At 40.7% G+C, this 288,358-nt stretch overlaps 1 protein-coding gene across 3 annotated transcripts; it reads left to right on the top strand.

Moving 5' to 3' along the window:
- Positions 1–58,035: 58,035 nt before the first annotated feature.
- On the top strand, positions 58,036–275,942 carry LOC129722064 (uncharacterized). 3 transcript variants are annotated; one of them, XM_055675286.1, is made up of 11 exons: positions 108,049–108,222; positions 119,893–119,923; positions 172,200–172,361; positions 194,259–194,366; positions 213,166–213,244; positions 213,313–213,330; positions 237,606–237,991; positions 258,137–258,271; positions 258,337–258,647; positions 266,968–267,195; positions 272,488–275,942. In XM_055675286.1, exons 1-11 carry the CDS (start codon positions 108,064–108,066, stop codon positions 272,590–272,592), a joined length of 1,722 nt encoding a protein of 573 aa, XP_055531261.1. In that variant the 5' UTR covers positions 108,049–108,063; the 3' UTR covers positions 272,593–275,942. The 3 variants fall into 3 exon arrangements, with proteins under 3 accessions (XP_055531262.1, XP_055531261.1, XP_055531263.1); XM_055675287.1 differs by lacking the exons at positions 108,049–108,222; positions 119,893–119,923 and adding an exon at positions 58,036–58,983; XM_055675288.1 differs by lacking the exons at positions 108,049–108,222; positions 119,893–119,923 and adding an exon at positions 168,692–168,711.
- The last annotated feature ends 12,416 nt before the right edge of the window (positions 275,943–288,358 follow it).

The following is a 288,358-nucleotide window of genomic DNA, read 5'->3' as shown; positions in this document are numbered from 1 at the left end:
CCGCTTGACTATATCCGCCGATTTGTGTGCCTGGTACACTTCATGGTTCATGCGTCTGTGCCAAACACCATTTTCTAGTTTGCCGCTAAGGATTGAACGCAAAATCCTACGCTCAAAAACACCAAGAGCTCGCCGATCAGCCTCTTTCAGCGTCCATGATTCATGGCCGTAGAGAGCCACCGGAAGAATCAGTGTTTTATAGAGTGCAAGTTTAGTACAGATTTGCAGACTGCGGGACCTTAGCTGGTTACGAAGTCCGTTGAAGGCCCTGTTTGCGGCTGCTATCCGCCTCTTTATCTCACGGCTAACCTCGTTGTCACATGTCACTAATGTTCCCAGGTAAATAAATTCGTCGACTACTTCAAATGTTTCCCCATCTAGCACCACCGCAGCACCAACCTCCGACGGACTACCACGCACTCTGCCAGCCACCATGTATTTCGTTTTGGCAGAGTTTATGACAAGCCCTAATCTCGCAGCTTCCCTCTTGAGAGGTCCGAAGGCCTCTTCCACAGCTCTACGGTTGATACCAATGATGTCGATATCGTCCGCAAAACCGAGAAGCATGTGCGACTTCGTAATGATGGTGCCGCTTCTCTGCACACCAGCCCTCCGTATAGCACCTTCCAATGCGATGTTGAACAATAAGTTCGACAGCCCGTCACCCTGCTTCAAACCATCTAACGTCACGAACGAGTCCGATATCTCACCGGCTATCCTGACGCTTGATGTAGAACCGTCAAGGGTGGCACGTATCAGCCTAATCAGCTTTGTTGGGAAGCCATGTTCAATCATAATCTGCCATAACTCATTTCTCTTGACTGAATCGTACGCTGCCCTGAAGTCTATGAACAGATGGTGCATCTGCAAGTTGTATTCTCGAAATTTATCGAGGATTTGTCGCAAGGTAAACATTTGGTCCGTCGTGGAGCGTCCCCCTCGAAAACCGCATTGGTACTCGCCAACAAAGGCCTCCTGCAACGGCCTCAGTCTGTGGAACAGGATGCGGGAGAGAATTTTGTACACGGTATTGAGAAGAGTTATGCCCCGATAATTGCTACAGTCCAGGCGATGGCCTTTTTTGTAGATCGGGCATATGAGACCCTCCAACCAGTTCGAGGGCAATTCTTCATCAGACCACACTCTCAGCATGATCCGATGGATGGCACGATACAGCTGTTCGCTCCCGACTTTGAAGAGTTCGGCGGGAATGCCGTCCTTCCCGGCTGCCTTGCAGTTTCTCAGCTCTTTCACTGCTTTCTTCACCTCGCCCGTGGATGGTGGATCCACAGCTTGACCATCATTCTCAATAGTCATCCTGCTTCTTTCGACTCCACTGTTTCCCTCACCGTTCAACAGCACACTGAAGTGTTCCTTCCAACGCCTGGCCACCTCTGTTTTATCGGTTATCAGGTTACCCTCCCTATCGTTGCACATGACAGGGGCTGACACGTTTCGATTCCTGATTCCGTTGACCTTCTTGTAGAAGCTCCTCGCATCGTGCCTGGAGAAGCAACCTTCCGCCTCCGCAAGAATACGCTCCCAATGCTGTCGTTTCTTCCGGCGATGGAGTCTCTTTCAGCGGCTCTTGCATATCGATATCTACCCATGCTCCGACGAGTCACAGCCGTGGCCAACATGTGACCCCTGGCGCGGTTCTTCTCTTCCGTCACTCGTTGGCACTCAGCGTCAAACCACTCATTAGGCGCAGCTGCCGCAGTTGTACCCAACACTTCTCGCGCTGTATTGCTGATCGAACTGTGGATGTGCCTCCGCTGTTCATTCAGGTTCCCTTCAACTTTTTCCTCAATCCGTTCATCAACTTTCTGCGAGTACTCTGCAGCCACTCTTTCAGTTGATAGCCGCTGGATGTTCAACTGCATCCTTCTCTTTGCCTTGGATTTCAGCACGTTCGACAGCCGGGCGCGGATTTTGGCTACTACGAGATAGTGATCCGAGTCAACGCTCGGTCCTCTGAACGACCTCACGTCTGTAACGTCTGAAAAGTGCCGTCCATCAATCAGAACGTGGTCAATTTAAGAGCAAAGCTCTCCATTCGGGTGCATCCAGGTGTGCTTACGTATGTTCCGGCGTGCAAAATATGTGCTACAGATAGCCATCCCCCTAGCTGCAGCGAAATTAACAAGCCTCAGGCCATTGTCGTTCGTAGTAGAGTGGAAGCTTTCCCTACCAGTTACGGGGCGGAAGAAGTCTTCCTGCCCGACCTGTGCATTTGCATCTCCGATGACAATCTTTATATCGTGTCCTGGGCACTCATTGTATGTCTTTTCCAGGAGCTCATAGAACTCCTCCTTTTCGTCATCGGGTTTCTCGTTGGTCGGTGCGTACACATTTATTAGGCTGTAGTTGAAGAATTTGCCCTTGATTCTCAACACGCATATACGGTCACTGATCGGCCTCCATCTAATGACACGCTTCATCTGTTTTCCAATTAGCAAGAAACCGACTCCTCTTTCTACCTTTACGCCGCCGCTATAGGAGATGTGGTACTTAAATGAAGTGTCCGCAATAGGATCTACTGCTCGGAATTCGCGTTCTCCCGATTTCGGCCACCGCACCTCTTGGATAGCTGCAACCTCCACATTCACCTTCCGCAGCTCTCTAGCCAGGATTCTTGCGCGTGCCGGTTCGAGTAGAGGCCTTACATTCCAAGTACCGAGTTTCCTATAATCGTTGTCCTTTTTCGTTCGCCTAGGTCCATGCCGATTATTCCGTTCCGTATTTATATCTGGATTGTTCGTAGTATTTAATATTCAGTATGCTGCCTTACTAGGGCTGCGATACCGCCCGCTCCGGATCAGACGCTGTTGTACGCCGCCCCTAACATGGAGACACAGCCGCGTACGTTCCCCCTTCCCAGTCAGCATACGACCAAAATTCCACCGGGGTTGGTTACCCGATCTCCGCTAAGGTTACTCGTATCCCGGTCGGCACCACGTGAGGGTGGGATAGGAGTTGCTGGACAGAGGTGAATGACCACAATAGGATCTCAAATGACACGTGTCCAACCATTCGCCAACACTGCAATGGCCCTTATTTGCACGTAATTTGAAAAATATTGATTGTACTTCATTGAAAATATTTGAACACCTCAAGAAAGACAGTTGATCCAGCTTTACTACAGCATTTCGAACTCCATCCTGATATCTGTCACTAATTTTGTTGTCCTCCAGCCGCACAGCTGCAATATACGTAATAAACTGTTACGTAACTGAGAGTGCGCTGCTTCTTCTGTTATCTGCTTCCACCCGACACGGAAAGAAATTGCTTTGCGTTTCAAGTCGCAACACGATACGGGTTATATTGTTGCGTGTACGAGACTCCATCCTTCCTTTTCCGCTGGTTGTTAACATGAAATGAGATTCATTGCATCTTACGTCTAGCAAAAAGGTGCAGCCAGTTATAAAACGGAAAGAGCCTCTTTCAACATTTTTTGGAAAGCTTTATCATTGTTTGCTCCTGCTCAAATTAATCAGGCAGCGGCAGCAGCAACAATGGCGACTACAGTCACTGTATTTTACTAGTCTGGCGAGTGAAAAAAGTCACGAAACTGACAACCGAATATCAATGGGAAATGTTTTAGCTAGCACATATCTTTTTCCATTCGTGAAAACGAACTTGTTCATAAGCGTTACTGAGAAGATAATATTAATTTATTAAAAGTGTATCAGTGTTTTGGTATTGACAAATGACAATGAATGTTTGTTTCAACTTCCCAATAATGCCGGAGTAAAATTACTTACTTACTTACATACGTCACTTGCTTGATTATTTTAAGATTTCGGAAAGCTGTGGATTGTCCAGTGTATTTTGATGTGGCCGAATAGAAATACAGTTTTACACCAGACACGCTGAAAAACTTTCTCCTATATGAGGTATAAACCAACAGAAATGATCAGTTGCGCTGCAACTGCAGGTCAGCTTAGAATTTCCAAAAAACTCTGATCGTCATGAAATGATTAGTATTAGCCTAGTCCAACAACTTAGGAAACTTTTTGTATTCCTAAATGACATAAATGACATTCGACTAAGAGAAATTTTCAAAAAAATCATTTTGTTTAAGCTGTGCATCTCGTATAACAGTACAGCTAGCAAAAAAAAGTAAATCTATGACTATGTGATTTTTAACGAGACTACTACACACAATCGATACTGTGTGCATAACTTTCTCTCTATTTTAATTCAACGCCAACAAAATATCGTTTTCAAACATTCGAGAAAACAATAACAATAAGCTGCAGAACATAGATAGTCAAGGTAACCAATATTATTCTTATTACAACAATAATAAAATTCGGCAAACAATCGACTGGTTCTCGTTTTGCTAGTTGAAGCTAGTTCCCGAAATCCACTTCGCCATACTTAAGTACAGTAACTATAGTTGCGACAACAAAAGCAGTAGCAGTGGTAGCAGCAGATTTTCGGAGTCGATTTTTGGCTCAAATAAATCATTCCCCTAACGAAATGGGAGACGGACTTCCTTCTGTGATGCTTCGCCTTGATTTGACAACAACACAAGCATTCTGGATCCTGGCAATCAAAATCTCTGATAGTTGTCTGATTTCCAGTGTGAAATTGCCCTTCATTATGTTATCCGATGTCCGATATCGTCTCCCAGATGATCTCGAAGTACGATGCTGGCCTAACAAGCCAGTCGTCGTAGGCTCGAGTCTCGGCTCAGGAGAGACTGTTAGAGTCCGTAGGATCGTAGCGCTAGCCCCGCAATTGTCCTGTGTCCTGTGTATAAATAAACAGAAAGTCAAGTTTCGAATCAGAATATAGCACCAAGGCTTTGCTTTCTATGTTATCCGAGTACCTTATTCCCACTGTCGGGGTAGCACAGAGGCGCGATCGGTATGATATCCGGTTTTGAATCGAGCAACAAACTGTCCTTTTTAGAACAACCGAATAAATTATCGAATATTAAACATTTTCTCAAAAGGTTTAGTGCTGATATTGGAAGCGAATGTTATTTTACTCTGCATTCACTCTGACTGTTGAAACGTGTTTTCGCCGGCTAGTATTTCTTCCATTTCTTTACAATCAGTGATGTCGTATTTTTATGTATAAAATAAAATTTGGTAGCTCAACATTCGTTTGAATGAAATTTTGGAAATATAGCATCGCTGCATGCAATGTCGATACATTAACTCCTCCCTTATTTTAAATACTCTCCCCTCTCCTTATATTTAAACAAAAGTCGAAATAGGTATTTTCAGTCATCAGTTCATTTTCGTTTATTTAACCAGCGCAACGTGCGTGCGTGATTATTCAGTGCAACAGTAACAGTAAACAACACAGTAGTCGAACCGCGGTAGGCCACACAAAAAACAATCTGGCATTCGACGCAGCAACAGACGTTAACGATTGCTGTTGAAATGGAAACTGCGGCGGATTGAATTGTGAATTTGGCACATTAAATAAAACCGTTAACGAGTTCATACTGTTCACCTTAAGTGCCATCGAAGCGCTAGAGCCAGAGGTCTCCTCAATATGCGAAAAGAGCAGCGTGAATGTTCACCGTTCACTTTCTACGCAGCATGAGCGCTGTGCATAGCAATTATTGAACCAAGCTTCTTCATTCTGCTCTGTGCTGTGTTTCTGCCGCTCTCAAAAAAATAATAGACTTGCTGTCTGTGGTGTAAGCTGAGCAAAACAAGAGTGATGAATCACTCTAATGAGAATACACAAAAGTACTCCGCGGTAATCACTGCTGAGATAAATTCGATAACATTCGAAGCACAAACATACGTGACGGGCGCCTGGTTTTTATTTCAGTTTCAGATACAAAGCAAACAACGCAAACTAAGTTCCTACCTAGATTTTCCCCTCATCTTTTCTCAAGTGACAAACAGTAAAAGTACTGAAGAATGAGCTATTCTTCTTCTATTGAGCGTATTGGTATTGTTCTTTCGTGTGAGAAAGATCATACCAGATTCCACTAAGGTGTTATTTTGCAAGCTACTCAGATACACACGATTCACTACTCTTTTCAAGCAAGTGCGTCGCTTTGCCCACCAGTGTGAGAGTTGTTCTTCTCGCAGTTAAAGATGTTCTCCTACACAACAGTGATGCTCTGGGAGAAATAACAAGCAGAGCCAAAAAACTTCGATCTCGAAAACTGTTCTTATCAGGATACCCAAATTAATGTTTAAGACATTATTAGGTAATTGACTTCCAGGAAAGTGTTTGAACCTTTATAGAAAAATATTGACAAATTTGAATTTAAGACCTTACTCTGAAAGAAAATCATCAAAAAAATAAAAAAATAAAAAAATTTAAAAAAATCGATCATTTTGGATTTTCTTTCAAATTATGATCTTAAGATAAAAAATAGTTCACTAAAATTCTTCTTATCAAATAAAAGTGGGCAAGATCTCAAACTGAATTTTGTCAATATTTTTTGAATTGTTCTCGTTTTTTTTTTTCTTCACATAACATTTATTTGACACGGCAAAAATACAATTTAATGTTTAACGGCGCCAATTATATCTGATGACTTAAAAACTAAAGCAAATTTTTTATCCTCGCTGCCGACTACGAGCTGAAATTAAGTCTAACTTAAAACTAGCATGGGATTTCTAATCAGTGTTTTGTTGTTCAATGGTCGTCTGATAATCGTCGAATGGCATGTATGGATTCGTTCTGCTGAGCCACGATGTCGTGAGTTGGGACAGAGGCTCGTAGTCCTTGGGTCCTGGTTCTGTTGTGCGGGGTCTGGTTGCTGGTTTTGTGCTTAAGGTTCAAACGTGTTCTTGTCGTTTTGTTGAGTGTAGACGGAGGGGAACGGGACTAGACTGGGGCGTGGATGGATTTCAGGAAAACGTATATAAGGGACATGTAGGATAGGTCACGGCTCGCCAAGACATCACGAACAGGAACAGCCGGCTGTCTACCCTCGGCCTGCAGGGAAGCTATTAATTTAGACCTGGCGTCACGGTGTACAGGGCATGACCAAACCACATGCTCTATGTCGTGATAACCTTCACCACAGGCACAGATACCACTTTCCCCGAGCCCAACACTACGGAGGAGCGCGTCAAATCTATAGTGATTGGACATAAGCCGGGACATCACGCAAATGAAATCCCGACCTACATCCAACCCCTTGAACCACGGGTTCGTCGATACTTTGGGGATTATGGAATGTAACCACCTTCCCAATTCCCCTCTGGTCCAAGCATTTTGCCAACTGATGATCGTATTCTGACGTACAAGTGCGAAAAATTCATTAAAGGCAATTGGTCTTTCATAAATATCACCGTTTGTTGCGCCCACCTTAGCCAAAGAGTCCGCTTTCTCATTACCCGGTATCGAGCAGTGAGAAGGGACCCACGCTAAGGTAATCTGAAACGATTTTTCGAATAAAGCACTCAAATGTTCCCGTATTTTCCCCAGGAAATACGGAGAGTGCTTAACATCTTTCATCGATCGGAGAGCCTCAATGGAACTGAGACTGTCCGTAAAGATGAAATAATGGTCCGTGGGCATTTTTTCGATAATCCCTAGGGTGTACTGAATTGCAGCTAATTCTGCGACGTAAACAGAAGCAGGATTATCGAGCTTATGGGAGACGGTTAAATTGTTATTGAAGATACCGAAGCCAGTGGACCCATCAAGAAGTGATCCGTCAGTGTAGTACATATTGTCGCAGTTGATGTTTCGATATTTATTGGAAAAAAATTTAGGGATCTGCTGCACGCGTAAATGATCCGGGATTCCACGAGTTTCTTCTATCATGGATGTATCGAAAAACGCAGTAGAATCAGAAGTATTTGATAAGTCGACACGATTTGGAATATTCGAAGAAGGGTTAATATTTTGGGACATGTGATTGAAATACAATGTCATAAAACGGGTTTGAGAATTAAGTTCGATTAACCTTTCAAAATTTTCAATCACGGGACGGTTCAAGACCTCACATTTGATTAGAATACGAGAAGACAGGCTCCAGAAGCGGTTTTTCAATGGTAGTACTCCAGCTAAAACCTCCAAACTCATCGTATGGGTCGACTGCATGCAACCTAAGGCGATACGCAAACAACGATATTGTATTCGCTCCAGTTTGATCAAATGTGTGTTTGCTGCGGAGCGGAAGCAGAAACACCCGTATTCAATAACAGACAATATCGTTGTTTGGTAAAGCCTTATAAGGTCTCCTGGATGGGCTCCCCACCATTGTCCGGTTATTGTACGAAGAAAATTCACTCTTTGTTGACATTTTTTCATCAGATACCTCACGTGACAACCCCAGGTGCCTTTAGAGTCGAACCAGACACCAAGATATTTGTGTACCAAAACCTGAGAAATCGTTTTACCCATTAATTGTGTTTGAAGCTGAGCAGGTTCATGCTTCCTAGAAAAAACTACTATCTCAGTCTTCTCCGGAGAGAATTCGATACCTAGCTGTAAAGCCCAAGCAGACAAATTGTCCAAGGTATCTTGCAATGGTCCTTGCAAATCGGCAGCTTTGGCTCCTGTAACAGAGATTACACTGTCGTCTGCAAGTTGTCTTATCGTGCATGAATTTGCCAGACATTCGTCGATGTCATTTACATAAAAGTTGTAAAGAAGGGGGCTTAAACATGAGCCCTGGGGAAGACCCATGTAGCTAATGCGAAAAGTTGCCAAATCGCCATGCGTAAAATGCATGTGCTTTTCGGACAACAAGTTGTGCAAAAAATTGTTCAAAATTGGAGAAAATCCTTGTCGGTGAAGTTTACCCGAAAGAATGTCAATAGAAACGGAATCAAAAGCCCCCTTAATGTCCAAGAACGCAGACGCCATTTGTTCTTTACGAGCATACGCCAGCTGAATATCTGTTGAAAGCAACGCAAGACAATCATTCGTCCCTTTGGCACGGCGGAAGCCAAATTGAGTTTCTGATAGTAGACCATTTGATTCGACCCAGTGGTCTAAACGACGGAGTATCATTTTTTCCATCAATTTCCGGATACAGGATAGCATTGCAATCGGCCTATAAGAGTTGTGATTAGAAGCTGGTTTCCCTGGTTTTTGGATGGCGATCACCTTCACTTGCCTCCAATCCTGCGGTACAATGTTTTGCTCCAGGAACTTATTGAACAAGTTCAACAAGCGCCTCTTGGCATTGCCGGGTAGATTCTTCAACAAGTTGAATTTGATTCTATCTAATCCAGGCGCGTTATTGTTACAGGACAGGAGGGCAACTGAAAGTTCTGCCATCGTAAAAGGTGATTCTATCGCGTCGTGGCCCGGAGACGCATCGCGAACAATATTTTGCTCAGGAACAGAGTCCGGACATACTTTCCTGGCAAAATCAAATATCCACCTACTTGAAGACTCCTCGCTTTCGTTGACCGTTACGCGATTCCGCATTCTTCGGGCTGTGTTCCAAAGAGTGCTCATCGATGTCTCCCTCGACGTCTCGTTCACGAACCGACGCCAATATCCACGTTTCTTTGCTTTAGCCAAGCTTTTAAGCTTGGTATCAAGCTCCGAATACCGTAAATAGTCGCCAGGTATACCTCCCGTCTGGTAGGCCTTAAACGCGTCGGATCTTTGCGTGTAGACATCGGAGCACTCTTGGTCCCACCACGGAGTGGGAGGCCGTTCTTTGATCGTTACGCCGGGATATTTCTTCGTTTGGGCTTGCAACGCGGCGTCGAGAATCAAGCCCGCGAGGAGGTTGTATTCTTCAAGTGGTGAATGATGTTGAATCGACTCGACCGCTTTTGAAATCATTTCCTCGTATAACTTCCAATCGACATTTCGTGTGAGGTCATACGGAATGTCAATTGGTCGCATGCGAGTTGACCCGTTAGTAATTGAAATAAGAATAGGCAGATGGTCGCTACCGTGAGGATCGAGTATTACCTTCCATGTGCAATCCAACCGTAGCGACGTCGAACATAAGGATAGATCCAAAGCGCTTGGGCGCGCTGGAGGTTTCGGGATACGTGTCATTTCACCGTTGTTTAAAATAGTCATGTCGAAGTCATCGCAAAGGTTATAGATTAAAGAGGAGCGGTTATCATTGTATGGGGAACCCCAAGCCACGCCATGAGAGTTGAAGTCTCCCAAAATCAAACGTGGCGAGGGAAGAAGTTCTATTAAATCAAAGAGCAGCCGTTGCCCAACCTGTGCTCTGGGGGGAATATATATTGAGGCAATACAAAGCTCTTTACCTTGTATTGTCATTTGACATGCGACAACTTCGATGCCTGGAATCGAGGGGAGGTTAATACGATAGAAAGAATAGCACTTTTTAATCCCTAAAAGTACTCCTCCATATGGGGTGTCTCGATCAAGGCGAATAATATTAAAATCATGGAAGTTGAGATCAATATTTGAAGTAAGCCAAGTTTCACAAAGGGAAAATGCATCGCATTTGTTTTTATTTATCAAAACTTTAAACGAATCAATTTTTGGTAAAATACTTCTACAATTCCACTGTAAGACAGAGATAGAATCCTTCATATACGCAGTTGAATTAGGCATCGAAGGATACAATCGCTGCAAGGAGAGGCCATTGGGCAGTCAACTGCTTCAAAAATGATCTAACTGTTGGGAGGAATGCTGTAAGAAAAATTTTAATTGGATCGGGTACATTGAACGTTTCAAAAATCCAGTCCACAATGTCAGAAAATTTCACTAATCCAGAGTTTGTTTCATCAACTGGGAGTGTAAAAGGAGCAACTGGGGTTTTAGATGTTCCTGGCAGTGCTGGGAACTCCTTCTGGGACTTTAAATTTGCCAGCCCAGGAGGAGTTTGCTTCGGTTTTTCCGCAGCACTGTTTGGTTTGTTTGTAACCTTCATTTCACTTTGAGAAATCTTAGGACCTTTTCTGGGAAGTTTAGGAGAGGAAACACTTTTCCTCTTTCTAGACTCCCCAGGATTGGCGTAAGATGCTCCCGCTGGTGAATCGTCAGAATCGGTTTCCTCAGAGGGCAACAGATCGAAGGGGTTCGAAGTAACGGGAGAAGTGGTAACGGTCTTCTTCAGCATGTCAGCGTAGGAACGCTTTGAACGCTCTTTGAGAGACCGTTTTATTTTATCCCTGCGCTGCATGTACACCGCACATGTCGAGAGCTCATGCAGATTTTCTCCGCAGTGAATACACTTTTCAGCGTTAACACTGCAAGAATCTTCCGCATGAGACTCCCCACACTTGCCACAACGTGCCTTATTGCAGCAGTAGGCGGCTGTATGGCCTAACTGCTTGCAATTCAGGCAGTTCATGACGCGGGGCACGTAGAGCCTCACAGGGAGACGAACCCGGTGGATCGAGACGTGGCTTGGTAGTGCAGACCCGGCGAACGTAACTCGAAACGAGTCTGACGGAGTGTATACTGTTTTGCCACCGATGATCGATGCTGACCGCAGTTGCTTGCAGTCGAGCACCTTTACTTCGGGACACGTTTTGTTCTTAAAGCACCCTTTGGCACTTTGCAGTATACACTCGACGGACAGACTCGAATCGGTTATGACACCGTCGATCTCCACGTCTCGTGCGGGTATGTAAACGCGATACTCGCGTGTGAAGAGCTCAGAGCAAGCTATATCGTTGGCCTCTTTCAGGTTACCGACCACGACACGGAGCTTGTTAGGCCGGACCTTGGAAATTTCGGTCACGCCCTTGTACTCCTTCGTCAGGTCTTTAGAAATCTGCAAGAGGTTCAACTTTTTCGATTTCGGTCCTGCCTTTGGCCGAAAATAAACAGTATAGCTGCCCTGGGCTCCGTCTGGGTAAAGCCTGGGGCGAGGGGGGACTGAAGAATGAACAGGGGAGGGGGTAACAGAAGGGTCAGGGTCAGAGGGGTTCGGGGATGGTGGCGCGGGAGGCGAGGGATCTACATCCATCGCGCTATGTTTAGCGCACTAGCGCTGACAAGAACACGTACCTTTTTATTTCTCCCTTCCAGTAAGGTTGGTTGTCCGATCGTTCGAAGTAGCAGCCGTTACAGCCAGCAGCACCAATACAGCAGCACCAAACAGCCACCAGCAGCGAGCCAGGTGTGAGATCACTCCACACAGCGATACGACTCGCTGACACTGATGGCTTCTTCTTTTTCCTCGTTTGTGTCTCGTCCACTGCTGTAGCACAATCCAGCCAGCAGCCAAATCGGCTTACGCACCAGCTGGCAGTCACGATGCGAAACAGTTGCACAAAGGAACGACCTTGAACCCGGATTTATTTCACTCGACCAGGCAAACAATGCCAACACTTGTTCACACGTCTTTTGTTTTATACTCTATCGGACCGATCACCAAACACGTCCAGTACTGATGCGTGTTCGGCACAGAATGGATTGTTCTCGTTGTAAGATCTTAAACTGAATTTTGTCAATTTTTCAAACGTTCAGATAATTTTTCTAAAAATCATTCCTTGACAACTCCTACTTATCTCTTGGCAGTTCAGGTATATCGATTTATAAAAAAAAACTTCGGCCTTTTTCAAGTGCTGTTTTAGATGAGTTTAAAAAAAACTGCAGTTATTCTGGGTAGCAAAGCCTACAGAACCACTAAGTTTCTTTGAGTTCTGAGAGCATACTGCCAGCCCCTAAGTGTAGTTGGCGCGAAATCCTTTATATATGAATTTGCGTTTTTTTGCGCAGTGGGGGTAACCAAACAGTTCGAAACGATAGAATAAAAACATGTTTTGGGTTGAGAGTTAATTTAATTTAGAAATGATTTGAAATAAAAAAATGCATAAGTAAAATACTTTATACCTCTGTCTCATCAATAGAAAACTGACACTGTTATTGTTATAAACTATTCTCGAAGCATTACTTTTCTGCAACACCCATTCCTAGTACGGCTTGTTAAAAATTCATAAAAAATAAATTCTTCCTGAAAATAACTTCGCAAGTATCACAAGCAACCGTTAAAATTGTATGCCGCAGACTCGGTCAAGCAAGAAACTCCCAGCGGCAAGCAGCACATGCAACCGTCGAAGGTAGACCGGTGCTTTTCCGGCGAGTTTTTTTTGTGTCCCTTTATAGGTACGGTGAGAAATGTGTCTGTCGGTCTATATGTTCATCCTTCTAACCACCATTGCCGTTTAGCAGCCTGTTCGATTCCGATTTTCCACGGAACATATCCCCTGGAACCGTAAATCGAGCAGAACAAGGCGGTGAGAAACAAAGAGGTGCTACTGCAGCATTCCCACACGGTAGAATAAAAAATATATAAAACCTTGATACCTTGGTTTGCACCGGTTGCTGTCGGTTAGGAGAAAGGCAAAGAAAACTGGAGCTCGTACTGAAATTGGAGTTCCACTATACTACACAACTAGTGTGCCGAAAGGAAGTAAGTGGAAAGCATAGTTTTTCCTTGAGCTGTACAGCGGACTAGAAGGAATCGCGTTCTCCCTGGGGCAAACGCTATTGCAGTCAGTTTTCTTGGATATCATTTCGTTTTTCGTGTATCTTGATACCGCTGAAATATTAGCAATCTTCGATTTCACTTACCATTCGCCGGTACAATAAATGTTGTCAGCTAGTTTCGTTCATAGTTGGGCTGGTTTCCATTTCGGAATGCAGAGCAACAGCAAAATGTAGTGAAGAATGGTGAATGTTATTCAAGAGGTCAAAATTGACTAGGAAAATCGATTATTGCATTTGTTATATTGAAATTCAGGAAGCATATGATGCTTGTGCAGCTTCTAGTTGTACACTGATTAATAATTAATTCTACTGCAATGTGCTAAATGAGAAGCGGTAGTTTCTTCTTCCTAAACTCTCTAGCCTAAACCATAGTGTCATTCAATTATGGGCAATTAAAAATCAATTTAATCAACCCATTATGCATCTGACATGACACATGCGTGATAATCGTCACAGATTAGTGCTTTTTCTTCTTTAATGTTCTATATCAGTGAAAGTTTCTGTACAATTTGTATGTGTGCATTGCATTAGTTAAAAGACAAACTTCTTTGCTTTTTTCCTTTCTCCCCATTCTTCGTCCTCCAATATTATCTTAAAAGCATAAATTGTGAAATGATTTGCAACAGAAGAAACCGATTGGAAAAATAATGAGAAAGTTTCCTTTTCCAAAAGCGAATCCAAAGATTGCTCGCTGATAGCACATTTATAATCATTAGCTCTCACAACTTTTTTTCACTACTTGCCAATGAAATCAGTCTGCATCCCACCAGCTTGCTAGCACAACGTTTTTCCATCCACCTTCTTCGGGAAGCCGACGACAACGGACAACAACCCTCATTTTCACAGTTCATTACACGGCAGTTAAAATCGAAAGAAAACCGCCCGTCAGTCAAGAAGGAGGGTGAAAGCTAAACAGTCTCACCTCACGACGCAACAGCCAATAATGGCTCATTGTATAAGACTCTCGCACCAGCTTCTCCACTTCCGACGGCAGTAGCGTGTCATGTTGCTTGGTGTCTAGGTCACCGCATCAACCGTTCGACGCGCTGCTCTAGGATAGGAGTCCGCCACATCGAAGCAAAGGTGTGAGAATAATTACGAATGTAAATTTGATGAATGGCACATAAAAGCGGCTCGTTGTCTGGCGAACAGGATACTTTTATGCTGTTTTATTACTTGAATTTGTTGACCGCATAATTTTGATTTAGGATGAAGTAATAATATTTTTTAACACTTGGAACCATCTACTACAGAGTAATATGATTTTTTAATGTCTAGGTATGAAATACTGTGTACGTAAATGTTTATGGAAATGTAATCGTTAGAAATAAATCATGAAAACAAGCGCAAAAAACATGCAACTTTTTTGTAAAACACGTGTGTGTAGTTGTGTATGCCATTCAACACACAAAAAACTCCACTTTTTATACGAGTGCTATTTTCCGGAGCAACATATTATTTTATACTAGCTGATACCCGGCCCGCGTTGCTGCGCCTCTTAGCCGATGACCACAATTATATGTCTCTCAAAAGTGCCATAATTTCAAACATACAAAAACATTACCATGCAGTACAAAAACGCGTTTAAATTTACATTTTTTTACATGCACATAAAGAGAACATTGAAAACCAAACCATTATGTGGTAGAAACCATTATGTGTTTTTATTTGTAATAGAATTTTTCGGAAATTCTGGCATATTTGTTGGGCCAGGAATAGATTCAGCATTGTCTTAATCTTTAATCAAGCAGTACGTGAAAAAGGATTGAGGTGCCAAATATAAACAAATAGAAATCGATTCTTTCTATTCAAGAAAGTTCAAGAAGTGTTTTTGTTTTACAAATAAAAAAGGTATCCAGTCATTTTAATGACTACCTTCACCTGTTTATGTTGGGTGGTAAATAACTATATCTAACATTATAAAAAAAACTTTAAAAGGCCTAGTAAAATAAATGTTGGGGCCTTTATTTCAGATTCAGCTAAATCAATAGTATCCGTAAAAGTAATTAATTTTAATTTGAATGAGGTGTTATCTCGTAATGTTGTTTGCAAAGCTACGACCGCAAATTTGACGTATAACTACATAAGGCTGTTTGTTACATGGCTTGCATTATTGCATGTTAAAACGATCGCAAGGGAAAAATTAGAAGTAAACTGCTCCTTTTAAATACTTCTTTGAATGATAGTCGATAAGATTATGATGGATTCCCAAGTAACAAAATAGGTTTATCTAAGTTTTCTAGCGCTAGATACAACCAAAACATAAAACCTTCAATGCCGACCACGCAGTTATAACAACCCACTAACAACAGCTATAAACATGTGTCACGGCTAGTTGGCTCAGCTTTATTGAAGTCATCAACACTTCATATGCGCTCTACCATTGGACCAGATGTTTTCAACAGGCCGACTTGTTCGCCATAGAATGACCTCGAAATTTTAACTAAGATATATTCTCCAAATTTAGTGTCAAGCAATAAATCTTATCTTGGCTCTCTTTTCTCAATGACAAGTTTATTTTCCGACAGTGTCGTGAGAACAGAAATCTGTGAGTTCTCTCTCTATAATCATTAAATATTATAATCATTCAAATTGTTTTCGTGCATGTAAAAACACATGCCGTGAAATATTTATGGTAAAACCAGCCACAAATTTTATCAAAATTACTGCGCACCGCCGTAATTTTGTAGTAAATACATATTTAATCAAAATTTAATTCCTGTGAACTAAGGTGATAAGTAAATGAATGCCATGATTTGTCATATTTCGGTAAATGTATGACTTTATATATCATGCGAATTTCAAAACTGCTCTGTGGTATAGGTGATATTGTAAAATACAATGCTGATAAAGGATTGAATTTCATAATTTTGCATTATATTATTCAAGGCGACATATTGTTGTCAAATAAACCCTCGAACGCACTCTAAATTCTTGATCATAACTCATTCTTTTAATTTGATCAAAATATTGCATATATAAAACCAAGCAAACCTATCATGGTAATAATTTGCCTAGGTTACGATCATCAAGTTATATTTTATCCATAGTTATAGTCTGCAGGTTTTTAGTTTTATTTTGTCATCAGAGGGACTATCATACAACTTCATGTATATAACGGTTGGCATAGTATGGCTGTAAATGATACTTGCGGATCATATTTCATGGCTATCAAATAAAACCAACATATAATTAATGACTTTAATTCAAGTCGACATAAACCAAAAACAAAACAATCCTAAGTCTTTGAAACATTTAGATTGTTACTTGGGATTATCTTGTATCAACACGTTTATGTCAATAACTTTCGCTAATCATTGTTGGCTGTTATCTAGAGACCGGAAATTTCCATCATGAATTTGGCGTCAAACACAACCAATAAATACTTACTTACTTTACTTTTATGGCGACAGATCATTAAGATCCTATGCCGAATCCAGAATACGTCTCCACAAAACTCGGTCTTGGGCTGCTACTCTTCAGTCTCCTCTTACACCCGCTGCTCTGGAATCCTCGTCGACAGCACACATCCAGCGCGTGCGCGGTCTGCCTCGAAGTCATCGGCCTCTATCCGGTTCTCTACTAAATATTTTCTTTGCCAGTCGCTCATCCGCAATCCGTGCTACATGGCCAGCCCACTGTAACCTGCCGTGTTTCATCAGCTTGACAATATCAGCGTGTTTGTATACTTCGTACAGCTCGCGATTCATGCGCCTGCGCCACACCCCGTTCTCTAGTTTGCCTCCGAGTATTGATCGCAGGATTCTACGCTCGAAGACCCTAAGCGCTCGTCGATCGGCCTCTTCCACGTCCACGATTCATGTCCGTAGAGCGCCACCGGGAGGATCAGAGTCCTATTGAGCGCAAATTTCGTACGGATCTGAAGGCTACGGAGCCTAAGCTGGCTACGCAATCCGTAATAAGCCCTATTCGTCGCCGCAATCCGCCTCTTCACCTCGCGGCTCACCTCGTTGTCACATGTCACGAGAGTACCAAGATAAACAAATTCGTCGACCACTTCGAAAGTATCCCCATCCGTCTCCACCGCAGCACCAACACTCGTAGAACTACCACACTCTCTGCCAGCCACCATGTACTTTGTTTTGGCAGTGTTTATGGTGAGTCCAATTCTCGCAGCTTCCCTTTTGAGAGCCGTAAAGGCCTCCTCAACTGCTTTACGGTTAACACCAATTATATCAATGTCGTCCGCAAAGCCCAGAAGCATGTGAGACTTAGTGATGATGGTGCCGCTCCTCTGCACACCTGCCCTTCGTATTGCACCTTCCAAAGCTATGTTGAACAGCAAATTCGAGAGCCCGTCACCTTGCTTCAGACCATCTAACGTCACAAACGCGTCCGAAAATTCTCCCGCTGTCCTGACGCATGATGTGAAACCGTCGAGCGTCGCACGTATCAGTTTAATCGGTTTAGTTGGGAAACCATGTTCTAGCATTATTAGCCACAGCTCGTTGGGTTTCACTGTATCGTACGCCGCTCGAAAGTCTATAAACAGATGATGTGTCTGCAGGTTGTGTTCTCGAAACTTGTCGAGGATCTGTCTCAAGGTGAACATCTGGTCCGTTGTAGATCGCCCCACTCGAAAACCGCATTGGTATTCTCCAACAAAGGCTTTCTGCAACGGCCTCAGTCGCTGGAACAGGATACGGGAGAGAATTTTGTAAGCGGAATTGAGGAGGGTTATGCCTCGATAGTTACTACACTCGAGTCTATGTACCTTCTTGTAGATAGGGCATATGAGTCCTTCCAACCAGTCCGTAGGTAGTTGTTCCTCAGACCATACCCTTAGGATAATCTGGTGAATTGCACTACACAGCCGCTCGCTCCCAACTTTGAAAAGTTCGGCCGGTAAGCCGTCCTTCCCAGCGGCTTTGTTTTTTTAGCTCTTTGCAAGCATTCTTCACCTCGTCCAATGTTGGTTGGTCCACAGCTTGTCCGTCCCCCCCAATTTCTATTCTGTTCCCCTCGACGACTCTCCTCCCTTCCTCGCCGTTCAACACCTTTTCGAAATGTTGCTTCCAACGCCTGGCCACCTGCGATTTATCGGTAATCAGGTTCCCCTCCCTGTCATTGCACATGGCAGGTACTGGCACGGTCCGGTTCCTGATTCCGTTGATCGTTCTATAGAAGCTCCTCGTGTCGTGCCTGGTGAAGCAATTCTCCGCCTCCACGAGGACGCGATCGTAGTGCTCACGTTTCTTACGGCGATGAAGCCTCTTTTCGGCAACTCTTGCCTCCCGGTATTTCACCCGCATCCGACGTTACACGATTAGCTGCTACTAACGTGTTGGCATAGGCTCGATTCTTCTCCTCCGTCACCTCTAGGCACTCAGCATAGAACCACCCACTACGCGTGGTTCCCGTTGTCATGCATATCACCTCTCGCGCTGTTTCGCTGAACGCATCATGGATGTGTTTCCACTGCTCGTTCAGGTCCCCTCCTGCTGGTCCACCGATCCGTCTATCAACTTTCCGAGTATACTCTGCAGCAACTCCTTCCGCTGATAACCTCTGGTTGTCCAGATGTATCTTCCTCGCCGATCTCGATTGAAATACATTGGACAACCGGGCGCGAATCTTGCCTACCACAAGATAGTGATCCGAGTCGATGTTTGGCCCTCGAAAGGACCGCACATCTATGACGTCTGAAAAGTGCCGGCCGTCGATCAGCATGTGGTCGATCTGGGAGCAGGCCTCTCCATTGGGGTGTCTCCAGGTGTGCTTCCGAATATTCAGACGTGCAAAATGGGTGCTACAGATGGCCATTCCCCTGGCCGCGGCGAAGTTCATTAGCCTTAAGCCGTTGTCGTTGGTGGTAGAGTGAAGGCTTTCCCTACCAATAACAGGACAAAAGAACTCCTCTCGTCCGACTTGTGCGTTAGTATCTCCGATGACGATCTTTATATCGTGTTGTGGGCATTCTCCATACGTTTTCTCGAGGAGCTCATAGAACTCTTCTCTTACGTCATCGTTTGTCGGTGCGTACACGTTGATAAGGCTGTAATTGAAGAATCTGCCCTTGATCCTCAATACGCATAGACGCTCATTAATAGGCCTCCACCTAATAACACGCTTCATTTGGTTTCCAAGTAGTACGAAACCGACGCCCCGTTCCGCTCTATCGCCGCCACTGTAGTAGATGTGATACTTGAAAATGTGCCCGCGGTCGGATCGACCGCCCGGAATTCACGTTCCCCGGTTTTAGGCCAACGCACCTCTTGTATGGCTGCTACCTCCACTTTTGCCTTCCGTAGCTCTCTGGCCAAGATGCCCACGCGTGCTGGTTCGAGCAGAGTCCTAACATTCCAAGTACCAAGTTTCCAATCGTTGTCCTTTTTCGTTTGCCTAGGTCTATACCGATTGATCCGATTCGTATCATTCTCTGGATTGTTCGTAGTATGTTTATTTCCAGCATGCTGCCTTACTAGGGCTGCGATGCCTAGTCTCGCGACGGGGCTGCCGTCTTGGGTGTAGCTGGCGAGACACCGCATTTCATAGTTCAGCCGTCCGCTCCGGATCAGTCGCTGTTTGAGCCGCCCCTGACCTGGGGAACAGACGCTCAGGCAAGCTGCTCTCCAAGGAGAACAACTCCCCCTTCCCTGTCAGCATACGACCAAGTTCCCACCGGTTCACCGATCTTTCCTTGGTTGCTCGTATCCCAGTCGGTACCACGAGGAGGTAGGGATAGGAGTTGCTGGGCATTATGCTATGGACCACACTGAGGTCTATTTTATGCCAGCTAGTACGGGTGTACTGCTGGTACGCATTGCCCAGCCGTTTACGGCAGAGCTGAATGCCACCACGGGTCGGTAATTGGCGATTACCGAAGGCCACGGAAGTGCTCACTGCTAGCAAGCAGTCCCGGACCATCAGCGGGAGCTAGTCTAGGTCGTGGCGAGATTCAGGCACTGGGCCGCTGAATTCTCGCAAAAGACACACTGGCCGGAAGCAGCTCCGACGGAGCGAGTAGTGCCGCTCCCACCACCCAAATGCACTATACCGCCCATTGGGACCATTGGGACTGATGCCAGTAATGTTCCCAATTACGGCAACTGGTCGCATCACTATAGGATAAGAGTCGGATTTCGTTTTTGTACCATGATTTTGGGCTGGCACCTGCGCCGAGCTCCCTTAGTAATGTCGTGTGATAACGGCTTGAAACGGCGAGATTACAACCGGTGCAGGGGTCTCCGTCCCGTAAAACCTGGCAGGCCTTCCAGTACGTTCCGAGTCCATTGCCGGGTGGGAACCCGGCAGGAGTAGGATCAGATGTCTTTTCCTGACTTGCGCCGGTCGGGGGTGTCATAGTTGCCCATAAGGCGCTATGGCAGCCGCCCCTAGCCATGGCCTCACTTCTCCGGCATAGACTACCTTGGGACCATTTAGGCGACTACTCCATTATGGATAAGGATAGCGGCTGGTAGGGGGACCCAATAAACAAAAATGTTGAACTCAAAAACAAAAGAGACGGGTGCGGAGGGGTTACCAAATCCCTTCGCACGAGGTGGCATCCAGCGGTCTCCGCAGAAGAAGGCGGAGACGGATGCGGCGAAGTCTGGAGGTGGAAAAACGGCGAATCCGTCGGTGTCCACACCAGACATCTCGGTAGACGGTCCCTTGCTAGTCAAGGCCGTCGAAAGGTGTATGGACACGCGGCCAAGAGTGGCGGCGCTGTCTGAACAACTCGATGCCATAATCGAGTTCATGGCGAACAGGCGAAACATCGCTGGCGACCTGAAGCAGAGCCTCCTCCTGCTTCGGAGCACCATTGATGAAGCCAGAAAGGAGCACGAAGAACTCGTAGCTCGGGTGAAGGCGGCCGAGAAAGCGGCCAGGACCGGGAGGGCGACTGCATCTAAAGAGGTGCAGACAGACGCCCCCTCGTTCGCGTCGGTCTGCTCCACGGGGCAGGTCGCTAAGCGAACGAGGCAGTTCCCGGGGGAAACGGCCCCCGGGAACACCAAGAAACGATTGGTCGTGCTACTCCCACGGGAACACACGCCAACCGGTTCAAGGTCCACCGCGGAAAAGGCACAGGTGGAGGCTACGGGCAACCCTTGGACTACCGTAGAGGGTAGGAAGCGTCGGGAAGGTGCGACGCGACATGATGGCGGAGCGGCCAGAGGACCAAAAAAGGTCAAAAAGGCGCGGAGTAGGGGTGATGCCCTCATACTCAAGACGGATGGGTCGAAGTACTCAGAAGTCTTGAAGAAGATGAGGGGGGAAATCCATCTCAAGGATCTGAGGGCGGATGTGCGGAGTATCCGCCGATCTCGCACTGGCGAGATGATACTTGAGCTCCGGAAGGACGCCAAGAACAAGGGGGCTACCTACAAAACGGTAGCTGAAAAGGTCCTAGGGAAGGAGGTGCAAGTGCGGGCACTCACCTCAGAAGTGACTCTCCAGCTTAAAAACCTGGACGAAATAACTGAGGGGTGCGACATTGCACAAGCCCTAAAAGCGAAGTGCGGGGTGGAGGTGGCTAAGGAGTCAATCCGCCTCCGCAAAGGTCCGGCGGGGACCCAGATAGCTACCTTCCGACTACCGTCGGCGGACGCTAACCTGGCCCTGAAAGAGGGCAAGTTGAAGGTCGGCTGGTCTGTATGTCCTCTGGGCATACTACAGCAACCAGACATTTGCTTCCGGTGCTTTGAGGGCGGACATAAGTCCTGGACCTGCAAGGGGCCCGATAGGAGCCAGCTGTGCAGGCGATGTGGAAGTGCAGGCCATAAAGCAAAGGACTGTGTGGAGTCTCCCAAGTGCATGGTATGTTCCGGGAAACGGGACGCCAAACACTTTATGGGAGGCCCCAGGTGCCCAGCCGGTAAGCCGGCTGCGAAACCACGGGCGTAAGGGTGACGCAACTGAACCTGAACCATTGCTTCGCGGCTCAGCAGCTGCTACAACAAGCAGCCACTGAGTCGTTGTCGGACATCGCCGTCATATCGGATCCCTACCGCATCCCTCCCGGAAACGGTAACTGGGTTGCGGATAAGTCCAGTTTGGCGGCCATATGTACGACGAGCAAGTTCCCGGTTCAGGAGGTTGTCTCAACCTCAGAAGAAGGGTACACGCAAAAGTTGGATGGTGCGAAACCAGTACAAAATTGTGCGTTTTCAGCGCAATTGTTGATGTATTTCGGAACCAGTACAATGATTGCGTGTTGGGCATAACGCAATTAATGCTCTAGCGTTTCTCCAATGTATTTGGCAGCTCCAAACTACTACACCTAAACAGTTTCAACTGGTATCAAGCAGCATTGCAAAGCGAGCGAGAAGCAAAACCATTTTCTTCCTTTCTGCTTGAGGACGAGACATATGCTACGCTTTTCAAGTCTTTTGCACACACGCTTTCGAGATACCTACTTTTTCTTCTTCATGCATTCCTCTGAATAGCAGCAAGCACGCACGGACAGTATGAGTGAGACTTACAACATTGGTATCAAGTATGTACAGCACGGGTGTCTCGCTCATTTCGTGAAGCAACGAGATATCGCCTTGCGCGTCGCAATCCGAACCGAAAGAGAAGCGAAAGAGCAACCTGCAAATTGTATGTGACGGTTCTAGTCTTGTCGCACATACATGGAAATTCTACGAGCGAGAGAGAAATTTCTCTTTTTCCAGCGCGTGCAAAGAATGACAGATAATAATTATTCACAATTTACAAGTGTTGCCATAAAAATCGGCAGCTCTTTTGTGACTTTGTGGAATGAAGGGTTTTGCTAGTTTTGCGGTGAAGCTAGCGTTGATTACAAAATGTTGTGAACAGAATTTTGTTTCGTTTTTTTTTTTGCAAATCATTCAATGGTACTTTTTAATGACCAAATCCATCGAGATAAATCGATCGAGTATTATAGCTATTTAAATCTAGTGAGTTCACAAGTTGTTGTTTGCTGCTGCACTGCTCCATGAGTAGCAGTCACTAATACACTCGACGTGAGAAATAAAGTGTCGGTATATGATACATATTCTGATTTCATTCTATGTCAATGTATTCGCAGTACAACTGTTGCGTTATGCATTTCACACATTTATTGTGCGATTTCTGTGCAACATTTGTGCGAATCGGGAAGACACAATGATTGTACAAGACTTCAACTTTTGCGTGTACGTAGTTGCTAAGGTAAACGGAGTGTTCTACTGCAGCTACTATGCTCCGCCACGTTGGTCTACCGAAAGGTTCACCCAGATGGTCGACCTCCTATCCATGGAGCTAACGGGCCTAACGCCGTTGGTGGTGGCCTAGATCTGGCCAACGTTGGGAACAAAAGTACATTTAGCAGAAATGGTGCGGAGTCGATCATCGACGTGACGTTCTCCAGCCCAGGACTGATCAAGAACTGGAGGGTAGACGATGGCTACACTAATAGCGACCACCAGGCGGTCTGTTATAGTGTAGACAACAACGAGAGGCGGCAAGCGACGGGTAGAGCCAACACTTCGACCGTTCGCGGGTGGAAGACATCGCACTTTGATGCCGAGGTATTCGAAGAGGCAATGAGAAGGGAGCGCGAGGGGGGCAGTTGGCTCCGCCCGACTGCTGACCAACTAGTTGCTATGCTATCGCGGGCGTGCGACGCCACCATGCCTAGGACTCGCCAACCTAGGAATGGAAAGCCACCGGTTTACTGGTGGACGGACGAGATAGCCGACCTTCGCAGTGCGTGCCTCCGTGCAAGACGGAGGATGCAGCGTGCGCGAAACGAAGAAGAGAGGACAGAGCGCCGCGCAGCATTCAGTTCGGCAAGATCGATGCTAAAGAGTGCGATAAAGGCCAGCAAGAGGGCCTGCTTCGATAGGCTATGTGCGAGTGCCAATACAAATCCGTGGGGTGACGCCTACAGGATCGTAATGGCCAAGACTAAAGGCGCGCTGGCGCCTGCAGAGCGATCACCAGCGATGCTGGAGCGTATCATCGAGGAACTCTTTCCACGCCACGAGCCAAGTCCTTGGCCTCCGGCAGTCGAGTCTCACGTCCGACGTTCCAGTATCTCAGACATAGACCAGAGATGGTCGGCCAACCTGCCGAGCATCCAATCCGTGAGCGACGACAGCCGTGTCGAGGCAGGGGAGGAGGCAAGGGTTACGAATGAGGAACTCATCGTGATCGCCAAATCCCTGAAGGTGAGCAAGGCACCGGGACCGGATGGTATCCCTAACCTGGCGATCAGGCTGGCGATAAAAACGGCCCCCGGGCTGTTCAGGGCAGTCATGCAGAGGTGCCTGGATGACTGTCTCTTTCCGGACAGGTGGAAGCGGCAGAGACTGGTCTTATTGCCGAAGGCTGGGAAACCGCCAGGGGACCCATCGGCATATAGGCCTATCTGCCTGCTGGACACCGCGGGCAAGGTGCTTGAGAGGATCATCCTCAACAGACTGGTGAGGTACACGGAGGGTGTACACGGTCTGGCAAGTAACCAGTTCGGCTTCCGGAAGGGCAGGTCCACGCTGGACGCAATCTCTTCCGTCATCAAGACGGCGGAGGTAGCAATCCAGCGCAAGAGAAGGGGAATACGCTACTGCGCAATCGTCAAGCTCGATGTGAAGAATGCTTTCAATGGTGCCAGTTGGGACTCCATAGTGCTCGCGCTCAGGAGCATCCATGTACCGGTGTCGCTGTACAAGATTCTGGAAAATTATTTCCAAAAATCGACACCAAATGCCATTTTGGTATCCGAAGTGGCAACTTCCGGTTGCTGGAAATCAGCCAAAAATTGTCATTCCAAAATCGAGATGACGCTCACGGACGGTTAATCAAATCCATTTTAAAATCCAAAATGGTGACAACACCCATATTGGGTGGCATTTGGTCTCTTCCAGGAGCCAGGAATCGCCATATTGAATTTTAAAAAGGCGTCTGGATTTGATTTCCGGTCTCCGGGTACCATTTTGATTTTCAAAATACCGATATTGGGTGGTGTTTAGCCATTGAAAGCTGTTTTCTGAATGCCGAATTGAAGTGATTATAGGATTTTCACAAAATTAGAGTCACATGAAAGATCTAGCTGCCTCATAACACCCTATTGAATTTGATTGTATTCGGACTGCAAATGTGTCAAAATGTGAAATTCACGAAACTTCATTATCTTAGAAACTACACAGCCGACTTAAACAATGTTGATATCGAATGAAAGGGCTTGTTAAGGGTTAACTGATAAATTTTATAATGATTTCACACGTGGTTCAAAAATTGTGAAAAGAAACGTGGTCCGATGACTTTTCAAATTCAGTCATTTTCTCAAAGATGGCTGGACTAATTTCAACAATCTTGTTGTCGAATGAAAAGTTTGGCTGCCCTATAGGTACCTATTTCTTTTGATTATAATTGGAATTTTATTTCAACCGTTGTGTATTTAATTGAAGAAATAACGAAAGTTTTTTATCGCAAAGATTACACGACTTATTTGGATATAATTACGGGCTGTCTCATAACATAATGATACGTGCTTCAAATGTTATGCAAAGAAACGAAATTGATCGATCAAAATATGTGGCCTCGACATAATTCAAACTTGGTATTGTACTAGCCAAAAGTAGTTATCTGGATTTTGAATGGTGTTCGAGGTCGGATTCTGCCTTCTGTGTAACATTCCCGTTTTAAAAACCCATATTGAATACTATTATTCAGAGCAACTGCATTAAGGAATTCCATATTTGAATACAAGATTATTTAAATAAATTTATGGAGAAAGTCAGAATACATATTTCTTGCAAAGAATTATTTATGTCGTGTAGTTATTTATGTAGTCAAACGTTAAAAAAAATTGATCAGTGTTTCTTTCTACCCCTGGCGTAAACTAGGTTTTTTGCCTTTCTCCTAGAAAGGTATAACAATTACTGACAAAACCGAAGGTATTAAATTGCTCCAAAGGGCCTAATGGCATATATCACTCGACTCGGTTCAACGAGCTGAGCATTTTCTGCATGTGTGTGTGTGTATCTTTCCCCTTTTAAATCTCATTCAATTTTCTCAAAGATGGTTGAACCGATATTCACAAAATTATTCTCAAACGAAGGGTCTATTTGCCCCTTAGAACCCTATTAAATTTTATTGTAATCGGATTTTTAGTTTGATTGTTATTGATCAAAATGTGAAAATCACGAAAGTTCATTTTCTCAGAAACTGCACAACCGATTTGAACAAAATTGGTTTTAAATAAACGGGCCATCTGAAAAATCCTTAACTTTTGAATCTTATAAAGATTGAACATGTGGTTCACAAGTTATGGACAAGACCGTGTTCTGGAGACTGTTGATTCTCACTCATGTTTCTCAGGAATGGCTGGACCGATTTTCATAAAATCAGTGTCAAATGGAAGGTCTAGTTGCCCCATAAGACCCTATTGATTTATTTTGCAATTGTAAAAATGTGAAATATAGCTATGAAAAAAAAAACATATTCCGAAGAATACTTAAACACACTCACATTTCTCAGAAATGACTGTCCTGATTTCCACAAAATTAGTATCACATGAAAAGTCTAGCTGCCTCATAACACCCAATTGAATATTACTGTCCGATGACTGTAACTTCGTCTGTAATGTAGCAAAATGTGAAAATAATGAAACTTCTCTATCTCAGAAACTACAAAACCGATTTGAACAATATTTATATAAGATGAACGGTCTAGTTAAGGGTTAACAGATGAAATATAATGATTGAACACGTGGTTCCAAAGTTTGGCTGCCCTATAGGTTCATTTCATTTGATTATAATCGGACTTATATTTCAACCGTTATACCTTCATCGGATTGAAGTGTTCATGTAAATCTGTTTTAACAAATAATAAATTTGAACGTGAAAGGCTTGATCTGACCGCAAGGTAGATTAATTTGGATTTTTTATTAGACTAGTGATAAAAATTGTGTCTTTAAAAAATCTAATTATTTTTTCAAACATTTATTTGGCGGTAACTCGGTCTGTGTAGAAGCTATCTTTTTTGTGTATTCTTCAAAGTGACGCGTTTTGAAGATGTGCAAATACGGTATCGAACGTCTTCGTCAGTGGTTTTCTTCTGCCCCCTTTTGCACATAATTGCTGCAGAAAAACTGCCGAAGAAAACCATTGACGAAGACGTTCGATATCCTACATGGTGAATGTTGTAATACTTTATGCTCTAAATATAATCTGAAGATAGTATGTCAATAAAACCGGTATTAGTCCCGCAAATGAAAAAGTTCACGAGATATCGTACCACAGAGCGCCGGCTACGTCCTTACGGTCAGAAGTGTTACAATAGTTGCTGCATCTCTAATGACTGTGACGGATAGGAGAGTACTTTTTTGTCACCGTGGTAAGTGATGGACTGCTTGTCTCCCAGCTGTTCTCGAGATACGATGCTGAACTAACAAGCCAGTCGTCGTATGTTTGAGTCCCGGCTCGGGAGAGACTGTTAATGTCAGTAGGATCGTAGCGCTAGCCCCGCAATTGTCCTGTACACTCAACAGTCGGCTGCGAAGTCTGTGTATAGTAAAACAGATGGACGAATTCCGATACGGAATGTAGCACCAAGGCTTTGCTTCTCGAGCAGGAGAAAATATCATCATAATATCACAACCAGATATTGGAAATACACCTCATTGTAATCTTAATGTGGTTTACATAGTTGGTAAAATAACAAAAAATAATACCAAAATATTGTTCCTCCAAGACTATATGAAAAGCAAAGGTTGATATTTCAATAACAAACCAATAATTTGCATTAAAAAATCACAAAAAAGACTGATTTAGATATTCTCAAGTTATTGAACACTAAATGTATATATAATAAAAAATCAATAACGAACAATTTTCACTTAAAAAATTACTTTTAATGAGATATTTTAAAAGCAACTCAAATACCTTATTAAAGGCATAGTGAGATATAATATCAAAATTTTATGATATTTTCATATCCATATATGAAACGTGAATATCTTTCGAATAACACGATAAGTTCTCATAGCTAAATATGTTATTGATGAGTTATGATTTTGTTATGCTCTCCTGCCCGGGTTTGCTTTGGTAAGTAATGGAAGTTTTTTGCATACTTTTACTCTTCCTTCAACTCTACTGCTCTTTTTATCGAGCCTCGTTGGTTACTGCTGTTAAGTATGGACAATTTAAATTTCCTGAACAGGTGTATGCATTCAACTGCGTGTAAAGGCCTGACTTATGATTTTTAAGCAGAAATAAATTTCACATTTTTTGAGGAAAAACAATTTCCACAAATGTGAAATCATTCTAGCAAATAGCAATTTTTCAGTAAATTGCTTTAAGATTTCCGTTATTTACCGTATTAGAATGAACTTCATAATTCTTTCTATCTATGATTCACTCTCAGACAAATCATCATTTAAACAATATCAACAACTGTTATCAAAAAATCAAAAAACTAATCCAATTGAATGAATGAATCAAGTGCTACCACGAGTAAAGCATTTGCAGTTTCTGTTGATACCAGCCGTTTATAGCAGATTACAAAGCTCGCTCGTATCCCATCTAATAACATAAACTATCCCGCAACAAAATTAGTTAGAAGAATTGCTTTTCGATGAAATTTTAAACCCCAATAGCAATTAATCGCTCGAGTTGATTTACAGATAATCTCCCCGTGACGGGTGCCACCGATACTATTTATGAATTTACGTGAATCAGCTTGAATCTATCGAATGCATGTAGTTTTTAATGAATAGCATTTCAACCATGAAATTATTATGCGCATGTTTCCCCCTCACCCTCCGACCTCGCTGACCCGTACCCGGACAGGCCGCCGTACTAAATGCTTAAATGCATGATGATCTACCAATCGGTTCCATGATTTATAGCTTAATTTAATTTCCATACACACAGACAATCCTGATTTGGGGAGGTATTAAAAATTGAAAATCACAATTTGGGATTTGCATTTCAACTCAGTAGGTTGGCTGGTAGCATTTGGTGCCGCTGGTGGCCATATGAAGCGCGATGTGCAATCACCGAACGGCCGCCGCGCCATAAAATGCCTGTCATTGTGAGTGTCAAGACCGCGAAAATGCAAGTAATGACCGCATGTGACGGTCAATCTCCGAATGAGCAGTTGACTTTTGGGGCAATTCGTTGCAATGGTGTGCCGAGTGTAGGCCGCACTTTTACAGTGATTTATTGTAATGATAAATTATTAACATATTGATGGGATATTTGGGATAATAGTTTACAATACGCATGCTAACGAATTCAGTTTTTCTCTAGTGAATCGGTTTCAATCAAAAAAATTATGCACGCTATAATGTCTAAGGTATGATTGCAGGAAGATGGTTTTTTTACGTAATAAATGAACGCCTCTGCAGTAGAAACTGGTTGCATTGCTCCGATATAATTTTGTCAGGCTGGTGTATTTTAGTTTGGCAATTTTTTTATTTTTAGCTCCTGATACCTTGAACTGACCTATTGCTATTAGATTTCTAAACTATCGGAACTACTGCTAAACCAAAAACCTTTTTTAATGGCTTTTATTCCCTTTCATACCGGAAGAAGTTAACTTATTACACTGTACTATTTTTCCGAATTCGAGCTGCCAATCGATTGTTGTTTACGACTTATCGAACTGAAATTGGTCAGTGCCACAACGAAATCGGCTGGCGGGTGAAATTTTATTGTTTCACTTTACATATATTTGCTCACGTCCGTTGGGAAACAACGCTAGTAACTTTACTCTGCTGTACACGCGTTTGGCATTTTCCACTAGGGGCCAACTGCAAGATCTCGTGCATGCTTTTGTGTGAGAGTTTTCAAGTCGGGTGTTGCAGTCGAAATTTATGGTCTTGGAGATAACACACGTCGTTCGTTCTGCAGAGAATCCAATAAATTCAACATTCAATAAAAAGCGCCGTTTTAAAACTGCGCTTCCTCGCGATTACAACTGCAACAGACGACGACCAGAACTATCGACTATCGTTAACTGGTGGTAAAGTTCTATAGAAGGTTTTGGTAACATTGCTTCAGCCCCAGAGTATCAATCGACGGGAACATGTGTTTGATGACCGCATTTTGCACGACAGCTTGATTAATTCGCACAATGAAATAAATAATAGTCGCTGCATAACTCTACCGGTTGATCTAACGAGTATTAAGTACCATTAGCATGATTCAGTACTGAGCAGCTAAAATATTGGCCGTACGTTTTACTACATATCACGCCACCGTGCAGGTTAATTAAAAGTCTACCACGTTTAAAATCGAAATAATTGTCATTTTGAAAAGGGTAACTATTCAACCTCATTTATTCTTCTCTTCTGAGCCAGTTCATTAGACGAAACTAAACCAAGGAAAGGAACAGGAATTTCAAATTATTTTTAGGATTCTTCCAACCTCTGTCTAGCTCAATGTTCGGTTGAACATCCGTACCACATGAGACTTTGGAACCATAAGGATTATTAGACATTTACTCGTTTTCCTCCTAGAAAGATATAGCTGACTATTTCTAACATTTCATCTCAAGCAATGATTTAATGACCAAATACCGCCCCATACGGTTTTTGCATAGTCAAGACGATGCTCCGAAGCAGGAAATCCAAGATAAGCAGTTGAGCAGTTAAAAGATTCTCAATTTGCAACCTTCTATCCCGAGCAACGCCGGGTTCATTTGAATTGAAACTAAATGAAAATTCAATGTTGCTCGCTATGAATTAATTTTCTATATTATCTTAACTCTCACGTTTCATTCTCTAGATCGTATTCGTATTATTAGGTATAAAAAATATTAATCTTGAATTAACAAACTATCATAATTTGGTTCTGTTTTCCGTGGACATGGTTGCCAGACACACGGTTGCCAAACCTTTCAGTGTCCAACCCTATTAACTCCCCAGTACTATTTCAGGGAGCAACGTTTGTGCATAACGAACCCTTTTAACTCTTTCAATCCTCTTAACTCACTACCAGACAGTCGGAAAAAAAATCAGCGATCTCTTCCGTAGCCGCACAATCGTTACACATGAGAGCCTCCAGATTAACAAACCAATGCAGATACTACCTAAAGCTGCCATACGGCCACGAGACACGAGATCTGTGTCAGGTGAAAGTCAACTTTTCCATGGCGTCCTCTCGATTCATCTGGATACCAAATGAAATACTCAGAGCACCCATCTGTTTGTTGTGGAATCAGACCAACGTTTGCTCCAAAAAAATGGATAAAAATCGCCGATTTTTCATGGGTTTACCTGTACACGCACTGACGAAACGACGCATGAAGCATTAATCATATTGACCCATGAGTCAATAGCCAAAAATTTGATAGTTCTATCAGTCGAACTCTAGTCAGTTTGTGGACACCGGATACGATCGTTCCGACATCTACCACGTCTTGGCACTATTAGACAACAATCAACAACAATTGAAAAAATAAGCTCGGTTCCGGACGGCCAATGACCCTGAGCGACAAAAAGCTCCAATGGATTCTAAAGAGGAAGACCGAGGGAAAAGTGCGTACATCGAAGCGTGCGCTTGGCCGGGAGGTCGGTGCAACCGGCTAAACAGCGAAAAAGTGCCAGGCGAACATGGACATACATGTCAGGAAGCAGCCATTCCGTTCACTAGTCTTGGAGCTGCAGGCAATAATGCAACGGCAGTACCTTAATAGGATGGTCGAATCAATTTTCCCGGCAAACCACGACGTGGCGATGGTGATGGACGACGAGATCTGTCTCACCCTGGATGGCAACGACTGGCAGGGCACTTAGTATTTTACTTACCCCACGAAGGAGAAATTTCTTTCTCACTCTAAGTTCCCATAGAAGGTACTGCTGACAATCAGTGAGAAGGGGATGTAGAAGCTGCTCTCCTTTCGCTTCGGACTGGCCATGAACGGGGAAATTTATAGTACCTTGACCTTGTGCCTGCCGTTTCATAAGGCCGAAGACGCGGTATTTTGGCCAGATTTGGCGTCGGCTCACTATTCGAAGCGATCTTTTGAGAAGATGGAGCGGCTGAATATCGAGGTGGTACCCAAGATGGTGAATCCGCTCAACGTCCCCATGTTGCGTCCCATCGAGGATTTCTGGGCAAGCGTGAAGCGTAAGATCTACAGCAACAATTTTTTTGCGAAAACTGAGGAGGAATTGATAAATAAAACGATGAAAGATTAAAAAAACATTCCTCGTGGTTCATCCGCTTCCGCCAATATCCATCTTCCATCTGAACTCCACCACAGGTGGTACGCAGAACCTTTCGTTCGAAAATCCTAAGGACGCGTTGGTCCTCCAGAAGCATGCTCCAGGTTGCGTGGCCGTAGAGGAATATCAGGGTTTTGTGGATGGTCAACTTCGTGCGGCGGTGGATTTCATTCGAGAGAAGCGTCTTCCGGTATCCAAAGTAGGCACGATTTCCTGCCATAAGGCGTCGTCGAATTTCTCTGCTGGTGTCGTTGCCAGCAGTCACCAAGGGGCCCAGGTACACGAACTCATCTACCAACTCAGTTTCAACACCGCTAATATAAATTCATGGTGAGAGGTTGATACTGTCTTTTCTGGAACCTCATGTACAATTCGTCCGGATTCAGCCTTCAGTCTGATGTACGCCTTCGTCATCTTCTCGTGTTCGTGTTACGATGTCGAAATCGACGTTTTGCTTCGTCGAACTGAACGGATCTTCTGATTTTTTGAAGTAGAATACTTCTCTCAGGAAGTTCGGCTACATAGGGATGTGAAATGAAAATCTAAAACCGAAAAAAGTGAAAAATATGTCCAATTTCAAATGCTAATAAATCGGTTAGTATTCGATGGATTTCCTTCGTTCTTGCAGCAATAGATTGGAAAATCTTCTAAGATTCTTCCCAAAATAAGATAATTGTAATTTTATTATTCACACTATTGTACTATTGAAAATAGTCAAGCCTTGTCAAAACGAAAAATTCGACCTCTGATTGGTCGTTATATGCTTGCTCCCCTAGCACGGTCGTCAGGATTATATACCTTGCAATTGAAAACATGCTATTTGGCCTATATAAGAGCCTGTTTCAGCCGGAGCCGCTCATAATAGTTCTAAACAGCGACAACAGCAGTCGTCCTTCCTTAGTAGCAGCACTAGCCCTGTGGTTGGTCACCACGTCTCAGGAGCAGCGCGGTTTTTCTCAGCGTGTGTCGCCAGACAGCTACTATTCCCCCCGTGTTGGGGCAGCATGAAGATTGCCATCAGGAAATCCAATTTCGGAAATCAAAATGCCTTTTTTAAGGCAAATAAACAAGTCATTGAAAGTTAATAATTCTTGTCAACGCAAGCAAGCATTCTGTGTTGCATCCTAGCAATTCAAATTTGTCGCACCCGTCTAATTTACTGAATGTGAAATAGCTTCCACAGGGGATGTTGTCCGTGTATCTTAATTCCACCAATGTTAGGGCAGCTCAAAGGTTGTAATTAGCAACCGATTTTGAACCGCAAAATGCTTTTTTCAAGGCAAATAAAAAAATAATTGAAGGTTAATAATTTTCTGGCATCAACACAAGCAGACATTCTGTGCGGGATGCAATCAAATTCTCTTGTAGTTGTTCAATTTTTACTTTATTTAGTAATCCCCCCACTGTAGGGGCAGCGCAAAGGCTGCGATCAGCATGACCAACTTTGAATAACAAACGGTTAACGTTTATTCACTAAAAATTCATCCAATTCAAAACAGGTTTTTGTCTGAGTACAATAATTTGCATAAAAAGGCATTAAAAATTTTACCGCATTATTAGACGCGTTTCTCCAGTCATGCCTCGTGAACGTGAAGGTTCCCTATCACAGACATAGATTTCGTGCTCCAGCACGTTACAATACGTGGAAATTGTCTTTTTACTAGTCCTGCCCATAATTCAAAAATTGGCTAATATGCCATTTTTACCAAAATCGAGAAAACAGTTTCTCGTGATGGTACACACCCTAAACAAGGTCCCTACGGAAGCCGATTGTCAAAAATTGAATTTGGGAAGGCAGCAAACGTGAAACAATTTTGGCTAATATCCAGAATAATTGAGAATTTGGCTAATATCCAATATCCAATTTGAACCTGTGGCATGTTCACGAACCAGTGTATTATTACTGAACTGTGTTTCTTCTAACTTTCGAAAGTGTGTTGTAGCTTGGTGGTTACTGGCGACAGGTGAGCGATCGTAAGGCCATTGCATCAAATTTGACTTTTTCACGAAGAATATTTGATGCTACAAGAATTAATTTGTTGTACTGCGAAACCCAATGATCAAAACGTGTGACTGTTTGCTTCTGTCATAAACCTTTACATTTAAAAAAATGATATTTAGCTCTTTGATTAGGAGTATAAATAATAAAGATAAGATTCAGATTTCATTTTGGATTTGATGAGAAAAAATAGGAAAGTGGATTGTGAGATTACCATGATTAATAATATTTTCGTTATATTATTATATTGCCGCACGTAACAATTGTCTCGTCGTCCTTTTCATCCTCACTTGTGCTTCCGTGTTGTTTTATTGAATTTAAAACCATTTGCATCACCAACGAGTACGATATAATTCACATCGTATAAATATTAGCCGAATTGCACACCGTTTTGTCAACTGACCTTTCGTTTATAATTGAAAAAAACCTAAATTAATCCACCTAGCATTGCAGAAACCTTTGTTATACTAACTATTACTACATACAAATTTATACTAACTATTAATACATATAAATTTGTTATAGCAGTAAACACCATAAATCATTTAAAATTATATTCAAAAGATAGTTTTCCAGAGAGTGAACCAAATAACATCACTGAATCAAACCTCGATGAGATTCTCACATACATTTTCAATACCACAACGGCTTCGTTTTCAAAAATCGCAAAACCCAGAAAAGAACACAATGATTATAGATTATGGATTAGCATCGAATATTTCCTACGAACCGAAGTAAAGTCCTACAAACTTGCTCTCAAGAAATTATAGTTCAGAATTTTACAGCGCATTAAATGATTTGTTACCATAGAAAAAATGCTTGAATGATACGTGTGTTTATATCAAGAAATCAACAAAAATTTTGATAAAATCTGTGAGGATCACGTGCTAAAAGATTTTATTGAAATATTTATAACTGCTGTTGAAATGTCAATTCCCAGTACACATCAGATTCTGTTAGGAATTGTTAAATTAATTCTATTTCGAAAGTATTTTTTCAAAATTAAAGTTTTTCGCAAGACTTAAGGGTTTTGACTGTTTAAAGTGTACTCGGGAACGTAACTCTTGTTGGAGACCTAGGCTGTATGGTAAAATCTGAAACACTCAGAATTCTATAATACTTGCTGCCAAAACGAGGATCGAGATAACATGGATACTCTGTCTGCACGGACCTTAAAATAAATTTAAAATAAATTTAAAAAACAATATTTTTATATTATACTGAAGGGAAGTGTATCAAGTAAACGAGAACCGGAGCATTGCAGTTTTCTCTGAAATCTATTGAATATTGTTAGTAAAAAACTATTAAAAATAAAATGTTCATTTATTTACACCAGTTAGAACGAACTACCATAGTATGAAAATTATGCACAAATGTCTTTTACTCTTAGTTTCTTCTGAGAAATAAATAGTAGTTGAAAAAAAAGAGAGAGCGAGAGAAAGAGAGATAGTGATATAAAAAGAAATAGAGAGAGAAATGATCCAAAAAGTAAAATACTCCATGCTTGAAAATTCTTTCGTATATATTCTGAAATTCAAGCAACCAATAAAAAAACTCGCTCAGTATGATTTTCAAAAGGGTTTGGAGCTTCCATTTGCACTTGTTAACACTTGAATCGAAAAATGCATTCTGTGAAAGGTGTGATTTTTTTTTAATTTTTTTTTGTTCGATTTTTATATACTACACATGTAAACAACATATTTACAAATACTAACGTACATACACACATACACATGTATACAGGCAATGTTCATTTAGACGAACTGAGTCGATTGGTATACGACACTTGGCCCTCAACAGATTCATTTTATGTTTAAAGTTAAACAGTCTATGTAAAAAAAATACTCTTTGATCAATATCTCAAAATCTAAGCCAATAATCAAAAATCTACTCGGTAGCATTCTGGGGGAGCACAGTAGCTTTCATTATCTAGTAGCTCATTATCTAGTAGCTTCGTCATCTTCTCGTGTTCGTGTTACGATGTCGAAATCGACGTTTTGCTTCGTCGAACTGAACGGATCTTCTGATTTTTTGAAGTAGAATACTTCTCTCAGGAAGTTCGGCTACATAGGGATGTGAAATGAAAATCTAAAACCGAAAAAAGTGAAAAATATGTCCAATTTCAAATGCTAATAAATCGGTTAGTATTCGATGGATTTCCTTCGTTCTTGCAGCAATAGATTGGAAAATCTTCTAAGATTCTTCCCAAAATAAGATAATTGTAATTTTATTATTCACACTATTGTACTATTGAAAATAGTCAAGCCTTGTCAAAACGAAAAATTCGACCTCTGATTGGTCGTTATATGCTTGCTCCCCTAGCACGGTCGTCAGGATTATATACCTTGCAATTGAAAACATGCTATTTGGCCTATATAAGAGCCTGTTTCAGCCGGAGCCGCTCATAATAGTTCTAAACAGCGACAACAGCAGTCGTCCTTCCTTAGTAGCAGCACTAGCCCTGTGGTTGGTCACCACGTCTCAGGAGCAGCGCGGTTTTTCTCAGCGTGTGTCGCCAGACAGCTACTATTCCCCCCGTGTTGGGGCAGCATGAAGATTGCCATCAGGAAATCCAATTTCGGAAATCAAAATGCCTTTTTTAAGGCAAATAAACAAGTCATTGAAAGTTAATAATTCTTGTCAACGCAAGCAAGCATTCTGTGTTGCATCCTAGCAATTCAAATTTGTCGCACCCGTCTAATTTACTGAATGTGAAATAGCTTCCACAGGGGATGTTGTCCGTGTATCTTAATTCCACCAATGTTAGGGCAGCTCAAAGGTTGTAATTAGCAACCGATTTTGAACCGCAAAATGCTTTTTTCAAGGCAAATAAAAAAATAATTGAAGGTTAATAATTTTCTGGCATCAACACAAGCAGACATTCTGTGCGGGATGCAATCAAATTCTCTTGTAGTTGTTCAATTTTTACTTTATTTAGTAATCCCCCCACTGTAGGGGCAGCGCAAAGGCTGCGATCAGCATGACCAACTTTGAATAACAAACGGTTAACGTTTATTCACTAAAAATTCATCCAATTCAAAACAGGTTTTTGTCTGAGTACAATAATTTGCATAAAAAGGCATTAAAAATTTTACCGCATTATTAGACGCGTTTCTCCAGTCATGCCTCGTGAACGTGAAGGTTCCCTATCACAGACATAGATTTCGTGCTCCAGCACGTTACAATACGTGGAAATTGTCTTTTTACTAGTCCTGCCCATAATTCAAAAATTGGCTAATATGCCATTTTTACCAAAATCGAGAAAACAGTTTCTCGTGATGGTACACACCCTAAACAAGGTCCCTACGGAAGCCGATTGTCAAAAATTGAATTTGGGAAGGCAGCAAACGTGAAACAATTTTGGCTAATATCCAGAATAATTGAGAATTTGGCTAATATCCAATATCCAATTTGAACCTGTGGCATGTTCACGAACCAGTGTATTATTACTGAACTGTGTTTCTTCTAACTTTCGAAAGTGTGTTGTAGCTTGGTGGTTACTGGCGACAGGTGAGCGATCGTAAGGCCATTGCATCAAATTTGACTTTTTCACGAAGAATATTTGATGCTACAAGAATTAATTTGTTGTACTGCGAAACCCAATGATCAAAACGTGTGACTGTTTGCTTCTGTCATAAACCTTTACATTTAAAAAAATGATATTTAGCTCTTTGATTAGGAGTATAAATAATAAAGATAAGATTCAGATTTCATTTTGGATTTGATGAGAAAAAATAGGAAAGTGGATTGTGAGATTACCATGATTAATAATATTTTCGTTATATTATTATATTGCCGCACGTAACAATTGTCTCGTCGTCCTTTTCATCCTCACTTGTGCTTCCGTGTTGTTTTATTGAATTTAAAACCATTTGCATCACCAACGAGTACGATATAATTCACATCGTATAAATATTAGCCGAATTGCACACCGTTTTGTCAACTGACCTTTCGTTTATAATTGAAAAAAACCTAAATTAATCCACCTAGCATTGCAGAAACCTTTGTTATACTAACTATTACTACATACAAATTTATACTAACTATTAATACATATAAATTTGTTATAGCAGTAAACACCATAAATCATTTAAAATTATATTCAAAAGATAGTTTTCCAGAGAGTGAACCAAATAACATCACTGAATCAAACCTCGATGAGATTCTCACATACATTTTCAATACCACAACGGCTTCGTTTTCAAAAATCGCAAAACCCAGAAAAGAACACAATGATTATAGATTATGGATTAGCATCGAATATTTCCTACGAACCGAAGTAAAGTCCTACAAACTTGCTCTCAAGAAATTATAGTTCAGAATTTTACAGCGCATTAAATGATTTGTTACCATAGAAAAAATGCTTGAATGATACGTGTGTTTATATCAAGAAATCAACAAAAATTTTGATAAAATCTGTGAGGATCACGTGCTAAAAGATTTTATTGAAATATTTATAACTGCTGTTGAAATGTCAATTCCCAGTACACATCAGATTCTGTTAGGAATTGTTAAATTAATTCTATTTCGAAAGTATTTTTTCAAAATTAAAGTTTTTCGCAAGACTTAAGGGTTTTGACTGTTTAAAGTGTACTCGGGAACGTAACTCTTGTTGGAGACCTAGGCTGTATGGTAAAATCTGAAACACTCAGAATTCTATAATACTTGCTGCCAAAACGAGGATCGAGATAACATGGATACTCTGTCTGCACGGACCTTAAAATAAATTTAAAATAAATTTAAAAAACAATATTTTTATATTATACTGAAGGGAAGTGTATCAAGTAAACGAGAACCGGAGCATTGCAGTTTTCTCTGAAATCTATTGAATATTGTTAGTAAAAAACTATTAAAAATAAAATGTTCATTTATTTACACCAGTTAGAACGAACTACCATAGTATGAAAATTATGCACAAATGTCTTTTACTCTTAGTTTCTTCTGAGAAATAAATAGTAGTTGAAAAAAAAGAGAGAGCGAGAGAAAGAGAGATAGTGATATAAAAAGAAATAGAGAGAGAAATGATCCAAAAAGTAAAATACTCCATGCTTGAAAATTCTTTCGTATATATTCTGAAATTCAAGCAACCAATAAAAAAACTCGCTCAGTATGATTTTCAAAAGGGTTTGGAGCTTCCATTTGCACTTGTTAACACTTGAATCGAAAAATGCATTCTGTGAAAGGTGTGATTTTTTTTTAATTTTTTTTTGTTCGATTTTTATATACTACACATGTAAACAACATATTTACAAATACTAACGTACATACACACATACACATGTATACAGGCAATGTTCATTTAGACGAACTGAGTCGATTGGTATACGACACTTGGCCCTCAACAGATTCATTTTATGTTTAAAGTTAAACAGTCTATGTAAAAAAAATACTCTTTGATCAATATCTCAAAATCTAAGCCAATAATCAAAAATCTACTCGGTAGCATTCTGGGGGAGCACAGTAGCTTTCATTTGCATATAAAATCATCAAAATCGGATATTGCGTTCTATAAGAAAGGTGCGTTACTTTTTTGCGTCACATACATACAGACAACATACACACACACATACACACACACATACACACGAACAGACATTGCTCAGTTCGTCGAACTGAGTCGAATGGTATATACCACTCGGCCCTATGGTCTTCGGATCTATTTTGCGTTTTTCGACCGATTTTATAACCTTTGTTTGGTATAACAAAGGTAAAACGGCTACTGTGTTAAAAATACGTGGCGGATTGAATTTTTCTACAGATTTCTCTGTTTCAACTCAACTGGACCCTTGCCAGCATATATGAAGGGTGACATACTCTATAAAAAGGTTGTCATGAGCAGTCAAAGTATGTTGTACCGATAAAAAACTTTCAAAGGCGTTTTTCTCGATTTGATGCCTACGGCATATTAGCCAATTTTTGAATTATGGGCAGTAGTGCAACATTTCTTGGAAGTGTTTTATTATTCTCGGGTAAGAGACTACGAGTGCATTTATTGCATTTATTGAGAAATCCATCGGAAGTGTATTCAGTGCTATGTCTAAATATATGAACACCAAATACAAGCGTGATGCTCGGAAACGCGCGAAGGACCAGCATGGGGGAAGTGCATCGAAGAAACCAAGTACCAGTACGGAGGTCAATTTAAAAGCAGCCAGAGGTAACACGTGTCCAACCTCTGGTTTGGACGCTGGAGAAGGGCCTTCTTCTAGAGGTAGGAGAAATCGAACCATTTTTAGGACAACCAACAAATGAATTGAAGATTTAATATTTTCTTGTTCTGAGCTTTAACCAAAAGTTAATTATCTTAATTTGAATTCACATGTACATATACTCTGACTGTTGAAACTTGTTTGCGCCGCAAAGAGTTTTTACTTTTCCTGTTCAGTGAGGTCGTATTTATATGTGCAAACTGAAATTGAGTAGTACTTCAACTTCGTTTGCACAGAATTTTCAATACTGCCAATGAGCGGTCAACATTTATTTACTAGGAAAAATGACTGACACGCAAGCAGCAATTTTACTGATTCGGAAGAATCATATGCAGTGAGTCAAACTAAGCTGAGCTTAAGCTAAGCTGATAGGGTTGTTGACGTGAGGCGTGTACCCTTGAGATGGAATTACCAATATTTAAATTGAATTCAAAACCGAAATAAGATCATTCTAGTTAAACAATCATTGACAAAACTTAAAGTGTATGATAACGTATAATATATCCTAATATATCAGAATAACTAATTTACGAAACGTTTTTCTTATTAGAGAAACCTAAGAACCATGCTAAGAGAAATCGTCCTAAATATAATAAAATCTAATTTACTCTGTACATGTTTTTGAATACACAGTGCGGCAAAACAATATCGAATATTGGGCCAATTTGTGTGTAACCAATAACTTTTTGACAAAGTATTTCTTTATGTATGCTTTCAAGTACTGCATCTGAGCATAGGAACTGTTTATGTTTTATTCCAAATTTCTGAAAATGTACACCAAAGAAGTGATGACGAGTTTGCTACTAACTCAGAAGATGCCGAAGGAAACGGCTGACCACATTAAATTGCATCAAACGTCCGGATGGCATTACCCTCGACTTTGGAAGCCAGGATCTTGATCTAGTCGCCGTACAAAGATTTCTATCCGTATGTTGAAGGACCAAACACTTCTGTGTATGAAGGTCAACTCCTTCAAGGATCCATACAACAACAAAAAATGGAACAACATTTCACACGTCAAATCTGATCCAACTTTGGCTGATGGAAAGCCCCAACAAATTTGCAACCCATTGAATATCGAGACCAGACCCTGACAAAGTCATTTTCATTTGACAATTGGTCGGCGTGCGACCAGACCGAGCCAAGCGCCAAACACATTGTTTTGAGTAATTAGCAATTGAAGTTTGACCACCCATAAATTAATCGTGTATGATCTTATCATTAATTCAATGCTAACACGTAATGAAAATGGGTTAATGAATGTCCTGTTATCATAAATACACGAAAAATATCAATAATTGTTAAAATATTGAGTTTTTATTTTTGACACTTATGCACTCAGTTCACTCTGGTCGAACAAACATTCTAAAAAATGGGCTTCAGTTCGGTCTGGTCCAACGTATTCACTACAACATATCAACTTGACTATTAAACAAGCTAATTTTTCTCACTATTCAAACGTAATGCATAGATATCAACGTTGCTTTAACTCTCAGTCCAATCTGTATCAAAAATTATACAGCTGATAGACAAGCAAAGCTTTATTTCTGTTGCTCTATTTCCTGGTGCCAAAGCGCACCAAGTGGTAAGTGTTGAGATAGTATCAATAAGAAATGCTGTGGTATTTTGAAGCGGGTATTGTCTAATTTTATTGATTTAACGTATATTAACCCAGTACTGACGTTTGTTACAAGAAAAAATTTAATTTTATTTGAGAAATATCAAATGAAAATAAAATGCACTTGGTTCGGTCTGGCTCAACAAAATCTTGAAAGTGATGTGCCCATTGAAACGAAGTTCGGCTCTACGAAAACCACCTGGCTGTTTATTCATCTAATTCTGATGACAGTCGTATTAACGAGCTGTCCGGAGCGGAGAAATCAGTTACTGGTTAAAATAAATCGCAAAGTTTGCGTTTGAATCACAAACAATCACTTTTTTTTGATGCCATGTCTGTGTTTAAGGTTCACTCTGGTCGAACGCAATTTCGTTCTTTTCACAAAGTGCTACAGAGATTTTTTGTTATAACACGCCTATGAACTGTTCAAATGATTTCATTCTTCAATGGAACATAGATTGTCAGTTTGCACATCCACTGGTGCTAATAACTCAATTCTAAAGGAAATGGCGCTTGGCTCGGTCTGGTCGCACGCCGACCAATTATCAGGTTATAGGGACGCTTTGACCCGTCGCTTTGAAATGAAAAGCTTTTGTATCATTTTCGAGCACTTCGTGAGTCACATGAAACCCAGTCGAAAGCTCTTTCTTTGATTTTGACAACTGAAGGGCTTGAAAATGATACAAATGCTTTTCAATTGAAAGCGGAGATTATCACCATTACTCTCACATGACGATTCTCAATTGAAAATGAAAATGAGCGCTAACGGAAACTACCTCACGCATATATGGGAAAGAGGGAAGAAATATTGATCGGAACCTGCGTGACGTGTTTATGGAATGCCATTGCCGTTCTAATTACAGCTTGCGACTATCGAAAACAATCATCAAACGACGCGATGCGGTGCTAATTTCAATTGAGACGCTGAAGGAAAGGAAAAATCCCTCTCTCCGTCAATTAAAATAGTCATCAGTTTCATTTGAAATGATCCGATGAACAACAGACGAGAAAAAGAGAAAGAAGTGATTCGATGACAGTAGCCGAAAGGAATCGAGTGAAAATAAAACTATTCGAATCGAAATGACAGCGCGAGATATTCAGTTTCATTGTTTTGTTTCGAAAATGTAGAGCCAGACCATTATTTATCATTTGATTTGGGCAAAACCAGCTTGCAAAACATGTCAACCTAGTGTGAATACACTGTAATCTGTCTTAACCCGCACATGTTAATCGATGCCGGAGGACTACTTTCGAAAGGTATGCTGGAATCCGGCGTCATCTTGAGCAGGACGAATATAGTACATTTGTCTGAAAGGACTTAATAAACATAACTAGAATTAAAAATTATTGCATAAAGTAGTTGAAAATGAGATTTAAAGGAAAACGATAAATTTTCGCAGAACTCCTCTGATATAAGACTGATTTTTGAAAACGACGTATATGTTTAATCAGGTGATTTTTTTTTGAAAATTGCTCAACTAAGTTCTATCTATATGTCTATTAGGAGCAACACTAAGTGCTTTGACATATCTAAACTCTTGATCAACAACATATCTAAACCCTTGAATAGGGTAAAGAAGCCACTTTGATATTTTAGTGATTTTATTGAGGCGTCATATGCTCTTATTTGTGTTAAAATGGCTGATTCTGTGTCAAATAATTGCCAAAGAATTCGGCGGCTGAAGCGCATCGAGAGTAAAAATACTACAAGGTATACAGCCCTAGGGATTGTATGAAATGGTGACGTAGGACTAAATATATATCGTAAGTTGAATTCAATACTGGCACAACTCAAAATTTTGCAGTTATGAGTTATTGATGGCAAACAATGCCAAATACTATAAAGTTTCATCTCACAAAGAACCGTTTCAAAATTCACAATATTTCTAGAAATTTAAGTAGATGTTCTTTTATTGCACAAAGCTAAAATATCCCTAAAAAGACGGAAAAATGAGGTTCCAACTCTTATCATTTCCTTATTACATGCACATCATAGACCCGAACAAGTTCAATTAAAATAGGAAATCATAAAATTGGAATTTTTCACGAAAAAGAAAAAAGAAATTTTCGGCGCAAACTTTCAAACGCGTTTTTCTCGAAACTATGAATTTTGAGTTGTGCCAGTATTGAATTCAACTGACGATATTATATGCTGCGCTGAACTGTTCATAGGGAACACTACCGTTTATTTTTGATAGTCGTTATTTTAAAACTAACGATGCATGAATACATGAAAATTTTACACTAGTAGTAACTGCGAAAATTCTCATAACTCTTATCTTCAAGCATCTATAGTTCTGAAAAGAACCGATTCCATAATATTCAGTTAAAAATTCGTGCTACAGAACGCTGATAATCGCACCATGAATATTTTGCTTGACCGCGCATAATAAAGTTTCCTCTCCTGTGCCCTCCAGTAGCTGTGCCAGCTAAATACTCTGTAGCGTACGATGGTAACTGTTGCTGCCGTATGCAAAATAAAGGTGTAACATGTTCCGCAGTGCCTGGAAGTTGACTCGTATGCAGCTCTCGTTTCTCAATGTCGCGTACCTTTAACGGCTGCACTGCTCTCGCTTATGTGTAACAAACTAAACTGAAGCTGAATTTTCTACACGCAGCCTTTTGTATCGAGTTCAGAGTAGATTTTTGCCATTAGGGCGTGGCCACGCAGCTTAGACAAAGACAAACAAACCAAAACACTTTGTTGAGTCAAAATATGTAGGCAGTGAAATTTATTTCAGCCATGTTATTGTTATCTGTGCTCGGGAAGCAAGCCAATAACGAGGTAAATGTATGGGAAAGCTTGACCTTGGAACTTTTCACCTTTTTCCACCATTAAGCAGTAAAGCAACAATGTTGAACATAATATCAAAAAATTGTTACACATTTTATCTCTTCACCGACATATAGATGACTAAGATGCATTAAGTCGTTCGCTTGCTATGACCGTTTGAAATCTGACGCAACATTTGCCAGTTTCATTTTCAATTTCACAAAGTGTAATCTAGTATAGAAAACAAAGACGTAGTCCTACGTCAAAGGAAAACGGAAATGCTGAAACAACAAGTCAATTTCGTCGTTGAGGACGTTCGGCGACACTACCAGTATCCGAACCATCTCCAAACAATTGCTTTTTTTGGAAATGATTAACAAACAATGGATTCCTTATGATTTAAAGTCGAGGCAGCATAAGCGTCGTTGTTTCGCCTATGAAGAACTGCTCCAGTGGCGAAGAAGGAAGGGTTATCTTTATCATTTCGTGACATACTTGCTAAAAAGGTCATACTGGTGGTACCAGGTTGGTGTAATCTATTATGAGTTGTTGAAACCGAACGAAACCATCATTGGAGAACGTTATCAATCTCAATCAATACGATTAAGTCGAGCATTGCGCAGAAAACGGTCACAATATGAGTAGATGCTCGACAAAGTGATTGTACATGACATCGATCGACCTCATACTGACAAAGTCGTTAAAATTTTCAAAGAAACGCTCAATTGGGAAATACTATTTCACTCGCATCATACCCTACATATTGAAAGTTTAAAAATGAGAAATATGTAATAAGAGCATATCTGAAAGCTTTTGAGATACAATGTTTCAAAGATTCCACCTACTTAAACTGATACGCCTTTTCACAACCATGAGTCAAAATTGGCCAAACGCCAAATATTTATGTTTTGTCACTTACCTATTCGTCCTGATGAAATTGAATTATCATCGTATAAAATCGTACAGTTGGTCTCGGAATATTTTTTACGTGTAGAGGTTACAAATTCAAATAAACCTGAATTACTACTTTTTCGGGTAATCCCTTAATGAATCTACTTTTTTATTAACTCGTGAACTGTAATTCGTAAGTTTTAACTTTGTTATCTTTCACTGATCTATAAACTCCAATCTCTAACGAAAGCGAAGTTACTAGACATACTCTTTACACTCAAGTGGTCACTAGGCATAGGTTTTATGACACAGTCGAGCAAACAAAGATCGGGATGATGAGAAAGTAATGGATATAATAGACCTTGCTCATTTTCAATCGCAAAATCAAAACGAAAATTTTTGGACCATTTGCATTTAATTAGTTCATCAAATATTAGATACAAAAATAATTTAAATTTGTACCTGTATTTCTGACAGTTGAAGGTTCTCTAAAGTGATTTAAGCAACATTCTCAATACCTCGAACGCGATTTGTAATCCAGTTCGTTGAAAATTGTTTAACTGAGCATCAGAATTGGCGCAATTGATAAAACAATTTCACTTGTTTATGTGCTTGATAATCTCATGATTTTTTATATTTCTAAAATTTTACAAAGAGATTTTTCGATGAGATATAAGAAAATGTACAGTAGAAATACCTAAGAGTAGCGACCAAAAAGATACTTGAAGGATGTTATAGACAAAATCACTGACTTTGTAGATTACTTTTCTAAAGTGTAACTAAATTAGAGTTGTTTAAAAAACTGTTTTCTATGCGCTCAGAAAGAAAATATTAGGTCACTTACAATCAAATTTCCCTCCGCTCATTTCATAAGCCAGCGAAAAGAAACATCTGCTGTACCAATTAGGCTAATGATTGGCCAGCCAATATTGATACATGTATTAATTAGGTCAATTTCTTGTATTTATCTCTGCCTAATGGAGATATAATTAAATTAGTTCTTATACACAAGCACATTTACGATCGCATATTGTTTTTCTGCTTGTCCTCTGTAATTCGATTCCGTCGGAAATCAAACTAGTCCGCTCTGATACTGTGCAAATATCTTGCAGATTGCCATCTTCTTGTGTTATCTTCGCCTCTGTGTACACTCTCGCTAAAGGATGTCTACGACAATATTGTCGCAGTGCCGAATGCCTTCAAAATCACATTAAAACGATAGTGCGTTGTGAAAAGGTCAGAAAATTATTGAATTAAATATTCGATAAGCTTCGTTGTCATCCTTGAGTTTGCGAAAAAAATTAAACATGGTAAAAATATAGATTGATATCAGTCTCTGTAACCCACTGTGCAAGCGGTGAGCAGCAGCAGACGACCTTCGAAAGCACAGCGGTGGCATAAATTTTAATTCAATTTGATTATCAATAAATGACAGAAAATTGAGCGAGGGGAATATGGCACCCGAGCAAGATATCGCCTTCTGCTTGACACCGTCGGGCTGTGAGCATAACATTGTTATCATTATTTGTCACGCCGCAAATTTGCACCCTCGTGGAACTGGCAGACGGTTGGCGGTCGATAGGCAGCACGCTGTTCCCTTGGCTGCCTGTGCTCTGCTGGGCTAGCATATCGTCAACAGCTGACGACGTTGAAAGTGACAAAGGTGGGGGGACATAGCGATGATGACCCCTTGCTGCGATCCACTTTGCGTGCTGCGAGTGGAATTATTATTTTCATTTCTTGCCAAATTGAAAAGAGATAATGGTTTTTCTTGTAGAAAGTATGAACACTTTATGCGTACTGTTTGAAGTTGAACCAAACAACGAAACTTATGTAAAAGAAAATTAGAGAACATATCATAAAATATTTTTTATAATACTCGTCAGTGAAAAAGATTTTAGTGCCCAAACGTAATCAATACACTTCAAGGTAAGAATGTGAGACGCACTTTTACAATGTCAATTTGTTGTAATAAAATTTTATACTTCTGAGCCCGGCATGTTCCGCACGTCTTTTAGTAGACACGAACAGTATCCCGAGCTAACAATAAAAAAGTATTTAGATATGTCCTTCTAGTAGACCACACTTTTGTGTTGAGTACTTAATAAAGTCATTAGTTTAATTAAAGTTTGCGTAATAGTAGGAATATCATTTCCAAATAACTACCTGTATAACCTTCAAAATTATTTGGCATTGGTCGACGGATATTCCATAACTAATATTCGGAAAATTTTCTCCGTTCTATATTTTTTAGATTGACATTCGTGTGAGATTCATTTAAGAATATATAACACATCTTAAAAACGGCTCTTGTGCTTGTATTGCGATCTATCGTGCAGGATTCGTTATACACGTAACACGTTTCTCGCGTTATTTTCACTAACAAGTTGTTTAACAAATGTTTAACATAATAGAGAGTGACGATCAAAGTTATAGAAATAATACAAAATTTATATGAACTAATAAAAGTATTTTGATCATATTTTTAATATTTTAATATACGCTTGTTGATGCACAAAAAAACATACAATACTAAAATTTTTGTTAAGTTACATACTAGGATGAGAATGTTGGATAGGAAGTTAAAAAGATCCGAAGGATCTTTAACTAATATTCGGTAAGCTTAGGCGGAGAATTCGGTTGAGGAAGAAGTCGCATCAAATTAACGCTTCGCCATCTCGTCTGGCCGACTGGTGACACCAGAGACGTTTTAAACCTCACTATCACACCAATCTGCAACGCTGAAATCCATCAAGAGTCAAAATTTCAAGACCAGACCAGCAGCACCTAGGGGATATCAAGTGCAATGGAAGCTCATTGGATGATTGATTTACGATGTAGTCTGCTCTTGAAGTTCCCGGCACGGCTGCGATGTGATTGTCCAAATGGCGTTGGTCCGTTCGTAATAGATAGAAGCCATCAGTATCAATGGTACGGAAGAGGATGCTGCGCCCGATGGCAATCAGTTTGTAAACTGTGTGTTGCCATTCCTGCAGTTTCGACATGATGGATGTTGCGGCAGATTCATCGCGACTGACAACGGCAAAGCTCCCTAGGTTGTTGGCCTTTGAATAGACGGCAACTGACTGCTTGCTCGGGTATCAACATCCACATTTAAGTTAGTGTTTAATGTTTCATTTTTCAGTTGAGAATACTTTGTTCATGGCACGAAATTCGAACAGTTTTTTCGTTCAGAAAGTTCAAGTTAATCAATGTTACTATCACCGTTTTGTCTAACCATCGTGGTAATGTTTCAAATGCAACTACTAGTTTAAAGTAGATAAATGCAAGTTTTAGGTTTTATCAAAACATGGTATTCATTGGGCGATTGTGGAGTATATTTCTCTCAAAACTATAACATGAAGTAATTATTCTGTTTTTGCAACAAGTGACTGTGTGATAGCACAAATCTTGTTAAACTCTACTCCCAGTCGTTCTCGTAGAACGATGATAGCCTAGCAAGTGGCGTATGTTCTAATCCTGGATTAGAAGTGAATTGATGGAAGATAAAAATGCAGACAAATTCTATCCAACTTTTGACAAAATTTCGCGTTTTAGTTTTTAACTTAACTTTATGTTTAGTTTCAATTTAGTATCTCTTTACTTTAAATGTTACGAAACTAAATAAGTATAACATAAATTTCAAATGCTAGAATAAAATTTATTCATATTTATCATATAAAACTCGAAGTAGAAAATAAATTCCTTGCCGTGCTTATCATTGGTTAAGGTAATTTAATTTAAAAGTAAAATTGATACAATCTTCCCAAATCTTAAGGCTGCCTTCGATCGTGTTGACCATCAGCTATTGCTAACTAAAATTGAACGTTCAGTTGCCTCTCCTCATTTCCTTAAATGGCTGGGATCCTATTTGTTCGATGGGAAGCTGAACATCAAACTTGGATCGATTTTTACTTACAGTTTCACAAACAGCTCCAGAGTGCCTCAGGGAAGCAACTTGGGGCCTCTACTGTACTTGTTTTCCTTCAACGATGTCTGTCTATATTTACTTCCTGCCTGTAAACTAACGTACGCTGATGATCTTAAAATCTTCGTCACCGTCAAATCAGTAAAAAATTGCATTGAACTACAGCGACTGATTTAAATGTTCGAGAAATGGTGCATGTGGAATAAACTAGTCATCAGCGTACAGAAATGCTGTGTCATATCCTTCACGAGAAAGAAATCTGCTATCGAGAGGGTCTACGAAATTAACGGGTGCCCGGTCGTCAGAGTTGAGGTTGTACGAGACCTTGGAGTTTTATTGGACTCATAGCTTTCCTTTAGAGATCATTACTCGAATACTATTGCTAAAGTAAACAGAAACTTAGGATTCACCCTGCCCAAAGTTTCCGTGATCCCTACTGTCTACGAACACTGTTCTACGCCCGTGTTCGCTCAGTTTCGGAAACCGCTTCAATCATTTGGAGCCCCTACATGAATTGTTGGACCACTCGAATCGAAGCTACACAGTCGCACTTCTTAAAATTTGCACTGAGGTTGCTTCCTTGGAGTAACCCAACGAACTTGCCACCCTACGAAGATCGATGCCGTCTTCTTGAAATGGAGACTCTACAGTGTCGGCGGAATTCAGCTAGAGCACTATTTTCTGCCAAGTTGTTGCTTGGTAACATTGACTCTCCCAACCTCCTGGAGCAAATCAACCTGAATGTACCGGTAGTATCCTTGAGATCTTGTTACTGTTTGCGTTGACTTTAGACGAACTAACTACGGGAAAAATGACCCAGTTCTAGCGATTTGTAAAGAATATACGGTACATATCATTTTTTCGATTTTTGTCAATCCTGTGAAATTTTTTAAAACCGTTTGAAACTTTTTTTAACTTGTCTGCTTAAATGCAATTGTAATAGTTAATAGTTCAAGTTTTATTCATATAGACAAATGCAGTCAGATGAAATAATAAACGAATAATAATTATAATAACTTTGAATTAGTTTCAGACATTCATAATTCCAACATTGCAAAAAGGTTCGTCTTGAAAAGCTCATCCGGACATAATTTTACATCAAATTTTTAATGGTTAGATAAAAAGAGGTGTTTTTTAAATATATTATTTCGGTTATTTTAAAAATAAGAATACGAAGATAAAAAATTGAGACTGCTAATTTTAATGAAAATTTCGATCACTCTAATTTGTTAATGCTACGAAAGTAATAACTTTGTAGAAGTAAGTAATACTCTATATAATTTTCCCATCGAGCTCTAGATTCAAATCTATCCCTTAACTCGGTGTTTAGACCATGGTGCACTGTGACAAATATTTGCAGCTTCAGCACTCTTCTCACGCTGTTGCCTCACCTATATTTATACTACCCCCTAAGTTTGGAATCGCTTTACTGAGTATTGCAGGTTGGTAAACGGCTGGGCAGTGCGTACCAGCAGTACACCCGTACTAGTTGGCATAAAATAGATCCCAGTGTGGTCCAAAGCATAATGCCCAGCAACTCCTATCCCTAACTCCACGTGGTACCGACTGGGATACGAGCAACCAAGGGAAGATCGGTGAACCGGTGGGAAATTGGTCGTATGCTGACAGGGAAGGGGGAGCTGCTCTCCTAGGAGGGCAGCTTGTCCGAGCGTCTGTTCCCCATGTTAGGGGTGCTCAAACAGCGTCTGATCTGGAGCGGACGGCTGAATTATGAAATGCGGCGTCTCGCCAGCTACACCCAAGACGGCAGCCCCGTCGCGAGACTAGGCATCCGCAGCCCTAGTAAGGCAGCATGCCGAAACATTAAAATACTACGAACAATCAAGAATTGAATACGGACCGGAACAATTGGCAACGACCTAGGCGACGAAATAAGGACGACGATTGGAAGCTCGGTACATGGAACTGTAGATCGCTGAACATCCCGGGTGGCGTCCGGATTCTGCTGGATTAGCTAGAACCCCGCCACTTCGACATCGTTGCGCTCCAGGAGGTTTGCCGGAAAGGAGAGAAGGTATGGAGGATTTGTGGCTGCAGGGCACAGTACTACCAGAGCGGCGGCACAACCAATGAGCTGGGTACCGGCTTTATAGTGCTGGGCAGGATGCAGAGTCGTGTGATCAAGTGGCAGCCGATCAGCGACAGGTTGTGTTTGTTGAGAATAAAAAGCCGGTTCTACAACCACACTATCCTCAATGTGCACTGCCCTCACGAAGGGAGACCCGATGTAGAGAAAGAAGAGTTCTACGCACAGCTGGAGAAACTCTACGATAGCTGCTCGCGTAGAGACATCAAGATCGTCATCGGGGACATGAATGCGCAGATCGGTAGGAAAGAAATGTACAAGCCGGTGATCGGCCCGCACAGCCTGCACACCGTGACGAACGACAACGGCCAGCGATGCGTAAACTTCGCAGCTTCCCGAGGACTGGTAGTCCGAATACCTTCTATCCCCGTAAGGACATCCACAAAACCACCTGGAGATCACCTGACCAACGTACAGCAAATAAAATTGACCATGTTCTCATCGACGGCCGCTTCTTCTCAGACATTACAAACGTACGTACCTATCGCGGTGCGGATATTGGCTCGGACCACTACCTAGTTGCGGTATCATTGCGCTCAAAACTGTCGACCGTATACCACGCGCGACACCACCGAACCCCGCGGCTCAACATTAAGCAGCTCCGGAACTTCCAGGCTGCGGAGGAATACGCGCAACAGCTTGAAGCGGTGCTACCCACAGCGGAGGGGCTGGGCGCATTGCCTCTTGAAGACGGCTGGTGCAGCATTCGTACAGCTATCGGGGAGACCCCAACAGCGACACTAGGAGTGGAAGCACTGAGTAGCAGAAACGACTGGTATGACGGGGAGTGCGAGGCAGCGGTGAATGAGAAGAACCGGACCTGGGTGATATACCTGGGCAGGTCAACGAGAGAGAACAAGGCCAATTACAAACGAGCACGGAACGACATGACCAAGATTCTCAGACGGAAGAAGCGCCAGCAAGAGGATCGTGAACATGCGGAGCTGGAGCAGCTGTACCGTGCCAGTGAAACGCGGAAATTCTATGAGAAGGTTAACCAGTCCCTCAGAGGCTATGTGCCGCAAGCCGAAATGTGCAACGATGCGGATGGGAACCTTCTCACGGATGCCAACGAGGTGGTCGACAGGTGGAAGGAGAACTTCGATGGACACCTGAATGGCGAAACAGTGAACAGAAGCGGAGCAGGAACTGACCTAGGAGCACCAGCAGCGGATGACCGAGTACCAGCCCCCGATATTCACGAAGTTCTTCGTGAGATCGGGAAGCTGAAAAACAATAAAGCCGCAGGCTAAGACGGACTGCCGAGCGAGCTCTTGAAACATAGAAGAGAGGCGCTGGCTAGAGCACTGCACTGGGTCATTTCCAGGATTTGGGAGGAGGAAAAACTGCCAGACGAGTGGATGGAGGGAGTTGTCTGTCCCATCTACAAGAAGGGCAACAAGCTGGAGTGCCGCAACTACCGCGGTATCTCGCCTATCAATGCCGCCTACAAAATACTCTCTCAGATCCTGTTCCGTCGTCTATCACCTTTAACCAGGAGGTTCATGGGTCAGTACCAAGCGGGTTTCATGGGAGCCCTTGCCACCACGGACCAGATCTTCTCAATCCGCCAGATCTTACAGAAATGTCACGAGTACAACGTGCCCACACATCACATCTTACATACAGTCGATCGAGAACAGCTATGGCATATCGTGCACGACAACGGATTTCCGGATAAACTGACTCGATTGATCAGAGCCACCATGGCGCAAGTGATGTGCTACGTGCGTGTTTCGGGGATACTCTCGAGTCCCTTTGAATCGCGTGTGGAGGGTTGAGGGTTGAGACAAGGTGATGGACTTTCCTGTTTGCTGCTTAACATCGCCCTTGAGGGTGTGATCCGGAGGGTGGGCATCGACACGAGGGGCACAATTTTCACAAGGTCTGTTCAGCTTCTGGGCTTCGCGGATGACTTCGACATCATATCACGTAACTTTTCCGAACTGGACGGATCGGACTGCGGATAAATGCGTCGAAAACAAAATACATGCGAGCGAGAGGCTCCAAGGAGAACAACATCAGCCTCCCAACTCAAGTCTCTGTAGACGGTGATGAGCTTGAGGTGGTCGATGAGTTCGTGTATTTGGGGTCACTGGTGACCACCGATAGTAACACCAGCAAAGAGATCCAGAGACGCATCCAAGCAGGAAATCGTGCCTACTTTTCACTTCGGAAGACACTTCGATCGAGTCGAGTGCGACGACGCACGAAGTTGACGCTGTACAAAACCCTGATAAGACCGGTAGTCCTCTACGGGATCGAGACAATAACGCTTCTCACGGAGGACCTTAACGCTCTTGGAGTTTTCGAACGGAAGGTGCTGCGGACTATCTACGGTGGAGTACAGACGGACGACGGAGATTGGCGACGGCGCATGAACCACGAACTGCACGCGCTGCTTGGAGAGAACCCCACTGCACACCTGGCGAAAGTCAATAGGTTGCGGTGGGCCGGTCACGTCGTAAGGATGCCGGACGACAACCCTGTGAAATCACTTCTCTTCAGCAACCCTACCGGCACCAGAAATAGAGGGGCGCAGCGTGCACGATGGCTCGATCAGATCGAAGGAGACTTGCGGGTGATGAGACGCCTGGGGTACTGGCGAAACACAGCCCAAAACCGAGCAACATGGCGACAAATTCTTGATACAGCACGAGCCACCACGGCTCTCGTTTGATTGGTAAGGTAAGGTAAGGTAGCTCAAGAATCCCGCCATTTAGAGGGATACGATTTTCAGCATAGTTACTCAGAAAGACAAGGGCTTGTAATTGGCGGACAGTATAGTGCGAAGTTCAGCCGCAACGCAACGCTAGTGTGCATGTAGTTTTGAGTGTTTTGAACCTAATTTAATTCAATAATTTCACCATTCAAGGCGTTGAGTTTTTCAGCGAAGTTGTTCAGAAGATGAAGAGACCTTGCAAAAACACAAACAACACAAATATTAGTTCGGCTATTTTCATACCTTAATACAAAACTTCAAAACAAATTATCCATTTGTTATTCTATAAGAAAAGGTAATGAGAATATCGAGGATAACACATATTTTATTTCGAGTCTAACTTGCGGTGGTGTCGACCGTTCATCCGCCTTCACTGTGCATTGTGTCGTGCTGTGTCGCGATGCAGTACCCAAAAGGAACGACAGGTCCTTGGGCTGTGTTTTTCCGGCTCAACATAAAGCTGACTGAACGGTTTTCAACCGTTACCGAGATCACAAGAGTCTGTCCCAATGAACTATGTGTTTCGGTGTCAAGCCTCAAGCAAACAAACGAGAATGATGCTTGTGAGCTCAGAATCATGTTCAGGGACTGTCGCTGGGTCTGCTTTACCGTACCATGTGCTTGTGGACAAAGCACAGCGATTAGTACGCTTATTTAAACCGTTGATGATAATTGCCCCAAATGCTTGTTAAGTTTGGACGGCCTCACACTACGGCAATGAAGCAAGTTGCGGCAAATACTGAGAGCAACACGCGAATGATGTCTATGGCAGGGGTTACAAATCGTGCTTCGGGAAGCATTTTCAAATGCTGTTCGGCGATTTTGAATAAAGATTGGACTCGGAAAAATGCAACCCTTTGTTTTGGGTGTAACTTTTTATCGTGTGAGTGAAAGTAATGAAATTTTGGGTAATACCAGTTTATAGTTTATAGTTTCCGAGATTCATTCGAAACAAGAAGAGCTATGCCAGCAAATCTTGGGCGCGGTGATCGACAATCCTGGCCAGTCGCACAGATGGATCGGCAAAAGGCTTGAAATCCAACATTCCAGCGTTTCCTGCGTTGTGAAGATATTCCGGGAAACGAAGACCATTGAGCGGTGCGCTGTAAGCAGCCTTAAACCGAGAACAGCATACCCAGAGAAGGCGCGGAAGATAAGGCAGTACATCCACCTTTCCACCCGAGACGTAGCCAAAAAGGTCAGTTCATCGAAGTGGTTCGTCCAGCAGACAATGAAGCGGGCTGGGCTACGTGTTTTAAGGTCGGGAAGGCGCCAAACCGGACTGACAAGCAAATAACGGTGGCCAAATGGCGTTCGCGGAAGAGACAGATTTATCGAGAGAAATGCTTGCAGAAGTGCTTGCTGCCATTTCTCCGCTCTCACCGTGGTCCCTCTCTGTTCTGGCCAAGTCTCGCTTCGTGCCATTACGAGAAGCCTGCAATGGATTGGTACGAAGCGAAGGACGTAATGTGGTCCCGAAGGAGGCGAACCTGCCACCTTCACCAGAACTTCGTCCGATCGAAAAGTTTTGGGCGATAATGAAGAAGAAGCTGAAGAAAAGCGGAAATTGTGTAAGTAAGATGGGCAATGCCTCGCCCAAGATCTCATGAGCAGTGGCACAAGAAATGTATGAGCATTTAGCTTGGGGGAGGAAATTCAATAACTAAGTTATGCCTAAAAATATTTAATATATAGTTATTTAATCACTGAAAATTTGAGATCCGATTTAAACTGAATTCTGGCTGTTTTTGTGTGATTTATTATATTTAAGTCCAATTTTTAATTTTTAAACGAAAATGTTTGGCGAAGCATTTTTGCATTGTGGAATCAATGCGGGTTATTTCTGTAAAAAAAATCTGTTTGCGGTAACACAACTGCTCACTGATGGGAAACCGTCATTTCCAACTGCTTTGTAGTTTTTACAAACCTTCACAAAAATCTCTGGTCTAGTCCCAGCTTGACGGATGCACAACTTGTCCATCCTTCTTTATTTATCTTTATCGATTGCTCCCGAATTGTTGCTCCCATCGCATAGCCGCCAGTGTTCGTTTTTTTTTTCGAGGGAATTTTTTTTCAAGGACAAAATTACTATCTACAACTTTGCCAAATACACTATGCCAATCAAACAAACCGTTTTGGCTGTAGGAATATTTTTAATTTCTAATAGAGCACTCTATGGGAAATAAAAAATATTAGTTGTAAGTTGCAGATAATATTTTGTCCATTGCATTTTCCATTTTTCATAAAAATGTACCCTGTGAAAAAAACATATAAATTTTTTTCGAAAAATCATTACTTCTTTTTCTTGATTTCTTATTTTTTTCTTGATTACTTTTTACCTTTCAGGTAATCTTTTGTAGTTTTTATAAAAAAAAATCAGTTTTTCAAAATAGAGGTTTTTTGGACAGTTAGCAGTTTTTGGGACCAAAATGTGTTAGTTTCGTGGTCAAGTGGTGAAATTACGAATATTTTTTTATTATTTTAATTCTTACTGTGGCGCATTTTTTTAAAATTTTATATGTAATTTCAAAAAAGTTCATCTGGTAGCCAATTTGTATGTATTTGAATTCAAACTTTTTTGTAGGTTTTTTGTGTCATTCAAATACTTTTGGTTACCTGTCTTTTAAATAATAATTTATTTAATTTACAAATGCGTCAAAAATATAATCAAAAACAAAACCTGACATAATACCGTTCTTAATTCAAACTCCTGTGCCCACTATCCACTCGCTACCATAAGTAGCCACATTCCAATCATTCACTCTCCCACCTGGTTTGCTCTCGTCAAACAATGTCCTCGGCGGTCGCCGCCGTCGTCACTACTGCCGCCGTCGTCACTACTGCCGCCGTAGGAACGCTCGGCACTAGGACCTGTTTGTTTTCCCTTCCCATTATCACACGCTTTTCCTGGCGGCCAGCGGCTTCCACCAATCGGTCACGGCACGAGCGCATCCAGTTGTGCGCATCAACAAACCGCCCTCCCCAGTTTCCCATGCTGTATCAATCCTCTGTTCGGCCGAAGCGAACTCTACTAGCAACAATAATAGGGGAAAATTTTAGCAACAATAGGCAAATATGTCAAACGTACCGTTTAAATCTCTCTGTTGCTCTTGCCGGCTTCGCAAGTGTGTGAAATTCTGAGAGGAAATGTTTATTTAGCCGCCTTTCTTGGGCGGCTAATTTTCCTTTCGTAACTGCCGTCGCGGGTAGCATGAGACCGAACGCAGTTTTCCACGAGTCAGTCGTATTTTACGCGCCGTTCGTTCTAGACGTGGTTTTGTGAACGATCGTCGGATTTTCACTTTTCATTTTTATTCAGGTGTTGGGAGAATTTTGCCGGCATTCGAAAATCATCACGCAAAGGTGTGCGTACGCGTGATTCGTACAGTGTGAAAATCCACCGTAACGGTGCCAGATCTCTGTCATTATTTATTTCTGGCAAACCTGGTCAGAAGCTAAGTAGCTGGCCTGCCAGGGTCGGGATCCGTCTGATCTCCAGACATATGTGAGTGATTTACGAGAGAGGGTCGATTCAAGCCGGGACCGTGTGAAAAGGTATATATTTCCTTCAATCAGTGTTGTAAGGGAGCGCACAAATCCCTCCGCGGAAAAGCAAGAAACTGTTCTCACGTGCGTTCAAGTTGTCCTACAACGTGGCGAAAGATTTAGAAACGCCCCTTGGCGCGCAGTGTTTGCCTCGAAACGCGTCATCTGTACCGAAGCTGCCAGGAGCCAACGGAGAAAGAAAGCGCGCAGTGGGTGTCGACTTCTTGTGGGAGGGTTGGCAAAGGTAAATTTCGCCTCTTTCGCGGTACCAGCGGTGTCCAAATATTGTGAAAAGTGAAATATTTTGCAATCGAATTAATTTTTTTGAAAATAACACTTGCCAAGGCGTGGAAAGGTGCTGGAACAGAAACTGAGTTCTCTCATGCTGCGAAAGATACGTGAAGTGTAATAATTAGTGGAATGAAATAGCAGTTGAGCAGTCAACGCAGTTCATAGCACCGTATGAGTTGTTCGAAACAATTTCAACAGTTTATTTTTGTACTGATGACGGCAATTTAAGGTGTACCATTTTGAAAAATCTGTTTGAAAGCCGAGAACAAATATTATACCGTGAATAAATTAACAAGAGTGAAAAAAAAGTGTTACACATCTGCAAATTGCTACTCAATACATCTACAGAGAAACGAAAGAAAGGTATTGTAAACGTGCCTTCTCAACTTTTAACTTTTTTTTAACTGTTGAATTATCAGATGAACTTCAAAATATTGTGAACCAATTGTCAAAATAGTCAGATAAATATGAATGTCATCTCAAAGCACAGGTTTTAACGTTCCTAAGATTTTATGATTAAAAAGCCATTCTATGTAATTGAATATCAAATTGAATCTTAAAGCTCTGTAGCAAGTCTATGTAAATATTTATTGTTCGATAAAAATTAAATTTTAGAGGGATTGCATCAAATGTTTTTATTTGATTGATTTTGAAATGATATTAAATATTGTTCATAAATGACGTCAGGTGGACCATAACTACCATGTGTATATCAGAATAAGACAAAATGACAAATCCTAAAAGAGAGTTGGTCTTAATTGAAATTTAAACAATTTAAACATGTTCCAAAAATATTTGTTTTAATTTTTCAACGGAAGTTATTTCTTAACAATGACTGCTACTGGCTTATTTTATATGCTATCCCAGTTTTGGTAAAATGCTGCTATTATGTCATTCAAATCATTTTTGTGATGAATTTTTTTATTGGGTGATGTAAACGTACAAACCTATCTCATAACTTGCTTTTAACAGTAATTACCAAGCAATATTGTGTACAAAGTTACCTCAAACCTCGATTTCATGATCTGCTTAGCAGTAACATTATTGAAATCTGGAGGAACAAAACCATTTTGTTATTTTATAATAAAAAACATTTGCTGGGAAACTTTACGATCCGGAGAACTCCTATACGGTAGGAAATCGCAGGTTTTCCCGAAAAGGATCATAAATTTACAATTATTGTTGGGATTGCAGCAGGTTCATTATTAGTTTTCGGGTTCTTAACAGCAATAGTTTATAATGTGTTTCAAAACCATCAAAAAACACTTTTAATTTAAAAATAGATATATATTCTGTAACCGGAATCATTCTAGTTGCTTCTTATAATTCTATTTCATGACAATGAAGGCCCATTTAATTTTTTTTAAATCTCGAACTATAGATTTCAAAAACAAGTATTCAATTAAAAAAAAAACGAAATCAAATTGAGTTGATTCCAAGAAGGTGAAGAATGAAACGACTAATAGTTTGGGCTGTGCTCTTTTTCTGTAACTAGGATTTATTTTTTGTTTCTCCCTGAAATTTCGTTTCTGTTTCGTCTTACCAATAATGGTTATTGTTGGATTTTATATTTGATTATTCAACTTGCTTGAACTTGGAGCTATAGAAATTGTTTTTTTCTGCGTGAATAGTTAGAAACATTTCGAAGGAATTTTGGTCAGAGCCGTGAAAATTTTTGATATTTTTACAGAATTAAACCTACCGTTTCATGGCGCTGCATTTCTAATTTTCTTTAGATAAATAGCCATTTATTTGATTCGTATGCTTGGATGTCAGCTACCCAAACAATCAGGTTGATCATTGATGAATAAATATTCAGTTCTCAACACTGGTTTTGTTTCTACCTAATGTTTTTTTTCTTCCTGAACAAGTTGAAGGTAGAAATTAATTTCTAAAAATAATAATTCAAAACTAATAATTCAAAACTAAACTAATCAAATAATTTAATTAGTTTGGTTACGAAGCACCTTTATTGAATTGGCACTAGTTCGCTTTCTAAATGTAATAATTAACATAATAATTAATATCTGTTTATATTTGCAAAAAAACAAAATTTGTATAAACTATATTGGCTCAGCAATACATTATTGTAATCTTAGATGAAACTTTTAGTGATACCTCGATATAACGAAACATCGATACAACGCAACTCTTACCTCTAGCCTAATCTGTTTTTGTCTTTTTTTTAATTGACACACGAATGCTTCCATCCAAGAGATTGCGAAAAAATAAATTATAGCTTGTAATGAAAAACGCAAAATCAGAAAAAAACATTAATAGTTGAATTAATTTAAAAGATTTCTAAATGATATGAGAGAATTATATTTTTTTTTTCTTCGATATAACTCAATTCGAAGTAATGTAACGAAAAAAAAAAAAACAAATTACGTTACATCGAGTTACGACACAAAGTAATGTTTTTCCGTCATTGTAAATAATTTTACAATCACAAAAAAAGCAGAAAATGTCTCTGACAGCTTTTGCTTCTATTTGATCTGTAGGCCAAAACTGCTAATTTGGCTTCTGTTGATTTCAAGTTGTGGAATCTAAGAAAATGCAACTTACAATCGAGCTTTTTGTATGGAATACAAAACTTCACTATCATTTTTGTTTTTGTTGCGTTAGATTATTGAATTCTTAACACAACAATCTACATCAGTATATCTTGTTTTTGGTATTTTTTTCGTGTGAAATGAAAATAGAAAAACAGGAAAATACAACAATAAAAATCATTAATGGATTGCATAGATTTTTCGACGCAGGAATGTACTGGGGTACATTCTGTAAAAACTAATATAAGCATGTATCGTTTGGAAGGGGAAGATTTTAAATGCTTTTAGCTTTCATACAGCTGAAATAAATGAAGCGATCAAAGTACCGCTGAACAACTGAAACATGGATGATTTTCATGATAATTATTACCTCACATTTCCTTATTACGTGACGAAAATTGAATAAAAGTTTCAAGGTTCAATGTTTCTATTCATTTTCCATAAGAATATCTCGTTTTCCTAATGCAAATATAAAAAGATTGACGAAATAATTTCAAGCATAGAGCATTGGTATGCAATGCCAGTCACTTGACATCGATTGGCTGAAACAATCAAATTCATCTTTTGGTGAAATATCGATTGAACTGAGAATACCGGATTTAAATTATTTAAATTATTTCGCGATATCGAGTTTTCACGTGTGCACTTGGACATAGATCCTTCTATTGACGTAGAGTACGTATTACTTTAATAGGGTGCCAATCTGGCGGTTTAATTTGTATTACACATATAAAACGACTCAACAGCAATTAGAAAGAAAATTTCAAACAAAATTCAAACTAGCTCGATGGTTGAAATATGATCCCATTTAGCGAAAAGCAATTTTGGCGTCACTTTTTAATAGATTGAAATAAATGTTGAGTTGCGTATTTCATAATTGGTTAAAACATGTTTGTAGCTTTGAGAAAAGCCAATTGTTATTTCCCAACAAACGATAACTCGCGCTCAACTCTGTTAAGTGAACCTATATTCGGTAAAAAATGACCATATAAGATGCATGAAATGCGCCTATGTGTACAAATCTGGAGGCCATATACGTGCATTGTAAAAAGAATTTTTTTGAATAACTTCGCAGGCTATCTTAGATGGCCTCATTTGAAACTTTAAATTGCATTCTATACGACTTTGAGGAATGATGCATTTTACAATTTTATATGACACAAATCAAATTTAATATTGCATCTTATGTAATCTCAATTTGATATGCACATTTGAGGTTGTACTTGGCAGGAGGATCAAAACAATTCACTCTGAGCTAGCTTATTTCGTAATAGTTTTAGCTTCGGATCCAGCATACTTTGTTAGCTCTCTTGGTAGTAGCAAAAGTATAGGAGTCTGACCTTGGCTTCTCTTTTGCTTATCCGTAGCTCGCTTGTGGTTTTGGTGCCATCTTAACGCTGTACGGTTGATTAGTCGACGAAAAACTAATGTGCTTCACGCGCAACTTTCGTCTTTATACCTAAAAACAATGCGCAGCGCAGTCCAACTTTTTTTTTCATTCTGCCATTATACCACATCTGCGGCCCCGCCTGCTGATGGCGATAGTGCTCCCCGTGGGTATTTAAGACAATCGCGCGGATTTATTTAATCACATCATCTCTCATTCGGCCAGTGACGTTCGCGCATTCACATTTATTTTCACATTTACTCTTCGTGGTTCTCGTAATTACGTTCCTACCACCCACAATATCGCACGCTAGCCTGTAGGGCTAATAGTGGTCTCAATCAACTAGACAACTAGATTAGTTGAGAGAACTCGTTATCGCTATTGTTTTTGGCACATTTTGCATGTTGTAGGATAAGTACACCATGCCCCAATGCTGAGTCGAGAAAATTTTCAGCTCAAAAAGATCCTCGACCTTATCGGGAATCGAACCCGATAACACAACCGTGTGAGAGAGCTAGCCGGTCGACATCGGACCACGTGGGTGATAAACGTAGGAGAAGACGCACAGCCAGTCCTAAGGCTACTAACGTCACGGCCAGTACCCCTAAATTATGCAGTACAGAAGTACCTGGCGGTTGCAATGTACCTTGCCGCGGAAGTGTTAGAAATGGCGGGGAACGCTGCGAGAGATAATAGAACGAGAATCTTCCAGAAAGTGGCAATTCCCAATGAAGAGAAACTGAACAAGCTTCTAACCGGTGTCACTTACTGCCCAGGTCGATGTTCTTTCGGATATCCAAGCTGTTCTACCTTTCGATTGATCACCACCTTCAAGCATGGAAATTTTCACTCACTAGCAATATTTCATGCAAATGAGTTCTTTGATTCATCAGGTATCGTTCAATCATTTCCACTCGCATACAAATTTTTGTATCCAAGTTCACTTGCATTCAACGGTATCGCGATAACCTTTGAGATATTATCGCCAGTGATACAAAATTTTGAATCCAAATGAACTTTAGATTGCGTTCAACTGTTTGCTTACCGAAGCAAGTTGGTATCATCAATGCTTACGGAAATGATAGCATGGTGCATTAGCATGTGATATTTGACATCACTAAGAACATCGCGGTATATCACGATGAAAGCACGACGTGGAGTAGCCGGATTACGCCTGCAAGCAATCAATATTTGAAAGGATCGTTGCGATCGCTTGAGTGCAATCGTTTACGATTCTTTCGTGAAACACTCGCTATATGTTGCTCGCTCCACCTAAAGCAGGCAATACTGAAACAAAATCATCAAAGAAAGCTACCATATATTTCTTTGCTATGAGTTGTCTCTTGCATGCGTGAGAATGTGTAACTTTTAATAGCGATGGTTTGCTGGGATTGAAAGCTTATGAACAGCAAGTTCAGAAATGATACCCGAATGATTGTTATGCGACACGATTTTTTCCATCCTTGACCACCTTTGTAGAAAATTAACTCAACCGTCCTTTTAGGGACAATCACTTGCTCTCAATTGAAGCAGTTGATGAAAACAAAAAAGTCCGGTCACATTTTTGTTCGGGGTCGCCTGTAGCCTACACGTTGCATCTCTCTGGTGCCATCTATATGTCAAATGAAAGGGGTAACTTTACTGCCCAAAGTGGCAGAGTTTCGTTTCTGTGCAGTTTGTTTACATTGAGTTGTGAGCCATGGCAGTGTTAAGAGCAGCTGTTATGTTACCCGGACACATATTCAAACACCTAAAACCGCTCGGAATCAACCGGAAATTCGTGTACCGGACCATGAATCGGTACGTAGAGACCGAAGGCACCGAGGACAAGGCACCGATGCCGATGGAGCAGTCTGAAGCTGGTTCGATCAGAGAAAGGTGATGTAAAGTGGAGTATCTTTATGAGTTACTGAATAAAGCTATGAAAGCCAGATTCAGATTTTCTTCTTATTCTTTGAAATATTGAGATTTTCCTGTGTGACCGGACTTTTTTGTCACCCTGTAAGTACTATAAAGTACCCGCGAGTTTAATATCAATAGCAACAATCAACGCAATTCTTGAATTAACGATACTTCAAATAGTAAATAATTAACATCGTAAATACCTACCTATAAGCCATACAATATCTATAATTATAAATATGCAGTACGCGATAATTTTTTTTGAATGAGTTTATTCATTCCTACTGCGAACGTTTCTGGATGCAAAAAGAATAGAACTCATCAAAATTCATCATCGTCGCTGCTCACTAGTGACTTGGTACTATGGCTGCCGGATATCGCATCATCTAGTGCGAATAACAGTGCTCAATGAACTGTTTGGGTGTATTCTACTCTTTACTTCTTCTCCTGCTATCGTATCTCACTGAGTTACTACATTCGGCTACCCGAGAAAAAGTTACTCACCAGCAATTCGCCTTACAGCAGAACGAAACGAGCGAATCTAACGAAGCGAATGAAGCGTTGGGAAAGACCAATGACGTTCATAAAGGACATTGGATAAAACACCGTTGGTTTTGGTGAGAATATATGCGTACAAGACTCAAACACACGTCGCCGCATAGGGTGGGCAAGCGAATTCACTGTTAATCGGATAGAGAGAGAAGGGATGACACTAAGGTCGCTTTTTACGCGGGTTTTTTTTACGCGGATTCCGGAATTTACGCGTGTTTTTTACGCGGATTCCGGAATTTACGCGGTTTTTTTACGTGGATTGCGGAGTTTACGCGGTTTTTTTTACGCGGCACGTATCCCCCGCGTAAAAAGCGACTTTAGTGTATTCTTGACAGATTAAAGTTTTCGGTATATAGGGGAACTGCTCCATTATTCATCTCAGCCCATATATTCATCTCATACAACATGAAAACACAATTGAAAACAGGTAAAAACGCATATTTTTCCTTAAGCCAATCTGCTAATCCGTGGAATGGATTCTTCTTAGTTCACTTTAGATTCCTCATAAAGTATAACCCTCAAAAACTCACTAAATTTGATATTATAGTCGGGCATCTGCACGCGAAAACTCATTTGATTCAATCACCTACCTCAGAAAACGAAATCCGCCCATTGTTCTATACGGCTACAACGGGACTCGTTCAGCAGCCAGCCAAAGTTCATCACTAGCGGGCCACTTTTTATTCTAATCACTAAACAAAATCACTCACTACACTAAGAATATTTTAATCTTTGAGATGCTCACTTCAAACTTCCTAAAACCTGCTTGAAATACATGAGATGAATTTCTACAATTCCTCAATTTCAACTGTATGTATTTTCATCTATTTTCACTGCGTTGAAGAAAGTCGAGAGTTGCCAAATCAGTTTCTGTTAGTACGAATCCGACATAATTGACATAAATCGAGAGCACTGCAGTGGTTACCTAGGTTACCAATTTTGCACGTAAACAACTACAGCAGATATCTAGGTAACCTACTACGACGGGCTGCGGTTACTTTCATTCATGATAATGTGATTCATTCATGATTGACAGTGTGATGAATGTGGGGGCGTCGTGAGATGAATAATAGAGCAGTGATTGAAGTTTTGAGATGGATATGGAAGCGTAGTGAAAAATGGTTTGTTTTGGTGATGATGATGATGATGATGGTCCCACCTCATACCCCTACATCGGTTTGAGCTGGTCGATTTATCTAAGTAAGATATTATATAGAGTCATACAATGTAACCAGTTGATAAACTAATAACGGACTGGTTATTAATACAGACATAGTAACCCTTCAAAAGAATTCCAATAATTTGAAAATACATGAAAAAAAAAAACGATTCTTCAATAACATTGATCCAAGGCTCATCCAGAACGTTTCCAACCCGAAAATTATCTGGACTTGGTTAGGAATTGAACCTAACATTTAGGAGCGTTAACTAATCAGAATTGGTTCTAGATAACGATCCAGAACTACGAGAGATAAAAAATTCAGGATAAATCTAGCTAATTTTACTAAATATACAATTTTTTTTTGTGTGAACCCCACTGCGACCAGTAGTTGTTTGATCTATTGTGGCATTGTCCGGACGTTTTTGCTGTTTGCACATTTCTGTTTTTTACCATTTTTTCAGTGCTACTTATTAAGAAGTAACCTGCTCCGTGTTATAGTGCTTTTTGTCTTCTCCTTCAGACTTAGTAACCTACTACCTTCCTTATCGACCTTATCATATCCTCCTGCAGGCTATCACTCTAAAAGCATATAACGTGCTATAGTCTATGATATTATCGAAGCTTTAGATCAGTGGTTATTAAGTCTGGAGGGAAGTTATAGTACTTTTTGTCTTCTTATTCAGATTTAGTAACCAACTTTCTTCCTTATCGATTCTATCATATCCTCCTGCAAGCTATTACTCTAAAAGCATATAACGTGCTATAGTCTATGATATTATCGAAGCTTTAGACGAGAGGTTATTAAATCTGGAGAGAAGATTTTGTGTGGAAGAGCCTGAGAATAAACCCATACTTAAAGTCCTTTTTGCGAACGAATGGTTTGGTTCTACTAAGATTCGAACCTATCACCATTCGCTTGTCAAAGCGGACTCTATAACCTAGCGGCTACGAAGCTCGACATATACAATGCTGCACGATTCTATAAGAGCACGTGAGCATATTTAGTTTATTTGTTCAATGATTTCGTAAAAATTTGTGGATCGCTTTTTGTTCTGGCCTTTTTGGCCTTCTGAAACAATTTTCGGCGTTTCTGGACTTCGAATTAGGGATCATTTTCCTTCCTGGCCTTCAGAAACATTATTCGGCGGTTCTGAGCTTGGCTTGAGATCGCTATTGTTTGGCATTTTTGGCCTTCGGTAACGTTTTGGACTTCAGAAACGTTTTGCAGCTATTCTGAACTAAATTTAAGACAATTCTGGACTTCAGAAACGGTGTCCGGCGATCCTGAGCCCAATTTGGAATCAGTTTTTTTTTGGCTTCAGAAACTTTCTCTGGCAACTGAAAGCTAAGTATACGTTTTGTCTTGTCTGTATTGTAAAATGATATTTTGATGCTTGTTTCTAGTTTTACTTTATGTGAGAAAACAGATACAGAGAGATTTTGATTTCATCGTTGAAATTGTGTGCGCGGTATTTTTTTTCCGCAGGGTTTCAGTAACAAGTTTTATTTTTGTCCACAAAGTGTTAGTGTGGTTTGTGGAGTTTGGAGTATGTGCTTCTCAGGAATCATATGCTTTGATTTTTTGATTGTTCTAGCTTTTGACCAGTTGTTTTACATAATTTGTTATATTTATGACTAGTTCGGCACTTTGTCAATAAATTTAAAAATATATTCTGGCTTATATGTATATTTGCTTTTATTAAATTGTTGAGGCTTTGGATGCATGGAACATTGCCAATTTTCATATTTATTAGGCGTATTAGGCGTACATTGTTAAGAGATAATCGACGTAAACGCCGAGTTCCTGCGCGTATGTGTCGGCGTGGGGGATTCAAGCGGTTGTTCGTAACGCTTCGGTGTAAACGCCTATTCAGCCCGGGCGAGTTTTGCTGATATATGGACTTCCGGCGTGTGGTGATTTCGCGAAGTGAACCCAGATATTTCATCATATCTTTCTTATCTTCATCAACGTTAAGTCGGAGACTGCTCGCGCGTTGCATCTAAATTATTACATCGGAAATCGAAGTAGATTTCGTTGAGTCGATAAATATCATTTCAACCCCCGCGTCGGTACCTTCCATAAGGTCGTATTATCTTCAGATGGATCAACAACGCGCAATTGTTTTAGGTATAAAGAGCATCACCTTACGAGGAGATATACGATAATTTTAAGTTGTCTCGGTTTAGTCAAAAATCCTGTATCCTCGCGTACGTTTTATTGTTGCGGTGTTACATTGTCAAACTAAATAAGTTCGAATCACATTATGAATATAGTGGCGGATGTAATAAACTTGTAGACGCGGCACTTGTTCTGAAGAACCCAACATTAGCGCATCATTTACCAAAACGAACCCTGCTGTATACCTTCCCCTTTATCCAACATCCCAGTGATTTCTCGTGGAAGTGCAGAGGTGTTCTCGGCTTCCAATAAAGCGAGTATCACGTCAACATATTCCTATACAAACTCCTTCTTTGACCTGCATTCGGATGCGGCCGGCGCTGGTATTGCCTAATATAAAGATTTAGGTCACCTGTTTTTACACATTGAGGATGCATGTTGGTCCCAAACATCATCTGTTGGTTCTTTGTGTAATTACAGCTGATCTGGCAATAACGGAGTAGCAACCGCGGGCGGTCAATCATGCTCATGCTCATGCTCATGCTCAATGATTTCGTAAAAACTTGTGCATTCTTCGTGAATATCGGTTTAATGAGATGAATAATGGAGCAGTTCTCCTAGATTTAAGGAATTAGTTTAGATGTTCGCACGTATTGATTGGGATGTTTTAAAAAGGAAAACATTTTGACATTCTTCCAATGTATATTTTTGTATTTATGTTTCTTAGAGTCGCAACCGTAAAACGTTTCTGAAATTTATAATGAATTTAACAAAACTGAAATCATCGGCAAGGCACCCATATTTTATTGCTCCTGTGGCATTAGTCTTTTCCGTCACAACATCCTTCAACTTTTTTTTAACGCACCGCTGTTCATCACTGCTAGAAAATAAAGGCTATAAAAGTTACACTAAGGTCGTTTTTTACGCGGGGGATGCGTTCCAAATTTGTATAGGCCCGCGTAAAAATCGACTTTTTTGAGCTGCAAACTGTCCTAAAACGTTAAAAGCTCGTTTGAATATGATAGTGGCCAATCTATAGACCAAAATTCAATATTTGAAATTTTGAGTATTTACACCAAAAATTGTGAATATTTTTGAAAACTGATATATGATCAATCGTGGCCTAAAACAGAAAAAGGTGATTGAAATGAGGTCGATATCTTGTACCGTTATTGAGTAATGGAGAAAAGCAAACCGCGTAAAAAGCGACCTTACTCTAAATGATTAATTTTCCCATCCATTGGTATTCATAACTCAATTTTGTTAAAAAATGGTGCTTGGTTCGGTCTGTTCGCACACCTACCACATATAAGCTGAATCTAAATTGTTCCGTTCAGTCCATACAAGGATCCTGCTTATATTTTTTTTGCAGATTTATGGGGGCTTTGTTCGGCAACTTTCAACAGGTTAATATATTCAAAATAACCACTGCCTGTATCTGTTTCCACGCTTTCCATAGAATTATCTTTGACAATTTGACTGTCAGAAAGTTGTGTGTGACAAGCTCATTCTTTTTGTATTTCCGGCATAGAGTGGCGCCCCGGGAAGGGATTTCTCGGGATTCCCGATTCTCAGGAATTTTATATTTAAATGCCGGGATTCTGGAAAATATTTTCTACAATAAATAAAGGGTGATTTTTTAAGAATTTGGTTTTACTTAAAAAAAAACTAATAAAAATTAAAAAACTGTATGAAATCTTTATTTGAGCCGATAAATTGGTTTATGCCATTTACTTTTTAAAGATAATTTCATTCAAATGTAGGCCACGGCTACGTTTTAAATGATCCATACGAAAAGTCTAATTTTGGGTCACTTTTTCGAGCATTTCGGCTGGTATCTCGCGAATAACGCGTGTAATGTTGTCTTCCAAGGCTGGAATTGTTGTTGGCTTATCTGCATAGACGAGAGACGTAGCCCAACAAAAAATAATCCAGCGGTGTTAAATCGCATGATCTAGGCGGCCAATTCACCGGTCCATTTCGTGAGATGAATTGCTTACCGAACTCATTCCGCAATATGTCCATTGATTCGCGCGATGTGTGGCACGTTGCTCCGTCTTGCTGAAACCACATGTCAACAAGACCCAGCTCTTCCATTTCCGGCAGAAAAAGCAGAAATCATCGCGCGATAGCGAGCGCCATTGACCGTAACGTTGCGATGTTCATCATCTTTGAAGAAGTACGGACCAATGATGCCTCCAGCGTGTAAACCGCACCAAACCGTGCATTTTTCTGGGTGCATTGGCGATTCTTGTATTGCCTCTGGTTGCTCTTCGATCCAAATGCGGCGTTTTTGCTTATTAACATACCCATTTAACCAGAAATGAGCTTCGTTACTGAACACATTTTTTTGGTAAAAAAGTGGATTTTCGGCAAGTTGTTCTAAGGCCCAAAAATTCGATTATTTGTAAGCATTGTTCAGGCGTAAGTCTGTTCATGGTGAAATGGCAAACCAAACTGAGTATATTAGACTTTGACAACTGTCAGAATTCTGGCGTGAACTATCAAATCTGAATACACGAAAAACCAAATAGCAAAAAAATCACCCTTTATTATTGGTAAATCGAGTAACAGTTTTAAACACTTTCGAAATGTACACGGTGCAATGTTAGGCAATCATCTCTTTCACTCTTTGTCTATGAATATGCTCCTGAGAGTGCTAATGAAAAGTATAGGAATATTTTGACCTTTGACTCTATCGGATTTCAGGTAGTGATGCCTCAAAGTTCCAGATAGTTCCGAGAATTGCTTGAAAGTGATCCTATTCTTAGCAATTTTGTTTCCCGGAGTGTTTTTCTCCCGCAAATGAGTTAATGTTTCTCGGAGCGTTATTTTGAAATACTAGCCAGATTTGTCACAATTGTAAATTTGATCGCCATTCAATTATAGTCCATTATATAAGTGAAGAACTCTTCTTTGAAAGCATCGATTGCCTGGAAATCTGTTGACAATATGAGTTCAAAAGAAATTATCAATTTGTATGTTTTCTCTAAGAATTGACTGTGCAATACTACTCAACAAATGATAAAGTTCGTATTAGAAAGGCTAGATCTCACCACTGGATGATTTTACTCGTATATTCATAATATTTTTCATAACGTGAATAAAACGTGACAAAATCGAAATACTTTGAGTGATAAATCATAGAGTGATAGACAAGAACCGTGATATAATCGACACGTCACTGTAGTAGATTTTATGATAATAGTAGACTTTAGTCGAACCACTTTTAACAATGCATTTTTAATACCAACTTTACAAACAATTGTGTTATATAACGGTTTATTAAGTTTAATTTCAGCCGTAATACGTTAGATAGCAGCTTTCAAACCATAAATCAACCAAATTGTTTGTCGGGAAGTGAGCGTAATCTACGTCAGGTATGCGGCCGTGTCTTGGATACAACCTCCTAGTATTTTTCCAGTGTATTGTTTCCAACTCAATTTTTTCAATATTTTTCTATAAAAGCTCAGACACTGCCTTGCAAACTTTTCTCTATCTCTTGTCATAATTCAAATAGGGTGAAGAACGGCTTAGCAGTGGCGCCTTTTTTATCAGTCGAAATAAACGGGCTTCAATCTCCTGAACTTTGATCAATATCGACAATTTAAATGGTGAGAAATAAAACTCTGGTTAACTAGCCGTCTTACGAATACATAAAATTCCGTTGCAACACAGAAAAATCTTTGAAAAACGAAAACGAAAAAAGTTGCAGCAACTCAGGCGCTATTTGCCAAATCGGTTTTCGAATCTGAAAACAAGTGCTGACAGAAAAAAAAGAGAGATGTTTGTAATTTACCTTACAGACTTCAAGTATTACGTCTCAATACACAGGCGGCTCCTAAAGCTGCTTAGAATATGTTCCCTACCCTATATGGATTTTTAAAAACAAACTTCAGCCCTTTCCAAATGTTAGTGAAGTAAAATTTTCTGGGTTTTTTTTTTGTAAAGCCTTTACATCCACAAAGTTTCAAGATAATGATCTGAGTCGATGTTTGGCCCTCGAAGAATCCATAACGTCCGAGAAACGTCGACCGTCGATCAGCACGTGGTCTATCTGGGAGCAAGTGTCACCACTCGGGTGTTGCCAGGTGTGTTTGCGGATATGCTTGCGTGCGAAGTAGGTGCTGCTGATTGTCATCCCCCTAGCAGCGGCGAAGGTCACAAGCCGCAGACCATTGTCATTGGTGACGGAATGAAGGCTTTTCGTTCTAATAACAGGACGGAAGAAGTTTTCTCTCTCGATCTGCGCGTTTGCGTCTCCGACGACAATCTATACATCTTGTTTTGCACGCTCTCCGTAGGCCTTATCCAGGCTCTCATAGAACTCGTCCTTCATAACATCGGGTTTATCATTCGTTGGCGCATAGATGCTAATCAGGCTGTAGTTGAAGAATTTGCTTTGGTCGCTTAACGGTTTCCACCGGATAACTCGCTTCATCTGCTTCCCGATCACTATAAAACCAACTCCACGTTCTGCTCTGTCACCGTCGCTGTAGTAGATGCGGTACTTAAATGAAGTGTTGGCGATGGGATCCACCGCTCGGAATTCACGTTCTCCAGTACTGGGCCAGCGCACTTCTTGTATAGCTGCCACACTTACGCCGACCTTCTGCAGTTCACGTGCCAAGGGCCCAACACGTGCGGGTTCATTCAAAGTTCTCACGTTCCAAGATACGACTTTCCAATCATTGTCCTATTTTCGTTGTCGGGTCTGTTATTGTGAAATCAATCTGTTTGCTCTGCTTTCGCCTTTCGTGATTGGTTTAAGTTTCGGTATGCCACCTAACCAGGGTTGCGCTACCTACATCATCATAGAGGGGGTGCCTTCGAGATGCTGGCACGATACAGCATTGTCCGCTTATTTTTTACGTGATGACCACGGTCATAATCATCACAACAATCCTCCTTTGCCAGGGCTTTGGACCTGTAGCTCTGCTTCTCGATAGTGTCAAATTCGTTCGGACATGCTACTATGGAAATCCGTCATTCGCTAGCGGAAGTGACCAAGCAAATTATTTATATTTTTTTGAGACTTTTTTATAATTTTCCTTTTTTATAATCATTCAAGTTATATGATGATGATGATAATAATGGAGATACAAAACAGCAAACTAAAACATATATTTTTTTTAAATTTACTCCCATATTAACTCTTGAGATGAATATATATCACTTTAACCATTTTCACTATTGTTTATGCAGTTTTTTTTTAAATAGGCCGTTATGTACTCGACAGGGTACCCGGGTACCTTTTCAGACTTTATTGCTTTTAAAATCAAGGATAACCTCAACTCAGCCAGCTGAAACTTATGCAATACTCCTAACTAATGGAAATAAACCATTTTCCATCATATCATATCAGACTGTCTATATCAGTAGAGGGGGCTCAAAGGGAGAGGCTTCGATTTTTTTACCCCATAAGCTCTTGGCAGGGTACCCGAGAACCTACAAAATAAAATGCTTCTTACTTTTTCATATCTTGACCGATTTCCGACCATTAACCCTTTGATTTTAATAAGCGCTATGAATAGGTGGTTGTTCCTTCGCTGAGCCGCGTGACCTACGTCATTGCATTGTAAGGCCACGAAAGGCAAACCATAATATTATCGTTCACGTTCAAATCGTTTACGGTTGACAGACACCTATCGTAAATGGTTTACCCCCGTCTTTGTTCATAATCCATTTCTCGCTATATTTTATATTAAAGACCTCTCGAAGATCCCCTCTTGAATTGACATACCTTCTTGATAAGTCGACCCGAACGACATACTGCATGTGCTCCTCATTCAAGCTAACATGCTATCATTACGGATGGCCCCAAAAAAAACCCCACTTTTTGGCACTCGTTACTTCACTAAAGTCGCTACGATTGAGTGCACTTCATCTCGCCTCCCAACATAGTTTGCCATTATTCAGCAATATATTTTCAGCGCGTTTCTCAATCGACTAAAAGCTTTTCGCCCATTTTCGAACAGACACACCATATGGTTGCAACAAGAAGACACTGACTGTAAGCTCCAAGATATGATATAGAAGCGTGTCATCCTCAGGCCACATGGTTCGAACCTACAATGGTGAGTGAACGACCGTCCTGCTCCAAGTCATACATTATGCAGACAATGAATCTGAGAACCTAAGCTGAATCGTATTAAATCTCAATTTCATGAAGATTTATGTACATAATTTGCTTTTGTACTAACTGCTTGTGGCCAATGTCCAGCGCCAAATGCTGCCCGTCGTTGAGCAAGAGTCAGTGCGATTCGGTCAATCTTATGACGACTGCTCAATAGTTTCCAAATTCTTAGCAAAGTGTGACAAATTGACGACCATTAAGGAACGAATTGTTATCCCGTCAGGCGAATAAATTGAGATGCTTTCCAAAGCAAATTGCACGCCCGCAACTTGAACTTTCATTCCCTATGTTCTAGCACATCGCATGTCTGAAACCCATACGAAACAACATCGTTCAATTAATCATAAATTTCAACGCACTGTACATATGTACAATAAATCACACAGTGGCAAATTACAGCACAATCTGAGGATCCGTTGAACAAACATTGGTCAAACCGGACGGAAAGAGTTGCAACATTGATGTGAATGAAAACATCGCCGAATTGAAAAATGAATCGTACCGAACGTTGTTGACACAATACACAAAACATCATTGTCACCGAGAACCTCGACAGCGTAGGGGAGGCATCTCAAGGTTGCCATTTTTCACATTCAATTTCACGTGATACTGTTCATCTATTCGAAGGCCAATGGACCAGCGGAAATTAATTATAATCGAACGATACACTGCAGCTGGCAACACTGTGATACCGATAACGCAGTCTTGTGCTCTAAAACAAACATCCCACTGTTGGACACGAAGTTTCACTTTTCTGTTTGAATTTTGGTCATTTTCCAGCCGGAAAATCACTCCCACCCTCTGCCGTTTGTTTGCACAAAAACGCGAACGCAAACACACATACATACATACACACATGCACTCGTGACTCCGTTATAGTCGCTTCTCGATTTCAACAGAATGAATCAGTTCTAGTTCGCAGCAACTGGAATGACACTGTCGAAGCCGACAGCAACGGCCAATTTAATTGAAAAGCCAACAATCCAATGTTGGGAAGTTTTATGTTTACATTCCTCACGCTATTCACACCACCAGCGGACACCCTGTTGCACTTGGACACCACCGTGCTTTGGCTGGGCACTCTAGATGAGATGTCCGTGTACGTGTGGGATCCAATGTCACTAACTGGTGTGTCCACTGGTGGGTAGAAGCAGGAGGGGAATGTGAATGGAAGGATCAACGACGGCTTAGTTTTGCTAACCGTTGGACTGACGGATCTGCTGTTTGTTTGCATTCGTTCCCTTATAGACCGTATGAATGATGAGTGTTTGAGGTGGGCAATGTTTTGAATTTCGAAGTGTAAATTCTTACCTTTTGTTTTCAAAATTAAATGCAAAAACAAGTAGACTAGATTTTATTTTTCAGGAAGCTTCTGGTTGAAGTTAACTTTGACATTATAACAGCTGCTGATATCAAAGACCGTGCTAGAAACTAAAATCATAAATTAGAGGAACTGTATATTTCTTTTTTTTTTGTGCCTTTGCTCGTATTGTGCCCAATTGTTGTGCAATGCTCAAATAAATTGCATCAAGTGAAGTCAATACCATTCCCCATTGATGGTTTTTTCGGCTTCTGCAGCTCATAATAAACAACATCAATCTGGCCCCACCAAATACACAACATAACCTTCGCAGTGTGTATATTCGGTTGATCCGACGACGTAAAATCAAGACCGGGCAGTCGCCATGACGTTCTTTTTATGGGTTGCTTTGAACCCGTCACGATGCGTGTAAGAAAACTCTTCCATTTTTTGCCGCTGGAGCAGCAGTTCGCAGGCGAAAAATCACAGGAGGGTTGTGTGCAAAGCTACGACCGCAAGGTTTAAGTAGAATACTTTTACACAGCTCTACTTACGGCTGTACATTAACCTACGTCCGGGCGAATCGGTTCGCGCCACTTTTCGCGTTCAGCCTGGCAGAGGCCTAATGCGCACGGCCAACACAATAAAAGGTGTTTTTACATTGAAAATTAGACACGGCCTTACTGGAGTAAGTGTTGGCAAATGCATCTATCGCTAATACCGCCGCTATCGTACGAGAGCGCGTCGTTCCATGTAGGGAATGATATCAACAACGAAAAATGACGCGCGTCCAAGCACACCCGAACTGTTTCGCCGTGCCGCTTCCATTTACTTCCTTATAACATCGGCCTCATGGAAGTACCGGCTGCACCTACCGCTGAGGCTGTTACCATACTGCTACTGGTACCCAAAGCTATTAACTCTTCAAATTAAGTGTTTTATTTGTCCTCAAAAGAACAATTGTTCAATTCCATATCGGATATAATGCAATCGCATCTGTGTAATATTACCGACAGTAATATTCTTCTGAACAAAATGATCCAACTTTTCCATTAGTGGAAGTGCCGGCTGATGTACGGCAAAAATCTCGCCCGATCGCTCGCGTTGGCGTTCAACCTGGCAGAGGCCTAAGACGTGGTGACCAACCACAGGGCAAGTGATTTGTTTGATTTGAAGGCAGCCACAGGCGCAACCCGCTGCTATCTTCTGTTACTGCTGAGTGCTGATATCTGCTGTTACTGCTGTCAACGTTGTGGACGGTCCATACAGCTCACCATCCGACTGATGAATGTAGCTAGTTTTCCCAGAAAAACTCTTTTGTAGCCGAAGGGTGCTACGAAATAGGCCACTACTCTCTGTTCTGTTTTTCTAATGTTCTTCAGACGAATTAATCCACAATTCGCATTTGATTTTTGTATCCAGCGAATAAACACCGATGGTGCTCTCACACACGCAACGGTTTTAACCCGTATCTTATTGCGGTTTGTAACATCAAGCGATTTCGTTTGCTCGCTGTTGCGTGTTGCATCATGTTGCAAGTTGACAGCTGGGAGACGACGAAATTTTGTTCATGCTGATTGATTGAATCGACTTCATATTAGCTCTGCATAGTCGAACTACCTGCTTTTGTGAATGCGTTCTAACAGGGTAGTCTGTTATTCAAAGTCGGTTATGCTGATCGCATCCTTTGCGCTCCCCTCACAGTGGGGGGTTAACTAAATTAAGTAAAAATTAGACAACTACAACAGAATTTGATTGCATCCCGCACAGAATGTCTGCTTGTGTTGATGCCAGAAAATTATTAACCTTCAATTATTTGTTTATTTACCTTGCAAAAGGCATCTTGCGGTTCAAAATCGGTTGCTGATCGCAACCTTTGAGCTGTCCTAACAGTGGGGGAATTAAGATACACGGACAACATGCACTGTGGAAGCTTTTTCACATTCGGTGAATTACACGGGCGCGACAGAATGCTTGCTTGCGTTGTCAAAAACTATTAACTTTCAATGACTTGTTTATTTGCCTTGAAAAAGGCATTTTGATGTTTAAAATTGGATTTCCTGATGGCAATCTACATGCTGCTCCAGCACGGGGGGAATGATGGCAGTCTGGCGACACACGCTGAGAAGAATCGCGCTGCTGCGCTGAGACGTGGTGACCAACCACAGGGCTAGTGCTGCTGCTAAGAAAGGACGACTGCTGTTGTCGCTGTCTAGAACTATTATGAGCAGCTTCGGCTGAAACAGGCTTTTATATAGGCCAAATAGCATGTTTTCAATTGCAAGATATATGATTCTGTCGACCGTGCTTGGGAAGCACGACCAATCAGAGGTCGAATTTTTCGTTTTGACAAGGCTTGACTATTTTCAATAGTACAATAGTGTGAATAATAAAATTACAATTATCTTCTTTTGGGAAGAATCTTAGAAGATTTTCCAATCTATTGCTGTAAAAACGAAGGAAATCCATCGAATACTAACCGATTTATTAGCATTTGAAATTGGATATATTTTTCACTTTTTTCGGTTTTAGATTTTCATTTCACATCCCTATGTAGCCGAACTTCCTGAGAGAAGTATTCTACTTCAAAAACGACGTTACTTGCCTTCAAATCATGAGCAACCTAAGTTCCTTGTTTTTGGATCATTTCCAAAGCATGCAATCGCTTGGACTCCAAAGCTGTTCCTGCGTTTAGCATGGAAACTTCTCTAGCAATTACCCCTTCTGGACAGCCGTCTACATCGTAATGGCCGTCTCTAAAGTGCCGGGTCACGGTACATTGTTCCACTTAGAGAAGCATTTCCGTGAACGCTCGATGCGTGAGCTGCCGTTTTTGTTGAATGGAATGAGAAAAGCAACCCTTAACACAGCTGACGATTATTTGGCACAAACATTTTTACATACCTCTAAATCAGACATTTAACTATATGTCTCAGTCAAAATCGACCAATAACAAATCAGTTGTAAATCAGCTGTTTTTTTATCGTTCTGCCACTTTTCTTGATTATCGCCCAATAATTTTCGTCTCTACGAAAATCTTTTTTCTTTTTTCGATGATATCAAATCCATTCTGCTTGTACCAATCCATGACTTCCCGGTTGTAGTGGCAGTTGACTAAGTCATGCCATAACTTCACCGGACCTTTATGTGCTCGGATGAACGGCCAAATCCGCTTCTGTTGGCACTGTTCCTTTTACACCTAGCCATTCATGCCATGATCCGGTGATGAAAACCTTGGTTTTTACCACAGCTGCAGATACCCTGCCACACCGCCAGCTTCCGAGCGAACTTGTTAGCAAACATGAATGTGAACCTCTTGGCGACAGCACCCTTGCACTTGGACATATAGAACTATTGTCCTGGGAGCTGCGCGAAATCCACTTTTACATATCACATTGAAATGCAGCCGTCGAATTTGGTCAAGACTTTCTCATACAGCATCCTAGCGCGGTGTTTTGCAACGACATTCAGCTCGAGGGTTTTGTTGGGATGCTAGCAGGCATTGAACGATCGCAGGCCTTCACGCCGACAGATTCGTTTAACAGCGCTGTACGGTGTCGAGAACCTCTTAGTCAAATCGCGCAGGATGATCGCAGGGTTGGTCTAAACTGATCTGCAGACTTTTAATCGTAGCTGCTTGTCAATCGTACCGTTTCTGCGGTTGCTGTAGTCAGCGCGTTTACGGTAGATTTGGGGAATTTGAGAGACTTCGGAATTTTTGCACCTGAAGTGAGAAAATTTGGCACACTCACGTTGAAAATCTGAACGTGAGTGTGCCAAATTTGCTCACTTCTTTCACGATCCATCGTCGGAAACTTTTGATCCACTGACTCGAATTTGTTGAAACTTTCACCACTAGGGTAACGGGGGTATTTTGGCCAGCTTTGGGAAGTGTTCGCACAGTTTATACCATTGTTAAAAGCTAAGTGTCTATTTGTGTGTCTATAAGTGTCTGTTATACCATTGTTAAAAGCTAAGTGTCTATTTTAATATACACCGTTCAACAATGCAATATATTGAAAAATGTCCTAGAAATATCAAAATTTCTACGAAGTATTTAAAACATATTTTGGTCCACCAAATTTTTACTTTGGCCCACCTTTATATCTACAGACGTATATGGAAGTAGTTCGGACTAATCATATTTAAGATCATCATCGGTATTTTTAGAGCAAAAACAGTGGGTTTGAGGTTTCTGCTGTGATTTTTTGTAAATTTTAGGCATCCAAAAATGGAATGATTTGGCTTATAGCGGTTTGACAGGCATTCTCATCCAATTTCATATCCATCGTTAAATGTGATAAATTAAGAAGTAATTACCTGTAAATTGTCACAAGCTGCTTCTTTGTTCACGTGCAACAGCCGAACGGTAATCAAAGAGATGTCAAAACTTGGCATGGCCAATATATGTTTGCTTCAGAAAGAGGCAAACACATTCCGGCCATGCGTTTAACCACTTTTTCAACTTTTCCAACATGTTAGAGTATACAAACTGTTCCTATGACATTCTATTGATATTACTACAACAACGAATTGTTTCAAAAGCATACATATTTGTTACAATAGCTTCCGGACGTTAAATTGTATATTACCACTTCCTCTTGATTTTAGGTTGACTCAGCCATGACTTTGAATATGTATGAACTAATTCCAAAATAACACTAACTAGAGCCAGTTTTTCGCCGAAAATTATAATGTTGAATGATTTTTAGGTGTGTTATTCAATGTTACATGCATATTTTTTTAATATTCATTGAATTTATCAGATAAAATGTGTAAAATGTTACCGGGTGGGCCAAAATATGTATGTGGGCCAAAATACCCCCGTTACTCTATGCGAACAAAACTTCTTCATCACTCGCTATCATTGGTTTCTAATAACCGCCATTAGAGGTGCCACAATAAATAGAAAGCTGCGTCCAAATATTGAGTGGCTCTAACTTTATGGACAAATAGCAAGAACTTAATTGCGCACTCAAAGACTTACAGACGAGTAATAATTGCAAATCGTTAAAAAAATAAATTTTCGTGCTCTGTGAAAATGTGTTTCGCCTGTCATGGTTATCATTATCGACCTAGTGAAACGACAATTATTATTACCGAATTTCGCATCAATTTTACTTGGTTGAATATTGAACCATCGACTCACCATCGACAGTTTTGTGGTGATTTACAGGCTGCTGCAATTATTGAGTGTTGTTTTCAAAAAACTACATTGCACGAAACACACGAATCTTTCAATTACTGTCTACGCAATGCATACGCACCAACCAATGATGAACCCGACGATGAGAAGAAAGAATACTATGACCTACTCGAGAGACAAACAGTGAGTGCCCGAGACACGACATCAAGATCGTAATCGGAGATGCAAATGCGCAGGTAGGGCAAGAAGACTTCTTTCGCTCCGTAATTGGTAGTGAAACCTCACACTCTACTACAATCGATAATGGCCTGAGGCTTATTAATCACACAGAAGCCAGAGACATGGCTATCTGTAGAACTTATTGGTATGCCAAAATATTCGAAAGCACACCTGAATGCATCCAATCGGGGTGGTTTACTCTTAGATCAACCATGTCCTGACGAGGACTAAACGTTGATTCGGGACACTAACTACCATTACTAGCACCCAGGGAATCCTGAGTAAGAATCCCCAGGATACCGAGTTATAGGGTGACGGAATAGTGAAAGGAATCGCAAACACGATCCGGAGGATTCCCACTTACGATTCTCATTCAAGAATCCTAGAGCCATATACAGGGCATTCCTGAGGAATGTTTTTTCAGGAATCCTTTTCAAGGACGCTCACGAATCCAATCTGAGGAATCCTAGAGAATCTATGCGAATCGCATGTGTTCGTCCGGGTAGTGGCACGCTAGATCCGCACCTGATCTCCAACGTTTTGAAATCGAGGACATTGCGGATGAACTTCCAGCGGTTATCAACTGAGGAAGTGGCAGTAGAGTACTCGCAGAAAGTTGATGAGCGAGTTGGGGGAGAACTGAACGAACAGTGGATACATATCCACAGTACGTTTAGCACCACAGTGCGAGAAGTGTTGGTACAACTGCGGCAACCACGTCCAATGGATGTTCTGACGATAAGTGCCAGCGAGTAAAAGATGAGCATAACTGCCTTAGAGATCACATATCAAGACAAGATGCGATGAGCTTCTACAAAAAGATTAAGAGAATCAGGAACGTGTCGAGCCCCTGTCATGTGCAACGACAGGGAAAGAAACCTGTTCTCCGATGAACCTGAGATGGCCAGGCATTGGAAAAAACATTTTAGTGGACTATCGAATGACAAGGCATCAAAAAAGCAGGATGAATATTGAGAAAAATAAACAAGCTGTGACTATTCATGGAGAAAGAAAGCAGTGAAAAAAGTTGAGAGACTGCAAGGTAGTTGGAAAAGAGGATGACACCAACGTCACAGCAGTCACTGTGACATGATTTACATTGGACAAACTAAACGTAACCTAGGAATACGTTTCAAAAAACATTTCGCAGAAGTCAAAAAAGCAAGTAAAGTTTCAAAAATTGCCCCACCACACCTTTTCAAATCAAAAGTTACTGAACATATTTTTAACGAGGAACATCCACTAACTTCGGATAACATTTACCTGCTCCGCCCCGTTAATAATTTATGGAAATTAGACGTAGCTGAAAGTTTAGAAATTTATAAACAACACTCATGCACGCTTCTCAACAAAGACGCAGGTAATCACCCTTCATGGCTATTCGATCTTCTTCCCAAAAACCCCAGACATGGTACGGTAAACAACCGACCGCATAATTCCCTACCTAATTCCAATTAAGGGGTAATATCTACCAAATGCTCAAAAAACAAGGCTCTTTTCATGAATTTTTTTACAGGACATTCGAGATGTAAGGTATACAAATAATATATCATTAGATTGAGCAATTCTTGCAGAATAGAAAAAAAAATTATTGCTTTTTTTGTTACAAAATGGCGGCTGTGCAGCGATTGCCGTGAACCGCTTTTTTTAAGTTGTTCCGCGGCGAGCAGTAAAAGTCGTGCCCAACTCCATCTATAACCAAAACAAATTTTTTTTCATTATCTACATAAGTGTCGCTAGCGAAGTACACATGATTATATTTTTAGAATTTTTCTTCGCAAAATGGCAACGGTTTGAAAAAAAAATCTGTTTCGAGAAAAAATATCGACTTTGATTGTTTATAACTATAGTTGTTGTTAATCAATCGCTAAAATTGTGTGTACTTCACTAGATAATCTAATGAAGAAGCTACAGTTAAAATTTCAAGTCAATCGGATGTAAACTTTTTCAGTTCTACTGCTCGCCGATTTTGAAAACATGGTTTTAAGAAAAACGCGTTTAAAGTTTCAAATTGCTAAAAATCTTAAGAATCGCAACAGTAAAGCCCCTAATATTTTTTTTACCTTCAGTCAGCTACCCCTGAGCCGTAAATCCCTTTCTGAGCTTTATCTTCCTCTTCTTCCTTTTTTTTATCTGATCTAAGGCTGCGCCTACCCTCCTTCGCGGTATCAGACATGCGACGCTCAGTGACTTTGACGCGGTTGGCGTCCGATCCCACGCAAAACTCAAACTTGTCACTCATATTTAAGTACTTTTGAGTATAACTCACAGTTAAAAAGTATCAAAAAACTCAAACACAAGGGTCAAAGTCTCAAAAAACTCAAACACAACGAGAACGGTTAATCGACTAAACAAATGGAATTCGTGAGTGAACACGTGCTGTAGAGATGCTGTAACGGTCGAAAATTGATGCAGCTACCTCTATACTACAAATTTGAAACACGATATCGATCATGGGTAACTTCAACTAGTTTGCAAAGCATCGAAATTAAAAACAAAAACCAGCATCGCCAAAATAAACGAAACATGTTTTTTTGGAACATGAAAGTTGTTCGGTAAAAATTGAAATGAGTTTAGATCAGTACTTGGGCGATGTAGATTTTGATTCTAGGATAATTTTAGTATGATTTAAGCCAATAATAAAATTTACAAGAAAAAAAATTTTTGGTAGGTTTGGGGTAACCCTGAGGAGTGCTAAATTTTCATTTTACCTACCACAAATAAAAAACATACAAATAAAAACCCTTTGCTCTTTACCAGTCCATATAAGCACTGAGGATGACTGTATGTCACAGTCGAAATATATATTTGCGCGGACTGAATTTCAATATTTATTTCCCAAATTTCTAGTAGAGTCTAACGGAAACCGATAATTATTTCTTTTGATTTCAATCAGTCTGCCAAGACGCTCAGTATAGATTTTCCAAATTTGACCAGCGTCACTAAGTTGTATGGGGGAATCGCTGAAGGTTGTTTTGGCTGCAGAATATTATTAGGGAAGTCGTTCATATGAACTGGCGCACGAAAATGAAGCACTGTTTTTCGAGCGCCCCAAAATGATCGATTGCACGAAACTGAAAGTTACCGGGACATCTAGATTCTCGTGTATATGACATATATTCTGATTTCAATCTATGTCAATGTATTCGCAGTACAACTGTTGCGTTATGCATTTTACACATTAATCATGCGATTTCTGTGCAAAATTTGTACGAATCGGGAAGACACATTGATTGTACAAGACTTGAACTTTTTTTGTGAAATATAGAACGCTTTCGTGACGTGAGATGGTTTGAAACAGTGTGTTACCACAGGCTACGTTTCTAATAGTTCATACTAAAGGTCCAACAATTTCAACAATTGTTTTCCTGTATGAACTTGAACACTGCGACCAGAATATTATTGGCAATATTGCTATTGAGAAGTGGCATGCTTATTATTATTTTGTTATCAGTGCTCGTGTGTAATGTGCTACCCTTCCTTTTACATGCTTACTGTTCTCCTATACCGAGCTTCGTTCCTCCTTCCGAATATCACCAATTATAATAATAATCCTTAATTTTTATTCCGATATGTATGTTCTATACATATAAACTTTGAATGAAAATATCATGTTGAGGCAACTCCTTTTATACACTTAGTTTTCTTCTTATTCTTAATTATTGAAAACCAGCGACCAATCAGCGTTGATTGTGACGGGAGTAAATCAGCCTACTGCCACTTCCCCTCGACGGGAAACTATAAAAGGCCTCTTGTTGGTGGCATCACGTCATTGATGCGACACGACGCTCTTTTTTTTAAGGGGGGGAATTGTTAGTAGCTTAAGTATTTATGATAAATATTAGTAAATAATGAGTATGTGTGTCCAATCACAAATGGTGACTTCTCAACACTGTTAAAATTTTGTAATTTCAATTGTTAGGATTTGTTTGCTTTCGCAATTAGGACTTATCATTCGTAGGGATTTAAACCTACTTGTCAGAAAAGGGGAAGTAAACTTACAACTAACTTAATTGCTAACTTATTGGCTATAAAGAGAGCTTATCGTAGCAACTGAGGATTGCAACAATTTTTTCGAATATTTGGTAATAATTTTATTTGACATAGCTTCTAATGGTTCAACACCAGTAAGTCTATGTGATTCGAGTGTACCAAATCAAGGAGGACGCTTCAAAATCATTTTCAGAATTTTATTCTGAATCCTTTTCCACGAAGTTCCACGAGCATTTTGCCTAATGACCGAAAAAACTGCTATTAGTTACCTTTTTTATATTATTCTAATTTCTAATTATTCTAACTTTTCCTGTACAACTCTATTGAGGTAATGCAGTAGCAGTAGCAGTTTTTCCGACCATTAAGGTATATGTTCGTGGAAATTTGGATACTACTACCACTACCACTACAGCGCCATCTCTTAGCATTGAACATTGTTTCGGGTGTCCCAATGCTCGCTTCATTCGCATGATCGATTGCGAACACATACGAAATGTCATATCAATCCTTATGGAACAATGCATAAGCATTTCAATCTAATCCAAAAATTTTTGAATTCTAAGTAGATTTGACAAATTATGTTTGAAAAAGTTATGACATGTGAAAAAAACCCACAAGAAAATTTTACGATTGTAATTAAACATTGACTCAACTCTCGGCATTAGTGGGGCCTAATTTCAAAACAAATCATCCGCGCCATTTGAGCTCGATTTAAGCTGTGTCTCAGTTGTTTATCGTGGATAAAAGTGTTAGAACTTCGAGATAGTATGAAAGATAAACAAATTTCGATTTCCATACGAAATTTAGCAGTAAAAGATTGTAAGTGAGACCTGTCCCAACGGCAAATTGCTGCAAAATATGAAATCAGTTGTAGAGCTATACAGGAAACTTGGGGAAAGTACAAGGAGCTCGGATCTGCGGCTGACGGAACACGCAAAGGATGTACTGCTTCTGATTTCAGTGTCCGATCGTACGATTAGCCGCAGAATCAGGGAATATAGGTTACATAGCAAGTTCGCACTCAAGCTACCATACGTCAGTCTAAAATAAAAAATACAAAAAGCACGACTAGACTCCGCAAAAAATATCTCAACCAAGTATAGAAAGTTTCACTAACTAGCAATATTTCATGGAAATGTGTTCTTTAATTCTTCAGGTATCGTCCAATTATTTTCACTCGCGTACAAGTTTTCCATAGAAACGCTGCTGATTGTTATTCGCTTCGCTTAGAGGAAATCGGGTGAAGCGTTATAGGATCGTCATCTACAGCCTACGATGAAGCTCGGTAGTGGAAAAATCATGGGCTGGGGTTGCTTTGCCTAGGCTAAAGTAGGAAATTTGATTCAAATAAACAGTATAATGACAGCTGACACCTACATTCAAATCATCAATAAAAATCTGCATGAGTCAGTCGTAAAAACTGGCTTAGGCAAGGACCTAATCTTTCAACAGGACAATGATCCCAAGCATACTGCCAAGAAAACCGAGGCTTTCTTCAAGTCGAACGAATACAAAAACAAAATGTTATTCCACCAAATAAAAAATAGAATTACTCCAACGCAACACGGTTTTTTCAAAGGTCGCTCAACAACAACTAACTTAATCGAGTTTATTAACTTCTCTCTGAACGCAATGGATAAAGGAAATTATGTTGAAACCTTATATACTGATTTCAGTAAAGCTTTCGATCGCATTGATATACCCCTGCTTCTCTTCCAGTTACGAAAAATTGGAATTCATCCACAATTACTCAAATGGATTGAATCGTATCTGACAGATCGTCAACAAACAGTCAAATTTAAAGGCGTACTATCGAAACCTATTCAAGTAACCTTAGGAGTTCCTCAAGGCTCTCACTTGGGCCCTCTACTATTTATGTTATTTGTAAACGACATTTCCTTTATTCTAAAACACGTAAAAACTCTTATTTATGCCGACGACATAAAACTTTTCATTGAAATTAAAAACGCTGATGATGTAAACATTTTTCGTAACGAGATTAAATATTTTTATATTTGGTGTAAAAAAAGCCTTCTTCAGCTAAACGTAAAAAAATGTAGTTCGATGGCTTTTGGCAGAAAAAGAAACATACCAAGCATTATTATTTCCTTAGGAGATCAGGTAGTAGAGAAATGTGAACGAGTTAGGGACTTAGGAGTCATACTCCACTCAAAATTAACATTCACTGATCATTACAATACAATTATCAATAAGGCTAGTAACATGCTCAGTTTTATAAAACGTTTCTGCTATAATTTCCAAGATCCATACACAATAAAAACACTTTATAATTCCTATGTCAGATCACTTTTAGAATACTGTAGCATTGTATGGTCTCCGTTTTCTGCAACACATGTACACAGAATAGAATCAGTACAAAAACAATTCCTGTTATATGCACTTCATAAGCTACGATGGACGTCATTTTCCCTACCATCATAAGACGAACGCTGCAGACTTATTGACATCCAATCATTAAAAGCCCGTCGTGAATTCGCAATGATGTTATTTGTTAACGATATCGTATCTCAGCGTGTCGACTCACCCGAAATATTATCAAAACTCAATTTTTATGTACCTTCTAGAAATTTACGATCGCGGACTTTGTTTCCTTTAAATCATCAACGAAACAATTACGCTAAATACGGGCCTATCAAATGATGTTAGTGTATAACCAACACTGTGAAGCAATTGACTTTTCTATGTCGAGAACTAAATTAAAACAATATTTCAATTCAACGCGCAATTTAAATCGGTAGAATACATTCATTGTAATAATCCGTCACGTAAAGAAACCATTATTCAATTATGAATAAACTCTTTTTTTTCCTCTTTCACTAGTATAAATGACATATAGCATGTAAGTTAGTTATAAGCATATGTAGTCTACTTTTGTTTGACGAAATAAATAAATAAATAAATAAATAAATAAATAAATGAATAAACCTTCTAGAATGGCCTGCTCAAAGTCCAGATTTGAACGATATCGAGAATCTGAAGGAAATAGCGAACTTTACGGCATTGGCAAGAGCCTGGAAGGATAATAACCCTCAACATCTGAAGAATTTGGTAGAGAGCATGCCGAAACGTCTTCAGGAGGGAATTGAGGCTCACGGTGGTCATATTCTATTCTGAAGATCTTAAGTTGGCAACATACCATCATTTTTGTTATGAGTCGACTTCTATTTTTTTTTCATGTCGTTATATGGATACATTCTAGTTAGCTACCTACTTCACAAACGTTGGTTTAAGAATAATGATCTGTATTGCTGGTTTAATCTAAGTGTTCATACCTTTGTATAGCAATAATACACAAACTTACTCTCATCTCAGGATATTTCATTTAGGTGTTATAAAACAATAATGATTTGGGTGGATTTTTTTCGGTGCAGGTCAGGTAGAGTAAAGTGAATGGACTAATGAGTGTATTTTTCTTAAGATTACAAGAGTCTGTGCTGCAATATACAAAGGCAACTTGGACCTAAACCCTAGAAGAATATCAAAACGCATATTTTTTTTTTGTTCTGAAACGCATTTTTTTTACCTACACTTAATGGGTAGACAGAAATTTTACGAAAAGGCAGGGGTACGCAAAAATGGAATAACAAATCTAAGAATACACGTTCGGCATTGTAGCGACCGCGGATGTCAAATTTAGTCTAGATTTTGATAATTTATTGACCTTCGTCGTCATCAGGTCAATTTTTGCTCAGTTGAATACGAAAATAAATCGAGTGTCTAGTAAATGCATTGATAAACAAATACTACTGTGCATATTTTGTAGCTCGAAATTGAAAATACTCATCAGAGCACTGATATGTAACATTTTTGCGGCTGGTGGTCTGGATTTGAATCCCCACGCCGACATAGGTGTCGATGGTTTTGGGATGGCGTGATCCACTTACAACCAACCCAAACTGATCTAGGGTAGATCTGCTTAACCACTTCTTTTAGTGGACCACCTGAACTTCTTACACCAAATGACACATTATAAATATACTAATTTTGATTTATGCTTTGACAACTTCAATAGTGTTCTTCATTAGAAATGTCGCAACAGACGTTTACTATAATATACTTCATTAAAGCTGCAAAAAATGTCTTTTAAAAACAGCCACCTGGTTTGCCATGGTTCGTTAACGTTTTCATAGGAAATGGCTTTACCACAAACTGTACTGACATCACACTTTCCGAGCAAAAATAATCAGATTTTTGATGAACGGGTAGGATATTAGTGTCTTTAAAAGATAAGCAATAAATTTTACTAGAAAAACACTTAAAATATTGAAAAAAATAGTGGCCCAATTAGGGGAGGAAATAATACTATTTTCCTTGTTCCGGCATGCTTCATTTCGAACGAGAGCTATCGTCGAAATTACGCCGCGAATCATAGTACCATAGTTACCATAAATTTGTTATGATCGTGTTATTGTATAAAATTGCTGCTAAAATGGGAAAAACGCCGGAAAATGGTAAAAAATATACTGGAGCAGCTGTTACTGAGTGTCTTCAAGCAAAAAAAAGTGGTGTTTCGACTAAAGAAGCTTGCAGGCGCTCCAATGTTCCACGATCCACCGTAATGTTCCGTGCAAGCAGCAAGTGGTCAGGAAACCCACGAAAAGGAAAACAAACTGCATTGACTGCCCCGGAAGAGGATTCAATTGTTGGCTGGATAACTCGGATGGCACGTAAAGGATTCCCTATTACGAAAGAACGGGTGCAGTCTACAGTTGATCCAGATCCAGAACTCTCAGTGCGTAAGCCAGAGTTAGTTTCATCAGCGGCAGCTACGGTTAAAGAGATGTATTATTTAGACCTGGCCCAAATTAGGAAACTGTTGTGGTCCAAATAAGGAAACGGTGGCCCATTAAAGGAAACTGTAACGATGACTTATTTCTTTTATTATAAGAAAATTAAGGTATTATCTAGTTGTTCTTCATACAGAAAAGATGATAAACATGTTACTTCACCAATTCAGTTCAATTCAGTTTATATATTTACACTTTTTCTTGCAAAATTTGCAGCTAAGCTACTAAGTGGTCCATTAAAGGCAGTTATACCCTACATGAAATCCTAGCCGAAACCGCGGCGAAAATTCTGCGATCACGTCTTACACCACCCCCCCCCTCCTCCCGGGGGGGGGCCTTCCCGGGCTCGATGATTGGCATAACAGTGAAAGAACTAGACCAACGAAAAATAAACAAAAATAGAAAAAAATCAGAGCACTGATGGTAAAAAATACTTAAAATAACATTGATCCTCTATGGTTATTGGGGTAGGTTGAAATTTCTCTACGTCTTAATCCAACAACAAGAACTATGAGTTATCGTGATCACAGCGGCTTTACCACTGATATTTTAATGAAGGGATTCATCTGTTGCATACCTTCCTGCTTACTATATGGTTTTGCGGTGGTTTTTATCGAAGCAGTTTACGTACCGATTCCTTGACGATTAGTCGGAAAGATGGAGAGCTTCGACCACAAATGGCAGTAACTTTGGGGCCGAAGTAAAACTATTTTTTTCCGTGATCGCCACCATTTCGCTTGCAAATCAAAACAAACTGCTAAATGTGGAGAACCAAAACGAGAAAAAAGAAGCACCGAAACCGAGTGCGTATTAAAATCTTCAAGTAAACCTATCGCGTACTACATCATTCGAATGTTCTGCTCAGAGTTGTTTTTATACGTTTCAACGCAAATTTATTGTGGTCCCCGGCATTCCATCTCAACCTGAGAAAATTATCTGTCACATCAGCACAAAAAACTATAGTCACCTTTCGCCTATTACATAACACTTCACCTCAGTTGCTTACCGTTTTTCACCTATTTCAATTTGTTTGACATCACCTCCCCTAATACCGGCATGCCACCTCGGCACATTCCATCGTGACTGGAATCGCCCCCAGTCTAACCCACATTCCCAGCTGAAAAGACGAAGTGTTGCAAAAAAAGTCTCGACCTTCATCATCATCTTCCGGAGGAGTCATAGGCTTTGAATACGTTTCCTTTCTTTTTTACGATGAATCGTAAAATGCGATATTCATTGCCCTCTCCACCGGCTGAGGGCAACATGAATACGATGATGCACCGCCATGGAACCAGTGAACTCACCCGCATCCTCTCCGCGGGGTGTTATTATGTTTGTCGTGTCACCGACTGTGGTCTGGTGGTTTGTGGCTTTAAGATTCCAAAGATTTGAAAGGTTGTAACCGAACCGACACGACATGAGCGGTAGAAGAGCTAGCGCAAAATTGACTCTGATGGAAAATCTTTCCTTCCGGTCCTATATCCGTCGTCGGTTGGGCGGCAAGCCAGGTCCAGCACACCGGGCTTGTTGATATTTTCCATGTAAAGTAGGGACCTAAACAGAAATTTTACAGCACCTACTGGCTGACGACCGACGGTAAAGAGCTTTGGCTTTCATGTGCGAGATCAAGATAAGCAGATTTTGTATGAAACAATCCCACGGAAGAACCGGGTAGATAGAGTGTACTGGCAAAGCAAGTAAAGCTGTTTTGTTCTGTATACATTTTGCACTTCATTTTATGGAGGTGTTTTGAAATCAGACTCACTTCCCATCGGGAGAATAACAGTGGTTTAAAGACTCCAGGTGAAAAAAAAAACCGTCTGTACATATTGGGGCTGGTTGAACGGAAAAGTGTAGCTTTAAACATTCACTAATCGGACTGTTCGTTTGGACGAAATGTTTGGTTTCGTGTACCTTTCACTTGCCTAACCGAACTGGCGCACGGTGTTAATGCTACGGAACTTATTTAGTGAGATGAGTAACGCTTCCTCGTTCTAAACTAAACAAATATTTTACTGTTTCTAGACTAGATATAGCACTTTTAATGCTGCTGAAGGTTTCAATCTGTTTACAGCCCGACATTCGATGGGATAAAGAAAGGCGTTGTTCGTTTTCAATCCATTTGCACCACGTTTCCTCAATGCGGTATGTGTCACACCCAAACTGACAGCCGTCCGCCGCGACTGACAACTGCATTGACAGCCATCAATGAATCGCCATTAGGAACGATTATGATTGTCATCATTATGATTTTTATTCACATTATACATATTTTCTCTTATTCTGCTCACACAGGCATAAACATCAATATTTGCACCATTGCACATCCAGGCTGGATGTATGGCACCCAGGACCTCGGTAGAAATCCAATTTCTATGTTCAGACAATTTAAATTTATAGATTTCGTTCACAGCCAGCAAACTCACGAGTCAGACGTTGCCGCAACCCGTGCCAGGCGCTGGAGAACTGCGTATCTGAGTGCATCGCTCGGCTGCAGTTTATTCCACCGTGTCCTGGATCTGGCTGTTGCCGGCTCTGTCTGTTCGGGGTAAATATGATGTTGCCGTTTTTGCATTACCATCATCATCATTGCCGTTTCCAATGGCTGCAGCAACATATGTAATAGCTATGTGTACAATTGCACCTTATTTAGAACAAATGAGAACATGTGGAGCCCGGAGCTTATTTTCTAAATGAAATGTACAAAAAAACAACAACAACAACAATCGTGCTGGGAGTGAGAAACAGAGTATGTAAATGAGCTCATTCACTGCCATTGTTTCAAAATAATTGTGCTTTTATGGCGGGAAGTTTTATTCCCTTCTGGAAGTGTTTAAGCGTCATCGAAAGAGATTTTTTAATTCCGACTAATCAGAAATCCGCTGTCATATTAAGAATTATAGCATTGTTACGTCAATTTTGTTTGAATAGATGCATAATAGAAATTTTAATTAAAATCTGATTTCATCTGAAGCAGTCTCGAATGCTTGTAAAGCCTTGGATAGGAAGGATGGAACTTCTTCTATTATTCTTTCGTCTTGGGTTTAAAGTGGAGGACCCAAGCTTTGTACAGCATCGAACATCTAAGATTTAACATGCTCGACGTCCATCACCACTGCCACGTCGCGATTCGCCAAGAAAATCGACTTGACCATCTTACTCAGCCCCTGCGTCATTGCCTGCAGCCCCGAGACCAGTGGACTGTCGCTTCCTGACATGTATGTCCATGTTTGCCAGGTACTTTTTCACTGCTTGGCCGGTTACACCGACCTTCCGGTCAAGCGCACACAGCAGTGTAGTCACTTTACCCTCGGTCTTCTTCTTTAGCATCCTTTGGAGCTTCTTGTCGCTCAGGGTCGTCGGTATTGTTGTCCAATAGTCGGGCGTATCGGGCGTCCACAAGGTATCGCACGATATCCGTTTTAGACACGGCGGTGTTCTTTGAACACCCAGACTTTTGAACGGAGTAGCTTCACTTTTTTCGCCATCACGATTAGAGTCCGACTGATAGAGTAGTCAATTTTTTTTCCTGTCTCATGGTTTACATCGGGAATGAATGGGTAGTTTCGTCAGTGCGTGTGAAGGCAAACCCATGAAAAATCGGCAATTTTTGGCAATTTTTTTACTGTACCTGGCTATCCGCTCCTCGATTGCTGGGTTCAATATCAACACAAACAAGCCCAAGTCATTGGTTGTAAATTTGGACAATTCATTCAACTTTATAGTAGCAGGGAAATTAGTGGACAAAGTCGAAAGTTTTCAATTTCTCGGAAGCCATTGGTTCAAGGATTAAAAAGGTTAGGGCCACTTTTGCGAGTCTCCGAAACATATGGAGATCGAACTAGATTGTTTGGCGCACCAAAATCCCAATTTCCAACACAAACGTGGAATCTGTACTGAAATACTCCAGCAAGACGTGGTGCTTGTCAGCGGCGAACACCCAGAATCTACAGGTCTTTGTCAACCGATCTCAAATGCCGAGCTTCACCGCCAATGCCATTAAAGGCCGATGGCAACAGAAATTTGGGACCGAATGTAGAAGTGAGCAGAGGCAAACCCAGGGCTTGTGTCGACGCAGCACCAAAAAAATCAATAAGAATGGACCCAGGTCAAGGCGAATATTTGCTATTTTTGGTACGAATTTCGTTTGCACAAAATAAAATCCATACCAAAAATCGCAAATTTTTGCTTCGTGTAATACCTGCTTAAAGTTTTTAAAACTTCGTGACTAGAAATTATTCAGAAAATCCCGTAGCCTTCTCCATTCGTTTTTTTTTTTGTACTCTACAAACAGGTATAAACAAATTTTTTTGTGCAATATTTTTTTAACCACAATTTGCATATCTATAACTAAAACATCATCGATGATACATTCCACAACTCCCCCATAAAATCGTGTTGACATTACTTTCCAGAAGCGTAAATTTTCGGATCCACTCTCCTGGCACTAGAAGTTAATCTTATTATTATTTTCCGGTCGTATTTGCCTAATCCAACCTAGACAACAGCAGCTCAAGTTCGTAGCACAATCCCTTTTGTTGCATTCAGTTCAGTTCGAAGTTTGTTCACATCACAGCTCAGCTCTCTAAGAATCCAAGTTTTGACTTACTGCACAATGCACTGTACGTTGCTTTGCACCAATAGGAAATTCCATAAAAGCGAATGTTGTTGCATTCCTGTTATACACATATGCAGCAGCACGACTGAGATCCATCGTCTGTAATCGTACAGCTTAGTCGCAGCGCTTGCACAGGGAGGAAATAAATCTATAGGGCTCCTACAACTGAAGGGATATGCAGTAGCAGTAGCAATAGCAGTAGCAACACCAGCCAGAAAGATGAGCAAGTCATATTTTATGCTTCTTTTGTCTGCTATGAATTCCGTACCGAACCGCCACCACCGCTGCTTATGGATGGAACTCCCGCCTAACGCTATCTTAACATTAGTGTGAAACCACCAACCGACATATCCTTTCGCTGGCAGTTTCCTACTTCGAACATACGTACACACACCGGTGCCATTTAACTACAAGATGAATATTTCTGAAAAGAGGATTGGATGGGCGCCTTCCACCATCAACTTACCTTGCCTCGGCCGGAAGGATCGCTAACAATAGGTAAATGGGGGGATGCGAACCGGCTGGTATTGGTGTATTGTATCTTAATTCGCCATAAATAAAACACTTTTTATCGTTCCCTCTTCGTCGGCTACCTCTCCCGATGATATGTGGTCTTCCCTGGCTGACGGAGGACTACGACTAGTGAATGTAAATAAAGTGACGATACATGTGCATATTTCGCACAATTTACGTGCTCCGTGCTTGTTGTTGGAAATCGCACCGAGAAACAAATGAATGAAGGGGAATTGTTTCGACTGCTAAACGTAACATTCACTCGAAGGCAACTTGAATGGACCTAATGGCTGTGAAAAGAGGAACAATTGGATTTTTGTGTATAAAATAAAAGTCGTTGTGGCTTGTTAGAAACTGAAGAGAAGTCAGTTGGATCAGTAGAAAACTTCAACCTTAATTCACCAATTTTACGATTCTGGATAGAATCGGCCCATAGTTTCATTATACATAGAATACGGATCACAAGGAACGAAACTGGACTCACAATTGGACAATAGACATACATCGTGTATAATTTGAAAACAAATTACTACGAGCAACTGTTTGGGATTCAAAACACACACACACAACTACCTGATCGCAACACAACACGCACTGTTGAAGTCACCACAACGGAATTTCCATTCTAATCATGGTTTTGTTGTCATTCCTTTGTTATTGGCACTTTACACATACATATACCGAAAATAACGTATCATTTAATAACTTCTGAAATATTTCTACTCACTCAGTGATTGAGATTTATTTTGTGTTTTCATTAAGACAGTTTCATTTACAGTGATTACTTTTAAAAAATCATCAATATGGTGGTTGTAATTCAAAATAACCATCAGAATCATACTAGCGTAACATGTGTGACTGTTTTTATCTTAGAAATCTTTTAATTTTTCAGTATTTATACCATAAATTGTAAATTTGTTTTAAAACGGATATATGATTATTTTGTGTATGCCTGGGCATTGGGACTAGGAGAGCCACTGCGACCGTCTTGTTGATTATCGCTGTACACAGATTACGAGGTACCCGTATTCATCGATGGAGTAGGGTTGATTGGTAGTAATGCTGTGGTATCGCATGGTCAAAGAGACAATCGACTTTTATGGGATTGGAATTCCATACATGATTTGGAGTTAGAAGGTAACGTCCGAAGAAGTAATACCTAGCCAATACATAGGCTTTACACTGACAAAGCAGGTGAGCTGACATCTCAACTGCAAGCTTGCAGAAGCGGCAGTTATCGTATGAGACAATATCGATGTTCATTAGGTGGTAAAAAGCAGGGCAGTGTCCGGTAGTAACTCCCGTGTACGTAGTTCACCACTCCCGTACCGTGACGTAGTTTACCACACTTCAGACCGAGAAGCCTGTTGGTTATACCAGGGTTTGTATTTATCTCTCCTGCTTATTTTGTCTGCCGCCCTGCGTGTTATTCAATCGGTTAGCTATTTCTAGTGTTTCCCATGATTTAAGTTCGCGTTTGACAGCGGATTTGGAGGTACCCAAAAATGGCTCAGTGCCAGTCCCAATGTCGATTTTCGCATGCCTGTAGTTTCGTTTAAGACATATCTTGGCGCAGATGAATATAGCGTACACTTCCGCTCGAAAAACAGTGGGCCATATACCCATTGGAATAGTTTCCTTAACACCCGGTCCGTAAACTCCGGAGTCAGTGTGGGATCCTATTTTCGATCCATTTGTATGAAAGCAGATGATACCTAAAGGAAATGCAGAAAAATCCCTGCTCCACATATGGCGATTGGTTTGACGTCGAAATTGTTCTGAACCGCCATGCTGTCTGATACTGCGGTGACTAAGGGTGTGAATTCTCCCTCCCTGAGAATATGAAAATAACCAACCTGATCACCTTCGAAGATTGATTTGTTTTGCTGAAGTCTTAGGGCAGCAAGCTCTACACACCAAAAATTCTCTTTATGGTTCAGCAAAGTACATTGCTGAAAGTGATTTGGCGCGTTTTACTAATGTCAGCTTGACGTAAAATATTTTGACATATCAATTCTTTCGCTGGATTCCAGCAAACATTCATTTACTGTTTTCTGTTCAGTAAATAGATTTGCTGTATTTTTGCGAATCACTGAATCGATTACTGGTTTTCAGTAAATTTATCAATGAAATACTGGTTTACAGCAAAAATAAAATTACTGAACGAAATTCAGTAAACTGTAGAACTGAATTACAGTAAACTTTTGAAAAAAATGCTGTGATTCAGTAAACAAGTGATTTACTGATACACTTTCAGCAATGTACTTTGCTGAACCATAAAGAGAATTTTTGGTGTGTACCTCTTTCTTTACATGGATATGTAGAGGCAGTAGGCAGAGCATGGCCTCCAAAACTGCCGTTGGTGTGGTGCGCATGGTGCTGGTAATGGAGAGACAGGCCAGTCTTTGAGCTTTATTAGGCTCTGCTTGGACTGTCTCTGCATTTACCTTTGGCCACCACACTAGAGCGGCTTAAGTAATCCTTGACCGTGTAATGTGACCTCATAGCCAATTGTGGTTTCAATTCCCAGGTTTTGGGAAATGGTGTGCTGCGACCCACAGTGTGGTCCCCGTGGCTCTGTGGTTAGCGATGTCGGTCGGCTAGCTCTCCCACACGGTTGTGATATCGGGTTCGATTCCCGATCTAGTCGAGAATCTTTTCGAGCTGGAAATTTTCTCGACTCAACACTGGGGCACGGTGTACCGTTGTACTTATCCTACACATATAAAATGTGCCAAAAACAATATCGATAACGAATTCTCTCAACTAATCTAGTAGATCGAGACCGCTATTAGCCCCAAGGCTAAGCGTGCGATATTGTTTTGTGCTGCAAGCCCAAATTGCCGTTGAAACTTTTTTGACTGCGTAATTAATTTGGGCCATTCCCAGTTGGTCTCGGGGTACGATGCTGGTCCATTTGTCGTAGGTTCGAGTCTCGGCTCGGGAAAGACTGTTAGTGCCAGTAAGATTGTAGCGCTAGCCCCGCAATTATCCCATTCACTAAACAGCTGGCTGTGAAGTCTGTGTACAATAACAGAAGGTCGATTTCCGAATCGAAAGCATCCAAGGCTTTGCTTTAAGTTAATTTGGGCCGTACAATTCAGCTTACTACCCAGAATAATACCTAGGCATTCAACTTCTTTACAGATTGTAAGTAAACACCATTTCAGTAAAGGAGGAGACGGAGTGTGTTTTCTCAATTTGGTGGAGGGTGCAATAACTGTTTTAGCCCATCCTGGGTGCACCAACTCAGGGTAATGTCAAGTGCCATCTGAAGGCAGTTCGATATTGGTGCGACACGTTTTTCGTGAATTATGAGGACTACATCATCGGCATAACCAACAATCTCATAGACAAGCTGGGTTGGCTTGCTTAATAGTGTATCGACTACAAGCGACAAAAGCAGGGGGTGAGGACTTCCCCCTGTGGACACCCTTTTGTCGCTGAGACGGTGATTGAAGAATCTTCCAATATAGCTAAGATTTCTCTGCTAGAGAGCATATACTAAATCCAGCTCATTGTAATGTTATCAACTCGCCTCTTCAGCGGAAAGCGTGCTGATCTTTATGTAATTGTAAGTCCTCGAGGAACTAGTTGCGGATATGGCTATCTGCAATTTTCTCCATTAACTTTAGAAGTATAGATGTGAGACTTATGAGCCTAAAGGTCTTAGGTAGTAGTTTGTCTGTTCTTCCTACCTTCGGTAAAAAATCACAATGACTTTCTTCCAGCTAACTGGATTAAAACCCAGGATGAAGCTTGCGCGTAAAAGATGTATCAGTTCGGGCAATACGATCCAATCTGAGTTTTGTATAAAGCTTGGTAGAATGCCATCTGATCCTGGATTAATTGAAGCTTCCATGAAGTTGACTAAGTGTTCCCTGAACGAAGACCAGTTAGCCTTCTTCAGGCTCCTGAAATTTTCGCTTTTTAAAGGATTAGCTTCGATGTCAAAAATGATATGTCGGTGGTCAGACAAGCTTGTTCCGTCAGAGACATGCCATTCTCGGCCATGCCACTTTCTCAGCAATGTTTGTGCTAAAGAAAGTGAGACCGAGGACCTTGTCCCTTATGGCGTTAGTAAAAGTGGGGCAGTTTTCATATTGATCTTGTTGGAAGTAATATATTCAAGATCCCTCGTATCTGGAAACAGTCTTTCATGACTCCTGTTTTTAAAAGTGCTGATCGTTACAATGTAATTAATTATCGAGAGATCACGAGCAGCCTCAATATAACTGTTGGAAATTATAGTGCGTGAAACTATGCTAAGAAACTATGGATGTCACGAAAAGCAATATCTTAATTGACCAACACGGCTTATGCCTGGTAGATCGGTTACAACGAATTTGTTGAAATTTACGTCAGAATGTATAACGAATATGGAGAGAAAAAAGCGCAAGTTGATACTATATATACAGACTTAAAGGCAGCTTTCGACAAAATTGTTCATCAAATACTGCTTAACAAGTTGTCTCGGCTTGGGATTTCTACTCAATTGGTCTCCTGGCTAGAATCATACTTAACGAATCGTGAACTTCGGGTACGGATTAATGGTTGCGTATCTAGGGCATTTACAAACAATTCCGGTGTCCCACAAGGTAGCAATCTTGGCCCGCTACTATTCATTCTATCCTTCAATGATGCTGTTCTGTTTTTGAATAGAGGTTGTTTTTAATTGGTGTATGCTGCCGATTTAAAGTCATATGCTGTTATACAACGCAGGAGGATTGTCGTCGTGTTCAAACCTGTCTAAGTTTGTTTATTGGTTGGTGCCATAGAAACAAATTAATTGTTAGCGTGTTGTAAGCATTCACATCGCATCCGATGATGAACGGTTTATCGACCGCACGAGTGCGCAGACCTTGGAAGGCGCAATATCGTTAAGGTCACCGGGGGAAGTGGCGGATGCGATTATCATGTCTTGTGTAAAACTTTAGGAGCCAATTGGGGTGTATTTGATTACTCTGCTCAATAGAATTGCAGGTTTAGGCTGAGTGTTGAAGCAGATTAATCCACATGGAGGCCCCCTTATCTACGCTGGAGGCCCCTTAGCTTGATAAAGATTCACCTGGATGCAGCGAAAGCTGCTTATTGTGTGTTGGATCCGCCTGTGGTTGGAATGGAGGATTCAGTACCTGTCAGACGGTTACCATCAACAGAACTGCTGGTTTAAGTTGCCTTTGCTCCGACACCGGCTAGCTTTGCCTGCTGTAAACGATGGTCAACAGACGCATAACCAGCACCGAAGGGTGGTTTCTGAGACCTAGGTTTGCGAGCTGAAGATGGTTGAGGCAGTGAGCTCCATAGAGTTTCCTGCGGAACTTTCTTTTCACTCGCGAGGTTGCAAATGAAAGTGGTTGAGGCATCAAGCTGTTCTTAGCCGTCTGCTGAACCTTAGCTTCCATTGCAGGGTTGCATTGAGCAGGTGGTAATGACGAAAATAGACGTTCCGTCTGTATCTTCCTGTTCTTTGAGAGATTGCGTTGAGTAGGTGGTGATGACTGAACTACCTTCTCGTCGCAACAGCATTTCCCTTCATGTATTGGTCGTCGATCTGCCTACCCACGCAATCGAGCCTTACCAAGTAAGAAGCGCTGCTCGGTGATTCGGTCGGCGGATTGTTCATCGATCTACAGAGAAAGTTTGATGGTTTTCCCTGATATCTTGCGGCTCCTCACGCACCACTCCAGTGCAAAGAAACTGTCGTTCTGATTTTGGATAAAATGCAGTATCTTCTCGTTTGAAATGTCCGTTGTTCGAAAAATAACCAGCGAACAGGATCGCAATCAAAGGTAGCCGCGTTTGAAATGGCAACTTCTGTAGTTAGGCTCGAGTAGCGGAGAGTCTAGTGCCGCTATTCGTTTCAGGATCGAATCGTAGACATCTCCAAGTTGCATCTAGGATAGAAGTTTGGTGGGGTAGCCATCAAGGGTGATAGCGATGACCTCAACCTTTTCCCCGTAGGTAACTTCCACGGAGTGTCTCCCATATGCGGACCCGAGATTTTATGTTCGCCGGACGATCGGCGCTGGTGTTTGGTGACGGGACGTTATCCGATCGTTGCTGCTTAACAGCAGTTTGACCTTGTAGGTCTGGCCGGCTGGTGGATCGGAGGGCGAGTGTTCTGACTTCATCCTTTGAGTGGCCTTCTTTCAGGGATACCTCGTACCTGCGCTTTTGTGCGTTGCAAAGACGCGTCGCTCCTTACGACGGGCCGGCAGACTAAAAGATGCGTCTGTGTCTGGCTTCTTTGGGGAATTGAGGATCATGGAGAGGGCGGATGGGCATTCTCGTAGCAAAACACTATCAAGGTTAAACCAGCCTCCATTTCCTGATCAATAAGTGTTGATCAAGAAGTGTTAGTTTCCTCCGTCTACTGTTGACTGTTTTTGTTGAAATTGTTCATATTGTCCATGTGAATCCCACGAGAAGCTAGGAAATCATAGGTCCGCTGCGTCAGAGCCCCGCTTAACGCAGTAAGGGCAGAGGTACAGTGGAGGGTGCCCTGTTACTCCACTGGCTCCTTTTGCGACTAGCACAATTTGTTAAGCTACCCTTTGCCATTATGACACCTAAGATAAGGGGTTTATCCATTCTTTTTACATAGTAGCCGTGAATAGTAGCTAATACAACCATCCTCCTTCACAGGGCCCTTAGACCCTTTGCTTTGGTTCTCAATAGTTCGAGTCCATTCGTACGAGCACTAAAGGATCCAAAGCAGGTGGATATCTGATTACTTATGGCCTAAAACGTCATAATTAGTCCCTCTTAGAATAAACCTGACTAGAGAGAAACGTTAGGTGAAGTCTCTTTCTTCAGGAAATTGTAACGTGACGATATTGGTAAGGTGGAAAGAGACCCGGCAGAGTAGAGCAGCAGTAAACTTGAAACGGAAGGGTAATACCTATAACACAAGCACGGATAAAAAGGGCAAGCGTGTTACTTACTTCAATTGTGATACCGCCAAGAATATGATCTTCGGAGTTCAGAAAACACCTGGGAAATATCACAATAGATTAAATGTCTCTGGTCGCAGTAATGAATGCACACAGATAAAAAAAAGTTGAATAGGTTGTTTATAAGACACGACCGCAAGTTTTACGTAAAATTAGGACAGTCTGTCGCATGTCCAGGTATTTCTATTCATTATACAATTTGATAACGTTAAGTTAGGAATTTTGATACTCTTTTTTTGACTCTATTTTTTCACTGGTCACTAAATTTCAAAAAATTCACATATCAGGTGTTATTTTGCCAAGTTCGACTGTTTTACGAAAACTAGAGAACACAATCTTGGATTTCAAAATTAAGTCTGGAAGGCACCATCTTTGAAGTCACCATCTTGAACCTGAAAATAGCGTCTGAACTTAACTAAAGTGGTATTGGGACATTTGTTCCAGTTTCCCTGAAACCGGAAGTTACCACCTTGAAATTCTAAATTGCGTCTAGACCGATTTCCGGGTACTCAATTTCATTCCGGTTTTAAAAAGTTACTCATATTGTTTGAATATTGATATTGACTCCGTTGAAAACTGACTGAGATTTAAGCATTTGAAAGTGAACAATTTTCGTAACGCTCTCGACGTTTTCGGCTTTTCAATTTGCACCCCTATAATGTTGCCGAGAGTGATTATTTTACGTCTAAAATAAAATGCGTACTACGAACGATAATACACATAATACACACCGGATGAATTAGGGATAAGTAAAACTAGGGATGACTGGAAATGGCTGTTATTGCTTTTAAGGTACAAATTTGTTAAATTTGATATATTTCGATTAAAGCAATTTAAACACGGTCTACTATTTTCTTCGACCGTTCTAGCTATAACACTATCATACACAAGGCAAACAACATGTTAGGGTTTATCAAACGCTTCTGTTATAATTTCCAAGACCCGTACACTATCAAAACTTTGTATATTGCCTATGTGAGGTCAATACTGGAATACTGTAGCATTGTGTGGTCTCGTTGTCCTGGCGTACATGAAGAAAGAATAGAATCAGTACAAAAGCTATTTCTACTATATGCTCTTCGTAAGCTAGGTTGGACCGCACATCGTCTTCCGTCATATGAAGCACGCTGCATGTTGATTGACATTCAAACATTAAAAGAACGGCGAGAGTACGCGATGGCTTCATTTGTAAACTATATCGTTTCGCAGAACGTTGACTCAGCAGTACTACTTTCTAAATTGAACTTTTATGCACCCATTCGACAACTTCGACACCGTAGTTTATTTGCTCTTAACCATCATCGTACGAAATACGCAAAAAATGGACCTATGAATAGTATGATGAGTTCTTATAATCAACACTGCGAAGCCATTGACTTTACGATGTCCCGGTATAAACTGAAACAGTATTTCAAGTCCTTGAGGCTGAGGACACAAAATTAATTTGTTTTATGTTCGTGTATAGTTTAGAAATTAATGTAACTAGTCTACATATATGATTGACGAAATAAATAAATAAATAAATAAATAAATAAGCTGACCTTGCTAAGACTTAGCACATATGTTCCTTTAATTAAGGGGTTATATACCTTTTAAGTTTTCAAAAAACCGAAAAATTTTTTATTGTACTAACTTCAAATACAACATCTTGAGAACATTTTCACAAATTTTCATAAAGATCTGAGTAATAGGAAGAAAGTTAGAGCGATTCGCAGCGCGCCTCGCCACGGCCGCATGAGCTAAACTTGAAACATTACACGCGATTATCTCGAAACAGTGTTTTCCGAAAAATGACTTTGCCGTGATCCTGATTGCGGGAAAACTATTGAACCGATTTCCTTCATCTTTTTTTTTTATTTTCGTTATTAAATTTGCCGGTCCTTGAACGATCGCTTTTTGAAACATACAGTTACATTTTGCCGCAAAAAAAATTTTAGTGCAATTTTTAGCGCTCAAAACGTGCATTTTTTGGAAAAAACGTTCCCGTTTGCCCTGAAAACAAAATACTCATGTAAGCGATCGTTCAAGGACCCGGCACACTTCCAAACTAATGAAATAATATGAGTTTTTTGATTTCGGTTGATCCGCTGAGTCTCTATTAGGATCTCCGCAAGCCTCTGCAAAAAATAGCGTTTCGGGGAAACGGCCATTACTCCAATAATAATTGGTATATCTTAAAATCAAACGTATTTTCTTGTTGTTGATAAACTGTACTTTCAGAAAAATACCACTTTGAATGAAAATGGTGCTATGCACTTAAAAATAGATTCAAACTTCTCTCATTTTTCTCGACCAAAAAGGTATATAACCCCTTAAATGTGTCATTTTGTGCTAAATGTTACTATTTTGAATCGGGAATCATTTTTGAAAAAGTTTTGAACAAAATAGTATTCAAGATTATAAAAAATATTTTTATATGTTACAAATTGTTTTTATACTTTATCAGTGCTAATACAGACTTGAAATCTTGAAAACAAATAAACTCAATTTTATATATTGTTTGGACATAAATTTAATCATGATACACAATTCATGACCAGAAAAAACAGTTAATGTGAAATAATTCTGATCGTACATCGCAATTTCTGTAAACTATACTCTCCCAATTTACGTTCAATCTATACAAATGATATTGATAGTGAAAATCCAACTCGGTAGCATCACGAGCTTCTTTGTTTTGATATCATAGATATATTCCAACTTATTTAAACATACCAGTTCAATAAAAAATATACAGAAAAATAAAAACAGCAAGAACATACGGCCGTACGTGCACTTTTCTTCGCATGTCATTCTAAGCATCAATCTCTAGCACATGTTATCGCACATCCAACTGAGTGGCAACCGTTTCCTGACGGCTGACAATCGTCACCAGTCCCAGCTTAGTTCGTTAGCTTCGTTCAACAGAATAGTTCCACTTGTTTCCGTCAGTCACTCATCCGTCCCGGGCTTCTGTTACCCGAATCCGGTGTTCCGACTTGGTTAGCTCTTGGTTGCAAGTCTAGGGTGACTGATTCGAATTACTATTCACTTGTGGTTGCGAAATAATGAATACAGTTTTAAGTTTTCTCATCGAATAAGATATTAACTTGCTCGAAGGAAATAAGGCCTTTCTCACAATTGCTAGACAATAATACATCGCCACAGGTTTATACCGATATCGATATCGACAACAGCTGATGGACAAGTTAAATGATAATCTAAAGAAGAAATACCGAACAAATTTTGTCTTATCAAGCAAGACGGTGTTTAGAAATTGTATGTGATGTCACATTTATGTATTCATGTCGCTGTCTAAGTAAAAGCTATGGTTTGCTGTGTGGTACAAAAGTGACGGATGCTGTAACGTCTATCCAATTACGACGAGCAGCAAGCCATTTGCTCGTGGTTGACCGTGACAGCTCTTGGCAAAGATTTAATCGTGATCGTCGAACAAGAACGATGTATCTTAATCCAGTGCAGATTGGTGGGACTGGGTGATGGATGTGGCAAATTATATCTAACTAGCTCATCCCAGTTTGGAGAAATGTTCACGCTTTGCTGCGACTGCATGTACCGGTCGGCATTAATTCGACTCACTTGGTGTGTTTATACGGTTTCTGACCAGCAAAGTGCGATGCCACTGCATCAACTACCCTCTGAATCGCTTTCTACGTCACCAAGGGTCTGCTGCAGCTGTTTCTTCACCGTCTTCCGTGCCCTAATCCTGTGCTCTTAATCATACAATTTATAATGTGACTATTGGAGAGCAGCTCTAAGACACTGGATTAGCGCTAAGCGAAGCAGTGTTAAGTTTTGAACGCGGTAGTTTTCTCGATCCGACAGATTATCCTGTACATAGAATATAGTTCGCCATTTCCCGTAAGAGAAAACTAGACGGATAAAACGCACGTAGGATACAGCTTTGCCTGTATTCGGAGAATCCAACCGTTGACTACCGCCGAGATTGTAATCAATAAATCATGCGTAAGGTGTCTTATGGGGCTCAACTGAGATATCCATTTGCAGCATGCATTATTGCTGTTGTTGCTGATGGACAGCGAAATAGTTGATAGTTTCCGCGTTGGAGTCCATTTGTCACTGTGTAGCTATAATTACGCATAAATCATTTTCAATTGTTCTCTCACTTGATGACTACGACGTGATGTAATTTAAAGTGTTTAGAGGAGAGTTTAGGCTTAGAACCAATAAGGAAAGACTCCGACTATGTTGGTTCAAGCATTCTTAAAATTTCATTAATAAGGTAATGAAAAAAAAACTCGAAACAGATTACTGTCTGTTCTACCATTTCACAAACGAAAATCAGGCGTAATTTTAATTGATAATACCAACCATCATCTAAACAGCATATTCGAACATTTCCAGAGCACAAAACGTTAATGACTGATGTTGGAATGCAGTATTGTTACAAAACACACCAAACGGAATCCCAACCCCCAACGCTATCGTAACGCGGTCCAACCAAATGTATGAATAATGAATCCAATTTATCACGGTCACCATTACGGGCGTCATTCCATTTAGTGGGGACGCCTGGTCAAGGCGAAATGTTGTAAACTTAACCCGTTCTCGTCACATCCTGGCTGCGAAAATTTAATTCTCAATCGCTCAAATTCAACACTACCGCTACCCTGTAGCCGTTGTTTTCCGTCATCTGATAAATATGAGGGCATAAATTTTAACCGTAGTTTGGCTCTCCGGTCTGTCATTTCGTCTGCACGTGCTTGACGTAACAAATATATCATTTTTTTCCAACGGCAACCGTCAACAACATTTCACACAGCGCATCATGTTCGCCATTGGTGGCTTTTAAATTTCCCATTATGGGGTTTTCGGTCGCTGACAGTGTTAAACAGCAAATCATAATTATCATACGGAAATACGAAGCGCGTCGCACAAGCTGCAAATTGTGGAACAATTTGTCTTCGTCTAGTTCATATAAATATTATGGAAATAGTAGCTACAGTTATCTTTTGGATTAGCACCGTATAACGGCATTCCTCCCCGCCAAACTAATTCCTTGTTTCACTTCGAACAGCCATTTATTTCGAGTTTTCCGCAGTGTAGCGAACGGTTTGTGAGTAAACGCGAGCGGCCGCTTTTCACCAGATTGTTTTTAATTTGCATTTAAACTGGGGATTAATTCGATTCAATTAACTTGATTGCTTTCTGTCGCTCACCGCTTTTTTTCCCGCTGCGTTTGATTGATCAACATCGGGCTGCACCGTCTGTTCCTGTTTTTGTGTGTTTACCGAGCGAAAACCACATCGACGCGCCATGCGATTATTTGTGTTACTTCTACCGACGTAGCGAGTGCCACTAAGGCTCTAAAAGTGAAAAGTTCTTATCATATATTGAAAAAAAAAATTTGGTTTGAGAAACATAAAGTATTTAGACGATTTTTACAATAATTTTGGGCAACACTGTTTCCAAAGAAAAACAAATCTCTCGTGAAGACTTGCTCTCCATTTCATTAAGAAGAAAATGTGGACGCATGGCTATTTGTGAAACAATGGATAGTAGATGAAGCAGGAGCCATGGATGTTTGATTTTTTTTTTATAAGTGCGTGAAAACTATAACTACAGTATATTTTTAGTTCGGTAGTTTCTCCAATATCGTGCATTAGACCCGACCGCGGGCGCGTTTGCTACAGTGACGGCGACAGAGCAACAGAACATTGTGCTACTAGGGAACCAAATTAGTCGTGTCTATGCGTTATGAGGATCAAGAGTAGGTACATTCTTGAAATATAGTGATATCAATGTGTAAGTGGAGTTCTACGAGCTTCTATCTCCCCGTTATTGGTAGCAAAAGCTTCTACTCGACCACCAATAACAATGGCTTGAGGCTAGAGAATTTCACCGCGGCCATCTTTAGTGCCCATTTTGCAATGGAGAAGCGGGCTCGCATATCGACCACATGCTGATCGACGGTCTGCACGTTCCAGAATATATTGATATGCGGTCTTTTCGAAGGCAAAACGGCGATTCCGATGACTGTCTCATAATAGGCAAGATTGGCGTATTTTTATCGAAAGAGGTTGGGATGAAACGTCTGAGCTCTGAACATACAGCAGAAGATGTTGCTGCATAGTACTTTCGGAAAGTTGACAACCGAATCGATGAACCAGTGCAGTGGAGTGAACCTGAACGGGCAGTGTAAGCACATCCACGATGAGGTCAGAGAAACAGTGCGAGAGGTGACAGGCATGATTTGGTTCGATGCTGATTGTCTAGAAGTGAGTAGCAGCAAATCATGAGACGCTTTAGATGCGACGAAAACTGGGAGAACAGCATTCACACCCGTACCAACTTAAACACTACAATTCGATCCTCGTAGTGGCGGAGAATTGCTTCACCAGACATTATAGCGGCAGGGAAGGTAAGCTGATTACCGATAAGTCGCAGGTGGCCAGACGTTGGTAACAAACAAAGTGATGTTGAGCGATGAGGAAGTCGAAGTAGAGAGACGTCCAGGGGAACAAAAGAGAACTTAGGAATTATGTATAGGCTGTGAGTTCGCCGATTTTTGACTAAATGAAAAAAAGTAGGAGGGTGGTATCCAAGACACGACCGCAATGTTGACGGAGGTCTAGGATAGTTTTATATTTCATTTTGAGACTATATGCTATATTTGATTTAAGCTTTTACTCTTGACAATTAGACACATATGTATGTGTCAAAAACGAGTGATTATGTTTAATCATATTTGTGAAATTATTTGTTTTTTTTTACCATTTTAATCCTCCAACAGAAAGGTATTTCTAATCTCAGTACCAAAAATTGTACCATGTCTCTAATCACTCGGGTTGTCAGATCAAGTATCTGAGTCGTCATAAGCTACATGCGGACCAGTCCCCGTTGAGTTCTGGTTACTCCCAAATTATTGAGCTTAAATTCATCAAATAAGACTTTTAACGACTTGGAACTAAAACTAGTTCAATAATATCTTTTGTTTAGGTCATCATAGGCCACTTAAAAAGTAAAAAAAGTCATGGAAAGAAATCCGTTCATTTTTGGCATGCTTTGATTTTGGTAACAGAGAAATTTTTGGCTAAATTGAACGGGGGTCTGTATTTTGATTATTTATTTGCAGCATTCTATTTTCGAAGAATCGGTATCGATGCTAGTATCGCCCATCCCTAGAAGCAAGCATTAGTTGACCTATTGGGACAGGGAGATTCTGTCAATGTTTTTTTGCCGCTGATATAGAGATATTGCAGCAGGTAGACACCAAACTCATGAAGTCTGTGCTAGGCGTGCTCGCATATGATTGGTATATGGGTTCGTGAAAATTCGACCTTGAAACTTTTATTCAATTTTCACTGCTAAGCAATGAAGTGATAATGATAACTAAAGAATCAAAAAATTGTCCATCATTTTGTCAATCCAACGACATATTGACTATTGTGATCCCTCATGTGGTTACATCAGTATTACCGTTTGAAATCTTTCATTCCGACGTCACACTTTGGCTTTAGATTCCGCAGAATGTATCCCGATATAGTGAGGTAAGACGTAGTGCTACGTCAAAACTTACAGCGAATTAGAGAACCACAAAGTCGCTGAAAGGACGGCTTAACAACCGAACTTTTCTAAGTTGAGAGCGAGCAGCTCCATACTGCAATTCATCAATATTTATTAAGGGTATGACCTAATCGAAACTACCTAAGGGCACCTTATCTTACCAAATAATCACAAGCCGTGATGTGGCTTTTACTACGTACGTAAGAGTCGTTTCCATTCCACTCGGTCCATGACTGCTGTTCGCCGGTTCTGCAGTCTACCTAGCGTCTGTAGGTTGTCTTCCAGCTGAATGATCCACCTTGCCCGATGTGCACCACTCCATCTCTTTCCTGACGGATTGGTTTCAAGAACTATCTTTACCGGGCTGTCGTCCGACATCCCTACTGCATGCCCAGCTCACCGCGACCTGCCAATCTTAGCGATGTAGACGAGAGATGACTCCCCAAGTAGCTCCTGCAGCTCGTGGTTCATTCACCTTATCTACGCTACGTTCTCCATCTGCATTCCACCGAAGATGGTAGGCAACACGTTTTGCACGAAGACCGTAAGGGTACGTTGGTCCTCCACAGGCTTAGTCCATGCCTTATGGTCGTAGAGGACTACCGGTCTGATCAGTATCCTGTAGATGGTCAACTTGGTGTGGTGGAGGCCAAAGTATGCGCCATTTCCTGTTATAATACGTCGGCAATAGCCAGTGAGCCCAGGTAAACGAATTCATCGATCACCTCGAATTCATCACCATCAACTTGAACTCGGGACGGAAGATTAGCACTAGATTCTCGTGAACTCCTTTTTTTCATTTACTTCGTCTTCGATGCATTGATGACCAGTCCAATCCGTTTTGGCTTCGGCCCTTAGTCCTATGTACGTATACGCCAGATTCAAAAGGCCCGAAGCAATGTGTCTATATCATCGACGAAACCAAACAGTTGGACCAACTTTTGGAATATCATGCCACTCGTGTTAATCCATGCTCTTCTAATGACAGCTTCCAGGGCATTATCGATGTCGTATTTCGATTTTAAATCGATGAATAGATACCGTGTGGGCACGTTATATTCGTGGCATTTCTGCATAACCTGCCGAACCGCGAATATCTAATCCGAAATGGTCCCATGAACGCCGCCTGGCAGTGCCCCACAAATTGCTTCGTAAATGGTCAATGACAGAGTATATCGGAGAGTACCTTGTAAACGGCGTTCATCAAAGTGATTGCCCAGTAATTGCATCCCTACAGCTTGTCACCCTTTCTGTAGATGGGACAAGCAATACCTTCCATCAACTCCTCCGGTACTCGTTCTTCTTCCCATATCTTGACAATGACCCAGTGCATGGCTCTAGCAACTGTGTCTCGACTGTATTTCAACAACTCACTGGGAAGTTGCTCCACTCCAGCAGCTTTGCTGTTTTTCAGTCGGCCAATCTCCTCCACTACCTCCAGTAGATCGGTGGCTGGAGTCCTGTTGCCTTCTGCTCGTGCACCAAGATCAGTTGCCTTACCGTCCTCGCGCTTCACTGTTTCGCCGTTCAGATGCCCGTCGTCGAAGTGCTGCTTCTACCTTTCGACTTCACACTCGTCCGGAGTAGGATGCCGTCCAGGTTCCTGCACACACCGGCTTGCGGCAAGCAGCCTTGACATGAACTGTTTGGCCTCCCGTAGAACTCCCGAGTGTCGTTAGCTTGTTACAGCTCTTCCATCGCTACGCGATCTCGGTCCTCTTGCTGGCGCTTCTTCCTTCATAGGACTGAGTGTTGACTGTTCCGTGCCCATCGGTATCGTTCCTCGTTCACTCTTGTACGGAGTTGCAGCGTTCTCGCCCGTTCTGCGTTCTTTTTCTCAACCAATAGTTTGAGCTACTGATTTGGAACCCTGGAACCTAGTGGCGTCTGAAAAGTGGTACCTATGCCGGATCGGATGCTCCTCCAGCTATCTTCAAGAGTAGCTGCGCCAAGCTGCTCTTCCGTGCGTAACGCTGCCTCCAGCTGCTGCGCGTATTCCTGTGCAACCCTAGCGCACATGCACACAGCTACTAGGTAGTGGTCCGAGTCTATATTCGCACTGTGGTAGGTGCGAACGTTGATGATGTCAGAGAAAAACCTGCCGAAGATTAGAACGTTGTCGATTTAATTCTCTGTCTGTGATCTCCAGGTGTTTTTGCGAATATTTTTGCGTGGGAAGAAGGTACTTCGGACTACCATCATACGGGAGACGGCAAAGTACACGCACTGATGGCCTTTATCATTAAACACGGCGTGCAGGCTATCTAGCCCGATTATCGTTCGTTACATTACGTCCCGTCCTACCTGAGCATTCATGTCATGACGACTTTTACGTTCCGTCACGGGCAGCTATCGTAGACCTGCTCTTGCTGCGGGACAATCTACAACAATGTTCACTTTGAGTTTCAAGAACACAACATGCAGACACATCCTCTATCTATAGACTTCTAGGCAGTGTACGATTCAATGAGACACAACGAGCTGTGGCAGATAATGCTTGAACACGATTTCCCAGCAAAACTGATACGTGTGACTCTTAACGGTTACACATCAAGCGTCAGGACAGCGCGTAAACTTTCTATGCGTTTGTGAGTTTGGATGGTCTAAAGCACAAGGTGGCTGTCAGAGAGCACGGTAGTCCCATGGGTGTTGATGCTGCTATTGTGATGGATGAGTATGCCTTCGAAGTAGTTGATTAGTGTGCTTATCTTGGTATACTCGTAAGGTGTGGTAACGAAGTGAGCCGCGAGGTGACAGGGCTTACCACTGATTGCGTAGCCAGCTTAGGTCCTGCAGCCTACAGATGCGCACGAAATTTGCGCTTTACACGACGCTGATCCCCTTGGTGATACGGAGCCGGTCGGCGAGCACTTGGAGTCTTAGAGCTGCATGAAGTATACAAGGATTACATAGGTTACATAGGATCAATCAAAGTCGAAACCGTTCCCAAGTGATGGCTTAGTATGGTTTCAACAGCTCATGATAAATAACACGAATCTGATAGTTTATTTGTTTATTTGTAAAAATTACATCAACAGACCTTATGGCCCAAATAAAGTTAAGAAGCGGGTCTTCAGCATCTCGCGGCTGGTGTCGAAATCGAAACTTGTAGGGTAACGATTGAAATGGCGCTGAAGACCGGTTCATTCTGAAGCTGCTGTAGTTTGTTCGCCTATTCCGAACGTGAAGAAAGAGGCTATTTCGCAACATGCGTGGTCGAACAAAAATATAGAGTTGCTCGAGAATTGTCGGACATTCTACTCGTGAGATCAACACGTCGAAGACGAATATTGCCCTGGATATGTCCCGACGGATTTGCTGTGCATCTAAGTCGATGAGTCTGCTTCGCTGTTCGTAGCTAGGTAGTACTGACTTGATTCTGTCTACTCCATTCAGGTAGTAGGGATTCCGAACTGGAGCGCAGTATGCTAAGTTGGAACGCATCAAACCGCAATATAGTGCTTTCAGGCAATAGATGTCGTTGAAGTTTTTGGTGATACGCATAATAAATCCCAAATTTCTGTTAGCCTTGTCAATGATAAAAGTCATATGTTGTTTTAAAGTTAGCTTTGAGTTAAGCAACACTCCCAAGTCCTTGACACAGTTTGTGCATCGCAGAGGTGTATTTGACAAGTTGTAGTTGAAAGTCAGTGGACTACGCTTACTGGAGAATGTTATTAGCTCCCATTTGTCAACTTTCAATTGCATGTGGTTGTCCACGCACCATTCTTCAAAAACCCTTAACTGCTCCTGGAGCGCTGCAGCATCTGACGGAGTTTTTACTTTTGCAAACAGTTTTAGGTCGTCAGCGAACGACAGGCGAGCGCCTTGAAGTTGAAAGTTGACGTCATTCAAGTAAATCAGGAATATCAAAGGCCCGAGATGACAGCCTTGCGGAATATCTAAAAGAGCGGAGAAAGATGTCAAAAAGACTCCATTGATGTTCACTACTAAACGCCGGTCAGACAAATGCGACTGAAACCAGTGAAACAGTGGGCCTCCGATGCCAAACCTTGTGAGTTTCGCCACGGCGATTCGGTGGTTCAGTTTATCGAAAGCAGCGGATAGGTCCGTGTAGATGGCATCCCTCTGAGACTGGTTGTGAAAGCTATCCATTATGTAGGATGTGAGCGTCAAGAAATTTGTGGCCGTTGATCGCTTAGGCATGAACCCGTGTTGTTCGTCTGTGATGTACTGCTTGAGGAACGAGAAAGTAGGTTCAAACACGAGCTCGAAAAGTTTCGATATGGAGCTATGGATATATGGAGATTCCACGGTAGTTGTTGACGTTACTTCTATTGCCTTTCTTGTGTACTGGAAACATGTACGCCGATTTTCAGACCGAGGGAAAGATGCCAGAGCGAATCGATTGAGCGAATAGACGACTCATTGGGGAAGCCAGTCTACCAATGCATTTTTTAAGGAAAACGGATGGTATGCCGTCTGGTTCAGCGGACATGGAAGACCTGAGTTTTGAGGTGACTAATGTTACCGCGCTCTCGTCAATAGAGTTGTTAGTCAGTGCACGACCGAGAAAGGGGACACGTTCTGTACGGGCCATAATTTCGTCCGTCGTTAACCGTTCGACCACAAATACTCTGGAAAATTTCCGCGAAAACAAATGGCTGATTTGTTAAACAGAGTTCGCTACGCTGTCCGCTAACATATTTCCAAAACGATATGGGGTTATGTTTAATCCTGCGCTCGACATTACGAAAGAAGCGTCGAAAACAATAGCAAAACATTAATTGTTTGTAGCGATTATTGATCGAAAAGTGATAGTTCCGTGGAGATAGTGTTCTATATCTTGAGAACCTCCTCAGGGCCGCTTTTCAACCAGGGCGATTTCTGTTGGACAGAGATGGTCTTTTTTGAGACGTGTCGATCTATAGTGTAGTTTAAAATGTGGAAGAGGGTTAAGCCGGCAGTATTTACGTCATCCGTGTCCAAGACAGCATCCCAATCGATTCCAATTAGTAATACGTTGATTTTGATAATTTGATGATTTAGATAATAATCGGCGCGAGCGAAATCGTAGTAAACGATTGTCGGTACCGAAATCGTGTTGTAAAAGATTCTCTGAATTCCTCTGGGTAATGAGAAATGTGTTTAACGAGTGGACAAGGAGCCATCGTCCCTTCAGGGGCTTGGCAGCGTACAGTAGCGAAACAGAGATCCAAGAAACGTCCGTTTTCGTTGGTAATTTTATTGCACTGTTGGAGAGTGCCAGTGCTGTAGCAATCTAGCAGCTCGTTAGAGGTTGGTGACAACGTAGACGAGCCGGAATCGACGTACATGTAACCATTACCTTTTTCTCGCCAATTAATGCCGGGTAGATTGAAATCGTCTAAAACAAACACCTCATCGACACCGGACGTCATCGAAATAATTAATCGGCATTAATCGAAGACATGTGTACGCGAATCGGATCTAATCCAAGTAACAAAACTGGTTTTATCAATATTTTAAAGCGCTGTTTTGGCTGGATTGAACGCTATAAAACTTTGATAAAACCAAATTTGTTACTAGGGAAGTCACGAGTGCGATCCGGAGGAATGTAGATGGCACACAAGTATAGCGTGCGATCCGAGAGTTTAATTATCACCCACGCCTGCTCAGCAGTCGACCACTCATCGCGTTCGAAGATAGAGACACTAAGTTGGTGGTGAACTGCGATCAAAACTTCACCACCTGTAATTATACGGCTATTTCTTGAGCTCTGATTACAACAGAAGATTTTATAGTTGGGCCTGAAGATTTGCCGCGAAAGTGAACGATTATCGAGCCAGGATTCGGTTAGTACAATGATATCGTACGGACTGTCAGCGCAAGCCAGTAGGTTTTCGGAGACGCGAGCGTTCATACCACCCACGTTTTGGTAGTAAAGGTGGATATTCGTCATCGCCCAAGTAACAATTTAAGTCGTATTGCATTCTTTTAGCGGTTTTCATGACCAATTTCGCAAAATTGCTGTTAAAACTAAAAATACTATCAGAACCAACTGAGCTATAAGTTTGCTTTACATCCAGGTGGCTCACCCTTGCCAAGCTAATTGAATCAATTATAGGAATGGCAATAAAACTACTTTAAAACCACATGGAAAGAGTACCGCATACTATAAGCAACTGGCATTACCTCTTTAAGAGCGCAACAAGTTTGGTTGCATTATTGCGCTCTGCTACTTGCCACAATAAGTCCAAATCAACTTTTCATTGCTTGACAGCAACCGTAATAAGTTGATTTGTTGTGCCGTTCCTGCACACACACCATAACATCACGCCACTTTTTTTAATAAGGAAATCTCTCGTCGCGGGAGAAATGTTTCACCTGTGTTGGACGATGATAGCAATCGATTTCATTTGATAGTGATATTGTAGAAAGATAAGGAATAAGGAGGGGTTTTTGGTAGGTTTTGTAGCTCTCAAGCATATGCGCATGAAATTTTGTAGTGCATTTTGAGATCATAGGCGCTTAAAATTTATGCGCCATCAAAATAGTACGGGCTTACAAAAATGATCTCATTGTTAGCAAAAATGAATTGGATTGTTTCAGCTCAGTTTTTCAGAAAAAAAAAAATCTAGCCGTGTTCTTCAATACAGAGATAGATCAGAATCAACTTTGGATATTCAATTTATTTGTTAGTCAGACGACGACTCGATTTTCGTTTCAAGATTATAAAAAGTTTCAAAAATATAAATATGGCGCGGTTGGTTATTAGTTGGCATTAATCGTAGCCGCAATAAGCCTAGTTCAATGATATATATGTTGTAAGGTGCGGCAAAGGTTGGATTATTATTAGAGAAAAATATGGTAAATCCCTGGGGCCTAAACAACTTTATTTTTATGAAAAATCTAACATCACACCGACGATAATGAGGAATCAACAAACTTTGATATAAATAGAGAGGTGCACGAAAAATGCAACGATACATACTTAGTTTAATTGAATATTGAATATATTTCGAAATATATCAATAGTGTCTTGCCCCTACCTTTTTTTAAGGACGCATAATTTAACGACATAGAAAATTATTTTCAACCAAAACAAGACAAACTGACAATAAAATTTAAAACAAACTACCGAAAAGTACTAAGTTTGCTGTGTTACTTTATTAGATTTTTGGAGTTCTACGTCATCAATGTTTACAAAGCCGCTTTTGTCTCACCTTTAAGCCTGCATATATTTGTTTACAAGTTTGACAGGTTAAAACTGGACATTTGAATGACCGCAATAAAACTGGTTTCTATGTTATATGACAGCAAGCTGGAGTGGTTTAATGGGGCAATAGATAGTAATGATAAAACCAATAATTAAGCAAAATCGCATTGACTCTTGCCGGTTTTATTAAAAGTTTTATTAGAGTTTTATTGACAGCTATCAGTGTTCATTAAGACTTGCTATTTTTGGCAACGGGTTTAACCGCCATAAAACCGTTGGTAATATTCAATGCTGTGATAAAACCGTTAGAAAACCAAGTAGCTAAAGAATTGTTACTTGGGCGGATTGGTCGACGGACTGAAAACGGGTAGCGAATCAATGGAGATTTGAAATTAGCGTTTTCGCACTTGCCTGATCTGGTATTTTGGATGCCTCGTCTCTCGCATTCGCACGCAGGACCGGGACGGTTGGTGATCGCTATCTAGAATGGCTCGACTGCGGCGGGGAGGTTAGAGGCATCCATAATTCCAACATCTTCGATGCGTCCCGGTGTAATGTTGCGTGATGATACGTCAGTTAGAGAAGGTCTCGGTCTTGTCCTAATAGTACTGTCATGCTGGTGAGAGTCGAAAAATCAGTCGTCTTGAAGCAGTGGGTCGGTTAGCAAGAAGCACCAAGCGCGTCAGCATTTGAATGATCCTAAGGAACCCTCCCGCAATTTACGATTATTTGGCCCAAAATTAAACATTTTACAAAACTAAAAGTATGACTAAAAATATGATGTCAGGTGATGCCATATGACATCACCCGCGGGGAATGGGTTAATGTGTTTGAAAATCTCTGCCACTTTTCCACTTTCTGTTGCCGTGTATAATATTCCTGTACAGGATGCTGTTCAAAATTCTAGCTGTCTACAAACATTCTCCAAACACTTTTATTACATTGGTGACGGTTAATTTGGCCACATTCAACAATTTTGCCAACTTGGCGTGCGAGTAGCTTGGATTTTCACTAAAAGCGAGCAATTTTTTGCTACGTTGCTTCTCTTGCTTCGACGCCATTCTTACAACTCAAGAACAAATGTCAAAATCATACACAAGGCATGATGATGCATTCATCTTTGAAACGAGGGTTGTTCAGTTTTTTTTCTTTTTTTTCGATATACGATAAAAGTAATACGGCAAATTGAAGTTGACAAATTGTTTTGATATTAATTCTAAATATAAAATAGTCAAAGTTTTCGTTTACAATGGCCAACGTGGTTTGCAGAATCATGAACTATTGCTGTCAATTCTCGAATAGGTGCACATAACGTACTATTTTTCACTACTTTAAAAAAACGAGATTGAAATTTTTCTCATTACAAATGCCAATTACTTTTTGTGAAATCATGGCCAGGTTCTTGGATAAATGCCGTGAATGAGGTATCCTAGCGAAACGCGTGCTAAAAACATTCTGGATCACTGCAATCTCTGATCGTCTTCCAAAGTATGGGGCTTCACCTATGTTGTACAATATCAAAATCATTAACGTATTAAATATATAGACATATGATTAAATGAAAAACTGAGGCAACCGTAACTGTAGAAATTCAGCCTATTTAAAATTCTCTGCAATTAAAGAATTTAAAAAAACTATTGTTTCAGCATTCCTTGCTTTTCTTTCAATCACTGAATCGTCTTGGCTTATAACTAATTACTACGATTAGCTAGGTGTTCCAGTTTTAGAAAACTACTCTGCATGCCCTCAGTATAAAAATATCATTAACTAAATTTTCTGCTCAATAACCCTCAAAACCCCTTTTATTCTCCATGCATCTTTGTTGGGGCTCCAAGCACCATACTACAATTCCAATGACTTCCAACACGCTCCGCCCTCACTCAATTAGTTTCGAATAAACTCGAACAGAGCCAGTCAGACGTAATCGGAAAATCAATAGCACACAACTAATGCCAAAATGCCAGCCAGCATCACGCCAGACTTAAACGCTCGGTTAAATAGGATCGCCACGGAGATGGAAGAACCTTCCCGAGAATGTAAGTGAAAAATTCCAGCCAGGCATACCGGCACACACCATCGAGATTTTCAATTTGCTTCGGTTACCGGGAATCGATTGTCACTTGCTTACGTCGTTCATAACCTTTGCATAGTTGAGAGCACTACTCAGACGAACAGTGCGGCTGTGGTTATCGACCGTCGTCTGTGTTGGCTTGACTATTAAAAATAGCATCAGCAGTCAATGAGGAAAAGAAAATCACGATAATTCCCAACGGTATAAGTTGAAAATCAATTAAACTTTAATTTCTTCACCACATTCTTCCATTGTGCTTTATTCAGAGCAGGCAAAAAAGTGGCAAGCTTCGAGCTGGCGGTAAACTACCATCAAGTCACATCGTATTTGCCTGCAAGACGCAAAGAATAATTAATTGATGGTTTTTCTTTCTGTTCAGATTTCCCGGTACCCGGTGGTTACGGCAGCAAGGGCCAGAAAGAGATTTTTGTTGTGATTAAAAGTCGGCATTCCGGAAAGGCACTATTGATAGAACCCGAAAAATGGCAAGTTGCAAGTCATGCAATGGGAAGAGGATTGTTCATTTCCGAATGCATCCTGGTGTAGTGGATAGAAACTTTACGGTTTTTGCGATTCTTCTTTTCCGACTCTGATTGCAATCCTGTGTACGCAATGTATTCAATCGGCCATCAGGCATTGCCGTTCGAGTGTCCTTGTCCTACAGGACTCTCTCACTGGAAGTATCAGTCATTGAATAGCGCTAGTCTCCAGTCCACTGTCGTGTGCAAGGAGGAATGGTTGAAGGGTTCGGTTGGAGTGGTTCAAAACTATATTTTATTGTTTAACGACATTCTGCTTATAGTCAGTAATTTATAAAATTTATCAGAGTAAGGTGAAATTTGTTGAGTGCAGTATTAACAAATTCAGATGGCCTAGAAATTCATTCCACTAATAGCCCCACCCAAACGGAAATCCTGCGCACGGCTGTGAGTTCATTGGATGGTGCGGAACAAATTAAAAGTGAAAAAGATATAGATATGCAATGAGAGGCGGAAGATTTAGAGGTATTTAAGCGCGAAGTTGTCCATTATCGAGAAAATCAATACGTATTAGTTCTTAGGGGTGGCTCTCACAAATGATATAAATGTACAAAAGTATTGCACTTGTTGTTAACTACTAATCCACTAATAAATATTCTATTTTTGTTTTCAGGTAAATTGGATTTTGATAATGACATTGCAAGGTAAAACCTATAATTAGTCGACAACAAAATCTTGGTATATTTTTCTAATATTAAACATGTAAGAAGTTTATTTTTTTGAATGTCTTGAAATGGATTTTTATCATTTTATAACGGGGAAGGCTGGACATGACTATTAAAATTATTCATTAGCCAACACTTAGTGAATTTCGGATCCACCCGATTACCGTCCAGCAAAAGATCAGCAACATTCTATTACGTGACGCCTTTCCGAAAGCCCACGAGCTTTCGCTGTCAGTACGATTTCTCATTCCGCTTACTTGCAGTCATCGACGGCCGTGACGACGACAAGCAAACCAGAGCAGAAGGAAGAACATCACGCCGCCACTTCTAGTATACAAGATTATACCCTAAGCTATGAATACTGAACGAACAGAAGTGAACATACTATGCAGCCCGCAACAACGTACGGGGCAGAAAAAACTCTCGACTATCGATGTCCGCTTTTATTCGATCACTATCATCCAGCCATAATTCAATACCGCCTTGCGCTCCCACGCGGAGTACACCTGAACTGAGCAGTGCGCACGTACATGGAAAACCACAAATTTTCACAGGTTTCGCCACCACCAAGGTGAAGAAGTGAGGATTCCTGGAAAGAGAAAAAAAATCAACCGCCGGTTCCCACAGAATTGAAACTAGTACGCTGTGTAACAGTGGATGATTTTTCTCACCCCGAGAGGACGACGGTAATAAAAATGCTTTTCCACGCCACGACACACCGCCACGACCACATACAAAACGACGTGCAAAAGACTAGCACTTGGCTCTTTTGAGAGGTCTCCCCGGTGAAGATGCTACTGATCCGCACTACACGGGGCTTCCCGTTACGACGACAACTACCAAGAGGACCCCGGGCAAAGATTTATTGCCAAAGCAAGCGTGAAAAACAAGATTTATCTTTTGCTACCGTTGCTGCTGCTACTGTTGTCCGAGATTACATCAGGTTCGAACGGGTAACAACGGCGCAGTGGTGAGTTGAATTTAATTAAGAGTGTTGTAAATTTTTATCTCCACTGGGAACAGATTTGCTAAATAGGATTAGGGCTACATGATCGAAGTATTTCGGACGAGCCCCGTCTCCTTCGAGCAGCGATTGGTTTTTACGGTGTGTGCGAGAGAAGTTTATGTGGGGGATTCGTGTTTAGTGAGTTGTGTGGTTTCATGACTGAAAAATCACTTTTGATAAACTTGTCTAAAACAGTCGCTTTTTTGAATATAGGTACTATAAGAAAAATTTAATTCATTCGTTTTAATTTGTCAATTAAAATTATTATATTGCAACTTGTTCAGCAACAACAAATAACTAAACTCTATGTTTGCTTCATTACTATACCTACATTAATAAACCTGAATCTATTCTAGTGATCTAAATCTGAAAATATTTTGCTATTCCACATGGTAATTTCTATTTGTTTTTTTTTTTCAAAACTGGTTATAACCATGGATCAAACCATTGGTAAGGTCCTTTTGTCTTTTTTGTAGTTCACAGAAAAGAATAAATCTCGAACATTACGAATAAGAGGATAAAAATTTATTTAGGAAAGCAGGTCTTAAGATTTTGGGTGTTGAAAATGATGTCCTAAATTGCGTCATGGAAATGATGTCCCAAATTGCATAAAGCAACGTTACTTCGCGATCATTTTTGCAAGAAGATAGTTTCGTTTCCAGCTCCGGAAAACATTGCTTTGGGTTGCTAATTTCTAAAATTTCTCTGCACCGACTCATGTAGAAATATACAGAAAATTAGTCTTCAGCTTTGCTCCAGACACTGCAGCAAAAAGTAAGTCGATTGGAATCATTTGAAGTTTAAAGCAACCAATAACAGCAACAAGCGGAGCATCATCGCACTCCTAACTAGGAACCTTGGGAAAACCTAGTCGTGCACAGTGATTTGAAATAATAATGTCGCGCACTTAATTCTGTTGTGTCTAAGTGCTTTACTTTAGGACTCTAGTATGTTTAAAACGATTGCTTGTATTTAAATTGCTTACATGGTGTTATGCAACAATAACCATAGTCTACTATGACAAAAATGAAATTTATAACTTTTTTGTTTCTGCATGAAACTATTGTTCTCAACAAAGTTATGAATGATTTCATTACAAACAACTTTGCTAACGAGACTTTTTGTCTATGTAGGGGAAGGAGTGATGAAACGGACACCCTAAGCTTTTTCTCAATTTTCTCCACAATTTAACACTTAAACCATGAGTCGATCGCGCACATTAACTGAGCAACTAATGATTGATGCAACAGAATAGGTAGAGATACTTTAATATAGTATTTTTCGAAGTTATTCTGAGCTTTTTTAAAAAAAGTTTTTTGGGGGTAAAATGGACACGCGTGGATAAAATGAACATAGAGAGGTGGTAATATGAACACCTTGAACATGAACGTTAATTATCGCTTTGGTGGTAGCAAAATGTTGTTCGATTGAGCAATTCTCGCTGAAACCAGGCCACTAGGTGCACAAGGTTTTTCGAATTAGTTATACACTAAGGTCGCTTTTTACGCGGGTTTTTTTAACGCGGCTTTTTTTACGCGGATTCCGGAATATACGCGGTTTTTTAGGCGGATTCCGGAATTTACGCGGTATTTTTTTCTTGTGCGGATTTCGGTTCCCCTTCACTCGGAATGCAGAATTAACGCTGGTTTTTTTACGCGGATTCCGAAATTTACGCGGTTTTTTTTTACGCGGATTCCGGAATTTACGCGGTTTTTTTACGCGGTATTTTTTACGCGGCACGTATCCCCCGCGTAAAAAGCGACTTTAGTGTATTAGTTATGAATAGAAAAAAAAAAAACAATTATGCCATTTTTGTTTGTTTGTTTCTAGAAATGTGGAAATTTCAACAGTTCTTGATGTTTTATTTGAGCTGTATCTCTGAAACCTGTTATGGAATCTACTGCAAATAGCACTTTTCTGTAATGATGAATGATAGGGCTTTCATTTGGAGTAGTCAGAATTTTGGCCGCCATTTTGAATTTGGCCGCCATCTCGGATTATATCAGAAAAATGCAATTTTCGCCGTGTTAGCAACTACCGATTTTTGATCTGAGACCAGCATTGGAAAGCTGAAAAAAAATGCTATAAGATGCAAGAAAGAAATTAGGTGAGCATCAGTGTTCACCTACCAATTGAACGAATTTTCCGAACAAAGTTTCAAAATAATCAATGCATTCCGCGCAATCAACGTAGTAGCCATATGTAGAAACTCTTCCCGCCAGTGTTATTTTTGAAATGCGGTAAATTTCCGGATATTTATGAGTTCAATAATAAATTGATGAACAAAACTAGTGCATGTTAAAAATCAGTATCAATTAGTTCGATAGAACTGTTCATTTGAAGAGTTCGTAGACACTTTTAGTAGTTCATTGAATCAATACATTGCTCATTTTCTGTCGATAAGGTAAATTAGCATAAGTAAAATGAAACTTATTAAGACTATACCGAATTTCACTTTTAAAACCACAAAATTACCAATCTTAAACCGAATGAAGCCATTGTGTATGCAGATTTTGCTGAAAATTATAGGGTGACGATTCAAAATGAGATTCAATCTTTTTATTATACATAGCAAATCGTCATTATTCATCCGAGCCTAACTATGCAGAACGGATTTGACATCACAAAACATTGATCCTCCTTTTCGGACCATAATTCTGTACTTGTCTTTTGTTGCTTCACCATATTGTTTTATGTAATAAGATAAATCGCTTCCCTTCCCTTACTAACACGCAGAGAATCCATCCTCAGGATACCTATAACTCGGTGACGGAATCGTGAAAGGAATCGCAAACACTATCCGGAGGATTCCCACTCACGATTTTTATTTCAAGAATCCTAGAGCCATATACAGGGCATTCCTGAGGATTCTTTTTCAGGAATCCTTTTCAAGGAAGCTCAGGAATCCAATGTGAGGAATCCTAGAGAATCTTTGCGAATCGTATGTGTTCGTCCGGGTTATTTAAAAAAAGTACGTACGGAAGTAAGTCCAAAAATAAATATAACTTTACCCACAATCCGTTTATGAAGAACGATTTTCACATGTACGTAGAGTACTAAACAATAATCAATTTGCTCCGAGAATTAAAATAACTCACGAAAAAGAACAGAAATAAATATTAAAAAAAAATAATATCTAACATGCTCTTGTTGCATATATTATTCTCACTCATCTCAATGCAAATAATATGGGCGTACTAGTTGCGTAATTCACTGATTACGATACATATATTGTTATAGTAGTGCGCATCCACTTATGCCGTAATCTCGCAGACTGACGTAAGCGCCATTTTTTCAAATATGGAGTTTTTATGTCAATTTGTTTGTTATTAGAAGACCCATCTCTTGGTATCTTTCTTTTAGTTGTTACTTATTCGTATGTTGCATGAAATCAAGAAAACAAAATGACGTATGCACCATTTCAATACAAAAGTGACAAGCAACCCCTTCCTTTTTTGGACCGCAATGTATTGGATATTTTGAAACTTCATTCGGAAAATTGGTTCAATTGGTAGGTTACAACTGATGCTCACCTAATTTTTCTCTTGCATCTTATAGCCTTTTTTCTTAGCTTTCCAATGCTGGTCTCAGATCGAAAATCAGTAGTTGCGAACACGGCCAAAATTGCTTTTTACCTATATAATCCAAGATGGCGGCCAAAATTCTTATTACTCCAAATGAAAGCCCTATCATTGCTACTTGCAGTAGATTCCTTAACAAGTTTCAGAGATATAACTCATCAAATAAAACATCAAGAATTGTGAAAATTTCCACATTTCTAGATACTATTTCACCCCTTGGTGACCGAGGGGTCAACAAATTCAATCAAACAAAAATGGCATAGTTGTTTTTTCTCTATTCCTAACTAATATGTGCATTTATATGCAGTTCAATTTTCACCGGTTGCCGTAGAATTAATAACAATATACGACCTTATCCGCAAGAAACTGGAAAATGGTGGAAGCTTGTTTTTTGGACATGCCGTATTCAACGGCATGTTTAGCAGCTGCCATCTGTTCATCGGTCCAGGTTTAATTTTGCGTTTTCCGATACAAACATCAAGCATATATGATTTTAAATGGAAATTTGCACAATTTTTCTACTATCACTATGGGCTGTCCATTTTACCCCCACAGTACGTGTTATTGAAAATACTCAAAAATATTGAAAAAATCATTCAAACAATTACTAACCTTTCATGATTTCTGGTGGTTAGTAGTCTGAGTACAGATTTATGCACAAAAGTTTTTACGAAGAGCTGTTTTCTCTAAAAAAAGGTTATTTCTTGTAAGCCAAAAATAACATCACTACCACGAATGTGCACGTACCTTTTGTTTATTATTTTCGTTGTTTGACAGTTTCATGTCGCATAGTTTGTCTTAAATAGCTTCTAGTGCATCTAAGATAAGGTGCCAATGGAGTTTGTAATTTTTTTCAACGTAATAGTCGAGATTTGAGCAGATGTCCATTTTACTACCCCTGTCCATTTTACCCACCCCCTACTATAAATTTGAAAAAAAAAATTAAGTTTTTTATGACAACTAGCTGACCCGGCAAACTTCGTCCCGCCTATTTTTGTGTTTCATTTAATAATTTTCAACATTCCAAATCCATTGATTTCTTGCGATTTGCTTATATCGTTTGCAGTTATTGGTTTTATCGGAATGACAACATCCTCGTCTTTTGCCTTTAGTACATCACCTCTATTCCGGAAATACTCATATTGGGTGGTATTCAGTTATTTTCGTTGTTTTTCAGAAATTTAAAGTGGTCATCTTCGAATTCAAGATGGTGTCCAGGGTCAATGCTTGGCTTCTATACATTATTTCGGTTACGGAAATATTCATATGTAGTAGTATTCGGCTGTTTCCCAGAAGTTGCCATTTTACAATTCAAAATGGTGTCTGAGGTCAATTTTCAGCTTCATGCATCATTCTGGTTGAAGAAACACCCATAATTGGTGTTATTTAGTCAATTTCGGCTGTTTTCCAGAAACCGGAAGTCACCATCTTAGATTTCAAAATGGTGTCTGTCGATTCTAGCTCCTGTGTATCATTCTGTTATCGAAGCATCTCATATTGGATGAAAATCAGCCGCTTTTGGCTGTTTTCCAGAAAGCGGAAGTCGCCATCTTGGATTTCAAAATGGTATTTGGAGACAACTTCTGGCCTCTGAGCGTCATCTGGTTGAAGAACCACCTATATTGGATGGTATATGGTCATTTTCGGCAGATTCCCATTCACCGGAAGTCGTCATCTTACAACTTATAATGTTGTCTGAGGTCGATTTCTGACTTCAGTGCATCATAACAATCCCGGAAATACCAATATTGAGTGTTATTTAGTCATTTCCCACTGTTGTTTAAGAACCGGAAGTCGTCATATTGGATTTCAAAGTGGCATTTGAAGAAAATTTCTGGTTTCTGAGCGTCATTCTGGTTAAAAAAACACTCATATTGGGAGGTATTTGGTCATTTTTGGCGGTTTCCCAGTCACCGGAAGTCGCCATTTTACAACTCAAAATGTTGTCGGAGGTCGATTGGTGGTTTCAATGCATCATCACGATTTCGGAAATACCCATATTGGGTGGTCATATCCCGCTGTTTTCCAGAAACCGGAAGTCGCCATCTTGGATTTCAAAATGATATTTGGAGACAATTTCCGGATAGCAACCGGGAGTTTCCATCTTAAATTTAACAATGGCGTCTGGAGTCAAAAAATTTTCTTGCTCTCAGAAACCTCAACATATCAAATTTGGTTCCATTTGCTTGATTATTTCTCAAGATGTGCAGAAATTTGTGTGGAACCCCGCCTTTCAGAAGAAGAAGGGGTGTCGAATCATTATAGACATCTTTGTTACCCCTAAAAATATTCACTTGCCGAATTCGGTTCCATTTATTTGGTTAGTTCTCGAGAAGTGCAGAAATTTGTGTTTCATTTATTTGAACCTCTCCCTTACATAAGAGGGAGGGGTGTCGAACCATTATGGACATATTTGTTACCACTAAAAACATGTACATGCCTAATTTGGTTCTATTTGGTGGATTGGTTCTCGAGCTGTGCGAAATTTGTGTTTCTTTTGTATGGAACCCCTCTATTTTTAAAGGAGGGAGGGGCGTCAAACTGTTATGGAAATAATTGTTACCCCTAAAAACATCCACCTCCCAAATTTGGTTCCATTTGCTTGGTTAGTTTTCGAGATGTGCATGAATTTGTGTTTCATTTGTATGGGACCCCTCCCTTTCAGAAGAGGGAGGGGTGTGAAACCATTATGGATGATTTTGTTACCCCTAAAAACATCCACCTGTCAAATTAGGTTCCATTGGCTTGGTTAGTTTTCGAGATGTGCATGAACTTGTGTTTCATTTGTATGGGACCCCTCCCTTCCAGAAGAGGGAGGGGTCTTAAACTATCTTCGTCACCTTTCTCGGCTCCTAAAACCCATATATACAAAATTTCACGCCGATCGGTTCAGTAGTTTCCAAGCCTATATGGAACCGACAGACAGAAAGACAGAGAGACAGACAGACAGAGCTGCATTTTTATATGTATAGATGTCCGTAAAATCAGTCGTTGGCTTCCAACTTTTTTATTCGATTTCATCCAAGAGCGTATGACAATGATGTTATCTCGTTACGCTGAAGAAAAAACTACAAAAATATTTCACGCTCGTTCTCTAAATTGTGACTAGTCGGACTAGTAACCCTCCCACCATTTTGTAGTTCTAACCTGAAGTTCATTAAGCAGACAATATGTGAAGTAGAGAAAGAACGAAAAATAAAATATAAATTCAAAATGGCGGTGAGTGTGAACTTCCGGGCATCCCCCTTTTTCTCTAATCCGCAGAGAAAATACGAGATATTATTATCAAAATTGCTTCTATCTTCTGAATTAATAGGTATTTTAGCATAGTGTCTTCGTGAAATTTTTAAAACATGATAAGGCCTTCAATTTTCTAGAACATTGTGTTCAGAAAAAAAAACAAAAGAGCTAAAACCAAAAAACTGAATTTGCAGATATTGTCATTTAAACCTAAGTTTTTTTTTGTTTACAGTACACAGAGAAAAAGTCTCGTTAGCAAAGCTGTTTGTGAAGAAATTATCTACAATTTTGCTGAAGACAACTTTGAGTTTTATGCAAAAACAAAAAAAATACAACTTCTATTTTCGTCATAGTAGGCTATGGCACACAGTGCATCGTTCGAACAGTTCGCTCCAGTAGATTAAACATGCAACAAAAATCTATTCTTTTGTTGCTTCAATGACCAGACAAAAAGGTGATCCTAAATCTAAAAAGTCAATCAGGACCGCATTCAATAGATTTTTTAGGCGGAAATTCAGTAACAATTCACAGCCAACATGAATAGAATATATTAAACTGAAAATCTCTCAACCATTCAAATAATGCTTAACTATTTTTCTTGGATCGTACACCCCGCGACTGTTGAAACCATTTTAACCAGTTAGTTGAATTACTTAAATATATATGTGTTGGAGTTGGAAACCGAATTCCTCGACTAATGACAATTTTTTTTTCTCGTACCGTTTATTATACGTAACATTGACAGTAATGCATATCAGACGCGATTTGTACAGCACTGCTTGGGATACTAAGTACAAAGTAAAAAACGATTGTCATTAGTCAATATATTCGGTTTTCAACTCGGGTAACAATTAAGTTCAATAAAAAATATGCACATAAAAAACGTGGCTCGTATGCGGGTGGTACTGTGCCCATACCATGGAAAAACATTCTCGCTATACCAGTACCGGAGAGAACAAAGAATTCTCGACGAAAGAGCGGCGAGAGGTCGCACGGTCTTTTTGCTTTTTAATTTTGCATGAGGATAAGAGAGACCGAAATAATTCTTCACCGGAAACAGGTATGAATGGTATAAGTTCTATACAATCTTGAATGTAAAATGCGTCCTCTCCACCGCTAGATGTCGATACCTGAAGTAACGAGATTTGGTCCCATTTTTGGTTCTTTAGTTGCATATCTGTTCTGTGCTATGGCTGTTGTCGTATAGCATCATAATTTGAGTAATTTCAATACAAGCAATTGCTTCGAACACACTATAGTCTTAAAGTGAAGCACCTAAATACTACAGAATTAAGTTCGCGACAGTGCTATTGTGGTGAGAATAGGGTCTGAAACCATATTTCGACTGCTATCGGCAGGTGTTCTACATGTAAGCTATATTAAATAGTAATTATTATTAACCTGAACAATTTGAAAAAAAAATCACGCAATTAATTTATCTCGGCAAACTTCACAAGAGCTGATCGAGCTCGTCGTAGTTGTCACTGTCAGCAGTATATTTCGACGAACATTCAGCAAATATATCGATCTACCGTGAACCAGCATGTATTGACATTTTGTTTGCCGAAGTTTTTGAAAATTCTGCAGAAAACTAGAACAACATTTTACGGAATTCATCAGTTGTTGAGTTCTCGGCAAAAGAATCTAAGTGTGTAAGGCGTGTATTACAGTTTACGGCCGTTTATTTTCAGTTTTTATAATTTCAAAACAAAAATTTACTTGACAAATCATTAGAACTTCAGCAGTCTAGAGCTTTGATGACTCGTGCGTATAATGATTTTTTTCCCACTCCGCTTGATCCTGGGCTATTCGTTGTCAACTCCCTAGTCGTCTTGATACTCGCTGGCTACAACCTTGACAAGCCATCTAGCATGGTGGCCCCTGTGTTACTGGTACCGGTAGGTCATTCAAGGAAACCAATTTTTCCGACATTCTCGCTACATGTACAACGGAAATCTCTCCATGTTTATATACCAGCGTCAGTCCCCGCTTTCAGTTTGTACTCCACCAAATATTGTTCGCAACACTCAAACTTGAAGCACGGCCGACGCGCTTATATCTTCCCTGAGTATCGTCACGATTTCAAGTCCGTAGAGAACTCCTGGTCTTATTAGGGTCTTATACATCATTAATTTCGTGCGGCAACGAATACTCCTGAATCGGAGCACCTCGCGAAAGGCCCGACCCGATTTTTAGTTTGAGTGCGTCGTGCGTCTCCTTACTTGCTTTATAGACCATCTCACCGAATCTCTTTAACCTCACTTTTCTTACTTGGTAACTTTGTTTACATTTTGGACTTTGCGCTTTTTTCTGGTAGAGCACGTAGTGGAAAAGCTGCTCATTTTATAATTGTTCTTAGTGTACTAGCACCTCACGTAAAACATTAAAAGTGCATTTTGGTCACAATTGAAATGATCTGCTGCTGATGAGAGCTATGATTGAGAGCAAAACTGCATCGCCCGAAGGTAAACAAAGTTACCAGTAGCTGTCGAAATTAAACGCGTGACGTCACCGTGCGATGATCTATTGTTAGCGGTTACCGGGATACCCAAGTATACGAACTTATCTACCACATCGAGTTTATCGCCGTCCATGATCACCGTTCGTGGGAGTCGAAAGTTGTTTTTTCTGAGTCTCTCTTTATTGTATACTTAGTTTTCGACATATTAATTTTTAGTCCAATTCTTTTAGCCTCCACTTTAAGTCTGGCGCAGATTACCTCTGTTGCCACAAAGTTTCTTGCAATAATGTTGAACTGGTCTAGGTTTGATCCTAGCCAACATCGCCAAAAATTTTTTAAGATCACGCCTTCCATTGCATGAGAAAGTAAAGCCGTTGGCTCCGGTCCGTAATCAACGGGTCGTAAGTTGGGGTCCTGGATTGAGTCACCACCCCGGGCAGTGATTGGAACCATAGCTGTGGTGAGGCCTATGAGTTGAGAGCAGGCATGGGGAAAACACAGAACATTAAAGCGCGTGTGGACCATCTGCTAACAAACACACCACGCAAAGCTATTCGTATTACCCTCCGTCGCTAGCTAAAGACAAAACACTGGAGAGCCATTCGTTAACACACGAGCCGAGGGTTTTTAACTTCGGCACATGAGGTAACCGAGGGCTTGCAGTTTTGGGGAACACACAAGTATTGGTCGCCACGATGAGATCGACAATGGTATAATAATGGATAGCTTGACGGTAGCCATCGCATACAACCACCTGCAATATTTTTTTCATATGTATTTTTGTAAAAATGAAGCGTTTGATAAAACACGTGTTAGCAAGCGAGCTCCCGAGGACTCACGAAGTCGTGAGCACTCGGGCCTGTGTTTGCCGACGCTTCTGAAGGGCTGTTTTATTTAGAACACTGTGGATTTTCGTTTTGTATAAGCACTGAAGGGTAATGAAATTACCCTCCGTGGCATCGCTTAAAACACACACGCAGTGGTGTGGTGGGTTTGGACATGCCTGGTTGAGAGTAATTGAGAGTAATGTTTGAGTGAGAGTAATGGTAAACAACGTGTAGGATAGTCCATCTCATTGTCTCAACCCTCTGTGCATTCCGGAGGGACTCGAGAGTTCTCCGATACGCACACGTAACGCATCCCTCGGTTCAAGGTAGCTTCGAGTGTGTCAGTTTATCAAGAGGACGGTGGTCTTGCGAATAATTATTTGCCATAGCTGGTTACGATCGACTTTACCATACGCTGCCTCGAAATCCACAAAGACGTGATTTGTGAACACGCTGTGCTCCTAAATTTCTGAAGGATTTCCTGAAGAGTGAAAATTTAATCTGTAGAGAAAACTTTTTAGGCGGTGGTTATAATCGTTATGCCACGGTAGCTACTGCATTGTATTCGATCGCCCTTTTTACAGATGGAGCAATCAATTCATTCCATCCATTTTATCCTGGAAATAACCCAGCGAAATGCCGTTGCTTTTTTACCATGCCTAAAGAACTCTGCCGGTCCTTTCCAGCGGCTCTGTTTTTTAGTGAACGGGAAACGGTCCCGTTTGATATCCAAGTTATCGGGAACTGGAGCACTACTATCATTTGTAAGCATTGTGGGGCATTAGCATTGTAAGCATTGTCTTGCGGACCTACTTTCACTTGTCGCGCTCGCTTGCGATCGGGTTTCTCTCTACATCCCTACACATATCTCAACGCAACATGTAGCCTTTTTAAAATTAGTTTGCCTTCACATGAAACTTGCGCGTGTTTTCGACCTGAATCAGCTCCAGTTCTTCACGATTTCTGTCCTCCTGCTGGTGTTTCTTTCTTCTTGGATCGTTAACTCGCTACGACCCTATCGAGCAACCTTTCCGATGGCAGAAGATGGCGATGGAGCTGGTCAACCCGGTGCGCGTAGTCCTGAAAGCCTACGGATCTTTGGTCGAGAAAGAGGGTTTTCTCGTCTGTGAAACACCGTGCATAGTAGCACAGAACAGATATGCAACTTCGAACAAAACTCTGCTGCAAATCCTAGCCCACGCTTTCGCATTTGCTTTTCGCTGTTCTATCCTTCATTGATTTTACAGTGCATCGTTTAAACAGTTCGCTCCAATAGTTTTAACAAGCAACAAACATCTATTCTTTATTTGCCTCAATGACCAGACAAAAACGTGATCTTGAATCTATCGAAATCAAGTTAAGACAGGACCGCATTCAAAAGATTTTTAAGCGGAAATTCAGTAACCATTCACAATCAACATGAATAGAAAAAAAATTGAACCAAAAATCTCTCAACTATTCAAACATTGCTTAACAAATTGTCTTGGATCGTACACCCCGCAACTGTTGAAACCATTTCAACCAGTTAGTTGAATTACCTGAATAGGGGAACTGCTCCAATATTCATCTCATTAAGCCAATATTCCCGAAGAATGCACGGATTAAACACCAAATTTTCACGAAATCATTGAGCAAATAAGCTAAATATGCTGACGTACTCTTATGGAATCGTTTAGCATTGTATATATAGTAAAATTAGCTAGATTTATCCTGAATTTTGTAAAACAAACCATTTTTCACAACGCTTCCATATCCATCTCAAAACTTGAATCACTGCTCAATTATTCATCTCACGATGCCCCCATATTCATCACACTGTTAATCATGAATGAATCACATTATCATGAATGAACGTAGCCGCAGCCCGTTGTAGTAGGTTACCTAGATATCCGCTGCAGTTGTTTACGTGCGAAATAGGTAACCTTGGTAACCACTACAGTGCTGTAGATTTATGTCAATTATATCGGAATAATGCAACATTTCCAGTATGATTTTTTCTTATTAAGAGAAACTGATTTGGCAACTCTTGATTTTCTTCAACGCAGTGAAAACAGATGAGAATACATACAGTTGAAAATAAAGAATTGTAGAAATTCATCTCATATATTTCTGCTGATTCAAGCTTGTTTTAGGAAATTTGAGGTGAACATTTCAAAGATTCAAATATTCTGTAAGTAAGTAATAGTAAGTAAGTAGTAAGTAATTTTATTTAGTGACTAAAATAAAAAGTGGTCCGCTAGTGATGAAAAAAACTTTGATTGGCTGTTGAACGAGTCCCGTTGTAGCCGTATAGAACGATGCGCGGATTTTGTTTTCTGAGATAGGTGATTGAATTAAATGAGTTTTCGAGTGCAGATGCCCGACTATAATATCAAATTTAGTGCTTTTAAGTGTGTTTTTGAGAATTATACTTTATGAGGAATCTAAAGTGAACTAAGAAGAATCCATTCCATTGATTAGCAGACTGGTTTAAGAAGAAAATATGCGTTTTTTCCTGTTTTCGAATGTGTTTACATGTTGAATGAGATGAATATACGGGCTGAGATGAATAATGGAGCAGTTCCCTCATATTCGTTGTAGTTAGAAACGGGTTTCTCGACTAACGGCAATAATTTTTTTCTCGCACCGTTTGTTATACCTAACATTGCGAGTAATGCATATCGAACGCGCTATAACAGCACTGCTTGCGACATTAGGTACTATGCAAAAAAAAACGATGGCCGTTAGTCAAGATATTCGGTTTGCAACTCGAGCAACAATAAAATTCATTAAAAAATATGTATAAAAAACCACAGCACGTTTTTCATTAGTTGTTTGGAAATCGTTTTATTTTGAACACAAATAGTAAAAACCGAGAAATGAAAAAGTATTGAATTATACTTTATATTTATATTGATTTTGCATTCTTTTCTGTTATTAAACAATTTAATTTTTTTTGTCAGTTTAACACAGATCGTTATTTTTCTTTATATTTTCGAACTTCGATTTTGGATTATTTTGTAAGATTTTATAAGGTATACTAAGGCCGCTTTTTACGCCGTTTTTTGCGTGGCTTTTTACGCGGATTCCGGAGTATACGCGGTTTTTTCACGCGGTTTTTTTTACGCGGCACGTATCCCCCGTGTAAAAAGCGTCTTTAGTGTATATAAAATAAATAAATGAAAAAATACTTATAACCCTTCATTCCTCATTCTAGACTGGGTACTGCGTTATTCACAGCTAGTAACAGCAATAGCAAATCTTAAGTTTAAAAGACTGTCTTCCGTCTAGCCAAATTCCTCAAATTAAGCGCACGGACTGTTGTCACCAGTAAAATGTCAACTGTACCGTTAAGCAGAGAAGCAGGAAATAGCAAGAAATCATGGATTTTATTCATATGTTTCGCAAAAGCCATGCTGATTTTGACAAATTATATACCAGCGTAATATTTCTAAAACCTGGTCTGTCCATCATCAGCAACGTCATCACTAAAGAGCGCTTGTTTATGAGCCAACGCGGTCTGAGTGTATTGAAATATGGTGAACTACATCATCACATGTTGTCACTCTTGCTCACCGCAACTTAATTTTTATTAGCCATACACCGCTAACCTTTTCTCTAGCTACTGCCGGTATGCCGTTTGTGAATCTATCCCACCAATTTTTCACATCATCCCAGATTAATTTCGGCAATTACTCACAAATATACGTTGCACTTATTTCGCACGGCAGTCTCTTGGCAGGCGAGTGAGCCAACGTGAAAAAGTAAATATCAGGTGTTTTTTTCCTCATCACTGATGACTGAAGGTGAGACGATCGACTAAAATTAGAAAACAAAAATTTATATTTAAATTCCATCTTTGTGTGCCCCTTGGAGGCAAAAATCCACGGATCGAGCGTTCCGCAGCGGTCGTTCCCCAGAATTTACTCTGAGTAACACGTTAAGCATCGGTGTCAGAATCGTACCTTTCCCTCTTTCGGTACAGTGGAAGGCGCACAACATAATAATATTGTTTACAGCTAGAAGAGCAGCTCTGGTGTTGGAATTTTTATAACCGTTCATGAATTATTACCCACTCATCGTCTGGTCGGCGGATGCGTTCGAGAGGACCAACGTTTTCCGGAACTAGTAAATCCTAGGAATGTGTAGTGGTTTTATTATAGTTACGAAACTGATCTGAAAGTAACTAAATTGACAATTAATAGGTAGTTTTATGAAATTCTTCGTCTTATCGATACCATGCATTTGCAAAGCTGAATATATTTCAACGACCACCGAATTATTTCTTTAAATATTATGCTGATAGCACGCAAAAATCGATCTGTTTCCGTGTCGTGGACACATAAATCAAAGAAACTCTCCAAATGCAAAGTGAAATTACATGTTGATGTTGGAGTACACAGTAAAAAAAATTTACATTTCTTTAAATGCACATAAATGGAGCATTAGAAACCAGGTAATATTCCGTGTGGCATTATATTCACATGCAATGTAAATGAATATATTGTTAAGTTGCATGCTTATTTATATTCAAAGCTTTAAGTTTACATCACTTAACGTAAAAATTTACATGGTTTAAAACGGTTATGTACTGTGCATTATTAACGGTGTGAAATTGTATATGTTTTTCACTTTATGTGCTAGAAACTGATATGTGCATTCATTTGTATTAGCTGTAAATTTCATTTTTTGGTACTGTGTAGATAAAACAGAACATTACCGTCGGCCCAGATTTTTTTCCGGTCGTATATTTTTATTCATATTCGATGAAACCGATGAGACTATTTATGGCGACCGTTACCAATTAATGCGCTCCACTTAATGATTTCACCGCACACCCTCCTGCGTCGATGCACCGCCACTTGAAAATGTGTCAATTTTCGCTGCTTCGCGCCAAAAGAGAAATTTGCGCCTGCGAACAGGAAAATCTCACGGGCAGACTGACATTGACGGGACAGCCGGTTTTCGTTATCCCGTTCTCGGGGAAAGCCGTCGAGTTTGATGCATAATTTAAGCCAACCATGATCGACAGTCGCACATCCATCAACTGGTGAGCAGCAGCTGTTCCGTCAACCAAACCCTCCTTTTTCTTCCATCTATCTTTTTGCACTTGTCAGTGCAAGTACGGCTGAAAGTTGCAAGTTTTCTGTGAGAAAGTGGACTGTGTACTGTTTTGGTTTACTCCGAAGGTGTGAAATTGGCAATGTAACAACATAGCAAATCCACGACAATGTTGGTCTTGTTTTATGCACTTGGCTATTTCTAAATGAAATTCAAATGCTGTGAGTACAACGTAGGATTTTCATATGTCAAGTCGACACATAACAAGATTTTCACGCCCATTCTATCGTACATTGCGCTTTGACGTGTTGTTATTTAGAACGTTACGGTATTAATGTGCAACAGGGGGTGAAGTAAAAAAAAAATAGACAATAACGAGTTAGATACAACCGCATTACTGATGTTGAAGTACGACGCAACAGGTGTATAACTATGATAATATTATAGCTTGTTAAAATCACCTCACTATTTGAACTCAAAAAGTTACCGTATTATGCTTTATATCACTTTCTTACTCATTCATAATAACTTTATTACTCATTCTTATTAACTTGTATTATCTGCTTTGGTTGTGGATTAAAAGGCTCGCGGAAAATGTATTTCTTCGAAAGAGTATATAAATGTTTCGGAGTCAACAGCTGAGGTGGAATTCTCAAGCACGTAGCTTCGGCAACTTAAACGACTTGAAAAAAAATTCAAAAAGACATCGAAATACTAAAACCATGCGTTCCCCACTATTTTTGAATTCGTCCCACTATGCAGCGTAATAAACCCAACGGGCTAAGATTTTGACGTAGAACAACGACCGCCTTCACTGTATTGGGGTTTCTGTAAAAACTAGAATGAAGTTTCAAGGGTGGGAGATTTCATATGCTAATTACTTATGATGAGATGTCGAAATATAAAGATGAAAATTGGTAAAAAATGCACTTTTGACGTTGGCCTACGTCTTTGTTTTCTATACTGGTATGCATTCTGCAAAATTGGAAATGAAACTGGCAAATGTTGCCATTAGATTTCAGAAGATAATAACAATAACCAATATGTTGTTGGATAGATAAAATATTGATCAATTTTGTAATACGCTAGTTATCATTATTTTTTCCTTGTAAAGCGGTAAAAATCGATGAAAAGTATCAAGGACAAATTTACGCGAACAATGAAACAATCACATGCGAGCATTCCTAGCGCAGACAACATGAATAGACACAAACCATTCCCTGTTGATTCTTTGTATCAATATCCAAAAAAAAATTGACAGAGTCTTCCCGTCCCAATAGGTCAATTTATGGTTGCTTCCATTAACCTAGACTGATTTGATGTCTCTAAGGTAAAGGTTTTTCGTAAAGTTTGAAAAAACCCCTTTTTAAACAATTTCTAAACCTGCTGTTAGAGCGTAATAGAAACTGATGTCTTGAAAGAAAACATGCTGGTAAAAACAACAGTACCGTAGAGTACATGTGGAGCAGCGCGCCGCTAGTTTCTCCGCGTCTATCATTGCAGCGGTAACGACTTCTGTTCGCGTGCAATCAAAACTGCAATGCTGCTACTGATGGTGATTGAAAGATTATCTCAAGAATATGATTACCATAAAAACCATAAATTACTCAACAAGCATTGAACATTTTGGCAAATAAAATAATATACTTATATTAGCTGTCTTTGTAATACAGTGAATGTAATTGTTGGCAGTGAAACAAACTTGTTAAGCAAAAAACAAAAATGAATCTTTTTAAACTTTAAGTTCGTTGTAATTGTTAAATATCGTTTGCACAAAAACACTACAGGCACAACATCGCCAAGCGTAAATGAAGTTCTTTCGAGCGTAGTTAAATATATTTCTGAAAAAATGAAGGGGAGGCTGAGAATCAAAATACGTATCACTGAAAATAGAACTTATTGTGTCTGTAATTACAGTAATTACAGTGTTTAGTTCCACGTCACCATTTCATACAACCCTAGGGGTGTATACCTTGTAGTATTTTCCTAGACAAAATGAAATATAAAAGAAAAATTATCATGATAACAGAACAACTATTATTTGTATTATATTTTCATGAAAGTTATTTATTGGGCTTTCAGAATAATGTGTGGTAAAACCACACCCATAAACCCACAAGGTTTATGGGTGTGACAAAGATAATAAAGCATAACAGAAAGAAGAAAATGAGAATAAAAAGCATTATTTTCGAATTTGTTGGTCAGCATCTTTGTACTACTAGGAGCTCACGGGCTGCTTCCTTGCTTTTTTTCAGGTTTCAGGTGTTTACTAACAATTTCCACCCGTGACTAAGCTTTAAAACCGTTTTGAAAATTTTTGGTTTACATAGAAATTATATAAAATCTGGAAAATATTTTTTTTGGTTTTGATCACCGAAATACTATTGAGTGTATTACATTCTCATAAACTTTAATGACAAGACTTTCATAAAAACGTGTGGTTATACTGTTTCATAGGTGAAAAAATATAGATAAAGCAGATAAACAAAGTTTCTCCAATTCACTCGGTTATTAGCTGCTGCTCTCCAATCTCTGGGACACCGTGTACTCTCCGCCAGACCTCGCTCCACCTGGTCTACCCATCTTGCTCGCTGCACTCCTGGTCGTCTTCTTCCTGCTGGGTTCGAGGCGAACACCATCTTCGCAGGGTAGTTGTCCGGCATTCTTGCAACGTGCCCTGCCCAGCGTATCCGCCCAGCTTTGGCCACCTTTTGAATACTGGGTTCGCCGTAGAGTTGCGCGAGTTCATGGTTCATCCTACGCCTCCATATTCCGTTCTCCTGCACGCCGCCAAAGATCGTCATTAGTACCCGTCGTTCGAAAACTCCGAGCACTCGCAGGTCCTCCTCGAGCATTGTCCACGTTTCATGCCCGTAGACCCGGTCCTATGACCGTTTTGTACAGGTTACACTTCGTACGGGGGCTCAGTCTGTTCGACCGCAATTGCTTGTGGAGCCCATAGTGGGTACGACTTCCGCTGATAATACGCCTCCGGATCTCTCGGCTGGTATCATTGTCCTCAGTAACCAGTGTGAAAAGATAGACGCACTTATCGACTACCTCGAACTTATCGCCGTCGATCGTAATGCTAGTGCCTAGACGATGTCGGTCGGCTTCGGTTCCGCCGGCTAGCATATACTTCGTTTTAGACGTATTTATCTGCAACCCAATCCTCGCTGCTTCGCGTTTTAGTCGCCGCAGTTGTTCTGCCGACAATGTCCATATCATCAGCAAAGCAAACGAATTGACTGGATTTGTTGAAAATCGTACCCCGCGTGTTGATGTCCGCTCGATTCATTACACCCTGTAGCGCAATGTTGAATAACAGGCAGGAGAAACCATAACCCTGTCGAAGCCCCCTGCGGGATTCAAACGAACCCGACAATCCACCCAAAATCCGCACACAGAACTGCGTCCCATCCACCGTGGCCTTTATCAGTCTAATAAGCTTCCCCGGAAAGCCGTTTTCGTCCATGACCTTCCATAGCTCTTTTTGGTTCATAGTGTCATACGCGGCTTTAAAGTCGATGAAAAGGTGGTGTGTGGGGATTTTGTATTCACGGCGTTTCTGGAGGATCTGCCGTATGGTAAAGATTTGGTCCGTCGTAGACCATCCTTCCACGAAGCCGACCTGTTAACTTCCCACAAATCTGTTGGCTAGGGGTAAGAGGCGACGGAAAATGATTTGGGACAGTACTTTGTAGGCGGCATTCAGGACGGTGATCGCACGATAGTTCCCACAGTCCAATTTATCGCCTTTTTTATAGATAGGGCAGATAACCCCATCCTTCCACTCCTCCGGTAGCTGTTCTATATCCCAAATTCTTGCAATCAACCGGTGCAAATAAGGGGCCAGCTTCTCCGGGCCAACTTAATAAGCTCCGCACTCGTGTGCTCCCTTGGAAATTGAGAGACCGGCAGTTCCACGTCCCGAGTTTCCAATCGTTAGTCCGTTTTCATCGCATGGGTCTGTGCCGATTGTTCTAGTCCAAATTTCTTTGTTCCTCGTTCATTACTTGTGAGTGTTTTATGGTGGCGGCTTGCAAGGCCTGCGCACCAACCCCCTGTCTCGCCGGAGGACCATCGTGCACAACACTGTTTAGAGTCCCACGTTGGCACGAGGACGGTAATCGGTCGCTCTTAACCTGGAGTACAGACGCCATTTTGAGCCGCTCCTAACATGGTAGACAGACGCTCGGAAGCTCAAAAGAGCCCTCCTTCCCTGTCAGCATACAAGTTCCCACCGGGGTTGGTTACCCGATCTTCCTTGGTTACTTGTATCCCAGCTGGCACCGCGCGGAGGTCGGGAGTGACTGGATAAGAGGCTAAGGACCACATGTGGGGTCTATTTTATTCCTGTAGGCACACTTGGCCCCGATGGTACGCATTATCCAGCCTTTCAGCCAGCTCGTTCAGCCAGATGTGTGTGTATCTATTCTAGCCCGTTGGTTGAAGAGCAACATTTTCATCGCGAGCCAGACCAAATTTATGTGCAGGAAAGCCTAAAAAACATCTGTTGCCTATTCTCGAGAAACACAGTTGTTCTATTCTGTTTTATCCGGATTTGACATCTTGCCATTACGGAAAAGGCCATGGAATGGTATGCCGCAAACAACGTCCAGATGGTGTCAAAGAACATAAACCCTCCCAACACACCAGAGCTCCACTCTATAGAAAAATACTAGGCAATCGACAAGCGAAAGCTTAAGAAGACACGAAAGACAGTTGTCAACGAGATGCAGTTCAAGGCTTTTTGCATTTCTCCTAGAAAGGTATAGCAATCACTGGAAAAACCGAAGGTATAAAGGTGGTCCCAATGGCCGAATGTCATATACCACTCGACTTCTTTCGACGAACTGAGCATTTTCTGTATGTATGTATGTATGTGTGTATGTGTGTATGTGTGTATGTGTGTGTGTGTATGTGCAACTTTTTTTTCTCACTCACTTTTCTCAGAGATGGCTGGACCGATTTTCATAAAATTAATTGCAAATGAAGGGTCTAGATGCGCCATAGGTTGCTATTGAATTTCATTGTAATCGGATTTTTAGTTTAGAGGTTATGTATCAAAATGTAAAAATCACGAAACATCATTTCAGAAACCACACAACCGATTTCAATAAAACTGGTTTCAAATGATTGGGCTGTCCCCAGAACCCTTAACTTTTGAATTTCGTTATGATTGAACATATGGTTCAAAAGTTATGTAAAGAAAAGTTATCCTGAGGTTGTTAAAACTCACTCATTTTTCTCAGTGATGGCTGAGCCGATTTTCACAAAATTAGTGTCAAATGAAAGGTCTAGTTGCCCCATAGGTTGCCATTGAATTTCATTGCAATCGGATTGTAACTGTGTCCGTTGTTCATAAAATGTGAAATCACATAATGAAAGTAAATATATTGGCTTTCTCCTAACGATCACTGGCTAATTAAAAGGTAGAAAAATGATTTAAATGGCCGAAAGTCATGTACTACTCAACGCATTTCGGCGAATCGAGCATTTTCAGCATGTATGCATGTATAGGTGTATATGTTTGTGTGTGGGTGTGTACATGTGTATGTGCACCTTTCTTTCGCACTCACTTTTCTCAGAGATGGTCTGCCCGATTCTTCCTATCTTGGTGTCAAATGGAGGGTTTATTTGCCGCTTAGGTTGCTATTGAATTTCATTGTAATCAAACTTTTAGTTTTAGCGCTGCGTCAGAATGTGAAACACGCTCTTATATCTCAGAAGCAATGAACATAAATGAATTCATATTAATGGGCTTTAAAACCCCTTAAACAATGAATTTCATAATGTTCAAACATGTGGTTTGAAAGTTATAGAAAGAAACGAAACCCGCAGACTGTTTAAAACTATAGCTACGATCAAAATATGTGGCCTCAACATCATTTAAATTTAATATTGTACTATTTCAATGTTTGCGGCCATGCTCGCGATTGAAGTTGAAATTAAAAGTCATTTCTATCATTTCATATTTTGCCTTTCTCCTAGAAAGGTATAGCAATCACTGCAAAAACTAAAGGTATAAAAGTGCTCAAAAGGGCCGAATGTCGTATACCACTCAGTTCGATGAGCCGAGCATTTTCTGCATGTGTGTGTGTAACGCTCTCCCAATCTCACTCGATTTTCTCAAAGATGGCTGGACCGATTTCAATGAAATCATTTGCAAATTAAAGGTCTAGTTGCCCTATAAGACCCTATTGAATTTTATTGTAATCTGATTTCTAGTTTAGAGGTTATGTATCAAAACGTAAAAACCACGAAACATCAATATCTCAGAAACTACACAACCGATTTGAACAAAATTGATCTCAAATGAACGGGCTATCTAAAAACCCTCAACTTTTGAATTTTATGAAGATTGAACATATGGTTCAGAAGTTACAGAAAGAAACGTGTTCTGCAGACTGTTCAATCTCACTCATGTTTCTCAGAGATGGATGGACCGATTTTCATAAAATTAGTGTCATATGGAAAGTCTTGTTGCCCCATAAGATCCTAATTATTTTTTTTGCGACCGGATTATTACTTTTCCTGTTATGTTTAAAAATGAAATCCAGCTATGAAAAGAAACATATTCCGAAGACAACATGGACTCACTCACTTTTCTCAGAGATGATTGACCCGATTTCAACAGAATTAGTATCAAATGAAGGGTCTAGCTACCTCATAACACCCTATAGAATTTTCCTGTTATCGGTTTGTTACTTCGCCTGTTACGTATCAAAATGTGAAAATCACTAAACTTCATTATCTTAGAAACTACACGACAGATTTGAACAATATTGATATCGAATTAACGGGATAGTTAAGGGTTAACTGATGAATTATGATTGAACACGTGGTTTCGAGGTTTAGCTCCCCCATACGTTCCCATTTCATTTGATTGTAATCAAACTTAAGCAACCGTTATGTTTTAATTTGTAAAACAACGAAAGTCTATTATCACAAGTATTACACGACTTATTTGAACATAACTAGTGTCATACAAACGAGTCATCTTTCAAACTTACAAATAACAAACTTCATAAAAAATTTATATACTGTTCAAAAGTTTTGTAAAGAAAAGAAATTACAGACTATTCAACACTATGCTTTGATCAATATATATGGCCTCAACATGATTTAAAAATGGTATCGTACTATTTGAACGTTCCCGGCATCGCTCGTGATTAAATTGTTCGAAATTAAGAGTCATTTCTTATATTTCGCTATTTCTGAAGCACTAACATTACGTCAAATTTCATATATTATACTTTTATTACAACATCAATATTTTAGAACCCAAAAAATGAATATACCTTTTTGGATTTGAGCATTCATGTAAATCTAATTTTACAAATAATAAGTTTGAATTGGCCCCGATGGTACGCATTATCCAGCCTTTCAGCCAGCTCGTTCAGCCAGATGTGTGTGTATCTATTCTAGCCCGTTGGTTGAAGAGCAACATTTTCATCGCGAGCCAGACCAAATATATGTGCAGGAAAGCCTAAAAAACATCTGTTGCCTATTCTCGAGAAACACAGTTGTTCTATTCTGTTTTATCCGGACATCTTGCCATTACGGAAAAGGCCATTGAATGGTATGCCGCAAACAACGTCTAGATGGTGTCAAAGAACATGAACCCTCCCAACACACCAGAGCTCCACTCTATAGAAAAATACTAGGCTATCGACTCCCCCATACGTTCCCATTTCATTTGATTGTAATCAAACTTAAGCAACCGTTATGTTTTAATTTGTAAAACAACGAAAGTCTATTATCACAAGTATTACACGACTTATTTGAACATAACTAGTGTCATACAAACGAGTCATCTTTCAAACTTACAAATAACAAACTTCATAAAAAATTTATATACTGTTCAAAAGTTTTGTAAAGAAAAGAAATAACAGACTATTCAACACTATGCTTTGATCAATATATATGGCCTCAACATGATTTAAATATGGTATCGTACTATTTGAACGTTCCCGGCATCGCTCGTGATTAAATTGTTCGAAATTAAGAGTCATTTCTTATATTTCGCTATTTCTGAAGCACTAACATTACGTCAAATTTCATATATTATACTTTTATTACAACATCAATATTTTAGAACCCAAAAAATGAATATACCTTTTTGGATTTGAGTATTCATGTAAATCTATTTTTACAAATAATAAGTTTGAATGAGAAAGGCTGAGTCTGACCGCTAGGTGGATTAATTTAGGTTTTTGTACTCTAAAATCCTCACATTCCAATCATGATTCCATCTGCTCTTTTAATTCTCGAGTTATTCAGAATCTGGTTTTCTGTTTGCTTGAATGCAGAATTTGATTTCATTTATTTGAATACTGCTCGAGTTACGCAGAAATTTGTGCTCATTCGTACAGTAGCCACCTTTAGAGAGCGGGATGGAGTATTGAACCACCTTAGAAGTATTGTATGCTCCCAAAGCCTGCACGCACCAAGTTTGGTTCCATTTGCTTGATCAATGCTTCGTTGCCTCGTTATTGAGAACCATTTCCGCTGGGCTGTCGTACGACATCCTTACGACATGCCTAACCAACTGTCACCCGATTTTCGCCGTTTGAGCGATGAGTGATTCTCCCAGCACCTGATGCAACTCGGTTTATCCACCTTCGTCATGATCTATCTTAAATCTTTACTTCACTGCAGATACGCAGCACCTTCCACTTGAAGACCCCAAAGGCGCGTTGGCCGTCCATGAGCAGGGTCTAAGTTTCGTGGCCGTTAAGGACTACCGGTCTGATCATTGTTTTATAGATAGTCAACTTTTCGCGGCGGTGAATTTTATTTGAGCTTCCTATGGAGTCCAAAGTAGGTTCGATTTCCTGCTAGAAGGCGTCGACGAATTTCTCTGCTAGTATCGTTGTCAGCAGCCATCAGTGAGCCCAAGTACATTAACTCGTCTACCACCACGATTTCATCACCCTACTCACTTTACTTTACTTTTGCGGTGACAGACCGATTATCGATCCAGTGACGAATCCAGAATACGTCGCCATATCACTCGGTCTTGGGCTGCAATCCTCTAGTCGCCTCTGACACCTATTACGCGGGCATCCTCGTGGATGGCTTACATCAAATGAGTGCGAGGTCTGCCTCGAAGTCGACGGCCTATATCGGGATTCCTGCTGAAAATAGGTTTTGCTGATCGTCCCTTCGGCATTCTAGCTACATGCCCAACCCACTTAAGCCTGCCGTGTTTTATTCACTTGACTACATCCGCCGATTTGTATACCTGGTACAATTCATGTTTCATTCGTCTGCGCCAAATACCCTTTTTCAGTTTGCCGCTAAGGATTGACCGCAAGATTCTACGCTCAAAAACACCAAGAGCTCGCCGAGCACCCTCTTTTAGTGAGTTAGTGAGCTTTTAGTGTTACCGGGAGAATTAGTGTGCTATAGATTGCTAGTTTTGTACGGGTCTGCAGGTTGCGGGACTTAAGCTAATTACGCAGAAGGCCCGTTTGTTACAGCTATCCACTTCTTTCTCTCACGGCTATACTCATTATCGTACGTCATTATGTACCCAGGTAAATGAAATTGTCAACTACTTGAAACAATTTCTCATCTATCACCACCGCAGCACCAACCTCCGACAGGCTACCACGCTCTCTATTAGCCACCATGTACTTTGTTTTGCCAGAGTTTATGACAAGCCAAATTCTTGCAGCTTTCCTCTTGAGAAGTTCAAAGGTCTCTTCCACCGCTCTACGGTTGATATCAATACGGTTAATAAAATAAAATATCATCGTCCGCAAAACCTAGGAACATGTGAGACTTCATCATGATGGCGCCGCACCCTGCTTCAAACCATCTAACGTCACGAAAGCGTCCGATATCTCACCGGCTACCCTGCTGACGCGTGATGTGGAACCATCAAGAGTGGCATGATGCAGTTTAATTAGTTTTGTTGGAAAAGCATGCTCGAGCATTATCTGCTGTAATTCATTTCTCTTAACTGAGTCGAACGCTGCCCTAATGTCTATGAACAGGTGGTGAGTCTGCAAGTTGAAATCTTGAAATTTATCAAGGATTTGTCGCAAGGTCCATTCCAAACATTTGGTCCGTGGTGGAGCGTCCGAAAACCTCATTGGTATTCGCAAACAATTCCGGCCTCAGTCGATGGAACAGAGTGCGGTTGAATAACTACAGGCCTTTTTGTAGATCGGACATATGAGACCCTTCAACCAGTCCGAAGGCAATTCTTTATCAGCCCACACTTTCAGCATGAGCCGATAAATAGCACGATACAACTGTTTGTTCCCGAAATTGAAAAGCTCGGCGAGATTACCGCCCCTTTCAGCAGCCTTGCAGTGCTTCAGCTCTTTAACTGCTTACTTCACCTCGTCCATGGTTGGTGGATCCACAGCTTGTCGATCATTCTCAATATCAATCCTGCTTTTTCCGACGCCGATGTCTTTCTCCCCGTTCAGAAGCATACTGAAATGTTGTTTCCAACGTCTAGCCACCTCTGGTTTATAGGTAATCAGGTTTCTTTCGCTGTCGTTGCACATGACATGGGCAGACAGTTTTCGGTTACTGATTTCGTTATTTTTTTGTTGAAGAGCAGTTCTACAAAAATGTCCCAGTTTAAATATATTATTTTAATCGTCATTTTTGATTTGGCTGAAACTTTGCACGTTTCTATAAACAAAAGATGCCATTTTGTGCTATTTGCTTAATTTTTTGGGACACGACTCAGGTTTGAGAAGCTATTGAAAAGTGCTATTTTAGGAAAGTATTGATGATTACAACTATTTTTAGGACCAAAACGGTTTGTTTGATCGGTATGATGTCTTCGGCAAAATTGTAGATAACAGTTTATCCTACAAAAAATATGCCCCTCGAAAAAATAAATTTAAAAAAAAATTTTTTTTTTCAAAGAATCAATGTTTTTTTCTGCTTTCTCCAAGGTCGGACCGGTTCCAATACTTGTGTAATTTTTTGTAGTTTCAATAAAAAAATATAAGATTTTTAAAAAATAAGCTTTATAGACAATAATCAATTATAATCAATTTTTTATTTTTTTAACAAAAAAACATTTTTTTAGAGTGTATACTTATTTTGGAAAGACAAAATTGTTATCTATAATAAATACAATAAATACCTTCCCAAAATAACATTTTAACTGCTTCTCAAAAATGAGTCGTGTTCCAAAAAATTAAACAAGTAGCACAAAATGGCATCTTTTACCTATTAAAACATCTTTGCAAAGTTCCAGTCGAATCAAAAATTGTCGATTAAATTGGTTGCCCGTTTTCTTTGTAGAATTGCTCAGAAGCTCCTTGCATCGGGTCTGAAAAATCTACTCTCTACGCCTCCGCGAGAAAACGCTCCCAATTGATTTAGGATACCACGAGATAGTGATCCGAGTCAACGTTTGATCCACTAACGACCTTACCTCTGTAACGACTGAAAACTGCCGATCATTGATCGAAACATGTTCGATGTTACAGCAGGCCACCCCATTACGGGGCGAACGGAATCCTCCTGCCCGACCTACGCATTTGCATCTCCAACTCACTGTAAATTTTCTCAAGGAGATCATAGAGCTCTTCCTTCTCGTCATCGTTTTTATCATTAGTCGGTGCGTACACATTGATTAGGCTGTAATTGAAAGATTTGCCCTTAATCCTCAACACGCATATTTGTTTACAGATCTGCGTCCATCTAATGACACGCTTTATCTGTATCCTAATTAGCATGAAACCGAATGCTTTTTCTGCTCTCACGCCGCCACTGTAATAAATGTGGTACTTGAACGAAGTGTTCCAATAGCATCTATTGCCCGGATTTCACGTTCTCCCGTTTTTTGCCACCGCACCTCATGGATAGCCGCGACCTTCACATTCATTTTCCACAGCTCTCTAGCCAGGATACCTAAGCGTGCCGGTTCGAGTAGAGTCCCTACATTCCAAGTACCGCGTTTCCATTGATCGTTGTCCTTTTTTAACGCCTAGATCCATGTAGATAATTTCGTTCTGTATTATTATCTCGATTGTTCGTAGTGGTTCAGATTTGGTATGCTACCTAACTAGGGCTGCAGTACCTAGTCTCGCGACGGGACTACCGTCTTGGATATAGCTGACGTGACACCGCATGTCATGCTTCAGCCGCCTAATCCGGGTCAGGCGCTGTTGAACGCCGCCCCTGACATGGGGGTCAACCGCGTACGACCCCTCTTTCCAGTCAATATACGACCAAAGCTTTCACCGAGATTTGGTTACCGCTAAGATTATTCGTATCTCGGTCGGCACTTCGTGGAGGGGATAGGAGTTGCTGAACAGAGATAAATGGCCACTATAGGGTCTCAAGTGACACATGTCCACTAACCTGAATTCGTGGTGGGAGGTTGTCCGTGTTCTCTCTGGAATCTTTTCCTCTCATGTACTTAGTCTTCGAAGCTTTCATAGTCAGTCCAATTCCTCCGACTTCAGTCTTCGATTTGATGCACGGCTCCATCATCTTCTAAACGGTTCGTGCTACGATGTCAATGTCAATGAGGTTAGGGGCTGGAATTCTATCGTCATCTGTATGTACACGCGTGTATTGCGTGTACGAGATCTATTGCCACTTCGTCGTCGTCCTCTGACGAAGCATTTCCTTTATCGCCGAAGTATGGTTTACGCGCCAAAGATCGCGTCACACCTTCTCACTTAGCTATTGTCCAAAAACAACATAGCTCAAAAAACTCTAACCAGTTGTGTCTATGTTTCATCTGGCAGTCTATTGTGGTCGGTGTAAGATAAAAACTTCTGAGAGCCGGAACTCATCATATGAAGCACGCGCTCTCGAACTTACCGATATATCAAAAATGACATTCATTTGTTGAAAGGCTGACATAAATCAACTATTTTTAATAATTGTAGTCATTATTTTTGAATTGTTGTTAGGACACTTACAAGCACAAATTACATAAATATGCCTCGTTCTGTAATTTTACTTGTACGACAATTACCTAATCGCATAAAATAGCGTTCTATTGATGATTTAACAGCGCAAACGAATGTATTTTGGCAGCAAAAGCACCACTACCTAGGTAAATTTAATCTGCACAAATTGCTGGCAGACCATTAAACGTTCACATAAATTCAGAAAATTCAACATGCCAATAAAATTTTTGGCTGAGAAATACATTTGTCTACTAAAGATTTATTTGCCTAGAGTTTCCCGCTTAGTTGACTGTTCACAGTAAAGAGGTAACCAGTAAGGTTAATGATGTCATTTTGTGTTAGAAATTTTTGTGTTGTTAATAACGACTATCTTGTGAGAAAATTTTATATAACAATAATGTTGAGGATTACAAATCTTTTCATGGTTTGTTTGACCGGTGTAACGTATTCGGCAAATTTGCAGATGGTTGTTTTACCTTAACGAAAAAAATAAGCACAAATTTTTGTTCTAGAAAAACAGTAGGAGGGTGGTATTCAAGACACGACCGCATGACGTTGACTACCGTATTCTTATATTCCATTAAAACAAATAGTAGAGGGAATTGCAACACCAGTATTTGTTGCAATTTTATCTAACAGTGCATTTCTGAATGCTGAGACGTTAAAACTTTATAAATAATAATATATACTAGAAGAATGGATCTCTCTTATTTAATCGCTGTAATTTCATACATATTCGAATCAAACCTTTATTCGTAACTGCACTACCAAGACAATCATTTAATTTAGCGAATTGGGTAGAATTTTCCTATCTAAGCAAAAAGCAAACTCAACGAAACTATCTGAAATTGGAGACCAGAATGATTCAAGCAAAAATTTAAGATTTAAAAACTGTTTCACATTAAATAGATAAAGCTCATGCTAGGTTAGCTCCAGCCCAGCATATAACTTCATGTATTTAAAATAGTAGGAGGGTGATATTAAAGACCCGACCGCATGACGTAGGACTCTATATTTTTCATCTAACAGTGCTTTCTTATTTGCTGACATTAGAGCGCTTTGAACAATAATTAATAAATAATATAAATGACATATATGGATCAAACCTTATTTATATTGGCATCCCCGCTTCCGAGGTATTCGAATTAGAAAAGCATTTGTTCGTAGCTTGAAATGACAAGACACATATTAGAATTAACGAATTCGATGTATTCCGAGAATCGCGCTTATAGATCATGTTCATGTGTCGAGACATTGCGAAGATTCTCAATATATTCGTTTTAGCACTAGACGAAACTGCTAGCAAATTACTATAGCTGTAAACCTTTATTACAAAAATCCGTATCGTCCGTATGCCACTGGTGCGGTTTTGGAATCAAAATGATGGGGTGAAATGTTCGAACGGTACGTTTTATACCAAGGCTTCGTCAGATAATTAGAAAGAAGGAGGAGCTAAGTAGATGATGGAATGGTAAGGAAAAATTTTTCTTGAGCGCCGGCCAGAGTTGCCATTTTCACAGATTTTCTGTGAAATCACAGATATTTTCCCTTTTTCAAATCACAGAATCTGTGATCACAAATGACAGATATATGTGAAAAATCATAGATTTTTCTCATGACTGCCGGAAATAACAGCTCACTCAATTTTTATCCGAAGGTACAATTCTCCGGAAGCTCGAATAATCATCCGGAGAGAGTGGTTGGATTATCTGGAGTAATTTTGCTTACAATTCCGACATTTGCTTTTTATCGATTCCTTCTAGGAATGCCAGTTTTACGCGCTATATGCTGCTTGGTTAGCTAAATGAAGTATGCGAAGAGGTGACCTGATTGAATCACCTCATTATGATTGAATTTACGATATTTTGACCTCTACCGTATCCAACATATGGACGAGTTTCTTCTGACTAAATTATGGCCACTTTCTCCGATCCGCAGCTTATCTGATTTCAATACCAACCTGAACAAAACTTCGTTGAGGAACAAATTGACTGTTCCAAAGCAATATTAAAAGCTAAAAAGTTAGTTCAATCGATTGAAGGAAAATTAAATGTTAATATAAAGCCGAACCTAAAATATTTATAGAATGACTCATTAACAAACTACCAAACTACCTATATTCAGCATTTCAATCAATCTCGTTTTGTTTTTAAACAAATATTCATATCACATATATGATCACAGATTTTTTTCTTTGGTCACAGATTTTTACAGATTTTTATTGTCAAAACACAGATTTCGAAACGGCAACTCTGGCGCCGGCCGCTGTCGTAATATTAACACCAGCACAAACATGCATTTATGCAAGGTTTTTTCCGCTAGCAACAGCATTTTGTAAAACAGAAAATTCAATTAACCGCTTCTATTACAAAACTTCGAGGCACCAAAAGGTGCCAGTTGCCGATTTTTCTCGTTTACTGGTTATTCCGTCCAGATTCCAGTCATTTTAGTATATTGCAGTAGCCATGTATTACTTACAGCCACCAGCATTACGGGTGAAACCGGCACGAGATGACCGGTACTCTTTTGTCTTTCCTCCTTTCAGCTGCTAACACCTAGCGTCCACATGGCACTGGTGCGGTTTTGGAATCAAAAGGATGGGGCGCCGGCCGCTGTCGTAAAATTTACACCAACAAAAAGATGCATATTTGCAAGGTTTTATCCGCCAGCAGCAGCATTTTGTAAAACAGAAAATTCAATTAGCCGCTTCTATTACACAATTTCGAGGCACCAAAAGGTGCCAGTTGCCGAATATATCCTTGTTTTGGTTAGTCCGTCCAGAATTCTTTCAAGATAGCGTCCGTATGTAACCGGTACGGTTTAGTAATGAAACTGATGGGGTGAAATGTTCGAACGATACGTTTTATACCAAGGCTTCGTCAGATAATTAGAAAGAAGGAGGGGCTACATAGATGATGAAATGGTAGAGACAAATGTTTCTTGAAAGCTGCGCCGGCCGCTGTCGTAATATTAACACCAACACAAACATGCATATTTGCAAGGTTTTTTCCGCTAGCAGCAGCATTTGGTAAAACAGAAAATTCAATTAGCCGCTTCTGTACCAAAATTTCGAGGCACCAAAAGGTGCCAGTTGCCAATTTTATTGTTGTTTTCTGGTTAGTCCGTCCAGAATTCCAGCCATTTAAGTGTTTTGCAGTAGCCATTTTCTACTAAAAGCCACCAGCATTACGGGTGAAACCGGCACGAGATGACCGGTACTCTTTTGTCTTTCCTCCTTTCAGCTGCTATCACCCAGCGTCCGCATGTCACTGGTGCGGTTTTGGAATTAAAATGATGGGGCGCCGGCCGCTGTCGTAAAATTAACACCAACAAAAAGATGCATATTTGCAAGGTTTTTTCCGCTAGCAGCAGCATAAACATCGGAAACAGAAAGTGACAACAACAATAACAACAAAGTCAGATCGATTGTAACCGTTAGTGTCGACTGTGCTTGGGAAGAGAGGTAGTGATTGGCTGCGCGGTATGATTTAGACAATCGATATTGATTACCAATTTTTCAATAGTGTATCTCAAAAAATAGTTCGTTTTTGTTACATAAATTTAACCGTAAAAGAATTTCTGATCGATTGATGCCAAAACCTCGAAAACCTGATTATAGATGACTGCAAAATAAGCGCTCAAAACCTGACCACTTTTCCCTGGTTTTCCCTGGTTGAATTACTAGATTTTCAAATTCAGGGGCCTAACTTCGATATAGGAGGATCGCAGTAAGCTACGAAAACGAACGGACGCGAAAAATTTTCGTGTCACAATTTTTAAAGTTTCGATTGTGCTTTTTGTGAGGATATACAGATATTTGGACGACTGGAACTAGTTTATTGGTTAACTTAATCCTGTTTTTGCTGGCTTGGGTCCAATCAACCTGCGCTCAAGGTCTTTTGTTGCTGTTCATCGCTGACAGTTGCCGCACCGATTCGACGCTGGAGTGCTGTGCGTTACAGAGGACCGGCTCCGGTGGATACTCACTACAACGAGGTTGAGGAGGTCGAAAGTGTAGAAGAATCATCGGTTGGCGTGCACTGCTTGCTGGAAGGTGTTGTGTTGTGCATAGGCCTGCAATTACTATTATATTTTGAATTGTTGCCTATCTTTACTGTCCGGAAAGCGGAGCGCACTATGCGTAGCTCACAAACCACTTCCAAAGTCAAGGTCTTGGTGAAACCGACAGTTAGGTCATGAAGCAGGATCATCGCTCTGGATGTGCTGCTTCCCCGGTGAAATTCTGCTGGGCGATGTGAGTCTAGGGGCTATCTACAGATAAGTACACAGTTTTTTTTTTTGTTTCTCTATAAAGGTGCTAGTATAGGTAATGAACTAAGCGTGTAACATTATTCAATTCACCCGATTACCACGTTTATGCGCGGCCTAGTTCACAGGCTTTCATTGACAAGCATCGTTTTCGTCTAAAAAATGTTAGTGTAGTTTGTGGGAGTTTGGAATATGCGTTTTACCATAATCATATGCTTTGATTTTTTGATTTAACTAGCTTTTGAGCAGTTGTTTTATGTAATTTTTCATATATTCTATTTATGGCTTTGTCAACAAATTTAAGACTATGTTCTGTATAATATGTATATCTGCTTTTTTTAAATTTTTGAGGCTTTGGATGCATGGAACATTGCTAATTTTCATATTTAATAGGCGATTCGTACGTCGAGTAGAGAAAATCGACATAAACGCCGGGTTCCTGCACGTCTGTGTCGGCCAGAAAGATTGAAGCGGTCGTTCGTTACGTTTCGTTGAAAACGCGTATTCAACCCGGGTGAGTTTTGCTGATATATGGATTTTTGGAGTGTAACTACAATAATTACTTAATACATCGCGAATCGAAGTAGATTTCGTTCAGTCGATAAATATCGTGTTTAATCGAATGACTACGCGATATATGCCTTTCAAAGAACCGCGTTTGCTTTCTCGAGGATATTCTGGATTAGTAATAGACAAATATTTGAATTCTTGGTCGGCCTAGCACATTTTGTGACTCGGTGCCCGCATTTTGTACGCCGTATATCAACAAAAACGTTGACAATAAAAAAAAAACTAGTAGGGCTTCAGGATTTGAGTGGAAGGAATGGAGAAAATAGCTCGTATGCTACGCAAGATAAGTAACCTTTTTTATGGAAAAATAACTGCGCGCGGATTCATCGTTTTAATTCTACATTATACCGCTTCGTATGGGTTTTTATATATACAATTCAAATAGTATTTTTGCTTCGTTTCCTTAAAATCACCTATGAAAATAGTATGTTGGTGAAGCAGTTGATAATTTTCCTATATGATGATTTTCAGGTGCGGGAGGTGGTTCACATGCTTTGTGCCACCTGCGACATATCAATGGTTGTCGTTGACACTAGGAATTTAGCGGTGTTATCGATGGGAGGCGGTTGTCGATGTTAAAGATGGGTACCAATAACTTTTCTATAATATAATGGAAAATATGGGAAAGATCACGAAAGATCTTTATTCTTGTACGAAAATAGACCTGGAACTGAAATTTAAAAAGCAGGGTTTTCTATAAACTGCATACTATTTACCAATGTCATTGTCGGACTATGGTGCAGTAATGATAGCCAAAATCTTATGCTTCACTTTTTCGATTTTTGTAGCTTTTGGGCAGATGTTTTAAATAATACGTTCCAATTATGACTGGTTCGGCATTTTGTTAATAAACTTGAGACTATATATTGGTCAATATGGATAACTTCGTTTTTAAATTATTAAGGCTTTGTATGCATGAAACTTTGCCAATTTTTCTATTAAATAGGTAACATTCACATCGAAATGTCGTATCCCCGAGCGTCTGCGTCGGTAGAAGGAAAAATAGCGGTCGTGCGTAATGCTTCGGTGTAAACCGCGTTTCCGGTTCGGGAGAGTTTTGCTCATATGAACGTTTTCGAAATTAAGTAATTTCGCGGAGTTTACCCAGATGCTTGTTCATGTCTCACCGAAGATTTCGTTCGGTCGATAAATATCGTGACTAAAGAAAACGCGATGTATACCTTCCAAAGAATCGCGGCCAACGTGTACTCGAGATTGACAAATAGCTGGTTGCTACAAGTGGTAAAGGCTACTTCACGCGCGTCGTACGCAGAGGATCGCGGTGTTTGGCAAGAAAGATACTCATGGTTCGTTTCCGTAATAAGCGCGCATCATTTTTATATTCCGTTTTTCAGGTGTGTTTTTCGCGGGATCGTTTTTTTAGAGCAGACGAAGTGAATACGAGAGACGTCTTTAGTCGATTTGTTATATAGAAAATATCCGGTTGACCGAACCTAGAGAGACTCCGCGTTTATACATTTCAAGAGGCCTATCTTCAGATAGATCAACAACGCGCAATAGCTTTCGGTATAAAGAGGATCACCTTAAGAGGAGATATCCGATCATTTGAAGTTGTCTCGATTCGGTCAAAGATCCAGTATCCTTGCGTACGATTTATTGTTGCTGTGTTACATTTTCAAACTGAATAAGTTCGAATCGCATTATGAATATCGTGGCGGATGTAATGAACTCAATGGCGCGACACTTGTTGTAAAGAACCTGACGCTCGAAATCAGCGCATCGTTCACCAAAACGAACCCTGCTGTATACCTTGCCCTTTCTCCAACATCCCAGTGATTTCTCGTGGAAGTGCAGAGGTGTTCTCGGCTTCCATAAAGCGAGTATCACGTCAACATTTTCCTATACAAACTCCTTCTTTGACCTGCATTCGGATGCGGCCGGCGCTGGTATTGCCTGATAAACATATTAAGATCACAAGTTTTTACACATTGAGGATGCATGTTGGTCCCAAGCATCATCTATTGGTTCTCTGTGTAATTACTGCTGATCTGGCAATAACGGAGTAGCAACCGCGGGCGGTCAATCATGCTCATGCTCATGCTCATGCTTCAGGGGCCTAACTTCGATATAGACGTTAGTTAACGTCAAAAAAATTATCTCAAAAAGTGTATTTTTAAAAATCCATTGTTTATGGAAACAGTGGCAGTGGCATTTCTGCCCAAAGCCCTTCTGGCATACAAAAAAAGGAAACAATAAAAAAATAGTTCAAAACTTTTGGTGCGAAGCTAGCATACAGTGCTTAACGTGTACGCGTTGCAATGCCAATTTTAAATTCAATTCTAGGATAAACGTTAAAACTAATACGAATCAAATGTATTAGTAAACAAATAAACATATATCAACTATTCAAACGGCGGCACATTTCGTGCATTTCCCAAGATTGAATGGCCCGAACAGTCGCTCAGTCACGAGCCGATACTTGTTGGAGCACCCCGAAACTGTTTGTTTGTTTCGCACCTGCTTCCCAATGCCTCATCCTTCTCGGGCGGTGAAATAAACCTATCCAAGTCACACCGGCCGACTGTGACGGTTGCGGCAAGACGTGTGTTTATTTCAATTACATTTGCTTGCCACTCTCCATTAATTGATTGGCTTGGTGGCGTAATTCAGTTTTCCGACGACCGCTGGCTGACTAAATCGACATCGACCGATCGTGGTGCAGCGCAGCAGACACACGGGCAGACAACAACTCGAGCCGCTACTTGTATATGACTTTTGGGATACACGGCGAAGAGAAATATTCCAAACGGCAGAGCGAGTGGTGCAATGTTACCTACGACATTTTAAATTTCGCCATTTCACACTATCCGACTCTGTCAATGTTGGAACGGCAAAATCTACTGAGAGAAAGGATATATTTTAATTTTGAAGAACATACCTAGTCCCTGCCTAACGATTGTTGATTGTTGGACTAGGGAGAAGCATAGGAACTATAGATCTGCACAACCCATTAAGGGTTCTCAAATCAAAAGGCCATTTTCCTACAAATTTAATTAATTGAAATTGTCGGTAAATGATTCTTTAGAAGGAAATAAAAAACAAAACATCGAGTACGTCCTATTGCATGCTTGTTCAGTACAGTGGCACATTGAATCGAAACAGTAGTGGCAATCCTGGTCGGGCACACAGTCACAGTGGCAATTCACTTACCAAGTTCTGTTGATTATGCTCATTTGGTTCGTTCACTGTTCGGCACTCGTACCGCTTGTTTTCCTTTTGGGTGCAACTGCACAATGGTGCCGTCAAGGATGAGGACTATCAGCAGCACAACATTTTTAGTTTGGTTGGATGTTGTTTAAAAGTACCAGAACACACTGCATTCAACATATTTAGCTTTCCGTTCATGGCAATGAAGCGCAAATCTTAGCCCGATTTCAAACTCCCACTGTGCACTAACGAATTCGGTTGGGCTAACCAATAAATTCAATCGGGTATGCACACAGCACAGCAGGTGCAGTATTGAAACATTTTTCCACCCACAACCCTCCGCCCCGTTGTATATACGGGTATATAGTCATCATCGACATCCACCGAACAAGCACATCGTTTTCAATGGCATCGTCGCACCCGGGATATCAAAAAGGTGTTACCGCCTCGGGTAAACACTCGAATGCAGCGGAAAATTCGTTGCCAGCTCGCGGTCCGCCGCGCGTCGCATGGCGTGGAAACTGACATCATTGGCAGCCGTACCGCTCGACGTTGGTGGTGGTATCGACGGCAGAACGTATTACACCGGAATGTATCCACCATTCATCCGACACTTTCCATCTATCTCTTTAGTTTTCATGGCAGCCCGAGTAAAAATTAACCAACAGTATATATTTTGGCATTGACAATAGGCGTCATTATTCGCGTTCTTATTCCTACAGCGATAAAAAATACACTTCATTAAAAATACTCAATTCGGAAATTACCACAAAGAGTACCTATGAATACATACGATTATATCATCGTTGCCCAGTGGGGCAAATTGGTATGTTGGTGGGACAAAACCTCATAACTTCTAAATGGTTGTTTCCACAGTGTTTATGTCTTCGGCAATGTTGTACAGCATAAAAATATCTTTATGAGAAATGTATTCGAGTAGCTTCAATTTTCTTCCTACAGATGGTGCTGACATCTATCTTCTGAATAAATGGTGCTAGCCATTTTGTTTCTTCAGAAAAGTTGTTCATATCATCAATTGATATAAAGTTGTCGAAAAGATCAAAATGGTAGGATTGACTGTTAACGAGATGAAACTAATTTTATTGTTCACAAAACAAAACCCCATAACTGCTTAGATTCAAATCATAGAATATTGGTGTCTTCGGCAAAGTTGTTCGAATGATTGTGATCTATCTTCAATGTTTGGTCTAGATCAGTTTATACTTATCTAAATCACTTTGTTCAAAAAAAATAAGCCCAATAACTTTTTAGATTCATGTTATAGCCCTTTCCGACCGGGCCCATATAAATGCGTAGATAGAAGGTGACTTAAACTAAACCTTCTCTTCCGCTTTTTGAAAGTCTTATTCATTGTTTTATTGCTCACAAAGCTATTGTTAACATCGCAGCTGCTATGTAAAATAAGAAACTGAAGCAAGCAAGTGTTTTTTTATATAGGAATTACTTTGATTTAAGTTTTGTTATCCGTCATTTTTTACCTACACAATTGTGTGGGCTCGGTCGGAAAGGAATAGAGGTCACAAGTATCACGCGAAGTTGATCAGTTATATACAATTTACCATTTTGCACATCATGTTTTGATCCGGAGGACTTTTTTCATCTAGAATGTCAAAACAAGAAGGTTTGACATTTTCAGGCGATTTTTTTGGCAGGATTCCTAGTAGGGGTACTGGGGGTAAGCCCGGCCCCCTAAGGAAAATGACTCTTTAGTAGCACTTGATGGCGAATATTGTTATATTTCTTCCACAGAATCATTGCCCAGATTGTTTTCTACAAGATATGAAGGTTTTCAGTACTTTCAAACTGTTATTTTACAAGGAATAGTGAAGTTTTGAAACTAAGATAAAAACGACGTTTAGCAATCAGTGCGGGTGAAACCGGCACCCCTTGGAGGTAACACCGGCACCTAAGTTTGTTCATGAATTAACTCGAATAAACTGAGCCAATTTTAATTCGGAAACCGCCGATTGAGAGATCTTACATTTCTGTATGTTACTGTGGAATTTGGTTGTTGTCAGTTAGCTGGTTCTGGGCAGATTGCCGGAACAAGTTCCGGTGAACATTATGTATAAATAATGAAAGAACTTTATACTCGGCAATCTTATCATGTGGCACTTTAAATGATATTAATAACTAGTTTCATTGAAGCCAGGATCGAATTGACCACACCGGAGCATATTTCAAATACCACCGGGAAAGCCGTCAGTTTTGTGACTTGATTTAGTACATTTGGCACCTCTAATAACCCTTGGAATCATTCATAAATCTCAGAAGAGTTTGAGTGCATGGTTCTAAGTCGATTAATTAAATTATTTATCAGCGAGACATCGGTAATAGATGAGAAATATGTGTCAGTAACATCTAACTAGCCTCAGACCATATCGAGCTTACCCCACTCACTGGGTGACGGTGTTACCCCGACAGCACACATTTTTTTAAAAAAAAGTATTTCTACAAATTTATCGCTTCAATTTACCTCAGATCGAATTCTTGTGATTGCTAATAATACAGGCAATAAATTGTAGAGCAACGAACACTTATTTTAGTCTTTTTAAATGGATAAAAGCTTTGAAGTTCCACGGTGGCTTCGATGTGTCTTAAAATGTCTAAAATACTAAATACCAACACTTCACATATTCCAAAACACAGTTAATAAGCGTTTTCTAGTAAAATCCTAGGGGTGACGGTCTTACCCTCAGTGCCGGGCTTACCCCCAGTACCCCTACATTCATGTACAACATGCCTGGATTACTGTTTGATCTAGATCGCTCAATTTTGAAAGTGAAATTCTTTTTGCTACTCAAGTTCAAGTCTAAGCAATTCTGTGTTCTTAGATCAGTTGTTAGGGTCATTTAATTGTTTGAGTCATGCATAAAAAAGTTTAAGTCACTTATTTCACACACATACACATACACATTCAAAACGTATTGATCATGATTAATGATATATAACAAAATGATTGAATCTGGATAGATTACAGAAACATTAATTCATCGTCTTCCATATCATACCATAGCATACCGGTTAATACATCTTGTATGGTTTCAACTCTACTGGACTTTTGGATGTGCGCTTCACGAGTTCGTTAAAATGTGATGTCGTCATAGAAAGCTGCTGCGAAACGCATGATTTATACATAAAAACATGCTGTACCAAAAATCGAATAACTTTTGAATAGGCCAAAAGTGGCAGCAAAAGTTGGGTTTTTTGGATAGCTGAGACTGGCATCTTCAAATTTGAGAAGAATATAGAGTGGGTACTCGCTGGTAAATCATTTTTTCAAACGTTTGAAATTAGTGAAAAATTGGGTTTTTTCATCTGCGTGAAACGTTGTGCTCAATCGTGGTATAGTAGGATAAACTCAGCTATCTAAGTTTTTTTCCTTTATTTAACTCATATTGAAGATATTTCATGCATAATATCATTATTATTTGGGAGCTCCTGCATTTTGTAGGTTGGTAAAGATGATCGAAATATTTTTTTTTGGTTTTATGAAATGTTAAACCCCAACTTCTCCTACCTCACGATGAACTAAAACATGCGAATTCTTTACAACCTATGCTTGATTCTTTGTCTGTAGGCATTCTAGTTTCTACAAAATATCGATTTTGAACCTAATTCCGGAAAAAAAATTTTAGGTTTTGTCCGAGCTTTTGTATGAGGCTGCCCCAGTGTGCGTCGGTTTCGTGCAACACTGGAATAACTCAAAAATCATAGTTTCGAGAAAAACGCGTTTGAAAATTAGCGTCGAAGATTTATTTTTCATTTTTCAATAAAACTTTAAAGTTCAAGATTCCCATTCCTCATTTAACATCTTTAGGTCTATTGTGGACATATTATAAGCATGTTGTACAAGTTGAAACCCTTTTTTCACTAACCCCATAAAGAATTTTCGATTTATGCAGCAAAGACACATCTACTCATAACTCTGTATTTTTTGAGAATTTTTAAACGGGATTTCGTAGGATGAAACATAACAATATTTGGCATCATTTGCCATCGAAAACTCAAAAATGCAAAATTTTGAGTTGTGCTAGTGTTGCACGAAACCATGATACCACAATAAGGCCTGTACTCAACAAAAAATGCACCATTTTTATACGGGTGTAACATTTTTGTCCGTGAGTAAAAATTGATGAAAAGCTGGATATAACTAGTTTGGAGTGTATTATTAACATGTGAAAAATTTCATAACAATCGGTTAATTGGTTATTGAGATGTCATCGAAACAAGGAGAAAATCGCCATTTTCTGCGCCATCATGTTAAATTCGGCTGCGACCATGAGATGGATCGAAAGACAACTGGGAATCACCCATACAACTGTGTCTCGGGTAGTAAAATCGTTTGAAGAGTCCCAGACGACCGAGCGGCGGGCTGGAAGTGAAAGAAAATCGAAGCCAGCTGACTCTATGAAGGCCCGGAAGGTATTGGATTATTTCAAACGTAGTCCGGACCTTTTGATTCGCGACTCAGCTCTGAAGGCAAAGTGTTCCGCCTGGCAAACCATGAAACAAGCTGGGTTTAATGTATTCGAAGTCCGGAAGGCACCGAACCGGCGTGATCAACAAAACACGGTGGCCAAATCCCGCGCAAAGAAGCTGTATCGAGAGTGGTTAACGAAACCGATGTGTGTGTGGTTATGGATTACGAAACCTACATCAAGGCAGACGTAAAGCAGATACCGTGGCTGGAGTTCTACGTTGCCAAATCACGGTTTGATGTTCCGGAAGACATAAGGTAGGTATAAGCTAAAAGTGGAAAAATTCGCCTAAAAATATTTGCTCTAGTAGGCCATGTGCCAATGCGATAAACTGAGTAAACCGTACATTACAACGGGTACCATCAACAGCGAAATTCACCGCACCGAATGCTTCCAGAAGCGTTTGTTACCCTTCCTTGCGATCCCACGGAAGCGAGACATTATTTGGGTCGGATCTGGCATCATGCCGTTACGCGCGATCGTCGTTGGATTGTTACACAGACAAAAACGTTGTTTTTGTACCAAAAACCGCCAACCCCCAAATTCACCAGAGATTCGTCCGGTTGAAAAATTTTGGGCCATAATAAAGGACAAAGTTCGAAAATCGTCCAAAGTATTTGAGAACGAGCTGAAGTTGAAGAAAGAATGGATGAAAGTTACAAAAAATCGTTAAAAAAATTTCCACGAGGAATGTGGATGGCCCCTTACACGTTTCTCATTAGTTTGGAAAGTTCAGTTAATAGCAGATTCGTTTTTTACATTATTTAATGGTTCTGTCTTTCTATGCTTGTAGAATATTTCTTCACCTTCTCCTCGAAGTAATTCTCGTATGAATTTCGTTTTTCCTATCCTTGCTACTATAACTCAATTTTTCGGACTAGGGTTACTTCGATCCACTAAGTGTTTCTGCTGGGCTATCCTAAACAGGGTTAACACGTTCTTTCGTCGTGGGGTGTGTAATGACGATAGACAGCTCATCGTTTATTTGCAGCACCAATCACAGATAGTTTCATTATTACCCATTTTCTTCGGACATCTTGCGCACAATCCCTATTGCTGAGATTCAGAATTATTCATTCCTGAAACCGAATTCGTATTTTTTTTATCCAGCCGCAGCGCTTCTACATTGTACCTAATCCCGACTTTTTTTTCACTTATACCGTTTCGTTATCACATTCCACACAACATCATTTATTTGACAATCGTTATCACATGTACCTACTTCATACCCATCTTTACCACTAATCATTTCGTGGCCTGTGTACAATGTAAAGCTAGGTATGCGGTTGAGAAGAAAAGGGGGTCAAGAAATGCCGCCCTTTTTACCAAAAGCAATTTTTACAGCTGAGACTGCCTCACAGTAAGGTTATCAGTCGTCAGTGAGCACGGTTCCATTGGGTTGCCCCTTTTTTCACTTGCAAGCCAAAACATCTTGGGACTAAGAGATGACCGGATGAGCAAACAATCAACTGCCTGAATCTTTCTGCACCTGAATAATACCACTGATCATTATTCCGCAGCAAAACAAGTGACATTTCGCTTCACAACAGTATTCACGTCAAGAGAACTTTGTTGTCATTTTCGATTTATGAGATCTTTTCAGCTGCATACATTCATATGAGGAAATTTCACTGTCTGATTCAGTGCCTGAAGTTTACATGGGATTGAGATAGGAAAAAAAATTCTTTTCAACTGCATACTGTCACTATCCTCCAAGTAGGGTAGCTTCCCGACAAACTTCAGCAGCACGATACCTGGACTCTGACCACCGCCTGTTGCTCCGATTTACGGTTGTTCGCAACCGTGACTTCCGTCAAATGATGCACAAGCTCCAGTTTTCTGGAGCGCTTCCAGTCCTCGACCTTGCGTATACAGTGCGCGGCCGTCAGCTCCACCCCCTCGATCGACTCGCCGCAAACCTCCAGCGTTATGTCGTCTGCAAACCCGACGATCACAACCCCTACAGGGAACTTGAGTTTCAACACTCAGTCATACATGATATTCCAAAACACAAGTCCCAGGATAGAACCTTGCGGAACTCCTGTGGGAATTGGGACGCACTTCTGACCCTCCGCCGTGTTGTAAACAAGTACTCGGTTCTGGAAGTAGTTTTCCAGAATCTTGTACAGCGACACCGGTACATGGATGCTCCTGAGCGCGAGCGCCTCTCCTTCTTTTGCTCTGGAGTGCTACCTCTGCCGTCTTGGTGACGGAGGAGATAGCATCCAGCGTGGACCTGCCCCTCCGGAACCGAACTGGTTACTTGCCAGACCGTGTACACCCTCCGTGTACCTCACCAGTCTGTTGAGGATAATCTTCTCAAGCACCTTGCCCGCGGTTTCCAGCAGGCAGATCGACCTATATGCTGATGGGTCCTCTGGCGGATTCCCAGCCTTCGGCAGTAAGACCATGTGCATGACTGCCAGGTTAGGGATACCAACCGGTCCAGGTGCCTAACTCACCTTTAGGGAATTGGCGAGCACGGTGAGCTCCTCACCCTTGCATTCTCCTCAACACGGCTGTCGTCGCTCACAGATTGGATGTCCGGCATGCTGGCCGACCATCCCTGGTCTATGTCTGAGATACTGGAACGCCGGACGTGAGACTCGACCGCCGAAGGCCAAGGGCATGTCTCGTGGTGCGGAAAGAGTTCCTTGATGATACCCTCCAGCAACGCTGGTGATCGCTCTACAGGTGCCAGCGCGCCTTTAGTCTTTGCCATTACGATCCTGTAGGCGTCACCCCACGGATTCATGTTAGCACTCGCACATAGCCTATCGAAGCAGGCTCTCTTGCTAGCATCGAGCTTGCAGAAGCGAATGCTGCGCGGTGCTCTGTCCTCTCTTCATCGTTTCGCACACACTGCATCCACCGTCTTGCACGGAGGCACGCACTGCGAAGGTCGGCTATCGCGTCCGTCCACCAGTAAACCGGTGGCTTCCCATTTCTAGGTTGGCAAGTCCTAGGCATGGTGGCGTCACACGCACGCGATAGCATGGAAACTAGTTGGTCAGCAGTCGGGCGAAGGCATCTGCCCCCCTCGCGCTCTCTTTTCATTGCCTCATCGAATACTTCGGCATCGAAATGCGATGTCTTCCACCACGGACGGTCGGAGTGTTGGCTCCACCCGTCGCTTGCCGCCTCTCGTTGTTGTCTACACTATAGCAGACTGACTGGTGGTCGCTATTAGTGTAGTCATCGTCTACCCTCCAGTTCTTGACCAGTCTTGGGCTGGAGAACGTCACGTCACTGATCGACTCCGCACCATTTCTGCTGTATGTACTTTTGTTCCCAACGTTGGCCAGATCTAGGTTGAGCTTTGCCAAAGCCTTCAACAAGATCTGACCCCTCTGGTTCATGAAGCAACTTCCCCACGCAACAGCTCAAGCGTTGAAGTCGTCCGCCACCACCAACGGCGTTAGGCCCGTTAGCTCCATGGATAACAGGTTGACCATTTGGGTGAACCTTTCGGTAGACCAACGTGCGGAGCATAGCAACTGCAGTAGGAAGCGCCATTCACCTGTGGGTGGTGTGTAGGCGACCTGGAAAGACATTCCAGGCAAGGTTTTTCTAAGGCGCTTCTTCGTTGACAGGGATCGGTTGGTGACGGACGATACCGACTTCTGCCGAACCGAGGAGGGAATCCTCTCTTTTGCGTTTAGAGCAGTTGCCCGAGAGTTCGATAATCATTGACGATTGTACGTAGGCAACTTGTAACCGCTACAATGCTTAGTTTTTATGTAATTATTTATTTGATTGTTTGTTCTTTTAAGAAACGTCTCAAGCTCGTTATGTAGCACAAAGGTTGGAGTGCTTCCAGCTAACATGTCGTAAAGGTTCTCAATAAACATTCCCTCTATAATAATGGATTAAGGAAGGAATAAGGAATATTCTAGGTTTTAACGCATTTTCAAAAATCTTTTTCATCTGTACTATTTCCGGGAAAATCTGTACCAAAATCTGTACCACTGGCCCAAAGTTTTTATTTTTATATTTATACAACTTCAACAAAAATTGTTCAGAGAAAACTGGGACTGCGTTGACTCAGCTAATAATAATTGCAAACTACTAGCTCGATTGTCAATAAAACTTTTGCACACTTAAAAATGGGGCTCCGTGATGCATATTACCGAGCCATTGCGGTTCAATCTCCTGAAAATTCAGCCAAAAAACAATGAAACCCATAATTCAGCAACACTACTAAATTTCGGATATTTTGTACCAACATTTTAGTTTGGTTGAATCGAGATTTAGGAAATAATGTAAAAACTGCCGTTTTTTTTAACCGAGTGGTGCCATTCTCGGCAGCAAATTACCGAGATTTGGCAGTAAACTCTAAGTGCGTGGATTGCAAGATCGCATTCATTCTATCGTTGCAGAGTCGGCCAAAAAGTTTTGTCTAATCCTTTCTAACTAGCTAAAAAATCTGTACTTATCTGTACTTTTTCTTTAAATCTGTAATCTGTACAGTACAGAATCTGTACCGAAAAAACCGAGAATATCTGTACATTTCCAGATAAATCTGTACAGTTGGCAACAGTGGCTATAGGTGCTCAAATGCACAAATCCATTTGACAATCGTGCAATCGTGTGTGTAGTGGAAATAGTGCTTAGGTTATAAATGTTCTTAGTGTACCGTAAACTGGGGTGACTTTGATCACTTTTTTGGTTGTATCTCAAATATTTTCAGAATATACTGAAAACAATATTCTTTGATATTTTTAAAATAAGTACTGGCATGCATTGAAAAAGATTCAGTCACTACTTCAAAAGTTTAGCAACAATTTTGCTGTTTTTAAATATGCTCTAAAAATTTTACACCAATAATCATTCCGGGGTGACTTTGATCACTTCATTGTTTTGATGAATTTGGAGTAACACTTTGCTTCTTTCACTAAATTGAACAACCTTGAACGACTTAAACGAGTTTATGAATATGGAAAGCAATGTGGGGGCCATTCACATTCTACGTGAACAGTTTATAATGGCGAATGTCCAAGATTCATACAAAATTTTTAGAATATATATGAATGATTATTGACTGAGAGAGAAGGTGGTCTAAAATCGTCAAAAACTAGTCCACGAGGAATATGACTTATGAAATTGTCCAAATTTGCATGTTACTTCACGTCTTGGGTTTTTGTTAAGAAGAAATATGTAATACGCTGTGGAGAAAATTGGGACTCAACATTGCCTTCGAGGAAAAACTTGCAAAAATAACAATAAAATGTATTGTTATAATATTTGTTCATCTTAAGAACTAATCTGGGAACAAAATAAAACCACTTTACGTATTGCAACTTGTTGTTTTGAATCTGCTTGAACCGATTGTTTGTATGCAACAAAAATCGCCAAAAATACACTTTATTTTCAAATAATATTTTAGCATGAAAATCACTCTTTAAATAGCAGGAAATGCATGAATAGTAGCAATGCGAACATATATCCACACGATCAGTGAAGATTACGACAAATCCCAAGCACTACGAGCGCTTTTTTACCACATTTTCAGAAAAGAGGTATAGTGATCAAAGTCACCCCGGTGATCAAAGTCACCCCAGTTTACGGTACTGGTACCAGGGTGGAGGAATGTACTGGTACGCTACAGTATTCACACGACATTAGCAAGATTTTTGTAATTACCACTGTGGAATGAAACACTACGCGACAGTAGCCACTACCGAAGTTTCATACGATCTGCTTTATCTCTTGCTCTTTGTCACGAATTCAAAATGAACAACAATTCTCTCGCTCACTTCTCTTTATATTGTTATCATTGTACAGACAATCCCTGGCTCGTGTGTTATTGACTGTAGCTGTTTATGCTATTTATTGCATTTATTACGAATTGAATTGAATTCAATTTACTTAGTATCGATTTTTATTTGGGTCCGGACATTAATTGAATTTGTAAGATTCATGCTTTTATTGTCCTGCCTTTGCTTAAATATGCTAAATTTAGATGAGACATTCGCTACAGCGAACTATTTTCGAATGAAAAAGTTTAGAAGTTTGGATTCAAATCTTCTGGTGTACACGATTGGTGATATTTTTCGGCAGTTATTAGAAATTATTTATTTTCCATCTTATCACTGTACTAAACTGTCGCATGATTGCTAATTATTGTCATTCGCACAATGCGACAGCCGAGATATCGGAGCGGCCGGAGATCGGCACAAAAAAGAATCGTTACCCATCCGTGTTAGCTTCTAGTCACACGATTATCTCAAATAGAGAAGCGTACAGTTGAACGCTGCTATCGCAGTCTGCAAGAGAAGCAACAGTAGTTTTCGATACGGTGCCATGCAAAAATGTCAACTGTTCGACACACTGACTGGTACGTCACACACAACGTTTAAAAGGCATAAGTGTCACAATTGATTTGATCGAAAACGAAACTGCATCGCTCGAAGATAAACAAAATTACCAGTATCTGTCAAACTCAGATGCGTGACGACACTGTTCAATGGTTTATTAGCAGGAGGAGGAAATGTTAGAATCATGTACACATTTTACGAAAAACGATCTTTGAGCAATAAACTTCTCCATGGAATAAAAACTTAGTACAGTAACTCGTTCTTCCAGGAATTGATTCAATAGAATAGTCTCAGAATATGGGGAAAAATCTTCTGCAGAGAGGACTTATCTGCTTAGAAAAAAAAAATAAATAAAAATATTCAGGATCTCCAATTTTCCCACGTTGAGGTTAATCGATCTTTCCCTATTTTATATAATTTTCGAAAACATTCAATTGTAGGAAATTTTTACTCGGGTCCGCACTGCATCGCCGTTGTCTGTTTGTTTATGGTACCTTGATGGGCTATGTATATTTATATGCCCATCAGATCGGTTCGGTTTCGCTTCGCATCGCTATCGTATCGTATTAGATCGCATCAACATCGGGACCTGGCTGCGGGTTGAAGTGGTGGGCCGGCGCGGTGCGCTATATTTTCATTGCATATTTCGAGTGTGTAAAATGATTTTAATTGAATTGATTTACGATTGATGAAAGTGAGATTCAATGTTCACCGCCCGGTATTTTACGAGACCGTGAGTGATTTGCGTGTGATATTGCGGGTACCTACCAGTTTCACAGTGGTGTGTAACGTGAGTGAGCTTCGCACTGGCAGCGAATAGTCAGGCGAAGCGGAATTGCTCCCAAGTACTGTTGAATTTTACACTCGTGAGAGTAAAGGTAATAAAGTTTAGTTACACGCTAGGTGGTAATAATTCGGTTACTTGCGGTCTAAATTTATCGTTCGGTTTCCTGGGCGGGAAGATGAGCTCTGGTGATTTTATTTTATGGTTACTGCAGAGTGTTTTTTATTGCTTCAATATTAGATACGTTTCAATTAGCAGTTCATTCCTCAACAAACAATTTAGTTGATTTACAGCTCACTAAACTATTAATAAGCGGATTACCAAAGTACAATAAAATTGTTTGTTGGGTCTAAAGTTCAAAGCCCTAATCCCTGAGATTGTGTAAAATCTTCAACCGTATACCAACTCAACTTCCCTAACATCGAATACTTCATGAAGAAAATAGTCTTCATGTCGAATATTCGATTCGAAGTACACTAAGTCATTAAGCTTCAACACTTAGTGCTTGTTCTGTACAAAATAAATATCTCTATGATAACAGTAAAAAAAGCTCGAGTGGACTAAGTTCTTCATCACAACTTTACACTTTGACCAAAAACTCCTTCCAACCACGAGTTTAGAATTAATTCACGACAAGCAGCAACCGCAGACGGGTAGAGATAATTTTTCGAATTACCCAATTTCCCCCTTACAAAGTTGTTGATTACCACGCTTGAGCCCGGGGTTGGAGAGCAAAAAGGGGTATTATTTTCAGCAATTTCACGCCTAATAGCTAGGAGCGGTTTTGAATTTGATTAGTGGTTGCATGGCGGCGATGGTGCGGTGGGGAGGACAAGCCCCGAAAAGTGAGGGCTGATTGAGATTAAATTGTTTTTCGGTCAAAGCTGCTGTATTTTGCTGATCATTCATGCATAGAAAAATTGCAATGATAAGACAATTAGGATGAATTAGGATTCCTCTGTAAAAGACAATTTAGCTCACTATAAAAAGCTCGCTTTAAACGACAGAATAATTTTCCATATCTGTGATCTTCTTTTTTCTAATTAAATCAAACTAAACGTAGATTAAAAACAAACGACGCAACAGGTCTTTGTTTGTCATTTTCGTAAACGAAAGCCGCCGCATCTGCCCGTGCTTCAAAAGAATCTTCCTAATTCGCTGCTTGCAGGTGGGCATCGCATTAATTAAAATGTGCCAACCTTATCCACGCCAGCAAACGCGTTCTTGGACACTGGGTAATTGAGAATTAAAACTAGCTGAAATTGAAGGCACCAACGATTTGGGTAGTCTTGTTCAGTGTATGAACACAGGCAAAAGTAATTACTGTTTAAAAGTAACTTCATAGAAACAACTATCTAAATGTAGCTGCAAATCACACCGTATCCACTACGAATGATTACTTTCAACGTAAAAAAAATCATAAAAAGAGTGCTGACGGAGCACGGCTGTCCGCTGAAGAACAGCTGAACGGTGCGGCGCCGGTTAATGAGCTGCTATATTCAGCAGTAGGTAGCAGAATAGAGTACAAGGATCGTAAAAAAACCCGCGCTGACAAGGGTCGGAAAAGCAGGAAAACTCAGGAGCCACTCAGGGAAGCCGGAATGAGCGGCATGTTTAATGCAAGTCATCGTGATAATTTCATCAAAGATTTCCATTCTAATTGAGTTCAGTAGTTGCTACAGCAGCAGCTGAAACGGCAATGGCGTGTGAAAGCTAGACCAAAGTGCAACTGGAGTTCCGAGCAGTAGCTCCACGGTAGTACACGGAAGATTAAATATTCTAAAATGAAATGGGTAAATTGAATGACTGTAACAGACAGGACTTTTGTTTGACTGATATCGAATCAATCCTATGACTTACTCGATGGAAATGATTTTAACCTTTTAGCTTTGATTATACAATTTTATTATCAAATACCTATGTTGGATTTGCAACACTCGTAAAGTTAAAAGTTCTTCCAGTAATAAGCGAAGTCTAGTAATCTACGATATTTGTTATTGATGTTCAATACTTCTTAATAGGATGGATGGAAATTGACTCTATAATTTTGTACGTAATCCAAAAGAGGCAAGAATATTGACAAAGGATTATACTTTAATAAACTCTCAAAATATACTTTCTTTTACAATAAAATAGTCATTCAAATGCTAAGTAATGATGTTCTTAATATTCACTTACGAATTTGAACACCGTTTTGGAATAAGTTGTTGAGATTGTGTACGACATATCAAATCGTACAATAATTAACATCATATAATAATTTGGTGGATGCATAGCTAATTTTCAAACAGATTGCTGCAAGATCAAAGGAAATTCGCAGAAAGCTGACTGAGTTATAAGCATTTGAAATTGGACAATTCTCGTGATGCTCACGATTTTTCCGGTACCCATATCCCAGAATATTGCCGTAAGACAAAATGCCACGTCAAAAGAACATAGTTGTTATATTCTGTTAGTTTTGTTTAACTATTAGTTGTAGACAATTCAGGCACTTCAATCACACTCGATTAATATGAGATAGGAATTTAAATCGAAAAAGGTAATTCGTATTGAGTATTTAAAAGGTTTAGAAGAATTCAGATTTAGAAAATATTAACAAAAGTTGTCAATTTTTTAAAAGAAATATAAAACAATTTTTATTTTTCCACAATTAACAAATTGTATTAAAAATAATATCATATATGACTTTGTACTACCGTCCAGCGACCATCAACAAACAAGCCGTCCAGTGCAACAGTTAGCCAATTCCGTACAAGCTAATTCCACCGTATTAAAGTTTACACTAGCTTTTACCGTTGTTAAACTTTCTCTACATGTCTGGCAACCTGTATAGATAAATAGACTGGCACACCGAACGGAACCGTCTCAGTTCCGGAAGCTGCAAGGGAAAGTATTCCAGTAAGACAACTTGGCTGGATTGAAATGAATGTGCATGAGTATGAATATTCTCACCAGACAGCTTCAGCCAGCAGCCGCCGTCCACAGAGCGTCACTCTGGTTGGCCCTCGTAGGATAAGACCCAGTTCAGAAAATTGAAATATTAAAACTATTAAAAGCTACTTTCGCTCCCATCTGAGAACTGCATTCCGGTGCTTCTATCGGTGAGTCGGTATGTTTGACCGAGACCGGCTATGGTGGTGGTGCCTCAGAAAACGACGCCAAGGATCTATGAATATAAATTATTTCTTACTTTAATTCCTCCAATTCTGACCCGGTTGCTTCGGCAGAAGATCACAGTCCACTGGCTGCTTCGGGGTGAGCTTTACTGTGAACGTTTTCTGTTGGAGCTTATTCTCTGGTTGGTATTCCATTGCCTACGGCCATGTAGGGTTGTAACTGTTTCGAGAAATGTGAATATGAAAACCACTTTTAGAAGGGTTGATGCAAACTGGCAAACTTCCAGCAGTACGAAGCGACGATATCATTGCACTGAAACAGATGTTTGCTTACCTTACTTTTTTCAACACGTTTCTCCCCATTCACCGACTGGAATCAATAAATGGAAAAGTTTCCATTTAAATTGGCTGTCTGTGGTTTGTGAAAAAATTAATGCCACCCTCTTTTCGCAATCTTATTTTTCAGATTACGCCGCCACCAGAATGAAGATGTCAAAACTATCCAATCAAACCAACTCGCAAGATCCGCAGGCCGTCAACTCGCGAGTGTTTGTCGGCAATCTGAACACATTTCAGTGCTCGAAAACGGATGTCGAGCGAATGTTTCAGCGCTATGGAAGGCTGGCAGGTGAGTTTCTGCCTTTTATCAACCCTGGGGCGAAGGATTGCGTTCGAAGCGAAGGGATGAAGTTGCTAGTAATTCGTTCGAACTGATCGACGTTTTGATTTGAAAAGTTGCTCCTACTAGAATAGATCCACGAGGCAGTGATTCCAGATGTGCTAAGTTTTACCAGGATAATTTACAGTGTTTTTATTTTACCGTTTTCAGCATGATTTTCTTTGGAATAGTTCTTGTAATCTCACATACTAGGTGCGCAAATAAGTTAGCATATACTCATACAGCAGAATTTAATAAATTTAATAAATGCAGTCACTTGGAAATGGCTTCCAAATACCGAGGCAAGCTGTTCCTGTATTCGGCATGGATCCTCCTCGCACAATTCGTCCAACTCAGTTGTCCAACTCTGTTGTCCAGTTGCCCAACTTTGTTGAATTAAATGAGCAAAGTAAAATTTTCCGTAGATCACTATGCTCTTTCACAAAATCAGACACATTAATACAACTGAAAGTTTATGATGTCACAATGAAATAACTAAAATGTTGAAGCGATTTGTTTACCACGTGTCTTTCTTTAGTTCATCACTTTTTAAATATGTCAAAAACGACCAGAAGGAGAAGGATTAGCTATAACGAAAATATTCCGTGCTGTTCTTCACTTGGCAAATTTTGAGTCCAATAGAAAGTAAGTCGACAAATATTTTTTTCTGGGTGATAGAAATAAACGTTAGTTTTCAGATAAAACATTCCCAGTAACGATTTAAAATTCATCATACGCGTTTAGTAATTTTCATTACTAAAACTGCTTGTTGAGAGTCTAGAGCTATAATTGGAACAACAACTACGCAGTTCTCAGACTATTTAATATTATTTTTTCTCCGTCATAAAGCGCTATAACCTCTATTGAAAGCATACAGTTTGTGCAGCGGAGTAAGCGAAAAATAAGCTAACTGTAAATATGATGAAAAATAAGCAAACTGTAAAATATGCCTTGAAAATGTATACCGCATACAGACTGGTCCTGAACCCACAATCTCTTTATCCTCTTTAGAAGGGATTTTAAGTTTTGGTAACATATTAGCACTCTTTTCACGGGTGAGTCATAAGTAGCGGAACTAAATGAGAACATATTTGATTTTTTTCTATATATTCAATTCTTTATTGCTTTTTACAAGTCCATCCGACATACGTTTGAGGTGCGAAACAATTAGACCATTAGGCCACAATTAGTGGCCCTTCATCTTATATAAGATTTCCGGAACTCTCGCCGCCATGGTATGGCCCACATTTCGGCAAATTTTCGAAAATGTGGATTAGGTTACATGTATGCTCTTACTTACATTTACTTTTATGGCGACAGATCGTTGAGATCCTGTGCCGAATCCAGAATACGCCTCTAAACCCTGCCAAACTACCACGCTCTCTGCCAGCCACCATGTACTTCGTTTTGGCAGTGTTTATGGTGAGTCCAATTCTCGCAGCCTTCCTTTTGAGAGCCGTAAAGACCTCCTCAGCAGCTCTACGGCTAACACCAATTATATCAATGTCGTCCGCAAAGCATGTGAAACTTTGTGATGATGGTGCCGCTCCTCTGCACACCTGCCCTTCGTATTACACCTTCCAAAGCAATGTTGAATAGTAAGTTCGAGAGCCCCGAGACCTTGCTTAACACCATCTATTGTCACAAACGCGAAAATTCACCCGCTGTTCTGACGCATGATGTGAAACCGTCGCGCGTCGCACGTTACAGTTTGATTAGTTTGGTTGGAACATCATGTTTAAACCGCTTTAAAGTAAATAAATAGATGAAGTGTCTGCAAGTTGTGTGCTTGAAACTTGTCGAGGATCCGTTGTAGACCTTCTAGTTAGAAAACCGCGTTGGTATTATCTAACAAAGGCTTCCTGCAACGACCTCAACGATGGAACAGGATATGGGAGAAAAATTTATAACTGGAATTGAGGCGGGTTATACCTCGCTAATTGCCACAGTCGAATCTATGTCCCTTCTTGTAGATAGGGCATATGAGTCCTTCCAACCAGTCCGTAGGTAGTTGTTCCTCAGACCATACCCTTAGGATAATCTGGTGAATTGCACTACACAGCCGCCTGCTCCCGACTTTGAAAAGTTGGGCTAGTGAGCCGTCTTTCCCAGTGTCTTTGGGGTTCTTTGCAAGCATTCTTCACTTCGTCCAATGTTGTTGGGTCCACAGCTTGTCCGTCCTCCCCAATTTCTATCCTGTTCCCCTCGAAAACTCTCCTACCTTCCTCACCGTTCAACACCACTTCAAAATGTGGCTTCCAACGCCTGGTTTGCAGCGGTTTATCGGTAATCAGGTTCCCCTCCCTATCATAGCACATGGCGAGTACTGGCACTGTCCAGCTTCTGATTCCGTTAATCGTTCTAGAGAAGCTCCTCTTGAAGCAATTCTCCACCTTTGCGAGGACGCGATCATAGTGCTCACCTTTCTTACGGCAGTGAAGCCTCTTTTCGGCGGCTTTTGCCTCTAGGTATTTCTGCCGCAACAGACGCGTCACACGATTACCTGCTACTGATGTGTTGGCGCAGGTCCGGTTCTTCCCTTCTGTCACCTATATACACTCAGCATCGTTCTCGTTGTCATGCCTATCACTTCTCGCGCTGTTTCGATGACCGCATCATCAACTTTCCGAGTATCGTTTGCTCGTTCAGGCCCACTCCAGCTGGTTCACCGATCCGTCTATCAACTTTTCGAGCCGCTGATAACCTCTGGAGGTCTAGACTTATCTTTCTCACCGATCTCGATTTAAATACGTTGGACAGCCGGACGCGAATTTTGCCTAACACGAGATAGTGATCTGAGTCGATGTTTGGTCTTCGAAAGGACCGCACATCTATGACGTCTGAAAAGTGCCGGCCGTCGATCAGCATGTGATCGATCTTGGAGCAAGTACCAAGTACTACAGTCAAAGTCAAAGTACTACAGATGCCATTCCCTACCAATAACGGGACGAAAGAACTCCTCTCGCCCAGCTGGTGCGTTCATATCTCCGATGACGATCCTTATGTCGTGTTGTGGGCACTCTCCATATATTTTCTCAAGCAGCTCGTAGAACTCCTCCTTTACGTCATCAGTTTTATCGTTTGTCGGCGCGTACACGTTGATAGGCTGCCCTCAATCCTTAATACGCATAGCCGGTCATTAATAGGCCTCCCCCTAATGACACGCTTCATTTGGTTTCCAGGTAGCACGAAACCGATGTCCCGCTCCGCTCTGTCGCCGCCGCTGTAGTATATGTGGTACTTGAAAGGAGTGCCCGCCGTCGGATCAACCGCCCGGAATTCACGTGTTTTAGGCCAACGCACCTCTTGTAAGGCTGCAACCGCCACTTTTGCCTTTCGTGTATGCCCTTTACTAGCTCTTAAACAGTTAGTTATGAACGGTTGGATCCAAAACCTGTGTAATCCATTGGAACTATAGAAATCTGCTTAGCTACAGTTCATGATATAGGAGAAACATTTGATAAACTGTTTGGGAATAACACTGGTCGACAAAAGGAAAAAAAAAACAATTTGCACTGAAGCTCAAACTGGAGAAAAATTAAAGTGAATAGCTTTATGAAAATTTCTGTGAACTTTGCCCCTAGCAAAAAAGTGTACATTAAGAGAGCACAGAGTAATTGTTCAGCGGGTTCGTCGCTTTGAAGTTCACTAACGGAAAAACTCACATAAGTCCCTGAAGAGTTACCTTTGCTAGGGGCACCAAAATTCACAGGAATGGTTAAAAAGCTATAATCTTTTAATTTATCAAGAAATAAAGCAGTCGAAGCAGTCACATCGAACAGGTAATTAACAAAGCCACTTAGTTTAAAATTGAAAACTCATCAACTTAAACAAGATTGATAAACTAAGAAGATTAACTTGAGCTTCGATTTTTGGAGCTCCAAGAAGTATTCGCTCGTAGACTTGAAGTGTAATTTTTAATTACTTTCACTTCATCAGACGGTTCAATTGGGGATAGACAAAGACTGGGCAAAAACAAAAGTGAACTATGAAATTCCTCTCCTAATGAGCTTACACGCACATCGGTTAAACATGAAATAATCTAAGGTTGCTGAAGAGAAGCGATTTCCTCTGGCATCCTCACGACCGGACCGGTCCACCGCAGCCTACTGATTTTCGCCAGGTTTGCAATGAGGTTTTCTCCAAGCAATGCGTGCAGCTCGTGGTTCATGCGCTCTCACCATTTTGCGTCGTCCGCCTGTACTCCGTCGTAAATAGTCCGCAGCAGTTTTTGTTCTAAAACTCCAAAGAGGTTTAAGCCCTTATCAAGATTTTGTACAGTGTGATTTCCGTGCGTCTTCGCACTCGATTCGATCGATGCGAAAAGTGGGCACGATTTCCAGACTGGATGCGCCTCTGAATCTCTTTGCTGGTGTTATCATCGGTGGTCACCAGTGACCCCAAATACGCAACTCTACAAAGTCTACAAAGAATTGACTAGGGAGGCTGATGCTGTTCTCATTTCCTCCTCACTTGCATGTATTTCGTTTTCGACGCATTTATCCGGAGTCCAATTCGTCTGGCTTCGGCTGTGGATCACACCGCCACCGATGTTGAAGAACAAACTGGAAAGTTCATCACCTTATTCTAACTCTCTGCGCGATTCAAGAAGCTCAAGAGTATTACCGCAACATGCACGTAGCCCATCACTTGCGCCATGGTAGCCATGATCAATTGCGTCAATCTGTTCGGGAATCCGTTGTAGTGCATGATCTGCCATGGTTGTTTTTGATCGACTGTATCACAGGTCACCGTGAGGTCAATCAAAATCTTAAAATCTGATGTGTGGGCACGTTGCATTCGCAGCATTTTTGTAAGATCTGTCGAATCAAAGCGACCTGATGCGGGATGGCGTGGGCTTCGGTAGTTGCGGAACTACGGTTCGCTCGTTTTAAAGATGGGGCATACGACTCTCTCCATCCACTCGTCTGGCAGCTTTTCCTTTTCCCAAATCCCGGAAACGACCCAGTGAAGCGCGCTAGCCAACGCCTGTCTACCATGCTTAAAAAGCTCGCTCAGCAGTCCGTCTTTGCCGGTGGCTTGATTGTTCTTCAGTATCCCGATCCCAAACCGATATTCATAAACATCGGGGTCTGGTACTTGGTCATTTGCTGTTGGTAGTCTAAGGTCAATTCCTGTTCCGCTTCTGCTTGCTGTATCGCCGTACAGTTGTCCATCAAAGCACTCCGTCAACCTGTCGCTGATATTCGTGAGATGAACTTAGCGGTATTTTGACCAATTGATAATTCGGTTCAATTATGGCAAATTTGGTCACGGATTGCTTTCAAACACGTTCATTTTCTGTCTAGGCCAACGTTTCGAAGATATATTTCATCGGCATCAGGGTAAAAACAATTACAACAGGTTTTCGTCAAGTAGTGGGGGATAAATGTTGTCAAAGTTTTATACTGAACTACAATACTGTTGTAGTTCGGTATATAATTTTGACAATATTTATTCCCTACCAGGGTGTGGGTAGCTATCGCAAACACACAGCAACAGAAAAAGTATTCTGAGAAGACAGGAAAAAAGTGGAAGAGGTTGTTTATAAGAAACGACCGCAAGGTTAACGTAGAATTACGACAGCCTGTATCATACGAAAGCGCGTCGTTTCCTGTGGGGAATATCAACAACGAAAAATGACGCGCGTCTAAGCATAACCCGAACTGTTTCGCCGTGCTGCTTCCATTTACATACTTCCACATCGGCCTCAGGGAAGTACCGGCTGCATGTGCATCTACCGCTGAGGCTGTCACTATACTGCTATTGGTACCAAAAGCTATCAACTCTTCAAATAAGTGTTTTATTTATTCTCAATCTTCTCAACCTTCTCAATCTTTGTAATATTACCGACAATAATATTCTTCTGAACAAAATGATACAACTTTCCCATTAGGCCTCTACCATAATATCCGTAGCCATGCCACAGTTGTGGCCGCTATACGCTGCCATTGGTATCCGCTGTACCTGCATCTGCTGGCCGAGCTGCTATCGATGCTAAGATCCGCTGAAACTGCTACGCTTATCCGCAGCCACGCCACAGTTGTGGCCGCTATCCGCTATCGATGGTACCCACTGCACTGCTCCCGCTGCTGCTAAGGGAGGACTGCTGTTGTCGCTGTTCAGAACTATTATGAGCGGCTTCGACTAAAACAGGCTCTTATATAGGGATGAAAATAGGAATGAATTATTTTTCGTACGTGGTGGAATGATATAACTTGAAAAATATGTGTGACTTCATTCTGGCTCAGAGCGATCATTTGATAAGCTCCACCTCTTTTTTCAGTTTCTAAAGTTTTTCTTCAGTTTCGTAACACGGATGTACAAAAATGATTTCTTGTGGACATTCTGTCGAACTGGACCGATAGCACTCTCATTGAAGCATCAAAATAACATGTTTTGTGTCGTGTTGCGCAGCTTGGTTGAAGGAAATGTTCCCGTCCCCGTGTCGTATGAAAGCAGATTATTGCGTGTTTGACATTGCCGATGGTAGACATGAGTATGAAGGTCAAAATTCTGCTGATGTATCAAAATATAACCGTTTTAATTTAAGACGCAAGAGCGTAAGTGCTGCATTTCTGTTATCTGCTGCCATTCAGCACGAGAACAAGTATAAATTATAACCGGTCCTTCTCAGGGCCACCAACACGTTCTTGAGGCAATGTTGAATTTTTCCTCGCTTGCAAATGCTGAAATTCGCGGTATTCCGTCTGTTACACACGATGAAAAATTTTAACTACTTCAATCACAAAGCTGAAGAGCACCAAAAGGTGCTATTATTTTTCACAACAGTAACAACACCGGCAAGTTTGTTCAATTATCATCATTACGGATAACCATTCGCCGATGATTCTAGATCTCCTGTTTTCTCTAGTAGAATTGCCTGCCATTTCCAATAATTCTGCAGCTACCGAAAACTCCATAACAGCCGCCAGATGCTTAAATATCAACGCGCGATGCGCGATCAGCCAGAAATTGAAACCCGGCTTTTCGTTCTTCTTCACGATCAGCAACCAACGTCCGTGTGGTATCGGCACAATCATGGAATGAATTATACATAAAACACAAAGCGCGCATTCTTAGTCAACTAGGTATATTCTGTCGACCTTGTTAGGGAAAGAAACATTGTGCGACCAATCAGAGGTCGACATTTCCGTTTCGACAAGGCTTGACAATTTTCAATAGAACAATCGTTCGAACAATCAGATTACAACTTTCTGCATTTGGACGGGTGCTTGGTTGATTTTTCAATCGATTACTGCAAAAATAACGAAAATCGGTTGAAAACTGACTGAGCTTAAAACGGTTGAAAATGGACAATTTTTGTGACGCTCTCGATGTTTTTGGTTTTTGAAATTGGATCCCTGTAATGAAATTGGTCCCCTGTATATGTTGTCCTAAGACGTAATTCTACGTCAAAAGGCTGTACTTCTGGAATGCCTGGCCAGATGTCTCTTAATGTGACTAAATGCTCAGTAATCTTGTTTGACTGTTATCGCACTCTTCACCATCACAACTATTCGTTATTCGGTACCGAGTACCGAGCACAAGATGACAGTAGAAGAACTCTGAGTGGTTCTGAATTCAAAATTGAGCTTCATTCTTAGATTCTCTATGAAATTCCACGAAATTGAGTTGCCTAAAGGCATTCTTCAGCGCTCGAGTACGTCCAATACTCAAGTATGCTGCGGTAATATGGTCTCCTTATTATCAAAACGCCAAACTATAGGTAATAGGATTATGGTGCCAGGAGGGTGATATAAACACTCGGCGCCACATCACTCGCTCTCTTACTTGCTGGCACATCCAACCTACGAGGACCAATTCATGAATTGAAGGAACCGGTCATCATGGTCTTTTTACTAAAAATTTTATTATTATCAATATTTTATTGCAAATGTCTTAAGGTTAATGACACTCAAATGATGGTATATAATTTTAGCAGTAACTTAAATCAACTTTTTGAAGGCATCCATTTTCCGGAGAGTTTTAAACTCAATGTCAATATGTCTTTCAAAAAGCTATTCGTAATTCTCGAGCAACAATCATTAATCTATGAAAAAGTACAATCAATATTATACGAGTCACTCTTTGACAGCAAACAAATTGAATGAATAATTCATCGTTACACTCACATTCTCGGAGATGATTCAATTATTTGACAGTTCTTCGACCCGAAGAAAAAATACCTTTCAGAAGCAAGCACAAATTACAAATGGTCGTTAGCCGAATCACTTTGGCTGTGAGATTAAACTCATTTGGCTTTCCTTCAGCTGTCAATTTTCACGCTGATCTGCAACCACTGACAGGCTCGAAACCAATGCACTGATTTTCCACTCACTCCAACCGGCTCTGCCCAAATGAACAACAGCAAAAGTTGCCAACAAAACACTTGTTAATTTATAGCTTTTCTTCCTCCTATTCACCAGTTCCGTAGCAGTAGTGCAGTCGCAGTGAAAAACTTTGTAACTAGTTTGTAAAATGAATTGAACCCATTTGTACTCTTGGAATGGTCTGCTACTGCAGTAAACATCACCATCACCGCTCCCGTTTGCCATCAGTGTGGCAAAATTAACTCAGACAGTTTCGGAATCGGCTGTCGGACGGTCCTCCTGATCGAGCACCGGAGAAGACTGGGGGACGCAAACCGTGAAGCAAACGAACGTGAAATCAATTTACTACATCAGCAATGAAGCGCGTCCTGATTCTCTGGACACAATCGCCCAAACGAACGCCCAGAATGGGTGGCAATGGCAACGGTAGGTAAGAACTCTTCCGTTCCAATGGGCAACTTTTCCTATGAGCACGGAGCCGTACATTAAGTTTCTTATATTTCACACCTAGCCTCACATATCAGAGACCGGAAAAAGTTTCCTCATACTCTGTGCTTCGAACTCCTACGTTTCGCACCTTCACTAAGGAAAACAAAATCAGATAAAACTGTATAGTTTCAAGCGTTCACTGTATAATACAGCAATGGCTCTGATTTTCCACCTGCCTCAAAGTGTTGCAAGACGCAGGCGAAGCAGTGTACGGTGGAAAACGAAACTTTATTGCATGTTTTTAATTACACCTTCCACGTCCATCACCGCTTTTTGCCGCGGGCGTTTATCCGACTATCACTGCAGCGAATTGCCTTCAATTCTTAAATTTATCGGGCTGAACAGGAAGGAAACAAAAACTGTTTCCTCTCTATTGGCTCAATGTGGACTCTGCATTGGCAATAGCGTGGTTGTTGTTAGCGTTGCACATCCATTTTGAGGAATTAAACATTCAATCATTTTGGGGCTGCAAATAAAACATTGTTGGTCCAAAAACTCCACCTACCCTTAGAATTGGTGACGAGTGTTTTTACCATTTCGCAGCCATTGGACACGAAACTATTGTTTGAAAAGATTTTCCGCATTAATTTACATTTACCGAAACACCGTTCCCATGCTTCATTGTGCAATCCTGCATCCGATTACCGAAAAATAAATATACAATGTAAATGTCCTCAACGCGACCCTTGAATGGAGCATAATATTCTGTGCAGCTGAACAAAACATTGCATAAAATTCAAATGATCGCTCATTCCATACGCGGTATCTATTGAACGTACCAGAAAATAAAAACTGTATGGAAAATCCAAAAATACCCACATTCCAGTATAGAAAGAATCCTGGAACATGGTGATGAATTACAACACCATCAAAATTGCATCGCGCCCTCAGGGACCACAGTTGATGCGGGATCGGTATCAGTTACGAACCAACCCGACTTGTGAGCATTCATTTTTAAAACTGCGAAAGTGCGATGACAGTAGTTGTTGATTGCTGAAAGCAGCTGCGAGGGGTGGTCCGGTTGGCGAAAGCAGGGTAACAATAAAGAATCGGTGTACAATTGTGGTAGCGCTGCACAGGCGGAAAATGAACAGTCCCCTGTACTCTGACTGTGGAACGGCGAAAAACTCCTGTTCAGTTTGAATGATGATACCACCTAAAGCAGCGGTGGTAAGTGGCGGTGTTGTAGAAATGAGGGTTTGGTAAATCGGTGAAAAATCCAATTTCATCGACTGAATAATTCAACCATGCGAACGTGGTTGTCTCTAACGTTTCGACACAGTCCACGACAATGGCAAAATGGTGTGCGCTCACGAATCGACAAACGCCGCAAAAAAAAAGAACTCTGCGAATCTGAGCGGATTGTCAGTCAAAACGGATAAGCTTCCAAATGTATGGTAGACGGACGAGTTGGACCATTGAAGGATCGTTTCAGCTGCATCCGTAATTAAGCAGATGCGCTGTAACATGAAACCTGTTTCTAATTCTAAATGAGGCGTGCAAAGAATTGTCATACGATGGCAGCGCAGAAAAGAATGTAATCAACTGGGTCTATCCAGTATTCATGATATCAGATGAACCGTACCATTATGCCTTGAAAAAGCATTTCTCACTCGACACGTGGATACCATAGTTGTTATCGTTATTGAAGTGTATTTTACTCAAGATCGTTAATTATCCCAACGCAATTATCAACTTAGGGAGGCTGCACCGGGTTTAACACTGTTTAAAGCAGGCAAAACTATTTTGATATAATGTAACTGTTTTTCTTCATTTTCTTTGAATTTATATAAATGGTAATACAGGGTCCGGCAATTGAACTGCTACATTAGTTCAACACTCATCATTTCGTTACACACATACAATACGGGTCGAGAATGATCCGGTCCAACCGAAAAGTTTCAAAATCAAATGTCATTACTGCCATCTAGCGGAAAACATCTTAAAACGGTTTTTTTCGCTGCTCTAATGTTGAAACAAAAAAGTAAAGTAATTCCAGTCAAATATTATAATCGGTACTGGAAATATCGATTCCCAAAATATATATTGGGTAGAACGTGGGTTAAACTGTTAAATTAGCTATCGACTTACGAAAAAAAATTAGCGCGAATTATAATTTTATTCCATAGTGGTGACCCCTACCGCCTTACCAGAAATCCACGACGTAGTGCCAAAAAATTAGCAGAGCAAGTGTTGTAACGAACTTGTACTTTTATTTAAAAAAACTAAGCCGTAAAAACTTTACTTTTTAGGCAAAAAATGAGCAGATTCAAACTTTTTTTATACAGTAAAATACACAAATTGCTCTTCCAAATGAAACCAGAAGCTACTTTTTTTTATTTTCCTCATTCTCACCCGTAAAAGATATCTCAAAAGTTTAGCCACCAAAAGTTTCTTCTTTTAAAGTTCCAAAAGACATCTAAACAAGACTTTACTGAGAAATTTTTTTCAGAGCCACTCTGAGCAAAATTGCTCTAATTCAGTCAATTCAAAAGCTGCAAGAAAGCAGTCCACTGTGAAGTTGCTTAAAAAATCGAAAGTTTCATTCCGTCTTGATTGTCTTAATTGTTCTGTATTACTGTGCACTTCTGGTACCCGATAATATTACCTCTTACTCAATTCAACTGGTCCTCAAAAGAACAACGTTTCGTTCAATTTAATATCGGATATGATACTGATTGTATCTCTATGCTATCCCCGAAGAATAATCATTCTTCTGATAACATAGTGGTGAGCTGTTTTCACGCTGAAAATTTGACGGCCGTCAGACTTTGATTGTTAGCTTACCAAAAACGTTTGTGTGTTGTAAAAATAAGGCAGAGTTTTACACTGAAAAAAGTGCTGGCCGATGCTGTCGCTACTGTGCAAAGACAGATTTTTATTAGAGGGATCAGTGCCGCTGCACCTACCGCTGACGCTACCACCACTACTACTACCGCTGCTGCTATCCGCGGCCGTTACTACTACACAGTAAAAAAATCTACATATTACATTATATTATATATTACAAATTATACGAAATGAATTAATCCATAACATGAGGCATAAATAAGGTGTTTTTTCAGATTTGACATTTTAATAAAACAAAAAATCATAAAAATTAAAACTTTAACATAACAAGATTTCATACATTATTTGAACCCGTCCTTACTTGTACTACCTTTTTTCCTCGGTACTATCATTTATTATTACCAAATTGCTGTAAAGTTATAAACTGCAAAAAATGCTTGACTCATTTAATATCGGGGCGCACTGTTCATTTTATTACAGCGCTTTTAGTTCTCGGATCTAGAAGGTTTGGACAGCAGTTGGTTTATAAATGTTTCATCTTTCAGTTCCGAAAATGTCATCACGTGTTTCAAAAAAGTTATCATAAAATTAATTTTGGACACTGACTTCAAAAACCCGACAAGCACAGGTACAAAAATCGTATGCTGCATTCTTATACACATCTGTGAACGACATACTATCGATCGGCAGCTACATTCTAAGCTGTTGCAAATCCAGGACGGTTGGATTTAGATACTACCAAGTAATACAATGCCAGCGAAGGCATCATTCCAACGAAAGCACATCTGAAGACATCCTAATGAAAATACTGATCGAAGACCGGCACTTTTCGGGGGCCAAACGTCGACTTAGATCGCTTTCTTGTGGTAGGCAAGGTTCCAGCGTATTCGAATCGAGATTGGTGAGAAAGATTCGTCTGAACGTCAAGAGGTAATCAGCGGTAGGAGTTGCTTCAGAGTACACTCGAAAAGTTGAACCAGCTGGAGTGAATCTGGACAAGCTCGTTAAGTCGCTGATGTCCAGACGTTCGAAATAACAAATCGAAGTGGTGTTGAGCGGTGAGGATGCTATTTTCCAGCGAGACGGTCTAGAATGAACCAGATGTACACCTTGAGAAAGATCCTCGGAATGCCGTTTATAGATTTCGAAGTGGCGTGCAATTCAGTGAAATACAACGAGTTGTGGAAAATTAAGCTTGAACATGATTTCCAGCAAAACTGATCAAGCTGATACTTGCGACTCTTGATGGTTTCACTTTTCTAGGCTTTGCAAACGACATCGATATCATCGGTATTGATCGTCCACTGTGAAGGTGGCCTCTACGGATGTCAACAGGAAAGTTGCGTAAATTAAATTTACCAACACTGCCAAAAAGAAATACCTGATGGCTATCAGCGGATAGTGACGGCTGGTAGAGTGTGGTAGTTCATGTGTTAGGGTTCCGGTAGTTATGGATGGGGACAGGCTTGTCATTTCTTCTCAAAGAATGACTATCGTGTAGGAGAAGGTATTGCTTCAGGGAGAAGAACAAGTGTGCTTAGAGCACCTCCTTGTTGTTAATATATTGACTTTGCTGCTTTCGTAAAGGCAAGGTTAGCCTTCACTGGCTTTTCGATGACTCGATTGGTACAATCATTGCAGTGTAAGAACAATCTGGAAAGCAGTCGTGATGACTGCTCTCCAGGTACTCTCGTCTTCGCACATCCTTCCCACTATGTTTTCCGGGGTAGTATCCGGCCCGCTCACTGCCAACATTTCGCTCCTTACCTGTGCGAGACGTGGACAAACAAATTACACATGCTCAGCGGTTTCTTCCGCGCTTGCACATTGTGGACAAATCGGTAACTCCGCGTGCAAAAACTTTCCAGTTACTGCCTAAAGCACCCATAGCCTAACAGTATCTGTGTCAGGTGGAAGTTAACTTCCCCATGGCGCTTCTCGATCCTTCCGTCTATTTCCGCGATTAGTCGGAACGTCCATCTACCTTTGGTGAAATTGGACCATTCCCGCTGCCACCTGACCTTCTGATGGTTCGTACACCTCTCGTGTCACGTTGGTCGAAGCACTCTACATCCTCTTTGACAATGATGCTGATAGGCATTATGCCAGCCAGGACGCATATTGCCTCGTATGACATGGTTCAATACACGCATGCGACCCTCAGGCACATAGCCTGCAGGTGTACCCAACGCTTTCGACCACACGGGTCCGCCATACGTTGCCACGATAGCTAACAGATATTGTACATCATGCGCTGTAATCGTAGAAGTTTTCTTGCGTGCGTAGTCGCCAACGTGAGTCCCAAACGTGAGCTTGTCGTCGACCCAAGAGCTTCAAGGATCGCTTTGAGGCAATAGTGCATTCACCGGCACTAATCGCTGCCTTCGGTCCAGATTTACGGTTGCTCACTACGATGACCTCTGTCTTGTGATGCGCAAACCCCAGTTTACGGGAGTGCATCCAGTCCTTAACTAAGCGTATGAATAGCGCAGCTTTCAACTCGACGCCGCTGACTGACTAGCCGTAGACTTCTAGAGTTATATCGTCCGCAAAACCCACAATCACCGCTTCAACTTCAGCTTCAGTACACCGTCATACAAGGCATTCCACAGCGCCGGACCCAGGATGGAACCTCGCGGTACCCCTGCGGTAATCGGGGCGCATTTCTGACCCTCATGTGTGTTGTAGACCAGCACTCGATTGTTTGTTTTCAAGAATCTTGTACAGTGGCACTGGCACTCCGAGACCCAGCTGGCTCTAATGAAGGCGATTTTCACGTCTGGTATGACAATTGCGCAATAGCGAATGCCCCTTCTTTTACGCTGGAGTGCTACCTCAGCCGTCGTGACAGAGAGAATAGCATCCACCGTGGACCTACCTTTGCCGAAACCGAACTGGTTGCTTAACTGACCGGTTTCACTCTCGTTGAATCTCACAAGTCTGATGAGGATTACCCTCTCAAGCACCCTGCCCGCTATATCTAGCAGTCTAGCAGACAGATTGGTCTATATGCCGATAGCTCACCTGGTGGTTTCCCGGCCTGCCGCTCCCACTTATTCAAAAAGAGGCAGTCGTCTAAGCATTTCTGCATGACCGCCCTGAACAACCCGGGGGCTACCTTTATAACCGTCTTAATGGCCAGGTTCGGGATTCCGTCTGGTCACGATGCCTTGCTCCCCTTCAGAGAATTTGCGATCTCAATGAGTTCACCGTTCGTCACCCTTGCCGCCTTCATGACCTCAGCGCAGCTACCGTCACTCGCTATTTGTGGTGCCAACAGCCGGAGGCCAGGGGTTTGGCTCGTGTTGTAAGAATAGCCCCTCAATGATCCGCTCCAAAATCGCTGGTGATTGTTCTGCCGGGGCAGATGAGCCTCTGGTGTTGGCCGTAACGACCCTATAAACGTCATTGTTGGGTTCGTATTGGCACTTTCGCAAGGTCTATAGAAACATGCTCGTTTACTTTGAATACTGCGTGGCGCTCTGATCTTTGCGCATCAGTGCGCGTGCGTTGCATATTTCGCCTCGCGTGAAGGCACGCGCTGTGGAGGTCGGCTGTCGCGAAGGTCCACCAGTATGCCGGTGGCCTTCCATTTCTAGGGTGACGAGACCTAGACATGGGGACATCGCATGTTCGCGATAGTGTAGCAATAACTCAGTCTAACGATAGTGACACTTCTTTCTTTCCTATCTTCTCTATCCGACCGTAAGGACGTAGCCGGCGCCGTAATCAATCTTTACAAAGCAGAAGCTAGTAAATTGTTGTACATTAAAGATGATAAATTAATCCCAAATAGCCATCTATATGTGGTTCTCTGAGTAACTTCCCTAGCTCAGATCCATCACGGAGGAGCAACTACGAAATGTGCGGTCGTGGAGCTCAAGCTCAAAGAACATTACGATTAATAACTACACTGTGGTTTTACAATGTGTCTTTTAAGTGTCTATCACGGTGCTCCCACAGACCGTTATTATAAAAAAAAATGCACCAAAGAATCTGAGTACACCATTCGATTCGTTATGACGTCCAGAATCTCTGGTCAAAATTTCAAAATCATCGTACGGTACATTTTTGAGTAATGCCCTTTCGAAGGTCGTAAGGTACAAAAAAGTGATATAAAAACGACGAAATACTCAATGTAAAGCACGTTTTTCAGTCACAATGTTATGAAACAACTTCCAAAATAGTTTCTACACATTCCAAGTATAACATTTAACGACATTTACAATTGGTGGAAAGATTTATTTGAAAATCCCACAGTGCACAGTGGTCTAAGTTCGAAAAATCGTGATCGTTCTAGATTTGACTATGAAAAATTGATTTTTTGTACTTAATGTCTTCAGCAAAATTGTTTCGTAGATCAAGACCTTACTTTTGGCGTTTTTGGTTTTTCGATCAATCCACCTAGCAGTTAGATAAAAACATATTTTTTCTAATTTTCAATATACCGGATTGCTTCCTTCAGCAAAGTTGTGGAAAATTTTTAGAAGAAAAACAATTGCTGAATACTGCGATGTCCTATCTGTTCGTTGAACACGACAAAATAGAGTTTTTTTGTGGAACAACCCTACTTAAAATTAGTTTTTTGTCTATAATTTTTTCTGTGACTATCAAAACAATAAATTTTACAAAGTCTTGAGGAAAGTTTAGTTGAATGCATAAATTCTTAGAACATTTTGCATTATTTTGACCATTACAGACGAAATTATAGACAAAAAACTGATTTTAAAGAGGGGTGTTCCACTAAAAAACTCTATTTCGCCGTGTTCAACGTACAGATAGGACATCGCAGTATTCAGCAATTGTTTTTTTTTTTCTAAATTTTCCACAACTTTGCTGAAGGAAGCAATCCGGTATATTGAAAATTAGAAAAAATATTTTTTTATCTAACTACTAGGGGGATTGATCGAAAAACCTAAAACGCCAAAAGTAAGGCCTTATTTTATGAAATAATTTTGCTGAAGACATTGAGTACATAAAATCAATTTTTCATAGTCAAATCTAGAACGGTCATGATTTTCGAATTTAGACCACTGTGCACTGTAGGATTTTCAAATAAATCTTTCCACCAATTGTAAATGTCTTGAAATATAATATTTGGAATGTGTAGAAACTATATGGAAGTTGTTTCATAACATTGTGGCTGAAAAACGTGCTTTACATTGAGTATTTCGTCGTTTTTATATAACTTTTTTGTACTTCACGACCTTCGAAAGGGCATTACTCAAAATTGTACCGTACGGCGATTTTGAAATTTTGACCAGAGATTCTGGACGTCATAACGAATCGAATGGTGTACTCAGATTCTTTGGTGCATTTTTTTTTTATAATAACGGTCTGTGGGAGCACTGTGTATATCAAATGATGGGAGCATCTAGGTAGAAAAATAGAATGAGTTGTTTGCTTTGCAACCCGATACTCAAAATAAAATCAGACCGCCTTTTATGCATGTTTGCTTTGAGAATGCTGTAGAATATATCTCAGTAATGCGTGTATCCTCTCTAGAGTGATTCACCATATTTTTTCGCTCAGCTGGTTCCGAACGGCAGAAGCACAGCACAAAACAAAAGAAAGAAGTGTGGTGCAAAAAATTGCTACACGTAGCGCTCATACTGGACAAGAAGTTAGCGGTGAATATTCATTCTGCTTTTCTCACATATTTCGGAGAAAAACATGCCTGAATGGGGATACCCTCGAAGAAGATGATTTGTTTATCTTGGTACTCTCGTATTGTGTGATAACAACGTGAACCGCGAGAAGAAGTAATAGATTGCGACAGCGAACTGAGCTTTCAATGGATTGCATAGTCAGCTAAGCCATAGATCAGCACGAAACTTACGCTCTACAGGACGCTGATACTCCTGGTGGTGCTCCATGGACATAAATCGTGCACCTGGAAGAAGGCCGGTCGGCGATGCAGGCGAGCTGTACGAATTATAAGAACAAACTGATATTCTCAAGTTAATGAAGCACGGAAGGTTACAGTAGGCTAACCACGTAGCACGTTTAGCGGTTGAGCGACTGGCAAATATAATGTTTAGTTGAGACCCAGATAGAGGCTAGGGTTAAGTCATAAGTCATATATTTGAACAATATGTTCTCAAGTCCTACGCACCTAATAGACAAAAACCATTAAGAAATTATGCGAAGTATTTTCAACATGGCGAATTTATGTTATGTCTTTATCATTTTACTAAATTTCCTCGAAATATTTTGCTGACATTGTCACAAAAATCACCGATCGCCTATTGGAAATTGCTAAGACAACTATGAAAATAGTGTAGAACAATCTTGTGCAAATAAATTTTTCCTTCTGTAAAGCAAGGAGGTTTAGCTTAATCACTTGAACTTCGAAACCATCATTTTTTGTATCTTTTACAACAAGCAAGTCAATGTAACCCCCCCTCCCCCCTTTTACAAACTGTGAAATTTTGCGGCCAAGATATTCATGTTATGTAGCGACCCCAATATGGGCCGACGACATCGAGGCAAGCTCCACAACATCGTAGTGTGAGAACGATTTATAAAAACCGGGACTAGTTAAATCACCTGCCGGACGTTCATTTGGTGAAAAATTATAAACGGCAACAACCTCTTAGGCATTAAGGTTTAGCTTCAACACCAATGTTCGCAGACCGAATTGGATTTTTATTTAGCTTGAAGTTAGAGAAATGCCGACACATGGTAATAGGGATAGGAACGGGGCGTAAGCCATTATCTTTTGCCAATAATGATGATATTAGTTAATTCCTAAAAATACAATTAACCCAAAAATGTGCAATTTCTAAGTAAGTAGTGTAGGTATTTCTATTTTAGAGCTGTAAGATGACAAAACGACAATTTTGTGTACTGAAATAATGTATTGCGTGGCTCTTTATTTATTTTTATTCATTCATTTATTGATTTATTTATTTATTTATTTATCGTCAGACCGATATCCATGAATGCTGGGTCGGAAAAGCTCTTTTGAAAGTGGTCGAAAGGACCTTCCTCAAATGTGCACAAAAACTTTTAGTATACTACACATATGCAAAACTAAAACATAACAATGCATCAAAATGATTACAACAAATTATTGGAAAGTAATCTACGGCGATACACAAATGAAGATTCATCAGAATTAAACGAATTCCTGTAGCAATCATGTTGGTAAATTTAATTTGCATAATTATTCTTCGTCAATTTTCGAATTTAGAGCTGATCTACTATAAAGATCATGGATAGTTGGCTAACCAGGCGCAATTACACCTTGCGTACGAGTTAGCCGTTTGAATATTTGCACTTCTTTTAGATTCTCACTCTCGGTGACGCAACCCAAAATCTCAAGCACGAATCTGCGACTTACTTGCTTGTTTTTATTAGTAAAATTCCAGCCAGCGCAGGTCATTAAACTCGGAAAATGAAATGGTTAGATGCATGCATCTAATGGGAAAGGGAGATGAAACTCGGGTTTGAATTTGCCGTGGAAGTTCGTTGCAAAATTTCCGGTTTCAAACTCAAAATCTCGTTTGAGCTGAGGAGCAAACCAATCTCGATTTGATCATTTACAATCGAACGGCGAAAGAAGCCAGAGTGTGTGATTTTGTGTTGTTCGCGATTCGAATAAGGTGTGTTTTAGCGTGAGGCTGTCTTAGATTAGCTAGTTGTATTGAGTGTTGTCTCTTCGATAGGTTAAGCGCAGTTAGGAGTAGTTAAATTTAGTGGAGACTTTGCCAGCAAGTGTGGTGAGAATAAAAGGTAACGTTGAGTTGGTTTGGCTATAAGGGTTTTTCGTTACCGCGTCGAACAGCCGTTCGACAGCTTTTTACGTTCTATTTTGAAGCGCATGGCGAAGCCATAAGCCCACCGCCAGCAAAGTACATCCACCCTCCTACCGCACACTTCTGGGACGCACCGTCAGCCAGGACAAGGCCCATTCTGCCAGCCGCCGCACACTAAGGCGGCCCATGCTGAGTCGCTGATCGGACCGATCGGCATTTGCAGCTCCGACAATCGATCGCCGCCATTGCTGACGCCGCCGTGATCGGTGCCTGAATGGCACATTGATGGTGAGAAGCCGTTTGATGATTGCCGGATGGAAATAAGAAGGTGAGGTAGCCATTGACGAGTGAGTACGCTAGCTATAAAATCCCTGCGCAGGGCTCAGCCAAGACCCCCACCTTGAGAGAAGCTTTATGGCGTAGCCATTAGATGTTCCACCCACGCACACTATAGGTTAGTTATTTAGTTCAGATGGCCAAAATAGGATAGTAGAAAAATTAGTAAAGGATGCTTGTAGATATATCAGGGTTAATATTTGTTGACACTCTTGAGTGAAAGTGAAAAAAAGCATCCATAAACGTTATTTTTTTTACAATCCTTTCAGAGTTCTCCCTTCCCGCTTTTTGCATGGAAGTGAACTGTCAAAACACCTCATTATATTTCATGCGATAGAAGCAAGACAACAAAATCAGTTTTTCAGTTAACGAAGATTGTCAAGGCATCGGTCAGTGTCAGTGAAAAAGTGTTTCGGTGAGGTTCATTTTGGTTGAGTGGACTGTTTTTCTTTCTTTTTCGCTTTGAAGTGAAGATCATTTGGTTGGATTTGCCGTCAAATTTTATTCCGTAACCGTGAACGGTGCGCGCGATCTATTTCATCTGAGTATAACAGCACGTTACTAGGACGAAAATCTAGTGTATCTGAAAGAGTGCTGCGATCATTGGAAGTGAAAATTGAAAATGATTGGCTATAATTTTCGAAGAATTTTGCTGGGGAAAATGACCTTTATCAGCACTGAGATAGATATGTAAATTAATACAGTGCGTTTCCCTATTTAGAATAATGTTGAATGTGGTTTAAGTGGTCTAAGGTGTCTCACGTCTCGCGTTCGTTTCATTTAGTATTGATTGGTGTTACTTCAAGTGGACTGCTTGGGAATACAGTCCCCGCACTCTGGTTTCGCTAAACTGGGCAGCAATCTGACTGTTCAGAATTGGTCCAGTGAGGAGAATCACGAGTCCGGTGTTTTGAGGCTTTAGGATTATTGTCGCGAAATTCTACGGTATAATTCACTTGAGGATTGTATTAGGGTTCGAGACGGAGTACCTTAGGTTAGTGCATCTGCTTTTTCGTTTCCCCCAGTTCATTCTCCTGACCCGCCCTGAGGCGGAGTTTCTGGCCGGGCAAGCCAAGACAGGCAAGTGGTCCTCTTCGAGGTGGCGCTTAAGCCACTTGCTTGAAGATACGGGGAACGGAGCCGCAGATTTGAGAGTGTGGCATTTCGGCCCACTACATTCCAATGTTGAACGAACAATTGCATAGTACAGCACTTTAAAGCAGAGTGGGTCTACAAATTCACGAGCGATTCTAAATATAAAACCCTGTTGACAATTTGCTTTGTCAATAGTAGCAGAGATTAGAGGCTTGAAACAGAATTTTTTATCCAGTATTACTCCAAGATCTTCCACTTGTTTAACTCTTTTTAGTTTTATATCAGACATCACGTAATCGTAGGACAAAGCATTTCTTGTACGATGGTAGCTAATGACAAAGCATTTTTCAATACTCAATAACAATCAGTTTCAAGAGCACTTGTCACTGAACCGGTTCAATGAGTTTTGCAACTCCTTACAGTATTCATGGCATCTGACAACCAAGAGTATTTTTAAGTCGTCAGCAAAAAACATTTTTTCTACGGAATTGTGTAGCAGTGCTGCATCACCAATGAAGATGGAAAATAACAGTGGCCCAAGATTACTGCTCTGCGGTACTCCTGAACAACTTAAAAATATAGCACAATTACAGTTCCCAATACGTACAAACAATTTTCTATGCACAAGATACGACTCTATCAATTTACAGAAGCGCACAGTGCAGCCAAGCTTCTCTTACTTGGTTAAGAGAATGGAATGATTAAGCATATCAAACGCAACTTTAAATCTGTATACACTGTATCAACTGGAGATTCAGAGCCAATATACTTAATACAAAGCGATACGAATTTCACGAGATTCGTTTCCACCGAACGACCTCTTTTTATATTTAAAATATTTTTTTTATTACTTTATTAAGGTGGCTTTCAGCCACAGGCTGGTTCGCCACCACTATTTAAAATATCAAATAACCAGATATGAAATCTGAAAGACTGAACTACCTGATAGACATCAATATTCAATGTTCGTAAATAAAAAAAAACTAGTAACATATATGTTGGAATAGAAGAAAGAAGTGTGAAACTAACTACTGACCTACAAAAAATTACTTTTCTTCCTTCAGGTATCTCCATGCACAAAGGTTACGCATTCGTCCAGTTCACGAACCCCTTCGACGCACGAAATGCTTGTCATGGAGAGGACGGTCGCACCGTGCTGAGCCAAACACTGGGTAAGTGAATATTTTCAATAATATTTATAGCACAGCTGTCCATCACTGATCTCTGTCGAATAGAGCCGTACCCAGATTAAATAGCATTTGGCTTTTGAACAACGATAAATTATTCAAACTCGCAGGCTGCAAATCACGTATCAGCCAAACTACGCACTGTACGCGTACGATGATGCACACAATTAGTCTTGATGTCGCATGTAGAACAGACTTCAAACACCAAAAAGCAAAGATACGTCATGTCACGGACGGCGTGCCATTCGACGACCTTTCCAGCTGGGAGCTCATCAATCATACGGAGCGGAGTACTAGTTACGTGCCAAGAGAAAAAAAAAAGCGAAACTGGAAAACTTTCGCTGTCATGTCATTCATAAATTATTTTCCATTCCATCAGACCCGAGCGATCAGGGTGATCTACCACTTCCGGAGCCTAAGCTTGTGCAGAAAGCGGATCTCGGGTTAGACTTGTGATGGGTCATATAGGGTGTTCTCGATTTCACAACCGAAAGTGCGTGTTGTTTCTTCAATGCAAAACAAAGCCTCCACGCTCGGTAATCAATGTTCCCCTTATCCGTTCGCTGCTTCGTCACCCCCGTGAACGCTGAACTGGTCTGAATAAATACGCAATATATATTTTTTTCCTGACGAAAGTGTAGAAAACAGAAGACACAGGCATATCCTCAACCCAATTTGTTTCACTACGGGTCACGCGAACCCTTGCTCCACCGAGCGAATGGCGGATAATTCTGCGCCTCCCCTTCGAAGAACCGTCGTCAATGCGCCATCATCATCCAACAACAGTGGCAGAGCCAACATGTCAGTTTACGTGGCCGATGCGTGTGGCACATTCCGTGTGGTTGGGCTGTCGTTTTTCGGTTTCTTGCCAGCTAATAACTAATAGCGTATATTTCCGGTTCTGCTTTTCTGCCCGAGTGCTTTTAATTTATGGCAATTTTTATGCACGGAGCGTTGCTTTTCCATTAAATGAAATTAATAGTGCTTTAATGGGTAGCAATATGTGGAAAACTATGGGCTATGTTTTGACGTTGCCCGAGGGCCAGAGTACAAAACGATTGGACAGCAGTAGTTTATGCGCGCGAAGGGCTTCTAGCAATGAAGCAACGGGGGGCTCATGGAATAAATTATCCGTCATAAGGCCATAAGGTGGATGTCGGATAATGTTTTCACACCTGCTTATCAAGGTTTTATGTAATATAAAATAGAATGTCTTTATTTGTGTGTTTATACTTTCGTTTATAAAAAACATTTATTATTTAGAAACTCGGTCCAATTTCAACCAATAGTAAGAGCATGACTTTCATACGTGTTTTTTTGTGAATCCAATCAAGTTCAGTGCTAAACAAAACAAATCAGTTATGGGAGCATATCGCATTTGTTGTAACAAAATTTCTATTAAAGGTCATCAACATATGAAAACTATAGTAATTCAGGCAAAATTTTTATTCGCTCCAACGATGTCTTTGATTTTACTAACTGATCGCGATTTTTTTTTCTTTTGTGGCTCATTACTATTGAAAAAATGAACAATTAAGACATGCACGTTTTACCCCATCACGTCGAATGTAAGTTTAGTACGTTTCACCCTTTGTCCTCTCAAAAAACATACCAGCTCAAAAACTATATTGACAGCTATCAATAATAGTGAATTTAGTTTAGTAACGCAAATATAAATGAAGAGATACATGAGAACAGTGCTAAGGGGGCAACTATATCATCATAGCGCATTTGTAAAGATATTACAAAACCACACAGAATTAAACGTGATCCCACACTCGAAAAATATACCGTGTTGTTCGATCCAATTTCTTTTAGAGCTTGACGTTGCTGAGGATTTGCTGTCTAATGCGGACGAACTTTTCCCTCTTCCGCAACTACATATTTCCCATTGGATTTCGTTGTCATTATTTTCGTTCATTTTGGCAGCTGGCTTCGATGTCAAATGTTCAAATCTCGTTAGTATAAATTCAAGTATAAATGACAGTTCTCCTTGTCCATGTCTTTTAAAATTCACGCACAAAAACAGATAATGAGAAAGTGCCGTGTTTCCTTCGGGGTTCGGAACTTTTTTGTGGATTTTTATATTAATATTTCACGTAAGATTATATATATCTTACTTGTATTTGCGAATGAATTTTTAGTTAGAACGAACTTTCTTGTGGATTCGGTGTGAAAAGTGTTAATTACAAAAAGTCATGCTCTCGATTGTCCCCGCAAATCTTTGATCCCGGGTTATAAATTTGACTCTGAATGCACTGCACAACGCATAGCTTCTGGGACTATATGCATTACAAATAAGAAAACGAAAAATGCGATTAGGGGCCTTCCACATACCACGTGGGCAGCTTTGGGGGGAGGAGGGGTATGTGTATTGTCCACAGTCCATACAATTTTTTTTAAATTTATATGGGCAGTTGTCCACAGAGGGGGAGGGGGGGGTCAAAATCGTTGAAAATCTGTCCACGTGGTATGTGGATGGCTCCTTAGGTTGTCGCCAAATGAATTTTGGACTGAGCCACAAAATATGTTTAAGTCCTCATATAGAAAACATGCTTTGAAGTCACGCTTTCTATAACGTTTCATGGCAGTATCATTAAAGATTTATATAAAAATACAACAGTATTTCAAATCCCAAGGAGGAGCATACCTTTGAACACTGACGTTTATACCTGGAGTATTATTGCTTAAAAAATACAACACGTTTTTCAAAAACTGTTTGTTACACAGCATTAACAGTCTAAACGTATTGAAAATCATATGAGGCAATACCTACTTACTTTACTTCTTTTGCAGTGACAGACCGTTTATCGATCCAGTGCAAATCCAGAATACGTCGCCATATCACTCGGTCTTGGACTGTTATCGGGCATCCTCGTCGACAGCACACATCCAACGAGCGCGGGGTCTACCTCGAAGTCAACGGCTTCGGGATTCCTGCTACATATAATTTTTGCTGATCGCTCCTACGGCAATCTAGCTACATGCCCAGCCCACTGTTGCCTGCCGTGTTTTATCCACATGACTATATCCACAGAATTGTATGTCCGACACACTGCATAGTTCATGCGTCTGCGCCAAACCGCATTTTTCAGCTAGCCACCAAGTATTAAACGCAAAATTATACACAAAAACTCGCCGATCAGCCTCTTTCAGTGTCCATGTTTCATGACCATAGAAGGCTACCGGGAGAATCAGTGCTTATTTTGAACTGGTTTGCAGGCTGAGGCCCCACGGGTTAGTTACGCTGGTTACGCAATCCGTAGAAGGCCTTGTTTGCGGCCGCTATCCACCTCTTTATCTCACGGCCAACCGCACGTTCCCAATGTACCCAGGTAAATTAATTCGTCGACTACATTAAATGAATCCCTATACTTCGTTTTGGCAGGGTTTATGACAAGCCCAATTCTCGCAGTCGCAGTCTTGAGAGGTCCAAAGGCCTCTGCCACCGCTGTACGGTTAATACCAATGGTGTTGTTATCGGCTGCGAAGTCTGTGTATGAAAAACAGAAGGTCGAGTTTCGAATCGAAATGTAGCACCAAGGCTTTGCTTTTGCTTTTTTGTAGCAAAACCTAGGAGCATGTGAAACAGCGCCTTGGAGCCGCCACTTCTCTGCACGCCAAGCCTCCGTATAGAATCTTTCAATGCGATGTGGCTCGACAGCCCGACACTCTGCTTCAAACCATCTAACGTCAGGAAAGCGTCCGTTATCTCACCGACTACCCTAATGCTTAATGTGGAACCGTCAAGGGTGGTACGAATCAGTTAGTTTTTTGAAAAACCATGTTCGCGTATTATCTGCTATAACTTATTTCTCTTAACTGAGTTGTACACTGCCCTGAAGTCTATGAACAGATGGCGAGTCTGCAAGGTGAATTCTCGAATTTTTTAAGTGTCTGGAGAAGCAGTTCTCTGCCACCACAAAAACACACTTCCAATGCTGACGTTTCTTCCGGTGATGGAGTCTCTTTTCAGCTGCTCCAGCTGCTCGATATCTCCCTCCGCTTTGTCGTGTCATAGCTGTAGTCAACATATGTCCTCCGATACTTCTCATCCGTCGCTTGCTGGAACTCAGCATCAAACCACTCATTGAACGTGTTTTTCGCAGCTGTACCCAACACTTCTCACGCTGTGGTGCTGATCGTACTGTGGATATGTCTACACTGTTCATTCAGGTCCCCTCCAATTTGCTCATCGATCCGTTCATCAACTTTCTGTGAATACTCAGCAGCCACTCCTCCAGTTGATAATCGCTGGATGTTCAACCTATCTTCCTCGTTGTCTTTGATTTCAATACGCTGGGCATTTTGGCGTGGATCTTGGATACCACGAGATAGTAATCCGAGTCAACGTTTGGTCCTCTGAACGACCTTACGTCTGTAACGTCTGTAACGTCTGAAAAGTGCCGTCAATCGATCAGAACATGATCGAACTGAGAGCAAACAACCACATTTAGGTGCATCCAGGTATGCTTATGCCTTTCAGGTGCCTTATCATCACAAAGTCTACGCATTAAACCAATATACAGGGTGTTAGGGAGCTCACTTAAAATTTTTTAAGGGGTGATAGAGGACCCTATTTGATGAAAAAATCCTTCTACGCATATGGCCAAAATTTACCTTCTGCAGAGTTTCAGTTTTCGGTAATGTTTTTCTAGCACAAGAAGTATGATAGCTAGCCCAATTCTGTTGGTTTCTTTGGAAAGCTGAGAAAATTTCATAATCAATAATGTCTTTAAAATTAAAGAGAATAAGAAGCATTCAGAAAACTGGAAAAAGTGAATAACTCTGCTGTAAGTAAATTTTGGACATATGCGTAGAAAGATTTTTTTCGTCAAATAGGGTCCTCTATCGCCCCTTAGAGTTTCCTAACACCTTGTATTTGCTGATTTGACGAACATTTTGAAATGCCAACAATTGAACAACTCGATGACCCCACCCGTCGTAGATATAGTAAGTCGCTATACAAGCGCTCCTGATCCCTGGTCCGTCCTATTTTGGAATATTCCGCTATAGTATGGTGTTCTTTCTATCAAGATTCAAGACACAATTGTGAGGATTGAAGCCGTGCAACGCAAATTTGTTCGCTTACCCTTAAGACAGTTTCCTTGGCGTGACTCACGATACCTACCAAGCTATGAAAGTTGTTGTAAGCTCATCAACTCAGAGCTACTGTAAGAAAGGCAGATTTTTGCCAAGGCGTGTTTCATTGGAGACCTTCTTCAGGGAAACATCAATTGTCATTTATTACTCGGCCTTCTTGATATATGCTCTAGACGACTAAATCTCCCTTCCCATACGTTTTTGATCACTCAACCTGCAAGATCTAACTATGCTCTACATCAGCAGTTCTCAAGGGGTACACGAAAAAAAAATCAGTAATGGCAGACAAAGCAATTTTTCTTTATAATAAAGGGTGTTTCACTTCAAATCTGCACAGACGAAATTCAATCTTAAAATTCGAGTTCTCTTTGGCCTTAACCTTAGCCATAAGATTCTGCAAGACTTCCGAATCGACCGTGTTCAGTGTATCAACCCATGTAATTGCTTCGAAATTCTTCACAACTTCAGGTCGTTTACGAAGGTGTCCCTTCGTAATGGCCCAATACTTCTCGATCGGGCCCAGTTCCGAAGTGCTCTGGGGGCTCAGCTCTCTCGGCACAAAATCGACTCCGTTCGCCTTGTACCACTCTACCACCTTCTTGGAGTAGTGGTAGGATGCCAAATCCGGCCAGAAGAGCATTGGATCATCGTGAGCCTTGCGGAAAAGAAGGAACCGCTTCTTGAGGCACTCTTTCAGATACATTTGCCCATTCATACTGCTATTGGTGACGCACGGAGTGCTTCGTTTTCCGCACGTGCAAATGGCTTGCCAATTCAGAAACTTCTTGGTGAATTTCGAGACCTTCTACGTCCTGAGGTCCTCGGGAACATCAAACTTATTCTTAGCCGTCACGTACAGGTCTCCAGAAATCTGCTTGAAGTCTGCCTTGATATACGTCTCATCATCCATCACGCAACAGTGTGGCTTGGTAAAATTCTGATCGTACAGCTTCCGCGCACGACTTTTCGTGGACGTATTTTGCTACTAGTCTCGGTTTGGGGACTTCTGGACCTGAAACGAACGTAGTGTGGCTCGTAATTTGGACCTTTGCACGAAAAACGCACTCTCGTGCAAGATTGTTAATCGATAACCTATCGTACACGCGGATGACGATACTGTATGTTATTATTATCGACGATGACGTTAACGTCTTTAGATATTAGCGTCCTTGCCAAGCAGGATAGCTACTGGATGGTATCGGACCTATAACGTCTGCTAAACGAATTCACTATTGAATTTCACATTGGTTGCTGTCTTGGATAGAAACACAAACAAAGCAGCAATAGCAATGGTCCAGATCATTGCTATTACATTGCCAAACCTTTGAACTCGTTGCTACCTGAGAATTTTCACTTCCGTGAGTTGTTATTTTCCAAAAGTAAATAGCAACGCTCGGTGCGGTTATTTTGTTGGTTCTCAAGCCAGCTTTAGCAACCGAAATTTAGCCACTGCTGCACTTGCTCTGACATAGCAAAAGACGCTAATGAGCTGATAATGTCTGGTGACTATCGTCATCGCCGATAACGTAAATGTTTGAAGACGATGACGATCGTCAATAACTACAGCAGACGTTATCGGTATCGGCGATGACGATTATCGACGATAATTTATCGTATTAACAACTCTGCACTCGAACAACTTTTTCGCCACCTCTCGGACCGAGGCGTTTGGTTTGCATTTGAAGACAGTGACCACGTGCTGGTGATCGTTTTCATGGAGTTGAGTGCTTTTCTGTCCGGATGTGGGTTTCCGATCTACAGTCAGGCGTTTTTTGAAACGTTTTATGGACACCGTAGAATTCGCGATGCCTAGCTTTTTCCCGATGTCACGGTGCGACAGATGTTGATTTTCAAAGTACTCATGCAAAACTCTTTCGCGAACGTACTGCTCTTTTGAAAACGCACATTTCGAAAACGTACCTGATGAAATCAACTGACAGCATGTAAACAATACACATCAAACTATTTGTACGCAAAATATCATTTGATTTTACCCAATTTATCAAGAGTTAGAGCAATATCAGTGTGTGCAAATTTGAAACGATACACCCTTTACTTAATTTGTTGTACAAACTAGACTACCACAGCATTATCTACCACTACTCTCTCTCTCTCTCACTCTGCGAGAACATTCCAAACCCAGGAGGTGCACTTGATTTGTAAAATATCGCCAAGGGGTACGCGGACAAAGAACGGTTGAGAACCGCTGCTCTACATGAACCAGTGCTCAGCATGTGCCGTGTTTTCAACAGTTGCTACGGTGTATTTGATTTAAACGCGTCCCGTGAAAAAAACAGGCGTTGTTGCTTGAGCACTTTCTGCGTTAGTTTAGTTGTTAACTAAGTAATTGTCATTAGGATAAGAATTTTATCTGTTAACAAATCAATATATGAAATGTGTACAAAGTGTAAGCGAGACAAGCTCTCAATTACAAAAATAACTTCCACAAGGCAGGGTGTGTGGTTGATCGAGGCGTGCTTGGAACGGGACACAATACTAGAGGGTGATCGATATTATTCTTAGAGGAAATTACCTTCCCAATAGTTGAAATGACTAGAACACCATTCCGAAGACATCGGAGATTGCGGGCTCGGAGATTTCGTCTGGATAAGGAAAATAAATTATAAGTCCAAGTCACACCTTTCTATCCTTGTTCAGTGTATCTCAATCAAATAGAGTACCTCCTTCAGATCGTTTAAAAGACCATGGATCATGTAAAACCGAAAAACACAAAACTTACCATATCCTAATGATTAGATCTTAAAGGTAAAGCTTACAAAATAAAATGATAGTTGGTCTTATTTCTCGATATTTTCGTTTGATTGAAGGACAATTTTTAAGAGAAGTTTTAATTACATTAGAAATGTTTCTTCTTCTTTAATTGCGATAGTAAACAAGTTTCCCGCGATTTACAATCATTTAATGATTATTTTAACAATTTTCACACAAAACAGAAAAGCAGGTCGTCACGAAGTCTAGTGATACATTTTTCACCAGACAGGTCATACGCGCTCAGCAATGACACTAAGCCGAGAGCAGGAAAAGACTGCACACCCACGCACGCCACGACTACTATCATGCGGTATTTAGTGTGCTAAGTAGTTAGTTGGTTTGATGCCGGCGGCACGCGGCTTTCGTGCCGTACCGTACGGAAGACACTACGGCAGACAAAACATCATCAAGTTTGATCGATAGTATAGTTTTCAGCGTCAGACGGCGAATGAATGTGCCTGCCAGACTTACCGCAGTGTGTAAATGACCCAGCAGCAATTAAATGCAGTTCAGTAAGAAGCAAAGAACCGGACGATTTTCAACCATATTAAATTTTTGTCTCGGTTCAATTTATAATATGTTTTATATGAGATGTGTTGAATTACCAGTCCTACATCTATCTATTCATTTTGAATTGAAACCAACTGAGCACTCCCAACCGAAAATAACTGGTTCTGTACATTACTTACAGAACATACAACCCAGTAGATATAAGTGACACAAGTGACGGCAAATTTTATTTAAGGAAAGGTACAATAATTATTTGTCACGCGAGAGCAACGGAAACGAAACACGTTGTTGTGAGTTCGCATAATTAAAATTAAATCTTCGTATTCGAGCGTAATCGTGGCACTAGCGAAGAATGAGGCTGTCAGGCTTGACATTATTTTGTAAATAGTTTGGGGCTTACTGCCTTAGTTATTATATATATATTTCACTCAGTTGCGAGATCGTGCGTCATCATTCGAAGAGTTGCGTTGCCAAAAAAATCAAAATATAAATTTCGGTTTTCGGGTTACCGCTTTGCAAATTCGCAGTAATCGTTATAAAAATGATCATTTTGCAGCGTAATCCAAACTTTGTTAATAGGTTTTTCATGGCACACTAAACAGCTCATGCCTGACCTGCCGGAAATATATAAACGGCTGTTCGAAATTTAAGAAAAAAAATCCGACAGTCAATCGCCGTCGGTAATGATTCCTCGCTATCAATCATTCGGTGTGTCTCATTAGCAGTGGCGCTAACCGGAAATTTTAGCTCGATAATCGCTAAACGCTAAACGCTAAACCCACATTAGCGGAACTTTCGCTAATCGATAATCGCTAACTTTTCAATATGTAAATAGTCATATCGCTATATTATTGCTTGTGTTTTGTAAGATTTGGACCACTTTGATCTTTTTTGGTAAAACAAACGAAAACAATTACTTTTTAAAGCTATTTACAATAAGAGGTTAACGAAACGGTATGCATACTTGATTTTGTAAAAACAAGAATGACAAAAGTTATTTAGCTTGCATTAAAGAAAGATACTCTTAGGAATGTTTTCATAAAAATTCAATTATTATCTGAATCGAAAAAGTAGAACCAAAGTTGTCTGAATTTCAAGCGCATTGCAATTTACACAAGTTCTTGGTGTGCCGAAAATTCAATCTAGACCTTGAGCTTGTTCTTCAAAATGCTCATGGGGCTTGTACGATAGCTGGAACTCCATTCCAGGGTAAAAAGACTGATAGAAGTAACTTTTCGCAGTAAAGTATGTTCATCTTTCGAAGCATTTTACGATTAGGGGAGCTCCGTAGCCGCGAGGTTGCAGAGTTCGCTTTGGTAAGCGGGTGGTCGTGGGTTCGAATCTTAGTAGAATCAGGCCATTTGGTTGTCAAAGGATTTTAAGCATAGGTTTATTCTCAGGCTCCTCACCACGTACCTTTCCTTCAATCTGGATTCTAAAGTACCCCTGTTGACTCTCCTCCTAATAAAAATAAGTCCCTATTATAATAAAACTGGTGTAAGTAACATATGAAAGTTCTCTCCAGGGAACTGTAACTAGGCGATATTGTTAGGATGGACAGAGGCTCGGTATAGTAGAGCAGTGAGCTTGAAACGGAAAGGTAATATTTACACAAAAGCACGGATATGAATGATAAGCGTATCACTTGCTTCAATAGTGTTACTGCTAATACGAAGTGCGGAGTACAGAAAACACCTGGGCAATATCACAATAGATCTAAGCTCTGGTCGCAGTGATAAGTCCACACAGGAAAAAAAGCAATTTACGTACGCCATCAGCAATTCACAGTTTTTCCTAATATTTCTATTGTCGCTTCTCTACAAAATTTGGCGAATTAGCGATTAGCGTTTCGGAGGCCAAAATTTTAGCGACGCTAACAGTTTCGCTAGCCAGCTCAAAAATTAGCGAAATCGCTAAACCGCTAACTGAATTTTAGCGTTGCTAATTAGTGATTAGCGAATTAGCGGAATGGTGCCCACCACTGCTCATTAGCAAGATTAGCTTCTCGTTTACAGCTTTAAACGTTATCAAATTTTCATTTCATTTCTCTCGCGTCGCGCCTGTAAGGTCAACACTGTCCGAAAAGGAAACATCACCCGTCACAATAGTCAAATTTCGTTCAAATCATGCCAGGTTTTGCGTTAGCTACTTGTACGCTAGATTCTTTCGCACTCCGTTAATTTGCGCTAGCGGGCACCTGTTTCGTCTCAACCGCAGTTAAACGGTTGCTTTTTAAATGATCCGCGTTGTGCGGCTATTTATGCGCCCTTGAGAAGAGATCGTTATAACTAGGAAACTGGGTAGGGATGATCAAAAATCATACTCTCTAAAGCTGGATTCAACAGATGTAATCAAAGGTTTGAATTGTATACCCATTATCTAGACACTGATGCTAGTTCAATTCCAGATCAATCTCAACAAGTTTATTACTCTCAGCGAATAAACTCAAAAATGAGCATATCTTCTTCTGTCAGTTGTTGCATTTATTACCACCCAGCGTTAGCTTAGCGAACCTATACATTAGAGAAATGACAAGACACTCACCGTTAAGGCAACTGTCAACATCAAAACGGATAACGGCAATGCAAAATGATACAACTCGCCCGTTTTGATGTTGACAGTTGCCTTAACGGTGAGTGTCTTGTCATTTCTCTAATATATAGGTTCGCTAGTTAGCTAGAGCACAGGATGAAAGAAAATGAACATGAACGCGGCAGCATATCTATGAGAAGTGAGCGAAAGAATAAAACACCGCGTGGCCCCATTTGCAACGTCCCTGTCCACTCCTCGCCCTTAAGAAGATCATTTTCTAAGATTAGGAACATTCACCTCATGTGAATCGGTCGCGAAGGGAGCTGAGGGTCATATATTATTGCTGGTATAATGACGACACAATTTGTTCTACCGTTCTTCGAGCAACATTGGCACGAGCGTGGCTTGCCACTAGAGGGCCATTGACATTTAGATGTACACATACTGTCGTCTTGACAGTTTGGCTATAGTTTCTGTTAACGTTAATCAAGATTAATGTGCTTATTAGAGTTCCCTATAAACGAAGCTTGTTAAAACTATTGTTGTTTCATGTAGTGAGTTGTAGTCTGATTTTTTGTTGATAAATGAGTCATTTCGGATCCACCGTGTCCTGGATAATCCGCATTCTGTTTACGTCGCGAAATATTTCAGGGGCACCTTAGAGATCATCGAAAAATGTCGATGAATCGATATTTCAGTTTTGCGAACAGTGTCAGTTTTCTTAGGCTGTTCGAGGATATAAGAAAACATGCGGGTGCTCTATCCTGTAATACAAAATTCTTCTAAGACAGAGGTAGCATCTGATCGCAGTTGAAGATCAAGACACCTTTTTTCGGCGCAAATTTGATTTCGACCATCCTTTTTTTCGTGATATAAATAAGTTTTAAAACATGTGGTTTTCTTATAAAAGTCTATTGAAACAAATTCGAATGAAACTGAAAGAACTTAATTAGACGAAACAGTAAATTGTAGTAACTGGATTGTACCTACCTTAACTAGAATGCTGTCAAAATGACATGACATGTTATTAACTAAAGTTATCGCTCTCGAGGTGACGCTGTTTCTGTTACTAGGTCACTATGGAAAAACCAAAATTTATTCACCTAGCAGTGAGACCCAGCCTTTCCCATTCAAACTAATTATTTTTTTAAATAGATTTACACGAACTCTTTAATTTTCAGAAAAAAATACACCTTGATAATAATTGCTGGATTCATATATCACTCTAAATAACAAAATTTTGGTAGACAACACCTGAACGATACCGAACAAAGATTCAGAGCCTTAAAAGGCTAAACAATTATTATGTAAACCATATGTGACCATATAAAAATATAAATAAATATACTTTATTGCAAGCAGCTCACGTTTCTGGAAATCGTTACGCGCGTTGATGAAATTTCATCTCGGCACTATCGCTCGATAAGCGGCTCATCCGGGACAAACTCCCCCGCGTAAGAAAGTTCATTTCATCTGTGAGCAAAGCTAGCTACTCAGCGGCTAACGTATTTACGCTTAAAGAAGTTCGGTATGCTAGATTCCTGGCCATTCGAATCAAAACTCCACAGAATTTTTTCAAGTATTTTCAACATATCATAAGAAGGGCTGTATTTAGGTGAGTGAGTAAATTTACCGTCAAAAATAAATACTGCTCCCTCAAAACTACATGTTCTAGAACGATTTGAAATTTCCAAGTGCCAATTTTCCAATCGTTTATCCTTGCTCGTGTTCGTGTTCGCTACAGTGGTCTTCACCGATTGAGCGTTCATGAATATCTATCTTATTCCATCCGTCAGGGCTGTAATACCTACATCTCGTGGTACTTACCTTACCAGTTCGAAGTGTTCCTTGCTGTTCGAGAAGCCGTCTCCATTTAATTCGGACCATGGCAGCAGCTCACCAGCCATGTCGTCTGCGGAGGCCCCGCAGGTCAGCTTCCACTTGATCGACCCACCTTGCTCGCTGCGCGCCCCGTCGCCTCGTTCTAGTCGGGTCGTTATCAAGAACCATTTTCACCGGGTTAACGACATCAGTGGTTCTCCCAGCAGCTAATGCAACTCGTGATTCATCCACCTCCGCCATAATCCATCTTTCATCTGCACTCTACCACAGATGGTACACAACACCTTCCGTTCGAAAACCTCAAGGGCACGTTGGTTCTCCACGAGCATGGTCCAGGTTACGTGGCTGTAGAGAACTACCGGCCCGATCAATTTTACGTAGATGGTAACTTCGTGCGGCGGCGCATTTGATTCGAGCGGAGCGTCTTCCGGAGTCCACAGTTAGCACGATTTCCTGCAATAAGGCGTCGACTTATTTCTCTTCTGGTGTCGTAGTCAGCAGTCCCCAGTGAGCCCAGGTACACAAACTAGTCTACCGCTTTCATGAAACACGAAAGTTCTATCAGAGATTCAACGCATCCCGCAAAGGCTTTGTTCCGCGAGCCGAAATGTGCAGGGATAAGGAGGGGAATATCTTAACGAATGATCGTGAGGTGATCAAAAGGCGGAGACAGCACTTCGATGAACATCTGAATGGCGTACAGGCAGGAGACCAGAACAGCGACGCAGGAGACTCTGTCGGTGCAGCAAGCAACGGAGATGTGCCACCCCCATCGATAAGCGAAGCTAATGGTGCTATCCAAAGGCTTAAAAACAACAAGGCAGCTGGAAAGGACGGTATCGGAGCGGAGCTTCTCAAGATGGGCCCGGGCAAGTTGTCTGCAACGACTGATTGCTAAGATTTGGGAAAAGGAATGCCTACCGGAGGAGTAGAAGAATGGGGTTGCCACATCTACAAGAGAGGCGACAAGCTAGATTGTGAAAACTACCGAGCGATCACTATCCTGAATGCCGCCTACAAAGTGATATCCCAAATTATTTTCCAGCGGCTGTCACCACTAACCAACAGAGTCGAGGGAAGATACCAGGCCGGTTGGACACTGTCGGCAGAACATTTGAGGAGGTGGCAGACTAAAATGTGAAGCAAAGAAAATTGGACTGAAGATAAATTCGTCTACTGTAAACCGGAAATCGACCGTATTATTGATGTCAAGATATTTCGTCTCAGCGGTCTTTAATTCTAGAACCAATTATTTAATTTTGCCCAACGTTTCGACACCGGTTAGTATCTTCATCAGGGAAAACTATATTGTTTCACATTTTTATAACATTGTCTTACAGTTCTAATTGTTCTTTTGTAACGGGGTTACAAAAATACCTCTATGCTTAAGAATATGGCAGGAAAGACCCAAAAAAATTAAGTCGATACAAACGGTTATTTTTAAATTCAAATTGTCGGAGTAAATGGTTAATACCCCTTAAGCTCTCTAGGGTGACAAAACGCAGTCGCTCAATAAAAGATTTTATTCAGCAACGCATGAAATGTTCTCGACCAATCAACAACGGACACGAGTTGCGTGGATAAAAGCTAAAAAGCTATGTAGAAAAAAAAATAAAAGCTTATTGTGAGACATTTCCGTTTGAGTCGCACGTTAAAACGGTTCACAGTCCGATCCTGTAAAACGGACAGAGTACCAGAAAAATTAATGTAACATAGAAGATTGAGAGTACTGAAAAACATCACAAAAAAGTAAGCTGGAGTTATGAAGATTAGAAGTAATTATTTAAAATATTTTTTGTAGAAGCAGTTAGAGAAGAAGAGAAAAAAAATCGAAAAGCGTGAAGAACTTGTTAACGGGGAAAAGATCTCGAATAGTCCAGGTAAATTAAATTGTAAAAGATAGAATCTGAAGTATATTAGAGCTAATTGGTTCGTTGACTTACAAAATCACGGCAGCCGCCCGCTCCCTTCACGTGCAATTCGTGTTCCTAACCTCGCAATCTGGTTAGATCGGAAGAACTACCGGGTGACGTGTAGTTGACAAGATCTTGGAGACGGAATAAAGCAAAATTGTCAAACCCGGGCTGTTCAGTAACAAAAAATCAACCTACGTGACGACCAGTGTCGTGGGAAGCTATACTACGGGTACTGCCAGCCTCCCGCCCGCAGCCAGATATAGATTGTCGCATCTGTGCGCCCCCCGACCGCATCAAGTGGCTTCATCGACCACCCACGGCTGTACCTACGCGCATCGCCAACATCGTTCACCCGAATCCCGCTAGCGTGGATGAACCAGCATCACCCCACGTCGAAACGAAGACCGAGGTGAGAAAAACACGAAAAAGTTCAGGTCCAAGAAAACCACCAAAAGTAGAACTTTAGGCGTATAGGTCAATGGAGCGTTGATTAAAAATGGGAAATTATCATGTATAAGCTTTTATTTGATTTCGGTGCGCGTTCCTTAGAATGGAGTAACTTTCAGTAGGTCTAACCAACTAACGTTAGTCAGATGAGTGCCGTTCGGGATAAACAACCCTAGAGTCTCACCGGGCTTTTAACCATTGCGGCTTCGCGGCAGTTTTCCCTGCCTGGCGCATAAGCGAAGTCTGTTGCTACCCTCCCACGCACGTTACACTTTGTACTGTGGCTTTTAAAAGCATATAACTGTTTGGTATAGTTCGGTAGTGTTAACATTGAGTTGACGAGTTCGTGTACTTTGGCTCAATGGTAACTGAGAACAACGATACCAGCCGTGAGATTAGAATGCGAATCATCAGCGGGAGTCGTGCCTACTATGGGTTCCACAAAAAATTACGGCATGAGACGTGGACAATGCTTGAAGAGAACCTGCGAGCGCTCGGAGTTTTCGAACGACGGGTGCTAAGAACCATCTTTGGCGGTGTTCAAAAGAACGAAGTATGGAGACAGAGAATGAACCATGAGCTCGCGCTAGGGTGATCCCAGCAACCAGAGAGTGGCCAAATCTAGACTGATACGTTAGGCAGGGCACGTGGCGAGAACAACGGACAATTACTCTGCAAAATTGGTTCTCACCTCGAGTCCGCTTGGTACGAGACAAAGAGGAGCACAAAGAGCTAGATGATTAGACCAGGTGGAGCATGATCTGGCAAGTACGGGCAAGTACGTGCCCGCGGGATTGGAGGTGGGCAGCCATGGACCGATTTAGTTGGCGGAATTATGTTGTGCAGGCCATGTCTTAGGACGTACGGCCATTTAAGTAAGTATGTATGTACTTTGTTTCCGATGCGTTCATGGCTAGTCCAATTCGTCCGGCTTATGCCTCCAGTCTGATGTACGTCTCCGTCATCTTCTTAAAGGTTCGTGCTGCAATATCATCGCTGTCATCGGTGAAGCGGGGAACAGACCTTCTAAATATCATGCCACCCGTGTCGATACCAGCCCTACGTATCACGTATCACGTATCACCTAATCCATCACCTTGCCGTAACCCTCTTCGGGATTCGAAGGGACTCGAGAGTGTCTCCAAAACTCGAACTACTCACATCACCCGATCCATCATCGACTTGACCAACCGTGTCAGTTGATACGGAAAACCGTAATCAAGCATAATCTGCCATAGCTTGTATGCCGATTTAAAATCGATAAACAAATGATGTGCGGGCACGTTATATTCACGGCACTTCTGTAGGACCTACCGTACCGCGAATAATTGGTCCGTAATGGCGAGTACACTCAGAAATTCTGCTTGGTATTGCCCCACAAATTCCCTCGCAAACGGTGATAGTCGACGGCACGGAATTTGAGAGAGTACCTTGTAGGCAGCGTTCAGCAGCGTGATTGCACGGTAGTTGCAGCAACCCAACATGTCACCTTTCCTGTGTATGGGGCACACTGTACCAACCATACATACACTCCTCCGGTACTACCTCCTCCTTCCAATCCAAATCTTGGCAATAACCCAGTGTAGCGCCTTAGCCAGTGATTCACCACGTGTTTTAACAGCTCGCTGGGGAGTTGGTCAGCTCCAGCGGCTTTATTGTTTTACAGCCGGCCTATCTCCTCTCAAACCTCCTGGTGGTCTGGAATTCTGTCGTCATCTGCGCGTACACCGCGATCTACTACCACTCCATCGTCGTCCTCTGATACATCTGGAGCACCTTAAAGCTCATCGTAGTACTGCTTCCACCTTTCAATCACCTCACACTTGTTCGTGCGAAAGTTGCCGTCCTGGTCCCTGCACATGTCGACTTGCGGCACATCTCGTGGTGTTGCTGCAGTGTGCAGCGAGATGCAGCAGTGTAGTCATTTAGCCACTACATTGTAGCGTTATCCAGAGGTGGCACCACGTAGAGGCATACTACATTACCGCTCAAGTAAACTGATATGTTACTTTCTTTTACATACGCTTTTTACATTTTACATTTAAACATACTAATGATGATTTGATCCAACTGGTATTATTATCATATTGACAAGCGAAAATTTGTAATTGAAAAATCGTAATTTATTTTCCAGACTCTAAACAGCTTAATAAATAATTTCAAAGCTTTAAAACCTTACTACGATGGAGACGCATGATCAATTAGGAACAAACTGCGAAATTTGAGCCGCGTTACCTGTTGGTTAATATTAAAATATGAAAAAGCATCACAATAGTGGTGTAGTTTCTTTCCTAAACAACATCTTTCGTTGAAAAAAAAAATATACAAAAAAATCATTAATTTCGTGAAAAATAATTCAACCTCCGAAAATCATGATTCACCCGCATTCACCCATAAATTGGCACGTGCTAAGCTCTAATTATCCAATTTCGCTGATTCATACTTATATTCAGCTGCCCGTATTTACTTCGCCAGTAGTGTCGCTGACACATGCCGTCAGTCTGCTGCAATTGTCCCGTCGGGATGAAAAATTAGCCCACTCCGTAGTGTGTGACGACCGCTTGCAGCACTTTCTGTCTAACGAGAGGTAGGTACCGACACCATGCGGCATTCCTTATGTAATGTGTCTTGACAGCTAGAAAGCAGATATTAAAAAAAGAAAAACAGAAACGAACGAACTCAACATGAGTTGCGGATCACTGCTACTACCGGTGACTGTCCTAATGCGATTTTCTACGGGAGATTAGGAAAAACGCTTAGGATAATTCACTGCCAGGGAAAGCGCAGTCGAATTTTATGCAGTACGCTAAAAACCAGCATCTCTAGAATCAACAGATATGCAGAAAATTGTGATAAATCCAAAAACAGACGCATGTTTTGTTAACCAATTCCATTTTAAAATCGTCAATTCAAATTTTATTTTCGAAATTAAACTTGGTACTATTCTGTCATTCTTATTTTGATATCCATGTTGTTGACGCCAGTAACGAACATAGCGTGAAACAGTGTTTTCCCGTTTTTGCAAACACGTTGTTCAATTGGGTGCGTTTCAGTGGTTTCACAATTTTCATATAAATTTCGAATAGCGACCACTTTGCACAACACTCAATTCACCACAAATTCGAGAGAAAAAAAAACAACAGGAAACCGCTTTACTGCTTCATTGTATCCGAGGAAACTCGTAAATATGCTGGCGTCTTCTGCAGGCATTTTATACCCATCGGGGAAACCCGGTATGGCTTGCTTGATCTTTCGTCCTCTCGGTATACCGTAAGGAAGTCGTTCTGTGACTGAAAGGTTCATTAAAAAATTACTCACATGATTCGTGCAGTAGACAAGTGCATTAATTTTAATTAGTTGTCCTGAGCTCAGACACAAAAGCTGTTCACATCGAAGGAGATGAGATAAAACGTGCAGCTACCAGTGCGCATTGAATGTTACCGCGGCCTCCCCTGGGAAACAGCAATAGGAGGATGCAATAAAAGGTCGCCAATGCCGTCACTGTCGGACATGACGACGCGACTAGCGATGCTGCTGTCATCCCGATCGCATACTTATCCTTCGCTTTATTGTCACTATAATTTGGGTTATTTCGGGAACAAAGAACATTCCGAGTTGGCATAGAATTTAATTCCTCTCTTTTTATGTCCGTCAAATTTCAGACGTCAACATGGTCGCCGAACCGAAGCCACATCAAACTGGCAGGAAACGACAGAACAAATCAAAAACCGGAAACGATTGGTACGTGAAAAATGCTGCTGAAAACCGTGATATGACGTACTTTATATTCTCTTTTTTCTCTATTTCAGGGATTACTACTACGATAGGTGAGTCCAAAATAAGCCAATTGTAGCTTGTGATATTTGTTATAAAGTTATATTCTACTAATTCTACATGTACACGGTTTCTAAATTGAAATTACACCATAAAATATTTGAACTATTTTTATCAACCAAGTCGAGACAGGTTAGAATGCATCGTAAAAAGTACAAATTTACTTAACGCTTGGCTTGTACCCAAATTCCACGCCCATTCTTGTTAACATATAATTTACATTATTTCAATGAAATACTTTGCGTTTATATGTATAAATAGCTCTCGTTATAATGTTGCGACTTGAAGTGAACCAAACCTCTGTCACATTTTCAATTTAAAAATATTCTTTTCTTCTATTAAAAATATTCTAGTTTCGGTGAATAAAAATAAATTTTTTGAACGATCCTCCTATTGAGGAATTGTTTTGTCAATAAATATTCCAACAAGTTGGTTAGGTGCTTGTTTCTTTTAAAATGATAATCGCAGTAGTAAACGGTTGGATATTATAAAAGTAATTCTAAAATATGTGAAGGTTTGAAATTTCACAATTAAAAAGGACCATGTTTAAACCAGCATAGTAAAAGTACTGATCTACGCTCTAGCTGCCAATTAGCGTGACAGGTCAGTTTGAGTAATGTGTGATTAAGCTAAAGTTCCACAATGTTTAATTTTTCATCAAATGGGAGATATTATAATATAACTTCGGTCTATATTGTTGATTTCTTTTAATTTGTTAGAATATAACCACCAACGATATTTGTTCTGATTGGAAGCTCCCACCCCCTTCTCACGAAAACAAACTGACGGTTCTCTGTAAATTAATCATCATTAGAAGAAACTCTAAAACTTTTGATGAAGTTCCAAAAACAAATTTAGAAACCGTCACCTTAGCAGTTTCATATTTCTAGGGATAATCAACCAATCGGATGGTTCCCACAGTAAAACCATGAGCTGCAGAAGAGAAAAAAACACAAATGAAAAAAGAGAAGTCATTTCGCAGGTTAACATTCCACTTGATCCCAGAGCCAGTGGCCTTTCTTCCAGTAGCTTCATACATACACACGAGCACCCAGTAACAAAAAGCGGCGAATAGCGGTCGTTGAAAACGCTGTGAGTGCACTCAATTTAATTCAATTTCATTAAAGTGATTTATTTTCCCGGTAATTTTTACGCCCGCTTTCCTTTATTCCGCCGACGGGCGGCTGTCGAAAACTTGCGGCCCGGTGTATTTTTCATCGGATAAATCTAATGAACGCACAAAATCGTTTTCCATTATTTACGCTACGTTTTTTATTTATTTTCATTCTCCATCAAATATTTTCGACTGTCCCCTCTACTCCGTCGAACACACGGCTATAGTGAATCCAGCTGGGAATTCGCTTCGGCTTGGAGCCACCGAGTTCGCTTGTTCCCTCCCGTTACTTGGCTATTTGGTTGCTGAGCGCGCGCGGGGATATAACTTCCGCAAATAAACAAACAAATTACAACACGAATCATCAACATTGCAACCAAAAAGAGGAAGAAAGGAAAAGCGAATGAAATCACGACAAAGTGAGAGGCGGGGGAAAGTAAGGTGTCCGAGGGCGCGCTGAGTAGCTTTTATTTGAGTGCGAACTGGCGAAAATCGGAAAGATAAGTAATCAATTATTTATGAAACAATAGCGATTCGATTGTGCCAATTTCGTTTCCTTGGGATATCCTTGGTTAGATCCACGACGCTCATCGTGAGCCGATCGACAGGAAGAAAGCAACAAGCTGTAGCCGTGGTGGTACTGGCGACGACGACGGCAGCAACGGTCTCGTAAAGAATCTCGGTTCGATACCATGGAAGAAGCCTTTCCAATCTGGGGAAGGTTTAATGTTCATAAATAAATGAAATAACCTCATAAATCTTCCGAGGTAATCTTTTAATAATGTTGATTTTGAAATTTATGAGACTGTTGGTCGCTTGAACTTCGTCTGTTTATGTTGTCATACGACTACCGATTTTGTGTGTGTTAAATCTGCTGAAACGCAATCTATAATGATGTAATGTTTCATGCCAACCAATTGATGTTTATGTCATGTTATGAATTGCTGATTTTAGACCCCAGAAATAGTATTCGCACCAAATCAGTTTCGATTACAAGAAATAAATAAGTAGGTATATGCTCAGTATGGAAAACACCAGATGTGTTGTATGATAGATATAGCGAAAATATCTCCACATCGATAAAGTTAAAAGCAAGACTATTCGAAAGAGCTCAGGAGATTGACGAAGTAATAAACCAAATCAATCACATTCTATGATAAAATCTGATTACATCATACTATGCCATATTACCATCTCACTTAGTTTCTCTCATTTCTCTTCTTTGATTACCATAAAAATACGCTTCATACATCGTGTTTCTCTACTATGCTGCGTTTATATAGCAAAAACAAATCGGCAATAAAAAAAAAAATATTTTATAACGACATATACGAGTAGCAACCGTTACAGACGTTACAGACGTGAGGTTGTTTAGAGGACCAAACGTTGACTCGGATCATTATCTCGTGGTATCCAAGATACGCGCCCGGGTGTCCAACGTGTTAAAATCCTGGACGACAAGGAGGATACGGTTGAACATCTAGCGGCTATCAACTGGAGAAGTAGCTACAGAGTACCTGCCAAAGATTCATGAGCGGTTCGAGGATCAAGTTGGAGGTAGCCTGAATGAATAGTGAAGGCATATTCACAGTACAATCAGCACAACAGCGGGAGAAGTGTTGGATACATCTGCGAGAGCCACGTCCAATGAGTGGTTTGACGCTGAGTGCCAGCGAGCGACGGATGAACAGAACCACGCCAGAGTTCACATGTTGGCTACGGCTGTGACTCGCCAGAACGTAGGAAGATACCAGGAAGCTAGAGCCACTGAAAAAAAAACTCCATTGCCAGAAGAAACAACAGAAGATTAATGGAATCAGAAACCGGAACGTATCAGCAGCCTCTGTCATGTGCAACGATAGGGAGGGGAACCTATAAGTTTCCTGCTAAAACATCCCACAGGATTTCACCTGCGTCAGAATGTTACGCCAAAGTACTCGGTCCATAGCAGCTTGTCTCCAGTTTCTTGAGAATCCCACACTTCCAAGATCTTGCTCCAGTTGGTTTAACCACCTAGCTCGTTGTGCACCTCTACGTTTTGTACCGGCCGGATTGGAGACGAACACTATTTTTACGGTATTGTTGTCCGGCATTCTTACAACATATCCCGCCCATTGTACCCTTCAAGCTTCCGCGATTTTCTGGATACTGGGTTCGCCGTAGAGTTGCGCCAACTCGTGGTTCAACCTTCGCCTCCATACGCCATCCTCCTAAGCACACGTCACTCGAAAACGGCCAGTGCTTGCAAGTCCTCCTCGAGCATTATCCATGTCTCGTGCCCGTAGAGGACTACTGGTCTTACAAGCGTCTTGTACATGGTGCATTTGGTACGGGGGCGAAGTTTACCAGACCTCAAAGTCTTGTGGAGTCCGTAGTAGGCACGACTTCCAGCTACAATACGTCTCCGGATTTCTTTGCTTCAGTTGTTGTCTGACGTTACCAAAGACCCGAGGTATACAAATTCGTCAACCACCTCGAACTCGTCTCCGTCTATAATGACGCTACTGCCTATGCGAGCCCTATGGCGCTCGGTTGCTTCTGCTAGCAGATACTTAGTCTTTGACGAATTCACTTTCAATCCAACCTTTTCTGCTTCACGTTTCAGTTTGGTGTACTGTTCAGCAACCACCTGTAACGTCCTTCTGACAAGGTTCACATCGTCAGCGAAGCAGATGAGCTGGCTGGATTTATTGAAGATCGTGCCCCGCATGTTAAAGGCCGCACATTTCATCACACCTTCAAGCGCAATGTTGAACAGGAGGCAAGAAAGACCGTCGCTGGAGGCATGAAAAAAGACCCTCGCGTGTTTCAAACAGGCTTGGTAACGCAGGTCCATGATTTTCCATAGCTTTACACGGTCGATAGTATCGTAGGCGGCCTAGAAATCGATGAATAGGTGGTGCGTAGGGACTTGGTATTCGGGACACTTTTGGAGGATCTGCCGCAGCGTCAAGATTTGGTCCGTTGTCGATCGCCCACCCACAAAACTGACTTGATGATTTCCAACAAACCTCCCTACTAGCGACGACAGACGGCGAAAGTTCTCACATTCCAACTTGTCACTCTTCTTGTATATTGGGCATATTACTCCCTCCTTCCACTCCTCTGGTAGCTGTTCTGTATCCCAGATCCTGACTATCAGCTAGTGCTGACCTATAGGAAGCCAACCTATCGGAGCCCAGTATAATCAACTCCGCTGTGATGCCATTTTTCCAGCTGATTTGTTGTTCTTGAGCTGCTTGACGGCATCCTTAACTTCACCTATCGTAGGGGTTGGAATGTCTCCTTCATCCGCTGTGCTGACGAAGTCGTTCATCCTGCCGTCATGGTCATCTGGCTCTGCGCCATTCAGGTGTTCATTGTAGTGCGACTTCCACCTGTTAATCACCTCACGTTCATCCGTCAAGATTCCTCCATCCTTATCCCGACACATTTCAGCTCGCGGCACAAAGCCGACGCGGGATGCGTGCAGTTTTTTGTAGAACTTACGTGTTTGTTAAGAACGATACAGCTGCTCGACATCCTCATACTCCATATCTTTCAGGTGGCGTTCCTTTTCCCGGATTAGGTGGGTCTGCTGTCTTCGCTTCAGTTTTATTGCATCAAGTTTTGACGAGTCCATTGCTGCAGCATCAATGCCCGCGCTGCATTCTTCTCGTAAAGAATCGTCTTACACTCCTCGTCGAACCAGCCGTTGCGGCGATTCCTCTCGACGAACCTTATAACACCTTCCGCTGCGCTGTTAATGGCTGCTTTTACATAACTCCAGCAGTCCTCTAGAGGGGCTTCGATGAGTTCACCCTCTTCCGGTAGTGCTGCCTCAAGGTTTTGCACGTAATCAGTAACAAATTTGGGGAACTTGAGTTGTTCCAGGTTATACCGTGGTGACGGTAGCGTATGTTGTTGACAATCGAAAGTCTTTGGCGCAATTTGACCATCAGAAGATAGTGTTCAGAATCGACTTTTGCGCCACGGTAGGTTCGGGCGTCGATAATATCCGAGAAGCGCTTTCCATCAATTAAAACGTGATCGGTTTGTGATTCGGTCTGTTGTGCTAATCTGCAGGTGTACCGATATGGGATTCGTTCGTTAGCCGGTGAGCGCTGAACTTCCCAATAACCGGTTTAAATTCCTCTTCCTGGCCTACCTAAGCGTTAAGATCTCCGATAACAATTTTGACGTCATGTTTTGGGCAGCTATCGTATGCACGCTCCAGCTGCGCATAAAAGGCGTCCTTATCGTCACCGTTACTTCCTAGTTGAGGGCTGTGCATGTTAATTTGCTCACATTGAAGAAACGGCCTCTAATCCTCAACTTGCACATTCTGTTGTCGATTGGCCTCCACCCAATCACGCGCTTCTGCATTTCACCCATCACACTAAAAGCTGTGCCCAGCTCGTGTGTTGTCGCAGCTATGGTAGATGGTATAACCATCTTTATACGTATGTGCCGATACTTCCTTCCAGCATACCTTCTGCAGCGCTACAATGTCGAACTTGCGGACCCTCAATAAGTTGGAAAGAATGCGGGTACTTCCCAAAAAAAATAAAGAACTTGCAAATCCATGATCCGAGTTTCCAATCGTTAGTCGGTTGACGTTGATGATTTTCACGGCTGGCTTGTAAGGCCTGCACCAACCCCTTGTCTCGCCGAAGGACCAACGTGTCATCACTGTTTAGAGTCCCACGTTGACACCAGGACGTCGATCAGCCGCCCCTAACATGGAGAATAGACGCTGTTTTGAGCCGCACCATCTTGGTGAACAGACGCTCAGGTTGGCGAAGCATTTCCTCCACCGCCGGAATGTGGTTAGCGCGCCAGTGATCGCGTCGCACCTTTTCACTCAGCTATTGTCGGATTGACAACATTACCCAGGCTACGCCAACCAGCTGTGTCAATGTTTCAGCTGGCAGTCTATTGTGATCATGTGACTCGTGGAGGCGTGAGATAAGAACTTGTGAGGACCGGAGCTAAGTCGGTCGCTCCTTCCAGGTTGTCAACTCACCATTTGAAGCCCAGAAAGGGGAACCTGATTACCGATAGAACGGACGTTGCCAGGTGTTGGAAAGAACATTTTAGTGTGCTATTGAATGATGAAGAAAACAGCGTAGTCGAAAGGAGCAGAATGGCAGAGCTGTGGACCCACCATCTAGGACGAGGTGAAGAAAGCAGTGAAAGGACTAAAGAACTGCAAGGCAGCTGGTAAGGACGGCATTCCAGCCGATATATTCAAAGCCGGGAGCGAACAGGTGTAGCGTGCTTTACACCGAAACATGCTGAGAGTGTGGTCCGATGAAGAATTACCCTCAAACTGGAGGGTTTCATTTCCGATCTCTACTACGAACCAAATGCTCACCCTGCGACAGATTCTCGGTAAATTTCTAGAATTCAATTTGCAGACGCACCATCTGTTCGTTGACTTCAAGGCAGCGTACGATACAGTAAAGAGAAATGAGTTATGGCGAATTATGGTCGAACATGGTTTCCCAACAAAACTAGTTAGGGTGATATGTGCCACCCTTGAAGGCTCATGCATCAGGATAGCTGGTGAGATATCGGACTCCTTTGTGACGTTAGATGGTTTGAAGCAGGGAGACGGGTTGTCAAACTTATTGTTCAACATCGCATTGAAGGGTGCCATACGGAGGGCTGGCGTGCAAAGAAACGGCACCATCATTACGAAGTCTCACATGCTTCTCGGTTTTGCGGACGATATCGACATCATTGGTATCAACCGTAGAGCTGTGGAAGAGGCTTTCGGACCTCTCAAGAGGGAAGCTGCGAGAGTAGGGCTCATCATTAACTCTGCCAAAACGACATACATGGTGGCTGGTAGAGAGCGTGGTAGTCCGACGGATGTTGGTGCTGAGGTGGTGTCAGATGGGGAAACTTTTGAAGTAGTCGACGAATTTATTTACCTGGGAACACTAGTGACATGTGACAACGAGGTTAGCCGTGAGATAAAAAGGTGGATAGCAGCTGCCAACAGGGCCTTCTACGGATTGCGTAACCAGCTGTGGTCCCGTTGTCTACAAACCCGTACTGAACTTGCGCTCTACAAAACACTAATTCTTCCCGTGGCCCTCTACGGCCATGAAGCATGGACGTTGAAAGAAGCCGATCAGCGAGCTCTTGGTGTTTTTGGGCGTAGGGTTCTGCGTTTCTGCGTGTTTGGCGCAGACGCATGAACCATGATTCTGGATTCGGCATTGGATCGATAATCGGTCTGTCGCCGTAAAAGTAAAGTAAGTTTCTTTGATTTTTTAGACGACAGACCAAGGTACTTTTTTTAATTCCGCAGGTATCAGAAGCGTATCTCAAAGACATTGTTCCGTTAGGAACTCTTCCCAGCTCATCTACGTTGATGCTTGCTCTATCGGTTTTCCTTTTGTAGTTCCGAACCATTTTCAGGACTGAGAATCAGTCTAAATCGATTTTTGTTAATAAACAACAATAAAATACAAATTTGGTAAGTGTCCGAATGTGCCCCATGAACGATGTCCGAATGTGCCCCACCACCATCCGAAGACAAATCTTGATTTAATCTAATAAATAAGAACTTTGTTTTCCCGTTGTTATCACGTCTCTTCATTACATATTTGTTACGAACTAAGGTGGTGTACTTGAATTTCTAAATCTCTCACGAAGAAATAAAAGAAAGCCCAAACTTCAAGCTCAAACGGTTGAAAACATGTATGAAAAATGACACGACACGTAATGAAATGTTTTCGTAAGTAATAACCAACCAAGAGCTGTCAAACTATATGGTAGCTGGAAGGGCTGCCAACTTACTTATATTTTTTGTTTGGTTGAAAATTGCACCTTTTTTTTTAAGCTCTGTCCGAAACTGCCCCCGTCCGAAACTGTCCCTCTTTCCCCTACAATTTGGTGAAAAAATTCAGTTCTTTACGAGTTTTGGGCTTTTCGGTCGCCGAGAGACAATAAGCCAAAAATTATATCACACACACTACAAACAACATAAACAACAAATATAATATGTTGATAAAATGGTGCGCCGGATTGAAGATTCAAAATTCAAAACTAATCAAGCAAACGAAGCCAAATTTGATAGGTTTCTATGATGGTTCATTATACTACTCTCCTCTGGAAGATACAAACAAAACTTAAATTTCTGCATATCTCGAGAATTATTCGAGAAAAAATGAGTGGAACGAAGTTGGCCGCGTCAGCTATTTACAGGAATTCTAGAAGAATAAAAAGATGCTGTTTTTGTTTCATAGCAGAAGCAAAACAATTTAAAACTTTTCATGTCGTTGCTTCAGAAAAAGCAGTCGTGACCTTTAATTATGACCAAAATCATGAAATGATTCATTTAATCTAAATTCTATTTTAAACCAATTCGAATATAACAAATTACATGTAAAATCTTGATATCGCATGAAATTACTCAATAATGCAATCTACCCGGTGGAATACTTTTTTTTTATTATCAGCTGTCTCCATCAAAGAATAAAAAGCATCTGATTCCGAACCGAATCTGTAATTAGTATGTAGCTGCCCTCCGTAAAACAATTTGTGATTTATGAATCTATAATACTTGATTATTATTTTCTTTTTTTGCACCCCTAGGACCATCAATTTTATCTCCATAAATATCCAACAATATCGGGTAGCGATGAGCTTCCCTTCGCTCGTGGGCACGCACAATGTTGGCAATGTCATTTCCGGCAGCCACAGAATGGCCATCATGGCACACCCGGTGGGTGGCTCGCCCCGCCCGGACACGTAGCTGGTGTTGTTTAGATAATGAGCGAATAAAGAGAAGCAACCGCACCGTCAAAACGCAAACACTCGACAACAGCGTTCCGTTCCACATTGTGCTCGCGGCCACCACCGTGTCTCGCAGCTCCTGGTGGCAGGGTAGATTGTTGTCTAATTTGAATTTTAATGATGCGCGTGATTGCCGTCCGGTTTTTCTTTCATCATTGTTTGCTTTCTCTCTTCCGAAGTACACAGCCATCTGGTTTCGCTTCGGGGCCATTTCCGCGTGGCATCTTGAAATTGAAACAACGAAAGGACGTACGGAGATCCCTCCGGGATCTGATAGCGCCCTTAAAATTGAAATTTGCCTTTTCATTGATTACCGAGGCTATCGGAAATCGGTTCCGGTGATCGAGCTGATTTTCACTTTGAAAAGTCACGTACAAAGATAATGGAAAAATCACTAGCTCATTCGCCAGTGATTAGATAGAGTACAAAATTTTCATTAAAACCACCAACCAATAATTTTAGAATAAACTCCAACAACGATTCAGATTGAACTTCCGTGATACGCTAATTTACGCTACATATCCTGGCTGACTGCTTTTCAATTAATAAATTTGAGCATTGTGGTAGGTACTGTGTTTAACTTCAGTGTCACTTAAGTTTTTAACCGGCATTATTCAGCAGGATTGTGGAGAAATTATTAACTAGCGGTGACTTTCTGACAGTGCCTGCAATAAATTTTATTGCTTTTCAGCTTCACAGCAAAACCAAACCATCATGGAGGAATTCACTGTACCCTTTTTATTGGTCATCCCTAATTTTTTTTTTTTGCTCAAATGTAGAATAACTGTTTTCTAAACAAGTACATGTTTAATTAAATTTTATAAAAATTAAATTTTTTAAACATCTGTTTGCTGCACTCCAACATACGACCCTGTGCTCTATCGTCGGACGCAACTAACTAACAGAGTGGACATTTAGTCCAGCCAGTCGAACGCAGTAAGTGCTCCCACCACGTGAAACTAAATAAGCGGATTAAATTGTGACCAAAACTATCAGCCTAATTATGCTGATGCCGACATGTTTTCCCAACCAGGAAACACTGTCAGAGTATTAGAGATGCGCCGTGTGTGTGAGAGAGAGGGACACAGTTTGCCTCATGAATTGGGTCGTTTGCAAAAACAACTACTGTTAGAAGTTGGAACTAGTTGATACACGAGTCGGTGGTACATATTCTATCATCTAAGTAAGGCTTTTAAAATAGAGGACTTCGTAACAGTTTTACGAAATGGTGAAATTTGTTTTCCACTTCAAGTGAACAATGGAAAGAAAGAAATTCAAGCTTTTTATAATATTAAGAGAATTTGTTTTGTTCTCTGTAACACAGTAAATCTAATAACATTTGAAGACGCTATTGATAGAATATTTTTCAATTGAGATAAAGAAGCAACTTTCCTCTGAATAATAGAGAATACCTTACCTAGGAGAGCAAAAAAGGAATTTCAATTGTGTGAAATACTACTAAAGAAAGGAAGAGTGGTAAAAACAACGCACAAGTATAAGAACATCGCTGTACTGGGAGTCATTTGTTGATTAGGGCAATAACTATTTCTGGAATTCAAGGTTTAATAATTTTTCTGGTTAATTTTCAGTGTTATAACAAGAGTCATTGTAGAAAATAATGTTTTTGAGCTTTTATAGAATTTTGCACAGTTCACAATGAATTTTATCCTGAAATCAATTTACTTTATGTAAACTCATGTTGAATATTTGATATATTGAAACTTGTTCAATCAAATTTGAATGAGTTTTGACGAAGTTAGAGGAGTTTTACAAAAATATATAAAACGAAAATTTCGGCGTAATATGTGATTAAAGGGATCAGAAAGAGGAATCATTTTTTATGTCTCACTACCTCTCAGGCACTCACTTCTCGAGCATAACGTCATGTCATATAATTCAATTTTTACTTCCAAAACAACATCAATATTATAAGAGCACCCAGCCCAAAAATAGCCATTTCGGATTTCTAAGTGACGTATTTAGGTGATTCTCGGCTCCTGATTAACATTTCGAACCTAGAATTATCTATATTCGGTACTACTTCGACATCATACGCTGTATTTATTCCAACCGTTTTATATTTCATAACAGGTAGAAGTCGGATTTCTGCATGTCGGGTTTATTCTAAACATTCGAATTTACCATCTTGAAACTAAAATGACGTCTGAAGTTGATTGTCGGTCTCTGGACAAGATGTCATGACATAAATTTTAGAAATACCCATAACAGGATAGATTTGATTAATTTGGGCTGTTTTCCAGAAACCGGAAGAGGCCATTTTTGATTTCAAATTGCTTCTGTTGTAGATTTTCAGCCTCTGGGTGTCACATTATACCCATATCAGATGGTATCTGGCTATTAACCGCAAATCGCCATCTTGTATTTAAGAATAGTGTTCAACGTCGGATTCAAGCGTCTAAGCATTGTACAGTCGAATATCTGTAGAATCCACTTCGTGACGAAATATCTTATTTATGTAAAACATTGCCGAAAAATTATCTTTGACAGGTACGTGAATCACGAATAATATTTGCATTTGAGGACACGTCATCATAAATTACGACAGCCAGTTTTATCTCAATGTACAGGGTGTTCAATACGCTCGAATACACATCAAAAATGCATTAAAAATGAAATTACAAGATATTCTTTTTCAAGTAAATTTTTGTTGAGGCAACCTCGAATGAGAACCTGCAGAACATATTAGCTGGGACCACCTCCCTTTGTGGTGTAAGACAAAGTTGAGACGTTTCTCAAAAGAATTGCACACGGCACGCACCTGCTTTATCGTCCCAGATCTTGGAAATGAGCTTCTAAAATTGGTCCATAGTGCTTACTGTATGTTTCTCTGCTTGGAAAGCATGCACAACCTTACATAAAAGTCCAAGGGTTTAGGTCCAGGGAGTTGGGAGGCCACAAATTCTCATCGAAAAAATCAAATAAATTCTCCCGGCAGCCCGCTAGGACGATATTTTCCGGGTGGGCTGATGCACCGTCCTGTTAAAAGACGTAATACTTCTAGTAGTAGTTCCGAAGTGCTGAGGTGTGAACCTTCTCCAGAACCTCGGTCTTATTGTACGCGGCGTCGACTTTCGCGTTTTCAAGATAAACACCAATAGCTGCTTTCCATGCCTACATACGGCCCCCTAAACCATCGCCGACGCGGTGCTCTGGAACCGCGGGATGTACATGTGGTACAGGCCACAGCCGGTCGTTTTGGACATTGTGCGGCTGTTGCGAGATAAAGAGTTTCTTATCAGAGAGCTCAAACTCCAGACCGGCGTGCCGCGAAAGTATCAATTTAGCTCTGTCCAGCCCCTTCTTTGTTGTAACCTCCGTCACCCCGTGAACCTTGCGTTTTTTGTATGGCTTTCATCCCAGGTCCTTCGTCTTGAAGCGATTCAGACTCGCTACCACCTTGATGGCTGCTGGCGTTCTCGCTCGCCCTTCCTTCAGCAACTTTCCGGATAAAGGGCTCGCTATAAAGTTGCGCTATCCTCACATATTTCACCGAAGGTGATCGTAAGCACACGTTGTTCGAAATCGACCAGTGCTTGCAAGTCCTTCTCGATCATTAGCTATGTTTCGTGCCCGTAGCGGACTACCGGTCTCACTAGCGTCTTGTATATGGAGTCTTTAGTTGTTGAACAGGTGGGAAAGACAGTCAACTTGTCAAAGTCCCTTGCGTGTTTCAAACGGGTTTTGACAACGTACCCGGAGTCTAAACATAGCACTGTACACCATCCATCGTGGCCTGGATCAGTCCTGCTAATTCCGCAAGAAAACAATTTTCATCTATATTTTTTATCGATCGCTCATCCACAAACTTTACTTACTTTACATTTTTGACTAACGGACCGTTCACCGGTCTAGGGCCGAACGAATTAGAGATGTCCAGCTTTTTCTGTCTTGGGCAGCCGTTCTCCAGTCTCCCCGTATACCAGCAGATCGTGCATCTTCTTCCACCGCGCACATCCACCGCGTGCGAGGTCTACCACGGAGTCGACGGCCTCTTCCTGGTTCTCTACTGAAGATAGTTATGGCGGATCTCTCGTCAGGCATCCTGGCTACATGTCCAGCCCACTGAAGCCTGCCCCGCTGTATTACCTTCACTATATCAGCATGTTTGTATACCTGGTACAACTCGTGATTCATGCGTCTGCGCCACACTCCATCTTCCAGTTTACCGCCAAGTATCGATCGCAGAAATTTACGCTCAAAAACTCCGAGCACTCGTCGATCAGCTTCCTTCAGCGTCCATGCTTCATGTCCGTAAAGGGCCACCGGGAGTATCAGCGTCCTATACAGCGCTAGTTTTGTGCGAGTTTGCAAACTACGGGACCTTAGCTGGTTACGCAGTCCGTAGAAAACCCTGTTCGCAGCTGCAACTCGTCGTTTCACTTCACGTCTCATATCGTTGTCACATGTCACAAGCGTACCAAGATATACGAATTCGTCAACCACTTCAAAACTATGCCCATCTATCTCTACCTCAGCGGTGGGACTCCCACGCTCTCTGCCAGCTACCATGTACTTCGTTTTGGCAGAGTTAATGACAAGCCCCAATCTCGCTGCTTCCCTCTTAAAAGGTACGAAGGCCTCCTCCACGGCCTTACGGTTGATACCGATGTTATCGATGTCGTCCGCAAAACCAAGAAGCATGTGAGATTTCGTGATGATCGTACCGTTTCTTTCGACGTTTGCTCTTCGTACTGCACCCTCAAGAGCGATGTTAAACAGTAAGTTGGAGAGCGCATCCCCCTGCTTCAGTCCATCCAAAGTTACGAACCCGGCTGATGTCTCGCCAGCTATCCGCACGCACGATTTTGATCCCTCCAGCGTCATACGACTCAGCTTTATTAGTTTCGTAGGGAAACCGTGTTCAGCATGATCTGCCACAGCTCGTTTCTTTTCACTGAGTCATATGCCGCCCTGAAGTCCACAAACAGATGGTGAGTCGGTAAGTTGTACTCCCGGAACGTATCGAGGATCTGTCGCAGGATGAAGATTTGATCCGTCGTGGAACGCCCTTGTCGAAAACCAGCCTGGTATCGCCAACAAAGGATTCCGTTAACGGTCTCAATCTGAAGAACAGGATACGGGAGAGCACTTTATATGCAGAGTTGAGCAACGTTATCCCTCGATAGTTGCCACAATCCAATCGATGGCCCTTCTTATAGATAAGGCATATGAGACCTTCCAACCAGTCGTTCGGCATTTGTTCATCCGCCCAGATCCTTAGTATTATCTGGTGGATCGCATAGTACAGCCGCTCGCTTCCCGCTTTTAGAAGTTCGGCCAGGATACCGACCTTCCCAGCGGCCTTGCCGTTTTTCAGCTCACTAATCGCCTTTTTCACCTCCTCCTGTGTTGGTGGGTCCACAGCTTGTTCGTCACTCATAATCGTCATCCTGTTCCTGCTCTGCTTAACCGGCTCCTCACCGTTCAATAGCGCCTAAAAATGCTCCTTCCACCTGGCTGCAACCGTCGGTTTATCAGTAAGCAGGTTGCCGTCCTTGTCATTACACATGACCGGCACAGGGAAATTCCTGCTTCTGACTCTGTTGACAAATCTATAGAATCTCCGCGCGTCGTTTTGAGCATAGCTATCCTCTGCGCTGGCGAGCACCTGCTCCTCGTACTCGCGCTTCTTCCGACGGTGGGTTCTATTTTCAGCAGCTCTTGCCACCCTGTACCTCTCTCTGTTCTGACGCGTAGCCGCAGTGAGCATGCGGCTCCTGGCACGGTTCTTCTCATCTGTCGCTCTCTGGCACTCGGCATCGAACCAGCCGTTAGGCTGTCTTCCACGCGTCGTACCTACCACCTCTCTCGCAGTCTTTTCGATGGCGCCGTGAATACTGCTCCACAGCCAATTTATGTCTTCCACTCCTTCCTCCTGCTGTTCTGCGATCCGTTGATCCAGCTCTCTGGCGTATTCTGCTGCCACGCCATCAGCTTTCAACCGCTGAATGTTGAAACGCGTCGTCCTCTCTGTGCGAGATTTCGGCACGTTCGACAACCGTCCGCGGATCTTACAAACGACGAGATAATGGTCAGAGTCAATGTTTGGTCCCCGAAAAGACCTAACATCAGTAACATCCGAAAAGTGCCGACCGTCAATCAGTACGTAATCGATCTGGGAGCAGGCTTCTCCATTTGGATGCCTCCAGGTGTGTTTCCGAATATTCAAACGTGGAAAATAGGAGCTACATAAGGCAATTCCTCTGGCCGCGGCAAAGTTTTTCAGCCTCAGGCCGTTTTCATTGGTTGACGAGTGGAGGCTATGTCTTCCAATGACCGGACGGAAGAATTCCTCCCTCCCAACCTGTGCGTTTGCGTCTCCGATGACGACTTTTACGTCGTGTTTTGGGCACTCGTCATAGATATGCTCAAGCTTGTCATAGAACTCATCTTTGACTTCATCGGATTTGTCGTTTGTCGGTGCGTAGGTGTTGATTAAACTGTAGTTAAAGAATTTGCACTTAATCCTCAACACGCATATACGGTCATCTACGGGCCTCCACCTCTTGTTTTCTGATTTACCAGCACTACGAAACCGACGCCCCGTTCCGCTGCTTTGCCGCCACTGTAGTAGATGTGATACTTGAAAGAAGTGCGTGCAATAGGGTCTACTGCACGAAATTTCCTTTCTCCGGAATTTGGCCACCGAACCTCCTGAATCGCTGCGATTTCGACTCCCTGCCGCTGTAGTTCTCGAGCAAGCAAGCCAGCCCGCGCCGGTTCATTGAGAGATCGGACGTTCCAAGTACCCAATTTCACTTAAAAACCTGTAATAGAAGGTATCAAACAATATACACGGCCGCACAGTGGGACCAAACTAAAGAGAGACGGACAAAAGTCTTTTTCGACGTTTTAGCATATAGGTGTCTTCAGAGAAGTTTTCTAATATGCGATTTTAAATATTTTAAGATATCCGCTGAAAATGTTATTAAGGGGGTATTCAGTCAAAATAAAAGCAACAACATCTAGTTGAAACAACATCTAGTTGCAAAAGTTTCATGGAATTCTGAGAGATTGCTGCCAACATCTTATCGAATTAGTGTGAAATTGGTATACAAGGTCATCAGAAATGTGATTGGAATGATCGAAAAGATTGCTGGAAAACCATAATACCCGATCATACCCGGCCATGTTTTTTCGTTCACTTCTAGTGTAAATAACGACTGATTAAATGATGCTTTTTTTGTTAGTAGCTTAAGTATTTATGATAAATATTAGTAAATAATGAGTATGTGTGTCCAATCACAAATGGTGACTTCTCAACACTGTTAGAAATTTGTAATTTTATTTGTTAGGATTTGTTTGCTTTCGCAATTAGGACTTATCATTCGTAGGGATTTAAACCTACTTGTCAGAAAAGGGGAAGTAAACTTACAACTAACTTAATTGCTAACTTATTGGCTATAAAGAGAGCTTATCGTAGCAATTGAGGATTGCAACGATTTTTGTCGAAAATTGTTAATAATTTTATTTGACATAGCTTCTAATGGTTCAACACCAGTAAGTCTATGTAATTCGAGTGTACCAAACCAAGGAGGACGCTTCAAAATCATTTTCAGAATTTTATTCTGAATCCTTTGAAGCGTTTTCTTCCTTGTTGAACAGCAACTTGACCAGATCGGTACAGCATAAAGCATTGCTGGTCTAAAAATTTGTTTGTAAATCAAAAGTTTGTTCTTTAAACAAAGTTTAGAATTCCTGTTAATGAGAGGATATAAACATCTCGTATATTTGATGCACTTGGCTTGTATACTCTCAATGTGCTCTTTGAAAATAAGTTTTTTATCATAAATTAGTCCCAAGTACTTAACCTTGTCGGACCAACTTAAAATAACCCCATTCATCTTGACAACGTGATTATTGTTTGGCTTGAGGAAAGAAGCCCTAGGCTTATGCGGAAAAATTATCATTTGAGTTTTAGAAGCATTGGGAGAGATTTTCCACTTTTGCAAGTAGGAAGAAAAAATATCTAAACTTTTCTGCAATCGACTGCATATGACACGAAGACTTTTTCCTTTTACGGAAATGCTTGTGTCATCGCAGAACAATGACTTTGTGCATCCTGGAGGCAAATCAGGAAGATCTGAAGTGAATATGTTGTACAGGACTGGACCCAAGACTGAACCTTGAGGTATACCTGCTCTGACAGGAAATCTATCAGATTTTGAATTCTGATAGACAACCTGCAGAGTTCTATCAGTAAGATAATTTTTTAAAATTTTGATTAGGAAAATTGGAAAATTAAAAGTTTGCAATTTCGCAATCAAACCTTTATGCCAAACACTGTCGAATGCTTTTTCTATGTCTAAAAGAGCAGCTCCAGTGGAATAACCTTCAGATTTGTTAGCTCGTATCATATTAGTAACTCTGAGCAATTGATGAGTTGTGGAATGCCCATGACGAAATCCAAACTGTTCATTTGCAAAAATTGAATTTTCGTTGATGTGTGACATCATTCTGTTAAGAATAATTCTCTCAAACAGTTTACTTATTGAAGAAAGCAAACTGATTGGTCGATAACTTGAAACTTCAGCTGGGTTCTTATCCGGTTTTAAAATGGGAGTAATTTTTGCATTTTTCCATAATTTGGAAAAATATGCAATTTTGAAGCAGCAATTGAAAATTTTTACTAAAAATTCCATTGTGCTCTCAGGGAGATGTTTGATTAGTATATTAAAGATTCCATCGTCACCAGGTGCTTTCATATTTTTGAAATTTTTAATAATTGATTTAATCTCATTCAAGTTAGTTTCAATTATTTCTGCAGGTAAAAAATTCTGGGAAGAAATTAAATCAAATTGACGTGTGACTTCATTTTCAATTGGACTCACAAAATTCAAATTTGAGTTATGAACACTCTCAAACTGCTGAGCAAGTCTTTGAGCCTTTTGTTCATTGGATACAAGAAAACGTTCACCATCTTTTAAAACTGGAATAGGCTTTGAAGGTTTCTTAAGAATCTTCGACAGCTTCCAAAATGGTTTTGAATATGGTTTCAATTTTTCAACTTTAGTCTCAAAATTTTGATTTCTCAGAAGAGTAAATCTATGTTTAATCTCTTTCTGTAAATCTTTATAAATAATTTTAAAAACAGGGTCACGAGAACGTTGATATTGACGTCTGCGGACATTTTTCAAACGAATTAGGAGTTGAAGATTTTCGTCAATTATTGGTGAATCAAATTTCACTTGAGCCTTTGGAACAGAATAATTCCTGGCATCAACAATTGCACATTTTAATGCGTCCAAAGCGGAATCAATATTCACTTCGTTTTGCAAATCAAGCTCATTATTGAAATTTCTCTCAATATGAGTTTTGTATCTTTCCCAATTAGCCTTGTTATAATTAAAAACAGAGCTCATAGGGTTTAAAACTGATTCATGTGATAAAGAAAAAGTTATTGGAAGATGATCAGAATCAAAGTCAGCATGTGTGATCAAATCACTACATACATGACTTTGATCTGTAAGCACCAAATCAATTGTTGAAGGGTTTCTTACAGAAGAAAAGCATGTAGGACTATTCGGAGACAAAATAGAATAGTATCCTGAAGAACAATCGTTGAATAAAATTTTGCCATTGGAATTACTTTGAGAATTATTCCATGAACGATGTTTAGCGTTAAAATCGCCGATTATGAAAAATTTCGAACGATTTCTGGTGAGTTTTTGTAAATCACCTTTAAAATAATTTTTGAGCTCGCGTGTGCATTGAAATGGTAAATATGCTGCGGCAATAAATAAAATCCCAAGTTCAGTTTGAACTTCAATTCCCAAAGTTTCAATAACTTTCGTCTCAAGATGGGGAAGAGCACGATGTTTGATTCGGCGATGAATAACAATTGCAACTCCACCGCCGGAACCCTGAATCCTATCATATCTATGAACCACGTAATTGGGATCATATTTTAATTTTATGTTAGGTTTCAAAAATGTTTCAGTAATAATTGCAATATGCACATTATTTACTGTTAAAAAGTTAAAAAGCTCATTCTCATTGGCCTTCAATGAGCGAGCATTCCAATTTAATATTTTAATTGTTTTATTTAAAATCATTGCTAAATTTTAAATTAAAAACAATTTTAATAGTAAAATTTGTGCCTATTTGAATGGTTTCAAACATTGATTTTGCCGGCAACATGGCGTTCATAAGATCGAACATTGCCTGTTGCAAAAAAGAAAGTTTACCTGCCGTAATAGGCCCCAGGCAGTTGACATTAGAAAAAATATTTTCGGCAGCAATATTAGCTGGAGTGATAGGTGTACAATTATTTTCTAGCCTGTTTTGCTTACCCATATTAACGGTCATTTTCGAACTACCAACACTAGGCGGTATAATGTTCGAACTACCTGTAACCTGTGCATAAGTTAAACGGGTATGCAAAGGGGTAGGTAAACTATGCGTCACTGGTACGCTTGGAGAATTTTGTTTTGAAGTTGGTTTTAATTGAGAAATTGAATTTTGTTTACCTTGCCTTGCCTTAACAATTGCTAAACGGACTGGGCATTGATAAAAATTTGACATATGGTTGCCGTTACAATTCGCACAGCGAAAATTTTTACTCTCTTTCACAGGACATGTGTCCTTTTTGTGAGAAGAGTCTCCACAATTAAGACATTTTTGGTCCATGTTACAGAATTTGGAACCATGTCCATAACGTTGGCAAGTACGGCATTGGGTGATATGCTTTTCACCTCCGCCATACTTCCTATAAATTTCCCACTTTACACGCACATTATACAAAGCATGTGCTTTTTCAAAAAATTTTAAGTTGTTAACCTCATTGCGGTTAAAATGAATTAAATAATTAACAAGGGAAATTCCAGTTCTCTGACTGTTTTCGCCTCGTGATTTTTGTTTCATTAGAATTACTTGGGTAGGGGCTATGCCAAGTAATTCTGTTAAAGTAAGTTTGATCTCATCAACGGTTTGATCGTTGGTGAGACCTTTCAAGACAACCTTGAACGGCTTGGTGTTCTTGGTGTCATATGTAAAAAATTTGTACATCTTGTCAGTTAAATACTGAACAAGACGATCACGACCCTTTACTGAGTCGGCTAATAAGCGGCATTCACCTCTACGGCCAATTTGATAGGTAACTTTAACGTCAGAAACAAACGTTGAAAGTTCCTTTTTGAATATATTAAATTCAGAAGAAATAGTTACCACAATAGGTGGAACTTTCTCCTTTTTTAAAGATTTTATATTTTGTATAGTTTCATTATTAATAACTTCCATTTCACCAGCTTCTTGCTCAGGCAAAATATCAAAAGGATTGTCACTACAGACACTCGATGTGTCAGAAAGAGATGCCTCTCTTTTCCTCCCCGCAGCGATGCGAGGTTTCTTTTTCCGTCCAGCCATTTCAGGTGATACGAAAAAAGTTAAAACAAATGTTAAATTCAAAAGTAGGTAGTCTTGAGAAAGACTGATGGGAAATAACTTTCAGGTAATCTTTAAAAGACACACTGACAAAACACAAACTTTGAAGCTATGGGCAGTCAAAGACCAGTCCATAAGCAACCGAAAAAACGTCTGATCTGTAGGACAGTTCAAGACGCACTGATTAAATGATGCTAATTTAGGCTACCACAAAGTGCCACTCATTGAGATATATTAATTAAAAAAATATTGAAATGTAGGCTCAAAACTACTTTTCTGAGCAAACCATTCGATATACGATATTGAAGTTGTGTAGCTTGATGATATCAATAACTTTGTAGAATATGCCAACTCGATTAGATGCGATTCAAACGCAAGAAACTCAATAAATTGATTTTAAAGGGGTTTCGACAGAAATTTAACTATATCTCAATGGTTTTACAATATAGACACTTAGTGTCTTCGAAAAAAGTGCATAAATTTCAGAGTTCTACAACTTTGCCGAAGACCTAAATTTGATATCTTGCAACTAGATGTTGTTGCTTTTATTTTGACTGAACACCCCCTTAATAACATTTTCAACGAATATCTTAAAATATTTAAAATCGCCTATTAGAAGACTTCTCCGAAGACACCTATATTCTATAACGTCGAAAAAGACTTTTGTCTGTCTTTTTTCAGTTTGGTCCCACTGTGGGCCGGTTAAAAAGGGAAGAGCAAAATTTTGTTCATCTCGTGCCGGGCTCCAAAGCAAATATTTTATTTGCCAGCAAGTGGTGAACTCACGTCTACAGAGCGAAAAAAATTGCTTTGATGCCGGAGCACTCGATTATCTGCTAGCTGCCATGGACAATTTATTAGCTAATAAAGTTGTGAAGATGATAAAAAATGTTGCCAAGATAACAACACAAATGAAAATCATCTCACATCATATGCAAATGGCAATCTGCTATGACGGTAAATTAAACAAAATTTCCGGGTGTCACTATTGCGACACAGAAACTGCATAAACTGGGGCACGACCACCACAGATTTTGCTTAAAGTTAGGGGAATATTCATATAAAAAAAATCCCAATTTTGGTGTCGATTGGAATACCCCCGCTTTTTGGGATCTTTGTTGCAATATAACGCATTTTTTGTCAAAACCATTTCCTGCGATTTGTAGACGTAAAACATCCAAAAAAACTGACAGGTGACTTTTGAAGAACACAAGGCAAGGAATCTATTTTTGTTTTAAATTTGATGAACTCATCGTATTTCTCGGAAAATTTTACGTTCATAATACTTATCACCCCGAGGTAATATGAGCCAATCGTGAGATATAACATTTTTATACGAAAATCGTTGTAAATTTCGTAATTAATTTAATTTTCTTACAATTTATAGACGTAAGACGCCCGATAAATACTGGTAGGTGATTTTTGAAGAAAATAAACCAGAGAATCCATGAAAAATATTGTTTTTAACCAAGAGTGTTGCCAGATAGAATACTTTTGTATTCGAAAACTATGTTTACATTTTTTTGGCAAATGTAGCCACTTCTATTTCAAATTTGATAATTTCATTATATTTCTTGGAAAATTTTACGTAAGAAACACTTATCACTCCGAGGTAATATGAGCCATTCTTGAGATAAAAGATCTTCCTTTGAAAAAAAAAATCATATTAGTTGATTGTTATGCTATTTTTCACCTGTTTAAATTATTTTTTTAATAGCTTATTATTCAAATAATTTAAAAACATTTGTATATTTGTTTTTGCTTAATACATGATTGCTATGCCACGTTATTTTTCATATCAGAGTTTTTATCAAACTCCTAAACTCCTATGCCACGATATTTTTTATATCAGTGCGTATATCAAACTCCTAAAGGAAGAATGGATTAAGTTTTCACAAAGCTGAGGACATGCACAGACGAGAGATCTAGCCCTGTGGAAGGTGATCTACAAAAAAGTTGGAAAAGTTAAGTAGTGTGACAATTATGCAGCTATTTACACTATGTGACAAAACAACTTGGCATTTTTTACGATGTGAAAAGTACATACTATTTTGATTATTTCCCAATAAAAAACGCGAAATCCATAAAATGTCAAATGTTACAATTATGCGATCACAGGCAGTGTGCACGACAACAAGACAAAGAAAAATATATGCACGTAAAAGTTAAAACCCCAACAATTACGTTTCTTCAATTCGCACAAATTTTGGTCTGTTTTCGCACAAACACATGTAATGTGTCATAACTGGATTGTCCTAGTGTCAAACCTTATCAAAAGTTGCTCAATTTTGCACAAAATTGATGAAATAACCATCTTTTGTGTGACTACAGTTTGCAGTTTTTTCAGGTTCCTTTATTACAAATCATCCTAATTTTCAATTCGGAAGTCACACAAATAAGCCATAAAAGCAAGAAATATGACCAACAAAAGAATCATGACGAAATCGCCCGTCAAACAATACAAGCACACCACCCGGCAGACCGGATTACCTAATCGATTCATTATCGCAACGACGCAACCTCAGCCATAGCAACATCCAGCAACAAATTCGATACAGATTGCGTCCATTGTTCATTATTTCCGGTTTGAGGAACCCGCAGAGTGTTTGTTTACTGCCCTCGTGCAAAGTGCCTCGTCATCATCAATCATTTTGTTTATCGTCTCCCTTTTCAATTAATACCGTATTGACCAAATAATTTAGCATAAACCATTTAGGGCATGACTTTCTGAAGGCTTCGAAGAAAGTTTTTCACTGGAGCCACTTGCTGGGTGGTGTTTGTTGGAAAGAAGTTGGGGAAGTGAGGTGACGATAAAATTGCTCGCTCATCCGAATAATCTTTCCTGGAATCGATGAGGAAACCCGATCCTGGCTGTGCCCCCAACCAAACCAAGCGTTTGCCTAGTGGCATGTATCAGTAAGAAGTTTCCGAAGGCGTATCGTAGGGTAACAAAAGCGTATATTAATAATAGAGGATGGGACGAGTAGAGGGATGCGTTTGGCACTCAATTACCCCAGGAAAAAATGAAAGTTTCAGTTCACGGTAAAGAAAGGGATCTATAGAGTCGGAACCCCTAAAGTCTAATGATGACGTGGCGTTCTGTGCTTACCACTGTATAACGGTTATCGACACGGAAGAGTCTATAACCATGAGTCGATGAAAGGGAAACATTGTGGTATGTTTGAAAGCAGCTTATTCGCGACCGAAGCCAATGAACAAATGATGGAAGTGAGAGATTAGTCAAAAATAGATTGATTTCGACCAGAAAACGGTGGGTTTTTGTAGTCGATGAAAGAATTAATACTCTTTCACACTGAAATTTTAACTTAAGAAAAAAAAAGAGCGTTTAGTCAATTGAAACTAATCGACTTCAGAACTGAATACGCCAGAATAACAAATTTATTTTTATTAAATATTCATTTATCAAAAAATGAATCAACAGATTTCTAAAAACTTTTTTTCTCATCATTCTTCCTGTTGCAGAGCCCTTTCCAATAATCTGATGCAAAGAAAAGTAGCGAGCAAAGAACGAAAGTTATCCAAATACCGTAATTGAATTGAGCCTCCGGTTCACGACTCCCAAGTGTCCCACCTGGACAAACGAACAAATGAGCCAAATTGTTTCACTTCATTTCCTGTGGAAAATGGCAAAACTTGTTACCATTATCGTTATATCGGCATCATTATTAACGTCGTCATTACTCGACCGCTTGAACTAGCTTGTCGGTCGCACTCTGCTGTCATCTCACGTGTCTGGAAGGGAAAACAATTCTGCTGATACCATCGTCAACTTCCCGCTCGGTGGGCCAGGGAATACCACAGTGAACTTTCGTCGCCTCTAATTGTTTGTTTATTCTGCCCTTTCATTTTATTTGATTAATAATTATCCACCTGAACGGGTCTCTGGAGATTGAGTCTGTTTACTAACATCCTCTTATTTTCTCTGTTTCTTTTTGGCAGTTATTACGCGTCGACACTTTTCGGACCGATTCAGCAGCAGCCAAACTCACCGCCGCGGCCGTTGAAACGACAGCGATTGATGGGCCCAGGCCGGCTGGCACTGACAGGAAAGCTGAATGGAGCTGGTCTAATGGGAGGGCCCCAGGTGCCGCCCCAGCAGCAGGTACAGCACCCATCCCAGCAGCAGCTCCAGCTGGCAGCGGTGGCGGCAGCAACAAGTCCTTCGGCAGCAGCGGCACTTGGCAGCTACTACGGAATCGGAAATGGCGTACAGACTGCGAACGGATACATCAACAATAACAGCTACATGCTAAACGGAGATGTCAACGGAACCATGTCCAGTTACACCAACGGACAGCACGTGGTTGGACCGTTTAAAGTTTATAGTAAGTAGATCTGTTTTACATTTGTCATTATCGAATTTTATTATACTTTGCTCAGATGCTCATCTTCGACAGAAATGTAATTTGATGATACAAGTTTTTCTTATAAAATTTATATTGATTTTCTTAAAGTGCCTTATAAGAAGGGCACCAACAAATAAAATATGATATGTTGGCGAAATAATGCGTCCAATGACAAACCTGTCTTCGGTTAAGTAGTTACCCATGAAATGGTTACACCATAGAATTAGGTTATCTGTTGATAGCGGCATAAAAAAACAAGAATGATTTTTCGTTCCCGTTTCTTGCATGCTTCAGAGGAAATTGGACAAAGCCTCTGCTACAAGTATGGTTGTCTTTTGTAGCTGACCCTGGTTGCTGTACACAGATTACAAAATGATCGAACTCTTTGAAGAAGTTGAGCTTATTAGTTGCAAACCTGTACCCTAATTCGACAAAACATGGTTGATGAAACAAATGACCGTTTTGGGATTGGTACTCCATACCCGATTTGGAGTAAGTTCCGAAAAAGTTGATGGAGCAAGAGCCCGCAAAAGCAGGGTAAATGCACTGAATTCTCGGGTTCAGCTTTGTAGAAACGGCGAGTGTTGATTGGGACACAGGGCAGTGCCCAGTGAGGAACCCCGTGATGATGCGTTGTTCACTGCGTGTTTAACTAAGTAGCTTTTTGGTAACCGAGCGGTTGGAGTAGATAAACTGTTTAGCTTGTCTGCAACCCTGCGTATATTACCATTGAGATGCTATTTCTAGCTTTTTCCACATACTTAGTACGCACAGTGGGGCAAATTGGTCCGTTGGCGCGACAAAACCTTATAACTCCTTAACAGTTGTTTTTACAGTGTTCATATCTTGGGCAATGTTGTTCACCATAAAAACATCTTCTTGAAAAATGTATTCAGGCAGCTTTAATTTTTTTTCTACAGATGGCGCTGACATCTATCTTTTGAATAAATGGTGCTAGCCATTTTGTTTCTTCGGGAAAGTTGTTCATATCATCAATTGACATAAAGTTGTGGAACATATTACAACTGTAGGACTGACCGTTAACGAGATAAAATTATTTTCATTATTCATGAACCCAAAATTTCAGTAATGAATTATAACTGGGACTAAAGTACATATATTTCAATTTCAAACATATTCGAACTTTCGAGTCATCATGAAATGAATTATTGAAGGTTCGTAGTTGCCTTTCTATAGTTTTTTGTCAACCTATGATGTGTCATCATATTTGATAAAGAATATAAAATATAATTTTAATGTTATTGTTTGTGAAAAAATTGTTTCAAATAGGAACATTGTTCAATTAAAGATTAGTTGGTCATGTTCCCTTTCTAAGAGTTCCCCTTGTTTAATTTTATACCATTTAACATGAATACTAAACGCTTACCTTTGTTTAAAACACTGTTCACCCAATAACGAACTGTTTCCTAGTACTAATAATCATTTCCGGTGGGTCTTGATACCAGTGGACATCAGTTTCGAAAAACCCCCGAACATTATCATGGTCGTGTTGCATACACCGGCATTCAGCAAAGCCTATTGTAGGAAAAACATCGATACGGACAATGCTGAATGACGACTTTTTACATGAATTGACATGAAAACAATCGTTGCGAAAACTCGAATTACTCGGTAGGTCGCAACTAGTAGCAGCTGATTTTTGGTTTAGTACTTGCCAATACCTTGTATTTAAGTAGAATAATAGTGTCATAGCAGAACAACGTAGAACTTAATGTTTTTCATATTGCCGAAAATGAGGAAAAATTACAAAAAAACTTGTTGTACCTTCCATGCCTCCTACGAACCTATTTTCAACAAAACTGTCCTAATATCACATTACCTATTAGTTTATACTCTGTTTTATGAGGATCATATGAGTTAGCTTATTTCTTTGTAAGTTTTTGCATGCCCAACTGGAAAATATCTGAGAAAATTTTTTCTTCCATTTTACAAGCCTTGTAAATCCTCACTTTTACAATATTATAGCACATTTTCTAAATTATTTTGCAAAGTGAATTATCATGATTTCTAGTCGATAACATGTCTACTGCAAGTAGAAAATAAAATGAGGCATGAAAACTGAATTTCATTTTTTTTAGTTTTGTCGCGACTTTTCTGGGTTCTGCCCCACAGTGGTACGCCTTTAATGGCGGATGTAGAGATACCAAGAAACGGTTCGGGTCTAATGAATTACTAGGTAGATCCTTGTCTTTCTACGCTGCCAGCATGTTCATTTCCTTCGATTCTGCAGTGATCTGGTACCCAAAGTAGCATAATTTTGTTGAGCCGGGAAAGCTCCCTGAGTGTTACACAGCACTCCCAGACTAATTTGAAGACACATTTGGCAGATTTTAAAGCCAGTAGTGCAGCCTGACTGTCTGAAAAGAGTCCAATTTTTGCATGTTCACATACCCAAAAAGATAGTGGCCTTCATACCTGGTCTGTAAATCCCTGGTCCCGCCTGCAACGATGATGGTGCCCGATGGAAGACTCGGCCCTCCATTGCATCACAATTTCCCCGATCAATAAGAAATACGTCACCAACATAACCAATGACTTTTATCTGTGCCTGTGGTGAGGGTTATCACGACATAGAGCATGTGGTTTGGTCATGCCCTGTACACCGTGACGCCAGGTCTAGATTAATAGCTTCCCTGCAGGCCGAAGGTAGGCAGCCGGCTGTTCCTGTTCGTGATGTCTTGGCGAGCCGTGACCTATCCTACATGTCCCTTATATACGTTTTCCTGAAATCCATCCACGCCCCAGTTTAGTCCTATTCCCTTCCGCCTACATCCAACCAAACGACAAGAACACATTAAGACCCCGGATCCGGAAACAGCAACTAGACCCGCACGATACTCTCAGGTCCCGAGGGAGACAACCCAATATGCCAGTCCGTAATATCTTGGCCCAGCAGCGGAACATATTCAATATGCTGCTTACCTATGGCGATGGAAAACCATCAAACAACAAATCAGTGCTTTTAATGCAAAACATTCTAGCTTTAAGTTAGATTTAGTTTCAGCTCGTAGTCGGCAGCGAGGATAAAAAATTTGCTTTTAGTTATTAAGATACTTTAGAAAGTAAGCTACCAGATATAATTGGCGCCGTTAAACATTAAATTGTATTTGTGCCGTGTCAAATAAATTATAGATGAAGAAAAAAAAACCAATGACTTTGTAACCAAACTGCGATACCTTGTTGAGGAAAGCATCAACCACTAGTAACCAGAGCAAGGGAGAGAGAACTTCTCCCTGAGGACATCCTTTCACTGCCTCTACTGTGACAGTCGAAACTCCCAATGCAGCTGTGATTCTCCTGCTCGAAAGCATTGCTTGGATCCAATCCATTGTGGTATAGTCGATGTCTCTATTTTGTAGAGCCGCGTAAATAGATACAAAGGGCGTGTTTCCGAAAGCTCCCTCAATATCAAAAAAGCGCAGACAGCTGTCTACAAAAATGTAGTTTAGTGATTTGGCGCTCTTCGTTACTAAACAGAGTAGAGCAGTTTCTTTAGATTTACTTTGTCTATAAACATTGAAGTTTATAAAAGGGTAAGTCCTTTGAAAATTCGCTTCAGATGTAGTTGTCCGTAATTTTCTCCATCAACTTGAGAAGAGTTGACGTCAAACTTATCGGTCTGAAAGTTTTGGGCAATGTTTTTTTTTTTCTTCGTCTATAGTTTATTTGACACGGCACAAATACAATTCAATGTTTAACGGCGCCAATTATATCTGGTAGCTTACTTTCTAAAGTATCCTAATAACTAAAAACAAATTTTTTATCCTCGCTGCCGACTACGAGCTGAAACTGAATCTAACTTAAAGCTAGAATATTTTGCATTAAAAGCACAGGTTTGCTGTTTGATGGTTTTCATTGCCATAGGTAAGCAGTATATTAAATTTGTTCCGCTGCTGGGCCAAGATATTACGGACTGGCATATTGGGTTGTTCCCATCGGGCCTTGAGAGTATCGTGCGAGTCTGATTGCTGTTTCCGGAACCGGGGTCTTAACGTGTTCTTGTCGTTTGGTTGGATGTAGGCGGAAGGGGATAGGACTAAACTAGGGCGTGGATGGATTTCAGGAAAACGTATATAAGGGACATGTAGGATAGGTCACGGCTCGCCAAGACATCACGAACAGGAACAGCCGACTGCCTACCTTCGGCCTGCAGGGAAGCTATTAATCTAGACCTGGCGTCACGGTGTACAGGGCATGACCAAACAACATGCTCTATGTCGTGATAACCTTCACCACAGGCACAGATACCACTCTCCCCGAGCCCAACACGACGGAGATGCGCGTCAAATCTATAGTGATTGGACATAAGCCGGGACATCACGCAAATGAAATCCCGACCTACATCCAACCCCTGGAACCACGGGTTCGTCGATACCTTGGGGATTATGGAATGTAACCACCTTCCCAGTTCCCCCTTGGTCCAAGAATTTTGCCAACTGATGATCGTATTCTGACGTACAAATGCGAAAAATTCATTAAAGGCAATTGGTCTTTCATAAATATCACCGTTTGTTGCGCCCACCATAGCCAAAGAGTCCGCTTTCTCATTACCCGGTATCGAGCAGTGAGGAGGGACCCACGCTAAGGTAATCTGAGTAGATTTTTCGGATAAAGCACTCAGATGTTCCCGTATTTTCCCCAGGAAATACGGAGAGTGCTTAACATCTTTCATCGATCGGAGAGCCTCAATGGAACTGAGACTGTCCGTAAAGATGAAATAATGGTCCGTGGGCATTTTTTCGATAATCCCTAGGGTGTACTGAATTGCAGCTAATTCTGCGACGTAAACAGAAGCAGGATTATCGAGCTTATGGGAGACGGTTAAATTGTTATTGAAGATACCGAAGCCAGTGAACCCATCAAGAAGTGATCCGTCAGTGTAGAACATATTGTTGCAGTTGATGTTTCGATATTTATTGGAAAAAGTTTTGGGGATCTGCTGCACGTGTAAATGATCCGGGATTCCACGAGTTTCTTCTATCATGGATGTATTGAAAAACACAGTAGAATCAGAAGTATTTGATAAGTCGACACGATTTGGAATATTCGAAGAAGGGTTAATATTTTGGGACATGTGATGGAAATACAATGTCATAAAACGGGCTTGAGAATTAAGTTCGATTAACCTTTCAAAATTTTCAATCACGGGACGGTTCAAGACCTCACATTTGATAAGAATACGAGAAGACAGGCTCCAGAAGCGGTTTTTCAATGGTAGTACTCCAGCTAAGACCTCCAAACTCATCGTATGGGTCGACTGCATGCAACCTAAGGCGATACGCAAACAACGATATTGTAATCGCTCCAGTTTGATCAGATGTGTGTTTGCTGCAGAGCGGAAGCAGAAACACCCGTATTCAATAACAGACAATATCGTTGTTTGGTAAAGCCTTATAAGGTCTCCTGGATGGGCTCCCCACCATTGTCCGGTTATTGTACGAAGAAAATTCACTCTTTGTTGACATTTTTTCATCAGATACCTCACGTGACATCCCCAGGTGCCTTTAGAGTCGAACCAGATACCAAGATATTTGTGTACCAAAACCTGAGAAATCGTTTTACCCATTAATTGTGTTTGAAGCTGAGCAGGTTCATGCTTCCTAGAAAAAACTACTATCTCAGTCTTCTCCGGAGAGTATTAGATACCTAGCTGTAAAGCCCAAGCAGACAAATTGTCCAAGGTATCTTGCAATGGTCCTTGCAAATCGGCAGCTTTGGCTCCTGTAACAGAGATTACACTGTCGTCTGCAAGTTGTCTTATCGTGCATGAATTGGCCAGACATTCGTCGATGTCATTTACATAAAAGTTGTAAAGAAGGGGGCTTAAACATGAGCCCTGGGGAAGACCCATGTAGCTAATGCGAAAAGTTGCCAAATCGCCGTGCGTAAAATGCATGTGCTTTTCGGACAACAAATTGTGCAAAAAATTGTTTAAAATTGCAGAAAATCCTTGTCGGTGAAGTTTGCCCGAAAGAATGTCAATAGAAACGGATACAGGATAGCATTGCAATCGGCCTATAAGAGTTGTGATCAGAAGCTGGTTTTCCTGGTTTTTGGATGGCGATCACCTTCACTTGCCTCCAATCCTGCGGTACAATGTTTTGCTCCAGGAACTTATTGAACAAGTTCAACAAGCGCCTCTTGGCATTGCCGGGTAGATTTTTCAACAAGTTGAATTTGATTCTATCTAACCCAGGCGCGTTATTGTTACAGGACAGGAGGGCAACTGAAAATTCTGCCATCGTAAAATGTGATTCTATCACGTCGTGGCCCGGAGACGCATCACGAACAATGTTTTGCTCAGGAACAGAGTCCGGACATACTTTCCTGGCAAAATCAAATATCCACCTACTTGAAGACTCCTCGCTTTCGTTGACCGTTACGCGATTCCGCATTCTTCGGGCTGTGTTCCAAAGAGTGTTCCGCGTTTCTTTGCTTTAGCCAAGCTTTTAAGCTTGGTATCAAGCTCCGAATACCGTAAATAGTCGCCAGGTATACCTCCCTTCTGGTAGGCCAAAAACGCGTCGGATCTTTGCGTGTAGACATCGGAGCACTCTTGGTCCCACCACGGAGTGGAAGGCCGTTCTTTAATCGTTACGCCGGGATATTTCTTCGTTTGGGCTTGCAACGCGGCGTCGATGATTAAGCCCGCGAGGAGGTTGTATTCTTCAAGTGGTGGATGATGTTGAATCGAATCGACCGCTTTTGAAATCATTTCCTCGTATAACTTCCAATCGACATTCCGTGTGAGGTCATACGGAATGTCAACTGGTCGCATGCGAGTTGACCCGTTATTAATTGAAATAAGAATAGGCAAATGGTCGCTACCGTGAGGATCGAGGATTACCTTCCATGTGCAATCCAACCGTAGCGACGTCGAACATAAGGATAGATCCAAAGCGCTTGGGCGCGCTGGAGGTTTCGGGATACGTGTCATTTCGCCGTTGTTTAAAATAGTCATGTCGAACTCATCGCAAAGGTTATAGATTAAAGAGGAGCGGTTATCATTGTAAGGGGAACCCCAAGCCACGCCGTGAGAGTTGAAGTCTCCCAAAATCAAACGTGACGAGGGGAGAAGTTCTATTAAATCAAAGAGCAGCCGTTGCCCAACCTGTGCTCTGGGAGGAATATATATTGAGGCAATACAAAGCTCTTTACCTTGTATTGTCTTTTGAGATGCGACAACTTCGATGCCTGGAATCGAGGGGAGGTTAATACGATAGAAAGAATAGCACTTTTTAATCCCTAAAAGTACTCCTCCATATGGGGTGTCTCGATCAAGGCGAATAATATTAAAATCATGGAAGTTGAGATCAATATTTGAAGTAAGCCAAGTTTCACAAAGGGAAAATGCATCGCATTTGTTTTTATTTATCAAAACTTTAAACGAATCAATTTTTGGTAAAATACTTCTACAATTCCACTGTAAGACAGAGATAGAATCCTTCATATATGCAGTTGAAATAGGCATCGAAGGATACAATCGCTGCAAGGAAGGGCCATTGGGCAGTCAACTGCTTCAAAAATGATCTAACTGTTGGGAGAAATGCTGTAAGAAAAATTTTAATTGGATCGGGTACATTGAAAGTTTCAAAAATCCAGTCCACAATGTCAGAAAATTTCACTAATCCAGAGTTTGTTTCATCAACTGGATGTGCAAAAGGAACAACTGGGGTTTTAGATGTTCCTGGCAGTGCTGGGAACTCCTTCTGGGACTTTAAATTTGCAAGCCCAGGAGGAGTTTGCTTCGGTTTTCCGGAGCACTGTTTGGTTTGCTTGTAACTTTCATTTCACTTTGAGAAATCTTAGGACCTTTTCTGGGAAGTTTAGGAGAGGAAATATTTTTCCTCTTTCTAGACTTCCCAGGATTGGCGTAAGATGTTCCCGCTGGTGAATCGTCAGAATCGGTTTCATCAGAGGACAACAGATCATAAGGGTTTGATGTAATGGGAGAAGTGGTAACGGTCTTCTTCAACATTTCAGCGTAAGAACGCTTCGAACGCTCTTTGAGAGACCTCTTTATTTTATCCCTGCGCTGCATGTACACCGCACATGTCGAGAGCTCATGCTGACTCTCCCCACAGTGAATGCATTTTTCAGCATTTTTACTGCAGGAATCATCCGCATGATTTTCCCCACACTTGCCACAACGTGCCTTATTGCAGCAGTAGGCGGCGGTGTGGCCTAACTGCTTACAATCCAGGCAGTTCATGACGCGAGGCACATATAATCGCACAGGGAGACGAACCCGGTGGATCGAGACGTGGCTTGGTAGCGCTGACCCGGCGAACGTAACTCGAAACGAGTCTGACCGGGGTGTATACTGTTTTGCCACCGATGATCGATGCTGACCGCAATTGCTTGCACTCGAGCACCTTTACATCGGGACAGGTTTTGTTTTTAAAGCACCCTTTGGCACTTTCCAGTATACACTCGACGGACAGACTCGAATCGGTTATGACACCGTCGATCTCCACGTCTCGTGCGGGTATGTAAACTCGATGCTCGCGTGTGAAATTTCGGTCACGCCCTTGTACTCCTTCGTCAGGTCTTTAGAAATCTGCAAGAGGTTCAACTGTTTCGATTTCGGTCCCGCCTTTGGCCGAAAATAGACAGTATAGCTGCCCTGGGCTCCGTCTGGGTAAAGCCTGGGGCGAGGGGGGACTGAAGAATGAACAGGGGAGGGGGTAACAGAAGGGTCAGGGTCAGAGGGGTTCGGGGATGGTGGCGCGGAAGGCGAGGGATCTACATCCATCCCGCTAAGTCTAGCGCACTACCGCCGACAAGAGCACGTACCTTTTTACTTCTCCCTTCCAGTAAGGTTGGTTGTCCGACCGTTCGAAGTTGCAGCCGTTACAGCCAGCAGCACCAATACAGCAGCACCAAACAGCCACCAGCAGCGAGCCAGGTGTGAGATCACTCCACACAGCGATACAACTCAACTGTCAACTGATGGCTTCTTCTTTTTCCTCTTTTGTGTCTCGTCCACTGCTGTAGCACAATTCAGCCAGCAGCCAAATCGGCTCACGCACAAGCTGGTAGTCACGATGCGAAACAGTTGCACAAAGGCGCGACCTTGAATCCGGATTTATTTCACTCGACCAGGCAAACAATGCCAACACTTGTTCACACGTCTTTTGTTTTATATTCTATCGGAGCGATCACCGATCACACGTCCGATACTGATGCGTGTTCGGCACAGAATGTGTGTTCATAACTCAAATATGAATTTTGTGAGTCCAATTGAAAATAAAGTCACACGTCAATTTGATTCAATTCCTTCCCAGAATTTTTTACCTGCAGAAATAATTGAAACTAACTTGAATGAGATTAAATCAATTATTAAAAATTTCAAAAATATGAAAGCACCTGGTGACGATGGAATCTTTAATATACTAATCAAACATCTCCCTGAAAGCACAATGAAATTTTTAGTGAAAATTTTCAATCGCTGCTTCAAAATTGCATATTTTCCCAAATTATGGAGAAATGCAAAAATTACTCCAATTTTAAAACCAGATAAGAACCCAGCTGAAGTTTCAAGTTATCGACGAATCAGTTTGCTTTCTTCAATAAGTAAACTGTTTGAGAGAATTATTCTTAACAGAATGAACTCAAATGATAATTTTCCCGCATAAGCCTAGGGCTTCTTTCCTCAAGCCAAACAATAATCACGTTGTCAAGATGAATGGGGTTATTTTAAGTTGGTCTGACAAGGTTAAGTACTTGGGACTAATTTATGATAAAAAACTTATTTTCAAAGAGCACATTGAGAGTATACAAGCCAAGTGCATCAAATATACAAGATGTTTATATCCTCTCATTAACAGGAATTCTAAACTTTGTTTAAAGAACAAACTTTTGATTTACAAACAAATTTTTAGACCAGCAATGCTTTATGCTGTACCGATCTGGTCAAGTTGCTGTTCAACAAGGAAGAAAACGCTCCAAAGGATTCAGAATAAAATTCTGAAAATGATTTTGAAGCGTCCTCCTTGGTTTGGTACACTCGAATTACATAGACTTACTGGTGTCGAACCGTTAGAAGCTATGTCAAATAAAATTATTGACAATTTTCGACAAAAATCGTTGCAAACCTCAATTGCTACGATAAGCTCACTTTATAGCCAATAAGTTAGCAATAAAGTTAGTTGTAAGTTTACTTCCCTTTTTCTGACAAGTAGGTTTAAATCCCTACGAATGATAAGTCCTAATTGCGAAAGCAAACAAATCCTAACAATTAAAATTACAAATTTCTAACAGTGTTGAGAAGTCACCATTTGTGATTGGACACACATACACATTTTTTACTAATATTTATCATAAATACTTAAGCTACTAACAAATCCCCCCTTTAATAAAAAAAAAACGCATCGAAGACCAAGTACATGAGAGGAAGAGGTTCCAGAGAAGACAGTCTACTTTGGACTCCGGAGCAGGGTAGGGAAATGTACTGGTACGCTACAGTATTCACACGACAATAGCAAGATTTTTGTGATTACCTCTGTGGAATGAAACACTTCGCGACAGTAGCCGCTACCGAAGTTTCATACGATCTGCTTTTTTTTCCCCTGTAGGGCCGAAACACAACTGCGTTCATTAGTAAGGACTATTGTTGTATGACCCATGTTTGATTTGGTATTAGTCGATTATCCTATCACAACTAAGGTGTGATGGACACTGGTTGACATAATACCCGATCCCAGTTAGGGTCGACTCGTTTTATGAAGTCAAATACCTTACCTTAGGATCACAATGCCAAATTTCATGGGGCTCTAGTAGCCCTTTTCCAAATATTGACATCCTTTGATTGAACAAGGCTCCACAGATGCAGAGTATATGTTCAGCAGTTTCGGTTTCAAATTGGCAAAAACGACATTCTGTAGATCGAGTTTTTCCAATTTTGTTTAGGTGATACCTACTCGGGCAGTGACCGGTCAACAGACCCGTTAGTACCCGAAGATCTTTTTTATTCAGATTTAGTAAGATCCGAGCTTTCACAGCACTCGGTGTGATAAATCTTCTAGCTTGTCTGGATGTATCCGTGGCGTTCCAGCTTGATTCTACCGTGGACATTTCTCAAGTTCTAAATTCAGTCCTCAGAGCACATTCTGGGACTCCGCAGAATGGTTCCGGACCAATAAAATTTGATGCTGAGCCTTCTCTTGCTAGGCTGTCGGCTTTTTCATTTCCTTCAATGCCGCAATGGCCAGGCACCCAGTAAAGAGTAACTTCGTTCCTACTGGCCAATTGTCTTAAAGAAAGAAGGCATTCCCACACTAGCCTCGATTTACATGTGAAAGCTTTGAGTGCATTTAAAGCTGCTTGGCTGTCAGAAAATATGCAGATTTTCGCAAATCTGTAGTTTCTTTTTAAACAGATATCCACACATTCAATAATAGCATGAATTTCTGCTTGAAATACCGTTGGGCTGTGGCCCATTGGTATAACTCTACTGATTCCAGGGCCAAACACCCCGGCTCCAGTATTTTCACCCATTTTTGATCCATCGGTGTAAAACACAACAGAACCTGGACGCAGACTCGGCCCTCCTGACTCCCATTCATAGCGGCTTGATTTAACTACTTTGAAGGGGATGTCATAGTTTGTCTTCGTTGTCATCCAATCTTCTATTCGATCTGCTTTATCTCTTGCTTTTTGTCACGAATTCAATATGAACAACAATTCTCTAGCTCACTTCTTTTATATTGTTGTCATTGTATAGACAATCTCTGGCTCGTGTGTTATTGACTGTAGATCTTTGTGGTATTTATTGCATCTATTACGAATTGAAATGGAATTGAATTCACTTAGCGTCAATTTTCATTAAGGCACGAGGACGTTAATCGAATTTGTATGATTCATGCTTTTATTGTCCTGTTTTTGATTAAATATGCTAAATTTGGATGAGACTTTCGCTACAGCGAACTATTTTCGAATGAAAAAGTTCAGAAGTTGGGATTCAAATCTTCTGGTGTTCACGATTGATGATATTTTTCGGCAGTACATACATAGTAATTGTTGATTTTCCATCTTATTACTGTGCTAAACTGTCGCATGATTGCCAATTATTGTTATTCGCACAATGCGACAGTCGAGATATCGAAGCGGCTGGAGATCGGCTCAAAAGAGAATCGTTAACCATCCGTGTTGGCTTTAAGTCACACGATTCTCTCAAATAGAGAAGCGTACAGTTGAACGCTGCTGTCGCAGTCTGCAAGAGAGGCAATAGTATTTTTCGATACGGTGTCATGCAAAAATGTCAACTGTTCGAATAAAATCCGCCGCCGCACGAAGTTAACCATCTACAAAACACTGATCAGACCGGTAGTCCTCTACGGCCACGAAATCTGGACCATGCTCGTGGAGGACCGACGCGCCCTTGGGGTTTTCGAACGGAAGGTGCCCTCCCCCCAGTTGTTGACATTGGAGCAGAATTTTGTTTTCAATAACTCTAATAGCACAAACGACATAGAAACAGCTGTGTAAAGTATCAACCAGATCAAAAATAATTGATTGAAATGCTTGCCCTATGTTGCGTGGAATTGCGCAGGTTTTTCAGTTGATCCACTAAGGAAATTGCAGCGGTAAAAGTACCGGGCAAATCCGCCTGCATCAACTATCATGGAGTATTGGAACCGAGCTGTGACGATTCCTTACCTTGATTCTCTTGTAACCTCACTGGAAACACGGTTCGGTGAAGATAGTGCACCTGTCTACGCGTTGTCATTGCTGCATCCCGCTAACGTAATACGCATACGAGTTCAAGCGCAAAATCGAAATTGCTTGCTAAATGTTGCTGAGAGTGAGTGTGAAATGAGGCACTTGAAATGGTCCGGTGTTAGATTCTGGAACTGAAAATCTTCACAGGCTCGATTGATGTTGCCGCCATAGCTGATAATATGGGGGAGCTCCGTTGCCGCAAGGTTACAGAGTCCGCCTTGGTAAGCGGATGGTCGTGGGTTCGAATCTTAGTAGAATCAGGCCATTTGGTGGTTGCCAAAGGACTTTAGCATGGGTTTATTCTCAGGCTTTCCACCGAGTACCTTTCCTTCAATCTGAATTCAACAATACCTCTGTTGACACTCCTTCTAACAAAAATAAGTCCCTGTTATAATAAAACTGGTGTGAGTAACATATGAAAGTTCTCTCCAGGAAATTGTAATTAGGCGATATTGTTAGGAGGGACAGAGGCTCGGTATAGTAGAGTAGTGAGCTTGAAACGGAAAGGTAAAACTTACACACAAGCACGGATATGAATGATAAGCGTATCACTTACTTCAATAATGATACTGCCAATAATAAAAAGTGCGGAGTACAGAAAACACTTGGGCAATATCACAATAGATCTAATCTCTGGTCGCAGTGATGAGCCCACACAGAAAAAAAAAGCTGATCATATCTTCAGATTTGCATTTCACTAACTGCAGACACACGAACCGCTTCCGGAACGTTGATGTTTGATGCCCAAAGATTTTAATGAGAATCTTGACTGTGTCTTAAAACTTTACGTCCTTGGGAAGCTTTGGCATATGCATGCTTTGGCTGTGCGAATGGGTTTCCAGCTGGCGGAGAAGTAGACGTACCTTAGCCGCATCATTCAGCTGGCCTGCATTGTTCTCGAAGAGATTCTGGTAGCGGTTAAACCAGCGTCCGAACGTAACTCCGTTTTCTTCGTCGAAGACAAACTCGGTGATGTTCGATGAGAGGGACTCTAAAATCTGCTGATACTGAAGCTGCTGCTGCTGGGCCGCCATCTTCTGATCTTTAATATCTTGAGTTCACGGTTGCGGTTGCTGATCAACTCTATCTTCTGCCATTTTCGGGGATTATTGAGATCCTCGTTGCCAAAATGATATGTCCAAAGGTTTAAAAGAACTTAAGAGTTTTTACTAAAGAACATCTCTTTATATTCGAGGCTGGACAAAGAATAATCAAATTTTCTACTCTGACAACTGACAACTCAAGGAGAACTTTTCCCTAATTGCCTTGATGTAACAAACACTAAACACTAGTATTTATTTCTATTCTTCAAAATACCATTTTTTACCTCTAAAATTTTGAAGAACTTGACCCCCCCCCCCTATTCGAAATCCTGGCTATGCCAATGTACTATTATAGTTTATAATTGAATGGTGAATGGTTTAACTCATATCTACGTCACCGTAAGATTACTGTTAAGTTGGGTACATCACAATCCAGTTGGTTTAGTAACAGCTCCGATGTACCTCAAGGCACCATATTGGGGCCGCTGCTCTTCTCACTATTCTAGCGTAAAAATCAGCCCTTGCTATTTGATTATTCCATTGATGGAACAACTCTACAACGAAGTGAAGTTGTCACTGACTTACGAATCTTATTAGACACGCAAATGACATTCAGACAGCACTAGTATTTTTGTTGAATAAAGTGTAAGTGTATTTCAACCAATAATTAGGCTTCGAATAAATCGTCCCCTTAATGCTAGAACTAGATAACTCGAAATTTGTCAATTTTGAGTTAAGTATGCCATCATATTTATCGCGTCGAGCTCTATAACATATCCAAAACTCGTTGAAAAACGATTACGAGAAAAAAAGTTATTCATCAATTAAAAAACTAGATATCTCAACGTAAAACAAGCGTATTTTGTGATAAAACTAAATAACTCGTTTTTTGTTGATTTTTTAGTTGCTATAACGGGCCTGAAACGATATGGATGCGTTTCATAAAATCTGAACCTTTTCGAATTGCATTCGAATCGTCATCACCAGAATAGGTCAAATTTTCAAACTCGTTTTTCTCGAAACGTCAATTTTCGAGTTATCTAGTTCTAGCATTAAGGGGACGAAATGCGGAAAAAAACAGTGTAAACGTTACCGTTTGAGGAAATGAGGGGGCACTGTCTATAATACAAGCCCTGGGCCCCTAAAAGAGACCTTCGGTGTCCACCCCGGAACATCCAGACCAGGTGTTCGGGCTTAGCTAAAGCCTCCGTATAATATAGCCCAGAAAAGGGACAGCCTCTCTACTTAAACGGTAATGAACACAAATCTATCTATATATCTATTTGCAACGAAAAGACCGCAACGATAAAAAACGGCAAAAAGTCTGCACTGAAATTACCCACCCCTTGAAAGGCGTCGTACACAATTTACGTAACGCTAAAAATCTAGATTTCAGACCCCCTCCCCCCCAAATATTACTTAACGCTAATCAGCCTGACCCCCTCCGGAATTTTCAATTTCGAGCAAACATGACAGTTACTTAACTGTCTCTACTATCCCCTCTCCCACCCTCCATGCGTTACGTTGTGTACGACGCCAAACGATCTAGAAAAAGTTTATACCACGTCTACAACTGCACGAAAAATTGGTATCCGTTATGAAGATAGAAGAGTGAGAGAGAGAGAGAGAAAGAGAGCACGAGCGCAAGATCGGGAAGATGACAGATGGAGAAGGGATAGTCTGGGAGGAGGCGAGGATTAAAATCGTTAAAAAGTTTTCCACGTGTAAAGTGGATGGCTCCTTTCACGCTACCGGAAACTACTACAGGTTCGTTTTAAAATGCCGCATTTCAATGAAGCCATCACCTCAAAACAAGACTGCAAATTTTCGACACTGCAAACGAAAATGCCAGAAACAGTATTTTCACTGTCTCAAGTTGAAACGACCTTTAGTGTTACTGGAGTCAATTTTCAAGGAAAGTCCGGTCATTGAAAGAAATGAGTTGTTCGATTTGATATCGAAATTATTTTATTTTTATGTTAACGACTGGTAATTGTTATGCAAAGGTTGGTCTGTTATTTGGCTTTCTCAGTCAATTTTGCTAGATTGTCATGTATTTCCTTCATAATGACTGAGAAAGCCAAAAAACCGAAATTATTTTATAAACATCTCTGATGCAACACAGCGTGTGCGAAACCACAGAAAGGCTGCTAGCCAACAATCACTGTCAACTGATTAAAGGTGGAAGTCTCTTTCATTCTCAGATCGTTCGTGAAAGTTGGAATTCAAAAATTTAAATTTTAACAGGAAAACCTTTCATGACAGTGATAGTTTGCAGTGCTGCCTCGAAGGCTCTGGACTTAAGTGAAGCGATTGTTTTGGGAGGAGCTTCCACTCGCCCTATTGTTAATATATATAATTATTTAGAAAACAATTTAACCAGAGTATTACCCTTAAACAATCAAGGCTTTGTTATGGTTTCCATAGTTTTTGTGTCGATTTTTTAAATTTTTTTGATTAATTTCCAGGAAATAGTATTTCAATACGATACGATTTTAAAATTACATCCACGAATTTATAGCTATTTTTAGAACTTTATTCATTCAAGCATCGTTTCAACATATATGACAGGGTTCAATATTGTGATATCAACCAATCAAAGAACATAGCTATAATTAATAAGTATTCTGAAAGGCCGTCCCTCATCGAATTGTTATTTATGGTGGTTTCATAGGGATAACATAGTTTGAATTACACTGGGGTCGCCTTTCACGCGGTTGGTTGTACTGCATTTTAAAGATTAGATTAGATACCATGGAACGGGGTGAAATTGGTCAATTTCTATAACAATTTCCAATTAACTAGCTTCATGTACAAGTTTCCCGAAATAGTATAATTTTAAAACAAGGACTGGTATGTGCTCCAGTAAACCTCTGTGGCTATTGGTGAAATTTCTATCGTTCACCTCATGAAATAAATTCGATAATTCTATAAGGTACTAAGAGTTAAATTGGGGTGAAATTGATCACCAATGAAATCCATACATTCTTTTGGCAATATGCTTTTTTTCCGGTATGCTAAAGATAAATGATGATTTCTGTGCTGAAAAATATCACTTACAGCTAGTTTAGAAACGAAAATAACGATATTTCGATAATTTGTTTATTTTGGTTCACGAGCTGCTTGTTGCTAAATTTGCTCTTATTTGATCGTCGTTAGACCGATTTCACTTCGGTTTGTTGCAAAAGCTCAAAAACTAGCTCTGAAATTAAAATCTTTGTGGTTTCCTGCGAATTCATCAGTATTTCTTCAATGGTATGGAATGATCATGGTTGAAAATTACATTTGTTGAACTTTTATCAAACTTTATTCACTTCTCCAAATTTAACGTAATTAACCCTCAACTAAGATTGCTTCAAGTAAATTCAATACTTTTTTTTGTTATTTGGAAACTTGTTTGATCATATTTGATCGAGTTTTAACTGAGTTAGAAGAATTTTTTGAATTGCACCGGGCATGCAAGGGTTAACTTTGACAGGTATGTGAATCATGCAAAAGTTGCGTTTAAGGACACGTTAACATTGCCTAGTGTTGTAAGAGCAATACATTTTGATTAAAATTTTTTATCACGAATTTTCATGTGGTCAATTTCACCCCACTGATCAATTTCACCCCATTCCACGGTATACTTATACTAAACTTATTTGATACGGCGTACAAATAATCTTCCGAATCAAATAAAAATATTCCGCGTTACTGTAAAAATACCCCGTTAAAAAAACGCATAAAAACAACCCGCGTAAAAAGCGACCCTAGTGTACAGAAACATTTGAATTGTTACTTGGGCTTCAATGTAGCTATCGGTAACGACGACGATGAAAATGAACTAAATTACACTCACTCGGCTCCAGCCGATTTCACAAAAACTAGATAATTGATTCTAGCATCATCAAAGTGAATATTTTTTCCATAAATCAGAATTCAGAATATTATATCAAAAACAATTACCCTTTTAACCATAACGTTGTCTTTACCTGCTGTCCAATTTCACTCAACTGAACGGTGCTCTTCACTTCACTTAAAAGTCCACTCTACAATCACTTTCATTATTCTACTAACTAGTTGCTTCCTGAGACGAGATTGCCTCCGTGGTCCCGGTAGCCAGTCTCGGTCCTGGCAAAGTTGTCCGACACAGGCTCATACACAACCGCTAAGGCCTGAACGACCCGCCGAACTCTGACAAAGCTTCTTCGTCCATCGTCGGTCCTTTCGCTTCAAGTAGAGCTAAACTCCGGAGGCGATGAAGCGAATAGTTAGCCCGAACAGCATAATTATGAATGTAAATTCAATGAATTGTAAATGAGAACATGTTCGCTTTTCTCTTCGACAGGACGACCAAAGTTTCCGCTTTGCCACGCGCGATTCTTAAGTACAAGGCCGCAGCAGCGTCATTGCCTTAACCTCCGTCCGACAATGTTAGCGCCAGCGGTGGACAAAAAGAGGTTGGCAGTAAGCAGGAAGTGTGGATGTTGCTGCTGTGTCTTATTTTGCGGAAGACATCAGAAAGCAAGTTTGAAAGCGGTTGGGATTTTTGAGCATAAACTTCGACTGCATAACACTTCTGCAATTTTGAAGAGCCTTGTTCTGGTTCGAAATATCTTCATCCCAGAGGCCACCAGTATCTCTAGCGGATGAGAGTGAGTTAATTTGTTGAAATGAACTTAAAGCTAAGCTGCTATTAAGAAAAATCGCAGTGGCATACTAAAGCACTCACTAATGGAACAGTTGTATAATAGTTTTTAACCACTCAATCCAATGGATATGAAAGCTTCTAAAAGAAACTTTTTTCACCAACAATAGATTAAAGATTGCAATCGACTGCACTACCGGATGCAGTCAGATTCGAATTCAATGTACCTTTCGGCAAATAACAGGATATGCAAAATCGTCTAACCGACTGAAAGACAGCTGGTTAATTATTCATTGACATCAGACACCGTCCGTTAGCGTACGGTTTCGGATCGGAGGCGCCGGCAAAAAGTCCTAAAACGGTAAATCGTCTGCAAACATTTCTTCCGACAGACGACAGCCGAACAAAATGCCCGTACCGTTCGAGCTGATTTTCTTGTTTTCTTTTTCAAATAAAGCCAGATTTTCACACCCACCACAAAAACAAACACCGGCGGCAGGAAGTGTTGATGATTGTCAGTGAGGGAGAGAAGTCGTGATCCTCGCCCATCTCGACTTTCGCTGTTTGCTTTCCCCATTTCGACAGTCAACACCGAAAAGCCAGCTGATGATGACGAAAACAACTGGCGCGAGATGTTGTAAAACCGTATAACCCCACTGAATTATATACTCGACAAGATCGTGGTGAGGGCATTGGGTCGCGGAATTTACCAACACACATGACGTGTACCCACCACAAATGTTCATTACTATTCGTAGCCAACTTTTGGAATGCTAGAGGGCACTGTGTTGGAAGTGAAATTTTTTCCCAACTAATTCGTGTGCCACGAAGAAAAGTTGTTGGTAGATGATTTGAATTAAATCAATTGTCACCAAACTCATAAAATTTTACTGTCACCAAATTATAAATAAGATTGTGTGAATTCTCTCAAAGAGCGTAGTTCTGGAACCGAATTTAAAAAGAAAATTTTACCATTTTTCGCTTGGTTTTGGTCCAGTGTTTAATGCGTTTCAGCTCAATACTGTTTGGCTTAATACGGATGTCGTTATTGTTACCCGGAAAGAGAGCATGGAGCAAATTTATTATGAATAAGTTTTGATTATTATTTCGAAACTACTCGTTTAATGCTGATGACCATACAATTTAAAGTTGGCTCACAGACGATAGTAACATCAATTTTTCATTGCATGTTTAAATCAGTATCTTATAAACTTATCAACAAAATAAAAACAAGGGGATTTCACCTGATGGCATGAGTTTACCCCATACTCTTCTGCTGATTGCAGCTCACACCGTTCGAACGAATGAAGATGCCATCGCTCCCTGTGAGGCTGTATACCTATAATGCAGAGCCAGTGACAGGCGACCCGCAGCCACCCACCGGTCGCGTTGGTTGTTAGCGTGTTGCTGGTATCTGTAACAAATAAATGAATAAATGGGATCGTCTGCCCCGGTAGTTGCAAATAAAATATTCATATTTTAATTAAAGGCACGGAAACACAACTCGTTTGGTGGCATTTTTGTTTTTCAACGGTTTTCCTTTCTTGCGGATACGAATCACAGTGTGAACAGAGTGCAATTCTGTGTCGCTAAATTAACGGTTTGTGTTTTGATATTACAACGGTGATGGAAATTGTATACCGATGCAACTTTAAAATTATTTATCATTCAAAAAAATTATTAAAAAAACTTTTTGTTTTTTTTAAGGTAATCCAGACACACTGATCTGTGGCAATTGTCGGGAAATGTTCACGGATTTGACGGAGCTGTTGGACCACAAGAAAACTTACTGCAAGTTGCGATTCACCTGCAAGTGTGTATCACCTGCCACCACAAGAAACAGTAAGTAAACTTCCCGGTTTGTGCCAGGCAGCAACAATCAGCCAGGTTTGTTGTATCTACCACAGAAACCATCCCTCCGTCAGCCAAACTGCTGTGTGTGGCCTGCAAGGATTCGTTCTCCAACCCGTGGGACCTAATGGTTCATGCCCAGGCGGCTCATATGGTGAACATTTACGAGCTGGGTGATTCTTCGGATGAAGATAAATCCTCCACGGTGAGCGTCAGTTCGGACTCCCTCAGTCTAGCGCTCCCACCCGGTGACGGTTCCTGCAAGCGGTTGTCCAACGGCAGCACCGACAGCATAGAAATTTCTAACGACACTCATCACGTGGAACTGGATCAACATGATAAGGACAAATCTTCCGAGCAGAACGAGGTAAGCGAAAGTACACAAACAGATTAATCTTCAAATCTGGTCCGTGCTTGGACAAAAAAGCTACTTACGCAGTCATAGTCCCGGGAAAGCAAAACGTAGTTTTTGTGCGATGAGAAAAGAACGCACCCGATCCGGGAAATGAAAAGTTTCCCTTTGATTTATTCACATGGAAAGTTTCGCACACTACGGGGAACGTCCCTTTTACTTCCCGGGGGAAAGATGAAAAAGTGAAAATCTGCCATCTGTTTTCGGTTGCTGCACTAGATTTTCCCTTTAAGATAAGCCATCCCCAGTAGCCGTCTAGCTGGCAACTGCCAAGCGGAACGGAAGCAATGGACCCAGAACTCTCGGCACGGCAACGTGTGGAAATAAAAAATACTGGGAGGGAAAAGTTTGTCGAACCGTTTCTTCGCATCACTAGCAACTTGGCTATTGGTTTATGCACTGATCCGAAGTACAAATTTTTGTTTGGGAAAAGTTGCGGCAAACTTGTTGAATGCATTACGTTTGAATAAATTGAAAAGCTTAAGAAAAAATTAACTTTTACAATATTGATTCGATCACGGCACGTGACTTATTGTGAATCGGGCAAGATCATTGTTACAAGCGATTAAAAATCGTTACTCATTCGATAAGATTGTCAGTCGGCTCGGGAGAGACTGTTAGTGTTAGTAGGATCGCACAGTGCGTTGAGTGTATGGTATGACGGGACCAAAATCAAAACTACATGATTTTGTTGACTAATCACATAAATGTAATAGGGAAAGTTGTCATCAACTTTAGAGCTACTATTTGCATAAAAGTCTTATAAGATTCGCTGAATCGCAAAAGTGTCTCAAAAGCCAATTTTCTAATCTAATACTAACAACCATTCATTATTCTGTAAACTTCGTCCATAGTAATGAGATGGTTTATGCATGGTATTCAATTTTACATAATTGCTTAAGTGACTCAAATGCAATTATTACGAAAAAAAACAATAAAAATAAAAATTTTTCTTTGTTATCACAACTTAGTGCATTTTCAACTGTCAAAACATCATCTAGCAAAAGTTGATTTTTAAATTTTGTCTACGGGACGCTGCACTGTGGATCGTAGCGCTAGCCCCGCAATTGTCCTGTACACTAAACAGTTGGCTGCGAAGTCTGTGTATAATAAACAGAAGGTCAAGTTCCGAATCGGAATATAGCACCAAGACTTCGCTTTTATTAGCATTTTATGCATGCTAACATTAGCCTAAATCTAAAAGTGATTGTCAAAACACGACTCTCTGCACCTAGTAAGTGATTTAGCCTTTCCCACTCAAAGTTTATTATTTAAAAAGGATAAGGTAGATTAAGTACATGCTCTTCAGTTTTTAGAACGAAATGATTTATATCATGATAAACTCTCCGGCATTGGCACTTTGACGTACTTTTGCATACATTGCAGTCACAGAAATAGTTACAGAGCTTTAATTCTTCTAGGCAACTATTTTGAGCTTTAGGGCAACAATTTTTTGCGTCTTTGTTGACCAGTGTTAATCTTTTTGTAAATTTATCGAGAATTTTGTTGAAAAACAATCAATAAAACTGGTCGACAAAACAAAAAAAAATTGCATTCCAAAAGCTTAAACCGGAAAAAAGAAAGATTATAGCTATTCAACCATACCTATGAATTTTAGTACCCCTAGCCATTACCAAAACGCGTCAACTTACGTGAGAATGTCGTATAGAAACTGCTCGTCAGGTTCGTCGGTGTAACGTCATGTTTACGAGGAACTCTTTTAAGTCTCTGAAAAAACGGTGATGGCTAGGGACACCAAAATTCACACGGTTCTTCGTCATTTTCTCATACAAACTATACCCGCTATAAGTTTTAATAGCTCTACTGAGTATTACAACACCTAGTCGAAACAGGAGCACCCCGAAAAGTTAACCCAAACTTATTTACACTAAGGTCTTTTTTTACACGGGTTACTTTCATGCTTTTTTTAATACGCGGCTTTCTTACGCGATTTTCTACAATAACGCGGATTATTTTTACGCATTTTTTTTTTCAAATAACGCAGATTTTTTTTACTCGATTTAGAAGATTCTTTTTACGCGGTATAAAATAAGTTTAGTGTAAGTAAATCTAATAAAGTAAAATATCAATTGTATGGGTCATGACAATAAGATTTTCTGTTTTATTAATCTATAAATAATGCATATTTTTAAGATATTTGCTGTTATTTTCAAATATTAGGCAACTTTCGTTGATTCGGGAAAAAGGAACAAAAATACATTATTAATTGTATAACGATACGAGTCAGGGTCGTTGCGATCAACTTCCGTCTTGTTCTTCAATGAATTTTCGTTTTGGAAGCACTATAAAGTCATTTTGTGTCTTTTGTTACCATTTTTATATCATTTTTCAAGTTAATATTGACTTACGTGCTATTATGTTTAATCGCATCTTTTTATCGAGAATCCGAAGCGTTAGTTTTAGTAAATATAAATGAAGTTACAGATTTGTGAATAATCTGAACAAACGGAGACTTGGGTGGGGAATCGTTATATGGTGAAAAAGAAACTTGATAGCAGAAAGCCAGTACCAAGTTTTTTTTGTTCTATTTGGAGCCCCAAACAATCCTAAATTTATCGGAAGTCGATTGGTTTGGTCTCCGCTTGGCGCATTGCATTTCAAATTTATTTGGAAATTTATATGGAAAAACCAACGTTTTGCATTTTCCATTCTAAAGAGCTCAAAGTGGCTCAAACCATAGGTTTCATGACTTCAAATGGTAGGTTTTTTGATGCCTAACAACTTGACCGAAGGCATGAAAGAGCTAGGGTCCCAAAAAAATACTGGAGCTGTTCGAAATTGAGTATGTCAAAATTGATGTTGCAAATCATTTTTTCTGCCAACACTGCCAGTGTACCGGCGTTAGTCAGATTTCCATCAGAATTAACCTCTGAAACACGTTGTAGATTCTACCCACGCCTAGAATATTGACCTGAATTTGTTTGTTTGATTCAGCTGAATGTATAAACTTGTTACGACAGGTTATTTCTGATAGGAATTCTACTGACGCCGGTACATTGGTAATGTTGGCAGAAAACAAGATTTTCTGCATTTAAATCGACATATTCAACTTTGAACAACTATAGCTCTTCTTGGGGACATCCTAGCTCTTCTGTGCCTTCTGCAAAATTGTTAGGCATCTAAAATACTATACATTCACATAATGTAGTGCATTATTAGATCATTATTGAGCTTTCTAGAAAGGTAAATGCAAAAAAGTAGGTTTTCCCATATAAATTTGAAATGCAATGCGCTAAGCGGAGACAAAACCAACCGACTTCCGATAAGTTCAGGGTTGTTTGAAACCCCAAAAGGAACCAAAAAAACTTGGTTCTGGAAAATCGATCACTTTTCCCCACCCTAATAGTTAGTTCCTTTATTAAAACTAAAATACGCATATTTATTTGCTTAAGTTTGTTATAGTTTTGTTGAATAGTATCAGCAGGTTCAATAGGAGACTTCGAATTAGGAGTAATCTGATAAAAATATAAAAAATAGTTTTTTGGTCTCTTGAGTACTACGAAAGATCAATGCTGTTTCACGGGAACATCGCACAGTAAAACTTCAATTTTATAAGTAAAACTTTGGATTTTTGAAGTCAAACCAAGACGACACTCATACTGAAAAAAACATCGTTGTTGTTGCCTGTTTTTTTTATGTTAATGTTGGCGAAATCATTTATGTTTATGCTAGCTCAGCAAATTTGACTGGAAGAAAAGTTTTAGAAGTAGAAAAATGACGTGTGCTGAGGTATACCGCAGGCGAACAAAAACTTCTACCAAATATACTTTTTCCCGGTTCCGAAAAATAGATCATTGCACGATGACGCCATATGGCTTGGGTTTATTTTCGGTGAAACCGAAAGAAGTTTTATAATAGATATATGTTCATTATTGCTAATTTCTCATGCTCTTTCTCATGGAAAAGGTCACAATCTTCGCAATAATAGAAAATCACTCCAAATACTAACACCGTGTAAACAGACTTTCCGGAACTGTCAAACATGACCAACCCCTTCTGAAAAAAACCTAGCACTAGATGACAACCCCCCCTCCCCTTCCCAGAGATCTAAGAAAAACGTAAAAAAAATATTTAAATAAAAAAAATTACCGTGTCAAATTCAATTTATTTATCACTCATACATTTGTGACAACATTTCACATGATGCTGACTGCGCTTTATATAAATGTGTAGGTATACCTATATCCTGGGTATAACCTACCAGGACTTTCTCCAGAAAACCCTGTACGCGCAGCCGGCGCGGAATCAAGCCACAAGATTAACGTGGACTAACTAACTTTATTTCTGTACAACATTACTTAAATATACCCTACGGGTAACTCAGGGTGAGAGGCTTTTCTCCCCTTCGCCCTGGTCACCACATACCTAGCTGTATTACTCTAACCTATGCTATTGCTCGGTCTGTCTCTTTTTTTATGCCTAATTTTTAGTACAGATTATCAACTGCTTGAGAGCGCTTTAACATGTGCTCCAAAACACGTGCGCTAGCGTGAGAGCTAAGAACCCGCGCGTGAGCATGGGCGACGCTGAGCGACGCTACCGTTTGTCGAGTTCTTTTTGTTTATTCAATGCCTCGGTGGCTTTAGTGACAATTCATCGCGGAAGGCAAAGTGCTATCGCCAACGCTTGCATAGCAGAACCGTTCGCGGTCTTTCCTCAAGATCTTTCCTGCTTTCTTTACAAATGGTCTTGTTTTTGGGGGACAACGGCGGACGGCAGTGTCCCGATTCTATACTCTACCTGTTTTTCATTTCTTTCAACGGAAGGCTTACTGTCTTTCGGACTAAGCTAGAATGTACCGTATGACAAAATTCTGCGTGACGGAACATAAGGTATTTTCTGCGCGGGTGTGACGTCACATAAATACCATTTGTCAGAATTTGTCTTTTGATACAAGGAGAAAAGTTGTTTATACAACTCCATACGATCCATGTCTGAAGAAAACAGAGAAAATTTTCACGATTTTGCCAAAAAATATCGCAGCACTTACCAGCTCTGGAAACAAATGAGAATCTTGTAATTTTTACTACTTAATGGCACGCGTTGAGAAAGCAAGCAATTGTTTATGTGCTTGAAGAGCCTTCAGAAGATTTCTAAATGCCACAGATAAAAAAAAATCGAAAGTGCCCGCTGCAAAACTTCGTGCAATGTTTTAGCGTATTTAAATAAAAGGCTACTTGGTTTTCATCCAAACCCTCCCCCCTTGTCCCAGCTTGTCACAAAACGATCATACACCATCTCTTCCCTTGAATACTACGTCATTTAAGCATGTTCCCTAACATCTAATTAGAAATAGGTCAAATTCAGTTTAGTTTCAGTATTTAGCAGCATTTATTCATAAAAATAGTAAAATACCTGTAAATGGAATGTTTTAACATAACAATTAAAAACGAGTGAAGATAAGTAATTGTAATCAGTTAATAAAGCATTCAACATCCTTGTTTGTTTACTTTGGAGTATATTGATAAAAATTTTAAAACAAAAACATGTATGTACTTCAGATAATTTATGACTCCAACTGCAACCGATTCAAATTATTGGGCAAACCAACATAGATCGGAAATATTTGATTTCCTTGCAGCACAACAAGTTTACCACTAAACCAACGATCAAAACCCTTCTGCCAGCAATCCTCGATCCAACAGGCCAATTCCAACTAAAGACTCTCTCTCGTTGGCCGACGGACAAAATATTAAGCCACTTCAACACAATCCCTTCCACCACATCGTAGAACAGGCGACCTACCGAACAGGGTATTGGAAACTTTTCCAGAAAGGATACAGCAGAAAGTGGTAAATGCATAATCCCAGCAGCAATCTGTGAAACATGTTTTTGGATTTTGGTGAGCAACGTAATCTGCCGCCGACAACTGCCCCCCTTCCTGTGTTCCTTAGTGTAGAAGCTGCGACCGATACTGATGGTGATGACGGAACTGCTGGAACGAGGAGGAAAATGTGATGGAAAATGGACCATTTCCTCAACCATATTCCACTTCCTGACATTAAATCCGATAGGAAGAAGATTATCGAGAGTGGATTCCTCGTTCTTCGCCGGCAGGCCACAGGGCTTAAAATGTTCTTTACAGAGTAGCATCGAAATCCGACATGCTACTCTGCTACTGCCTGCCCCGATGGGATTGCCTCTGCAACCTTCGCCCTCCGCCGGTTACTCCCGCGAGACGGCTTGGCTCAGAGGTGTTGATGAAGTGGGGTTTGACACTTGAGATGATTTTTATGAGCTTGGAATAAAATTTAATGTTTAATTCGATTAAGCCGATAAGATATGTTTGTGACTGTAAACTGAATACTTTTGATAGTCAAGTGGATGGCTGTAGGTGGCATAAAAGAATGATGTTCTCCATTTTTTTATGATTATTACTGTTCAATAAAATGCTTAAAATATTATGTTGGACCGTTAAACCAATCGTCGCATGTTTAAATGCCAAAGCATAATTTGTGGAATAATATATAATTATCTGTCAACAGATTTGTAAAGGTTCTAAATCTTATCTTATTATAAGCCTAATAATCTCTATGAAATCCCAGAGTTATGATTTCATCGGTATCGATCAGCTAGTTATCTCATTCCAATGTTTAATTTTTTTTTTACCACAAGATGTTCATAAGCCTCTAGTCTATGTGGCCAAACAACTGACAGTATACTATAACAACCCTGCATGAGAATATTATTCCTCCTAACAACAATAAAATATCTTATCCTGCCGGCGTGGGCCATTCCGCAGCCACGTACTATCATACCCCAGTTTATGATTGCAGAACTCGCCACAATTCTTCGAGCATTGCAAAGTCTGGAATGCGGCCGTAGTCGCCATTGTTGGCCGCTCCTCCGCGCGTCATCGTCGTCATTGATATGAAAACGATAAACACGCGCCCCACAGCAGACGGTATTCCCTTCCGGAAGAAAAAGAAAAAAACAGTGGGGAGATAAGTCCGATGATAAAAATATTTTATTCATTCGAAATAATTTTCCTAAAAGGTTTCCCTCTTCCACTGGTCAACGTCACTGTGGCCGACCATCAAAACGGGGCGGCCAACAGAAAGTGTCCAAGTGCCGTCGAGTCTATTAGGGTATGAAGTAGAATTCTTTTCCACCCACAGTCACTGGATTCCCTCCCATTCGCACTGCTATTCAAAGCGCTTTTGTCTGTTGGTGCGCTCCGATGAATGGTAAGGATTAGGATTTCCTACAGACACTAGCCCATGTTTCGTGCCGGACCGTTACCGATTTAGCTTTACCCGAACCATCGCCATATCGAAGCTTCGATCTTTCCTGCTACTAGTACCAGTTGGAAGGTGTATTCGCGGAACTTCTTTGATTTCTTGCAGGGTTTCCGGCATTGGATTTTTACCGTATTCCGGTTTACTTCAGCAAATAGCGTGGTGGGAACTTTTAATTTACTGCTAGATGTAGTGTGAAATTCCACAGGGTTGCAATTGATAGCATTTCCATAGATACCTAGTATATGAAATGATTCATTGGTTCTACTGTATTGCAGCGGTAATAATGTGGAACATGCCAGTTGTTGTACTTTTCTTGTTGGGGAGAGATTATAATCTGATTACAAAATTACACTTTCAATTTGAGGATGCGAAGCCAACTACACAAATTTGAAGTCCTCCTTCAGGATTAACGGTACGCTGACAGGAAACCTTTTGAACCAAAATAATTAATTGCGTTAGTAGAGAAAAATTGCAAAATTGCATACTTTTACCGTGTAGGTGAATTAGTTTGCGTTTTTTTACCTTCTAATACTTATGATCAGTCCAGTTACATTCGTGTTACAACCAATGAAAAACATCCGAACCAGCACTTTATGACTCCCTATACGGTAAGCAGTCTAACCTGCTGTAAACCGTTCCATTTCAGGAGTGTCTATCTACACTAGCATTATCTTATTTGTTAATCTAATAAATCTATCACTATCCTTCGTCCGTGTGGCCAGTGGAAAAGGCTTGGCATTTCCATTCTCTGCACTTACGGCACGCTAGGAAATAAAACCCAGTCAATCAAAGCAGAAGTCGGTTGCGAAGGTGTGTTCATTTCCCTCTGCTAAGTTGTTCTTCCGTGAACTCTCCCAGCCGATCAGGAAGGAATAAATTTGATAGCCTTCGCACATAAATCTCTCCTACTGGCTACTACTACTATTGCTCGAAGGGGCAGAAAATATGTTTCTAAATTCATTTCAGTGGTACTAAATTTTGTGTCCTTGTGCCACCACCTTTCACCCCCACAGGAAACGAACATTGGCTGCAGTACCAACGGACGCCACGGTTTGCAAGGTGCATCGTCCAGCCCAGAAGACATCCACCCGCAGAACGGTGACTCCAAAGTCAACGGCTATTTGACCGCAGTGAGCTGCAACGGTGCCGGCAGTACGGTGACACTGTCCCCGATGCCAGCGACCAGTGGAACAGGGGAGTCACAGCCAGCCCGTGCCTGCATCATGACAGCCCTCAGCATAGTACGTATTAAACATTTCAATAAGCCACGACGGAGGTTCATAGTTTTCTGTTGCTCTCGTTTTTTTTATCATAATTTTTTTAGCTGGTCTTGACAATTGATTCAACAAACGTTGAGCAAGAAATATTAACATTGGATACACAATAATTTATCCCAAAAACAAATCACAACTGTCTATTTACGAGGCACTCGATTAAAATTGTCGTTTTTTTTGTGATTTTTTATGAACTCAATTGAACAGTGATAAATCAATTGCAGTGATAAATAACGAAGCAAACAAAACAGTAATTAAAGTTATTATCTTCACGTTCAAAAATTATCACCCCACTAATCTGCGTAATTTTTTTTTTTCAACGCATTGTTTTCAAGAAATTTGAAGCTTTACCTGTTACTGAGGAAATTTTGTTTTGTAAATCACGTACATGTTTTTGAAAAGAGAAATTACTTAAATTTGTTTCTGTTTTGGCTGAAATCATTGCATCACTGCGACCATTGACCAAATATTGTAATTGCATTTATTTGAGTTTTATTAGTTTTGAATTTACATGTCAAGTAAAACACACTTGAATTAGTTTTCGTCTATTTTCTTTCGTTTTTCGCGACAGGTATTTCAGAATTTTATTATATCGATGCTTAAATCTAAAATAACTTGAAATGTAATTTTCATCGCTTCAAGTGCGTACTTATTTTTTGATGCTCATAAATGGCCAGCATGCAACCAAACCGTGAACGTGATATATAATAGTCTAAATGATAAAAAAACGGAATCAGTGGCATCCTCGTCGACAGCACACATCCAGCGCGTGCGAGGTCTGCGTCGAAGTCGTCGGCCTCCATCCGGTTCTCTGCTAAATATTATCTTTGGCGGTCGCTCATTCGCCATCCGCGCTACATGGCCCACTGTAACCTGCCGTGTTTCATCAGCTTGACAATATCAGCGTGTTTGTATACTTCGTACAGCTCGTGATACATGCGCCTGCGCCACACCCCATTCTCTAGTTTGCCTCCGAGTATTGATCGCAGGATTCTACGTTCGAATACCCCAAGCACTCGTCGATCGGCCTCCTTCCACGTCCACGATTCATGTCCGTAGAGCGCCATCGGGAAGATCAGAGTCTATAGAGCGCAAATTTCGTACAGATCTATAGGCTACGGGACCTAAGCTGGCTACGCAATCCGTAATAAGCCCTATTCGCCGACGCAATCCGCCTCTTTACTTCGCGGCTCACCTCGTTGTCACATGTCACGAGAGTACCAAGATAAACAAATTCGTCGGCCACTTCGAAAGTATCTCCACCCATCTCCACCGCAGCACCAACACCCGCAGAACTACCACGCTCTCTGCCAGCCACCATGTACTTCATTTTGGCAGTGTTAATGGTGAGTCCAATTCTCGTAGCTTCCCTTTTGAGAGTTGTAAAGGCTTCCTCAACTGCTCTACGTACAACACCAATTATATCAATGTCGTCCGCGAAGCCCGCACGATGTGAAACTGTCATGCGTCGCACGTAACAGTTTAATTAGTTTTGTTGGGAAACCATGTTATAGCATTATTTGCCAAAGCTCGTTGCGTTTCACTGTGCCGTACATCGCCTTAAAGTCAACAAATAGATGATGCGGCTGCAAGTTGTGTTCTCGAAACTTGTCGAGAATCTGTCTCAAGGTAAACATCTGGTCCGTTGTAGATCGCCCCACTCGAAAGCCGCATTGGTATTCTCCAACAAAGGCTTCCTGCAACGGCCTCAGTCGCTGGAACAGGATACGGGAGAGAATTTTGTAAGCGGAATTGAGGAAGGTTATGCCTCGATAATTACTACAGTCGAGCCTATGTCCCTTCTTGTAGACAGGGCATATGCGTCCTTCCAACCTACGGACGTAGGTAGTTGTTCCTCACACCATACCCTTAGGATAGTGTGATTTTTTAGCTCTTTGCAAGCATTCTTCACCTCGTCCAATGTTGGTGGGTCCACAGCTGGCCCGTCCTCCCCAATTTCTATCCTGTTCCCCTCTTTACCGTTCAACACCACTTCAAAATGTTGCTTCCAACGCCTGGCCATCTGCGATTTATCGGTAATCAGGTTCCCCTCCGTGTCATTGCACATAACAGGTACTGGCACGGTCCGGTTCCTGATTCCGTTGATCGTTCTATAGAAACTTCTCGTGTCGCAATTTTCCACCTCCGCGAGGACGCGATCGTAGTGCTCACGTTTCTTACGGCGATGAAGCCTCTTTTCGGCAGCTCTTGCCTCCCGGTATTTCTCCCGCATGTGACGCGTTACACGATTAGCTGCTACCAACGTGTTGGCGTAGGCTCGGTTCTTCTCCTCCGTCACCTCTAGACACTCAGCATCGAACCACACCACGCGTGGTTCCCGTTGTCATGCCTAACACTTCTCGCGCTGTTTCGCTGACCGCATCATCAACTTTCCGAGTATCCTCTGCTCGTTCAGGCCCACTCCATCTGGTTCACAGATCCGTCTATCAACTTTCCGAGCATACTCTGCAGCAACTCTTTCCGCTGATAACCTCTGGATGTCCAGACGTATCTTCCTCGCCGATCTCGATTTAAATACGTTGGACAACCGGGCGCGAATCTTGCCTACTACGAGATAGTGATCTGAGTCGATGTTTGGCCCTCGAAAGGACCGTACATCTATGACGTCAGAAAAGTGCCGGCCGTCGATCAGCATGTGGTCGATCTGGGAGCAGGCCTCTCCATTGGGGTGTCTCCAGGTGTGCTTCCGAATGTTCAGGCGTGTGAAATGGGTACTACAGATGGCCATTCCTTTGGCCGCGTCGACTACTAGCCTCAAGCCGTTGTCGTTGGTTCGTATCTCCGATGACGATCTTTATATCGTGTTGTCGGCACTCTCCATACCTTTTCTCGAGAGGTCATAGAACTCCTCCTTTACGTCATCGGTTTTATTGTTTGTCGGAGCGTACACGTTGATAAGGCTGTAATTGAAGAATCTGCCCTCGATCATCAATACGCATAGACGGTCATTAATAGGCCTCCACCTAATAACACGCTTCATTTGGTTTCCAAGTAGCGCAAAACCGACGTCCCGTTCCGCTCTGTCAAGTTTTCAATCGTTGTTCTGTTTTCGTTTGCCCAGGTCTCTATACCGATTGTTCCGATTCGTACCATTCTCTGGATTGTTCGTAGTATGTATTTTGGAGTATGGATGCAGTATGTTTTTTTTTTATGTATTTTGATTCAAAAACACATTTTCCCGAGTTTAAACACATTTCACATTAAGGGGCACCAATGGCGCCATTTTGAACAGTGTTGGCATGGTTTTAATAAATTTCACAAAGCAAAATAATAAAAATCGATTGGTAGGTGTATGACCCACGTAAAATGTCAGCAACATGTCAGTTTCGTTCCAATTCTTCTACAATACTGTAATATCTCGACGAAAGATTAACCTGTTTGAAATCTGTCTAATGCACTTTCGAGAGTGTAAGCGATACTCAAAGTTACAATAACAATTTGTCTCCACATTCACATCCATTCAATCATCCTCAACCTTTTGAGGAGAGGTGGTCGCATTCTTGGCCAGGAGCGGTTAACACGTCTTCGATAAAGTTGCTTTAATTAAAATGTATTATACCTCTAACATTTCATTTGTCTTTAATCGCAAAATTGTCCTATTAGCCATTTCCGTAGGAAGTCAATTCATCAATGTGGTTTGATTTGTGTTTGATTTGTATAGGACCCCTCCCTTACAGAAGAGGGAGAAGTTTCGAATCACTATGGAAATATTTTGTGCTTTCAGAAACTTTCACATGACAAATTTGATTCCATTGGCTTGGTTAGTTCTCGAGATGTACAGAAATTGGTGTTTTACTGGTATGTAACCCCTCTGTTACGGAAGAAGGAGGGGTGTCAAACCACCATGGACATATTTGTTACCCCTGAAAACATTCACATGCCAAATTGGTTCTCGAATTGTGCTGAATTTTATGGTTCATTTGTGTGGGATCCCACCCTCCCAGAAGATTGGAGGGATCCCGAACTATCTTAGTCACCTTTTCCGGCCCCTAAAACACCTATATGCAAAATTTCACGCAGATCGGTTCATTAGTTTTAAAGTCTATATGGATCATATAGACAGACAGAGCATGTTAAGGGGTTATAAAACCTTGTTGCCCCAAAAAAAAAAGCAAAGTCTGGAGTTTTGTTAAGCGTGTAGCACCTTTTTTATTGCATAAAAATAGTTATTTTCTGAAAGTTTAGTTTGGTTGTTTACCTGTCTAGGGTTTTTGGAAAGAAGATTGAATACCCGATATGTCAAAAATATCAGGATTGTAACAAATCTTGTGTTTTAACCTTGGTCTCGTTAATAGTTTAAATATCAAAATTACTTAGTGATTATTACAAATTATAGCAAGTTTTGTAAGGTTTTTGGCAGAAACAGATCAGAATTAGTTAGGATGTACAATATTTTGTTAATTGAATAACAAATTTTGTTATAAATATGTTAAAAAAAAACAAACTTTTGAACATTCAAGTGTATGATAACAAAACTTGATATAATTCTGTACTTTTTATCATTATAGCATATCCAGAATATTACAGGCTTTGTTATTTCTATCAAGTTCAGATATATGTGTGTTAACCGTTTGTTATAATCGTTTGATCGGGTAGCCATGAGGGGTGGTAACCAGCGTCTGTGTTGAGAAGCGTGGATGAGTTTTGTTTATAAATTTCTAAACTTTCAGCTACGTCTAATTTCCATAAATTATTAACGAGCGGAGTAGGTGTATGTTATCCAAAGTAAGTGGATGTTCCTCGTTTAAAACATGTTCAGCCACTTTCGATTTTTAAGGGGTGGTAAAGCAATCTTTGAAACTTCAAATGCTTTTGTGACTTGTTGCGAAATGTTCTTCGAAACGTATCCCTAGATTACGTTTAATTGTTCAGGGTATCAATAAGTCTTTGGTAGACCTTAAAATAACATAATATTCAACGGCTACCCTTTTCAGATATTCTGTTATTGGGGTAAATGTTGTAAGATTTCCGAAATTGAGCACGCTTCTTTTTATCAAAAATGGCTTGAATGATACTTTCATTACACCCATTTAGTTTGGCAATTTCGAAGATATATTGCAGGTTAATATTTGCTTCTCAAATTTCTAGTAGAGTTTAATGGAATCTTATGATTCGTTTTTCTGATTTCCGTCTTATGATGGTAATCTCAATTTGCTAAACTGTGTTCTAAACGAATGTCTGTTTAAAGCAATTAATCGTCTCAATTCGCAACCATTTTTTTCTTGTTTTCACCCACAGGATACCAAGTCGAACCCGGAAGCTACCGTCGCACTGAAGATGGTAACATCCACTCTGGGCATTCAACTGGCAAATGGAAACACGATGACAGTGGCAACGCCGTAAGTTTATCTACCATCGCAGTCTTGCGGTTATGCTCTCACGCATTAGTCAAAAGGATGAAATGATTCGCTTTCGCTTTACTGAGTCAAAAACAAAAACTGCTCGTGACGAAGGCAGCATTTCAACCCGATAGGAGCTTCAAATTTTTATAGTTACAATCGAAAGTTACGTATTGTCTCCTAGTCATATGTTTCTGTTTATCCTGTATGTATATTCCTAGCTTATAAGTTGGAAGTGGAATAATTGTACAAGATTGAAGATAAAAAAACAACACATCAACCGTTCTTCTAAAGAGTAACAAAAAGTATTTACTGCTGCACCGCACCGAGAGCGACGAAACGCGGTTCAAGTTTGCTCTTCCGGTGATCTTGCAAAGGTATTTCAAAAATTTTCGAAACAATTAAGAGCTTAACAGTCGATTTTGTTACATGTAGTGCATTTGTGGAAAAAAGCGTTGAAATGTTTTGTTAGTTTTGTGACGATAGGCGAAAAAAATCTAAGAGGCCGTTTTATTGAAAGTTATGTAGTTAGGAAATAATTAATAATCCAAGAAAAATTTCTGTTGTTAGATAAACGACCAAAATTAAGTCAAGTATTTGAAACAAAACCACAATGAGAAAATAAAAACAATGTACATATCAGAACAGCACAAGCACACAGAACACTAAACAGAAAAGAATTAAAACGCATATATCCTACGATATAAGTTTATTTCAAACTGCTGAGAAAGGAAATCGTGTAAATAGTCATCGTAATCCAATCACGTGACAGTGGGGTTTATCCCGAATATAATCAAAATCGAATTGAATGTCTATCTAGTAGTCTGCAAGTTGCGTTTCACTTTATAGGGCTTCTAACCACCACAACCACTACATACATACATATGTCTACCAATATGTTATATGCGACGGACGTTTTGACAGCCGACAATGAATATCAATTTCCAGTTTACCAGCTCAGCATTGTGGAAAGGCGCTCGTGAGTCGATCCGTTTCTAAACCGCGCGCTAATTGATTTTGATTACTGATATTCAACCTGACGTACGAAGGCGAATACACGCACTTACTTCAATGCAACTGTAGATTGTTCAATTAGGACTCCGTGACAGGTGTCATTGTGCTGGACAACCAACAATATCAGTTAGGGAACATCCATAAATGACGTAGCTTTTTTAAGTTTTTTTTGACCCCCTCCTCCCCCATCGTAGCATTTCGTCACAAAGTCAGGACCCCCTCTAGATAATTACGTAGCTTATAGCTACCCCTCCCCCCACACATAATTTTTTTTTTTTGCAAATTTTATTATCCAAAACATACCTTGATTTATTAATGAACAAGAAAAGACAAGAAATGAATAAAAATGACCCTAAGCAGACAAAACAGTGATAAAAAAGAACAATTAGATAAAATCCAATTTTTTTTCCTAGTTTCATGTTTGCCACGTACCTTGGCTTGAACCCCCACCCTCCCCCTCGTCACATTTCGTCACAAAACTGCAACCCCCCCTCCCTCCTCAAATGCTACGTCATTTATGAATGTTCCCTTATGTATGTAGTGCTTTCTTATGCTTTAGAATCTTACCTTTCTACCGCACTATTAGCACTTCTAGTGGTAATTTATTATTTCATCCGAGCTGCAATTCAATGAAAAATTGATTACCTTCAACACGATCTAGACTGGTTGTCACTCAACCACCTGCTCGCTAATTGAAAGGGAAAAGTCAAACTAACCAAATTAGAGTTTCATTAATTTTGATGAGTTTCGTACGTTGGAATTGACTTTTCTGGCACCTGACTGGACGGTCGGTGCAGCGCTCGAGAGCCACTGTCCGGCTGAAGTTGTTCAACTCGATAATGGGTACCTAGTTTGTTTTGTCAACCGATAGAACTAAAGTCGAGGGGAAGTTGGCTGATTTGATGATAAAATCTACATATTTATTGTGTTAATATATATTATTATGTTTACCCGGTTCAGCCCGAATAGTTTACGACACCGTGGGTGTGAACCAGAGCGGTACCCAATTATCCTTCGACACCGAGGCAAAATAACTGCGAGTACTTTTTACAGTAGGTACCTCCGGAACTACACAAATAGGTAATAAACTAGTTTCCGCTGATAATGAAGTTTAATACAGATTGAGAGGGTTTTTACACTTAGTTGTTGTATGAGAGGGTTTCCGTCAGCAAATTTTACAATGCAACCGTTGCTCTCGAGCTTGGAAGGAAGGAACCACAAATTATGTTCAATTATATTTAATTTTTTCCTATTTTCACTATATTGGCAGAAAGGTTTCAATCAGACTTAGAATGCCTCATAAGACATAGAAAGACGGATGGCAGCTGCTTCTAGAAGTTTCAATTACTTTTATAGTATTCAAAACAATTTATGTGTAGATTTTCAACCTTCAAAAACAGTTGGATTAAACTATTTAAAGCTAGAGCGAATATCTGTAACCACCATTACGTTATCTTTTGCATACTCGTATAAAGAGTCACCGCCATCACCAACCATCATTCCCATCAAGCATATTAAAAGATTTGCCCATCTGTAAAGCTGTAATCTGTAAATTACCCCTTTAGTATCCATTATCTATACATTGCATATTAGCTTATTCAATTCATAAACAGAGGATAAACTTAAATATCGAAATCTGAAAAGGACAGTCGGGTTTGCTTTTCACCACCCATCGGTGCAAATATCACCCGGTTTTCGAAAGACCGCTAGCACCTGCACAGGTTCACACAGTCCCGTAAGGCCACAGACACTTTCGTCTGTGACTCCGTACGTTTCGAGCACGCTACAAGCTACATAGTCTCCCCGATTTTTTTACTAAATATATTATAGCACACACACACGCATACCGATTGTATCCACAACCTAACCCAATCTGTCGGCAAACATGTCAGAGAGAAATGAATTAATTATCTGCCCCACTACCGAAACTATTATTATTCCTAGCACTGAATTAATTGAAATGTGTAATTTTATTCTTTTTATCGCGCGTTCGTTACTAGAAGAGTGCTGAAAGCGGAGTGTGTGTTGCTTAACCACTGACCGGTGCAATCGGGGCCCTCTGGTAGTCCGCCGGTAGCATCGACTTACCGTACACTGACATACGTAGCTGATTTTAAACGGCCAGGAAATGTGTAAAAAGTGCTTTCCTCAGAATAAGCGTACATACAAGTATATTGTGTATCCAAACAAAACTACTTATGATGAACTAACGTCAAACGGGACAGATTGCAGGAGTAAATTGACGAAGTAAATGTAGTTAATAGTTAATTTATATACATAAAAATATCCTTGAAAAATATACAATGTAACAAATAAAGTAAATAAATAGTAGATATATTAGCTTGTTTGTTTTATTCGAACAATTAGATGACATGTTCCATGAACAAGATAAAACAAATTACCTTTCAAAGACACTCCTTCTTAACTTTTCCAAACATTGTTGTCCAGTGATTTTTTTCCTCATCTATAATTGTTGTCCAGTGATGAAAGCCTTTATTTTTAACTACAGATCTCTGGCTATATCATCAACTTACGGGCAAATTTATCTGCGTGAACAAACTTGAACCTAACCGCAACATCGCCTTAACACTTGGCAAGAAAAAAATTAGGGTAGGTATTCGTCCGAATTCCATTTTTAGTATGTTTTATCGTCCACCAAAAACATCAATTCTTGTTCATATGGCTTCTTCGCACGGCTTTTGGTAACCATGTTCCTGTATGAATTATTGCAAAAAACCATCCGAACAAAAACGCTGTCAATAGTTTCTCGATGTGAGAGGTAGAGAAGTTACAGTAAATAAGAAGAAGCAGCCAAATACCAACTGCAACAGACTTTAGGTTTGATTTGTCTTTGAGTTACTTACCTACCAATCAGACCTAAGCCATGGTGTGGTCTTTGCTGAACGTAAGAGTCGTCTTCACTCCACTCAATTCAAAGCTTCAATTCGCCAGCTCTGCAGTCTACGCAAGGTCCTTAGGTCTTCTTGCATCTAATCGATTAACCTTGCCCGCCATGTACCGCTCTGTCTCATTCCTGATAGATTGGTTTCAAAAACCATCTTATCGTTCTATATCTTCAGGATAAGTCCAGCCTACAGCAACCAATATTGGCGGTGTGAACGATAGATGGTTCCTTGAGCAGCTCCTGCAGCTAGTGATTCATTCGCCATCTCCACGTTGCGTTCTCCTTCTGCAGTCCACCAATGATGATACGCAACACATTCTATACGAAGACCGCAAAGGCGCGTTTGTCCTCCACAAGCATAGCCCATTTCTCATGACCGTAGATTAGGGCGCCAATCATCGTATAGAAAAAAAGTGACCAGAAAATTTGGGTGATTTTTCGGTTTTCAAAAAAGCCAAACTTCAATCGCTTTGCGCCACCCCATTTTAAGTCCGATTGAGCTGAAATTTTGCACAGGGTGTTTTTTCGAGCAGGTGAACATTTTGTATAGGTTTTTTTTTTAAATTCGGGATGACAATTTTGGCTGGCACCCTACCGTAGATCAGTGTCCTGTAGATGGTCTACTTGGTGCGGCGGCGAATTTTACTCGATCGGAGCGTTCTCCGTTCTGTCATAATGCGCCGATTAATTTCTCGGCTGGTATCGTTGTCGGCGGTTATATGTGAGTCCAGGTACATGAACTCGACTACCTAAATTTTAACACGACCAGTTCGAACTCATCATATTCGCTTGGACCTCTTACTTTTATGTACTTTGCCTTCGATGCATTCAAACCCAGTCCAATCCAATCCTTCAATCCGATGCACCAATCCGCATTCTTCGCAAAGGTCTGAGCCACATCGTCGGTGAAGCCAAACGGTTGAGGCATCTTTTGGAATATCATGCCACTCAGGGACTGAGATTCAGAGCAATATCAAACAGTAGGCACGAGAGACCATCATCTTGCCTCAAACCTCTTTGAGTTCTGAAGGCGCTCGAGACTAACCCCACTTAATCCATCGTCGGTTTGATCAATCGCTTAACCTGGCGAACAGCGAATATCTGATTTGTGGTGGCGCGAGCACTCATGAATCCTGACTGGTAGTGTCCCACGAACTACTTTGCAGATGGTGATAGTCGACGGAAGAGTATTTGGAAGAGTACCTTGTAGGCGTTCAGCAGAGCGATTGCTCGGTAATTGCTGAGCTCCAGTTTGTTGTCCTTTTTGGGACACACAATGACTTCCATACACTCCTCTGGTACTTGTCTTACCTTCCTTGGCAATGACCCAGTGCACGGCTGTTACTAGTGCTTCTCCACCGTATCTCAGTAGCTCGTTGGGAGGCTGGTCCACTCAGCAGCCTTATTGTTTTTCAGCCGGCCAGTCTTCTCCTCCACCTCCAGAAGATCAGGGGCTCTGTCTTCTGCTCTTGCATCAAGATCAATGGCCATACCGTCCTCGCGCTCTATTGCATCGCTGTTCAGTTGCTCATCGAAATGCTCCTTCCACCTTTAGATCACACTCGTCTGTAAGAAGCTTACCGTCGGCTTACTGTACGTAAAAAAAAATTTTTTTTGAGCGTCTTAGTAGAATGGAATCGAATATTGAGAATGGGTTATGTTTCCATTTAATTCTACTACAAAAATCGAATACCCTCTAATCGAATACCGTCCGCAGATACGTATTTCGGCTGCTACATGTAACCATCATCAGTGCTTATGTGGACTGTTGAAGAGCATAACTGAGTAACCCTTTTCTATATGCGTGTAGGTAGAAATAGGTAGACGGAAAATTCCTAAATTGAAATTAGGTGGTCATATGTTGTGGTTGTTTTTGTCCTGTTCTGGATCTAGCGTTTTTTGGGTAGTATTTTAAAAGCCATGAAAAATGATAACCTACGTCTTTATTGAGCAGTGTGGATGGATGTTGTTTGTAGATTTCTAAACTTTCAGATACGTCCAAATTTCATAAATTATTAACGGGGCGAAGCAGGTGAATGTTATCCGAAGTTAGTGGATGTCCCTCATTAAATACATGTTCAGCCACTTTTGATTTGAAAAGGTGTGGTGGATCATTTTTGGAAACTTTGCATGCTTTGGTGACTTCTGCCATATGATCTTTAAAACGGATTCCCAGGTTTCTTTTGGTTTGCCCAATATAAACCTTGTTGCAGTGGCAACAAGCAGCTTTATAAACCCCTGCTTTATTTAATCCATCAATTGAATCCTTAGTGGAGCCCAATATTGTTTTGAGTTGGGTATTCCTACTAGTGTAGACGATATCCATGCCAAATCTTTTGAATTTTGAGTGAAGTTGACGTGTTAAGGCCCCAACATATTCCACAGCTATTCTTTTCAGGTCTTCTGTAATTGGGGTGAGTGTTGTAAAAGATTCTCTAAATTGAATTCGCTTCTTTTTGTTTATGATGGCTTTATTGGTGCTCTCATTATAACCATTTACCTTTGCAACTTCGAAAATGTATTCCAATTCCTTTTTCCTGGCTATTTTACTGAGGGGTAGGGTTTTCATCCGATGTATCATGTGGTGGAAGGATGCCATTTTATTTTATTACTGTACGTAACCTTTGAGGAAGCTGTTCAGCTTCTCGTAGAATTTCCGAGTGCCATTTACTTGGTACAGCTCTTCCATCGCTACGCGATCTCGGTCCTATTGTTGACGCTTCTTCCTTCAGAAAACTGAGTTTTGGCTGTCCCGTACTCGTCTGTACCGTTCCACGTTCGCTGTCGTACGTCGTAACAGCAAGCTCGCCCCTGTGCGACTAACTGTTTCACCGTCAAACTAGTCGTGTGGATCAAATACTTCTGCAGCCATCTTCAATAAAAGCTGCGCCAGGCTTCTGTGAGTAGCGCTGCTTCCAACTGAGCGCATGCATACAGCTACTAGGTAGTGATCCCAATCTATGTTCGCACGGTGGTAGGTCTGAACGTTGATGACATCAGAAAAGACCTGCTGTCGATTAGAACGTGTTCGATTTGAGGTTCCTTGTATTGATCAGAGAAAGGTACTTCAGATGCATGAAGAAGAAGTTCAGACTACTGTACTACGGGAGGCTACAAAGTTCTCACACCAATGGCCGCTATCATTCGACAGGCTATCTGGCCTGGCTACCTTGCCTCCTCCTACCGGAGCAATCGTGTAACCGATGACGACTTTCACGTCACGTAGCGGACAGCTATCGTAGACTTGCTGCAACTACGCGTAGAATGCTTTCTTCTCGTCGTTGGGTCTCCCTTCGTGTGATCAGTGCACGTTTATGATGCTGTAGTTGAAAAATTGGCCCTTTATCCTATACTTCCTAGCGTTGATTGACTGCCACTCCATCAGGCGTACACGCATCTTACCCAGTACTCTCTGGTAGTGCCACAACACTGGTAGAAAGTAGCCGCCCGGTGCGCGTTTTTCTATACCTTCTGTCCTGTCCAGTAAAGTTCCCGCAACGCTACGACCTCAAATTTGTATGGATATAGGTCATCGCAGATTATCCGGTCGCATCCTAAAAAGCAGACCGATTTTCATTTCCTTGCTCCAAGTTTCCAATCGTTATTCTTATTTCGTTTAATAGGTCCCTTGTTTTTCCTGGTGGCTTGTTGGACCGTCCCCAACCTCCTGTCTCGCCGGGAAACCTCGTGTCGGCTCTGTTTAGAGTTCTACGCTATTGTCGGATGACAACATTGCCCAGGCAACGTCATCCAGTCGTGTATGACTCGTAGAAATGAAGTTCCCATCCCACGATAGGAACTTGTGAGGATCGGAAATAATGTTGGCACGCGTTTTCCAGGTTGCCCACCGTTTGAAGCCCAAACTATTTGAAGACAAACTGAAACTGGATTAAATAGAGAGTTTTGCACGCCATCATGGAAAATCCAGCTGCGACCACGAGATAGATCGGAATACAACTGAGAGTCTCCCATACAACAGTGTTACGGGTGGTCAAATCATTAAGGGATGGGGTCCCAGACGACCGAGTGGCGGACTGGAAGTGGAAAAAATCGAAGACAGCTGACCCTGTGAAGGTCTGGAAAGTGTTGGATTATTTTAAGCATAATCCGAATCTTTCAATTTGCGACGCGGCTCTGAAGATAAAGTGTTCCACCTGGTTCGTTCAGGAAACCATAAAACGAGCTGGGCTTCGTGTATTCAAGCGAACCGATGTATCAACAAAACATGGAGGCCAAATCCCGCACAAGGAAGCTGTATCGAGAGTGGTTAAAGAAACCGATGTGTGTGGTTATGGATGATGAAACCTACATCAAATCAGATGCTAAGCAAATACGGGGGTTGGAGTTCTACGATGCCAAATCACGGTTTAATGTTCCGGTAAACATTAGGAAATATAAAAAGTGGACAAATTTGCCAAAAAATATTTGCTCTGGCAGACTATATGCCAATGCGGTAAACTGAGTAAACCGTACATCACAACGGGTACCATCAACAACGAAATTTACCGCACCGAGTGTCTCCAGAAGCGTTTGTTGCCCTTCCTGCGGCCCACGGAGGTGAGACATTATTTTGACTGGACCTGGCATCATGCCATTACGTGTGATCGACGTTGGATTGGTACAGAGACAATAATGTTGTTTTTGTACCAAAAACTGCCACTCCCTCAAATTCACCAGAGATTCATCCGGTGAAAGATTTTGGGCCATAATGAAGGCCAAAGTTCGGAAATCGTCCAAGGTTTTTGAGAACGAGTTGGAGTTGAAGGAAGAATGGATAAAAGTTACCAAAAAGGTCGGTTCCGCCATTGCACAAAATGTAATGAAGGGTCTTAAGTTCCCTTAAGTGCGGGCTTTCAGCGATGGTAAATAAATTGAATAAAGTAATTTTGCTGAAATATAATATAATTCAGGGTGGCATACGACTCAGTGAAAAGAAACGAGCTGTGGCAGATCATGCTGGAACACGGTTTCCCTACGAAACTAATAAAGCTTAGTCGTATGACGCTGGAGGGATCAAAATCGTGCGTGCGGATAGCTGGCGAGACATCAGCCGCGTTCGTAACGTTGGATGAACTGAAGCAGGGGGCTGCGCTCTCCAACCCACTGTTTAACATCGCTCTTGAGGGTGCAGTACGAAGAGCATACGTCGAAAGAAACGGTACGATCATCACGAAATCTCACATGCTTCTTGGTTTTGCGGACGACGTCGATATCATCGGTATCAACCGTAAGGCCGTGGAGGAGGCTTTCGTACCTTTTAAGAGAGAAGCAGCGAGATTGGGACTTGTCATTAACTCTGCCAAAAAGAAGTACATGGTAGCTGGCAGAGAGCGTGAGAGTCCCCGTGATGTTGGTGCTGAGGTGGAGATTGATGGGGAACGATTTGAAGTGGTTGACGAATTCGTTTATCTTGGTACGCTTGTGACATGTGACAACGATATGAGCCGTGAAGTGAAACGACGAGTTGCAGCTGCGAACAGGGCTTCCTACGGACTGCGTAACCAGCTAAGGTCCCGTAGTTTGCAAACTCGCACAAAACTAGCGCTGTATAGGACGCTGATACTCCCGGTGGCCCTTTACGGACATGAAGCATGGACGCTGAAGGAAGCTGATCGACGAGTGCTCGGAGTTTTTGAGCGTAAAGTTCTGCGATCGATACTTGGCGGTAAATTGGAAGGTGGATTGTGGCGCAGACGCATGAATCACGAGTTGTACCAGGTATACAAACATGCTGATATAGTGAAGGTAATACAGCGGGACAGGCTCCAGTGGGCTAAACACGTAGCCAGGATGCCTGACGAGAGAGCCGCCAAAACTATCTTCAGTAGAGAACCAGGAAGAGGCCGTCGACTCCGTGGTAGGCCTCGCACGCGGTGGATGTGCGGGGTGGAAGAAGATGCACGATCTGCTGGTGTACGGGGAGACAGGAGAACGGCTGCCCAAGACAGAAGAAGCTGGACATCTCTAATTCGTTCGGCCCTAGACCGGTGAACGGTCCGTTAGCCAAAAAAGTAAAGTAAAGCAAGTCGATATATGGAAAAGAGGTTCAAACTTCAGACCTTTTCGAATGTTAGTCTGGATGAATTTTCAATAAAAGAAGTATGCAAAGTTTTCTAGTGTAGTAAAGCATACACACGCACAAATGTTCATGAAATTCTAAGAGAACCTTGCCAGCCTCTAAGTCGATTAGTCAAAAATGTGACATATATTGTATGTATTTACACTAATAGAGAACTATGAGGATTAGTTTTGAGCCGCCAATCAGTAAAAGATTAGAAAGAATTAGAAAAAAAAATTGTGTTGCCAAAAACCAAAAGATGCCAAAATCGGAACGTGCCAAAAACGGAACTTACCTGTATAACATTTTGCTTGCCTCGTCACGTCAGTGACTACAAGTGAGAAGAGTTGCTCGCCTCGTCTTCTGTAATAGGGACCAATAGGTATATCTTTATAACCATCTTTGGAGCATGTTGGTGATTTTTTGAGAGTTTTGAAACAATTCTTTGTGCAATAAAACTTAACCGAATTTGGCATCGTTTAACATCAAAATTTTGAAATGGAAAAATTTCTGAATTGTGTCGGGTTTACATGAAACTGACGATATCCCCATCTGACTGTTAGGGCGTGAACGCCGTTATTAGTCTATTAAAAATCGGGACATGGAATGATGCACAGTGAGAAGGAGTTACTACTCGCATTCGTTCTTCCAGTTGATTCATTGTGCATCTAGAGTAGCTCGGACACATCACGGAGTACAGTCGGAACTGAGCTAAGCTTAGCTAAATGGGAGCAGAAGACTAAATCAAACCGATCATCCCAAATATATATACGAACTGACGAAGCTTCCAAAAATATCTTATTTTAAGTATTTATTACACCAAGACGAATGATGACCAGTCCTTTTTACGATTTTTTTGCGAAACGAAAAGAGTTTTTCTGGCAGCACGGGCACGATATTTGCAATCAATCAAGCGGTAACGGATTGTTCTCGTCGTTACGTTCGGTTCAAGTTTTAATGGCTGTAGAATGTAGATGTAAGGAAAGCATCTTTTTAAACCAATTTCAGCATTCTGCGGCCATCCCTAGGGCTAGTTTACCTTTTCCGTTCTCGTGTTTCCGATTTCTTCCGATATTCCAAGGCATTTGTAACATTATTTTTAGTGCAACCGATAGTTTTTGCTAGTTCTTTAAAAAAATACTTTTATATCGCAGGTTTTTAATCAGCCGTCTTTTAACAAGGCTGAAATGTTCACTGTTTACCATTGCCTGTAAACGAAAAAAAATATTTTTTTTAAATCCAACTTAAGTAACGGAGTACAGGAACAATTTTTTTCACTCACAGTAAACCGTGAATCAATAAACAATTTGTATTGATAGTCCCGTCACTAGTTGACCATAAACCTATTATATTTTTCCATTGTAGTACCTATTCGTCAATGAAATAATATACACAATCTAACCATGGCCGAGAAGATAGTTTTAAAATATTTCTCGCCGGAATAAAAATCCAGAAAAGAAAGACATCATCTTCCACATTATCTCACCAGTTGACGATCGTTTCTCACTGTGTGTAGACGTGATTTTCGATCTTGTAATTTTGCTTAACCTCAATCGTGCTTTAGTTTCGCAGCCACGTGGCTGACGAGTTATTAGTTTCTTTAACTATTCCGGTATCAGGAAGTTATTACCATGAAAGTAGCCCAGTGACAAACACCCTAGTGTTCATGTTCCCCGCAGGAGCACCAGTACCGTCGCTGGTGGAAATGGCCAGGTTCGCCAAAAGCCTTGACGCCGATTTGGACTCGATGGAACAATGTACAAAGTGTTGGAAGAAAGATCTGTGTACCTAAAGTTCAAGTCAGAGGGTGCGATGAAAGAAGCTCGAGAACAAAACCCCGGTATTCTACCGTTTCGTTACTCGAATGGTAACAATGTTGAGGTTAAAATGAACATAGCTGGGAACTACACGAAGTATGTGCGTATCTTCGATCTTCGTCCGGAGGTACCGGACTCAGAGATTACTGCTGTGCTAGCCAAGTACGGTGCTGTAAAGCGTCTGGTATAGGAGAAATTTCTTGAATTAAACATGTTCACGGGAGTAAGAGGGGTATATATTGAAGTAACGAAGGAGATTCCCGCATCGCTATTCTTTCTCGGCCAACGTGGAAGAATCTTTTATGATGGTTTGAAGCAGAGATGCTTCATATGCAAACTGAAAGGTCATTTGAAGGCTGACTGCCCCCAGAACAAGAAAAAGAACGTCGAACCAACCGTGTCGCAGCGGCCAAGTCCAAGTGGTAGCAAATTTTCTACCATAAGCCAGCTGAGTTACTCGGATGCAGTGAGTCGAGGAATCTCAAAACGGCTTGAGATCAAAATGGTTCCGCTGGTGTCCGCTAATGAGCAGAACAAGCCTCTGGGAGTTCAGGAGAATGAAAAGAGAGAGGAGAGTACATTCAAGTGTGCTTCGGTGGATATAGACAAGAGTGTCGAAAAAATGGCTGTTAAACGTCAACACTCTGATCCAGGTGATTCGGGTGAGGCAGACGAAGATGCGACTTCGGAATTTGTTCAGGTCGAGAATAAAAGATCATCGCGGCGGTTGAAAGTATCGCAGAGTCCCCTAGATGCTATTGATTCAGTACCAAAGTCAAAGAAAGATGCGGGGAAAAACAAAGGAAAGCGTGGCAAGAGCAAGTGAAATGGGTGATTTTGATGGTTATGTGCTGTATCGTTGCGATCCGCGTGTTGCTCATGACAGTTGGTAAAGATGAACCTTATTTGTTTCGCTACGTTGTCATTTTGCCGTTTCGGTCGTCATGCTCATGTATCGGGTTCGATCGATGTAGTGTGAAATGAATTATATTCGAAAGTTTGCTACAATTAACATTAATGCTATAAGTATTGCAGCGAAAAAGAGTTTACTGAAACAGTTCCTAATGTCGAATGATATTGATATCGCCTTCCTTCAGGAGGTTCATTTCGATGACTTCCCTTTCATATCAAGCCACAAGGCGTTTGTAAATATTAGTGAAACACGGTGCTCCCACAGACCGTTATTATAAAAAAAATGCACCAAAGAATCTGAGTACGCCATTCGATTCGTTATGACGTCCAGAATCTCTGGTCAAAATTTCAAAATCACTGTACGGTACATTTTTGAGTATTGCCCTTTTGAAGGTCGTAAAGTACAAAAAAGTGATATTAAAACGACGAAATACTCAATGTAAAGCACGTTTTTCAGCCATAATTTTATGAAACAATTTCCAAAATAGTTTCTACACATTCCAAGTTTTATATTTCAAGACATTTACAATTGGTGGAAAGATTTATTTGAAAATCCCACAGTGCACAGTGAGGTAAATTCGAAAAATCGTGACCGTTCTAGATTTGACTATGAAAAATTGATTTTATGTACTCAATGTCTTCAGCAAAATTGTTTCATAGAACAAGGCCTTACTTTTGGCGTTTTTGGTTTTTCGATCAAATCACCTAACAGTTAGATAAAAAAAATTTTTTTTCTTGTTTTCAATATACCGGATTGCTTCCTTCAACAAAGTTGTGGAAAATTTTAAAAGAAAAACAATTGCTGAATACTGCGATGTCCTATCTGTACGCTGAACACGGCAAAATAGAGTTTTTTTGTGGAACACCCCTCTTTAAAATCAGTTTTTTGTCTATAATTTCGTCTGTAATGGTCAAAATAATGCAAAATGTTCTAAGAATTTATGCATTCAACTAAACTTTCCTCAAGACTTTGTAAAATTTATTGTTTTGATAATCACAGAAAAAATTATAGACAAAAAACTAATTTTAAGGAGGGTTGTTCCACAAAAAAACTCTATTTTGTCGTGTTCAACGTACAGATAGGACATCGCAGTATTCAGCAATTGTTTTTCTTTTAAAAATTTTCCACAACTTTGCTGAAGGGAGCAATCCGGTATATTGAAAATTAGAAAAAATATTTTTTTTATCTAACTGCTAGGTGGATTGATCGAAAAACCAAAAACGCCAAAAGTAAGGTCTTGATCTACGAAACAATTTTGCTGAAGACATTGAGTACATAAAATCAATTTTTCATAGTCAAATCTAGAACGATCACGATTTTTCGAACTTAGACCACTGTGCACTGTGGGATTTTCAAATAAATCTTTCCACCAATTGTAAATGTCGTTAAATGTAATACTTGGAACGTGTAGAAACTATTTTGGAAGTTGTTTCATAAAATTCTGACTGAAAAACATGCTTTACATTGAGTATTTCGTCGTTTTTATATCACTTTTTCGTACTTTACGACCTTCAAAAGGGCAATACTCAAAAATGTACCGTACGGTGATTTTGAAATTTTGACCAGAGATTCTGGACGTCATAACGAATCGAATGGCGTACTCAGATTCTTTGGTGCATTTTTTTTTAAATAACGGTCTGTGGGAGCACCGTGGAAACCAATGAGGGAACTGCGATTCTGACTAGAAAATCGGTGGATTGTGATGGTTTGTTAATGGATCCCGGAGGACGTTTAATATCTTCAGCAGCTGATGGAATCAATTTCGTTAACGTATATGGTCACTCAGGAACTCAGTACCGGACCGAGAGAGATGCTAAGGATTGCAGAGGGAAGGCTTACAACTTCTCCAATGGTCTGAAGTCAATAGTGTCTTTGATGAGCCTTCGAGATGTGGCGGTTTCGGTGAAAGGTGCTAAGCGTGACTTCACTTTTTTCAGAGGCGCCTCTGCCTCGAGGTTGGACAGAGCATATGATTCAAAGGACTTTGCCTCGAGAATAACGAAGTGTGTAGTTGTTCCAGTGTCATTTTCTGATCATCATGCAGTAGTGATTGATTATGAAATAATAGGAAATCAGTGTTCCCCAGTGTCCGGTCGCGGGTACTGGAAAATCAATGGGAATCTATTGAACGACCCTCAAGTGCAAGAAGAATTTCGTAATGAATACAGTGATTTTAAAAAAAGAAAGAAGTATACAAATAGTTATAGCGAATGGTGGTCTTATGATCTGAAAAATAAGATAAAACAATTTTATAAAAGGAAAGCTTACGAATTCAACGATGGAGTCAGAAGGAAAAAGAATGTGTGGAACAAGAAATTAAGTGATTTGTGCGAAAAGCCAAAAAATGAAGATAACCTTTCATATGAAATAAGCATTGCAAAATCAAAGTTGTTAGAAATTGAAATGTCAAGACTAGAAAGTTATACAAATCGTTTTCAACCTTCGACACTGTTAGAAGGAGAGAAATTTGGGCTGTATCATGTCTCGAAGATGATTAAAAGAAAATCGCAACCAGCGTTAACCTCACTTAGAGGACAAAACGGTTTAGTTTCAAATCCAGTGGAACTGAAATCAATGGTTTTTGATTACTATACAAAGCTATTTACGAAAGATTGCAGTTGCTTCTTCCTGTTCAGCTCTAGATTACGTTATCAACTCGTTTGATCGCGAAACTGGTATTCAGCTTACAGAAAAATTTAGTGAAACAGAATTGCAAAAGGCAATAAGTGCATCATCCAAGAAAAAGGCTCCCGGGCCGGACGGAATAACGTACGAGTTCTATCTTACACATTTTGACTTGGTGAAAGTTGACCTTCTGAAACTGTTTAACGGATTTATGGACAATTCTTTGTTACCTATGGAGTGTTTCTCCAGCGGTATAATAACACTAATTCCAAAAAGTGGCACCTCAAAAGACCTTAGTAATTTCAGACCAATTAGTCTGTTGAACTCTGACCACAAGTTATTCATGAAACTTGTAAAGAGTAGAATTTCGGAACACATCGAAAAAGTGGTTGGCGAGGGTCAATCAGCAGTAATTCCTGGTAAGTCGTGCCTCGATAA

This window comes from Wyeomyia smithii, chromosome 2, assembly GCF_029784165.1.
Source record: "Wyeomyia smithii strain HCP4-BCI-WySm-NY-G18 chromosome 2, ASM2978416v1, whole genome shotgun sequence".
In the NCBI taxonomy this organism is placed as follows: Eukaryota; Metazoa; Arthropoda; class Insecta; order Diptera; family Culicidae; genus Wyeomyia; species Wyeomyia smithii.
The sequence above is the reverse complement of the archived record's forward strand: the minus strand, read 5'-3'. Positions and strand labels throughout refer to the sequence as shown.

Coding starts and splice junctions, on each gene's coding strand:
- LOC129722064 (XM_055675286.1), top strand. CDS start 108,064: ATGTTGCTGCATAGTACTTTCGGAAAGTTGACAACCGAATCGATGAAC. Junction 108,223..119,892: donor TCGATGCTGATTGTCTAGAA/GTGAGTAGCAGC, acceptor TTTTGTTTTCAG/GTAAATTGGATTTTGATAAT. Junction 258,272..258,336: donor ACCTGCCACCACAAGAAACA/GTAAGTAAACTT, acceptor TATCTACCACAG/AAACCATCCCTCCGTCAGCC.